We start from the raw sequence: 227,655 nt of genomic DNA, 5'->3' as shown, positions 1-227,655 counted from the left end.
AAACAAACACCAAAAAGGGCCTTCCCCGTGGCACAGTGGTTAAGAATCTGCCTGCCAATGCAGGGGACACGGGTTCGATCCCTGGTCCGGGAAGATTCCACACGCCACGGAGCAACTACGCCCATGCGCCACAACTACTGAGCCTGCACTCTACAGCCCGCGAGCCACAACTACTGAGCCCGTGTGCTACAACTACTGAAGCCACATGCCTAGAGCCCATGCTCCGCAACAAGAGAAGCCACAGCAATAAGGAGCCTGTGCACCACAATGAAGAGTAGGCTGCTCGCTGCAACTAGAGAAAGCCCACACAGCAACAAAGACCCAACACAGCCAAAAAATTAAAAACAAAAAAACACCCAAATTTGAACTTGCGTAAAACCATTAAATAATTTTCAATTGCTCTTATGGTAAATCACAAAATCCTTAAAATCATCTGGCTTCTCCGTTCAGGATCTCATCCCCTACTTCAGTTACTCTTCATTTGGCTCCCTCCACTCAGCTAACCCCAATGGCTTGGACCTTTTCCTTTTTCCTTCTGCACATGTCCTCTGTACAATCCCTATCTTCTCCTATGGCTTTAATTACCACCTATTGGCTGATGGCTGCCAGATCTATGCGTCCAGCTCCCTACACTTTCCCTCCTTCTGGGGACACCTCCTCATTGTTGCCATCCTAGTTTAGACCACCACAAGGGGTCACTACATCATTTTCTCTCTGGTCGGCTTACTCCACTTGAGCCTCTCTACACTGCGGCCAGTGATCTTCCTAAAACCTAAATCTGATTATACCACTCCCAGAATGACCTTCCAGAAGCTCCTCACTCCTCAGGCTAATCTGGCAGTGTTTCTCAAGGGGAGCACCACTGGCACTTGGGGCAGCTGCCCTAAGCATTACAGGATGCTTAGCATCTCTGTGCCTACTCTTCGCAAACCCCTTCCTTCCCATTTCCAACCCCCCAGGGGGGCAGTTCCTCCCTCCCAGGAACTGCTGCAAGATGTGCCCGCACCTCTCCCTTTACCTATGGTATGGTGCTTCTAACCAGATCCTGACCTACATGGGGGGCTGCCCCAGGCAACTAGTTACCTGTGTTCCCAGTGTCCCGGAAAGGCTGTCCAAGGATCTGCCGTCAGTGAATGACTGAAGGAAGGAGGAAGGGAGGTTCAAGAGGGGCCTGGAAGGCTGAGGGGCCAGACATCTGCCACCACAGGCAGGGTGCGCCCTCTGGCGGCCACAGCCTTCCCGACGCAGGGTGACGAGGAGCTGCAGGATGCATGTCGCGCCCAGCCAGTACCCAGAGGCATTTTCCTGTCTCTAGGCCTCTTGATGCCTCTCCTTCTGACCTAGGCACTGGATTACAGAACAGTCAGTGCAAGACAGCAGTTTGGCGAGTCCTGCATCACCATGGAGGCCCTCTACCACAGCCCTACCTCCTGTCCCTGGGATACCATCTCCCGACTCCTCCAACAATGGTCCCACAGCTGTCCTCCCCCTTCCTTCCCCACCACCCACCCACTCACCAACTGCAGTCCTACCTACTGGGGGCTGCTCACGTCAGCAATGTCCATATCCAGTGCTACGGCCTACCTGAGAACAGCCCAAGAAGGGCTGACTGGCTACAGACATTAAGGGTTTATGACTAAATACGGAAGGCAGTTTCTCTATTTCACCTGGCCGCTCAGCATTTCACCAAGTAAGCTCTCCTTCCATTTAAAATCTCTTTACTTTTGGATTTTATGACTCTACCTTGATGTCTTCTTTCTTTGCCTTAAATGCTAGTGTATTACTACTGATACATTGATGGCTCTCAGATTTCTAATTTCAGTCTAGATTTCCCTACTGAGTTCCAGACCTATGCACCCAAACTTCTGGATGTCCCACAAGTACCTCAAATTAAATATATCCCAAGTTCAACTCTTCACCTCCCTCTACCTCTTTTTCTCATTTACTGACTAAGAGCACTCCAAATTAGGAGATAAATGTGGGTTCTAGAGTCAAGAGAGTCTAGATTCTAATCCTAGCCCTGCCCAGAGCTGTATGATCTTGCTCACGTTAAACGTCTGAAAACCTGAGTTCCCTTCTCTATAAAGCAGGAATATTACTTGCTACATGGCCTTCTCTGGTTCCCCATCTCCTACAGAAAGTCTAAACTCCTAGAAGACTCTTAGATATGGCCCTTGCCTAACTCACTAGACCCATTTCCAGTTTGAATTACTTTCAGCTCTTTGAGTATGCCAGGTGTATGCCAAGTGCCGTACTCTTTGTCTGGACATTCTTTCTCACACTAATCCCCACTCTTCTAACCTAGCAAACTACTACCTATCATCTGTCCTCCAGGTTTGAGCCCAGATGCCCTAGTCTCTGGGAAGCCTAGCTGGCTTAGGCACCCTCCCACAACAGTGTCTCATTCATCACTACATTCTCAGCAGCAACACAGGACCTTAAGTTACGTTTGTATTGACTGAAGGAAAGAAGAAAGCCAAAGACATAAAGATAGTTTCCAAGAGTGTGTATTACACAGGACTGAGTGCAAGAAATGGCAAACAACCTCTATGTTTGCTTTAAAAGCTCATTGGGTGCCAATGCCAAGTCCTGATGCTTCTGAGGGTCCCCTGGGTCTCGGCCCTTCTGGAGCAGGCTGGGCCCAGGCTCCTGGGTGAGGGGGCAGCTTTTGCATGGAATGTCCTGCCTCCTGTCACCTGAGGCATCAGGCACTTTGGTGATACCCGGGGCTGGCTCCTCTTCCTCTCTTTGTGTACACTCAGGCTCCCATAGCCAGCTCTGGCTGGGAACCTCACAAGGTAGATGGGCCAGCCCAGGGGCACTGGGTGGCCATGACTTCCCCTCCTGTCTGGGAGACAAGTTTGCAGGGTGGACTGGAGTTGTAGTTTCCAAATCCTGGGAACTGGCCAGCCCATCTTCCATTGTTGCCTTTCTGGTTGGGGATGCCCTGTCAGGGTCTTCAGCAATGAATTTCCAGGACCACAGGCCCAGCTCTCTGGAGGTGGAGGCAGTGGAGCAACTGGCGGGGATGAGTCCTGAAGAGCTCGGACAAAGTGCTGTTAGTGCCTGGGTGTGGAGGTGCTGGGCCTTCCAGCAGCCTTCAGGGGGGATGGGGTCTGTGGGTCCAGCCCTACCCAGGTTGGGAGCTGATGACGAGGAGCTGGCAGCCTCTTCAAAGGCTTGTAGGATCCCAAGCCTCTTCTGGGGGACACTAGGGCCTTCCGTTCTGGGAGATCCCAGTGTGACCCCTGTCAATAGGCCTGGGACCACTGGGCCCTGGCTCCTGGGATCCCTGGGCAAGAAGGCGTCCTCTTCCTCACCCTCTCCTGCTCCTGCTCCTGTGAGGAGTGGATCCTGGCCCACTTCTGGGTTAGGTACCAAGCTTGGCTCCTGTACACCTTGGCTGTTCTCAGGCCCCTCATCAGTGTCATCTTCTGAAGAGTCAACCTCCCGGATGGCTTCCTGCTTCTGCAGTGACTCTCGCCGTTCAGCCCGGTCCTGGCGGAGGGTTCCTAGGGCCCGTGAGGGAGCAGCCTGCAGCACCCCCTTCCCTGGCAGCGCCCCCTTACCAGACAGCACACTCCTGGTCCCGACTACCTCCAGAGGGCTGACTTCCCTGGGTGGCAATTCCTTCTTTAGCTCAGGGTAGGGCAGGTCAAGACTATGTTTTCGAGAAGTGGCTAGCTTCTTCTCGGAAGCAGCAAGTGCAGCCGCCAGTTTCTCAGCTGACTGCACCCTCTTAAGTAGTGGCGAGCGGGGTGACTCCGCACTCCTGGGCCGTGAGAGTTGCCGGCCTAGGGGAGGCGACACGTGAAGCTTGGTAGGGAAGGCCTGGGCTCCGTGGCCGGACAGGGGTGATGGGGAACGCTGGGGTGAAGCTGCTGGCGGCGGAGAAGGGGTGTGGGCCAGTGGTGACAGTGGGATGCTGCCTGCTGACTTGCGCCGTGGAGAGCGGTACTGGCGTTGGAGCTTGGGCGCCAAACCGTGGAGGGAGCTGGGCCGTGTGTGCCCAGAGCCGGCTGGAGAACTGGGCACGCTGGAGCTGGGGGAGCTGCTCTGTGATGAATTTCCCCCCACTTTACACAGACAGACAGACAAACAGAGACACACACACACAAAGGCAGAGCAGTTAGCTCTTGGAAGTGACTGAGGGGCAAAACAGGGCTTAGGCCTGGAATGTCCCAGGATCATCAAGGTTACTCCACCAGTGAACCAGAGCCCAGGCTACAGAAATGAAGTCACCCTCCACCTCTGTCACCTCCTCCCCAAGACTGCCAGATCTTAAGGGGGTGGGTTGGATGAGAGCTTCAGAGTGGGATGAGTGGGAAGCACAGAGGGCCCAGGACTCTGCTACCTCCCAGGGGCTGTCTCTGCAAGCAGCCCTTCATACCTGAATGCACAGCTTCAGGGGTCACCCTGTAGCCCTGAGTGGGAGATCGGGGAGAAAGGCTGTGGCTGTGTGTGGGAGAGCCTGGCCCACTCTCCCCTGATGACAAAGAGCGGTTAAGGGAAGAAAGGCTGCGGCTGGTGTGGAGTAGGGATGCCTGCTTCGTGATCTTCCGGAACAGGGAGCTCCTTTTTCTGCTGCAGAGACAGGGGTCAGAGGCTGTCTGAGTTGGTGCCCAGGGAACAGCACACACTGGGCCAAGGGCCAGGGTCCCCAGCACACACTAGCACCTAGGTGGCTGAGAGCAGATCCCCTGGGCTAAGTCTGGCTCACCTTTCTTGCCCGTCCTTGCCCCGGCTCCGCTTGCTCCTTCGGGCCATCTTGGCCTTGTAGCTGTCCTTCCGAGCTGGCCCCACTTTAATGGATGTGTTCTCCAGGGGAGTTGTTGAAATAGACACCTTGTTTCCACTCTGGGGATCAGAGCATGAGCCTAGGCTAAGGCCGTGGCTGTGTTCCTGCCCCTGCCCCTGCCCCTCCCACTGGGTACGGCTGTCCCACAGCTTGAGCTTCTGCCCCTGCATCACCATGTTCTGAGCCAGGGACCACCTTCCTTCTTCACAGATTAGGAAATGGCTCCACTGGAGCCCAAGTGGTTTGGGGTGGGGAAGATAGAGAAGAGGCTCACATGCCCTGTCCTCCAGTCCTACCCACAGCTCAGCCGGATCCCTGCCTTGGTCAATGAGCATGTCGCCTTCCAGTGAAAACCCTTTGCTACGTCCACACCCAAGTTCCGTGTGTATGTGCATCTGTCCTCAGTGTCAGGTATGTGTGCGCCCAACTCTCCCACTCCCCCATGGCCAGTCACAGACTCATAAGGCTGGACTCATTCAGGGACCGCAGCAGGCGGCACACCCAGCACTGACCTTCAGGATCAGCTCCACCACCTCTGTATGCACCAGCCCGTGCACAGGCTCCCCGTTGACGTGTGTGATGAGGTCCCCCTGACGGAGCCCCGCCTCACTGGCTGGACCTCCGTCCTCCACGTGCTGTCCCGGGGAGAGAACAGTCCTCAGCCTGGAGCCTGAGCATGAAGGGTGGGGCCTAGCTCTGCTCATGGAGCTGTGACCCCTACTCCCCACTCTTTGACCCCTGAGGGTAATGTGGGCGTGGACAGAAGCAGGGACAGACAGGCCCTAGTAAGGGGAAGGAAGAAGAGTGATGAAGTTGGGAGACAACAGGTCTGGATGGTCAGACATACCCACACCATGTGATGCACAGTGTAGACGTCTGAGTCACCCATGTAGACACGGATGGCCCGCAGGGTGAAGCCATACTTCTTGCCGGCTCGGTGGATGATGATGGGGGGCCTTGAGCTGCTGAGGGCTGGCAGGAAGTCCCTGCTTGGAGAAGAGTCCCTGGATGATGGGTTGGATGACTGGGAATGCGGGGACATGGGGCTGGCCAGTGGAGAGCAGGTGTGGTGCTCTGGAGAAGGAGAAGCCGGGACTTAGTGCATCCATGCTCAAGCCCGGCCCCTGTCTGGGCTGTTGATCCCACACAGCTCTAGTCACAGAGCCTGCCCCCAGCCAGGTATGTCTTCCCCGCAACCTCTGAGCAGCAAAGCGCCTTCGTGTGCCCAGACCCTCGCAGACCCCAGGAGGTGACGGGCTCGCATTTACTGAGTGCTTACTTATATGCATTAGGGACCATAGAAGCTCTTCTTACATACTTGAACGTCACAATTACCCTATGAGTTACCATCATTAATATCCACATTTTTTGATGAGGAACTTGAGGCTCAGAGGGATTAAGCACCTTCTTCAAGATCAAGAGTCCTTCAGTGATGGAACCAGGATCTGAATGAGCCTCTGCCTCAGAGCCTGCGCTCATTACACGGTGCTATCTGCCTTCTGGAACACGCACACACACCCCCAGACCAACGCACACCTCCAGAGACCCCTGCTCTCTTAACAAAGGGGCCGCAGTGACACACAGCCTCTCGGATCCCTGCTCCTCGACACACAGAACACAGACACACCTGCTGTGTGCACACCCCAGCCACGGGCCCACAGAGGGGTTCCAAGGCCCTTCCTATGAGTTTTTTTTTTTTTTTTTTTTTTGCGTTATGCGGGCCTCTCACTGTTGTGGCCTCTCCCGTTGCGGAGCACAGGCTCCGGACGCGCAGGCTCAGTGGCCATGGCTCACGGGCCCAGCCGCTCCGCGGCATGTGGGATCTTCCCGGATCGGGATACGAACCCGTGTCCCCTGCATCGGCAGGCGGACTCCCAACCACTGCGCCACCAGGGAAGCCCTTCCTATGAGTTTTATCTTCACTCCCCGGGGGCCTCACCCGCAGGAATGAGGAGGGACAGGGCTGTGGCTGAGGCGGACTTGATCACTTTGTTGATGGGGCGAGCAGTGCGCTTTTCTATAGAGTCCCCAGAGAGCAGCCGGTGGCGGGCCCTGCGCACCGCCAGGTCGCTGATGGCCTTGGCTGTGGCTCCCTCAGCCAGCTGTGGGGTCCCACGGCCTCCTCGAGTCTCCATGGCTGTGGACCAAGTGACCAGTGAGACCTGCAGTGCAGCAGAGCCTCCCCTCCTGGCCCCCTGCAGCATCCCCAGCCTAGGCCCTCTGGCCACCCGCTGGGCCACACCTGGACTGGAAGCGCTGCTCTGGCCAAGAGGCTCCTCATCCAGCTTCAGCCGCTGTTCCGCTGGCCGTTCAGGGGAAGGCCCGGATACCCCCTCTCCAGACGGGGGTGTCAGAAGCCAAGCACCCTCCTGCTGCTGCCTCCTAGGGGGGCCGCCAGCCTCCTCAGTGCCCTCAGGGAAGCGAGGCACGTCCAGGAGGCCCGAGCAGTGGCGGCGCACTGTGAGGGGAGGGCTGGAGTCGCTCTCCGTGTGGGATGACTCAGACACTGACAGCCGCTTCCGTAATCTGTGAGACACAAGGCCTAGGGTGAGGTGGCCCCGGCGGCCTCCCTCCTCCAGCCCAGGCTTCCTCTGGGGCTCATGTCACAGAACCTCTCTCCAGGAGCCATCCTCTCGAAGGCCCCTCACCACACCACATGCCTCCCCACCATCCATGACCACCAGCGATGGCTGTGCCGCCCACCCCTGGGCGAGCTCTGGGTGCTCACATCTCAGGGGAGCCGATCACCCAGCTCCGCTCTCGGCCCCTCAGCCCCGCCAGGCTGTCCGAGCGGTCCTCCTTCTCCTCGCTCAGGCTGCGCTTGGTGGGGGGAGGCATCCGGCGCTCCTCGAGCAGCGAGAGCCTCTCCATGCTGCTGTACACCTGTGGGCACAGGAGACCTGCCGGGACGCCCAACGACCACACCTCCCAAGGAGCGAAAAGGATCCTCAGTGCCTGAAGCCCAGGAATTCGAGCCAGTTCTCCTCTTCCTTCCCCCATATATACCAGATGAGTATTTGAGGAAACAGCTACTCCACTGGTCTGACCTGGCCGCACCCTGGCATCTCATATGTCAGGGCCCTGAGTAGATCTAGAGGCATCTGTCACATGCAGGCCCAGGCCTTGCCCGCTCTTTTCCCAGAGATAGCCCATCCCCCTCCTCCCCAGGCGTGCCCCAGGGATGTCCCTCAATAGGTCCTCTTCTCCCAGTTCTCCAGTCTGGGCCCACCACAGTCGCACCTTGCTGAACCTTGGAGAGCAGGAAGAGAACTGGCGAATCTCAAGGTAGCCATCCTCACTCACTTCCTCCTCGTCCTCTGAGTCTATGTGGTGGTATCGCTCTGAGCGGGCTGGGACACACAGAACAGTGCCTTTCAGAGGCCACGGTGGTGGCCTCCTTTAACCCTATCAGACCTCAGGAGGGCCTGGAGAAATTGCTCCTGATACCAAGTTCACGGTGCACAGGTGTTTCTGGGCACACAGGTAGGATCCCTGCTCCTCCCCGTCCCACCAGTGGCCTTACTGTCAAAGTAGCTGGTATCATCCTCTGACTCCAGCTGAGGAATAAATTCAGCCTTCTGACGAAGAAGTCCTGTCCAGTCCAGACCGATAAAGAACGGGTGCTGCTTCACCTCATAGGCACTGCCTGCGGACAGGGATGGCGTGGGCAAGGGGCTGGGGTGAGCTGTGTGGAGTCCAGGTCAGCACGTCCAGTGAGAACCTAGGCCTCGAAAGGCTGGGCCTGGAGGCCTCAGCTCCAGCACCTTCCTCTTCCGCCCACAGGGAGCAGGGCAGAGGTTCAGGATCCAGGGGCACCGCCCACACCTGAAGCCTGAACCTCCCAGTTATATGGAATCAGCCCTACTCCTCCAAGTGCTGAGAAAGGTTAGTGGGGCCTGTCCCACCTGTACCCAGTCTCTCCAGAGGGTTCTGGTGGAGCAGTTTTGAGGTGAGATCCTGGGCGTCCGGTGGCAGTGCATCATCCCCCTCGGGCCACACAATCTCATCTGAAGAGTCATTGGGTGTGAAAGGAAAGGAGTGGGTTAGAGAAGTCTCAGAAGTTGTGGGCAGAGTGGGGAGATGGAGAAGAGGGTCCTGTGATAGGATACGTGTGGGGAGACATAAAGGGCCCAGCCCAGAGCCCTGAAAGTCTTGCCTGGGACCCACTTCCTTTAAGTTGTACAGGTTCCTGTCCTTCTAGGGGAGCCTCCCACATCCTAGACCATGGCTTGTTCTTTGGTCCAGGGTGGCCACTGCAAAGCAGTGGTCTGATCGCCAGCTCGCCCTGCCTTTACACTCCAGACACATGTACACTCACACACACACAGAACTCACACTCACGGGGTATGCACAGACACAACACAGGTACACCCATGCACTCATGTGGGACCAGGCACACAATCAGAACAAGCACTAGGTGACACACAGAGTCTGCATGTGCACCTATCTGAGGCAAGCATACCAAACACACACACATGAACACAGAACAAGAACTCGTAAGCCTCGCAGATGCATGCGTAAGTCATATCTGTGGATCCAGATTCTGTCCCCTTGGTGGGCCAGGGGGATGGTACCTACCACTGATCACTTGCCCAAAGAGCTCCTCTGGAGTGTCTCCGAAGAAAGGGACGCAGCCCACCAGGAACTCATACAGGATTATGCCCATGGCCCACCAGTCCACTGGTTTCCCATAGCCCTGACGCAGGATCACCTCAGGGGCAATGTATTCTGGGGTCCCGCATACCTGGGCACAAAGAAGCCAGGCTGGCTCAGCAACCAGAGACAGTGCCTTGGCATGGCGGCTGGAGGGGTTGGGGTGCTCCCACTTCTGGAGCAGCAAGTCTCTGAATGAAGACTCAGCTCACTCTGGTTAATGAGCAGGAGTAATGGGAGCCCCAGCATACCAGGGGTGGAGCTGTTGGTGGGGTGAGTTTATGCATTTTCCTAATTCACCGAAACATCTAGTTCTAGCCTGGAACCACCACTCCGTTTTGGCATGTGGTACCCACAACTGGTCTCTGCCCTCCAGCCTCCAAAGAACAGACACTACAGTCATATGACTCCTACAGGGACTTGTGAACAGTCACAACCTGTAATGTCAAATCAGGAAACGCCCCGTGGCTACTCTCAGGATGCAGCCCAGTGGAAACCTGGAGCTGTGTTCCAAGGACACAGGCGCCAGGAGAGCTTTGCTCTTTACTGAGGCTGGAAGTCTCAGGACTGACCTCTTATCAGTCTCTGAGAGTGTCAATGGTTATGTGACCTATCTTCTTCAAACCCTGAGGCGGAAGATGATTTTGGATTTTACATCCATGTGATTCTCATGGGCCACCTTATTTTCCAAATGTGCTGCCTATCACAATGGCTCCCTGGAACCAAAAGGTGGAAAAGACAGGAGCTCTCAGTCTCAACATCTAGCTGCAAGGTAAGCATGCGGCCTCCAGTCCTTACTCTGAGGCCTGGATTCAACCCCCAAGGTCTCACCATCCTTCTTATTACCTGCTTGTCCAGGAACTCCCGAGTATCCTTTTCAATGTGGCCCTCGTACAAGTTTGTGGTCAGACTCATGAGGCCGATTTTAGAAAGGCCAAAGTCAGTGAGCTTGATGTGCCCCATGGATGTGATCAGCAGGCTGGGAAACCAGAGAAACAAAAGTTTGAAGTTACTTCCTGGTCCTCCAAGATTGCTGGTTTTAGTACATGCCCAATTTTCCCGCTCAGGCATCTACTGTGGGACATAAGCAGGGTAGCTTCATCAGGGAGACAGGCAGCTGTGAAAGAATAAATAGCTCTGGTTGTGTGAGCACTGTAGTCTGCACAAGCAACTAGCAAATAGCCTTCTGCCCATTCCCCCGGTTCACTTTTGTTTACTGCCCTCAGCCGTATTCTACGCTGAGGGCAAGTATCAGCCAGCTGAGAAACAGACTTTCTTCCACCAGCAACCAGCCTCATCCTAAGGCTCCAGCCATTCCCAGTCTCCTCTCCTGACCTAAGTGGCTCACAATACCCCGAGCCAGGGAGAGGGCAAAGGGGCACAACGATCTCGTTCCACATCCACGGCTAGTTTTAGGAGGGCTGGTTGGGAGGAACTAGAAGTAAGATCTCACAGAGAACTGTCTCTTCCTCTTCACGTACTCTGCCTGAGCCATTCTGTGCCAAAGGCTTCACCCCACTACCCCTTTATTCCCAAATCTGTATCTCTGGCCCTGACTTTTTTTTTTTTTTTTTTTGGCCCTGACTTCTTTCATGAGCTCCATGCCTAAAAACTGCCCAGATGTCCTACAGGCACATGAACTCAACCTGTCCAAAACAAGGTCATGCCTCTTAACTGGTCCTCTTCTCAGTGAAAAGCAGTAGTTTCTGTTACCTACTGAGCTCTGTGATAAGTGCTTTAGCAATTATTTATCAAAATATTCTGGCTCATGAAAGGTCTTACAGAGTAACTAACACAACAAAGGTAGGTATTATTATCCCCAAGAGGAGGAACACGAGGCTCAGAGAGGTTTAATTAACAGACCTGGAGTTCAGAGAGTTAACGAGCTCTATGAACATAGGTCTGTCTAATGTCAAAGATGCTTTCCACTACAGAGGCTTACCACCACCAGCACCAAGGTGGAAATCTGGAAGATATCCCAGACTCCTGCTCTCTCACCCCAGCCTTATCATTTCCTTTCCACTTCCCAACACTATCCCTCTCTTCTCCATCCTGACTCTGTTCCAGTGCGGGCACTGTTGTTTTGGGCCTAGACTACTGCCATGGTCTCATCACCTCTTTCCATGGGCAGTGATCTTCCTAAACCTAAATCAGAGTCTGAGCGTGACGCTCTGTCACCCTGTGGTTAACAGGCCCTTCAGAAACTCTCTAGGACCCTTTAAAATTAAACCCAAACTTAACAAAAGGCCCCCTGATGATCCAATCCCTGCCCCTCTCTCTAGCTTCCTCTCTTACTACTCTGACCAACTAACAATCTCACCTTCAGCCATACTGTACTCTTTGTAGTTCCTGAACGGGACCCGTCCCCACACCTGTGCGTGCCTTTGCAAATCCCGCTCCCCAGCTTGAGAAACCTGCTCCACACTTCGACCCACCTGACTAATACCTTCTAAGCAGCAGCCTATACAAAGGTATTTCTGCCACCCACACTAGATTTAAGCTCTACAGGCCAGGGACTAGAATACAGTGTTGGCACACAGTAGGTGTCAGTAAATGTCAGGACACTTGCTTAGCCATCTACTACATGTGTGGATTCTTTTGTTCCTGCTTGGTTTCTTGAGTGGAGCTCCTCAGTGATTCTTTGATGCCACCAAAGCCTTACGGTGCCCCTGCCAGACCTTGCTGGCAATGTTCTTTGCATTTGGGGTAGTCAGGGGCTAGAGTACCAAGCCTAGATGGGCACCCACATGAGCAGTGTTTCCTAGCAGCCATTTGGGATAGATTCAAACATGCTGTGTCTGCGTTCATTTATCTAGAGACCCAAGAGGGACACCCTAAACAAGGGACTTGGAGAGTGGGCATACTTGTCAGGCTTGAGGTCACGGTGCACGATGCCATAGTTGTGTAAGTACTCCAGGGCTAGCACAGTTTCCGCAAAGTACAGGCGCACCATATCCACAGGCAGGGCCCCGATGTTCTTCAGCAGAGTGGCACAGTCTCCTCCTGCAACAAGCCCAGGCCACCATGAAGAATGGGTCCAGTGCCCTGCTCTAGATGGTCTCAGAGGCCCCAGAGGAGATAGTGTCACAGAATACCCTGGTGCCAGAGACTGTGATTCTAACCCCTCTGCTGCTGGCATGGGTGGGAGAGTGTGGAGGGGAGCAGGAGGTAAGACGAGTCGGCCAGTGGCTGTCAAGGCCATTGTTCAGGACAAAGAGGGAAGGAACCCAGGCTCTAGACCTGTAAGCTGACTGTTGGGACAGGACTAAGTTATCTTAGGATGAGACTTCAGCATTTGTCCATTTATTTCCTTCCTGTTGGCTCTCCTTTAGTTTTTGAGTAAATATCTTTGGAAGCTGTGTGCAGCCCTGACGAAGGGAGAGGGAAGGCCACTGGCAAAGCGGCTGCCCCCCTCCAGAGCTGTGCCCCATTGCTGCTCTCCTACACCCAGCCCCAGAGCATTTTGTGGGGTCCTAAGGGGCATCCCCTTCAAAAACCATCCACAAGGGCAGTGGCTTTCCTCTCCTCTGAGGGCCCAGATGCAATCCTCCCAGCATCTGACCCTGGGCTTTGGTGGCCTGCTACCCGCTTTGTTCCTGCCAGGTGCCAGCAGGTCTGCCAGGCTGTGCAGGCTTTGTAGCTGTGGGGCTGATACATCCTGTCCTGACATGGGCAGCCTCATGGCAGCTACTGCTCCAGTAGCCTCTCCCTGGGAGGGACACGACACCTTGTGCCCACCATGGCCAAATGGTCTCTGAGATCCTAAGGCAGAAACCAAGGCCAAAGAGAGGTTGGGAAGCTGGGCCCTGAAACTTCACGCCTACACGAGCTGCTGGTCCCTGCTCAGGGCTGTCTCAGATTATGCCGTGGCCCCCAAGCCAGGCCACCTTTTCCCCAGTACCTTCAACATACTCCATCACCATGCACAGGTGGCGCTTGGTCTCAAAGGAGCAGAACATGCTGACCACAAAGGGGTTCTCAGCAAAAGTCAGTATGTCACGCTCCACAAAGGCCTGCTGGATCTGGTTCCGTAGGATCAGGTTCTGCTTGTTGATCTTCTTCACGGCAAAGCGCTGCCGGGTGGACTTGTGCCGCACCAGGAATACGGCCCTGGAAACAAAGCCCATCCGTACCCCACAGCCCTCAGCCCCTGAGCTGTGCTCTCCTCCACCGCGAGCTTGGGTGGTATCAGTGCACAGAACAAAGGAGCAGGGGGTGCTTATCAATGAGAAGGATCTGAGCACCTGCCCAGGGAGCTCTTCAATTTCCTGATATACCAAGTCCTGAGGACACAGCTCAAGCCCTCCTCAGAGCTCAGTGAGAGGAGAAGTGCCACCAAGAGGAGAGGGGAATCTTCCTGGAAAGGAACCACACTCAGATATCAGAGGAAACTGGGCTCTTGCCTCTCCTGGAGGCTTCGGGGAGGGACAGGTCCATCCTGGGGCATCTGGTGCTCAGAGGATTAGGCATCTTTCACTTCCGGAAGGAAGAGCCCCAGGGCTGACTTAGCTCCAGTCCCGGCCACACCCTGACCCCTGCCTTTACCCATAGGCGCCATTGCTGATGAGCTTAATGGTCTCGAAGTCCTCTTCAGAGGGTGTCTTTTTAGATGTCAGAGATGCCCCACGGCCCTGGAAGACATGGGAAAAGGCAGGAGCGAGGAATGCTTCTCAGAGCTCACATTTGGGGGGAAGCTGTGGCCCCAGCACCTGCTCAGCTCTTAGCCCTGCCATGGCCTCCTGCCCATTCTTCCCCAGGAACTGAATGACCTCTCAGACAGTGTAAGCCATCACTTACTCCACACAAGTGGATGGCCACTCCGCCATCCCTCCTTCAGACAGTCTCTTAGAGAGAATTCACAGCCCTTTGCCTCACAGGGCCCCGGGGCCAGGATTGAGGCAGGAGCTCAGGGTCTTTACCTCGACTGAATCATCTGTCTCTGGAGTGTCAGGACTGTCATAGCTGCTCAACTGGGCCATTTCTAGAAACAAAGCAAGGACACAAGAGAAAAGTGTGCGTGGCAATGTCAAGACATCTCAGCAGTCCATTCATATCACACGACAGATGCATGCAGGGAAGGCATTAATGCTTCCTGCAACAGGCTGGGAGGCGGTCCTGTGGCTCTATCCTTAGTGCAGTCACAGCTTTTAGACTTGTTTGTCAAATAATATTGCCACCCCTATTTCTAGAAGTCCAGTGCCATTCAAAAGGCCTGGCAAATTCTACAAAGCTTCCCTCAAACTTGGGACAATGCCTGAAAACAGGGCCCAAAGCTGGGCTGTCTGATAGCTGGCCCCCATCCTACTGGTCAAGACTCTGCTTTGCCAGATGAGGCTGGGAAGCAGGGAAGGCAGGAGTGGGATGACTAGAGACTAGGGATTTGGAAGCCCATGGTTCAGGAGGGGCTCAGTGTGAAGGCCCAGAGCATGGCATTACCTTCTGAAGCCCTGAGCTGGGACCACCCCAAAGACACAGGAGGACTTGCGAGGTGGCAGCAGGAGAGGCAAGCATGCAGAGGAGGTGACCATTTTTGAAAATGTGATTGTGGCCTAAGATCAAAAGGCTGATGACCTTTTGATCTTAGGCTCTAAATCCAACGCGGGTGGGCCCAAGGCAATCCAGCTTGGGTTATATAAGGCAGATGTGGACAAGCCTGAAGGAGGGGCTGTTTTATGACAGAGAACACAGAGCTTTTCCTAGAGCCCTCGGGCCTCTGATGCTGTGCTGTGTCCCTGTCCAACTAAGCTTCTTCTCCAAGTGGCTTCCCTGCTGTTAGAGCTTGTAGGCTGCGTGGCCTCTGTGCAGCCACCAGGCCGCATGCTCACCCTCTAGGGGATCCCGTGTGAGGCCCAGTTGGCTAACGATGTAGCGGGGAATGTCACATTTAATCCCTTGTCCCTCTCTGGCGTGGCCCTCAGCTGCTTCTAACAGGTGGTAGAACTCTTCAGGGTCAAACTCCTGTACCGGGGAGAGAGGTAGTCAGTGGTGAGGGCTACAAAAGCAGGCTGCTGGTCTCTTTGGTTTTACGGCATATACCCAGAGTAGGATGACAAGAAGACTTCCTCTTTGTGATGGACACCCCTACCCCTGAATCCCAAGAAACATGATTCAGGAACCAATGGGGACAAAGCTGTCTTACAGGTCACCTCCAGATTGGACATCCTAAGCGTTTGCTGTCTTTACAGCAATAAGAACCAGAGCATTTGGTTTCCAGAGAGCTCTGCCTATTCGCCTGGTCCAAAGCCTTGTGCCAGCCGGACACGGCACTGTCAGGTGTGTTCCCACACCCAGTGAAGAGGGGCAGTCCTGGCACACCTTCAATCACACTTCACAGCCCTGGCGGTGCACACACATGCCTTCAGACATCTACTGAGCAAACCCCTGTGTGCTGGGGGCTGGAGAGCCTTGTGGACACAGCACAGAAGTCCTTGTCTGCCCGGAGCACATAATAATGAAGGCCCCATTGACTGAGTGCCTACTAAGTGCCAGTATGGGCTAAACCCTGGAGACACCTCTGTGTTGGTGAGGAAATCAAGGCTCACAGAGATGCACGGACTTGACCATGACCACAGAGGTAGGAAGAAAGAGAAAATCAGCACGCAAACCCAGGCCTAACTCCAAGCCCCTGTTTAACCACGGACTTCATGTTCTTGAGGGAGAGGCCTCTGTTCACCACGACCCCAGCCTCCACTGCTTTCTTTACCTCTGGTCTCACGGGTTTGGAGAACTCTACCACTACCTATGTGGATACAATCTAACCCAGACTGGAAGTCCTTTTACCTTCTTCTTCATCCTCAGTCCCTGTCTAGTCAGAATGTCTACTTCAGAAACCCGCCTCTACCCAACTCTTCTGCTCTGTCCTCCCACCACTGTCCTAGTTCTGGGCGCTCCTCTCCGTCACATGAACGGCTTTAAGTGCCTCTGCAAGGCTGTCCCTGGCTCATCCTGCCTTCTCTTCCAATTCACTATCCATGTTGCAGCCAGCGTTATCTTTCTTATGAGTAAATCTGATGGAGTATTACTCAGAAGTAAATAGGAACCAATTACTGATACATGCAATAACATGTATGCTGAGTGAAAAAAAATTATGCTGAGTGAAAGAAGTCAGAACATACTATATGATTTAATTTATATGAAACTGTATAAAAGGCAAACTTATCCATAGTGAAAGAGCAGATAAGTGGTTGCCTGGAGTGGGAGGTAAGGTGGGCAGGGGAAAGGGACTGATTGCAAAGGAGCACAAGGGAATTTTCTAAGACGCGAGGAAATGTTTTCCATCTTAATGTGGCAGTGATTAGACAGGTGTATATTTGTTAAAACTCATTGAACTGTATACTCAAATGGGATATATTTGATTGTATGTAAATTATACCTCTATAAAATTAGTTTAAAAAAGTAAATCTGACAATGTCATATTCTTACCTAAACTTTCTGATGGCTCCAAGTAGCCTTAAGGATAAATGCAAACCCCGGAGCCAAGAACCCAACACTCTCCATGGTCCTGTCGTGGCCTACCTCCCAGTTTATCCCTCACCAACACTTCAGACACACCCTGTACTCCATCAAATGCCTTTTCTGATGGCTCTCCCCTGGCAAACTCATAATTATCCTGCAAGTAGCTGACTAAGCTTCACATTCCCCAGGGAGCCTTCACTGAATGTCTATCTCTGTTCATCCCGAGGAGGACTAGAGCACTTCCTTCCCCATGTCCCCGTTGCACCTTGTACGTCCCTTGGTTGCAAACTTCTTCCAGTATCATAATTATTATTTGCATGTCTCCACGCCTCATACCTAAGGCACTAAAAGACGAAATCTAACTCTACTGCAGAGGAGGCATTGTAGGATCAGGGACTCTGCTTTACTTGCGCCTGTATCTCCAGCGTCTAGAACGACGCAGGTACTCAGTAGTGTCACTGAATGATCAAATGAAGGGTGGACTCAACTTGTGCAAACGAAACTGGCCTGTGCTCCTCACCCCCAGGGTCCCCATTGACCTGGGGCCTGCTCAGCGTGGGTTGGGCAGACGAGCACCCCTCCCTGCCACACTTCTCAGGAGCATCCACTTTTCCTCACAGGGACTTGCTTGCGTGTCATATTTAAACAAGGATTTCAGCAGCAGAAATGGCAGTGGGTACCCCCACAGTTCTGCTGTTAGCAGAATACTTCCTCTACAGCGCCCGTTCCCTCCCCTCCAGCCACCCACCCCCCCAACCTCCCGAGAGCCCACTCACCAGGCATTCCAGGAGACGAGCAGGACGGGCAATGACAATCATCAGCTTTTTCACCAGCTGCATCACAAAAGCCACTTCTGAACTCTCTGAGCGCTCATGAGCCTGTAGAGAAGACAAAGGATACTTAAGCAATCCACCGGCCCAACATGGCTGAGTGAAGCAGGACTGGGCTGGGCAGAGCCTACTCTGGGGAGAAGCACTTTGTAGTACAGAGAGTGCTGCAAAGTGAAGACCTTAGAGAGGGCCAGTGGGCCGTGATGAGGGGGGACAGGCTGCTCACCAGGAACCACATGAGCTGAGGAACACTACATGACGCCGAGGAATGTCACAAAGACACGCAGCTTTACCTGCTGCTCCATCCAGCAGGCTTCACTTACCCTCCAGACCCCAGCTCAAGGGGTAACTCCCAGTGGAGCCTTCACTGATGCTCACTTTCCACCACAGACAGACTGTAAGGAATAGAAAGACCTCTCAAAGCAGGAGAGTGATGTGACCAGAAGGGATTTGAGAGAGATCTCTTTGGCTGTAGTGTGGATGGTGCACCAAGGAGGGCAAGCCTAAAAGCAGGGAAACCTACCAGCAGGCTACTGCAACAATGCAGATGAAAAAGGCGTAATAAGCCAAGGCAGTAAGAATGGAGGGAAATGGACAGACTGGGCCACCTCAGAGCAGCCCTGAGGGGTGGAAGAGGCAGGAACAGATGGGAAGTACAATGACAATTTTAGGGAAATTCCACTGAACCCATAAATGAAATAGACAGTATAAAAAAATACAGTTTAGGTGAGGATAGGTAGAGAACATATTCCCTTTGGTTTTAAAGAGAAAGCAGGTAGGTGCAAAAGTTCTGCTTTGGACTTGGAAAGTTTGAGGTACCTATACTAGATACTTTCGTAGGCATTGGCTCAGCCCCAGAGACTCTCTCTTCTTGGAAACTGCTCTGACTCCTGGAGCCACATTTGTATGGTGTGGCTGCACTTTCCCTCCCACCTCCGATAGCTGACCAGGGTGGACTACTTTCCTAGGAACTTACTTTTAAAAATTTTTTTTTAATTTTTGGCCGTACCATGCAGCATGCAAGATCTTTGTTCCCTGACCAGGGATTGAACCCATGCCCCCTGCACTGGGAGCACGGAGTCTTAACCACTGGACTACCAGTGAAGTCCCCCCAACCCCGCTTTTTCTTTTACATTTTTTTTCCCCCTAGCAACTTAAAAATGGGTGGAACGACAACCATTAATATCAGCATGACAGAACTGTATAATTCGCTCTTGGGTGAAAAGGATGACCATACCTACCAAAGAGAGAGAAACAGAGCTGAGAGAAGGAAGACGAATGGTTCCTGGGCTTTCCACAGGCTCTCGTTTCTGGTTCTGGTCCCTTTTTAAGGCCTGGTTGCATTCTTCAATTCTCTAAGACACCCTTTCAATCTTTATAATTAGTTTCCCTTTCCTGCATAAACTGCTCTGAGTTGGTTCTCTACCACTTGCAACGAAGAATACTAACCGATGTGGAAAGTACAGTGGAGGAATCCAATCAGCAGCTGGGGCCACTGAGCCGGAGCTCAGAAGAACAGTGGGGATCAAAGGCCCTTTAGCAGATGGATGACAACTGAAGACACAGGAGCTGACAGGGCCGATCAGAGAGTGAAGAAAGGAGAATGAGGAGCACGGATGCTCAGGAAGGTGCCCCTCGAAACACCAGCATTTAAGAAAACTTGTGAAGGAGCAGCAAGACCACAAGACTGGAGAGAACAGTGTCATGACAACTGGGGGGGGGAGAAAAGATCAAAGAGAGGTATTCACTGTGGAAACCTCTGTAGACAGTGAAGGAAGGTGAGGACTGAGAGAGGTCACAGCATTTGGCAACCGGCCAGTTAGTTCTCTGGTGACTTTTGCCTGAAATGTTTCAGTGGAATAATGGGAAGGGAAAGTAGAAGGCAAGAGACTGAATAGTGAACAGGTTGTAAGGAAAGAAATACAAGCAAATGAAGACCATTAAAAAAAACTGGTTATGCAATGAAAAGAGAGGCTGGGCACTTGATGAAATCTTGTTCATTCTTTTAACACGCAGCTCAAATATCAACTTTGTGAAGCCTCATCTAAGTCCCCTGCCCACACACACAGACACACACACACACACACAGACACACACACACGAAGAACAAGAAGTAACGGCTACTTTTTCTATGTTTTCCTAGCTGTTTGCTCGCAGCACATGGTACTAGCATGTTGTTTTATAATTAATTGTCTGTCTCTACAGGTACGTTGTAGGGCCTTGTGAGTAGAGAGGCTGTGTCGCCTAGCACAGGTGCCTCTTATATAGCAGATGTCAATGCTTATTGACTAAGTATTTGAAAGTGTACGATCTTAGGCTCTGGAATAAGTAACCTGGGTTTGGGTGCTAGCTCTGCTACTCAGAAATGAGTTACCTTGGGCTAACTTGGCCCTTTTAAGGTTTGGTTTCCTCATCTGCATATTTAGAGAATAATAATAATACCTTCCTTACAATGTTGTTATGAAGATTAAATTAGACAATGTAGTGCCTAGCAAATTCATCTACCAGGGTTTCCCTGCAGACATCCTTCACTCTAGTCATGCCAAACTACTTTACCTGCAATTCCTGAAATGAACCAAGTTCCTCCACACCTCTGAAAGGTTGTTTATACTGCTTTCTAGATCCAGTGAACTCCTACCTACTCATCGAGACTCAGCTTTTCCTGAACTCTCCATGCAGAGTCAGCACATCCTCCTCTGTGCTCAGAACTGATCTCTGTTTAGTGCTCATCAATCGCACTTACTATAATAAACAAAAGTGAGATAATTCATATAGAGCACTCAGTGTGGTGTCTGGCATACAGTATACTTCAATAAATGACAGCTATTATTTTTACTGTAATACATATTGATGGGTCTGTAAACCCCAGTCAACAGCAAATTCCTTGAGCCAGAACTGGCACTGAACTTCTTCTCTGCATTCCCAGGGCCTAGCAAATGAGAGAACATATGAATGCACTGGCTCCATGTTCAGTGCTCTTCCCACTGCCAGGGGCAACGCATCTGGGAAATGCCTGAAGGTTTTGGGCAAAGCTCTGACTTGAGCATTTCAGAAGATCCATCTTAGATGTACAAGCAACCCTGGAAGTCACTCTAGTTGATTTATCTGATGCCTCAATCCCTGATTCCTACGTATTGTTGGAGAACTGTTAGAAAGTTATTCTTGAACAGAAACAAACAGGCACCAGTGATGTTTCATGGGACTTCAGCTTTTTAAACTCATGTTTCTGCAATGTTTAAATTTAAGTATTACTTTTGAAATCAGAAAAAGACATTTTTGTAGAAGGAAGAACTTTTTCATCTATTAAATCAAAACCTTTCTCACTGTAACTCTTGTCCACTGGGCTAGTATGCCTTTTAGGGGATAGAGAAGCTGCCACATATTACATATGATAAAACTCCCATTATTTGACAGCAATAATTGTGACCATCTTTAGTCATCCTTTCTCTAGATTCAACTGTTTCCTAAATTAAAAAACAAACAACTTCTTGCTCCTAATTTCTGGACTAACACACCGGAGTCGTTTGAGCCCATTAGCCTGGGCTCTCAGCTCAGCTGGTCCTACAAAAGCATGAAGGCACATGTCTGGAGGTAACAGGGGTCTGGACTGGGAAATATTCTAGTGACATGAAGAGCCCCGAGGAGACAGCACATCTCCTCTCCCCTAAGCTGTACTAATGGTGTGATATGGGCAACTGTAGTCTGAGTGGGAAGGCGTCCGATCACCCTATCGGAGAGGCAGAGAGGAAAGCGAAGAGCGGAGCACGAAGCAGCGAGAAGAACTCAATGGTCTCTGGATTACTTTGCCCAGAGACTTTTTACACTGGGGAGGATCAGGTCTCTAAACACATCAGTCCCCACTGGAGAACTTCTGCTACACAAACAGAATATCAGCAAACGGATAAACCCATAGTGCAGTCCTCGGGTCTGTTTTTCCTCGACTGAGGAGAAGCAGTCTCAAGGTTCTGCTTACACCAGTATGTTTACCAAAAGAGAGCCCACTACAGCCACTAGGGCCTCTTTTTGGCTCTGGGTTACAAATCTCCTAGGCAAATATTTATGAACACTACCAACGTTGGAGCCTCGGGAAGAGTAATTGGTATTAGAAAAGGAAAGGAATCACAGCACTGAGTTCTGACACCGAACAGGCTTCTCGGAGAAATGCAGGGGACTGAGGAAGAACCAAAGCCCAGCAGCAGCAGCACATGTGGGGTGGGTCCCGCATACCAGCAGGGAGGTGGCAAGCAGGCTGGGAACACCATGACTGCCTTCATCTTAGCTTGGGACTAAAACCCACTACTATACGGATTCACCAGAGTTGCAGAACAAGGACACTCACATCTTGCAGAAGCTTCTCTAAATTCTCTTGAAGTTCATAGAAGTAGTGTGAGGTAATGAGGCCACTCCGAGATTTATCCAGGCAGTCTCGGGCCATCTCAATCACCTGATGATGGATAAAGCTCAAGGTTCCGTCTGCCAAGGGCAACACGTTGTCTGGAGTGTTGGAGGAAATGAACTCTGCTAGATGCTCTTCCATTTGTGCGGTGGCCTGCAAATCAAAGCAGGACAAGTGACTCTTTCCTTCTGATCCAGCTCGGCCGGAGCTAAGCCTGAAAGGCCTTGTCAGAGCCTAAGGATGGGCTCTGTGATCCTGGTTTCCTGATGTTGCATTTGGGGAACCTGATGACTGGAGACGTGAAAGGTCACCGTCAAGTCAAGTCAAAACATGACAGTCAAGGCCCTCTCTCACCTGGCCTTGTCCACCTCCCCACTCCTTGAACGGCACATTCTCTTGCTCTAAGGACACTGAGGTTCTGTTGTTCCTTTATCATGCTATCTCATGCCTCTGTCCATTTATGCTGTTCCCTGTGTGTAGCTTTTTCACCTGCCAAGCCTGCCTGGCAAACTCCTACTACTCCTTCTAATCTCAGTTCAAGCATCATCTTTCCTCTGGGAAGTCTTTGATTCCTCCAGGAAAACTAGGGTTTCCTTTCCTCTCTGCTTCCACTGGACCTCCCAACTGTATAAACTTGGTGTGTGGACACTCCTGGTTTCTAAATCTTTCTCCAGACTGGGAACTTCTTCAAGTCAGTGGGAGTCTGATTTATCTCAGGATCCTCTTACTTGAACTTAGGGCCCAACTGAGCTAAGCAGATGTTCAGAGAGTGTTTATTGAAGGTGTGAACCTGCCTGCTCACGGACCTGGATCCCCAGCAGAGCAGCATGAGGTCTGGCTCAGAAGCCTCTTGGGGACCTAACTGCACAGGAATGTCAAAACAACAAATGTACATCAGCTAACAAGTTCCTAGCTGCCTATCTAGGGCTTGGCTTTCTTTCCTTTGCCACCAGGTGGTGATTTCTGATTTTCAGTGTGTGTTTAAGTGGGTGTTTGTATATGTATATATATGTGTGTGTGTATATATATATATATATATATATATATATATATATATATACACATATATATATATATATACACACACACACACACACATATTTATGGTGTAGCGGTGTGGTAGGGAGAGAGGGAGAGGAGGGGAGGTGAAAGAGAAGAGGGAATGGAAGGAATCTTAACATGCTTTTTCTAACATGAGTTCATCTTACATACAAATGTGCAATGCTAGGATAACAATACAACACCTAATACACAAGGAGGAAGAGGAGGAGGAAACACGCGAGGTGCATTTCTAAACACTATACACACCCAAACTTTTTTATGAAGAAGCAAGGCACAACTGAATGATTTCCTAGCTGTTCATTCTGCCCCTCTTCCTTGCTCTTACTCTCCAGTGCCCATTTGAAGGCTAGAAAGTGCAGACCACAGGGCAGCAAAGAAATAACAGCTAACACTTACTGAGCGCTAACTATGTCCTGGGCACAGTTAGAAAAGTTTAATGTTCACTAATCTTCACAAACTCCCTATGAGATAGATACTCTTATTATCTCAGATTACAGATGAGGCAAATGAAGCTCAGAGAAGTTAAATAATCTGCCCAGGGTCATGAGGCTAATAAATGGTAGAAGCCAACTTGAACCCAGTCGGCCTGGTTCCAGAGTCTGAGCTCCTCCTCACTGCTCTGCTTCACTGTGAATGTCAAGAGGGAAAGCACAAGGGCTTCGCACTTTTTCCCTAAGCCACCCGTGTGTGCCCAGGAGACTACTCAAGGCTCGAAAAAGGACACTCTCGGAGGAGCAGGGAACCACACATCGCAGACCCTAGATACAGATGAACAGGTAGAGCTGGGGGTCTGGATGGAGGATGAAGAAAGAGGCTTGAAGACCCCATTCTCGCTGTTGTCATGGAGAGGGAGTCTCCGTCAGGCCCTGATCCTCTCTCGGACAGAACTGGCTGTGTTCTACAGGAACAGGGGCTATCATTAGAAAGCCAGGTCAGAGTGTTTAGGCATGTGGTGTTCAAAAGAAATGCAAATGGAAAACAAGGCCCTTGTTCCACATACAAGGAGGTTTACAGTCAAACTGCAGTTGTGAAGATCATTTCTCAACCATCTCAGGACAGTAACCTACCTTCCTCCCTCAGCATTTCCCTGCTTGAAAACACAAGTCCAAATGTGAATAGCAACTCTGAGCTGTCTCCCACCTTACTGCTCTCTCTGGACAACTTCCTGCCAGAGGAAATTTCCAGCGTAGCTCTGTTTGTGCTTGGTAATGGGAGTGCTGCTTTAGAAATCTGCATTAAGTGAAGGTGCTCTCAGAGGGCAAATCTCCTTCTGGGAGACCCCGACTCATGGATCCTGATGTGCACGGTCAGAAACAAGGTCTCTGCTCTTTCCTTCCCACTAATATACAGTGGGATATGTTTTCGACATTTCCCTCTGGATACCCATTTCTCTGGGGAGTGGAGAAATTAGAGGCTCTGCAAGTACGATCCCCAAACTCAAAGTCCTCTGCTGCCTTCCTCTTCGCCAGCAGTCTGAAAGCCCTCATGCTTGTGTCCTCCTCCTCCTGGCGCCTCCCTGATCTCCTTCCAGATTGCCTCTGGCGACTCCCCCACCCCCAGTCTTCCCACTGGGGCTGGCTGGAGGTGGCATCCTCAGAGGCATTACCAGTCTCCTTTAAACTGGATCCTTACCTTGGGGAATCTTTCCTTGTACACATGATTCATCATTATTATTTCACTGTCAAAGGAAACTGGTGACCGTCCAGGACTAAATAAGAAGGAAACAACTGTGTTACTTTAGTGCCAGGGAACCTTCAAGGAGAAAGATGCCCATTCCCAGAGCCCGTGCCCACCCACTGTCTGCAGCACCCACACACTCCCACCTTAAGGAGTGCTGAGTTCCAGAGCCTTTCTTATTCCTGGAGCTGCCAGCACTGTTCAGCTCAAAAGTGTGCCATCTGGAGCTAGACTACCTTCCTGTAAGAGGCCTGGCCTTCACAAAGACTTCTGCCAGGGCCTGAAAAGGCCTAGACAGGAGGAGACCACTCTTGAGGCCACTGGTGGTTCTTCTAGGATCACTTCCTCCAGAACAGGACTCTCTGGGTCTTCTTTGCTTTGGCCAGTGGGGTTGGGCATACCCCAGCATGTTCTAGGAATCAAATCAAATCAAACCACCACCAAAACAACCAAAGGAAGACAGTGTATACCTGTATCTTTTCTAAACAAGCTGCATCCAATGGGGCTAACTTAGCTCTCACCTGGGGGATGAATGAGGCCAGTCCAGCTAGCCCGTAGTGAATTATAAACCTGGGTCATCTAAATCTTCCCCTTTGGCCCATGTGTGATTACATCCTCTTAAAGGATTCAGAGTTTGAGCCATACAACTGAATGGCTATTTGGGTCCTGCCCAGTTTGGTGCCCGACATGTGATCCCAGCTGAGCTATATTCAGAACCGTTCTTTTCTGCCTTTCCTCCCTACAGTAGGCCGTGGTCTGCCTGCTACATTAATGCACATTACCCAGCTTTTTAAGAGTAATCCTCAGGGATTTCCCACAGGTACTGTAGTCCTCTCAGTCTCAAATGGCCTAAAAGGTGCCCATCTCTGTGTGGAGTGTGAAGAGCACCAAGATTCAGACGTTCCTCTGTATGAGACAAAGAAACACACTGGGCTCCACACTTCACACTCCCTCATTTGTATGTCTGACCCTTTGCACTGCAGTCCCAGTCATTTTTCTCACCAATCTGAACTTGAACCAGTCTTTGTGGTCTGGCTCAGCTCACTGGCACTTGCAGTGCCAACATGACCTGAGGGGAGTCTTTCTGGAAGGCACTGCTCCTCTGGGCCTCCACCCTGAACATGTGAACCAACTTATTTCCCAGGGACCCTGGAAATCTGAGCTCGATCACTTAAAGCCATGATCATTTTATTCTCCACCCTCTCCCTTAACCTGGAATTCTGGCACAGATTTACCACCTAATGCCAAAGAGAAGAGCTGATTTAATCTATGGAGTACACAGATAAATCAGCTGTTAAGGTTTGTTTGGTTTGACGAGCCCAGGTGATTCAGGGAAATGAGACAGATTTAGATGGGCATTTAGTTCTGCTTCTGCAATGGGCTTCTTCCCCGAGTCAGCCACAAGTGTCCTCAGAAGCAACTTTTTTAATTGGCCTAGTTTATATATGCTGGGCCTCTGGGTTCTGCAGCCAGGTAACCATCAGAATGGATGACACTATTACTCTCCTTTTACTGAATGGAGTCCAAAGTACATTTCTACTGCCAACTACTTTCAAAGGGAAAAAGAGGGACCCCTTGGCAGCATCTTCAGGCACCTCTTGTGATGGTGAGTTGAGCTGTACCCAATACCAAAGGGCTTGAGCTTCACGGCACTTGACTCATTTGAGCTGTGCCTATGTGCTACGCCAGGGGTTGGCAAACTACAGCCCGCAGGCCACATCTGGCCCGCTGGCTGCTTTTATAAATAAAGTTTACATAATGTCTGTGGATGACTCTGCACAACAGCAGAGTAAGTAGCTGCCAGAGACGATATGGCCTACAAAGTGTGAATTATTTACTACCTTGCCCTTTATGGAATAAGTTTGTTGACTCCTAGGCTGTGCAGACAAGCTGAACTCCATGGGCACCAGGGCAGTGGGTGGAGAGCACCCTCACCTGAGGCTGCGGGAGCGGGGCCGCAGGGCCGGGGACTGCCGTCCTTCTTCATCGGGTACACTCTCTGTGCTGAAATGCTTCGTCAGAAAGTGCAGCTCATCGGCTGTAGGCTGGAAGGGCAACTGGTGCAGCTTTTCCTGCGAGGAGCATGATGACTAGAGGGGACAACATTTTTAAAAAGCATTAAAGACATGTCTAAGGCAGTCTAGAAGTGGAGAAGGACTGAAAATGGTCAGTGGCTCCCCAGTCAACGTAAACCTGAAGTCAGCCCACAGCCAGCATGCTTTCCCTTGCTCCCTTGAGTCTCCACTGTGCATGATCCTGTTCATCTCTATCCTTCAGAGCTCTCAGTTCCGATGAAGCCAAGATGCTATTGTCCTTCATGAGCCTTGCAGGGGGCCAGACCCAGACATTCATGAGGTGTGACAGCTCCCCAACTACCTAGGGAGCCTCTTTAGGTGGCAAAAAGCAGATTCTTCCACGTGGACCCTTTGCCCTCAGTGAAGCTTCTGGCTAGTTAGAATGGCAAGTAATTAATAAATCATGCTTCCTGGCTTATTAGGAAATGTTCTAGGTATGCCCAGCCTACAAATGACATCCCCATAAGTTTTGCCTTCTACAACACCTTGGGAGAGCCCCAGGATGGCTCAGCAATGTTTCCTTTAGGCTGTTACCCAGAGGGCAACTGGCTTCGCTGCAGCTGTGAAGGCTTTGCCCAGGCTCTAGGGACACCAATAGGCAAGAAAATCCAGCAGGGAAGAAAATTATTTTTAGATCTAGAACCCAAAGATTAGACTTGACCTGAAAACAATTAAGAATTCTAAACATGGCCCAACGATTGAGATTCCAGAATCACAAGAGACAATTCGAGGAAGTGAGCTGTGCTATTACAGGCATCCCACCAATGCAGCCATTGCCGTGGCGGCCCTGGTCGGCACCTGGATCAGTGAACTCCTGCCCTTACCTGACAAGACTGGCTACAGCAGCAGCAAATCTAACACTATTGGCTCAATTTCTGTTCACCAACTGATGAAGGATCTGGGGTTAAATGTCTAAATTCACTTACACTCAAAGCTGCATTACCACACCAAGAAAACCGTTGCCACACGTAAGCCTTAATACCAAGTGAGAAATCAAAAATTTTTTTGACTTAGAGTGCACACTTCTCTCATGGAATCCTATAATACATAAAGTTGTAAACAGCTAGTGGGAGGTTTTCATGAGGCTCTGTCTTGGTCACATTTTTATAAATGATTTGGATAGAAGTTGCAAAAAGTATTCTCACCCAACTGCAACTAACATGAAGCAAAATTGGTATTTTAAGGTATTCCAATAAAATAAGCTGGAGCAATGGGTTGAGTCTATTAAAACTTATTGAACAGGAATATATATATAATAAATACATGACTCTCACTTTGGGTCTCAAAAATCACCTGTTTGAATAAAGCATTATGGGGAAGGGATATTTACTAGGGAAAGATCTGAAACTAAACAGCTGCCAAAAGACCAGTGAGATCTTTGGATTAATTTAAGAGTAAAATCTAGGACTTTCCTGGTGGTCCAGTGGTTAAGACTCCGTGCTTTCACTGCAGGGGGCACGGGTTTGATCCCAGGTTGGGGAACTAAGATCCCACATGCAGCACAGAGCGGCCAAAAAAAAAAATAATAAAAAATTTTTAAAAAGAGTAATATCTAGGTCAAGGGAGGAAATGATAACTTCTTTTACCTGCTTGGGATTTATGAATACAAACTGAGCTGAGAAGACCTCAAGAATGGTGGAAGACGTGGAGAAACGGGTCATCCAGTCTGTGGCCTACAAAGCCTAAAATATGCGCCCTTTACAGAACGTGTTTGCCAACTTGTCATCCTGGCTTCAATTAAATGTTGCTCAATGAGGAAGACTCATTTTAGGGTCAATTGTGCATGGTGGCAGTTAGGACATTTGTTGTATTTTAGGCTAAAATCTTCTCTAAAAGAGACATAACTAGAAGTTTTAGAGACAGGCCCAATATATATATATTTTTGCTGATATACAATCAAACTTGAATACCAAATCACATTCATCCTTCCCTTCTTTTTTGAAAGGAAAAGGTGAAAAAGTTGGAGGAGGGTCTACCAGGCCTTTGTAACATGGTGGGGGGTGGTGTTATTTGCTCTTGGTTGCAGTTCTACAAATAAAATAGGGGAGCAAGGGAACCATGCTTAGGAGTGCCTGTGCCTGGCCTCACGGGCAAAGCAAAAGTCCATCCTCAAGCCCTCTTCTGACTCCACTAGGAATAACTGACGCTCAGAAACATGCTGGTTAATTCTTTCCAAAGGCATTTAATGGATCTGACTATGGCTGTTAAAGGCCACCAGACCTCTGTCCCTCTCAGCCTCATCCCAAGCAACCTTTTTGAGTTGGGCTTTGGAGAAAAAGTTGAGAACCACTTTGCAACACTGTAGGGACAGGGAGCAATACCTGTAGGGAAGTATTTCCTCAGGGTGAAGGAGGTATGGCCACAGATTTGGCTACTTACTGAGACAGTGGAGCTAGGAGTGTTGGTTCCATAGCCTGAAGAAGGCAAAGAGGCCAAAGACCAGCGCCGTCCATCAGTCCTATGTAAGAAAAGAATGTTAGGCAGTTTCTACCGAACCCCACCCTGAGCCCAGGACCTGCCTGTCTTTCCATCAGGTTTTTTGGGGCAGTTGATTCATTGGTAGGCTCTTTCTTGTCTCAAGACAGTACTGCTCAGTCCAGCACACGCTTTCATATCTCTTTCCTACATGGGGCCTATTGTTGTGTGTTTTCCACTGCAAAGACAGACATCTCTGACTATAAAGGAGTCCATAACTTTAAATAAGAATATCTGTTATGCAATACTATGGTTTTGGAATAAAAATCTTTACACTCTCAACTTATTCACTTTTAGCAATGACAGAGAAGCAATGACAGAGGACTGCAGCTAAAGGCATCATCACAAGGAGAGAACTACCACTGAAATGCTAGTTCCTTTTTTGAAGGCTCCATGAGAAGGGTCCTTTGGTGTTCCCCAGGCCACTGGGTTGATAACCAGGAAGAAGCGAAACTACCACCTGGGTCTGAGTATGAATCAATAGATTGCAAACAGTCAAAGGCTACCCAGGACCCATTAGGACTCATAAGTCCAATCTTTGAGAATGTTTGCCAAAGAGTGACAGCAACCTTATGAAAGAAGAGTGAAGTGGCATAGCTTGGCCATATATGAGACTTTGGGGCAGGCTTCCAGCTGCTCTTTAGAGGATGTGCTCTGAAGCTCTCATCACAGAGAACCACAGTTATCTGCTTTGCTTTAGAGAAGAAAGATCAAGCAAGTATCTGGTTTGAAGCTTTTATAACATGGACAAGTGATTTTTTCCTGGACTACAGGATGTGTTGTAACACAAATGTTCTTTCTTGTGGAGCTTAGGGGTACAGCCTGCTCTGGTTGAAGTTATAGAAAAACTTCTTTGATGTGACCCACAGAACCTAAGAACGTTAGAAGTGGAGGACCTTTAGAAGTTAAGTTCAATACTCTCAACCTTCAGAGAAAACATTAAGACCCAGAGATCTGGATGAATTGTTCCAGGCTCCACAGTTAAAGGTGGGTGCAGGGAGGCATGGAGAGGACGAAGGAAAAAAAGGAATCAATCTTGCCAGGGCTTCTCTTTTGGAAGCACTCCTCTCCACCCCCACCAATACCAGGCAGCTTTTCCTACTATGTTCTGTAAGGGGATAGCCGGGGGTTCCATGCCACATGCACATGACTCAAACTTCATGCCACCCAGGCAGCCGGTCCTGCTGGAACCTAGTCTCTGAGGCAAAGAAATGTCCAGGAGGCTGCTCAAACATGATATTCTCTCTGACCTCTCTTTTGGGTCCTGAGAGCTCTACACAAGGAAGCAAGTCAATTCCAGGAAAACAGAGCTCAGCAAAGATGGGACTAGTCTAACTCAGGGAGGCATTTCCCAAACCCTTGTCAGACACACTTCTCCACAGGTGATTTTTCCTCCTTCATAAAGAAGTGGGAACCAACTGCATGGCAGCCATTTTTCTGTAAACTGAAGAGCAGGGACCACCAGAGTCAGAAATGCCACTACAGGATGCCTCCATTTCCTCTGCCTGGTCATCCCACTGGGTGACTGAGGAAAGTTGTGGGAATGAGGGAGACCTGTTCCTATGCTCAGAAGCTTGGAAGTAAATATTTAGCAAATCCTGCCTTCTAAACATATGAGCACGGAGCCTTGGTTCCAGCAGGTAGAGGGGGCTCCGTTAGGGCCTCTGATAGAAATGAAAGGCCAAATGTTCATACCCACAGTCAGAGAAGACTCATCACAGCCAGTTCTCACCAAGCATGAAACCACAAACCATACTGTCTGGCCATGCATAGCAGTTTCCCAGCCCCTCTCCCCATCACATCCGCTATTACCTGTCTGCTCTGTGGCCATGGCTGTAGTGAAAAGACATACATTAAAATGAGAATCAAAAGGAACCAGAGAGACTGCTCTGTTTGACACCTGACATTTGGTCTAGCTTGGCAGAGACAAACCTTTTGTTTACGAATGTGTGTAAGTTAGTAGTGAAATCGTGTGACTAATGGGTCTATCCCTAGAGTTTCATTAAATCTGCCTTTTGTGTGATATTCCAAACTAATGTGATGCTATAAAGCTCATGCCCAACTTCAGTGATAGGAAACACAATTCCTGAGTACCTTGTTTCGCAGGGTTGAAGTCTTCCTCCCCTCCCCCACCAATACCTAGCTACTTTTCCTACTATGTCTGGTAAGGGGACAGCCCGGGGTTCTGTCTTCCACACATACGACTCAAACTTCAGGCCACCTAGCACAGACCCATGTGGATCTCAGTGGTAATACCAGGTCCCAAAGCCCCCGGCTGATCCTACTCCTAAAGCCCAGGGAATGATGCAGACACAGGACACCAATGCAACATGCTATTCCCTCTGCATGGACTGGTCTACACACCTGCATCCTCACTCCCAACATGGCAGGCTCCCTCTTACCCTTCAGGTTGGCTTAAAAGTCACTCCTTCCAAGAGGCCTTACGTGGCCACCCAGTACAGACTCTCCAGCCTCATTCCCTTCCTACTCTTTTAGGCAGCATCATGTTCTTTCCCTTCACGGTGCTTATCACAGGTTATAGCAATATATTTGTTAGTTTGCTTGTTCGTTATTCTTCCCCACCACTCATTCAATCAATAAGCACCGATTGAGTGCTTATTATATACTAGCAGACATATTTTCAACATATTAAGGCATCTCTATTAAAGGTGCTTTGATTCTGGTTGAGAGGAAACAGAAAACAAATAAGAAACTACAGTCAGCCCTCCTTATCCATGGGTTCTGTATCTGTAGATTCAACCAACAGTGAATCAAAAATATTCAAGGGAAAAAAAATCCAGAAAGTTCCACAAAGCCAAACTTGAATGTGCTCCATGCCAGCAACTATTCACACTGTATTTAAAACTATTTACATATCATTTACATTGTATTAGCTATTATAAGTAATCTAGAGATGATTTAAAGTATACAAGAGGATGTGCATAGGTTATATGCAAATACTATGCCATTTTATATAAGGGATTTAAACATCTGTAGACTTTGGTATCCACCAGGGTCCTGGAACCAATCCCCTCTGGATACCGAGGGGTGACTGTATCAGGCATTGAAAAGTACTAGTTTGAAAATAAAACTGGATGGTTTGCTAGAGAATGATAAGGGGGCTCCTTTATATTGTATGGTGAGGGAAGACCTCTCTGGGGAGTTGACATTTAAGATGAGAAATGAAAGACAAGAAGGAGTTAACTAAGCGAAGACCTGAGGGAACAGCATTCCCTCAAAGGGAACAACAAGTGCACAGACTCTACTAAGTCTACTAAGTTTCTATAAAGTTAGGGCTCTGTCTGGTTCCCACTATATAACTAAGTACACAGCATGTGCCTGGGCTTACCGGGTACTCAGTAAATATTTATTGAATGAATGGAAAATGACTCAATGCCATTTACAGAGAACAGTCACAGGTCCTACCTAATCTGAGGCTAGAGTTCAAACACAATCAAGGCAGGAAGTCTGAGATAAGTTAGACTTTCAGCTGGGCTGGAAAGCAAATGCATCCATCCATTATATACCTATACTGTAAGTGTTCCTATCTGGATCCTTAGTTAACTAACGAAGTTACACAGGGTAGGAGAGGTGAGTCCATGGAACAAACTCTGACGATACTTGCTTTGAATAAGGCAATTGGGTCAGGAGGGGCACCCAAGTCAGCCATCAAACTTTTCCCAACCCATCCACGACCTTTTCAGCTGCATAGAATCCTGGAGAGGAAGGGGGTGGATTTCTTCTGGGTTGCCATTTTAACAGTGAGTTAATGCTGTTAAATTTGGAATCTGTTCTTTTTCTGTTATCTCTTTTATAAAAGTAGTCTGAGTACTACTACTACTACTCTGATCTCAAGATGTATAGATCATTCTCCAACCATTAGAGGCTCCAAATCTGGAGCCATGATTTTTCTGGAGGTCTTAATACCAAAGACTGACTCCAACCAAGAATATTTTTTAAAATAAAAATAAAGAATAAAGTCAAAGAACGTGAACGCTGCCAAGAAAGAACTTTAGAGATGTTCTGAAAAGTAAATAATTTGTGTAAGAAGTCTTGGGGGGCTTCCCTGGTGATGCGGTGGTTAAGAATCCACCTGCCAATGCAGGGGACACAGGTTCGAGCCCTGGTCTGGGAAGATCCCACATGCTGTGGAGCAACTAAGTCCGTGCGCCACAACTACTGAGCCTGCACTCCAGAGCCCACGAACCACAACTACTGAGCCCGCGTGCCACGGCTACTGAAGCCTGTGCGCCTAGAGCCCATGCTCCTCAACAAGAGAAGCCACCGCAATGAGAAGCCCACACACCAGAACAAAGAGTAGCCCCCACTCACCGCAACTAGAGAAAGTCCACATGCAGCAATGAAGACCCAACACAGCCAAAAATAAACAAATAAATAAATGTATTTAAAAAAAAAAAAAAGAAGAAGCCTTGGTATATGGATTGACTCATGTCAATAAGCTCATTACTTCTCCAGAGGCCAGGTGATACCCTGGCAATGGGCTGAACTGTCAGGATTGCTACCATGGGCCAGGGATAAGTTGATATCATTTCCAGAAATAAGTGAAATGTGAGGAATACAAGCATGGCTCTGCAACACACCAAATCTTTCTAAATTCATGGGAGGATAAGTGAAGATCTGTGAGTCTCTTTATCCCCAAGAAGGGAGGCATAAATGGCCTCTTCTAGCTCCCTGGAACTACCTGAGTTAGAGGAATAAGAGTATAACTTTGGGTCCTCCTGGGAGGAGAACCCATTTTCTCATTGATCACTCTAGGACAGCTTTCAGTCAAGAGTATAATGTTTTCGAACATACCCTCAGGAAACCAGGGGCTTGTGCTTAAGATTATAAGATAAATTCACTTCTAATATCTACTTGCCCATTTGAACATTCAAACACAAATACCTACAGTGTTTGGAAAGCAAAGCTTGAACAAGACGTTTATGACCTGGGCGAGGAAAGCAGGAAAGGAATTTTGATGGCTGGTAGACCAAGGTAACACACTTGGAAGGGCAGTGCCTCAAAGGAGGAAGCTGACATTTAACTGACATTCATGCAAATGCCACACATGTTAGTCACAGAGGAGTTTTTCTATCAACTTACCTACGGGCAGGAACAAAGGAAAAGTGAGCAGGTGCATTTGGAGAGAAATTCCGGGGGCTGTCCAAAGGACTGTTACCTGTGGACAAGGAAAGTAAAAGAAATCCTCTGTGAGGTTTGCTTCTGAGGAGGGTTGAGATGATAATAACCTTCAGGGAAGAAATCAGCCCCTAGCATAGGCAATTAGCATTATATGGTTATTTTTCCAGGTCCACCATTAGTTTAGTAATTCTATCTTTGCAAAAACTGGCAGCCCAGAGGTTTCTCCCTTGTTCCCAAGTTGCCTATAACCATCTATGCTTCTCAGACATCTGTTTTAGATCTAGCATCAACCTGCCCTCCTTGGAACGCCTCAGGTTCCAATCTCCCTATTCAAGTTAACCCAACTTTCCAAAGGCTTGAACTCATTCAGTACAGATAGCACGGCCAAACGCTCCCACTTCTCAAAGGGCAACGGGACTCCTGGCCTGAAAGTCTCTTGCACATATATCTCTGCACACTGCATCCAAGGGGCTAACCCAGAAATATGTGTGCTTAAGCGAAAATGAAGTTCTCAGGAGAGCAGTGCTCCTTAAACAGTCCATACACAAGGCCCCCAAGTCTGCAAAGCATGCCCAACCCCTTCACAGTGTAGGAATTATCTCTATCCCTTTATTAGTTTACACATGTTCCTTATAACTTGTAAACTTAAGCTCAGAAGCTTTGAACAAAACTGTGTGCTTACCTCAGCGCGATGACCACAATTCTCAAACCTAAGCCTGCCATACTTCTTTGGTCTAACTTCCAGCTGGGGGCTGGTATTTAGGAGGAACTGGCAACATGTCCCTACCCAAAAATCATGTTGAAGTAAGCACCATACTCTGTGATGTGCTAACCACTCTGCCAGTCCCTGCCCACCTCCCCACTTCTGTGCTCACCTCTATGAACCAACACTGGCTATGAGGAACTGCTATCCAAGGACCTGGTAGTTCACCATGCCCTGGCTTTTTCTTGGGCAGTTTATTTCCTGTATAGGGTATGACTGTTCCAAGGTGCCACGAAGCTGCCCAAGTGTTTCTCATTATCTCCATTCAGCAGGTGTGGATAGCACTTGCCTTTCTGTACTGATCTTGGAAAAACCAGCCTCTCAAACAATGCCCCCCTACCCTATGCAGCACCTCTATATCAATTATATAAAGGCACTCTCTTTAGGAGAACTAGTGAAGAAGAGGCATTTTCAGCTTCCACTCATCCTCTTGACAGGGATCCCCAATGAGGTGTACAACCTTATGTTCTCAACCTAGTACCAGCTCTGGGTTTCCCATGCGTCTAGGGCTATCTCCTACAATCTATCCCACTTCCTGGCTGGCACATGCCACCAGGGTGTGAGAAAAGTGATTTGGAAAAACTGTTTCCTTAGGCAGGTCTTAAAAAGATCAGGCCTCCTCAGAATTATCAAGGTCTTAAAAAAAAATCCCTATTCTTTTAAAATAGTGTCATCTCAGAGATTAAAAAGTATCTTCAGTTTGATCCATGACATGTAAAACTAGATGCCCTTTGTTGGTTCCCAAAACCACCCAGCTAGGGCTTCCCTGGTGGCGCAGTGGTTGAGAGTCCGCCTGCCGATGCAGGGGACACAGGTTCGTGCCCCGGTCTGGGAAGATCCCACATGTCGCGGAGCGGCTGGGCCCGTGAGCCATGGCTGCTGGGCCTGCGCGTCCGGAGCCTGTGCTCCGCAATGGGAGAGGCCACAACAGTGAGAGGTCCGCGTACCGCAAAAAATCCCCAAAACAACCACCCAGCTAAAGCCTCAAGGAAATTGCCGGACATGAGTATCCTACAAACAATGACCAGCCTTCCAAGGACCAGGTGTGGTGATGGTTATCGGGAAGAACATGAATCATCCAGGTGCTCACAGTAAAGCTAGGGATTCATAGAACACACATATGTCAGAAATAACTAACACTAAGAGGAAAAAAAGCTGTAAACAACAACAACAATAATAAAAACCAGCACATCAATGAGCTGTGAGACAACTTCAAGCAGACTAATAATCCTTAAAGGAGAAGAGAGTGGGGGAGCAGAAAAACATATTTGAAGAAATAATCGCTGACAGTTTTCCAAATTTGGTGGAAAAAAACTATAAACCCACATATCTAAGAATCTCCAAGAACCCTGAGCGAAGGAGGAAGAAAACTATACCAAAGCACATTATAATCATATTGCTCAAAACTCATGATAAAAAGAAAAATCTTAGAAGCAGCTGGGAGGTGGATGGGGGGTAAGAAAGACATGTTATATACAGAGAAACAAAGATAAGGATTATAGCAGACTTCTCATTGAAAACAATGCCTGAAGGCAATGGAACAACATCTTTAAATTAATGAAAAAAAACATAAATCCTACCAACCTAGAATTCTATACCAGCTATTGTGTAATAAAGAATCTGGTGGCGTTTGTCCCCAGTTCCCGGGAATGTGTCTCTAAATCTTTGCAATTTCCCAAGTGATGGGAGTGTCTTTGTTATTTATGGTGGGGCCAGACAGTTTATGCAAATGAGATGACCAATCATGTGACTAGAGGGCTGGGGCTTTAAGCCATCTGATATTACTCTGACCTCCAGGGAATGGAGGGGCGCTAGAGACTGAGTGCAATCACATAGCCAATGAATCAATCAATCACACCTACATAATGAAACCCCAATAAGCACTCTGGACACCAAAGCTTTGATGAGCTTTCCTGGTTAATAATACTCTGTGTACTGTTACACATCAGCGTGCCGGGGGGATTGATGCATCTAGACTTCATGGAGAGAAGGCACTAGAAGCTTCACACGTGGCACCCTCTCAGACCTCACCTTATAAGTCTCTTTTTTTGGCTGATTCGTTTATTTATTTACTTATTTGGCTGCATAGGGTCTTAGTTGCAGTGCGCAGGCTCTTTGTTGTGGCACAGAGGCTCAGTAGTTGTAGTACGCAGCCTCTCTAGTTGTGGTGCGTGGGCTCCAGAGTGCACGGGCTCAGTAGTTGTGGCACATGGGCTCTCCAGTTGTGGTGAGCAGGCTCTAGAGCATGCTGGCTTAGTTGCCCTGTGGCACGTGGGATCTTCATTTCCTGACCAGGGATCAAATACATGTCCCCTGCATTGGAAGGCGGATTCTTAACCACTGAACCACCGGGGAAGTCCCTGGCTGGTTCTTAATGTACCCTTTTTGCTATAATAAAACTGTATTTGTAAGTACAGTGCTTTCCTGAGTTCTGTAAGTCATTCTAGCAAATTATTAAACCTGAGGAGGTAGTGGGAATCCTTGAATTTGTATCCAATTGGTCAGAATTATGGGTGGCCTGGGAATCACCAAGCATGGATGTCTAAAGTAATGATAGTTTTGTGGAGCACTGTGCCCATAACCTGAGAAGTCTCGCCTAATTCTGGGCAGTTAGTTTCAGAAGTCATTGCACTAGTGAAAATATTTTTAAAATACTGTTAAAAAACAAAGGTGAAATAAAGATATTTTCAGATAAAAAAGCCAAATGAAATCCTCAACAGAAGACTGCACTACAAGAAATATTTTTAAAATTTCCTTTAGGCAGAAGGAAAATAATACCAGGAGGAAATATAGATCTACACAAAAGAATGAAGAGCACTGGAAAAGTTAGCTACATGGGAAAATATGTAAGATTTTTTCTTATTATTTAAATGTCTTTTAAATATAATAATGTTTAAACAAAAATAATAAGGTGGTGTAAGGTTTATAACATATATGAAAGTAAAAAGGTTTAAGATAATAATATAAAGGCTGGGAGGTGAAAATGGAATAGTACTATTCTTACGCTATATGTGAAGTGGTTTAGTATGGTGATAAAGATATATACTATAAATGCTAATCCAACCACTAAATAACAAAGAGTTATAGCTCACAGGCCAATAAAGGATATGAAATGGAATAAAAGACACTAAACTCCAAATAAGAGAGAAAAAGAGCAAAGAAGAGAAAACAGATTGTACAATTAGAAAACAAGTAGGAAGGTAACAGATTTAAACCAAACCATATCAACAACAATAGTAAGTAAATGTAAATAGTCTAAAAGCCCCAATTAAAAGACAGAGATTGTAAGACTGGATTAAAAGAAGAAAGAACTTATTAAAGAAAGTATCAATATTCATAATCATTCAAAAAAGAAAAGATCAGTCTCAGATATTTCACTGATAAATTTGACCAAACACTTAAGGAAAAAATACCAAACAACAACAATATACATTATTTTCAAGTGAACATGGAACATGTACTAAGAAAGATCATATTCTGGTCCATAAAACAAGATCCAATAAATTTAAAAGAATTCAAGACAGGGCTTCCTTGGTTGGCGCAGTGGTTGAGAGTCCGCCTGCTGATGCAGGGGACATGGGTTCGTGCCCCGGTCCGGGAAGATCCCACATGCCACGGAGCGGCTGGGCCCGTGAGCCGTGGCCGCTAAGCCTGTGCGTCCAGAGCCTGTTCTCCGCAACAGAAGAGGCCACAACAGTGAGAGGCCTGAGTACCGCAAAAAAAAAAAAAAAAAAAAAGAATTCAAGACATATAAAGTATGTTCTCTGACCACAATGAAATTTAATTAGAAATCAGTAACAGAAAGACCTCTGGAAAATCTCCAAATATTTGGAAACTAAACAACACACTTCTGAATAATTTGTGGGTCAAAGCAGAAACGAAAAGGGAAATTAGAAAAGTATTTTAAACTAAATAAAAATGAAAACATATCATATCAGTTAAAGCAATTCCATAGCGGGAAAATTATATCACTAAATACCGGTATTAGAAAAGAATGACTCAATTCAGTGACCTCAGCTTCTATCTTAAGAAATTAGAAAAAGAGCAAATGAAACCCAGAATAAAGGAAAGCACAAAGATAACTGAAGAAATCAATTAAAAAACAAAGAAAAACAATAGAGAAAATTAGCAAAACCATATACAGATCTTTTAAGATCAATAAGCTATAGACATATTGATCAGGAAAAAAAGAGAGAAGACACAAAATACTGACATCAGGAATGAAAGAGGTGACATCCTACAGATTGTACAGATATCAGAAGAATAATCAGGCAAGATTATGAACAAGCTTATGTCAATTAATTTGACAACTTAGATGGAATTGAAATTTTTATTAAAGATACAAACCACCAAAGCTCATTCAGAAATAGATTACCTGAATAGCCCTGTATCTATTAAAGAAATTAAATTTATTCTTTAGAACCTTCCCACGAAGAAAACTCCAGGCCAAGATGGCTTCACTGGAGAATTCTACCAAACATTTAAGGAAGAAATAATAACAATTCTACACAAACTCTTCCAGAAAACTGAGAAGGGAATCCTTCCCAACTCATTGTATGAAGTTACCATTACTCTTAATACTAAAACCAGCCAAAGATGAATATATTGTACATTCTCAACAATATTTCAACAAATCAAATCCAACAATATATTAAAAGGATAATACATTATGACCAAGTAGGGTTTATCCCAGGAATACAAGTTGGTTTAAAACATGAAAAAATCAATGAATAAAACCCACCATAATAATAGGTTAAAAAAGAAAAACCGTAATATCATTGCATTAGACACATTAAAAGCATTTGACAAAAATCCAACAACCATCTTTCATAAAAGCTTTCTCCAAACTAGGAATAGAAGGAAACATTCTTAAATTGATAAAAGGCATCTATGACAAACCCATAACTAACATTTCCTTAATGGTGAAGACAAATGGTCTAGGATCGGAAACAAGGTAAGGATGTCCATGCTCACTATTTCCATTCAAAACTGTACTGGAGGATCTAGTGAGTGAAATAGGCGATAAAGAGAAATTTTAAAAAGCATCCAGATCAGAAAGGAAGAAAAAAATGTATTTATTCATAGACAACATGATCGTCTATGTAGAAAATCTGACAGGATCTACAATAAAGTTACTTATAATAAGCAAGTTTAGCAAGGCTACAGGATATAAGATCAATATACAAAACTCTACTATATTTCTATATACTAGCAACAATCAGAAATTGAAAATAAAAGCAATACCATTTACTGCATTAAAAATATGGAATACTTAAGAGGTAAACTTGACAAAAGATGTACGAGAGCTATACAAAACAGTGTTAAGAGAAATTAAAGACAGCCTAAATAAATGGGGAAATAGCCCATGAGTAAGAAGAGTCAATATTAAGAAGTCAGTTCTTCCCTAACTGATCTACACGTTTAGAATAATCAGAATCCCAACTGTCTTAAAAAAAAAAAAAAAAGACTAAAGAACAGTTTTAGGTTCACAGGAAAACTGAGCCAAAAGTACAGAGATTTTCCATATATCCCCTGCCCTCACTCATGCACAACCTTCCCCACCAGTTGCCTTTTGGATAAGCTGCTTTTAAAATTCACATGGAAATGCAAAGGACAAGAAGCCAGACAAAAAAAAGAATACATACTATGTGATTCCACTTAGATAAAAATTCTACAAAATTCATACTAATCTATAAGTGACAGAAAGCAGATCAGTGGTTGCCTGGAGATGGAGGGAATTATAAAAGAACACTGCAGAAACTTTTAGACATGATGGATATATTCACTATTTTCATGTTGGTGATAGTTTCACAGATGTATGTCAAAAGTTATCAAAATGTATGCCTTAAAACAAATATTTTTAAAATTAAAATTTATTTTATTCATGTTATACAACTTTTTGTTTTTTTAAAAAAAGTACAGTGTGACTGAAGATGGTTCATATTTTTAGAAATCTTAGGTCTTTTGCAGTTTGGTTTTTAAATTTAGATTTTGTGATTGGTTTTATTATAGGTGGAAAATAAACCTCACAGACATGTAGCTCCCAATGAAAGTAGTACATTATTGGCTCTGTTTATTAGATCATTTCAAGTCTATTCAAAGGGTGATAAAACTTTCTTCTGTCTTCTGTGCTGTCAAGCAGTTTTTCTTGGAAACTAATGGAAATATTTAATAATTTTTTAAAAGTTTATTTATTTATGGCTGCATTGGGTCTTTGTTGCTGCATGCGGGCTTTCTCTAGTTGCAGTGAATGGGGAATACTCTTTGTTGTGGTGTGTGGGCTTCTCATTGCGGTGGCTTCCCTTGTGGCGGAACACGGGCCCTAGAGCATGGGGGCTTCAGGAGTTGCGGTGCATGGGCTCAGTAGTTGCAGTGCACAGGCTCTAGGGCACGCAGGCTTCAGTAGTTGTGGCATGGGCTCAGTAGTTGTGGTGCACAGGCTTAGCTCCTCCGCAGCATGTGGAATCTTCCCGGACCAGGGATGGAACCTGTGTACCTGGCGATGGCAGGCGGATTCTTAACTGCTGTGCCACCAGGGAAGTCCCTATAATGTTTTTTTTAAATTTTTAACAAATAGGTTCAAAATCTATTGAACTTTTCATTTGGAAGATAAAAAATATTCTATTTCCAATGTTTTTTAAAAAGTGGCAGATTTACTTGTTTCAATAGGTGGCATCATTTTTGTCAATAAAATCACATATAGATGGGAACATTTCAAAACATCCATTTTCAAAATGCTCTCTCTGTGGCACAAACTTCTTTCAAACTGTAGCTACTTTTTCACTCATTGTTAAAATGTCACCTTCACCCTGAAGGGATAGGAGTATTTGCTGCCCCTCACCCCGCAAATACCTCCTAGTCAGCATATTACAACCAGTAAATTTCCTTCTTATACAAACTTTCCAAAAGTCCCTCCACACCGTTCTACAAAATATTGTAAAAATTCACCTGTAAGCTGCAATACGTTGCAGTCTGCTGAAGGGAAATGAGTGACCAAGAGGGTACAGTGGAACACCACTCTTTGTTCATGATATGCTACATACAATTTATGACACAGTCTGACAAATGGATCTAATGAGGGTACCAGTGTTGATCTATACCTAAGTACTAGTAAAGCCTAATTTAATCCTCATTTTTCATGATAAAAAATAAGTAAAAGTCAGTCCCTGGTGGTGCAGAGGTTAAGAATCTGCCTGCCAATGCAGGGGACACAGGTTCGAGCCCTGGTCCGGGAAGATCCCACATGCCGCAGAGCAACTAAGCCTGTGAGCCACAACTACTGAGCCTGCGCTCTAGAGTCCATGAGCCACAACTACTGAGCCCATGCACCACAGCTACTGAAGCCCATGAGCCTAGAGCCCATGCTCTGCAACAGGAGAGGTCACCACAATGAGAAGCCCTTGTACCGCAATGAAGAGAAGCCCCGGCTCGCCGCAACTAGAGAAAGCCCAGGCACAGCAATGAAGACCCAACGCAGCCAAAAATAAATTAATTAATAAAATTAAAAAAAAAAAAAAAGAAAAGTAAAAGTTTTTATATTTTTCCCCCATACCCAAGGGGATCACCTTTAGAGAACCACTTCGATGAATGCTGCTATTCGAAAATTCTAAGCAGTAGAATGACAGGTACACAGTGACATATCACAAAAAATGTCCAGCTTCAAAATTTTGACTGGGGCTTCCCTGGTGGCACAGTGGTTGAGAGTCTGCCTGTCGATGCAGGGGACACGGGTTCATGCCCCGGTCCGGGAAGATCCCACATGCCGCGGAGCGGCTGGGCCCGTGAGCCACGGCCACTGAACCTGAGCGTCCGGAGCCTGTACTCCACAGCGGGAGAGGCCACAACAGTGAGAGGCCCGCATAATGCAAAAAAAAAAAAAAAATTTAGACTGGACTCAGTAGAAAGAGAAAAGGAATTAAGGGGTTTCTTCAATAAGTCAAATGATAGATTAAGGCCTCCATAAAGCCAAAGTCGGACAGTATTCACCCAGAGTTAGTTTGCAACAGCTTCTATATCAAAGGCTTTTTCTGAGTTTTAAACTATGTCTTCTTTCTCCTCTGCTTATTTTTTTTTTAATTTATGATTTATTTATTTTATTTTTGGCTGCATTAGGTCTTTGTTGCTGCGTGCAGGCTTTTCTCTAGTTGCAGTGAGCGGGGGCTCCTCTTCGTTGCGGTGCGCTGGCTTCTCATTGTGGTAGCTTCTCTTGTTGTGAAGCATGGGCTCTAGGCACGTGGGCTTCAGTAGTTGTGGCACACAGGCTCAGTAGTTGCGGCTCACAGGCTCTAGAATGCAGGCTCAGTAATTGTGGCTCATGGGCTTAGTTGCTCCGCGGCATGTGGGATCTTCCTGTACCAGGGCTCAAACCCGTGTCCCCTGCATTGGCAGGCGGATTCTTAACCACTGAGCCACCAGAGAAGTCCCTGCTTGCCTGTTTTTGAACCCCTGATGGCATTTACCAGAATTAAGGGCACCATATGGTACATCTTTATTCCTGTGTCAATGAAGTACTTATTAATTTATCAGTTACTAAGGTTTATACATTTGTTCGTTAGAACATTTTAGAGTTGGTTCACAATTCAACATCTTATATACCAAATACTGCCAACATCACAGAAAGGAAATGGCTTGCAAGTTATGGGGGTAGTTGCCAGACACAGTCCAAAACAGATCTCTGTGTACGTGATTGTAATCTTTGGCAAAAAGCATCTATGGTTCAGGGGTAAATAACAATGGATTCCTACCACCTGGAAGCTGATGAAATAATAAACAGATTATAACAAGCATTCCTCCCAACTGGCCAGGCTCCAATACACTTTCCAAAAAAGGTACTACTCTGACACTAACTGGGTGTACTGCAATTCCATTCTGACACCAACCACACACAGCACAGACCCAACAGGTTTAGGGCAAAGTCTTTAACGAGGCTGCCTCACTTCCTATACCAGCCATAAATCTTGGGAGGAGGGAGGTGCCTGTACTTCTGACCCACTGACTATAAATTTGGAGGTTTCCTTGCCTTCCTTGCCTTCCCCCAGCTGCAATAATTCACTAGAACAACTCACAGAACTCAGAAAGTATTATATTTACTATTACAAATTTAGTTTAGAGGATGTACACAGGTGAAGTCAGGGAAGGAATGCAGAACTCCTGTGTCCTCTCCTTGTGGAACCTGGGTACGTCCCCCTTCCAGCACATACATGTGTTCACCAACCAGGAAGCTCTACTCAGAGCTTTGGTATCTACAGTTTTCAATGGAGTTTCACTACACAGGCATAATTGATTAAATCACGGGCTACACAATTGAACTCAATCTCCAGCTCCTTCCCCTCCCCATGAGGTTGGTCTGGACCAAAGTCCCAACTTTCTAATCATATGGTTGGTTTTCCTGATGACCAGCCACCATCCTGAAGCTATCTAGGGGGCTACCCTGAGTTACCTCATTGGCATAACAAAGACACTCTATCACTCAGGGAATTCCAAGGTTTTTAGAAGCTCCATGCCAGGAACCTGGGATAAAAACTGTAGAAATTGTTTATTATACAGGTGCTAAGGCCTAAAAAGTTTGTGCCACCTTACTGTGTTTTCTCTACTTCTCCAATATTCATTTTGCCAAACAACCAAAAATTACTAATACGAAGATTGTGACAGAATAAAATCAATAATTTGAATTGGTCTTCTTTTGAGGGAAGATCAAGGTATTAGACTGTTAACATTTGAAGAAAATATTTAAATTGACCCTTCTTACTGAATTACATTCACAGTTCTGGCTCCAGAAAAAAAAAACACAACACGTCATTGAGAAGAACTTTTCCTTAAAAACAACCAGAAATGCCTCAACAGGACAAAAAATTGATGGAAAATCCAGCAGCCCAGAAAGCAGGCTTTTTCAACTTTACCAAGCAGTTTAGCAGTTGGAAAAAATAGTCAAAGACAAGTAACCATCCATCCCAGCAAAACAAGTTATAATAAAACATATAAGCAAACAACTGGGAGCTGTCACCTACAAACCGGCACTTGCCATCCACCTCTACAAGGATCAAATTAGCTGATGCAGCTGCTGACCATCAACACTCCCTGAAAGGAGTTCAGGGTGGAGATCAGGAATGAGGCACTCTGTGCTCTAGGGAAAACTGGCAGAACAGGTTTTCAGTTGGTTAGATATTTTCAGGAGAAGATTTTATGAACCCAATTCTTGCATCTACTCGTATCTAGAAAAGCACTAAAATCCTTCATGGTGACGTCTGCTCCTCGTAACTAACAGTAACCTTCACAAGACTAGCAGAAACCTTCTGCAAAAATATGTGCTTGATTGCATGTACTCACCCTTTAACAAAATCACATATACACTGACCTTCCCCCCACCTCTTCGGAGAAGTTTCTTGGAGCTATCTGAAATGCTGTCTCCAAGGCCATAGTCCTCATTCTGCCCCAAATAAAACTTAACTCACAACTCTCATGTTGTGCATTTTTCAGCTGACAGTCAGTTGACCTTGAACTAGTTGTTTCATTTATACAGTTTAGCTAGTTATAAAGTAATATAATTACATAGCAAGCACCTGTATAAATACCGTCCAGGTTAACAACGCCATCTTCCAAAATCCCTCTACATAATCCTTCCAGTCAAAACCCCTCCCCATCCCGACTAAAGGTAAACATTACCCTGACTTTTACGGCAATCATTTCCTTATAGCTTTACCAACTAAATATGCAGCTCTAAATACTTGAGTTTAGTTTTTCTCAATTTAAAAAACTCATATGTAGGGAATTCCCTAGTGGTCCAGTGATTAGGCTCTGCACTTCCACTGCTGGGGGCCCGGGTTCAATCCCTGTTCCGGGAATTAAGATCCCACAAGCCACGTGGAGTGGCCAAAAAAAAGAGATAAGTCACATATCATAAAATTCACCCTTTTAAAGTACACAGTGTAGCAGTTTTAGTGTATTCACAAAGCTGTGCAACCATCACCACTATCTACTTCCACAACATTTTTTATCACTCAAAAAAGAAACTGTACCTGTTGATAGTCACTCCTGATTCTGCTCTCCCCCAAGACTCTGGCAACCACTAATCTACGTTCTGTTCCTATGGAATTGCCTACCCTGGACATTTCACAGAAATGGAATCATACAATATGTGACCTTTTGTGCTCTAGTCTGTCTATTTTTTTTTTTTTTAACATCTTTATTGGGGTATAATTGCTTTACAATGGTGTGTTAGTTTCTGCTTTATAACAAAGTGAAAAAGCTATACATATACATATGCTCCCATGTGTCTTCCCTCTTGCGTCTCCCTCCCTCCCACTCTCCCCATCCCACCCCTCCAGGCTGTCCCAAAGCCCCGAGCTAATATCCCTGTGCCTTGCGGCTGCTTCCCCCTAGCTATCCACCCTACTACGTTTGTTAGTGTGTATATGTCCATGACTCTCTCTCGCCCTGTCAAAACTCACCCTTCCCCCTCCCCATATCCTCAAGTCCGTTCTCCAGTAGGTCTGCGCCTCTATTCCTGTCTTATCCCTAGGTTCTTCATGACATTTTTTTTCCTTAAATTCCATATATATGTGTTAGCATACGGTATTTGTCTTTTTCTTTCTGACTTACTTCACTCTGTATGACAGACTCTAGGTCTATCCATCTCATTACAAATAACTCAATTTCATTTCTTTTTAAGGCTGAGTAATATTCCATTGTGTATATGTGCCACATCTTCTTTATCCATTCGTCCGATGATGGGCGCTTAGGTTCTTTCCATCTCTGGGCTATTGTAAATAGAGCTGCAATGAACATTTTGGTACATGACTCTTTTTGAATTTTGGTTTTCTCAGGGTATATGCCCAGTAGTGGGATTGCTGGGTCATATGGTAATTCTATTTGTAGTTTTTTAAGGAACCTCCATACTGTTCTCCATAGTGGCTGAACCAATTCACATTCCCACCAGCAGTGCAAGAGTGTCCCCTTTTCTCCACACCCTCTCCAGCATTTATTGTTTCTAGATTTTTTGATGATGGCCATTCTGACTGGTGTGAGATGATATCTCACTGTAGTATTGATTTGCATTTCTCTAATGATTAATGATGTTGAGCATTCTTTCATGTGTTTGTTGGCATTCTGTATATCTTCTTTGGAGAAATGTCTGTTTAGGTCTTCTGCCCATTTTTGGATGGGCTTGTTTGTTTTTTTGTTATTGAGCTGCATGAGCTGCTTGTAAATTTTGGAGATTAATCCTTTGTCAGTTGCTTCATTTGCAAATGTTTTCTCCCATTCTGAGGGTTGTCTTTTGGTCTTGATTATGGCCCATAATGCAAAAGCTTTGAAGTTTCATTAGGTCCCATTTGTTTATTTTTGTTTTTATTTCCATTACTCTAGGAGGTGGGTCAGAAAGGATCTTGCTGTGATTTATGTCATAGAGTGTTCTTCCTATGTTTTCCTCTAAGAGTTTGATAGTTTCTGGCCTTACATTTAGGTCTTTAATCCATTTTGAGCTTATTTTTGTGTGTGGTGTTAGGGAGAGATCTAATCTCATACTTTTACATGTACCTGTCCAGTTTTCCCAGCACCATTTTTTGAAGAGGCTGTCCTTTCTCCACTGTACATTCCTGCCTCCTTTATCAAAGATAAGGTGTCCATATGTGCGTGGGTTTATCTCTGGGCTTTCTATCCTGTTCCACTGATCTATCTTTCTGTTTTTGTGCCAGTACCATACTGTCTTGATTACTGTTGCTTTGTAGTATAGTCTGAAGTCAGGGAGCCTGATTCCTCCAGCTCTTTTTTTCGTTCTCAAGATTGCTTTGGCTATTCGGGGTCTTTTGTGTTTCCATACAAATTGCGAAATTTTTTGTTCTAGTTCTGTGAAAAATGCCAGTGGTAGTTTGATAGGGATTGCATTGAATCTGTAGATTGCTTTGGGTAGTAGAGTCATTTTCACAATGTTGATTCTTCCCATCCAAGAACATGGTATATCTCTCCATCTATTTGTATCATCTTTAATTTCTTTCATCAGTGTCTTATAATTTTCTGCATACAGGTCTTTCGTCTCCTTAGGTAGGTTTATTCCTAGATATTTTATTCTTTTTGTTGCAATGGTAAATGGGAGTGTTTTCTTGATTTCACTTTCAGATTTTTCATCATTAGTATATAGGAATGCCAGAGATTTCTGTGCATTAATTTTGTATCCTGCTACTTTACCAAATTCATTGATTAGCTCTAGTAGTTTTCTGGTAGCATCTTTAGGATTCTCTATGTATAGTATCATGTCATCTGCAAACAGTGACAGCTTTACTTCTTCTTTTCCGATTTGGATTCCTTTTATTTCCTTTTCTTCTCTGATTGCTGTGGCTGAAACTTCCAAAACTATGTTGAATAAGAGTGGTGAGAGTGGGCAACCTTGTCTTGTTCCTGATCTTAGTGGAAATGCTTTCAGTTTTTCACCATTGAGGATGATGTTTGCTGTGGGCTTGTCATATATGGCCTTTATTATGTTGAGGAAAGTTCCCTCTATGCCTACTTTCTGCAGGGTTTTTATCATAAATGGGTGTTGAATTTTGTCGAAAGCTTTCTCTGCATCTATTGAGATGATCATATGGTTTTTCTCCTTCACTTTGTTAATATGGTTTATCACATTGATAGATTTGCGTATATTGAAGAATCCTTGCATTCCTGGAATAAACCCCACTTGATCATGGTGTATGATCCTTTTAATGTGCTGTTGGATTCTGTTTGCTAGTATTTTGTTGAGGATTTTTGCATCTATGTTCATCAGTGATATTGGCCTGTAGTTTTCTTTCTTTGTGACATCCTTGTCTGGTTTTGGTATCAAGGTGATGGTGGCCTCGTAGAAGGAATTTGGGAGTGTTCCTCCCTCTGCTATATTTTGGAAGAGTTCGAGAAGGATAGGTGTTAGCTCTTCTCTAAACGTTTGATAGAATTCACCTGTGAAGCCATCTGGTCCTGGGCTTTTGTTTGTTGGAAGATTTTTAATCACAGTTTCAATTTCAGTGCTTGTGATTGGTCTGTTCATATTTTCTATTTCTTCCTGATTCAGTCTTGGCAGGTTGTGCATTTCTAAGAATTTGTCCATTTCTTCCAGATTGTCCATTTTATTGGCATAGAGTTGCTTGTAGTAATCTCTCATGATTTTTTTTATTTCTGCAGTGTCAGTTGTTACTTCTCCTTTTTCATTTCTAACTCTATTGATTTGAGTCTTCTCCCTTTTTTTCTTGATGAGTCTGGCTAGTGGTTTATCTATTTTGTTTATCTTCTCAAAGAACCAGCTTTTAGTTTTATTGATCTTTGCTATCATTTCCTTCATTTCTTTTTCATTTATTTCTGATCTGATTTTTATGATTTCTTTCCTTCTGCTAGCTTTGGGGTTCTTTTGTTCTTCTTTCTCTAATTGCTTGAGGTGCAAGGTTAGGTTGTTTATTCGAGATGTTTCCTGCTTCTTAAGGTGGGCTTGTATTGCTATAAACTTCCCCCTTAGAACTGCTTTTGCTGCATCCCATAGGTTTTGGGTCGTTGTGTCTCCATTGTCATTTGTTTCTAGGTATTTTTTTATTTCCTCTTTGATTTCTTCAGTGATCACTTCATTATTAAGTAGTGTATTGTTTAGCCTCCATGTGTTTGTATTTTTTACAGGTCTTTTCCTGTTATTGATATCTAGTCTCATGGCGTTGTGGTCAGAAAAGATACTTGATACAATTTCAGTTTTCTTAAATTTACCAAGGCTTGATTTGTGACCCAAGATATGATCTATCCTGGAGAATGTTCCATGAGCACTTGAGAAAAATGTGTATTCTGTTGTTTTTGGATGGAGTGTCCTATAAATATCAATTAAGTCCATCTTGTTTAATGTATCCTTTAAAGCTTGTGTTTCCTTATTTATTTTCATTTTGGATGATCTGTCCATGGGTGAAAGTGGGGTGTTAAAGTCCCCTACTATGAATGTGTTACTGTCAATCTCCCCTTTTATGGCTGTTAGTATTTGCCTTATGTATTGAGGTGCTCCTATGTTGGGTGCATAAATATTTACAATTGTTATATCTTCTTCTTGGATCGATCCCTTGATCATTATGTAGTGTCCTTCTTTGTCCCTTTTAATATTCCTTATTTTAAAGTCTATTTTGTCTGATATGAGAATTGCTACTCCAGCTTTCTTTTGGTTTCCATTTGCATGGAATATCTTTTTCCATCCCCTTACTTTCAGTCTGTATGTGTCTCTAGGTCTGAAGTGGGTCTCTTGTAGACAGCATATATAAGGCTCTTGTTTTTGTATCCATTCAGCTAATCTGTGTCTTTTGGTGGGAGCATTTAGTCCATTTACATTTAAGGTAATTATCGATATGTATGTTCCTATTCCCATTTTCTATATTGTTTTGGGTTCGTTACTATAGGTCGTTTCCTTCTCTTGTGTTTCTTGTCTAGAGAAGTTCCTTTAGCATTTGTTGTAAAGCTGGTTTGGTGGTGCTGAACTCTCTCAGCTTTTGCTTGTCTGTAAAGGTTTTAATTTCTCCATCAAATCTGAATGAGATCCTTGCTGGGTAGAGTAGTCTTGGTTGCAGGTTTTTCTCCTTCATCACTTTCAGTATGTCCTGCCACTCCCTTCTGGCTTGTAGGGTTTCTGCTGAGAGATCAGCTGTTAACCTTATGGGGATTCCCTTTTGCGTTATTTGTTGTTTTTCCCTTGCTGCTTTTAATATGCTTTCTTTTATTTAATTTTTGACAGTTTGATTAATATGTGTCTTGGCGTATTTCTCCTTGTATTTATCCTGTATGGGACTCTCTGTGCTTCCTGGACTTGATTAACTATTTCCTTTCCCATATTAGGGAAGTTTTCAACTATAATCTCTTCAAATATTTTCTCAGTCCCTTTCTTTCTTCTTCTTCTGGAACCCCTATAATTCGAATGTTGGTGCGTTTAATGTTGTCCCAGAGGTCTCTGAGACTGTCCTCAGTTCTTTTCATTCTTTTTTCTTTATTCTGCTCTGCAGTAGTTATTTCCACTACTTTATCTTCCAGGTCACTTATCCGTTCTTCTGCCTCAGTTATTCTGCTATTGATCCTATCTAGAGTACTTTTAATTTCATTTATTGCGTTGTTCATCGTTGCTTGTTTCATCTTTAGTTCTTGTAGGTCCTTGTTAACTGTTTCTTGCATTTTGTCCATTCTACTTCCAAGATTTCGGATCATCCTTACTATCATTATTCTGAATTCTTTTCCAGGTAGATTGCCTATTTCCTCTTCATTTGTTAGGTCTGGTGGGTTTTTATCTTGCTCCTTCATCTGCTGTGTGTTTTTCTGTCTTCTCATTTTGCTTATCTTACTGTGTTTGGGGTCTCCTTTTTGCAGGCTGCACGTTCGTAGTTCCCGTTGTTTTTGATGTCTGTCTCCAGTGGCTAAGGTTGTTTCAGTGGGTTGTGTAGGCTTCCTGGTGGAGGGGACTAGTGCCTGTGTTGTGCTGGATGAGGCTGGATCTTGTCTCTCTAGTGGGCAGGTTCACGTCTGGTGGTGTGTTTTGGGGTGTCTGTGGCCTTATTATGATTTTAGGCAGCCTCTCTGCTAATGGGTGGGGTTGTGTTCCTGTTTTGCTAGTTGTTTGGCATAGGTTGTCCAGCACTGTGGCTTGCTGGTCGTTGAGTGAAGCTGGGTGCTGGTGTTAAGATGGAGGTCTCTGGGAGATTTCCACCGTTTAATATTATGTGGAGCTGGGAGGTCTCTTGTTGACCAGTGTCCTGAAGTTGGCTCTCCTACCTCAGAGGCAGAGCCCTGCCTCCTGGGCTGGAGCACCAAGAGCCTTTCATCCACACGGCTCAGAATAAAAGGGAGAAAAAGTAGAGAGAATTATTAGAAGTATGAGGAAAGAAAGAAGGAAAGGAGGAAAGGAAGGAAGGAAGAAAGAAGGAAAGAAAGGAGGGAGGGAGGGAGGGAGGAAGGAAGGAAGGAAGGAGGGAAAGAAGGAGAAAATGTAGAGAGAATTAGTAGAAGTATGAGGAAAGAAAGAGGGAAAGGAGGAAAGGAAGGAAGGAAGAAAGAAGCAAAGAAGGAAAGAAAGGAGGGAGGGAGGGAGGGAGGGAGGAAGGAAGGAAGGAAGGAGGGATAGAAGGAGAAAATGTAGAGAGAATTAGTAGAAGTATGGGGAAAGAAAGAGGGAAAGGAGGAAAGGAAGGAAGAAAGAAGCAAAGAAGGAAAGAAAGGAGGGAGGGAGGGAGGAAGGAAGGAAGGAAGGAGGGAAAGAAGGAGAAAATGTAGAGAGAATTAGTAGAAGTATGAGGAAAGAAAGAAGGAAAGGAGGAAAGGAAGGAAGGAAGAAAGAAGCAAAGAAGGAAAGAAAGGAGGGAGGGAGGGAGGGAGGAAGGAAGGAAGGAAGGAGGGAAAGAAGGAGAAAATGTAGAGAGAATTAGAAGTATGAGGAAAGAAAGAAGGAAAGGAGGAAAGGAAGGAAGGAAGAAAGAAGCAAAGAAGGAAAGAAAGGAGGGAGGGAGGGAGGGAGGAAGGAAGGAAGGAAGGAGGGAAAGAAGGAAAAAAGACAGAAAGAAGATACAGTAAAAATAAAATAAAGTATAATATAGTTATTGTACTAAAAAATATTTAGAAAAAAGAAAAAAAAAAAAGGGGGACGGATAGAACCCTAGGACAAATGTTGGAAGCAAAGCTATACAGAGAAAATCTTACACAGAAGCATACACATACACGTTCACAAAGAGAGGCAAAGGGGGAAAAAATCATAAATCCTGCTCCCAGAGACCACCTCCTCAACCTGGGGTGATTCGCTGTCTAAAGGAGGGAAGGAAGGAAGGAAAGAAAGAAAGAAAGAACGAAGGTAAAGTACAATAAAGTTATTACAATTAAAATTAATTATTAAGAGAAAAAATTTTTTTTAAAAAAAAACCATGGACGGATAGAGCCCTAGGACAAATGGTGAAGCAAGAGTATACAGACAAGATCTCACACAGAAGCATACACGCACACATTCACAAAAAGAGGAAAAGGGAAAAAAATCACAGATCTCGCTCCTAAATTCCACCTCTTCAATTTGGGATCACTCCCTGTCTATTCAGGTATTCCACAATGCAGGGCTCATCAAGTTGATTGTGGAGCTTCAATCCGCCGCCTCCGCGGCTGCCGGGAGAGACCTCCCCCTCTCCTCCCTGCTCTCACAGCTCACAGGAGCTCAGCTTTGTACCCGGCCCCGCCCCTGCGCGCAGGTCGCTGGAGGGCGTCTGTTTTTTGCTCAGACAGGCCGGGGTTAAAGGAGCCGCTGATTCGGGAGCTCCGGCTCACTCAGGCCGGGGGTTGGGGGATGGGGGAAGGAGGGGCACTGCGTGCGGGGCGGGCCTGCGGCTAGTCTGTCTATTTTTAAACTTTACTTAAGAAAATGCCAAACTGTTTTTGCAAAATGTATGTACCAATTTATAGTTCCACCAGTGATGCTTAAGAGTTCCCACTGTTTCATATACTTATCTATACTTTGTTCTGTCATTTTAATTTAAGCCATGTTTGACAGTAATATAATGGCATTTCATTGTGATTTTATTTTGCATTTACATAATTACTAATGAGATTAAAGTATCTTTTCACATACTTATTGGCCATTTGGATTGCTTCTGTGAACTGCCTGTTCAAGTCCCTTGGCCATTTTTCAATCATACTATCTTTTTATTTTATTGATTTGCTAGAGTCCTTTAAATGTTCTGAATCCAAGCCCTTTGTCAATTTTAAGCGTCATAATTATCTTCTCTCAGTTTGTGGCTTGCCTTTTCATGGTACCTTTTGGTGACTAAAAATTCTAAAGTATTCAAATGTATTACCTTTTTCCTTTATGTCCTTTACAAAAAATTCCCTTTACGTATTTCCAATTCCCTTTATGTCCTTTTAAAAAAATGAAGATGTTCTACTGCATACCTTCTAAAAGTTTAGTGTTTTGGCCTTCACATTTAAATCTACAATTCACGTATATGAAATCGTCATGTGTATACTTTAAATATCTTACCATTTTATTTATCAATTATAGCTTACTGAAGTTGAAAAAAAAAACTACAGTTCACCTAGAACTGATTTTTGTGAAGTAAGAGCTAATTCTTTCAATTTCTCCATATGAACATCCAACTGTCCCAGTGTCACCTCTGTCATAAATCAAGTGTCCATATATGTATGGATTTGTTTCTGGGATCTTCTTTCTCCATTCCCTAAATATATTCTTCTCTTCAATACTGCTTATTTAAGTTAAGGGTATCATCACTCATTAATCACCCAAACAGGAAATCTGGAGACAATCAGTTCTAATCCTTGCTGATTTGATCTCATAAATTTTCCCATATTCATATATTTTCTCCATTTCTAAGACTTCCTTACATCTTGACAATGGCCAGGGCCTCTTAACTGGTCTTCTAAATGCCAGCATATCTTTACTTTTGTACTCCCAAGCACCCTGGACATACATTTAGTATAGCCTTTAACAAATTAGGTGAAACTTGACTGTCCCCTGTGGACACAGCTCTCCTTGCAGCTCTCTCAAGTAATGACTGTTTGCTTTCACACACCCCTTTGTATACCACTGGGCTGAAATATGGAGTAGGTATCCTGCTAGCTCCTCATGTTTTCTTCCAGGCACTCTCCAGCTCTACTTCTCTCTCCTGAAATCAAGACTAACATATTGATTGGCCCATACCAGTGTCTAAAAGGCAGTTCAAACTTAATATATTTAAGGGTTCCAAGGATCAGAGGTCCTGGAATCAAATGATTGGTTTTCGGGGGATGAGGTTTCTAGATGGCACAAGGTAGAAAGACTGGGTTAGTGCTTGGAGAGCAGGAAGAATGAAACTAAAGTTATAGAGACAGGGTCTAAAGTATAGGTATTGGGCATATGTGACCAAGGAAGTACGGAGGAGAAGCTCACTGGAAGACAGGAGCTCAAAGTACTGAAAGTCCTAAGAACTGAAAAGATCCTCAACATAAGTATACTGAAACTATCAAGAATAACAGAGGAGTTAGAACTGAAGAGTAATAGTGAGTCAAGAACTAAGATATTTACAGCTGCAATGATGGGTAGTGAGTGATATAATTTAATGGCATAAGATTCAAAGTATTAGGGCATTAGGAAGAAGAGACGGAGAATAATGAAAAGACAAGGCCCAATGGTAGGAGGTCATGGGAGCAGTAAGAGCTAACACTTCAGAGGGCTGCAGACAGTGTTCTAACCCTTCCCTTTTCCCCAGGATTTCATTAGAACAAGATTGATGGACTATGAATTCCAGAAGGTACATTGGAAGAGTTTCAAGAGTCAGAGAGGGATGAGAAAAAGGGTCAGGGCAGGGAATGTTCAGAGATTTATAGCAGCTAGGAGTATAGGAGACAGAAGGGGCAAATACCTGGGGGTTCCTGTGGTAACTGACAGGGATAAGGGATAATGAAATTAGCCCTAGTGGATTCAAGACTGATAAGAGGTGAGGAGGCTGCAAGTGTTAGGGAGTAAAGAGGAGTGGATTATTGGGGACTGCTCTCGACCCTGGATGATAGGGGCTGAAGGCTTAAGAAAGACACACTTTTAGTCCCATTACACTAGTTTAAAATCAGATGATATGTAACAAACATCATATAAACATGCATGCCCACTGACCTGTTAATCTTATTCTGAAAATATGACTCAGCAAGTTCACGCCTACATATAATTTTTAGACAGTCTTTATACATATATACAAAAAGAACATAAGGAAGGATGTTTGTTGCAACATTGACCATAACAGTGAAAAATTGAAAACAATCTAAATGTCTGTGCTAGTTACCAATTTAATACCTCTCAACTCCAAATTCATCCTTTAATACCTGCTCTGCCACAGAGGAGAGAATTCCTTTAGGTACTTCCTTTATAGTGAACATAATATTAAACTTTCCCAGTAGAGGGTGCTGGAGGGACACTGTAGAAGGAAGAGGCTCTGGGTGCAGTCCCAGCAACTGCGCCTTCAGTCAGTAGTGTGGCTCAGTAGTGTGGCAGTCAGGACAGGCAGGGGTGCTCTGACCTAGTCACATGCTCGCAACCTGGCATCGCTGACCTGACCTGGCAATCACCTTTCCACAGCCCTCCCTGCAAGGACACTGTATGCCCCAGGCATGCCCACACTAGTGCCCTGACTCCCTCTGTTTGCCTGGTCCACTCCCTGCACCCCAGGGTTTGTCTTCAATGTTGTTCCTGAGGGATATAATATGCACTATGCCTCCCACTCTCTGTGCAGGCCTGGATACTGGTTGCCATGCTAGTGCTCCGGAGGGCTGCTTTGCTGATTGCTCAGCGGCTATGGACCAGCTCTGGCCTTTTATTGTCATAGTTTATAATTCTATTCAACTTCACCTGTTTAAATCATTGTGTGGTTTCTGTCTCCTGATTAGGCCCAGACTAATATAATGTCCATCAATAAAAAAATTAATATGTAATTTTTGTATGGTTATATAATGGAATACTCTATAGGCAATAAAAATAAATGAACTAACTTTCCACGTATGGTCTGGCACGTTAGGGGTTTAGAGGTTGCTGCTTCATCCTAACAAGTAAAAAGCTGAACAAATCAAACAAACAACTCTTCTCTTCTGTCAGAGAAGTGAAGTCCCAGGGCAAACCACTGCCCCTAAAATGAGAGAGAGACAGGCAGATACAGAGTATCACAACTTAACACTGGTTCCTCCCCGGGAACCAGTGCCAAGGTAGGAAAACCTGAACTGTAATTGATGAACTGCTAGAGGCTCAGCGTGCATAACTTTGAGAGTTAAAAACTCCCAGGGGATGCAGTCACAGAGGGGTCCCCACACTATTTTGAGTTTTACCTACAAGAGTCCTACCAGGTTCTCACAGTGAAGATCTGAGAAAAATCCCCTCGAGCTTCCAGCAGGGGAAGGGGTAAAGGAACCATTTCAAAATAGGCCAGAGCATTCTGTTCTTCTTACCAAGATTTGTTCACAGGAGAAACTATTTTTACCAGAGCTTAGCCTTCTGAGGTTTGATCAGAGCCTAACCTACCTGGTAGAGGGGAAATATCTAACTCCAGCACCCTCCAGCCATATCCTATCTAAGGTTGGGAGAGAACTAAGAAGCACTGGTGAAGTTCACAGTTTAAGGGCACAGGCTCACCAAAAGACTGAGGACTACAGAACACTTCCCCTCTCCCGACACCTTACTATTACATTACTAAAGGCCTATTTATAGTGATTCCTTTTATTCCTTTTACATCAGGTTTGCTTTTCAACCAAAAATTACAAGGCACTCTAAAAGGCAAAAAACACAGTCTGAAGAGACTGAACAAGCATCAGAACCAGAGTCAGATATGATAGGAATGTGGGAATTATCAGAACGAGAATTTTTTTAAAACTATGATTAATATGCTAAGGGCTTTAAAAATAAATAAATAAATAAACAAGTTTATTTGTTTTTGGCTGCGTTGGGTCTTCATTGCTACATGCAGGCCTTCTCTAGTTGTGGCGAGCGCGGGCTGCTCTTCGTTGCAGTGAGTGGGGGCTACTCTTTGTTGCGGTGCATGTGCTGCTTCTCATTGCGGTGGCTTCTCTTGTTGCAAAGCACGGGCTCTAGGTGTGCGGGCTTCAGTAGCTGTGGCACGCGGGCTCAGCAGTTGTGGCTCGTGGGCTCTAGAGCTCAAGCTCAGTAGTTGTGGCGCATGGGCTTAGTTGCTCCACGGTATGTGGGATCTTTCCAGACAAGGGATCAAACTCATGTTCCCTACATTGGCAGGCAGATTCTTAACCACTGCACCATCAGGGAAGTCCTTATGCTAAAGGCTTTAATGGAAAAAGTAAACAACAAGAAGGACACATGTATAATATAATCAGAGAGATGGAAATTCTAAGATAGAATCAGAAATGCTAGATGTCAAAAACACTGTAACAGAATTAAGAATGCCTTTGAAAGGCTCATTAGTGGAACTGACACAGTTGAGAAAAGAATCTCTGACCCTGAGGATATGATACTAGAAACTTCCAATACTAAAAAGCAAAGAGAAAAAAAAAAGACTGAAATTAATAGAAAAGAATATCCAAGAACTGTGGGACAACTACAAAAGGTGTAAGACTTGTGTAATGGAAATACCAGAGAGGAAACAGAAGAAATATTTGAAACAATAATGACTGAGAATTTCCCCAGATTAATGTCAGACACCAAACCACAGATCCAGGAAACTCAGAGAACACAAAGCAGGATTAAATGCCAAAAAAAACTATACCTAGGCACATCATATTCAAACTTCGGAAAAATCAAAGATAATGAAAAAATCTTGAAAGAAACCAGAGGGTAAAAACATCTTACCTATAGAGGAGCAAAAGATTAGAATTATATCCTTCTTCTCAGACATCATGCAAACAAGAGAGTTGATAGGAAAAAAAACTCTACCAACCTAAAATTCTGTGCCCTGCAGTACTATCCTTCAAAAGTGAAGGAGAAACTAAGACTTTTTCAGACAATCAAAAATTGAGGGAATTTGTTGCCAGTAGACCTGCCTTACAAGGAATGTTGAAAGTTCTAAGGGAATTCCCTGAGGGTCCAGTGGTTAGGACTTGGCACTTTCACTGCCGAGGCCTGGGTTCAATCCCTGGTCAGGGAACTAAGATCCTGAAAGCTGCAGGGCATAGCCAAAAAAAAGTTCTAAGAGAAGTAAAATGATATAGGTCAGAAACTTGGATCTATATAAAGGAATAGCATTAGAGAAGGAGTAAGTGAAGGTAAAATTTAAAATTTGATCTTTTATATTCTTCATTGATTTAACAGTTTGTTCAAAATAATAATAGCAAAAATGTATTCAATTATGTATTCTTATGTATTTATATGCTTATGGATAAGTGAAAAGAATGCCTTCAGTGATACAAAGGATTGGGGGGAGGAATTAGGATTATTTTGTTATTATAAGGAATTTACACCACCTGTGAAGCAGTATAATGTTTTTTAAAGTGCATTTGGATCAGTTGTAAATGTATATTGCAAACTCTAAAACAAACACACAAAGGTAAGGAAAATACAGCTGATATGCTAACAAGGAGAGAGTATGGAATCATCTAAAATGCTCCATTAAGACCACAAAAGAGTAGAAGACAAAAATAGGAACAATAGGAACAAAGACCACAGGCAACCAATGGAAAACAGTAGCAAATATGGTACATACTAATCTAACTATATCAATAATCACCTTAAATATCTATGGTCTAAATTAAAAGATAGAGATTGTCACATAGATTTAAAACAAAAGCAAAAACAAGACCCAACTAAGTGTAGTTTACAAGGAAGTCATTTAAAATATAAAGACACATGTAAATTAAAAGCACATGGATAGAAAAAGAGATATCATCCTAATACTAATCAAAAGAATGTGGAAGTAGGTACATTAATTTCAGACAGCAGACTTCAGAGGAATAAAAGTTACTGAGATAAAGAGGGGCATCATATAATGACAGAGGGGTCAGTATTCCAAGACATCATAATAATCCTTAATATGTATGCGCCTAACAACAGAGCTTCAAAATACATTAGGCAAAAAACTGTTAGAGCTGCAAGGAGAAATAGATGAACCCACAACTACAGTTGGAGACTTCAACATTCCTCTATCCAAAACTGAAAAATACAGCAGGTAGAAAATCAGTAAGGAGAGAGTTGAAGTCTATGGCATCATCAATCAACTAAATATAATTGACATTTATAGACTACTTCATCCAATAACAGTGGAATACACATTCTTCTCAATCTCACATGGAACTTTCAACAATACAGACCACATTCTGGGCCATAAGACACACCTTAACAAATTTAAGAGAAAAGAATTCATACGCCTGCTTTCAGATCACAATGGAATTGAACTAGTAATCAGTAACAGAAAGACAACTGGGAAAACCGCAAAATACTCGGAGATTAAACAACACAGTTCAAAATAACATATGGGTCAAAAAAAAAAAAATAACATATGGGTCAAAGAAGAAATCTCAACAGAAATTTTAAAATATTTTTAACTAAATGAAAATGCAACTTATCAAAATTTGTGGAATGGGCAATATAGGGGTGGGGAGTGGGAGAGGGAGATACAAACTATTGGGTGTAAGACATGCTACAAGGGGGACTTCCTTGGCAGTGCAGTGGTTAAGACTCTGTGCTTCCGCTGCAGGGAGCACAGGTTCGATCCCTGGTTGGGGAACTAAGATCCTGCATAGCCAAAAAAAAAAGCTACAAGGATGTATTGTACAACATGGGAATATAGACAATATTTTATAGTAACTGTAAATGGAGTGTAACCTTTAAAAATTGAATATTAATTAATTAAGGAAGATCTAAGATTAATCATCTAAGCCTTCACCTTAAGAAACCAGAAGAAGAGCAAATTAAATCTAACATAAGCAGATGAAAAGAAATAACCAATAGTAGAGCAGAAATCAATAAAATTGAAAACAGGAAATCAATAGAGAAAATGAACAAAACCAAAAGCTGGTTCTTTGAAAAGATCAACAAAATGGACATGCCTCTAGCCAGGCTAACTAAGGGAAAAAAAAGAGAGAAGACACACGTCACTAGCATCAGAACAGATACTGTATCACTACAGCTTCCATGGGCATTAAAAGGATAATAAAGGAATATTATGAACAACTCTATGCCCACAAATTTGATACCCAGGTTAAATACATCAATTATTTTAAGACAAAATCTGCCAAATCTCACATAAGAAGAAACAGACAATCTGAATAGGCTTATATCTATTAAATAAATTTAATCAATAATGAATAATCTTCCAAAACAGAAAGCACCAGGCCCAGATAGGTTCTCTTGTGAATTCTACCAAACATTCAAAAAGAAATTATACCAACTATCCAGAATCTCTTCCAGAAGACAGAAGTGGAGAGAACACTTCCTAACTTATTCTATGAGGCCATTATCCTAACACCAAAACCAGGCAAAGACATTATAAGAAAAGAAAACTACAGACCAGTATCTCTCATGAACATGGATACAAAATCCTTAACAAAATATTAGCAAATCCAGTCCAACAATGCATGAAAGGAATTATACACCATAACTAAGTAGGATTTAATCCCAGGTATGCAAGGCTGGTTCAACATTTGAAAATCAATTAATGTAATTTATCATATCAACAGCTAAAGAAGCAAAATCAAATGATCATATCAACAGATGCAGAAAAAGCATTTGACAAAATCCAAAACACATTAAAGAAAAAAAAACTTTCAATAAATTAGGAACAGAAGGGAAGTTCCTCAATTTGATAAAGAACATCTACAAAAAAACTACAGCTAATATCATATTTAATGGTGAGAAACTTTAAGCTTTCCTGCCAAAATCAGGAAAATGGAATGTTTTCCATTACCATTGTTTTCCAACATCATACTGGAAGTTCCAGCTAATGCAACAAGATAAGAGAAGAAATTAAAAGGTATACAGATTGGGAAGGAAGGAGGTATAAACTGTCTTTGTTTGCAGATGACATGATGGCCTACGTAGAAAATCTGAAAAAAAAAAAAATCAACGAAAATCCTCTGAAACTCTTAAGTGATTATATCAAAGTTGTAGGATTCAAGGTTAATGTACAGAAGTCAACACTTTATACCATCAATGAACAAGTGGAATTTGAAATTAAAAACATTACCAATCACATTAGCATCCCCAAAATGAAATACTTAGGTATAAATCTAACAAATCATATATGTACAAGATCTACATGAGGAAAACTTCAAAACTCTGATGAAAGATATCACAGAAGAACTACATAAATGGAGAGAGATTCCACGTTCATGGATAGGAAGACTCAATACTGTCAAGATATCAGTTCTTCTCACTCGATCTATAGATTCGATGCAATCCCAAACCAAAATCTCAACAAATTATTCTGTGGATGGACAAACTGATTCTAAAGTTCATATGCAGAGGCAAAAGATCCAGAATAGCCAACTCAATACTGAAGAAGAAAACAGAGTTGTAAGACTGTTATTACCCAACTCAAGACTTACTATAAAGCTACAGTAATCAAAACTGTGTGGTATTAGAGAAAGAACAAATAGATTAATGGAACAGAACAGAAACAGAATAGAGAGCCAGAAACAGACCCACATCAGTTAAATATACTTAACTGATGTTTGACAAAGAAGCAAAAGTAATACAATAGAAAAAAGACAATCCTTCCAATAGTGCTACAACGACTGTATAGCCACATGAAAAAAAAGAATAGACACAGACCTTCATAAAAATTATCTCAAAATGGACCACAGACCTAATCATGAAACACAAAACTATAAAACTCCTAGAATATAACATAGGACTAAGCCTTGATGACCTTCGGCAGGACAATGACATTTCAGATGCAATACCAGATGCACAATCCATGAAAGAAATAATTGATAAGTTGGTCTACATTAAAATGAAAAACTTCTGCTCTGCAAAAGAGAATGAGAAAACAAGCCACAGGCTAGGGGAAATACTTGCAAGAGACATCTGATAAAGGACTGTTATCCAAAAATACACAAAAAACCACTTAAAACTCAACAATAAGAAAACAAACAACCTGATTAAAAAACAAGCAAAAGATCTGGACACTTCATCAACGAAGATATACAGATGGGAAGTAAGCATATAGAAAGATGTTCAATACCGTATGTCACTAGGGATATGCAAGTGGAAACAATAAGATACCACTGCAAAAACTGTTAGAATGGCCAAATTATAAAACACTGACAACACCAAAAGTTGGAAAGTATGTGGAGCAAGAGAAACTCTCATTTGTTGCTGGTGGGAATGCCAAAATAGTTCAGCCGTTTAGGAAGACAATTTGGCAGTTTCTTATAAAACTACCCTTAACCATACAATCCAGTAATCACCCTCCTTGGTATTTAATCAAATGAATTGAAAATTTATGTCCACATAAAAACTTGCACACAGATGTTTATAGTAGCTTTATTCATAACTGCCAAAACTTGGAAGTCACCAAGATGTGCTTCAGTAGGTCAGTGAGTAAGTAAACTGGTATATCCAGACAATGGAATATTACTCAGCACTAAAAAGAAATGAACTATCAAGCCATGATAAGACATGAAGGAAAGTTATATATATATTATTAAGTGAAAGAAGCCAATCTGAAAAGGCTACATACTGTATGATTCTAACTATATGACATTTTGGAAAAGGCAAAACTACGGAGACAGTGAAAAGACTAGTGGATGTCAGGTGTTGGGGGAGGGACTGATGAACAGACAGGACATGGGGATTTTTAGGGCAGTAAAACTACTCTGTATGATACTACAATGATACATACATGTCATAATACATTTGTCAAAACCCATATAATGTACACCAAGAGTGAATCCTAATGTAAACTACGGGTTCTGGGTAATAATGATGTGTCAATGTAGGTTCATCAGTTGTAACAAATGTGCCACTCTGGTGCTGGATACTGATAGTGGGGAGGTTGTACATGTGTGGGGACAGGTATATGGGAACTCTGTACTCTCTTCTCAATTTTGCCGTGAATCTAAAACTGCTCTAAAAAACAGTTTATTAATTAAAAGAAAAAACAATAAACTAGGAAGGTTCCATTTCCAGAATGGCTAAGTAAGTGCCTACTGAATTGACCTTACTGTAGTTATCTAATTATATATAGTAAACATTTAATATTGAACTGAACTGTATGGAATAAATGAACCTACTTTCAAATCAACAGGCCCCATATTATTCAACATATTCCAGACTTTAAAGTGAAAATAGAGAGTCTTAGAATACCCTGTGCCCCCAAATATGAGGATGTATAAGATTTTTTAGAATAATCTGATATGAAGTTTGATCTGTATGGAACAATTAACGCTGCCTTTCTCAACATCTGGTTAAGTAGAGAGTCTACAGCCATGAATTGGGCTTTTAAATCAATTCTTCCTCCCTGTATCTGAGGACTGACTAGATTTTCTGCATTAATTTAAGGAGAGATGATGATGATGATGATAGCTAACATTTATGGAGTACTAAGCATGTTATACGTATTAACACAAGGCTAGAGTCCACAGACCCAGGCAGGCTGAAAAAGCCAGATGATTTTCTCAATCAAAGCCCCTTGAGTAGGGAAGCTTTAGTCCTAAACTCTGTCAGGAATCTAAATAGCATCTCAGAGAGAAGCTGCAAGTAGTAATTACTACCTAGCACTCACATTACAGTTGAGAAACTATGTTCAAGGTCTAGACATGCTAAATTAATTTCTATATGATAAAAAGGCCAAGTCAGATATATGCTGAGTTTTTACAAAATTCATGACTAGAATTCATTTGTATCTGACCTAACACCTAACCCAGTCAATTCTGAGGGAAAGCACCTAAGCACAACGAGAGTTTTGCTTTAAAAGCCAAGGGCAGGGCTTCCCTGGTGGCGCAGTGGTTCAGAGTCCGCCTGCCGATGCAGGGGACGCGGGTTCGTGCCCCGGTCCGGGAAGATCCCACATGCCGCAGAGCAGCTGGGCCCGTGAGCCATGGCCGCTGAGCCTGCGCATCCGGAGCCTGTGCTCCGCAACGGGAGAGGCCACAACAGTGAGAGGCCCCCGTACCGCAAAAAAAAAAAAAAAAAAAAAAAAAAGCCAAGGGCAGCAATGGCTTCCTATGGGTCCAAGCCTGCTCTATTTCCATTACCTCCAGGTTTGGAACTTCCACTGTAAACAGAATAGCAGTGAACAGTGTTGCAGAGCAACAACTCCTTCAACAAAGCTGAGTTCCCTGGTCTGGCTCCCCTGGGATTTAAGAATACATGTCTAGACCAAAATACATGACTAACCCAAATGAGATCTTCTGCCTCATAATTTTTATATATTCCTTAGTCAGAGGCAAGTAAATCAGTCCTTACACTGCCTGGAAGAGCCCATAATTCAGATGGAGCAAAGTCTGAATGCATGAGATCACTGATTTCACATATTGGAATTGAAGCAAATGTCAACATGAAACCAACAGTCCTCTCACTTTTGCTGACGCCTGTTGTAACAGAGGGAAAGTTGTTAGGAGTCCCATAAGGCAGAAAACTGTCTCTGTGAGCCCTAATTCTTGGGCATGATAGGACAAAATGTTAATGGAGCCCTCATCACATGGCCCCAGATGACTGGAGCCATAAAACACTCTCAACACACCAGAACAGAGGTGGTAGACCCAGGATATGTACAAGACCAAAAGGACAGTTGACAGGTCAAGGCAAGAAATAACTAAGAGTCAAAAACAGACTGAACACATTCTCCCATGGAAAGCATGCCCATAAGCTCTGTATGCTTCAGTCAGCCACATGAAGTGACAACGTAGTACGTTGAACCTCACAAAGTGAGAAGTAGGAAAGAAATTGGGCATCTGTGACCACTCTTTTATTCCACCTTTCTTAATCTTCAAGCACTCACCTGTGTGGCCATGGAGTGGTGAGTGTGGCCGTGGTAGTGTAGGTGATGTGCTAGAGGTCACAATCAAACTCTTGCGGTTGCTTGTCCGACAACTGCAATGAAAACACAAATGTCAGTTATAACAGGGTTGCATCATGGGCCCAGAGAACTTGAATGGCTTTCGAGGAAAAAAAGAGTGATATCATTCCATAAGCTGAGCAGTATAATACTTTAAACTGAACTGGCTCAGCAATTACTGTTTGCACAGTGAGATTTCATAACTCACTGTGTTCCATCTTGGAATAACTTTTGTCACTGTCTTGACTTTTATCTTGTATTGCCACTGCACTTTTCCAAAGTGTAAGTTTTGCTTCCTAAGCAAATACCCAAGGAGCTCCTTAAACGTAACAACCATGTCTTAAATGGTATCTAATGAAGAATGACCACTGCAAATTTGATTCAGAAAACAAAAAACATGAGCCATAAATATTCTCATATCTCATAAAAATTAATGTTCTTGCCATAAAAATGAAACTATTAACTTAATCTATAAAACTTATCTTTTAAAAACTGCTTAATCAATGGATTAAGTAATATTCTCATTTCACTATAAATTTCAGAACAGGCCTGTGTTCCTTCTACAAAGTTGGCTTTCCTTTACATGTTAATAGCTGAGGCTTTTTCTTGAGGCTGGAGAAAGCCAAATCATGATGAAAGGCCATTTCATGCTGTACCTGCTGTTGAAAAGTGTGTATAAATTTATTTGAAAGTCAGCCCATCTTTCTTTTTTAAAATTATTTATTTATTTATTTATTTGGCTGCATCAGGTCTTAGTTGCAGCATGCGGGATCTAGTTCCCTGACCACGGATTGAACCTGGGCCCCCTGAATTGGGAGTGCATTCTTAGCCACTGGACCAACAGGGAAGTCCCCAGCCCATCTTTTAAAGGCATTAAAGAAGCCTGTCATTTATATTCATCCAAACAAATATTTACTGAACACCTACTATGCACCAGGCACCGTTCTAGGTGTTAGGGAAGTAGTAGGGAACAAGAGGAATTATCTGTCCTCAAACTGGAGTGAAAAGTGCTATGAAGAAAGAGAGAGAGAATGTTCAAGAAATAGCAAAGAAGTCAAGTAGGTGGCAGGAAGGGAGAATGACAGGAAAAGAAGTAGGCTATAGAAACTATGGGTATAGGCCACAGCCAGACTTTGTAGGGCTGGTAGACTATTGCAAAGAACCACTGGAAATGTGATAAGGAACCGCTGGAAGGACTGTGATCAATCTCAAGAGATTATGATTAGAAATGATAAGCAACTTTCCCTAAGATACCAGGAGGACTAATCTAATCATGTCTCACACCCCTTCCTTACCCCCGTTATAATCAAATGCCCAAGACTTCCATCTCTAATTTGACACAGTCTCTACTCCTTGATCTTTAAAAAAAGCTTACCCTCTGTCTCCCTGAACTCAGTCTGTCATCAGCAAACTCTATATCCTTAACTTCTTTTCTCAACATTCAGTTTAAATTCTAGCTCTAACTGAAACTTTGCTATCCCCCAGGACACCACAGTCCTGGTGAAATCCCAATCCTTTTTTTTTTTTTTTTCTTCAGTACGCGGGCCTCTCACCGTTGTGGCTTCTCCCGCTGCGGAGCACAGGCTCCGGACGCGCAGGCCCAGCAGCCACGGCCCACGGGCCCAGCCGCTCCGCGGCACATGGGATCCTCCCGGACCAGGGCACAAACCCATGTCCCCTGCATCGGCAGGAGGACTCTCAACCACTGCGCCACCAGGGAAGCCCCTCCAATCCTTTTAAACCCAACTTTCCATCTATTTTGCAACTGTACTCAGGCAGCTAAAGGTGAATGAAGAAAAATCCAAAATCATGCTGGCTGGTGTTTCTTTATGTTTATGATGATAAATATCAAGTGGGTCCATACTACATCTACCTAGGCAATGTGCTCTCTCTCCAAGACAACTAATTCAGAAATTCTCCCCAAACCTCTAGCACTCCTTCCCCAAATCTTACCCTCATCTGCTGACTTTGCTTTTTATTCAACTAGGGGTAAAAACAATCAACACAAAAAGAAGTACTACATATTTCTGCTACAAAAATCCATTAGCCTGGGACTTCCCTGGTGGCGCAATGGTTAAGAATCTGCCTGCCAGCACAGGGGACACAGGTTTGATCCCTGGCCCAAGAAGATCCCACATGCCGTGGAGCAACTAAGCGGGTGCATCACAACTATTGAGCCTGCGCTCTAGAGCCCACGAGCCACAACTACTGAAGTTCACGTGCCTAGAGCCTGTGCTCCACAACAAGAGAAGCCACCGCAATGAGAAGCCCGCACACTGCAATGAAGAGTAGCCCCCGCTCGCTGCAACTAGAGAAAGCCTGTGCGCAGCAAAGAAGACCCAACACAGCCAAAAAATATAAAAGTAGCCATTAAAAATCTATTATCCTAAATCTTTGTCCATATACTGTACTTTCCCATCTGTAACAGCAGAAGGAAAGACCATGTTCCTACCAAAGTCAACTCCCCCAACTCCCCATTCAAGAAGTCTGTACCTGCACTGTCCTCCTATGCCATGAATTTCTACTTCCTACTGGATCACTCTCATCATCATAAAAATACGCTGTCATTTCTCATATCTCAAGAAAATAAGAAAAAAACTTTAATAGACCTCTTCCAACGTGCCTGTTTCTTTGCTCCCCTGTTTGGGAAAAATCCCACGCAGGGATTCTGTATTTGTCATCTTCATACCCTCATTTCCTATTCTCTCTTTAACCCACTCTAGACTATACAATCATCCTCATCTTTCTTGCCTGTTACCAAGGTCACCACTGACAACAGGCAATTCTCAGTCCTTGTCTTATGTAACCTCTCAACATCATTCGACAGTTGTAACTCCCTCTTCTAAAAAACAAATTGGGATATAATTTATATCGATTTTTCAATTAAGTGTTCTGTTCAATGAACCTTGAACAACTGTATACATTCATATAACACATCCAAAACAAAAGTCAGAATAATTCTATTACCCCAGAAAGTCCCCATGTGCCCCTTCCGGTCAATCCCCCAACTACTTTCTTCTATCACCATAAATTAATTTTGTTTTGCTGGATTTCCTATAAGTAGAATTACACACTATGTATTTTTTTGTGTTTGGCTGCTTTTGTTCAACCTAACATCTGTGTAACTTTTCTTGAGATACTTCTTTATTTAGCTTCTAGGACATGAGGCTTTCCTAGTCTTCCTCCTAGCTCCACTAGCTGCTCACTTTTCATTCCCCTTTGCTAGTTCCTTCTCTTCCTGACCTCTAAACCATTTAGTACTCTGGGGCTCAAATGTGGAATATCTTTTCTTCTTCCCTGCACTCACTCTCTAAATGATTTTTTCCTGTATTATAACTTTAAATCTATGATGTTGATGATACCCAGCTTTTTATTGCTAACTCTGTGCTCTTACCTCTGAGTGTGAGACTCATATCCAAATACCTACTTGACATCTTTAACTGGATGTCTAAAAGGCATCTCAAATTTAACAACAGAGTTAGTGAATGTCCCTCTAAAACCTGCTAACTCCTCCCTATCTATTTCATTACATGGCACCATCATTCATCCAGATGCTCAGGCAAGTCCTTCAGGCAGAAGGAACATGATACTAGATGGAAATCTGGATCCACATAAAGAAAAGCACCAAAAATCATACATGTGTAGGTAAATATAAATCACTTGTTTTTATTTTTAAAATCTCTTCTTGGGACTTCCCTGGTGGTCCAGTGGTTAAGACTCTGCGCTTCCACTGCAAGGGGCACGGGTTCAATTCCTGGTCAGGACACTAAGATCCTGCAAGTTGCAAGGCGCAGCCAAAAAAAAAAAACTCTTCTTGAATTTTAAAGGAAATATAATCATTTACTGTGGGGTTTACAACATACGTAGATATAAAATGTAGGTCAGCCAAGGCAGCAAGGCTGGAAAGGAAGAATGGACGTATACTATTGTGAGGCTCTTACATTAAGTATGAAGTGGTATAATACGACTTGAAGATAAACTAAAAGTTAAAATTTTATATTATAAACACTAATGCAACTACTACAAAAGAAAAACAAACAAAAAAGGGAAATAAAATGGTCTCATAAAAAATACTCAGTCTAAAAGCAGGCAGAAAAAGAAGTAAGAACAAGTACAGTTGGCCCACACAGAAAACAGATAGCAAGAGAATAGATTTTAACCCAATTACACTAATAATCACATAAAATGTAAATGTTCTAAATACATATTTAATTAAGACAAAGACTGTCAGATTGGATAAAACAGCAGGACCCAACTATATGCTGTTTATTACTTGTGACAGCCAAAAAACTAGAAATCACCTCAAATGTCTACTAATAGATGAAGGATATACAAATCACAATATATCCATACAATGGACTACTACTCATCAATAAAAAGGAATGAACTATTGATCCACACAATAAATGAATCTCAAAATAATTATGCTAAAACCAAGAAGCTAGACATAAAAGAGTAAATACTGAACAATTCCATTTATATAAAATTCAAGAAAACACTAATCTAGAATGACAGACAAAAGATTAGTGGTTCCTGACCAGAGGCTGGGGAGGTATTATAACAAGGCATAAGGAAAGTTGGGAGAGCTGTAGATATGTTTATTGTCTTGACTGTACTAATGGTTTCAGAGATGCATACATGTATCAAGACCCATCAAATTGTACATTTTAAACATGTACAGTCTATTATATTTCAATCATACTTCAATAAAGCTATAAAATTTTTTCAATATAAATAATATCAAAGTCACTCTTATGCTTAAAATTCTCCCTGTCTCACTGAGAGTAGAAGTCAATGTTCTTACAATGGCCGACAAGCTTTACGCGGTCTGGATCTCCATTACCTCTTTCCCTCCTACTCACTCTACTCTAGTCACATGGGCCTCTGCACTGTTCTTAGAATATGCCAAGTGTGCCACTGCCTCAGGGCCTTTACAAAGGAAGCTTCCTTTGCCTGTTTCCCTCATGGCTTGCTCCCTCACCTCTTTCAGGTCTTTGCTCAAGTACAATCTCCTGAATGGATTTTCCTTTGACCATTCTACTTTAAATGGTAACACCCGCCCTCTCAAATGCTCTTTTCCTCCTTTCCTGATATATTTTCCTCAATAGCACTTACTGTTATCTAACATACTATGGATTTTGCATTCATTCTGTTTGTTGTCTCTCCTCCCATTAGAATCTTAAGCTCTGTGAGATCAGGGACTTGCACAATCTTTGCTTACTGCTGTATTTCTCAGTGCCTAGAATTCAGCCTGGCACATGGCAGACTCAATAAATATTTGTTAAATGGATGAATGGATGAGTATAATTTGTTACAAGAATTATAATAAAAGAGGATACTTGCACACGTGGCACCTGTAAGGTATATCAAACCACTATGTCTAAACTCCTTTTGTATAAAAACTAAGATCTCTTAAAACGGCAGGACAGGACTTCCCTGGTGGTGCAGTGGTTAAGAATCCATCTACCAGTGCAGGGGACACGGGTTCGAGCCCTGGTCCAGGAAGATCCCACGTGTCACTGAGCAACTAAGCCCGTGCGCCACAACTACTGAGCCTGTGCTCTAGAGCCCACAAGCCACAACTACTGAGCCCGCATGCCACAACTACTGAAGCCCTCACGCCTAGAGCCCATGCTCCGCAACAAGAGAAGCCACCGCAATGAGAAGCCCACACACCGCAACCAAGAGTAGCCCCCACTCACTGCAACTAGAGAAAGCCCGCGTGCAGCAATGAAGACCCAAGGCAGCCAAAAATTAATTAATTAATTTTTTTAAAAAAGAAAGATCAAGGGCTTCCCTGGTGGCGCAGTGGTTGAGAGTCCGCCTGCCGATGCAGGGGACACGGGTTCGTGCCCCGGTCCGGGAAGATCCCACATGCCGTGGAGCGGCTGGGCCCGTGAGCCATGGCCGCTGGGCCTGCGCGTCCGGAGCCTGTGCTCCGGCAAAGGGAGAGGCCACAACATTGAGAGGCCCGTGTACCGCAAAAAAAAAAAAAAAAAAAAGAAAGATCAATAGTCTGTAATAACCTGTATGGGAAAAGAATCTGAAAAAGAATGGACACATGTATATGTATAATTGAATCACTGTGCTTAAAAAAAACTGCAGGGACAGATAATTGATTCTAATTTCATTTGTCATGATCTTATTAAAATTTAAATACAAAACAGTAAAGATCATATTTCCAGGCCACATGCCTTTGTATGAAGGTACATATAATCTCACTTGGCAAATCTGCAACAGCTGCCAGGGGGAAAAAAGGTCAGATACCCTGGTACAGATGCCATGACTCAGCTGAGATCCAAGACAAGGAACTGCCTAATTTTTCCATTTCAACAAGCACTGGCCATTGCCCCCAGGATCCTAGAAGATAAAGGGCAGGTCTTCATTTTTTCATTCCAGAAGATTAAAGTACCAGATGTTTACAGTGTCAGCCACACTCACTCTCAGCTGATGGAAGGTAACCTGGAAGCTCCCGGAGCTGATGTTCTGCTAACCACTGCAAGGACTGGGTTAAACTAGACTGCTGCCCACCACCATGCCAGTCACTTGGTCACTCAGAGCAAGGCCTGGCATTTCTTCCTACTTGCTTTACCACGGTCACCCCTCCATGGGTAGTGGGAGCAAGGACTAAAGCACCTGTGTAATCTCTGTGAAACTTGAATTGTGGCCATATTTGAAGAGTTACCAGCCTTCAAAAATCCCTTCTCCCAGCAACTAGCAGGTACTCAAATTTGAGCCCCTGCAGGAGCTGCCGTAAATTTATTTAGGAAGTCTGTTTCCCAGTCTGAAGGAATATAGAATACGGGGTAAGATGCGTGGTTGCAGACCCCTCAGGGTCTCTAATCTCCAATCTGTCAATTCCAGAAGTCCAGCTGCTCCTAGGAATCCAAGCACTCGGTAATGAATTGACTTGCACTTGGCTATTCCTTTCAGAATTCAGAATGAGGAAAAGACCACTTTTGTTTCATTAAGTGTGATCAATACAATAGACAAGAATTTGGGTCCATTTTAAGGTCAAGCACTTCCAGGTGTTATTTCAGAATAACAACCAGGATGATGTCCCTGTAAAGACTGAGATGCTAGAGTGGGAGAAAATGCATGTTCTCTCAGTAAATAAAGGGTGCTGCTTGGAGATAAATCCATTATTTGTCTTTTGCCTGGGTTATTTCAACAGCCTCCTAACTAGTCTCTTTGGTTTACTCCTGTCTCCTATTGCCAGTCTGTTCTCAACACAAGTAGCCACAGTGATCCTTTTAAGGCATAAATCAGATGATTTGCCCAAAACCTTGCAAAGGCTGCTAATTTCACACAGAAACACCAAGCTACTTGGACCACTGCACTAACTGTTCCCTCCACTTGGAATGCCCTTCCCCACCTATACAATGGCAAATATCCCATACCTCCTTCAGTGTCACCTTCCACATTTCCCTATGTAACACTGTGACCTGCCCCTGAGAATCCCCCTTACTCAGCTCTCTTTGGATTAATGAAGTATTTTTTAACTTCTACTCCATTGGTTTGGAAATTATATACTGTTGTGGTTTTTTTAAAACGTAGTTATTGTTATTAAGCTTTTAATAGGCATTCTTGTCTTAACAAGAGCCTAAGTCTTAGGTCTAAGGTTAGCTAGCATCTCAACCCTCGCTTCTAAACAAAATTAGATCTTGGGACTTCTTTAGTGGCTCAGTGGTTAAGAATCTGCATGCCAATACAGGGGACATAGGTTTGATCCTTGGTCCGGGAAGATCCCACATGCTGCGGAGCAACTAAGCCCGTGCGCCGCAACTACTGAGCCTTCGCTCTAGAGCCCACGTACCACAACTACTGAGCCTGCGTGCTACAACAACTGAAGCCCATGAGCCTAGAGCCTGTGCTCTGCAACAAGAGAAGCCACCGCAATGAGAAGTCAGCGCACTGCAAGGAAGAGTAGTCCCCGCTCGCCGCAACTAGAGAAAGTCCGCGCACAGCAACAAAGATCCAACGCAGCCAAAAATAAATAAAATTTTTAAAAATTAGATCTTAACTCCAATTCTCCCCACCCCTTCCAACTGACATGTAATTTGGTCCAGTGGTTCAGGTCTATCTTGCTTTTATAATGCCAAATTAGTAATTATTATTGTTTCATACAATAATTGCTTGCTTTGATTTACTCATACTTTCCAATTTCTTTGCTCAGCATTCTCTCTTGGATCTCACAACTTTTGTCTTTCTTTCTTCTTTTCTAAGTGATTATTTCACTGAGAATCTGATACTGATAAACCTTCTCAATTTCACAGTTTGTCTGAAAATGGCTTTATTTTTCTCAGTGACTTCCAACGATAATTACACAGGTATGGAATTCTACAACCTCTTGTTGGGAGTAACTTTTTTCTCAATATCTTAAAGATATTATTCCATTGTCTTATGGCTCCTGTTATTGCTATTGAGAAGCCTGCTCTTAGGATTGTTGTTCTTTTGTAGTTAATTTTTCTTTTCTCTCTCGCTGCTTTGTTTTTTTAAACCATAATTTTTTAGATATATTCACATACCATAGAATTCAACCTTTTAAAGTGCACAATTTAGTGGTTTTTAGTACACTTGCAAGGCTGTGCAACCGCCTCTGCTAATTCCAGAACATTTTCATTACCCCCCAAAGAACCCCTGTACCCATAAAGCAGTCACTCTCCATCCCCATCTTTGCTACCCCCTTTCCCAGGCAACCACCAAAGTACTTTCTGTCTCTACGGATTCCACCTATTCTGGATATTTCAAATAAATGGAACCATATATCATGTGGCCTTGAGTCAGGCTTCTTTCGTTTAGCATGTTTTCAAGATTCATCCACGTTGAAGTATTTGTCAGTATTTCGTTTCTTTTTATGGCTGAATAATATTCTATTGTGTGAAGAATATACAACATTTATTTATCCATTCATAAACTGATGGACAACTTGGGTTGTTTCTGCTCTTTAGATATTTTAAATGATGTTGCTATGAGTATTTGTGTATTTGTGTGTACATTATGCTTTCAATTTTCTTAGGTAAACTTCCTTGCTCAACTCATTCGTTGGAGCTCTTTTAGCTTTTGCAGATTCTTGAGGGTTCTCTAGTTCCTTTGAAGACCTCTGTTTTTTGGTTCTGAAATTTTACTGCAATGTACCTAGATGGACATTTATTTTTACCTATTGTGCTCCATGATGTTATTTTGGTTTCTAATCAATTCTGGAAGGTCTCAATCATTATTTCTATGAATACTGCCTTTCCCCCATTTCTCTATACTCTGTTGGACCTTATTATTGTATCCTCCATATTTCTTAGTTCTCATTCATATTTTACATCTTTCCATCTCTGTGCTGCACTTTAGATAAAATTTTACTAGCTTTGTCCACAGCTCTACTATATAACCTGACTACTGAGCTTTCAAATTCAATGTTACAATGTATTTAATTCCTTGAATTCTAATTGTCATTTTTTTCAAAATATGCCTGATCTTTTAAAATTAAATGTCTTTTGTTCTCGCATTTTTGTCTCCATTTATATTTTTATTCACTTTACATATACTTATTTTACAGTTTTCATTCATAATGCTACTTTCTAAAGTTCTTAGGGGTCTAATCTTACTGTTTCTTTTTTCTTCTGATTTTCACATGTGGTGGACTGCTTCCTTGTATGGTCTATGGTTTTGTACTGTAAACTCACCTTTATTTAGTGTGGCTTTATGGGAATCTTGTGCTACCTGATTTGAAGATATGTCTTTAAAAATTTTTTGAATTTGATTTGTCTGACAGATTTGTCACAGTTATTTACAGCCCAGAATCAGCTCTTAAGACCATGCATATGGTATAAACTCCAGGCCTCAAATTCAGTTGAATAAAGGTCTATAGTTTAAAATTCTCAAGGAGACTTTTTTTATTTCTTATTAAGAGCCTAACTTAAAACCCAGATGAGATTAAAGAACTTCCTTTCATCTCTCCATGACAGTGGGCAAACTGTTTTCCTAGTGCATTCCTACACTGAGGGTAAAGTCCTTTGAGTGTGGGGGTCCCAATTCTACCCTAACTTAGGGTCTCCTTACCCTAAACAAGCCCAAGCCCTCATCCTTTTTCCCCTAATGGATATCAAGACTAATACAATATACCTCCTCCCTGGCCCTCTTTCTTGGAAGTTCTAACACTGATTCCCACTGTTGAGGCATTGTTTTCTCTCTTAGATTTAGGTCACTTGGGATTTTCCTCACATTCTACTGAATTTAGCTATGTATTTAAAACAATAATTATAATAGCTAGCATTTATTAAGTGCTAACTGGGCACTGTTTAAAGCACTGCATGTAGTATCTCACACCCTATGAAGTAGGTACTACTATAATCCACTTTATACAGACAAGGAACCTAAAACACAGAGAGGCTAAGTAGCTTGCCCTAGGTCACAATAACGCACCAATAATTTTTGAAAGCCTAATGTAACTTACTTTCTCTTTGCCCTAGGACTTTCTTAATGTGGGTCTCCATCCTAAAGATGATTGATTCAGAAGGCACATATCCAGAAAAACAAGGGCATTTTCCATAATTTGACTAACTTCAGGGGACAGAAAATGGATGGACAGAAAGGTTATTAAGAACTACCCTAGGCGGGCATCTAATGTACAGCATGGTGGCTATTATTGGCAATACTGTATCATATACTTGAAAGCTGCTGTGAGAGTACAGCTTTAATTTTCTCACCATAATAACAACAACAAAATGATAATTATGTGAGGTGAAGGATGTGTTAACTAACCATATTGTGGTAAACATTTCACAATATATATGTGTATCAAATTATCACATGGTACAGCTTAAACTTACACAATATTAAATGTCAATTATACCTCAATGAAGCTGGGAAAAAAGGAAGAAAAAAAAAAACTACCTTAGGGATTAGAACAGAACTTTGACAGAGCCACAAATACTGGAGAGGAGACCGGCTATGGCAGAGACTCAGCAAAGACTATGCTCTCACCAAATTCTTTAGTCATGACCATCTTGGCTACCATTGTCAACATCAACAAGGTACAGCAAAGAACTCTCTTGATCCAGACAAAATACCAAGAGGTACAGATTATCTCTACACTGGCCAATCCTGAATCCTTTCACTGTGCTGTAGAAGAAAAGACCAGCAACAATGCAAAGGAAGCATGATTCAGCTCCTGGCAGAATATAAGAGCCAGACCTAAAAGCCTCAGCTACATGGTCCTGCAACAATACTAACTTACAGTGAAAAGAAATAAATTTACTTCTAAAGCTCAAATGCCAATGTCCAAGGTACCACCATGGATTAAACAGACCCATAATGCTTGGAATGAATCAGGTTTTAAAGTAAAAAACATGAGGAAAGCGGGTAACTGGCTAAATGTAAGCCAGTGCAATCTCCTTCCCTGGAATCATGTGACATAGTGGGAAGTTTCCCTAACAGGGCAGCAGCAGCATGTCCCCAACCCCAGTCTCAAGATGAAAAAAGAGTTGTGCTCACCACCTAGAAAACTAGATAGTTCTGTCATTGCTGACTGTAGTTGATGTTCACATTCCCAGAGTTCTAACTGAATAAACCTGGCAGAGAAATGTAAAAGCCCTAGAGTGGGCAATGCTTCAGAATTTGTGTATTCTAAGCATGTCTATATTTCCAGTGCCCAGGACAGTGGCTGATATACAGTTATTATTGTTTGGATAACTAATGAATGGGAGAGAATGGTCCTGTAATGTATTCTTAAAGCAGTGCATTTCTTGGTGATGAAAGGAAAGTGGCCAATGAGACTAGAGATTTTTTCTTTGAATGGAGTACACTTCCACTACAAATATGGGCCTTGGTAAAATGAAGTAGTCTAAGGCTATCCCTAATTACACAGTGTCTGGGAAGTTGTGGTATATTTGGTTTGTCTTTACTAAGTTCCCATGGCTTCCGGATTTCTTTGGAAGTTCCAATTTATAAGCCCACTCCCAGGTTACATTTACACACCAGTTTCTCTGAGAGACAGTAGTTAAAGAGAAACACAAAATATCTTGTAAGCATTCCATATGTTTGTCCAATATCCACGTTAAACCCTGAATTGGTAACAACCCTTCTTTTCTGCCTCCTTCCTCAATAAATAGCCCAGCTGTCTGGCCTGTGCCCAAGTTTCCATAATAGAGAAGATTAGAACACTTCTAATCTATACAAGATAGCCTCTGTATCCATGGCTGTTTCTATGAGGCAGCTATGGCTACAGAGGCTACTTTTAGAACTAAGCCCCCACTTTCAGTAGTCAAACACTATATCCCAGTCATTTTTAGTGATAGTTAATTTCAACGTTCTAGGCCAGGCACTGGAAGGACTAAAATATATGAATGTAATCAATCCTTGGCCTTCAGAGGCCCACAGCTGAAGAAACTTAGATATGTGAGGGAAGAGAGCTCAGGCAATATATACTGAACATAGGTGCCTTTTAAGAAGCTGGGTGTCCGGACCAGAGGGCAGACAGCAGAAGCAAGAAGAACTACAATCCTGCAGGCTGTGGAACGAAAACCACATTCACAGAAAGATGGACAAAATGAAAAGGCAGAGGACCATGTACCAGATTATGGAACAAGATAAAACCCCAGAAAAACAACTAAATGAAGTGGAGATAGGCAACCTCCCAGAAAAAGAATTCATAATAATGATAGTGAAGATGATCCAGGACCTCGGAAAAAGAATGGAGGCAAAGATCAAGAAGATGCAAGAAATGTTTAACAAGGACCTAGAAAATTAAAGAACAAACAGAGATGAACAATACAATAACTGAAATGAAAACTACACTAGAAGGAATCAATAGCAGAATAACTGAGGCAGAAGAATGGATAAGTGACCTGGAAGACAGAACGGTGGAATTTACTGCCATGGAACAGAATAAAGAAAAAAGAATGAAATGAAATGAAGACAGCCTAAGAGACCTCTGGGACAACATTAAATGCACCAACGTTCACATTATAGGGGTCCTAGAAGGAGAAGAGAGAGAGAAAGACCCAAGAAAGTATTTGAAGAGATTATAGTCGAATACTTCCCTAACACAGGAAAGGAAATAGCCATCCAAGTCCAGTAAGCACAGAGAGTCCCAGGCAGGATAAACCCAAGGAGAAACACGCCAAGACACACAGTAATCAAATTGACAAAAACTAAAGACAAAGAAAAATTATTAAAAGCAACAAGGGAAAAATGACAAATAACATACAAGGGAACTCCCATAAGGTTAACAGCTGATTTCTCAGCAGAAACTCTGCAAGCCAGAAGGGAGTGGCACAATATATTTAAAGTGATGAAAGGGAAGAAACTACAACCAAGATTACTCTACCTGGTAAGGATCTCACTCAGATTCTATGGAGAAACCAAAAGCTTTACAGACAAGCAAAAGCTAAGAGAATTCAACACCACCAAACCAGCTCTACAACAAATGCTAAATGAACTCCTCTAAGTGGGAAACACAAGAGAAGAAAAGGACCTACAAAAACAAACCCAAAACAATTAAGAAAATGGGAATAGGCACATACATATCGATAATTACCTTAAGTGTGAATGGATTAAATGCTCCAACCAAAAGACATAGACTGCCTGAATGGATACAAAAACAAGACGCATATATATGCTATCTACAAGAGATCCACTTCAGACCTAGGGACAAATACAGACTGAAAGTGAGGGGATGGAAAAAGATATTCCATGCAAATGGAAATCAAAAGAAAGCTGGAGTAGCAATACTCATATCAGATAAAATAGACTTTAAAATAAAGAATGTTATAAGAGACAAGGAAGGACACTACATAATGATCAAGGGATCAGTCCAAGAGGAAGATATAAAAATTATAAGTATATATGCACCCAACACAGGAGCACCTCAATACATAAGACAAATGCTAACAGCTATAAAAGAGGAAATCAACAGTAACACAGTAATAGTGGGGGACTGTAACACCTTACCTACACCAACGGACAGATCATCCAGACAGAAAATTAATAAGGAAACACAAGCTTTAAATGACACAACAGACCAGATATATTTAATTGATATTTATAGGACACTCCATCCATAAACAGCAGATTACACTTTCTTCTCAGGTGCACGTGGAACATTCTCCAGGACAGATGACATCTTGGGTCACAAATCAAGCCTTGGCAAATTTAAGAAAATTGAAATCATATATATTTTCTGACCACAACGCTATGAGATTAGAAATAAATTACAGGGAAAAAAATGTAAAAAACACAAACACATGGAGGCTAAACAATACGTTACTAAATAACCAAGAGATCACTGAAGAACTCAAAGAGGAAATCAAAAACTACCTAGAGACAAATGACAACAAAAACACGACAATCCAAAACCTATGGGATGCAGCAAAAGCAGTTCAAAGGAGGAAGTTTATAGCAATACAATCCTACCTCAAGAAACAAGAAAAATCTCAGATAAACAATCTAACCTTACACCTAAAGGAACTAGAGGAAGAAGAACAAACAAAACCCAAAGTTAGTAGAAGGAAAGAAATCATAAAGATCAAAGCAGAAATAAATGAAATGGAAACAAAGAAAACAATAGTATAGATCAATAAAACTTAAAAAAAGAAAAAGAATCTGGGTGTTGGGACTTCCCTGGTGGTCCAGTGGTTAAGTCTCTGAGCTTCCAATACAGGGGGCACAGGTTCCATCTCTGGTCTGGGAACTAAGATCCCACATGCTGTGCGGTGCAGCTAAAAAGTATTAAAAAAAAAAAAAAAAGAATCTGCATGTCTATGGTCCACCAAAATGAAGGACTTGACTAAGAGGAAGGCAGAAGATCTGGTGAGCTTATTAAAACCCATAGTGGAAAGAGGTGCTGGTAATACCATGATGGCAACTATGCAAGAAGACTAGAGAATAATCAAGATAGACTGGAGTGGAATATGAGAGGGTTCTAGGAATAATGATGGGGGTGATGGGGAGGATCATTAGATCATTTAATGTAACCTACTGCATTTTACACTTCTGATGGAAAATTTGGGGATGAACAAATGAATTCTACATAATATATGAAGCAATGCAAAAGTGAGGTAATTATAACCCTCAAGAAAACAAAAAGTTGTAAAAGAAAACAAACATAATCACAGCATACAGTGATTGAACTAGGATAATAGTTATGATGTCATAATTGACACTGATACAGATGAAATAATGTTTTTTGTTTGGTTTCTTCTTTTTTTGTTTTTAACATGAAATAATTTAAAGTGCTTACTTTATTTTTTTTTTGCTGTACGCGGGCCTCTCACTGCTGTGGCCTCTCCCGTTGCGGAGCACAGGCTCCGGATGCGCAGGCTCAGCAGCCATGGCTCACGGGCCCAGCCGCTTCGCGGCACGTGGGATCTTGCCGGACCAGGGCACGAACCCGCGTCCCCTGCATCGGCAGGTGGACTCCCAACCACTGCGCCACCAGGGAAGCCCATAAAGTGCTTACTTTTGAGAAGCAAAAATTAAGGATGGTAAGAGTGGGGTAAGAGAATATCTAGTTTTCTTTTACAAGCCTTAAAGAAGTCACTGACTTTTGAAATTATGTCCATGTATTACTCCGACAAAATAAAAATTAAATTTAAAATGTGGGTGGCTTACACGTATGTAAAGTGAACAGGAGGGGGATGGCTGGAGTAGGAAAAGAAATTTGTAGCAATCAGTAATGTAATAGTAGTAATTATACTGCATGTTAATTGGTACAACCATGGTTCAATTCTAAGCTACAGTAGTTTAAAGAAAACTAGTAAATGATCACCTCACATGTCAAATAAATAAATATCGAAATTAGTTATTAGCATGCTATTCAAGGCGCTTCATGATATGGCCAGCCCCTTGCCGATCTGTCCTGATCATCATCACCTCCTCACAAATCCACTCTCTATATGCTCTACACCCCAATTATGTCTCCCCTCCCTTGCACATGCTATTGCTTCTCCTTAAATATCCTTGTCTCAGATGACTACCTGACAAATTTATGTTAATTATTCTCTTCTCAACTCACAAACTTCCTTCTCTCTAAAGCCTTCATTGAGTTCTCCAGGGCAGAATTAAAGACTGGTTTCCATACACCAGCACTGAATTTTGTATAACCTTCTAACATAGAATTTATTGTGCATCTCCACACAACTCCTACCACAAGCCAAGTAGCTCTCTACAGGAGATAACTAACAAACTTTCAAGGAACAAGTAATCCTTGTCTTATTATAAAGTTGTGCTAGAAAACAGAATAAGTTGGAAAGCTGCCTAAGTTGTTCTATGGCATTAGTATAACTTTGATTCAAAACCGGATAACAACAGCCTAAGAAAATTATATGTCTATTTCCTTTATAAGCATGCATGTTTTAATTCTATACAATTTTAGCAAGTTTAATTTTTAAAAATATCATGATCAAGTTGGTCTACAAACTGCTGAAGGATCCTGAGGCCCGTTCAGAAGGACGGCAATGTCAAGTCTATTTTCATAAGAATACTGAAACATTATTTACTTTTTTTGCTGGGTGACATTTGCAGCGATGTTACAGCAGCAATAGTGGGTAAAACTTCTGGCACCTCAGCACAAATGGAACCAAAATAGTTCTAATAGTCAACTGTATTTTTTGCCACCACTCACTTGAAGTTTAAAAAAAAAAATCTATATTGGGCTTCCCTGGTGGCGCAGTGGTTGAGAGTTCGCCTGCCGATGCAGGGGACACGGGTTCGTGCCCTGGTCCGGGAGGATCCCACATGCCACGGAGCGGCTGGGCCCGTGAGCCATGGCCGCTGAGCCTGTGCGTCTGGAGCCTGTGCTCCGCAACGGGAGAGGCCACAACAGTGAGAGGTCCATGTATCGCAAAAAAAAAAAAAAAAAAAACTACACAGAAAACAAATTACCAGTCACAATAATAACCAAAACACTTAAAAAAAATCTGATGGTAAGAAAGTCAGCCAATAAAATCAATAATGGGAAGATGAATTTCCATGGGATAGGAGTCAATTAATAGAAATCTGAAAAAGACTTGCAAATACAGAATGTTTTAGATCATCAGAAGTATAAATGAATAACATAAAAAATAAAAAAATTAATGAATCAAAACTGGCAATAATGGAACAAGAATAGTTGAATATGGGAAAATTTAATTCAATGTTTTATAAATAAAAATTGTTAAGATAATGAATTATAAGATACTGAATGGATGAATGGATAAAGACAAACACACACACACATATACACACACAGGAATATTATTCAGCCATGAAAAAGAATGAAGTCTAAAAACTATAACTCAAAAAGATATATATACCCCTATGTTCACAGCAGCACTATTCATAATTGCCAAAACATGGAAACAACCTAAATGTCCATCAACAGATTAATGGATAAAGAAGATGTGGTACATATATACAATGGAATACTACTCAGCCATAAACAAGAACAAAATAATGCCATTTGCAGCAATGGTTGCAATTAGAGATTATCATACTAAGTGAAGTAAGTCAGAAAAAGGAAGACAAATACCATACGATATCACTTATATGTGGCACAAATGAACCTATCTACAGGACAGAAACAGATTCAAGACATAGTGAACAGACTTGTGGTTGCCAAGGGCGAGTGAGGGCGGGAGAGGGATGGACTGGGAATTTGAGGTTGGTAGATGCCAACTATTACATTTAGAATGGATAAACAACAAGGTCCTAATGTATAGCACAGGGAACTATATTCAAAATCCTGGGATAAACCATAATGGAAAAGAATATTAAAAAAAGCATGTCACTATGTGTGTAACTGAGTCACTTTGCTGTACAGCAGAGACTGGCACAACATTGTAAATCAACTCTACTTCAATTTTTTTTAATTGAAAAAAATTTTTTTTTAAAAACAATGAAGTCTTGCCATTTGTAAAAACATGGATGGACCTTGAGGGCATTATGCCAAGTGAAACAGTCACACAGAAAAAGATAAATAGCATATAATCTCACTTTTATGTGGAATATAAAGCAAAGAAACAAATATGTCTGAGTTTATGAATATAGAGAACACATCATCGGTGGTTGCCTGAGGCAGGGGGTGTGAAGGGCTGGGCAAAATGGGTTAAGGGGGTTGAAAGGTACAAATTTCCAGTTATAAAATGAGTAAGTCATGGGGATTTAATGGACAGCATGATGACTATAGTTAACAATAACTACTACATATTAGAAAGTAGCTAGGAGAGGGAGTGGATCTTGAAAGTTCTCATCACAAGAAAAAAAATTACAACTGTGTATGGTGACGGATGTTAAGTGGACTTACTAGGGTGATCATTTCGCAATACATACAAATATTGCATCATACACTGTACACCTGAAGCTAATATAATATTATGTCAATTACACCTCAATTAGATGAGGTAAACTCTAGCTTTAACACAATCAAAAAGACAGTACTAACGAACCCACTCAAAGACACAGTGAATGGATGGCTGTGTGAGTTTATTTCCTGGACCCTACTTAGGACCATAGTGCAGTGGCCTAAAGACAGACTTACAGCTAGAGAGAAAAAAAAATGCAATATAATGAACTTCACTGTAAACCACAGACACTACTTAACAGTCTAATCCACTGTCCTGGTCTTTCTTCTACATAAACTTCTTGTAAACATGTAGATTAGGAAGAACATACCTCTTTCAAAAATAATTAGTAATTCAAAAGGAACTAGCACAAAATCTATACAAAGATACTATTAAAAATTAATATCCAGGATGTATAAGTAAGTCCTACAAAACAACAACAAAAACAATAAACAACACCAGATTTTAAAATGACACAAATAGGCATTTCTCCAAAGAAGATATACAAATGGCCAACAAGCACATGAAAACCTGCTCCATGTCACTAATCATTAAGGAAATGTGAATCAAAACCACAATAAGATACCACTTCATACTCATCAGGATGGCTATTATAAACAACAACTATAAAAACAGAAAATTACAAGTGCTGGCTAGCATGTGCAGAAATTGGAACACTTATGCATTGCTGGTGGGAATGCACTATGGTGCAGCTGCTGTGGAAAACAGTAGGGTGGTTCCTCAAAAAATTAAACAAAAAATTACCGTATGATCTAGCATCTCCATTTCTGGGCACATGCCCAAAAGAACTGAAAGCGAGGACTCGAACAGATATCTGTACACCATGTTCAGAGTAGCATTATTCACAATAGTCAAAAGGTGGAAGCTACCCAAGTGTCCTCAATAGATGAATGGATAAAGAAAGTTGTGGTATATACACACAATGGAATATTATTCAGCCTAAAAAAGGAAGGAAATTCTGACACATGCTACAACAGAAATGACCTTAAAGACATTTTGCTAAGTGAAATAAGCCAGTCACAAAAGAACAAACGTTTTATGATTCCACTTATATGAGATGTCTAGAGTAGTCAAATTCATAAAGAAAGTTAAGTAGAATGGTGGTTACCAGGGGCTGGGAGAGGAAGGAATGGGGAATGAGCGTTTAATGGGTACAGCGTTTCAGTTTGCAAAGATGAAAACATTCTGGAAATGGATGGGAGTGACACTGCACAATAATGTGAATGTACTTAATGCCACAGAACTATACACTTAAAAATAGTTAAAATGACAAATTTTATGCTCTTTATATTAAGTCACAGTTAAAAATGAAAATAAAATTTAAAAACCAATTTAAAAGAGAAGAAAAATAGAAGGGAAGGGAAAGAAAAAGCAAAAGGATTCTAAACTATGGGATCTATCCTTTGCAAAGTTGGTTTAAAATCAATTAATATATTATACCATATTAATAGAATAAAGGACAAAAACTATATGATCATCTCAATAGATGCAGAAAACACATTTTTTAACAAAGGTCCAACACACATTCACAATAAATGCTCTCAACAAACTCGGACAAGTTAAGGGAACATCCTCAACCTGATAAAGGGCACCTATGAAAACCTCACAACTAACATATTTAATGGTGAAAGACAAAATGCTTTCTTCCTCTTACTAAGAGAAGGAAAAAGGCAAGTATGTCTGCTTTTGCTTATTCAACAGTGTACTGAAGTTTCCTGCCAGTAAAATAAGTAAAAAATAAAATCATCCAGGATGGAAAAGAAGTAAAACTGTTATTATTCACAGATAAAATGATCCTGTATGTGGAAAATCTCAAGGAATTAAAAAAAAAACTACTAAAACCAATAAACAAGTTTGGCAAGATCACAGGATACATGAATACACAAAAGCTAACTGTATTTCTATATACTAGCAACCAACAACCTGAAAATGAAATTAAGAAACACTTCCACTCACAATAGCATTAGAAAGAATAAAATTCTTAGGAATAAATTTAACAAAAGAAGTGTAAGACTTGTACACTGGAAACTACAACATACTGACGAGAGAAATTTTTGCTATTATCAAGTAAAAAGAATATCTAGTGTTGGTGAAGATGTAAAAAAATGGTCCCTCAAACATTGCTGGTAGGAATATAAAATGATACAACTTTCTAAAACTTTACGGTTTCCCTCGTGGCACAGTGGTTAAGAATCTGCCTGCCAATGCAGGGGACATGGGTTCGAGCCCTGGTCCAGGAAGATCCCACATGCCGCAGGGCAACTAAGCCTCTGAGCCACAACTACTGAGCCCATGCACCGCTGCTACTGAAGCCCGCATGCTTAGAGCCCGTGCTCCGCAACAAAAGAAGCCACCACGATGAGAAGCTTGCACACCGCAACGAAGAGAAGCCCCCGCTTGCTGCAACTAGAGAAAGCCCGCGCACGGCAACGAAGACCCAACACAGCCAAAATTAATAAATAAATAAATTTATATACATATATTAAAAAAAAGTTAGGCATAAACTAATCATACAACTCAATTCTATTCCTAGGACTGTACCCAAGAGAAATGAAAACGTATGTCCACACAATGACATGTACACACATGTTCACATCAACATTTCCTCATAGGGCTTCCCTGGTGGCGCAGTGGTTGAGAGTCCGCCTGCCGATGCAGGGGACACGGGTTCGTGCCCCGGTCCGGGAGGATCCCACATGCCGCGCAACAGCTGGGCCCGTGATCCATGGCTGCTGAGCCTGCACGTCCGGAGCCTGTGCTCCGCAACGGGAGAGGCCACAACAGTGAGAGGCCCGCGTACCACAAAAAAACAAAAACAAACAAACAAACAAAATTCCTCATAATAGTCCCAAACTGGAAACAATCCAGCTGTCCATCAACTGAAGAATGAACTAACAAGATGTGGTCTATCCATACAATGGAACATTATTAAGTAACAAAAGGAATGAACTACTGATGCATGCTTACAACATGGATAAAACTCAAAAACATTACGCTAAACGTAAGAAGCCAGAAACAAGAAAACTACAAGGAGTAGGATTCCATTTATATTAAATGTTCAGGAATGGCAAATTTATGTAACCAAAATCAGATCAATGGTTGCCTGAGGCTGGGAGAAAGAGTAGGATTAATTGCAAATGGGCACAAGGAAACATTTTGGATTATGGAAATGTTCTAAATTTAGATTCTGGTGATGGCTGCACAATTTTATAAATTTAGTAAAAACCACTGGATAACTTACAATTGGTGAATTTTACAGTATGTAAATTATATCTCAGTAAACTTATTTTTTTTTAATTATGCAGGCTCCTGAGAGTGCGTCTGATGTATTTAGTGAACCTAAGAATCCTCCCTCCTCCGCTTCCTTCCTGAATAATTCAGTCTAGAAACCATTATATAACAATAATGGCTGAGTAGTTGGGGGTTGGGGGGATGGTGCCTGGCATGGGATGTCAGAGACTGACAAGGGTAAGGAGGTTGTCCGCTTGCAGAGAAAAGTGGTGTCAGTTTGGCATAGGGCATTGGAGATCCAGCAAGCTGAGGAGGGCAGGAAGTCAGTGATTACAGGAAGTCAGTGATTACAAAGCCAGACTGTTTTCATATGGGAAGAAATTATCAAGTAAGTACATAGAGGGTAATGGGAGTCAGGTTTCTCACTATCAAAGAAAGGAGTTACAAATATGGAAATGGAAAAAACTAGAATGAACTAGAATTGGAAGTAAAGATGTCAATGTTGGCTTACAGTTCTCAATATATAGAGATCAAGAAATTTAGAAAGATATATACATGTTACATGTATACATTCTCTGGGAACAGTGAACCCGAATATCAGCAACCATGCCTACCACCCATATCTTGGCTTTTAAAAGGAACCATGCTCCTTGGAGAAATGACTAATTCAAGGGCTAGGGCAGAGAGGGCACAAAATAAGCCAGCCAGTATCATCTTGACAGGCCAGAAAGAGGAAGTTCCTAAATAATGATGGAGACATGTCAAAAAAGACAAAGAAGCCAGTATGAAGAGACGCCCCTTGACCAAATATGGTACAATTTGAGCATCAAAATATATAATGACATTAATAGATTATAACCCATTAAATAAAATAAGAGCCCATTGAGTTCATGCTGATATAATAAAATAAGTGAAAAAATGAACAGGGAGAGAAGAAAACTTTTCTTTACAGTGCAGTTTCAACTGATGAATGTAGAAAGGATGCTGGAATTAGAAAAATACTATTTGGCAACCAGCACAGTATAATAACTCAGCCAAGAAATATAAATGGATGCTAAAAACAGTGGGTTAAAATTTGGTGAGAAATGGGGTAGTTACATAATTTCAAGAACCTTCCCACAAAATAGTTATTTTATTTTATTTTAATTAATTATTTGTTTTTGGCTGTGTTGGGTCTTCGTTTCTGTGCGAGGGCTTTCTCTAGTTGTGGCAAGCGGGGGCCACTCTTCTTCGCGGTGCACGGGCCTCTCACTATCGCGGCCTCTCTTGTTGCAGAGCACAGGCTCCAGACGCGCAGGCTCAGTAGTTGTGGCTCACGGGCCCAGTCGCTCCGTGGCATGTGGGATCCTCCCAGACCAGGGCTTGAACCTGTGTCCCCTGCATTGGCAAGCAGATTCTCAACCGCTGTGCCACCAGGGAAGCCCCCCCCCCACAAAATAGTTATTAATTACAAAGGGAAAATGAGTAACTTTACAGCAGAGAAACCTAGCAGACACACCTGAATCAGTGATCAAAGTTAACTTCACAGTAATGAGACAACATGAAAGCCTGTATCACCTAACAGGACTGAAGGAGAAGAAAAAACACCGTCCTTTTTCAGGAATAGTAATGTTCCTGCCAAAGATGCTGAAGGGGATCAGAATATGCCTCCCCAAAAAATGCTACTTTGGCAAAAGGATTATTTTAAGCTGAAGATAAGTGAAAACAGATACAGGAAGAATTCTCTGCCCTCCCCTTATCTGCTTAAAATCCAGCAAATTTTCCTTTGAGGAAGGTGTCCCTTGTACCAGGTAGAGAAGAGCTATGATGCATTTGCATAAACAGACCTTACCTTCCATTAGTTCCCCCATATATTTCCTAGTTACTTCCCCACGATTCATCATCCCTTGAAGCTCAAACCTTCTTTCCTTTGTTAAAAGAGTATATAAGCTTCAGAGTCTAACCATTTCTTTGAGTTTAATTTCTTTTCTGTGAAATCCCATGCATGTAAATATTAATAAAAATTGTATGCCTTTTCTCCTGTTGATCCATCTTTTGTCACAGGCCCCCAGGCACCGAATTAAGAGGGTAGAGTAAAAGTTTTTCCTCCCTAGCAATGCCCAAATTAAGGGACATTCTATCAAATAACTGGCCTGTAATTTTCAAAAGTGTCAAGGTCATAAAAGTTGAGAAAAGACCACAGAATTGTTCCAAATTGAAGGAGACAAAAAGAAATAATAAAATTATAACACACGAGCCTGGAAAAAATATAAAAGACATTACTAGGACACTTGGTAAAACATGAATTAAGTCTGTGAATTAGATGATGGTATTTATCAACGCTAATTTCCTGATTTTAATGGCTGTATTGTAATCATGAAAAAATCTCTGTGGTAAGCACACTCTGAAGTATTCTAGGGTGATGGGATAGCATGTCAGGAACTGATTGTCAAATGGGTTAGGGCAAGGGTTGGCAAACTCTTTCTGAAAAGGGCCAGATAATAAATAGTTTAGGCTTTGAGGGCCATATGTGGTCTCTGTCACATAGTCCTTTAAAAAAACAAATCCCTTCAATGGTAAAATCCATTCTCAGCTCATGCATGGGCTACACAAACACGGGTGGCAGAATGCATTTGGCCCATGGTGTTTGCTGACCACTGGTTTGGGGACTGGAGGGTTCTTTGAACTATCCTTGCAATTCTGAAATTATTTTTTAAAAATATATCTGCTAATGTCCAGAGCAATCGCCTGAAAAGTTCTGGGAATGGTTGTAATGGAGATGAATAAGGCCGAAAGTTTTCTGTATCAAAAGCATTCTCTCTTTCTCCACCATATGCTGGGAACTTTCCTACTGCCAACTTGGACCTATACTCCTGCTCAGAGGGACTAGTATACAGCTGAATGGAAAAATGGGTGCATCCACTTCAATTTCCTAGAAAAGGAAAATTACTTCCCTCCACATAAGGTTGGGAAATAAATTATTCATTCTTAAGGAACATTTTAGCATGACTTTTTTTAGTTAGCTACTCTGAGAAACCATTTCTCACCCATCAGATTGGCAAAAATTCAAAAGCTTGATGATACATTCTGTTGACAAGGCACAGAGCAAATAGACATTCTCTTACACTGCTGATGGAAATACAAAATGATATAACCACTATGAAGTGAAACTGGTCAATATCTAATAAAACTACATATGCATTTATTCTTCGACTCAGTATCCCCAATTCTAGGAGTTTATCCTGAAGATACACCATGAAAATTAACTCTTCTACGCCAAGGATCACTGAAAATTATTTGTGTCTCTCTTTCTCTAGTGTACTAGTTCCTCAACAGAAGGACTCTAAGCCTCAACCTATCCTATCTATCAAGACTGGGAAAGGGACTGACCCTAGTCCCTAAGGCAGTCAGGATAAGCAGTGGCCCCTCCTCCTGTAGCATCCACAGGCATGAAAGAGAAGCTGCTACAAGTGGCCCTCCTAAAGAAACTTAACAAATAACATTTATCTTCTGCAGCTGCCTGGCTCCTGGGTTCCTGCTACCTGGATCAGTTTTTACCTCTCAGAGCACCTACATAACAAGAGTCTGTATGACAAGGTGCCTGTCCCAGGATGACTGCTAGGAGCCAAAAGAGGAAGCCGAGGTTTTGCTCAGCTGAGCATTCAGTCAGCAGCTACTAAAATAGCAAGCCCCAAGGGCCTTCACACAGACGAAAATCTCCAGTTGTACTTCTCTGGCTAAACAATCTTCACTACAAAGCAGCAGTTATAAAACACCTACCAATAAACTGGTGACACTCAGGTGTCAGGTTGAAGGCCCAGGAAAGAGTCTAATTAAGTTGACTCAAGAGTAAGGGTACCCAGGGACTTCCCTGGCAGTCCAGTGGTTAAGACTCTGCATTTCCACTGCAGGGGGCATGGGTTCGATCCCTGGTCGGGTAACAGATCCCACATGCCATGCAGCAAGGCCAAAAAAAAAAAAAAGAGTAAGGGTACCTAATAGGATCACAGATGTAGAAAACAATCTTATAGTTACCGGGGGTAAAGAGAAGGGAGGGATAAATTGGGAGACTGGGATTGACATATACACACTGCTATATATAAAATAGATAATAAGGACCTACTGTGTAGCACAGGGAACTCTAGTCAGTGCTCTGTAATGACTTTTATAGGAAAAGAATCTAAAAAAGAGTGGATATACGTACATGTATAATCGATTCACTTTGCTGTAGAGCAGAAACTAACACAACATTGTAAATCAACTATACTCCAATAAAAATTAAAAAAAAAAAAAGAGTAAGGGTACCTAACTGTACCCTAGGGTAACACATAACAAGGGGGAAATTCCTTTCGTGTAAGTATTGTAGCTAATAAATGGAAAAGGAATGGGACTATCACCTTTTTTGCAAACTCCTAATAAAATAAAGGATCTAGGTAATAATTATCAATGGCCACTACTATCAAAACAAGGAAGAAACCTGACATTACCTGCCTCCTAATAGCTGTACACTGCATCAACTACTGTATTAAGTATGTTTCCCCAGGCCCCCAAATCAAACCAGAATCAGATCAAGCCCCCAGGTTTACAGGAAATATAGAGGTCATAAGAACATGTTAAATACCTTTCAGGGATGCAATCAGCAAAATACAGAATGTGGGAAAGTATACAAGGAAAAACAACTCAGTTGCTTCAACAAATGAAACACAAGGAAGGAAAAAAAAAAAAAGAGAATGGGATACCTAGATTGAAAGAAACTTTTAAAAGTAGAATGACCAGGGACTTCCCTAGTGGTGCAGTAGTTGGGAGTCTGCCTGCCAATGCAAGGAACACGGGTTCGATGCCTGGTCTGGGAAAATCCCACATACCACGGAGCAACTGAGCCCATGCGCCACAACTACTGAGCCTGCGCTCTAGAGCCCGCAAGCCACAACTACTAAGCCTGTGTGCCACAACTGTTGAAGCCCAGGCGCCTAGAGCCCGTGCTCTGCAACAAGAGAAGCCACCACAATGAGAAGCCTGTGCACCAAAACAAAGAGCAGTCCTCGCTCGCCCCAACTAGAGAAAGCCCACACGCAGCAACGAAGACCCAGTGCAGCCAAAAAAAAAAAAAAAAAAAAGTAGAGTGACCTTGGACTTCCCTGGTGGTGCAATGGTTAAGAATCCACCTGCCAATGCAGGGGACATGGGTTCAAACCCAAAACAGACAAAAATAAAATAAATAAATTTATTTTTAAAAAAAGTAGGGCTTCGCTGGTGGCACAGTGGTTGAGAGTCCACCTGCCGATGAAGGGGACACGGGTTTGTGCCCTGGTCTGGGAAGATCCCATATGCCGCGGAGCGGCTGGGCCCGTGAGCCATGGCCTCTGAGCCTGCGCGTCCGTAGCCTGTGCTCCGCAACGGGAGAGGCCACAACAGTGAGAGGCCCGCGTACCGCAAAAAAAAAAAAAAAAAAAAAAGTAGAGTGACCAGACATCCCAATTTGTCCATGACAACCCAGGTTTATGCCTCTTGTCCCAGTATAACTGTTAATAGAGTCCTCTTTCATTATTAAAAGTTTCCTAGGGCTTCCCTGGTGGCGCAGTGGTTGAAAGTCCGCCTGCCGATGCAGGGGACACAGGTTCGTGCCCCGGTCCGGGAAGATCCCACATGCTGCGGAGCAGCTGGGCCCGTGAGCCATGGCCGCTGAGCCTGGCGTCCAGGGCCTGTTCTCCGCAACGGGAGAGGCCACAACAGTGAGAGGCCCGCGTACCGCAAAAAAAAAAAAAAAAAAAAAAAAAAGTTTCCTAGTTTAGATAATAAATTATATGGTCACCCTACCTAAGAGATACAGTAATCAAATGAACTGTGTTGGCATATTTGGATATTGATTTTTAAAAAACCGTCATAAAACATTTGAATACTGGATATTTGATGATACTGATTAGTTATTATTAATTGTCTTAGGTGTGATAATGGTAATATGCTTATACTTTTACTGAAATATTTACAGATGAAATGACATGGGATTTGCTTTAAAATAATTGAGTGAGGAGGGAATAGGTGGGATGTAGATGAGATAATATTGACCATGGGTTGATAACATAGATACTGGAGATGTAGAACTACTCCCTCTACTTTGGAATATTATGGAGATTTTCCATAATACAACATCTAAAGAAGAGAGTAAGTTTTCTAGAAAACAAAATTTTCCTACTTCCAGAAACAGAAATACCCTAGAAACCTTCAGCTTCCTGCTCTTAATCCAAGAACAAGCCTTTGACATCTTGCCCAATACAACTATATGTTTATTCATAGTCACTGAAGCCAGGATCTATGAATAATTCTCTCCCATATAAAGTTTCCTGAGGTTAAATCACAGCTAGCATTCTTCATTACTTTACCTTTCCATTAAAAAAAGAAAAAGTACTTTCCCTTCCCTAACAGGAGAATCACATCTGAATATACTCTCAAGCTGTTCTTTCCCTTACATGGTGGAGGGGGGTGTGGGGGGTGGGAAGGGGGTGGGAGGGGGGAAACACCTTGAAACCTGTTTTGAGGACTTTTCCCACTGCCAAAATATGGCCCAAAAAAGAATGTAATTCAGTGTTTCTTGTTTTAGTCTATGTCCTGGTGTGCCCCAACAGGCCAGTTTTAGCTGCAATAATTAGTGAGCCTGCGCAAGAGGGCAGGAGAGCACCCAGCTGCCACTGCCTTATCTTGGCCAATGACAAAGCTTCCATGGGCAGGACATAATGATAAGTGATACCTAGAGCTACTCAAGGGAAAATTAGAATATGAGAAAACTAGTGGAAGCCAAAGGAAAATTAATGGAAGCAACATGAAGTGTGAGGATCAGCAACATGTGAATTTTCTAACAAAAATAGCAATATAACTGCTATAGCAACTATAATTGTTATCCTGAACAATTTTACATGTGTTGACTCATCTAATCCTGTCAGCAACACCTGACGTGCTATCACTATCCCCAGTTTAATAATGTAGAAAACTGAGAAAGAAAGAAGTGAAGTGATTTGCCTACAACAGGGCCAGGATAAGAACAAGTTCTGGAGACGTTCCTCTTTTAGAGTTACTTTGAAAAGCAGTTTAAAAAAAGACAGATAAGACAAGCAGGTGTTGGTAAAATGAAAATAGTGCTTTCTCTTTGGTAGGAAACAATCTTGACACTACCAAAAAAGGGTTTCAAAGGCTGCCTAGTTTTGGAGGAGGCCCAAAGGAACACCTGTCCTTTGCCATAAAAGTCTACAGAAAGCTTCTCACACATGTGACACAGGAGACAGAGGGCTGAATTAGTCCCAGATGCAAACTTCAGTAGTGACCTTCTTGTTGCTGAAGATATTCAACCAAAGAATAGCTTTTCCACTAGAGACTATATGAAAAGAATTCCTACGCAGTAGGCAGCAGGCTACAGCTAGAACCCTTCCAATACAAAGTTCACTCTAATGAGGATTTCTTGCTGCACTTTAGGGCCAACAAAGACGATGGCAATTTAAAACTGAACCAAAACCTAAGCCATTCTATGTTCCAGGAAGTTGCCAAGACCAAACTTCTATCCCCAGGAGGTCTACAGCTCCAATGAATGGCCAAAGACACAACTGCCTCCTCTCTCTAGGGGCATGAATTACGCCAAGGACCATATCTAGTACTCCTCCAAATAGGGTTATATCAACAATGCAATACCCATGTCTCAGCACCAGTCGGCAGGCTAGAATCATATTCTTAGAAGATGTACAAGTTGACTAAATGTTCAAGGTTAATTAATTCAACCCAAATCACAATCATATTTATTATGCCTCTTAAGGTTGATCATACCCATCCAGGACACTTGAGAGCTAGCATCAAGGCCTGTCTATAACAGACCCATCCCTTCTCATCAAGGAAAAAATGGAAATGTAGTATAAGAGTTAAAGTGGGCATCATTTTAAAACCATGTCTTTTTTTTTGGTACGCGGGCCTCTCACTGTTGTGGCCTCTCCCGTTGCAACCATGTCTTGATTGTCCTTCAAATTACTATGGACAACAATTCGTAAGGTCCTAAGTCATCACTAAGATGCAGTCAATAAAAGGGTTAAGATTCTGAGCAGGGCCAGTTCTAATTACTATTTCTAGCCCTTTCAGGCAATGCAACCAAAAGCCTAAACAGTTGTGTTAGTTTGATAGGGCTGCCACATCAAACTACCACAGATTGGGTGGCTTAAGCAAAAGACATTTATTTCCTACCAGTTCTGGAGACTAGAAGGTGTCAGCAGGGATGGTTTCTTCTGAGGCCTCACTCCTCGGCTTATAAATGTCTGTCTTCTCCCTCTGTGTCTGTGTCCTACCTAATCCACTCTTCTTATAAGTACACCAGTCATATGACAGCCTACCCTAATGACCATATTTAACCTTAATTACCTGTGTGAAGACCCTATCTCCAAATACAGTCACATTCTAGGTACTGGGGGTTAAAGCTTCAACATACGAATTTTAGGGGGACACAATTCAGCCCATAAAAATAGTTATACTCCATGGAAATAAAAGACATCCCAATATGGCCACTGTATGGTGGCAGTATGTAGATCCTAGTACCCTCTTTCCTGGGTCATCTATTTTTTTTTTTAATTTTATTTATTTATTTTTGGCTGCTTTGGTTCTTCATTGCTGTGCGCAGCTTTCTCTAGTTGCGGTGAGCAGGGGCTACTCTTCGTTGCAGTGCGCGGGCTTCCCATTGCAGTGGCTTCTATTGTTGCAGAGCATGGGCTCTAGGCACACAGGCTTCAGTAGTTGTGGCATGGGGGCTCTAGAGCACAGGCTCAGTAGTTATGGCACACGGGCTTAGCTGCTCCACGGCATGTGGGATCTTCCCGGGCCAGAGCTCGAACCCGTGTCCCCTGCATTGACAGGCAGATTCTTAACCACTGTGCCACCAGGGAAGCCCCATCCATTTTTAAATAGAGGTCAAATTCACTGCCAGTAGCTCTAGAATTTTCTTCACTTATTCACATTGTTTACTGCAATCATTTTTCTCTTCTTTTGACCTGTATTTGTTCAATTGCTAAATAACAGCATGTTCATTAGGCACATGTATGTGGTAAGGATTTTGTAGAATTTAGGTTCATCACTGTGTTCATTAAAAACTGATTCTGGGGCTTCCCTGGTGGCGCAGTGGTTGAGAGTCCGCCTGCCGATGCAGGGGACACGGGTTCGTGCCCCGGTCTGGGAGGATCCCACATGCCGCGGAGCGGCTGGGCCCGTGAGCCATGGCCGCTGAGCCTGCGCGTCCGGAGCCTGTCCTCCGCAACGGGAGAGGCCACAACAGTGAGAGGCCCGCGTAACGCATAAAAAAAAAAAAAAAAAAAAAAACTGATTCTGTCCTAGATTCTGAATGTGAATTCAAAGAACAAAACTAAATTAGTGGATGATAGCAATGAGCATGGATAAAAGAAAAAATGGAATGACATAAGCCTAAAAGAGGAACAGAGGTTTTTCAAAGAAGGTAATAAAGGTAATGGCCAACCTCTTAAAGTCAGATCACCCCAGGGCTCAATCCATTGACATTTCCTCCTTCTCTACTCACTGGATGATCTCACAAACCTAATGATTCATTTCACTTATATGCTGACAATTCCTAATTACAGCTCTTTAGTCCAGACCTCACATATCTCTAACTGAATGTCTAATTAGCTATCTCTTGCAGTTTCCCAGTCTCAGTTCATGGCAACCCCAATTTTCTAGCTGTTCAGCCCCAAATCTTCAATTATCCTTAACTCATCTTCTCAAATTCTGCATCTAATCCATCAAGAAATCCTATCAATTCTACCTCCAAAATACATCTGCAAATCTGACCACTTCTTACCACCTGCACCATCGTGGGTTCAAACCACTGTCACTCACCTAGAATGTAACAGTAGCCTTCTAACTATAACCATAGTGATTCTTTTCATCTAAGTCAGATCATGACATTCTTCTGCTTTAAACCCGTCAATAGCTTCTCATCTCACTGAGCATAAAAATAAGAATCCTTATAATGGCTTTAAAGCTCTACTATATCTGGCTCCCCACTACATCTCAGACCCTCTCACCACCTCTCATTCCACAGGAGCTTCACTGGACTCTGTGGACAAAGAACACACAAAGCAAGCTCTTAGGTCAGGTCTTAGGCACTTACTGTTGCCTCTGTCTGAAACACACTTCTTTCAGATATCATTATTCTGGCTCTGTGACTTCTTTCAGGTCTTTACTCAAATGTCAACTTATCACTGAGGATCTCACTGGCCATCTTATATGAAATGTCAACCGCTGGGCCCCACATTTCTTATTGCCCTTAGCCTACTCTATTTTCTCAGTATCATTTATGTCCATCTGTTAAATATTTACTCACTAATTTGTTTGCCTCCCTCCACTAAAATCTAAGCTCCCTGAGGACAGGGACTTTACCTCTTTGTGATCATGGTTTGTTCCTTCAGTGCCCAGCACATAGTATGTACTCAAATAACATTGAACATAAGGAAGACAGGAAGAAATGTGGAGGGGGTTATTTTCAGCAACCTGAACAAATCCCCTAACCTGTTTTGGAATCAAATTTTCCTTTTGTGTAAAATGTGGGTTTGGACTATTTAACCCTCAGAGAGCTCTAGCATCCTGTCATGCTATGCTTCTCCTATGGGGTGGTTACAGGACTGTCCATCAGTTAAGATGGACATGCAATTATTCAACTACTGATATGCCACACTACTTTCTCCCTAATTTTGAATGCAACAGAGATCTGTGAAATTCCTTTCACAGAGGGCCATAACTTTCATTCCATTTCTCCCCATTATTAATGAGAAAGGTCTAGGTTTTACCTATCAGGCCAGAAGCAATCACCAAGGCCCATGTTTATCACAGCAGGTTTCTTACCTCCACTGCAGTGAGCGGCTGGAACTGGGACTGCCAGGACTGCTGTGGGCTTGTGTGTTCAGGAAAAAGGCAAGAGGAGAAGTAGCCAGAGCACAATCAGCACTAAATGGGACTTGAGTGAGGGATAGGGTTGGAGCCGATGTGGGTGAAAGTATGAGCCGGTTTACTTCAGAGCCTCGACAAAGAGCAGAGATTCTGACAAGGTACCACAGTAGAAGACAGAGTCAGTGATAATTTCTCAGCCAAAAAGAAACATTCAAGGTGGGTTAGTTTAGTCAAGAGGATCAAGAAAAGTAAGTGGTCAAAAACCATTCTCAAATATCATACCCAGTATCAATGCTGGCACAGAATGACCACTGAGTCTAAAACTTAATCCACAGAATTAAAACCAAAAATTTAAGCTTTGGATAGTCAAAGTATTTAGATTGGCTTCTGGGAAAATACTGTAAATTTACTATAACTCATCAATTAGCAAGCAGTAGATAATATTTTGTGTTCAATAACTAAAATTTCCTAGAAAAATTTGTATGTCAATAAAATTAAAACATTCTTGATAGTTTTTAAGTTGTTAGATTACATTTACAATAATACCAAGTTACTTAGCTAACTTTTGCCTAAGGAGTACACCAAATAACGTTACTTTACTCTGTATAATAAATTTTGCTTCTATTTAAATTTTCATTTTGCAGGTTACTTCTTCCCCCTAAAAACAATCTAACCATCTTGATGTGTTAAGTCCTAAAGAAGACTATTAAGTGAGATCATTAGACTGAAAACAGACAGATGGTAAATATGAATTTCTATTTTGTTGACCATTTATAGACTTGTCACAGATGATGAAAAATAACTGACAGATGCACAGCATTTAATTTGCTATAGTAGTGGCATAAGTCTGCCTACTTGAGTAGCTATGCTGTCTCCACGTATAGCTATGCTGTCTCCACGTACCACTACCCTTCAGGGGAAGAAAATCTGAAGTGCTCTCCCTCTGCCCTGTGAGTTACAGCAAAGGCAGTTCAAGACAGATCGCTGAGGTGGCATGGATTCTAGGGCACTTCTTTCCCTGGTTCCCTAATTTGCTGATCAATTCACTCAGTACTTCTTCATTAAATAAGCCTGAGCAGCTCTTGGGAAAGCTACCCTGAAGTGGAAGTCTTCTTCCATTCCCCAGCTTCAAAATCCTTACCTAAGTATTATTTCTGTATTGGTCAAAATAGAAATAAAATTCAGGTCATACCCTAAAAGACTCAGGCTTGGATCTGCAAGGGTAGAGATCTGAGGTCCTGAGCTGACAGGCCAAGGGCAGAAATACAATACCCTCTCTAGTCAAAGGCAGAGATACCTTCATTTCCATTTGTTTCTCACATTCATGGGGCTTTGACACTAACTTAAAATACACATTTGCTTGCAAGACAGGAAAAAAGGATCTTCACTGTTAACCCAGCTTCCCAAGTACCTAAGAATCACTAAAAGACATCTAACTCAGTTTTCAGAATTAGAAAACCCCATATGCCTCTGCCAGGGATCACTGTTTTGACCTTCAATCTATTAAGCCAGCTCAGCCCTCTTCCTGCCAGGCATCTCCAAACCAGAGTCTCTTCCAAGCAAATGAAGGCGTGTTAGTTGGCATTAGTTCTTTTCCTGACACCTGCCAGTTTCCACTCAGAGACCCCAGCCTCCTTACTGAATCCGCAGGCATGGTGCTCCCAGTCTCTCTCTCCTCCGTTTCATGATTTTCCTGGCTACTCAAGCTTCTGCCCTCTCACACTTGGAATCTTGGCAGGAAGTTCTCTCACACAAGGGGTATGCAGTCATAAACCAAAAGAAACTTACAAAGGCTTCCCAAATATAAGAGAAAAATTAAAGCACTTTTCTTTAAAAACATGATTTTCAGAACCCCCCCTTAAAAAGACCTAAGAGCACAAAAGGCAGCAGTGAGGCAGAGTGAGGAGTCCCAGATCCCAAATGAATCAGCTGTCCTCTGATCTGCCTGACATCATTCACACTCAGCCTGCAACAAATCAGAGCCCCAGGGAGCACCTTGTTCCTCCTCAGTGACAAGCATCAAATCCCCTCCCCCACAAATCAGCTGCAACCTCCAACCCTGAGACCTGGCAACAATAAAGACTCTGGCAGAAACTGCACATACCAACTTGAAAACTCACACTGTGACAGAAATACTATTAACTCAGGAGGCGTGGGCCAGACTATAACAGCTGTTGCAGCGGGCAGGGGAATGGAACAAAGCATATTAAGGATCCCAAATCAGTAAATAATGAGCTAAGAATATGTGGGCATTTCTGCAACATTATTCATTCTTAAACCCAGGCCTGATGGAGGATGACAGAGTTGTAATGTTGGGGCTCAAGGCATAGTTATTATTCAAATTCAGAATCTGACCAATTTAAGTAAACTCTGTACTCCTTCTTTAGACTAAGTCCAGCATCATTTTAAATTCAATTTCTATTACTCCCCAATTACTTAAATAACCTTGTGGTAAAAAGAAAAAAGCCATAGGAAAGTTAAGAAAAATAAGCCTAGAAACTATTTAGTTTAATTTCATCAGAAACTATTAATGAAATAATTTATATGGCAGATGTTATACAAGGTAAGGTGAGGTAAGCTGCAAAAGAACTGTAAAAAGGGTAAACCACTGAACCTTTGCAGGCTTTGATTTGCCCATATGTAGAATGAAAATTACTAAGGTACCTAAGAGGTATGTTGTGGTAAAGATTAATATATGTAAAACAGAAAACTGCCTAGCACAGAGGAAGTGCTACAAAACTGTTAGCTATTATTGTAGGTCTTACCCTCTCAGGAGGGCAAGCTCTCAATCTAAAGGAGAAGATAAGTGCAAACGCATAGGAAACCATCTGACAAAAAGCAGCCTGGCCAATTGATCAAGTAAACTACTGAGCTAAATACTGACAGCTAAGGGAGCTGAGAATAAGCAAAAAGTCTTGGTCCCCTGCTTCGGAGCACCTGCCAACTCTGATGGGCTCCTCTCATTCACCTGGATGACAAACAAAGTATGTCAAACTGTTTTTCTAGGGTAACATTCAAAGGATTAATTCATACTCCAACCAGTGCTTTTTTAACTGCAGGTCACAACTCTCTAGTGAGTCATGAGATCAATTTAGGAAGTCAGGACCAATATTTTCTTAAAAGGGAAACAGAATGAAATAGAATAGAAAGGAAAATATTGAAGTGCTTCACACAGATTAAGGATAAGAATTATTTAGTGAAATTTGTGTGGTTGTGACAACTGTTATTGAAATATGTATAATATACAAGTGCAAACATGTGTCATGGTTTACAGTGTAAAAATCTATTTACTTTTGAGGGTCATAGTCTAAAAAGTTTGAAAGCCACTGCTCTAATGACCCAAGCAAACCCACCCCACCTGGCAGCTACAGACACTCACTTTCCCTCTCCATGTACCAGCCCAATCATTTGGCTCTCACAGCTCCTTTCCAGAATCCCCTGTTCTCTATAACGAAAATGGAAACACTCTCTCAGAAATCTAGCACCTCTGAACAAGTACTGGGTCCCACTTTGGGAAAGTCTCGTGATGATATGAGAGTCAGTCACAGAAGCCCACACTCCCACATCTAACAGACTAGCTGCGATCTATCTCCATCCCAAGCCGAGGCCATGCAGTTAAGGCCACGGTCCTGAGTTTCCACTCAATATTCTCCACTCGCCAATACCCAACCCCAGGCTACTTAATAATAATAGTAGTAGTAGTAATAATAACAACAATAATGGAATAACAGCACATATATCATAGGGCTGTGATGAGGACTATTTGGTTATTATGCGTGGAGTGCTTAGAATAGAATCTAGTAAACAGTAATTACTTACAAATGTTGGTTGCTTTATGTCGTTATTATTAACATCTTCATCCAAGAAATGCAAGTTAAAACCACAATGAATAACACTATCCACCCACTTAGATTGGCCTTAAAATTTAAAGTTTTACTATAACAATTGTTAGTATAGATGTGGGCCAACTAGAGCTCTCACTATCACTGGTAGGAGTATAAAATGGTACAACCATCCCAGAAAATTATGTGGTGGTTTTTATAAACCTAAACATACAGTTATCATTTCTCATTTGACAAGGATGGAGGAAGGGCAAAAAAAAAAAAAAGAAATCTAAGTTTGGCTATTTGGCTCTTTCACTTTTTAAAAGATTAAAAATATTTTAGCCAAAAGAAGTTCCACATAGCAGATACAATGAAAGTAACATTGCAATAAAATATAAGGAGATTAAAGCAAAAAAGTGGAAAAAGTAAGTTTGCATGATGTATTCATTTTCTGTTGCATAACCAATTACCACAAACATAGCCACTTAAGACAACACACATTTATTATTACACAGTTTCTGTCAGTCAAGAATTCAAGCACGGGCTTCCCTGGTGGCGCAGTGGTTGAGAGTCCGCCTGCCGATGCAGGGGACAATGGTTCGTGCCCCGGTCCGGGAAGATCCCACGTGCCGCGGAGCAGCTGGGCCCGTGAGCCATGGCCGCTGAGCCTGCGCGTCTGGAGCCTGTGCTCCGCAACAAGAGAGGCCGCGATAGTGAGAGGCCCGCACAACGCGATGAAGAGCAGCCCCCGCTTGCCACAACTAGAGAAAGCCCTCGCACAGAAACGAAGACCCAACACAGCAAAAATAAATAAATTAATTAATAAACTCCTACCCCCAACATCTTCAAAAGAAAAAAAAAAAAAAAGAATTCAAGCACAGCTTATCTAGGTCCTCTGCTTAGGGTCTCACAAGGCTGCAATCATGTGTCACCCAGGTTGCATTCTTATATGGCAGATTGGCTAGGGAAAAATCCATTTCTAAGCTCAATCAGGCAGTTAGCCAAATTAATTTCCTTGTGGCTATGGGACTGAGGGCCCTAGCTTCTTGCTGGATATCAAGTGAAAGCCAACCTCAGCTCCTGCAGGCTACCATAGTTCCTTGTCACAAGGGCTTTCCCAGCATAGCCGCCTACTTCACCAAGCCAGTACAGACTGTTTCTATGGTAAGTCTACTAACTAGACAAAGTCTTATATACCATAATATAGCCACATGAATGACATCTTGTCACTTTTACTACGTTTCATTGGTTAGAAGCAAGTCACAGGTACTGCCACACTCAAAGGGAGTAGGATTACACAAAAAAATGAACTCCAGGAGAAAGAGACTATGGGGGCTACTTTAGAGTACGTTCATCATGCATGACTACGAAGAAGATTCACCAAAAAATAACCCCAAACTGATTTCTATAGACTACTTTATTAGCACCATCACAGATCAAGGTTTAGTCTGCTATTTTTGGTTTTCTTTATAATATCCCAGCACTGAAAACATTAAAGGAGATCTTTTTTAAAAAAAATATTTATTTATTTATTTGGTTGCTCCGGGACTTAGTTGCAGCATGCAGGATCTCTAGTTGAGGCATGCGGGATCTAGTTCCCTGACCAGGGATCGAACCCGGCATTGGGAGTGTGGAGTCTTAACCACTGGACCACCAGGGAAGTCCCAAAGGAGATCTTAAGACATGTCATACGGCTGCCTAGCTACTACTTTAAGAGATGGTGAAACTGCAACATAAGTGACAGCAATTTATAAGGTGATATTAAAATATGGTTTAATATCTTCTGTGACAACAATAATTTACCATGAGACTCCATTACAAAGTTTGATGTATGAAGTTCGTGGTTCATTTCTAAATCCATGTACTGCTTTTAAGAAATTTTTGCAATTCCAATTTCTACTGCTACAGCAGAACAAATAACCTCTAATTAAAAAAAAAAAAATCTAAGAAACAAAATGACTCAAGAAAGTCTATTAAGCTGGTATTGTCAAAATAACACAATTTAAAATTTTTAATATATTTAACCTAGTATATTCAAAATATCATTCCAATATGTAAATAATATAATTCTTAACAACACAGTTTACACTATCTTTTCCCAGTCTTTGTGATATAATTGACATAAAAACAAAACAATTTATAAGAAAATCTTAATTACAATATAGTGGCTTTGCTAATAAAGTCAAGGAAAAGTCTGGACATTTTTATTACATGAATTGTTTGCCTTTACTGCTCAAACAGATGAACACCTAGATGGGTGCAGTATTAATTCAATTATCATCTTTAATATTTTGCCAACTTTCAATCATATAAAATTGATAATTGGTTGTAATATCTGTTTCCCTCATTAATGATGAGGCTGTCTTTCTCTAACCTTTAAATGTTTTCATTTTATATCTGGATGAGAGCCATGATTTTATCTTTTTTGGAAAATTACCTGTTAAACAGTGTTGGAAGTCTTCCACCAAAATGTCCAATGGATTCACCTCACAGAACCACGTGAAAGAAGTGCACCTCATGTGGACTGCCCAGGCATTTCTTTTCTTGAATTTGAGAGGTAAATCTGAAGTGGCAATCTGAAGTTGGCCTAGTCTCTCCTTTTCTAATTTTAATTTTCCTCTATATAATTCAGTTTTGTTTTAGGCTTGTTTATGGCTGATAAGTTACTCCCATGGTGGTAGTAGCAATGACTGGGATACTGTTTTTATGGTCTGACCACTCCTGGCTATACACCCAAGAGAAATGAAAACATATGTCCATAAAAAGACTTGTATATGGGGCTTCCTTGGGGGGGGTAGTGGTTGAGAGTATGCCTGCCGATGCAGGGGACACGGGTTCGTGCCCCAGTCTGGGAAGATCCCACATGCTGCGGAGCAGCTGGGTCCGTGAGCCATGGCCGCTGAGCCTGTGCCTCCGGAGCCTGTGCTCCGCAACGGGACAGGCCACAACAGTGAGAGGCCCGCGTACCACAAAAAAAAAAAAAAAAAAGACTTGTATATGAATATCATAGCACTTTTATTCACGATATCCAAAAACTGTAAATGAAAACAAGCAGGACCCTGTAGGGCCCTCTGGGTGACAAACCTCTCCATGTCCCCTGTTTCTTGTTTGTAGAAAAATGCTTTAGTCTCCTAGGCCTTCCCTGAGTTCCAAAGAGCAGACTTACGCAGTTACTAATTAGGGAAGTAAGGGAATGCAGAAACAAAGGAAAAGCAGTCAAGTAAGAAAAGTAATAATAGCTTAAACAAGAGTTCAGCGATAAAACAGAGTCCTAGCTCCTTCTTAAGGGATATACATAACAATCCAATGCATATCTTTGAGTTGTTCTGCAGGAACTAAGACCTCCCCACCCAAGTGGAGGATGGTGACTACATGCTGAGCACAAGCAGGTAGACCCCAGACTGCTCAGAACCAGAAGGTTGAAGATTAAGATTAACAAGACATCACCCTGTTACCTCACCACCAACAGTCAATCAGAAGACAGTCCATGAGCTGACCATGCACCCTGCAATCCCACCCTTAATGTTGCCTTAAAAGTCCTTTCCTGAAAGCCATCATGGAGTTTGTGTTTTTAGAACATGAGCTGCCCATTCTCCTTGCTTGGTGCCCTGCAATAAATGCTGTACTTTCCTTCACCACAACCCAGTCAGCGTCAGTAGACTGGCTTTGCTGTGTGGCGGGCAAGCATACCCAAGTTCAATTCAGTAACAGAAATAACCCAAATATCCATCAAACAAAGAGTGGTCTATTCACACAAGGTATACTAAGTATTAAAATGAACAGGAACACCGAAGCCAAATATAAAAGAGTAGATACTGTATGATTTTCACTTATATGAAATTCTGCCACAAGCAAAACTCATCTAGAGTGCGAAAAAGCAAATCAGTGATTGCCTGGGACCAAGAGGTGAAAGAAGAATTGACTGCAAAACTACACAGGCAATATTTGGGGTAATAAAACTGTTCTATACCCTGGTTGTGGTGGTAATTGCATGGTGTATATGAAACAGGAGGAAAATGGGCAGGGCACAACCTCTAAAAGCATGACATAGCCCTTAAGGACATGACAAAAACTGGTTAGAACCGATTAGGTCCAAGATGGCAGAAGATTCGACTTCTTGTAGATCTTGAGCTTCATTATACGCTCATAATACATTATGGGCATCATAATACCTTAGCACATGCTAAATGACACATCCGCCAGAGCCATGACAGCTTCAAGGCAGACCATAAAAGGCCAAGAAGTGGGTGGTGGCCCAATTCCTATAAATCTCTGCCCCTTTTCCAAAATGGTTGGAATAATCCTTCCACTTGTTAGCCTATGAAATTACTCAGTCCATAAAAACTAACCACCCCATGTATCAGGGCCTCTGAGATGGCCCACACTCTGTCTGTGGAGTGTGTTTCTCCCATGGCTGCTCTCAGTTTCCAAGACAGCCCCATGCCCTGGGGCTACTCTTACCTTTTGAGACAGATGGCATTCTGTCTATGGAATGTGTTATCTCTCTAAATAAATCCATTTCTTACCTATCACTTTGTCTCTCATTGAATTCTTTCTGCAACAAGACATACAGAACCTCAGTTCCATTAAGTCCTAAGGCCAGGTATGTGATCTCAATTAAAAGACAGTGGGTTCAAGTCCCAACCTGGGTTCTGGTCAGGTTCGAGTCCTGCCCCATGGGTTCAAGTCCCGGTCTGGGTTCTGGCTAGGTTCGAGTCCCAATCTGAGTTGTGCAGTTTCATATATATTTCTCAAAATTCATCAAGCAAAACTTTTTGGTGACCCCCAAAGAGCCTATTTCTATGGGTAATAACTATCAATAATAACTGTGCTACAAATGGAAACTGAAAGGTTTTGTGTGTGTGTGTGTTTGGCTTAAACAACAGACATTTATTTCTCACAGTCTGGAGGCTGGGAAGTCCAAGATCAAGGTGCTAGCAGATTTGGTTCCTTGTAGGGCCCACTTCCTGGGTTGTAGCCAGCAGTCACCTTCTCACTGTGTCCTCACGGCAGAGAGAGGGGAAGGGAGAGGAGGAGGGAGGCAGAGGAAGGGGAGAGCCACAGGTACTTTCTGGTCTCTCTCCCTCTTCTTAAAAGGACACTAATCCCATCATGGGTACCCTACCCTCAGGACTTCATCTAAATCTAATTACCTCTCAGACATTTAAAAATGTTTATATATTGATTCATTTGAAGAGAGCAATGATAAACACATTACATGTTAATATCATCTCAGTATTACTATAAAATTAAATCTGATCTGACAACACCCTAAGAACTGTCCTCAAGTAAAGTGTAAATATGTTCCAGAATATGAAGCAGAATAATAAAGAACAAAACTAGGGAAGTGATTTTTGTTTGCCATGGTTTATAATACCATGCCATGAGTCTGAAAAGCTATGAACTGGTTAAAATCTTAGCCAAGTCTGCTCAACTTTGATGGGCCAGTTTCCCTGGTTTATTGTTTATTGCCTTCACCTATCTTATTAAAGTGTATTCTTTTTTTCTATGTAAAATGCCCAGATAGCAAATATTTTGTGTCTTAATAGAATAACTTTCTTTGCTTTATTCTGACTTATTATGTCCTTAATTATTTAAGAAAACACGCAAAATAAGGTTCCTCATGAAAAAGCTGAGGTTATTCAAAATTGTGTTACCTTCTATGTTTATTTTTAAATATTTTATTGTCACCTTGGTTAAGTAACCAGCTTTGTTTTTCAAACACCAAACTCTTATCTTTGTGTTTTCATTGACAACTCTTTGCAGTTTAGCCTTCCCCAAATCACTTCCTAAATATAAGAAACAGTAAAATAAAACTTTCAGTATATTCTTACCACCTAAAAATATCTTTGAGATATCCCAGAACATTCCTGCAAAAATCACAAAGAAGTGTTCTCTCACATTTTTAGAGAGATGCCAGAGATAATTTGGTTTGATATTTTACTATTGATGAGTTTCATGGGAAAAGCTGTCAAATCAGAAAAGATGCTCAGCCCTCCCTAGTTGAAATATGTACAGCTAAAATGCTATGAATATAAATATTCTAGAAACTGTATAATTATGGGAAGTTCCTAGAGATTTGTCAATGCCCTTGCTATCCCACAATGTGTTTCTGTTTTATGAGTCCTCAGGGTGTTTTGCCAGATTTTAGGAAATAATAGTTTAGTGTTTTCAGTCTTAATTTCAGTTATCATTTAAAATGCTTACTTGGTAGAAGCCTTACTTTTAAAATCTAAATCTAGCGTCTTCTAGGTCAATGGAATTTTATAAAAATATATTGATAAATGTCCAGCATTTACTGCAGACTTACTAAATCTTTTTACTTGATACCCTTAGTTTGGTCTTGGTATGTTCTCTGCCATAAGATTATTATGTTATATATCAAGAATTTTTCCTATGTAAAAGTTATGTTCATCCATATTCTTTTGAATTGGTTTTATTATTTTTGTTCTGCATGCTACAGAAACAACTTAATTCCCTGTTAGTTGCATTATTCTTGTTATAAACTCTCATCAGACCTTTCACATTTAAAAATTGTCCATAATAAACTGACCACAGCTCTTTTAAGTCTCTGTCATTTATGAAGAGATTTTGTTTTACACTGATGCTAGCATGAAGGCTCCATAATCAACTAGAAGCCAAAGTCTGTGTTTTCAACAAAGAATTGTCTGAGTCCCACAGAAAAGGACTGTAGCAGGTATTTCAAACTATTTGACACTTCAAAGAATAGACTCTTGGGTACAGGCTTCTGATGCTATCACTTGGACAACTGGAAAACTTTCAGACCATTCCAGTGGACTGAGTCAGAATTTCCAGAGCTCTTTTTAGTCAAGAAGCAGACTACCAACCTAAGATCCAGTGAAATGAAAATTAATTACACTAAGACTGAATGAACTAATGAGGGATGACTGTAGTTTGTTTGGAATACTGTCTTAAAGTCTATTTTCTGGATATATAAGGAAGCCTACTCTTTCTTCTTAAGCTATCTAAATCCTTAATAATTTGCTTTTGTAAAAGGAAACATTTCTAAATCATATCTGATTCTCACTGACTATCCCCAATGGGACTTGAGAAAGTCTTACTAAATTTCCTTATTGAATCCCCTTAAAATAAAATTGTAAAAAATGGTTCCGCAACCAAAAGTTTGTCAAGATGTCATATTTGAGAATGCTACTTATTTAATCAGGTATAACAAACCACTTTAAAAGAACTAAGATTGACTTTTTGGAGCCAATAAATACAAAACCCTCCCAGGAAAACTGGCCTGGTACCTGGCTTTTATAGGGTCCAGCAGATCACCTCCTGGCAGACCCAAGACCCTTAGGACATTTTTAAGGACCCTGAAAACAGAAGAATCCACCCAAATTTATAGGTACTACAGACGAAATCTGATAAAGAGCTTCTTTTTTAAAATTAATTAATTAATTAATTTTATTTTTGGCTGTGTTGGGTCTTCATTGCTGCGTGTGGGCTTTCTCTAGTTGCGGCGAGTGGGAGCTACTCTTCGTTGCAGTGTGCAGGCTTCTCACTGCGGTGGCTTCTCTTGTTGCAGAGCACGGGCTCTAGGCGCACAGCCTTCAGTAGTTGTGGCGCACGGGCTTAGTTGCTCCGCGGCATGTGGGGTCTTCCCGGACCAGGACTCGCACACGTGTCCCCTGCATTGGCAGGCGGATTCTTAACCACTGCGCCAGCAGGGAAGTCGCTGATAAAGTTTCTTAAGCTTGGCTCTCTAGCCTTGAAATAGAAGTAACAGTGGCTTTTAAAAGTTCAATCTGAGACTCTTTATAAAATTCCCAGCAAAGCAAACTTAAGAAGGCCAAACAGTAAATTAACCTTATTGCTATCCCTATGTAAAAAACTAGGCCAAATTTAATGAGACCAACCTTGTTTTATGATCAAGAGTAATATTTGAGATTGCTTTAATCAAAAGGGCGGGAGAGGGACTTCCCTGGTGGCACGGTGGTTAAGAATCCGCCCGCCTACCAACGCAGGGAACACCGGTTCGATCCCTGGTCCGGGAAGATCCCACATGCCGCAGAGCAACTAAGCCCACGTGCCACAACTACTGAGCCTGCGTTCTAGAGCCCGCGAGTCACAACTACTGAGCTTGTGTGCCACAACTACTGAAGCCCGTGCGCCTACAGTCCGTGCTCCTCAACAAGAGAAGCCACTGCAATGAGAAGCCTGTGCACTGCAACGATGAGTAGCCCCCAGCCCTGCTCGCTGCAACTACAGAAAGCCTGTGCACAGCAATGAAGACCCAATGCAGCCAAAAATAAATAAATAAAATAAATAAATTTGTTTTTAAAAAAGGGTGGGAGAGACTGTAAGAAAACTTGGCATAAGTAAAGAAAAAAATAATAATCTTCAGATTGAAAACTATGTATTGTTTAGAGACTAAATTATTTGATTGTAGTTTTTTATTGCCTTTGTGCTATTTTACAGCTCTCTAAGTTACAGATAACTGATAGCAATACAAAACAGCTCTTGTCTATAGATATGCAAATAAATTCTGTATAGTGGAGGTTCAACTGACTACCCTTCTCCCCAAAGAAAAATCCAGGTTTGTAACAATTTATAAATTTATGTCAACATTTCTTTACTACATATAAATTTGCACTTTTTTCACTTTTTTCACTTTGAATTGGCTGCAACGTCTGCCTGGTACTCATTGTTATTAATAGTTAATAATATTAAATTAAATATTAATAAAATATTTAGCACTTTAAAAATCAATAGTTTCACCCATACTTTTTGTAATTTGTTATTTTGAAACTATATTTCTCAAGATAGGAGGGTAGAACATATTTTATTTTACAGTTTGTTAGCTTTACTTAAAATTCTTAAACATTTATATGTCCATTTATATTCTTGTCCCAGATCACACAAATGTTAGGAATGGGCCTAAGTGGCTGCCTACTATGTGTTAAACTCCATTCTAGGCCCTAGGCCCATGTACCACACAACATGGTCTTGACCTCATGGAGTTTACCATCTGCTATGGATTGAATTGTGTCCCCCACCCAAAATTCATATGTTGAAGCTCTAACCCCCAATGACTGTATTTGGAGATAGGATCTTCAGGAAGTAATTAAGGTTAAATGAGGTCATAAGAGTGGGGCCCTAATCCAATAGGCCTGGTGACCTTATAAGAGGAGGAAGATCTCGATCCTCAATCTTTCTCTTTCTCTCCACCCCCCCCTTACACACACACACACACACACACACACACACACACACACACACAGAGGAAAGGCCATGTGAGCACACAGGAAGAAGGTGGCTATCTGCAAGCCACAAAGACAGCCCTCCTTAGAAACCAACCGGCACCTTGATCTTGGACATCTAGCCTCCAGAACTATGAGAAAATAAATTTCTGTTGTTTAAGCCCCTAGCCTGTGGTATTTTGTTGTTCTTTGTTTTTGTTTTTTTTTAATTTTAATAATTTTTGGCTGCGTTGGGTCTTCGCTGCTGTGCGCGGGCTTTCTCTAGTTGTGGTGAGTGGGGGCTACTCTTCGTTGCGGTGCTCGGGCTTCTCATTGCAGTGGCTTCTCTTGTTGCAGAGCACGGGCTCTAGGCACGCGGGTTTCAGTAGTTGCAGCACACGGGCTCAGTAGTTGTGGCACGTGGGCCCTAGAGTGCAGGCTCAGTAGTTGTGGTGCACAGGCTTAGTTGTTTCGCGGCATGTGGGATGTTCCTGGACCAGGGCTCAAACTTGTGTCCCCTGCATTGGCAGGCAGATTCTTAACCACTGCGCCACCAGGGAAGTCCTGGTATTTTGTTATGACAGCCCAAGCAGACTAATAGACGATCCAATGGGAGAAGACAGACAAGTAATTCCTTATTTACAATTGCTGTGAGAACTATAAAGGGAAAGTACAGGGTTTAATCAAAGTACATTCTGGGAAACTCAACTTAGCCTAGGGACAGCAAGGTATGGATGAGATCAGAAAAGCCTTTCATAAGGAAGTGAGATGTAAGCTGAGACTTAAAGAATAAGTAGGAGCTAGCCAGGCATAGATGAAGAAAACATTCCAGGAACAGAGAACACACTGTGCAAAATATAGAGACAAAGGCAGGAATCAGATTGTACAGACAGTTTTATGGACCATGTCAAGACTTTCAGATGTGATCCTAAGAGTAATAAAAAATGCACTAAATGAGTTTCAATAAACATCTAATAATCAAATCGTACTTTAAAAAACTTTTTCTGGCTATTCTATAATGGATGGGTGGACTGGGGGGTAAGCAATGCTACACAAAGAAAAACTGGTTAGGAAGTTACAGCAGTAGCAGAGCCAAGAGACTACAATGGCTTGGACAATATGGACATACCAGTGGTAGTAGAAAGAAGGAGAGGAACTTAAGAGATATTTAGAGGTATAAAAGAAAGGAGTTGGTGTGAGGCAGAGACAGGTGACAAGAATAACTGAGTTTTCTATCTTGAGGAAGTGGTACCATTTAGTAAGCTAGAGAATAAGAGAGGAGTAGATTTCTGAGAAAGATAATACCTTCGGTTTTTTGTTTTTATAAATTTATTTATTTATTTTTGGCTGCGTTGGGTCTTTGTTGCTGTGCACGGGCTTTCTCTAGTTGCGGCGAGGAGGGGCTACTCTTCCTTGCGGTGCGCGGGCTTCTCAATGCAGTAGCTTCTCTTGTTGCAGAGCAGGGGCTCTAGGCACGTGGGCTTCAACAGTTGTGGCACACGGGCTCAGTAGTTGTGGCTTGTGGGCTCTACAGCACAGGCTCCGTAGCTGCGGCACACGGGCTTTGTTGCTCTGCAGCATGTGGGACCTTCCCGGACCAGGGCTTGAACCCGTGTCCCCTGTGTTGGCAGGTGGATTCTTAACCACTGCACCACCAGGGAAGTTCCTACCTTCGGTTTTATAAATGCTAAGGATGAGCTGTCTCTGAGATATCCAAGTACATTATAGTGAATTGGCAGTTGCAAGGTCAAGACATATAAACGTGCATATGATCAGCATAATGATAGCTATTTTCAACATAACGGTAACAAAACAGGTTCTCACGAATTCTCCATTTTCAGGTCTTGTGTCCACATACTTATGGCTCACTGATAAACCATGCCCATTTTTTAACAACAAAATGGTTCCCATTGGGAAATTAGTAATAACTGTTGCTCATCCCTGCCAATCTCTGCCAATCCCTGCCTTCCCACCAGAGAGGTAGAGAACCTATGTAAGATCATTTCCTGTATAAGCCCAATTTTAAAAAAAGACTGCTAAACGTAACACAAAGCTATTACTCTGGCCTTCAAAGTCCTTACAGGTACCAAAATTTCCTGATTTGCAAAGTCCACACAGAAACTAAAACCTTATATCAGGCACCACTGACACCACACAAAGGATTTACTATGTGTAGCAGGTGGTATCTCTTTTTAGCACATTCTCCAGAAGCATTCATCCAGGCGAAAACCATCAAGTAGCATCAGAGTGGGAAAGTACATGACACTGTTTCACATGTCAGTTTCACAGTGGTAAAGCTTGATACAGCAAATCCTTGAGCCCCAGAACTCCTCCCTGCACACTGCCTATCATTGCAGACACTTGGCATTTACTTTCATCCAATATCTGATGTCCTAGCCCACTGAACAAATGAGTAAGCCAGCACTGCAAAAAGGTAACTATCCTAAAGGACTCTTAAGTTTAATAAAGGCCACCAATAGCAACACACACACACACACACACACACACACACACACACACACACACAGCATGACAGGTGCTGTAGCTACTTCTTCACTCCTACAGTCCATTCTTTAACCTCTACTGACTGTTCACAGCCTCAAAGAAATAAAGACATTTCAAGAAATATGAGGCCAATTACCTTGAGCTGTAATAGGTATTAGAAAAGCTTAACTTTCTGGGTAACTAGAGACATAAACACTATTTACATTGAGCTCCTAAGTGTAGGGTCTAGGTATTGGTGCTGAAATTCACAAACAAATAAACAAAAAATCCTATGTGAAAGGAATTGCCGAGAGGAGGTCCCCTCTACAGAGCCAGGCGAGGGAAGTCATTCAGAGCTGTTTCGATTGAGAAAAAGCAAAATACAATATTCCTATGGCTTGGGTAAACAAATATAAATAGCTTTAGAACTTCATTTTCTTTCAAATTTTTTTCCACAGATATGTACACTGTCAACAAACTTATCAGCTCCTCTAGGTCTGGTATTCTAGACTAGATTTTTTAATGCATTAAAAAATACCCAGATAAAAAAAAAAAATACCCAGATGAGTTTAAATATGAAATAGCTTTCTAAAAATGAGAATAATTTAATTTCGGGAAGCTACATCTAAAATAAATGGTATGAGCCAGGCCAAAAGAACTTTCATAACCAGTCTTGCCCCAACAAAGCCCTTATCATTGCAGGCCTGGATGTTCTCATTCCCCATATTGGAATTTAGTTGCTTTCTTCTCTAATGTGACCAAAGCCAATCATGAATATCCTGTGGCTCTTCTAAGGCACGCTATTGTTCTTTTAACTTGGTTTAGGATCTTAATTAATTTGTTTTTCTGAAGCACTTACAGCTTCTAACAGGTAATTATGGACTGCTAATAATAAGAATAATAAAAAACAACTACCATTTTTTTCAAAGTCTGCTAGTAATAGGCATTGCACTAAATGCTTTAACAATAACAAATAGTTGAGCGCTTAATTGAAGGCACCGCGCCATACACTTTACATGCATAATCTTTTACAAATAAAGTGAGGTACCTGAGGCAACTGTGGACAAACTGTCAACACTCCTGTCTAAGGCCAATACCCCCACATGTACCTAGATGGCCTCCATTTTTGCTTACTCAAGAATATTCCAGCAGTTGTTCTCTCCTCTCCTGCATCAACTTCTCCTTCACTACTGGATAATTTCATTGACACACAAATAAGATGTAATATCTCCAATTTATGTTTTAAAAAGAGGGAGGGACTTCTTTGGTGGCGCAGTGGTTAAGAATCCGCCCACCTGCCAATGCAGGGGACACAGGTTCAATCCCTGGTCCGGGAAGATCCCACATGCCATGAAGCAACTAAGCCTGTGTCCCACAACTAATGAGCCTGTGTGCTAGAGCCCGCAAACCACAACTACTGAAGCCCACAAGCCACAACTTCTGAGCCTGCAAGCCACAACTACTGAAGCCCGCATGCCTAGAGCCCATGCTCTGCAATAAGAGAAGCCACCGCAATGAGAAGCCCACGCGCAGCAACGAAGACCCAACGCAGCCAAAAATAAATAAAATAAAATAAAATAAATTTATAAAATAGAGGGGGAAAATACTCAACTCTATAACCTTTCCAGGTGTCACCTGATTTCTAAAATCCTCTTTTCAGCAAATCACTTTGAAACAATAGTATAGACTCACTACCTTCTCTCCAAATTATCAGAAGAGGAACATGAGTAATTCATTGAAACTCTATACACCCTTCACTTACCTTTAACAACTGTTAACATTTTGTTACGTTTGCTTTTTTCTCTCCATTCTCTTTCCCTCTCATTCTCTCCCTCTCTTGCTCTAACACACACACACACACACACACACACAATCACACATATACACACTTATTTTTTGTTAACTGAACCATTTGAAAGTCAGTTGTAAACATCATAATACCTCCTCTCAAATACTTCCACAATTAATGTTCTTGGCCTAAGACTAAGGAACAACCACCACACAATTTTCACACTAAGGAAGTTTAACAGTGGCACATTTTCACCTAACCAAAGTCCACATTCAAATTTCCTCAACTGTCCCAATAATGTCCTTCAACTATTTTTTAAAATCCAGGATCCAACCAAAAATTAATCAAGAACTACATTTATTCACCAAGTCTCTTTTCTCCAGTACTCTAGAGCATATCCTTAGTGTTTGCTTGTTTGTGGTCTTTTACAACTTCAACATTTTTTTTTTTTTTTTTTTTTTTTTTTGCGGTACATGGACCTCTCACTGTTGTGGCCTCTCCCGTTGCAGAGCACAGGCTCCGGACGCGCAGGCTCAGCGGCCATGGCTCACGGGCCCAGCCGCTCCGCGGCACGTGGGATCCTCCCGGACCGGGGCACGAACCCGTGTCCCCTGCATCGGCAGGCGGACCCCCAACCACTGCGCCACCAGGGAAGCCCCAACTTCAACATTTTTGAAGAGTTCAGGCCAGTACTTCTACAGATTATCCCCTCAATTTGAACTTCCCTGACTGTTTCCTCATTCATTAGACTGAGGTTAAATATTTTTTAACACAAATAACACATAGTTAATACTGCCTCATATTCTGTCTTGAGCCCATTCAAATCAAGCTTTGGACCCATCTCTGATTAATGTCATTTGCCAAGGTCACCAATTTGGTCTTCCCTATTACTAACCCAAAGATCAATTCTTAGTTGGTCATCTTACATAGCCTTGACACACTTTCTTCTCGTGTCTTTGGAAACACCGAACACTTTCTCTTGGTTTTGTTGCAACCTCACTCAGACGGTCCTTCTCAGTCTTCTTTACTAATGGATTCTCCTTATCTCTTAAGTAAATACGAAGTGCCCCAGGGCTCAGTCCTTAGATAACTTTTCTATCTAGATTCACTCACTCACCAGGTCAGTGCTTCTCAAACTGGCTGTGGTGACAGGCCAAGTGAAATTTCCATCCATTCACAAACCATTGCAAAATACAATAAATATGAAATAACAGAAAAATGATCAAATGCCTGAAGGTCACAACAATGTCAAATTGCTTACTCTAAATTTCTGTACTTATTAACTCCTGGCAAACTGGTAACAAACAGTTCATTGATCATCACCAGTCAGCTGACCACACTTAAGTAGCATTTCGTAGTTTATCTCAGCCAATCACATAGCTTAAATATCATCTATATGCTGTCAATCCCTAAATGTATATCTCCAGATCATATCACACCCTTGATCCCAGGATTCATATATGCAATTGCTTTATCAACACTCATTCTTGGATGTCAAGCAAGCACCAAAGTTCTGATTCCTCCAACAACCCTTATCCTGCCCCTCCCAAGAGCAAAAATAACAACAACAACAAAAAAAACCCCTGCTCCACTCACAATATTCTCTACTTGCTCAGTAAATGGCAACCATATCCATCTACCTACTCAGCCCTAAAACCTTACCGTCACCCTCAATTCCTCTCTTGCTCTCATATACCAAAATTAATAACTATCAACAAATACTGTCAGCTCTCTTTTCAAAATACATCCAGAATCCAATCACTTCTCACCACCTAAGCTGCTACCACCCTGTCTAAGCAATCATCACCTTGACTGAATTTTGTAATTGTTTCCTCACTTACTTTCCAGCTTTCACTCCTACTCTCCCTACAGTCTGAGCAACCAGTGACCTTGCTAAAACCTAAGACAAGAAAAGTTCTTTCAACAAATGGTGCTGGGACCACAGCTATGCACATTCAAAGGAATGAAATCAGACCCTTACCGATACCACATATAAAAAATATACTACATATAAAAATAATACCACATATAAAAATTAACTAATAAGGAATCAAAGACCTAAAGTAAGAGCTAAAACCATAAAACCCTTAAAAGGAAACAGAAGTAAATCATCATAACCTCATTCTGTTTTCTTAGATTCTGTATTTGTCTATTTGGCATCCATTAATTGCTAGCCAAACTAACAGCCAAACTTATTCATACCTCCTCTGTAATTTTGCAAATAGTGTTGCAAAATTGCTATTACAAACTCTCCAATCAATCCTGAGTCCACACTCCCAACCACCTCCTCTATCAAACTCACAGACATCAAGCCATTATTTCATCTGCCCTATATCACTCAGGGCCAAGTACCAAACAACTAAAGACCAGACCTCTAGCCCTGAACCCGCCAACATTATTCAAAGTAGCCAGTCCTATACTGTTTACCCTGCCCTGCTTTGCCTTTCCTGTGGAAACCCCAATAAAGGCTCTCTGGCTTCCCCTTGCAACTTTCTGCCTCCTGACCAAACCTGGTGCTTTCCCCATGTGGCCCTGCATGGCATGGCATGCCCCTTCTCTTGAGGAAACTATAATAAATTCTTCTTTCAATAGCACTAGCCACTTTGTGTCATCAATCAGTTACCTTCATAAATTAAAGCACAGGAACAAATCAGATCTTAAATTAGGCAATGGTTTCTTAGATATGATATCAAAAGCCCAACCAATGAAAAAGCAGATAAACTGGACTTCATCAAAATTACAAACTTTTGTGCATCAATGGTCACTATCAAGAAAGTAAAACAACAACCCACAGAATAGAAAATATTTGCAAACCAAGTGTCTGATAAGAGTCTAGTATATAGAACATATAAAGTACTCTTACAGGGACTTCCCTGGCGGTCCAGTTGTTAAGACTCCGTGCTTCCACTGCAGGGGGTGAGGGTTCGATTTCTGGTGGGGGAACTAAGATCCCATATGCCACATGGCGTGGCCATAAATAAATAAATAAATAAAGTACTCTTACAATTAAACAATAAAAAGACAACTCACATTTTAAAACGGGCAAAGGATTTGAATAAACATTTCTCCAAAGAAGATATGCAAATAGCCAACAAGTACACAAAAAGATGCTCAACATCATTGGTCATTAGGGAAATGCAAATCAAAACCACAATGAGAAACAAATTCAGCAAAGCTGGAGAATACAAAACCAACCAGTAAAAATCTGTTGCATCTATACACTAACAATGAACAATCTAAAAAAGAATTTAAGAAATAATTCCATTTATAATAGCATCACAAATAATAAAATATTTAGGAATAAATTTAACTAAGGAAGTGAAGACCTATACACTGAAAACTACAAAACATTTCTGAAAGAAATTAAATAGAAAAACATCCCATGCTCATGGATTGGAAGACTTAATATTGTCAAGTTTGACAATATCACCCAAATCAATCTACAAATTCCATGCAATCCATATCAAAATCCCAACAATTTTTTTTTATAGCAGAAATAGAGAAACTCATCCTAACATTCATATGGAATCACAAGGAACCCTGAATAGCCAAAACAATCTTGAAGAACAAAGTTGGTTCTTGATTTCACACTTCTTGATTTCAAAACTTATTACAAAGCTACAGTAATCAAAACAGTGGGGTACTAGCACAGGGCAGAAATACACACCACAGAATAGAATAGAGAGCCCCCAAATAAATCTTCACATGTATGGTCAAAAACTTGACAGGGGTTTCAAGACCATTCAGTGGGTTAAGGACAGTCTTTTCAACAAATGGTCCTGAGAATACTAGATACTCATATGCAAAACAATGAAGTTAGATACTTACTTTACATCATAAAGAAAAATTAACTCAAAAGTGATCAAAGGCCTAATTATAACAGCTAAAACTCTTAGAAGAAAACACACGGAGGAAATCTTTATGACACTGGATCTGGCAATGATTTCTTGGATATGACACCAAAGCCCAAGCAACAAAAGATAAAATAGATAAATTGAACTTCATCAAAATTAAAAACTTTTGTGCATCAAGGACACTATCAAGAAAGTGAAAACACAATCCAAAAAATGGAAGAAAATATATACAAATCATATACTTGATAAGAGCTGAATATCTAGAATATAGAGAGAATTCCTACAACTCAACAACAAAAATAAACAGACCAATTAAAAAATGGACAAAGAACTTGATTTCTCCAGAGAAGGTTTACAAATGAACAATAATCATACAAAAAGATGCTCAACGTCACTAGTAATTAGGAAAATGCAAAATGAAACCACAATGAGACACCACTTCATACATATTAAGATGGCTATTTTTTTAAATTAACATATAACTGATTTACAATATTGTGTTAGTTTCAGCATAGTGATTCAGTATTTTTGCAGATTATACTCCATTATGGGTTATTACAAGATAATAGGAATAATTCCCTGTGTTATACAGTAAATTCTCGTTGCTTATCCGTTTTACATATAGTAGTTTGTACCTGTTAATCCCGTACCTCTAATTTGTTCCTCCCCACTTCCCTCTCCCCTGTGGTAACCACAAGTTTGTTTTCTATGCCTGTGAATCTGTTTCTGTTTTGTATATACAATCATTTGTACTATTTTTAGATTTCACATATAAGTGATATCATATAGTATTTGTCTTTCTCCTGTCTGTCTTATTTCACTAAGCATAATATTCTCTAGGTCTATCCATGTTGATGCATATGGAAGAATTTCATTCTTTTTATGGCTGAGTAATATTCCATTATGCACACATACATATATGTATTTCTATATATAACATCTTCTTTATCCATTCATCTGTTGATGGACACTTGGGTTGCTTCCATATCTTAGTTATTGCAAATAGTGTTGCAATGAACATTGGGGTGCATGTATATTTTCTAATAAGTGTTGTCATTTTTTCCAGATATACACCCAGGAGTGGAATTGCTGGATCATATGGTAGTTCTATTTTTAGTTTTTGGGGGGAATCTCCATACTGTTTTCCACAGTGGCTGCACCAATTTACATTCCTACCAACAGTGTACGAGGGTTCCCATTTCTCCACATCCTCTCCAACACTTGCTATCTGTAGACTTTTTGATGATAGCCATTCTGACAGGTGTGAGGTGATATCTCACTGTGGTTTTGATTTGCATTTCTCTAATAATTAGTGGTATTGAGCATCTTTTCATGTGAAGATGGCTATTCTTTTAAAAATGGAAAATAACAAGTGTTAGCTAGGATGCGGAGAAACTGGAACCCTGGTGTATTCTGGTGTATTGCTGGTAGGAGTAAGAAATGGTGCAGCTGCTATGGAAAGCAGTATGGTGGTTCCTCAAAGCTAAAGAACTGTCATATGATCCAACAATTCCACTTCTAGGTATCTACCCAAAATAACTGAAAGCAAGGACTCAAATAGGTACTTGTACATCCATGTTCAGAGCAGCATTACTCACAATGTCCATTGATGGATAATGGATAAACAAAATATGGTACATACATACAATGGAATATTATTTAGCCTTGAAAAGGAATGAAGTACTGACATGTGCTAAAACATGGATGAATCTTGAAAAAGTTACGCTGAGTGAAAAAAACCAGACACAAGAAGCCACATTTTATATAATTCCATTTATACGTAATGTTCAGAACAGGCAAATCTATTAAGACAGATGTAGATTAGGGGGACTTCCCTGGCAGTCCAGTGGTTAAGACTTCACCTTCCAATGCAGGGGGTGAGGGTTCGATCCCTGGTTGGGGAGCTAAGATCCCACATGCCTCACGGCCAAAAAAACAAAACATAAAACAGAAGCAATGTTGTAACAGATTCAATAAAGACTTTAAAAATGGTCCACATCAAAAAAAAAGACAGATGTAGATTAGTGGTTACCAGGGGCTAAAGGGAGTGTAGAATAGGGGAGTGATTGCAAAGGAGTAGGGGGTTTCTTTTTGGGTGATGAAAATGTTCTAATTGAAAGTAGTAATGATTGTAAGACCTTGTGAATATGTTAAAAACCAGTGAATTGTGTATTCTTAAACGGTGATTATACAGTATGTGAATCATATTTCAGTAAAATAAATTGCCCTTCCCCCAAAACTCTGACAGATCACATCATTTCTCTGCTTAAAACTACCCACTGACTTTCTGTCCCAATTAGTATAAAATGCAAAGTCCTTTCTGTGGCCCACAAGGCATTACAAAATCCAGCTCCTGCCTCATGTTCTTCTACACCCTCCCACCCCAACACCATTGTTCACTTAGCAACAGCCACTCCAGCCTCCTTTCTACTTGCCAAGCATGTTCCCACCTCAGGACCTTGGCACATGCTGTATCCCTACCTGGGATGCTCTTGCCCAGTATATACATCAACATCACTCATTCCAGACTCCTGTTCTCTACTCAAACATCATCTTAATGAGAAAATTTCTAGAAAACATGATTTAGAATTTCAACCCCTGGGCTTCCCTGGTGGCACAGTGGTTAAGAATCCGCCTGCCAATGCAGGGTACACGGGTTGGAGCCCTGGTCCGGGAAGATCTCACATGCCGCAGAGCAACTAAGCCCGTGCACCACAACTACTGAGCCTGCACTCTAGAGCCCGCGAGCCACAACTATTGAGCCCACGTGCCACAACTACTGAAGCCTGTGTGCCTAGAGCTCGTGCTCCGCCACAAGAGAAGCCACTGCAATGAGGAGCCCACGCACCGCAATAAAGAGTAGCCACCGCTCGCTGCAACTATAGAAAGCCTGCGAGCAGCAACAAAGATAAATAAATCAATCAACGCAGCCAAAAATAAATTAATTAGTTAAAAACAAAAAATTTCAACCCCTGCCCCACAAAAACACATACCCTCATATTTCTTTATCTGGTTTTATTTTTCTTCATAGCACTCAATATCATGACATATCATACATGCTTTTGTCTGTCCGTCTCTCTGTCTGCTAAAACCTACTGTATCTCCAGTATTTAGAACAGTGCCTGCACATAACAAGAACTGAATAAATACAGTATGATAGATGCATGGATGGATGGATGAATTTGAACAAATGAATGAATAAATGGAAGCAAAAAGACAAACAAATGTAGTAACTTGTTTTATGAAAAAATACATAGTAAATGGTAGGGCAGAGACTCAACCTAGGTCTGCCTGACTCTCAAGCCCAGGCTCTTTACTTCTATGCTATAATTCCATTTACTAATTTGGAGACATTGGAGGAATTACTTGTTGGGTGGAAGTGCATTTTGTATGACAAGATATCACATACATCTCGAAATCCATTTTTTAGTTCCTGTCCATTTTCATGCAACTACCAAATTACATGGAAAAGCATAACAATTGACAGCCTCCAAAATGACTGAACTTCATTTATTTTATATTGCTCAGCTATTTTAACATTATACTAATTAAATGAATCTGACTCCCTCTCTAAAGACAAGAACACCAAACCAGCTGCAAACTCCAAATCTCTCTGCACCCATAATGTATACTAGTGAGAACATGCCAAAGGAAATGGGCCTTTATACCTGGTGGGCATACAGTAGGTTCTGCTCTTGCAAGAGCCATTCTGGGGCAGAAGCAAACAGGGATCTAGTACAATACCCCTCTCCTTCTGACAAAGACTCAGAGGACAATTATAATAACTTTTAACTTTCCAGACTAGGCTACAAGGACAAGAAATAATGGGCTAAGTGGTAAGTCACTCGTTTTATTAACATCAGTTTCTCCACACTTACTACAAATGTTTAAGTATTGATTAAACTTATTCAAAACACCTTACGCTTTGTGGTTCTTAATTTCCTGTCTTCTCTACTTCAGATGCTAAGCCATGTTCTGCCTCCTACTGCATACTCCCTGCGAAGACTTGCCCAGTTCTCTGAAGAAGAGGTACCATGGAGTTTCAATTATTTGGTGAGATGACTAAGCACAGAGATCAGGTAAGCCCAGGTAAGCCAGCCCCCTCATTTTACAAGTGAGGCATTTCAAGCCCAGAAATGATAGTTCCTGTTGAAACCACATATAACTTGTTAGTGGCAAAGCCTAGGTTAGTATCCATGTTTCCAAGATTCCTTCCAGAATAAAACTCTTTCTACTCTAATACTAAAGATAAAAAATATATACTTTTCGGGTTTACTTAACTCTAAGTTTACAAAATAGAGGAATGTGTCTAATTGAATCTTATAACCTCAGAACTTAGATCAGTGCCCAACACACAGTAGGTATTATTATGTATTTACTGAGTGATCAATTGTTTAAATGGGAGTTACTTTATTAAAAAGTATTTCTGGCGAATTCCCTGGAGGTCCAGTGGTTAAGGACTGGGTGCTTTCACTGCTGGGGCTGGGGTTCAATCCCTGGTCGGGGAAATAAGATCCCACAAGCCACGCAGTGCGGTCAAAAAAAAAAAGTACTTCTGATCTTTATTAATTAAATATTTAAAGGCAGTTAGAATACACCTAACTTTAACTACAATAAATAACCAAGAAACTCCTCTAGTTTAAAACTAAATTGATCCTGGGACTTCCCTAGTGGTCCAGTAGTTAAGAATCCGCCTTCCAATGTAGGAGACACAGGATAGATCCCTGGCTGGGGAACTAAGACCCCACATGCCGCGAGGCAACTAAGCCCACACGCTCTAGAGCCCACGTCGCAACTAAGACCCGACGCAGCCAAATAAGTAAAGATTAAAATTTATAAAAAAGAAAAAATTCAATCAATAATAAAAAAAACTAAATTGATCCAAAAATTCCTCCAGTTTCAAATAAAAATCATTTTCACAGGATATCCTTCCTTCTCAGCAAACTCTATTCACTAGAGGCACATATTCCTGGAAGAAGCTACCTGCCTCAGGCCTTAATTCATTTCACCTAACCTTAAGCAAAGGCAAATCTCAGAGAACTTCCAAATAAAGGGAACCAAAAGAAAAAAAAAAAATGACAGAAATAATAGGAAAGTGACCAAGTACAAATATTTGCTGAATGTGATGCTGAAAAGCCACTCTCCTTCAGTTATGTACACCTACTCAGTGTATCATTCCATTAAGAGTCCTGGTAGCGCCCTTGCCCAACTTTTAGAAGACTCAGGACACTTGAGAACCTAGAATTGAGATCCACTGCTAGAAATTAATTTAAAGACAGAAATGTGACTCTTAAATAATGAAATATATCCAAATGTAACCTAATATATTTACAAGAATTCTGAAACTAACACACCTTAGACTAAAACTAAAAAATGAAGCACTATCACATGTATTAAGTGATCTTTCTAATACCTATATATATATAAAACAGGTATCATCATGGTTTATCATTTTATAGATAAGGCAACTGAGGAGATGAAGCAATTCCTCTACATTACAAAGCTAATTAAGTGACATAGCCAAGACTGAACCCTAGGAGTTTGCTGACTCATAACTCCAGTCTCTTTATATCAAAGCACAGTGAGCTTTCATAAAGCAGCCAAAAGGACTTTACAAGAATCTCAGAGGACAATTTAATCATTGGAGCATTTTACAAAACAAAATCCCAGGATGACAGTAACAGAAACACCATGTGTTTCACACATTTTTAAATGCATATGATACATACATAAAGTATACTTAATAAATAAATAGGAATACTGTCGTCCTCTCTGTAGCCACGTCTCATACACGTCTGTGAGAGACTTTTCAAAGCCATCGTTTTAACACAGGCCTATTCCTTTCGTGTTTCCCAAATCTGGCTCCTTAGCAAAATCACAGTGGCTGTGCTCGCAGGTGCAAAAGTACAGGCTCCCAGGCCCCGACGTGGAGATTTTAAACAAGCTCAGAATCTGCATTTTAACTGCTTCTATTATTTAAATGTTTGTTTTTAATCTGAAAAATAAGCATTCTAGATGATTCTGATTAGCCAAATATGCAGTACTACCCCAACAGAAGTCTTAGAGAAAAAGCAAGCCAAGAAAACCTATGAAATTGAAATCCAGAGACAAAGATTTTTTTTTTTTCTTTTTTTTTTTTTTTTGCGGTACGCGGGCCTCTTACTGTCGTGGCCTCTCCCGTTGCGGAGCACAGGCTCCGGACGCGCAGGCTCAGCGGCCATGGCTCACAGGCCCAGCCGCTCCACGGCATGTGGGATCTTCCTGGACCGGGGCACGAACCCATGTCCCCTGCATTGGCAGGTGGACTCTCAACCACTGCGCCACCAGGGAAGCCCCAGAGACAAAGATTATTAACGAATTTCCCCAGCCCTGAAGCCAGAAGAGAACAAAAAGGTAAACGATAGCCCTATTCAAACCATGAACCCAAACGTAGCTTTTTTTGCCCCAACTTGTTGACCTCTCCCTAGTACCATGCTATGGGACAGATGTAGATGCTAAGAGTTTCAATTTTAACATTCTAAAAAAGCTTGACTCTACTAAAACTCAGTAAAGCCCAAAACACAAGCATAAGACTGTGATGGGTATTTAAGTGGCAGCTTTCCCCCAGACCCTAGGCAAAAATTGACACAGAGAAGAGGATCTGGGGTGGGGAGTGATGAGGGAGAGGGGAGGAGCTGACCTAGTGAGAGAAGTTGGCTGGCCCACTGGTTTCACTGGCCCAGACAGGAGTCCACAGAAAAAAACACTCATGAATGAGAGTCTTCTGAGTGATACTGAGAACAGTCCCCAGGAGGGATTCCTAAGCAGGATATCATAATCATAATCATAATCATCATCTACTTACAAGCTGCCTCTTCTTGGAAGGCTCAACTCCTTCTGAAAAGCAAAACACAAACGTAAGTTAGAGAGAAATAAGGACCCATCTGAGTCCCACAGGTCTGTACTAAATGTCCTAGAAGATTTATAGCATCATATTAATAATGGCAAAAACTCAATATTTCTAAATAATAACCTTTTTCTTTGTCTCTCAAATTTTAGTGAAATAATAAGCAGTCTGGTTAACTATCTATCATCTCCTCATCCTTCCTTCCCAAAAGGAATGTCTCACAGAATACTTGCAGCACTTTCACCACTAGATGTAACCAACTGGCCAATGAAGATTCCAGGTATTCACCGGGCCAGCCATCAATGGCTGATGAATTGTAAAGGACTCATATCATTAGAGTCAGTGATATGAAAGGAATGAAATGGAATATTTTCTTTAATTATAAAATATTTTTGACAAATAAATAAGTACAGAAAATAATATCACAAAGATGACTATACACACCACTGACATGAGAAATAACCCTTGCAATAGCAGATGGGCCCCTGTGACTTGCTTTCTAAATTTATCAAGTCCCACCTCCCACTAGTCTCCACTTAACAACTATTCTTAATTTTCTGTTTATCTTTTCCATAAGTGTCTTTATTTTTTATTACATATATCCATAAATTATTAGTATTGTTTTACACATTTTTTTAATTATATACTTAAAACACTGTATATATTCATCTGCTGACATCAATCTACATTATAATTAGGAGATTCACCCATGTGAATATATTTCACTTTAGTTCATATATCTATAGTACAGTAGTCCAGTCTATAGATTTTTATAGTATTTATTTATCCATTCTCCAGTAAATGGAAATTTAATTTTCTTTCCATGTTTTTCTTCTCCATCAAAACAATACTCCTATAAACATGCTGTACTTGCTTCCTCATGCACATGTATAAAAAGTTTCTTGGAAGTATACACTTAGATGTGGCATGAACTGAGTCAGAAACTGCACCAGAAATTGCTCCCAAAATGACTGTACCAATTTACCTTTCCCCTCCAACACTTCCTAACAGTTCTCCTTTCCAGACCTGTCTCCCAACCTCCTGACACTTATAATCAATTGCCTTCTCAACATTTCAAATCCAAAGTGTCCAAAACTGAATGTGTTCTCTCCACCAAAACGGACTCCAACCATAGCCTTTCCCCATCTCAGATGACGGTAATTCTATTCTTCCTGTTGTTCATCAGACCAAAACCCTGGACATCTGGACTCTTGTTTTTAACACACCCCACATCCCATCCAACAGGAATTCTTAATGGCTTTAAATTTAAAATACAGCCAGAATACAACCATTTTCCACTATCTCCAAAGACTTACATGCTTACAATCTCTTAAGCAAAAACCTTGGATTTAATCATGTTTTAGAAATCAGAATTGGGGGTGGGTAATTAAAGTAATAGTAATAGTAATATATAGTAATAGTAATAGTAATATATATATACACACACACACACACATACATACATAATATATAACAACCTCAACAAAGACTAGGTCACCAACAAAATACATCAAAAACATTAAGATTTCTCCAGTAAAGTGTATGACAGCCACAATAAATGTGATAAAAACTCTAAAGAGTCTCAGTTCAGTTTTGTCACCAGAAGAGTTCAAATTAGGTCAGGTTTTACTGCTAAATGAGTTACAGAATCTCTTGGGTTTTGCTATTACGATCTAAGCCACCATGGTCTCTCCCCAGCCTCACAACTGTCTCCAACTGGTATCCCATTCCTGCTTCTATCCTTAACCCACATGGTTTATTCTTAACAGAGACTTTTTAAAGGTCAGTAAGATCACAACACTCCTACTCAAAATCCTGGAATGGCTCCCCATTTCATTCAAGAATAAAAGTCAAGACCTAAATGGGTGACCCACCACCCTTCCCCAGTATCTCTCTGACCTCCTCTCTCCCGTGTACACTTGCACATTTTGATCCAGCCACACTGGACTTTACTGTTTGTCAAACACATTCGGTATTCTTCTGCCTTAAAGCCTTGTGCTAATTTGTGCACTCTGCCTAGAATGCTCCTCTTCCCCAAATATTTCCTTGGCTAACCCCTACAGCTTTCAAATCTCTTGGCTCAATTTTCACCTGAGTTCTTAATGAAACCTACTATGCTGATAGCTCTATATAACATTACAACGTATTTTCCACCCCATCACACTCTTACTCCACTCTGTTTTTTATAACCAATACACTTTCCATACACTTACCACTTCTAACGCACTATGTAATTTACTTGTTTATAATGTTTATTGTTCATTTTCTGTCTTTCCCCACTAAAATCTAAGCTCCATGAGTGCTGGGATCTTAGTCTGTTTTATTTAGTAATGTACCTCAACAACTTAGAACAGTGACTGGCAAGTAGTAGATGCTCAAAAATTTGTTGAACAAATGATTTCACACACTCGCCAATACCTGGCATTTGTTAGACTGTTTAATTTTTGTCAATCTAATGGCTGTGATCATATCACAGTATGGGTTTAATTGCCATTTCCCATAATTACTAGTGAAGCTAAACAGTGTTTTATATGTTTATTGGCCATTAGGGTTTCCTCAACTGTGAATTGCCTATTTACAATCGTCCCTCGGTATCAGTGGGGGACTGGTTTCAGAACTGGCAGATACTAATACCTGCAGATGTTCAAGTCCCTTAGATAAAACAGCACCATACAGTACAGTTGGCCCTCCATATCTGCAGCTGGGGAGCCTGCCAAGACGCAGGGTCAAGTGTATATCCCTGGCCTATTTTTCTATTAGGTTTTCTATCTTTTTTCTTATTGAGTATAGGCATTTACCTAATATACTCTGGATACTAATTATTTGTGGATTATATTCACTGAAAATGTTCTCTCAGTCTTTTTACTTTTTTTTAATGGAGCCACCAAAGAATTTAAGTTTTATATCATCAAATCTATTATTCTCCTTTATATTATCTATTTTTACATATAAGAAATACATCCCTAAGACTCCTCGCTCCCAATGCAGAGAACCCAGGTTCGATCCCTGGTCGGGGAACTAGATCCTGCACACATGCCGCAACTAAGAGCTCGCATGCCTCAACTAAGACCCAGAGCAGCCTAAATAAATAAATAAATATTAAGAAATACATCCCTGACACACAGAGACATGAATACATTTACTTATATTTTCTTCTAAAAGATTATAGGTTTACTTTTCACACTAAGTTTGTGAATATACCTGGAACTTATTTTTGCATATGGTGGGAGATAGGAATCCCATTATATTTTTTTCTATAGGAGTGATCAATTATCCCAAGCCATTTATTAAATGATATGCAATGTCAGTTCTGTCATATATTAAGTTTCCATGTACACAGGGGTGTCTTTCTTGACTATATTCTATTCCACTGTGCTGTCAGCCCCTGTGCCTATACCACGCCGTTTAATTGGTATAGCTTGACAATAAATCTTGATATTTGTAAGGCAAGTCCACTCACATTGTTATTAGTCCTCAAAATTATGGGAGTTATTCTTGGGACTCTGCTCTTCCATATAAATTTTAGGATCAAGTTGTAGATTAAAACTTGACACTGCACTCAATCTAGAGGATAACTGACACATTTATAATACAGACAACTGCTATATAAGAACATGGTAAATCTATTTATTTAGGTCTTCTTTAATGTTTTAATAAAGTTTGATACATTTTCACATAAAGATTATACAAATCTTTTGTTATATTTATTTCTAGATAGCTTATATTTTCTTGTTGCCATTATAGTGTATTTTTTAACTAAATCAAGAGTTGTATTTCATTACACCAGTAACACCATTTTCTTCCCAATATGAAAATTTTCAAACACAGGAAACAGAAAAGTTAAAAGATTTGTACAGTGAACATCCATATACACACCCACAACCCAGACTGTACAACTGTTAACATTTTGTGATATTTTCTTTGTCACATATTTAGCCATCTATCCACCCATTTGAGTTTTTTTAAATATTTATTTATTTATTTTGGCTGCACTGGGTCTTAGCTGCAGCACGTGGGATATTCGCTGCAGCACGCAGACTCTTAGTTGCAGCATGCAGACTTCTTAGTTGCGGCATGCGAACTCTTAGTTGCAGCATGCATACAGGATCTAGTTCCCTGACCAGGGATCGAACCCGGGCCCTCTGCATTGGGAGCGAGGAGTCTTTTTTTTTTTTTTTTTTGGCTGCGTTGGGTCTTCACTGCTGTACATGGGCTTTCTCTAGTTGCAGCGAGCAGGGTCTACTCTTTGTTGTGGTGCGTGGGCTTCTCATTGCAATGGCTTTTCTTGCTGAGGAGCATGGGCTCTAGGGTGTGTGGGCTTCCGTAGTTGTGGTGCACAGGCTTCAGTAGTTGTGGTTCACAGGCTCTAGAGCACAGGCTCAGTAGTTGTGGCACACAGGCTTAGCTGTTCTGCGGTATGTGGGATCTTCCCAGACCAGGGCTCAAACCCGTTTTCCCCTGCAGTGGCAGGAGGATTCTTAACCACTGCACCACCAGGGAAGTCCCTGTTTTTTTTCTGTTGTTGTTATTTTGTTTTTGGTTTTTTTTTTAATGCATCTCAAAGTAGACTGTGGACATCAGTACACATTTCAGTATGTATATCATTAAATAGAATTCAGTATTTGTTTACAACTTTTTCATGTTGGGTTTTTTTTTTTAAGGTAAACGCTGACAAACCTTAGGTGTACCAATGAATAAGTATGATAAATGTATATGCTCAGATAACCTAAATCCCTATCAAAATACAGAATATTTCCATCAATTCAGAAAGTTTCATCATGTCCTTTCTTGGTAAATCCCCAAAAAACCACTATTCCCTCGCCCCAAGCAAATACTATTCCCATATTTTCACCATAGATTTTTTTTCACCAGAGCTTCATATCAATGGAATTATACAAATATGAACCTCTTTATATAATCCCTTCTTTCACTCAGTATAGTGTTTCAGAAATTCATCCATGTGGTTGTATATAACAGTACCAATATCCAATCATATTAATATACCACAGTTTATTAATCCTTTCTCCTACTAATGGACATTTGAGTTATATCCAGTTTTGAGCTATTAACATTCCTGTACAAGTCTTTTTAATAGGCCTATGTCTCATTTGTCTTGAGTAAATAAGAGTGTAATTGCTGGGTTATAGGATAGATGTATGTTTAGTTTTATAAGAAACTACCAGATCTTTTTCTAAAGTGATTATACCATGTTACACTTCCATTAACAATGTATGAGAGTTTCAATTGCTCCACATTCTAGCTAATATAGGTTACCCTCGTTAATAATATAAGAATTGCTCTACATTCATGCCAAGATATGATATCAGTATTTTAAATTTCAGCCATTCTTGTGAGTGTGTAGCACTATCTCACTGTGGATTTGCATTTTCCTGATGAATAATGATGTTGAGTATCTTGTAATGTGCTTATTAGCCATCAGTACATATTCTTGTATGAATTACCTTAAAATATTTTGCCCCTTTTATAACTGGACTATTTATCTTTTTATTATTGAGTTGTAAGCGTTCTTCATATATTCTAGATGCAAGTCCTTTATTAGATATTTTGATGAGTATTTTCTCCCAGCCTGTGGCTTGCCTAGTGAAGTTATAAGTGGTGTCTTTTCTTTTTTTTTTTTGCCATGCCACACGGTTTGTGGGATCTTGGTTCCCTGACCAGGGAACAAACCCATGCCCCCTGCAGTGGAAGCGTGGAGTCCTAACCACCGGATCACAAGGGAATTCCCATAAGTGGCGTCTTTTTTTTTTTTTTTTTTTTGAAAAAGACAAATTTTTCTTGTCTTCATGGAGCTTACAGTCTAACAGGAAGAAAGACAGTAACTGAGTCATCACACACATAACTAAAGTAGTTACAAGTTGGGTTCAGTGCTCAAGCAGAGAATAACAGGGGCAAGAGAAGTTGACTTCATTTTTATCAAAATGACACACGCATCTAGTTAAAAAAAACCACACAAACACTATAGAACAACCTCGAATATAGCGAACAATCCTTTCATCCTCTCTCCTCAACCTTCAGTTCCATGAGGCTACTTTTAACCCTTCTCTTTTAATTCTTCTGCTGTTTGACCTCTATTTCTCTAGATAATATGCTTCTGTCCTCTTTTTTTAATTTTAGAATTTTATTTATTTTTTTATACAGCAGGTTCTTATTAGTTATCCATTTTATACATATTAGTGCATATATGTCAATCCCAATCTCCCAATTCATCACACCACCACCATCCCCCACCATAAGTGGCATCTTTTTTTTTTTTTTTTTTTTTTTTGCAGTACGCAGGCCTCTCACTGTTGTGGCCTCTCCCATTATGGAGCACAGGCTCCGGACGCGCAGGCTCAGCGACCATGGCTCACGGACCCAGCCGCTCCGCGGCATGTGGGATTTTCCCGGACCGGGGCACGAATCCGTGTCTCCTGCATCGGCAGGTGGACTCTCAACCACTGCGCCACCAGGGAAGCCCATAAGTGGCATCTTTTGATGAACAAAAGTTTTTACTTTAACGAAGGTCAATTTGCCAGTATTTTTTTTAATGGTTAATGCTTTTAGTATCTTGTCTAAGAAAACTCTGCCCATGGCAAGGACACAAAAATATTTTCCTACATTTTATTTCCATATGCTTTATGGTTTTAGCCTTATGTTTAGGTCCACATATGTTTATGACCCACGTCTGAATTAATTTTGGGGTAATATGTGAGATGGGGTTAAGGCTCATTTTTTTCCCATATGCTATCCACTTATTCCAGCACCATGTATTAAAAACACTATCTTTTTCTCAACAGATTGCTTTGCCACCTTTGTTGAAAATCAAATTGTAATACAATGGGCTATTTCTGGCTCTCTACTGCACTCTACTGATCTATTTTTCTAGCCTATGCCAGCACCACACTTTCTTGATCATGTAGCTTTATATCAAGTATTCAAGTCAGATCATGGGGTACTTTAACTTTGTTCTTTTTCAATATTGCTTTGGATATTCTAGATTCTTTGCATTTCGATATGAATTTTAGAAACAGATTATTCACTTTTACCCAAAAAAGGCCTGCTGGGATTACAGACCAATTTGGAAAGCAGTGACAGCCTAATATTGAGTCTTTATATCCATGAACACAGTATTTCTCCACTAACTTAGACCTGCTTTAATTACTCTAAGCAATGTTTTATAGTTTTCAGCAAAAAGATCTTGTACTTCTATTGCTAAGTTTATCTCTAAGAAGATTTTTTTTTTTTTTTTGCGGTACACGGGCCTCTCACTGTTGTGGCCTCTCCCGTTGCGGAGCACAGGCTCCGGACGCGCAGGCTCAGCAGCCATGGCTCACGGGCCTAGCCGCTCTGCGGCATGTGGGATCTTCCCGGACCGGGGCACAAACCCGTGTCCCCTGCATCGGCAGGTGGACTCTCAACCACTGCGCCACCAGGGAAGCCCAGAAGATTTTTTTTAATTGAAGTATAGTTGTTGTATAATATTATATAAAGTTAAGATGATTTTTGAAGCTATTGTAAATAAAATCTTTATTTCACTTACCAATTGCTTGCTTCTGGTATGGGAAAGCAATCAATTTTTTATATATTAACTGTATATATTACAATTTAAATTCATTATTATAGTTGTAATGACTGTTTTGTACATTCCCTAGGATTTTTCTATATAAACAATCATGTTCTCTATAAATAGTTTTCCTTCTTTCCACTTTCTAGGATTGTCTGTGGTACACATCCTTGCCTTGTTTCTCATTTGATTGTAGAGGGAAAGAGTTCAACATTTTACTACTAAATATGATGTTAGCTGTAGATTTTTCATAGGCCACTTTGATCAAATTGATAAAGTTCCTTTCTATTCCTAATTTGTTTAGAGTTTTTATCAGTAATGAGTATTGATTTTGCCCAGTACTTTCTCTGAATATGCTGAAATAATCATATGGTTTTTCTCCTCTATTCTGTTAATGTGGTGAATTACAGTGATTGATTTTCTAGTATTAGACTAATCTTGCATTTCTGGGTTAAACTCAACTTTGTCAAATACACCATTAGATTATCTTTGCTAATATTTTATTAATGACTTTTACACCTATGTTCAGAAGGGATAATGGTCTCCAGTTTTCTTTTATTATAATGTCTTTGTCAGATTCTGGTATAACAATTATGCCAGCCTCCTAAAACTGGCTGTGAAGTATTCCTGCCTCCTCTATTTTCTAAAAGAATTTGTGTAAGATTGGTGTTATTTCACTAATAAAACCATCTGGGGTCTGGAGGCTTTTCTTTAGGATTTTTTGCCTATACGTTAATAAATAAGATTGGCCTATGTACTTTTTCTTCTCAGATTGTCCTTGTCAGTTTGGCTTCATGGTTATACTATCCTCATAAAATGTGCTAGGAAAGTGTGTCCTCTTTTTCTATTTTCTGAAACAACCTATGTAACACTGGGAATATCATTCTTTGAACCTACATGACAGTTCTGGCTTCTTGAATAGTTTAAATAGATAACATGAGGTGGATTTATATTTGGGGGCAATAACCATAAACAAAAATTCTATAAAATGCGTCTCTGAATCCTCTTTAAACAAGGAAATGCATCCATGGAAATCCATCCCTTCTGCATTCCTTACCCACTTCTTGCACCTACACGAAAGCCTACATTTGCAAGATGGATGCCCAGGGTTCCAGATCAGTACATTCTGTGCCAAGCTTTCCAGTACCATACAGACAGGCCTAAGGAAAGGAGAAGAAGAACTGGTCTCCAATCAGATAAAGGTAGTCCAAGGAACAATGATTTCCCAGTCCTCCCTTTCCCAGAGAATATTCATAGCAGGCTGAGGAAGAAAGCTGCATAATCAGGAAATTTGGCTGAGGTAAGAAAACCATTCATTTAGGCAAATAACCATAAATTCTCTGACTTGTCGCTTACTCTTAGAAAGTAGGATGGTAATATCTGACAGTACATTACAACATCAGGTGAAGCCTGTCCCATCCAACCTTCTCTGACCTACTAGTTATCTCTGGACTCACGATGTTCTGATTAGCATTCTGAACACATTCAAGTCTATCCCACCTTGAGATAAGAAAAATATTTCCCTTAATTACTACATACCCCTCTTCAACCACTGCCTTATCAATTCTTTTTTCCCTTCACAGTCACACTTCTTGAATGAGTTGTCTACATTCACTGTCTCCAATGTCTCACCTTCTATTTTCTTCACACACTGCAGATATCCCGAGACCTTACCACCCCATTTAAGCCATTCTTGCCAGGTTACCAATGGTCTCTATGTAAAGAACCTTTGCTGCATTTTTAGTCTACCTTTTCATTTTTGGGCTTGACTGCTCAGCAGCATCTGACAGTATTATTCATTCTTCTGTTTCGAATGACTTTTCTATCCACCAAATCACACTCCCCTGTTTTACTTCTTATCACTACTTAAACAACTTCCTTCATCTTAGATGCTCAAATGCTGATTGTCCTTAAAGCTCTCCCTGGAAACTCCTCTCTACACACATTTTACAGATGATGCCAATATTTGTATCTTCATCCCAGATCTCTCTCCACTATAGAGCTGTATATAGTTTTATATACAACTACCTTGTCCTTAATATGTCTGAAAACTCAACTTATCTTTCTATGCAAACTTGCTCCTTCTCTATTTTCCATTTCAGTGATGGTACCACCAAACTCAGAGTCATTCTTGATTCTTCACTTTCTCTCACACTACACATCCAATTATTCATCAAGCCTTGCCAGTTTTACCTCCAAAATATCTACCTTTAGTCAATTTCACTTTACTTCCACTGCTATGTCTCCTAGTCCAAGCCAGCATCATCCTGTAACATTCTCCTAACCGACCTCACTTTAGTTTTGTTCCCCTTGATTCTTAATGTTATATCAATATAAATATCATGTAATAAGTATCTATTTTCTAAGTGGTAATATATGAGTTTAAGAAAACAAATAATGCAGTCAAAAAGATCTTTTTAAAATGCAGAACTGACTGGGTGATTTCTCTTCTTAAAAACCCTTAATAACCCTTAATGGATAAAGTCTAAAATCCTTCCTGTAGCCTATAGGGCACTGCCTAGCTGCTACTGCCTTCCTCTCTAGCATCATTTGCACAATTCTCCAGGCTTGTTGGAGTTTTGATCTTTTAGACACAGCATACTCTCTCTCTCACCCTCAGGGTTTCACAGCTATTGTTTTCTCTGCCTTTTCCTTTGCTCTTTTTATACATTCTTGGACCTTAGCTTAAACCTCATTTCCTCTGACATTTCCCTATACACAGTTTCCCCAGCCTACCTCTATTTAATTCCAACACTTTACTACAATTAGTTGCTTAATTGTCTGTTTTCTGAGACTGACTGTTAGCTGGAGGAGGAGAGATCATTCTTGCTCTCAATGGCATTACTAGCACCCAGCACAATACCCAGCCTAGTAAAGTACCAAATGAACGTTTGATGAATAAATCAGTGAATCAGTAACGTAAGTAAATGGTACTTACTATTATCACTATCATCATTATAAGGCTCACATAGGGTCTTGCTCATTTGGAGTTATATTGATGAAAACTGTCAACTGCAATTAGGTCAGCAAAAGAGGCTTTACTAGAGAAAGGATATACTCTGCTATCACTTTTATTATTTACTGACAGTCTTCAGGATGGTAGCTATTATTCCACTGTTTGTTTTTGTTTTGTTTTGTTTTTTAAAGCTTTCAGGAGAGGGAAACAAACAAACAAACAAAACAAAACAAAACCATTACCTACCAAGGAAATCCACTTTTATACCATTTACTAAGTGGCCTTAAAAGGACCATTATTCCCGAATACAAGCTTTTCCTCAGCTCTGGCAGCAAGCATTCTGCTGGGATGCACAAAAACCTCCCTTTCCTGTGTAGCAAATGTACCATTACAACTGCTCTGGGCATTATGGCGTTTTAGCTCCACTTATTTACACTTGAGTGTGAGTGTATCTTGAGGTCAGGAACCAAGGGGAAATCAACGTATATGTAGCTATGGTGCGCCTATGAAACTCTAATGTATTTCACTCCTCTTGTTCCATTAAATTCAGATGTCCTCACCCTGAGAACAGGTTCCAATGACAAAATATTTACATTATACATTCATATTAAGAAACATGGAAAAGAGCACAAAATTTTAAGTTAAGAAAACTAGGTTCATGTTATGGCTCAATAACATATAACTTCTGTGGCCTGGGATTTCACCTACCTCTAAAGCTCAGATATAGTGCTTATAAAGGTCAAATAAAATAATGTATACAAAAGTATTTTATTCTATAAATTGTGACACAGATGATATGTGTTATTCTCATATGAGTTTGAAGAACAGTAAAAAGAGGCTGATGATCCTAACAGGATATTTCTACATGGCATAAAGAACTCAGGGCTCAGAGTCAAAAAAATATTTAAACACAGTTCTACTATTTACTCTGCTCATAAATCCTGGTCAGTCATTAAAAACCTTTCTAAATCTCATTTTTCTTATCTGCACACCTGAGATAAAAATACCTATTTTGCCTATATCATAAATGTTATTCCAAGGCTACAATAAGAAAACACATTTGAAAGCTTAAGGTTTTCATAAAAAAGATGCTCCATATCATATGTCATCAGGGAAATGCAAATCAAAATAATGAGACAGTACTACACACCTATAAGAATGGACAAAATCTGGAACACTACAACACCAAATGCTGGTTAGGATATGGAGCAAAAGGAACTCTTATTCACTGCTGGTGGGAATGCAAAATGGTACAGCCACTTTGGAAGACAGTTTGGCAACTCCTTACTAAACTAAACATACTCTTATTTTATGACCCAGCAATTGCACTAGGAGCTGAAAACTCATGTCCACACAAAAACTTGCACACAGATGTTTGTAGCAGCTTTATTTATAATTGCTAAAACTTGGAAACAATCAAGGTGTCCTTCAGTAGATAAACAGATAAATAAACTGTGGTATATCTAGACAATGGAATATTATTCAGCACTAAAAAGAAATGAGCTATTGAGCCATGAAAAGGCATGAAGGAAAATTAAATGCATATTACTAAATGAAAGAAACCAATCTGAAAAGACTACATACTGTATGATTACAACTATATGATGTTCTAGAAAAGGTAAAACTATGGACACAGTAAAATGATCAGTGGGCCAGGGGTGGGGGCACGGGGAGATGAACTGGCAGACCACAGAGGATTTTTAGAGCAGTGAAAATACTGTGTACGATATTATAATTATGGATATGTCATTATACATTTGTCCCAACCCACAGAATATATAACACCAAGAGTGAATCCTAAAGTAAACTAAGGCCTTTGGGTGATTATGATGTGTCAATGTAGGTTCATCCTTGGTTAAAAAAAGTACCGTTCTGGTGAATGATACTGATAATGGGGGAGGCTATGCATGTGCAGGGCAAGGAGTATATGAGAAATATCTGACCTTCCTCTCAAATTTGCTGTAAACCTAAAATTGCTCTAAAAACAAAATACGGTCTTTAACCGCCCCCCCCCAAAGAAGCTTAGGACTTGACAGTTTGGATCATCATTAATAATAATAAGTTGCATTTTTCTAATCTGACCCACCTCCAACAAGATTTAAACGCTAATGGATGAATAGCTGACTCTGCTCCCAAAACTCAAGGATATATTGTTTAGAGTCTCTAAAATTTTTATTACCGTGTTGGATCCCTCAAGTTGACATATTTTGACACTGTCTGCCGAAAATGATATATCTCTCTTTTCTTGAACTATATTCTGAAGCTGCAAAGAAAGCTGTACATACTAAATTCTAGAGAAACAACCCCTCACTCCCTTTCACTTGTCCACAAAACAAACTTCTAAAGGCATTACATACAAAATAAGATGGTGCTCTTCACATGAGGAATCACTATCTATATGCATTACTCATTATTCACAATGACTAAACCCATAAAATATTTCCAAAGAAACGACAAAGGCCAAGTGTCTAAAGGCAACAACCACTACCCCCACAAGTAAATATGCAAGCCAAGAGTCACAAGGCTTGTGTTTGTCCTTTATATCAATAGCCACCAGCATGGAGATGACTGTGGGTTAAAACTATCTCTGCCTGAGACAGCTCCCAAACTGAGTCTCCCTCACCACATTTTCTATTTGAATTCTCACTTATATTTATTTATTTATTCATTCATTCATTCATTCATTCCTCTTCCACTGAGTAGCTGCACTCTTCCCAGAAAAGGAAATTAACAGCCTTTAAGAAACATAACTCAATCTTCCACTCCACTGGAAGTGGATAGAGGGTTGGGTTTTGGAGACAACTTCTCAACTAACATATAAAAGCAAGGCAGGGGTTGGGAGGTGGGGGCATTCTCCACAACTGAAAGACTAGATATCTCTTTACAGAACTTGTAATTAAACCCATATAGTGTGCCTAACATAAATAACACTGTTTGAGGTGAGAGCAGGAGTAGAGAACAACACTCTAGGGGCCACTCAGAATCCACTGCTGATGAAAATACCATCCTATACTTCGGTGACCAACTGGATGAAAGAAGACAACAAATACTTTTTTACTCTTATTGAAATACACTATAAATACAGAAAAATTCACATAAGCATACAACTCAAATTTTCACAAACTGAACACACTAGTGTAACCAACAGCCAGATTTTTAAAAAATGAATTATTACCATCAATCCAGAAGCATCCTCATGTCCCTTCTTCCAGTCACTACCTACACTCCCCAGGAAAACCATCTTCTTGATTTCTAAACTTTATAGGTCAGTTTTGCCGTTTTGTCATTTTCTTTACATGGAATATAGAGTATATACTCTTCTCTGTCTAGCACTTGTGTTCAACATATGCCCAATTCGAGTCCCAGAAGGCAAAAAGTAAATGCAGATGTTAACAATATCTGAAGAGATAATGGCTAAGAAATTCCCAAAACTGATAATAGAAATGAATATACAATATATAGGAAGCAAAATGTACCCCAAGTAGGATTAATTTTTTAAAAATCTAGACCAGGTAAATGATAATAATATTGAAAAACACCAGGGACTTCCCTGGTGGCACAGTAGTTAAAAGAGTCCATCTGCCAATGCAGGGGACACAGGTCCGAGCCCTGGTCTGGGAAGATCCCACATGCTGCGGAGCAACTAAGCCTGTGCGCCACAACTACTGAGCCTGTGTGCCACAGCTACTGAAGCCCGGGCACCTAGAGCCTGTGCTCCACAACAAGAGGAGCCATCACAATGAGAAGCCTGCACACCGCAACAAAGAGTAGCCCCTGCTTGCCGCAACTAGAGAAAGCCCACGCGCAGCAACGAAGACCCAACGCAGCCAAAATAAATAATTTTTTTAAAAAAGAAAGAAAAAGACAAAAATAAATCTTAAGAGACAGAAAATAAGATCCATAACCTTCAATGGAATGACAATTAGAGTATCAATATATTTCTCAATAGCAATGATGGAAACCAAAAGATAGCTGAATAATATGTGCAAGTCTGAGAGAAAATGACTATCAACACAAAATTGTGTACCTATACAAACCATCTTTCAAGGTCAAAAGTATTTAAAACAGACATTTAAATAAATATAAGTATTTACTATTAACATAACTATACTAATGTTAAATGACATACTTTAGGAAGAAGAAAAATGATCCCAGGAGGAAAGTCTAAGACCCAAAAATGAATATTGACCAAGAAAACTAGCAAAGATACATAAATCTCAGTTAAGTACTGACTGTATAAAATAACAATAGAAACATCCAACTTGTGGAATTTTTAAAAATACTGGACAAAAATAGCATGTACGTTTGGAGGGGGTGATGAGAAGGAAGGAGTCCTTGTGTTGTTCAGGAGGGGGGTTAAAATCTGAATTTGTTCTAATTCACCAGTAGAGTTGGAAAAATCAAATAAGAACACAAGCCAAAAAACTCTATCAATATTTTTAAATGGCAAAGAAGAAAAGGAGCTGTAAGGCATGGAAATGCAGGACATTGAATGTAAGAAATAATATGGCAGAAACAGTTCACAACAAATGTAAATAGACAAATTCACCAGTTTGCCCGGGGGTGGAGGGTGGGGGTAGTGGTAACTTACTGATAGCCATTTGCAACAGATACCCCAAAAGCAAACCTACATTGGAATGGTTGGGATAGCTGGTCTTAGAAAAACTAACAAAACAGATCTCAAATGATATAGAAAGGAAACACATCAAACTAGTAGACCAACTTATTAAAAGAAAAGCAAAGAATCAAGGGAACAGAGATCTTCAAGACATTAGAAAAAGAAAAGGAGGAAAGCTAAGAAAGACAGAGGTCTTTAGTTGAGACATATATATTGCAAATTCAAATACTTTCAGAGGCCAGTAAGGTAATATATTTCATCAAATCTGAAAAAACTACTAATTTCAAGGGATGTCATTATTTTAGGTATTAGAAAAAAAATTGTAAGCAAAACAAAATAACCACTGCCAGTTAAAGTATAACACACCATCAAAAGTAACATACTATAACTTCAGAGCTGTTAAAAAGTAAAAAGATGAGAGCCTTAGAAATGATAAAATACAGTAAATGTATGAAGCTACAAAATATAAAATGAGAAAGGATTGGTGAGGCCTGTATTGGTCAATTTTTCTTAAAATCTCCAAAAGTAGTTAAACAAAACACATCTACAGGAAGTGTTTCACAGTCCTCCAAATTGTGATCTTCACACAGGAGAATACAAGAATTTAATTCAGAGATGATAAGGGGTTGTAATTTTAGAATATCGTAAGATTTCTAGGTGAAACAACTCCACCTATAAAAATATGCACTGCTTACGGAAAATATGCTGTTAAAAAAGAGCAAAGAGAACTCTAAAGATCTGAAGCTGCTTCGATTATCCTTTTCTGCAAAGATGTTGAAATTATCCATGATGACATTAGTTGCTACATGGGGATGATGACCAGAGGTTGACAGGTAAAGAAAGGAGAGAACAACATTCAAGAATGGGAAACTTCTGGAGAAGATAAATGAATATAGAAAAAATAATCCAAAAAAATGTGGTTTGGCTGTAACACAGGAGTACACTATAGAGCACAGAGGAAAAATAGGAAGTATACAGATAAATCACTCAATTTTTAAAGCCATTTAATTTACTGACATGAAGAAAATATTCATCAGCTTGGTGCTTTGTGACCACCTAGAGGGGTGGGATAGGGAGGGTAGGAGGGAGATGCAAAAGGGAGAGGATATGGGGATATATGTATACATATAGCTGATTCACTTTGTTATACAGCAGAAACTAACACTGTAAAGCAATTATACTCCAATAAAGATGTTTTAAAAAAAGAGAGAAGAAGAAAATATTCAGTGGTGCTAAGAACTGAAGAGTACAAATTGCAATTTTTCTTATTTTATCAAACTTCCCACAAAAAGAATAACGGGGACTTCCCCGGCGGTCCAATGGTTCAGATTCTGCCTTCCAATGCAGGAGGTGCGGGTCCTATCCCTGGTCAGGGAACTAAGATCCCACATGCCTCGGGGTGTGGCTAAAAATTAAAAAACAAAAACAAACAAACAAACAAAAATGAAATTTAGAGCATCCGGAGGAAATCATTAGGTTACATGCTTATACATATGTCGTTATCTTTTTTAAAATGAAATAACTTTCAAAAAGAATGTTTGAAATCTAGCTGGTTCTTGAAGTTTGTTTTCAATAAATATTATATACACATTCCTTTTTTAATTTAATTTTCTGTTTTATTTATTTATTTTTGCATTTTGGCCGTGACGTGCAGCATGCGTGATCTAGTTCCCTGACCCTGCATTGGGAGCACAGAGTCTTAACCAATGGACCACCAGGGAAGTTCCCAAGATTTTGTTTTTAAGGACTAAAATCTAACCTGAATTGCATTTTGTATGGTGATCATAATTTATTAGGATAGTCATAATTTTCAAAATTAAAAAAAAAATCCCAAGAATGCTTTGTTAACAGTACTTCCCAGTAGGCACTGTGCTGTCATATGTTCTCCAAAATAATAATTAAGTACCCCTGAATGATGGCACTTTTAAGCACTTTCACTTTTCAACATAAAAGGCAGAAAAGCAGAGAAGAAACATTGCACAGTTTTTGCCTGAAGGCAATAATTTTATCAGCAGAGCATATCCTCAGTTCAGAATCTGGGCTCTCTATACAATGAAGACCAATTACTTTGTCTGCCTTATAGGCAAATACTTACTTAATGTAGAAATGATGGTGCTAAGAGAGTTGATAATAAGAGTTTGTTTATGGTGGTCAGGTGACCCTTCAAAGTTAAAATAATCTCCCATAAAGTTGACTGGGAAATAGGGCAAATATAAAAGCACCTTCTTCCATTCACAAAGGACTGCAGTCTCAAATATCTCACACTGCAGATGCTCCAAAAGTAGCAGTAGGATGAGAGCCAATTTTTACCATATGGAAGACCCAAACCTCAACTGCTCTTCAAGTAAAATGATGTCGTCAATCCCTACACAGGATGGAGACTCCTCCAGTTTTAAGGAAACATGCTCACAGAATCTCCCAGAGGTCTAAAAGGACCCAGGGATGCTGTAGTGTGTGAATGTGCAGGTTGAAACCACTACAGATCTTTTTCTAATAAGTAGGAAGCCAGTTTGAAAAAGAAGAGAGAAGCAGAGAAGCTGAGAAGCTGAGCAAAAGACTCTAGATTACCCAACTCTGAAACCCATCCAACCTATGGATACACCTGAAAATGCAGATAACACCTACTTGTCATCAACGTCATAATGATTGACTGAGGTAATGTATAGTCTAACAATATAGGAAACAAAACAGGCACACAATGAATGCACTATTTACTATACTGATACCTCCCAGGAAACCTAGCAAAGAAAGCTGGGTGATCAAAGTAGGGTGTATCTCGGCTGATTTTCTGGAAAACTTTTAGGAAGTCTAACTTATTCACCAAAAAGCTATTAGTAAGGCCCAGATATTCATTTGGATTTTCATCTTCTAATCTGAGGTAACCCAGTAGATTATCTGTACCACTGGGTACACTTTAGCTTTTGTGTTTATGTACACAAATCTAAAACCAACTTTCAAAGTTTTACGTTAACAATTTACCTGTTTAAAACAAATAATCTAAACTTCTGCTTTTCAAGCATTACTTCTATTTCAGCACGTTCCAATGCAGCCTTCTGGAGAATAAACTTGAAAGTAAAAAAAAAAAATGGGGTGTAAAAAAGAGGCTGTATGAAAACACTTTCCAGTGCTATGTAATCTGGCAATTTGGAACTCCTGCTAGATAGAAACAAAGACTTGAAAGGAAGGGGCATCAGCAAACAGGGTAGTAGATACTAGAGACTGACTCAGTCACTAGGGAGAAAATATTTAATTGATTTAGCACAAAACAGGCACAATAACTAAAAATATTTCCCATTCAACAAATAGAATTCCCTTTCTGAATCCTGGAAACTAAAGAGAAATAAAGAGATAAATAGGCAATGCAATTAAATGTGCTTACAGAGCCGGCCATTTTCTATTAACAGCTACTTGAACACACAACACTATTTATCAGAGGTCTTCTGAGTACTTTATAACAATTTCACAAAATACTCCCAGGAAATCAAATGACAAATCTCATGGAACCAATTGTGCTAACAGAAGAAATTAAAATAAGGCTTTGACTTTGAAAGCCTGGTCATCCTGGACAACTGCTGAAGATGCAGTGGGTGCTCCCAGTAGGCTCTGAATGTTTTCGATGCCATTAACTAGAAGCACAAATAAGAAGAGCTACAAATATCATTTGTTTAAATTTTACCAATCCTATACATTTTCTTTCTGAGCACTTTAAAGAAACCAAAACAATGTTAATTCAGGATGATTAAAAAGACCCTAGGTGCTTTGTCAAAAAGTGCTTTACAAATGTCAAACAAACAAAATAAAAATAAGAGAAATAGCTATATTTCATGACAAGAACTTCACAGGTTGACTGATTAGCTCAGCGTTTTATATTGAAATCTTTACTATGTGAATCCTTTAAAACGTTCGATGATGAACTAAATGAAGCTGGTTTGTTCTTTATTAATAAGACTAAGTCAGGATGATCTACTTTACAAAGCATAAAAAAATTAATTATCAAATTTAAAAGAGTTGTAGTATGTACTCTTTTAGTGCTAAAGGTACTCATTAAAACTCAGTTGAAGGTTGTCTACCAGTCTATTTCCCCCTCATTGTTATATTTTACTTACCTCTTCATGAACCAAATTATCCAAGACTTAAGGAGGAGAAGTCTTCCAAAACAGTTGTCAGATACATGGCCATCACATATGGCTATATTGTATGTATGTATGCAAAGTGATAATTTAGAAAAGTTCATAAAACTGTGTGGAGGGTCACACATATATGTGAATTAATTAAGGGAGGGATGGGTTGGGAGACAGGAACAGAATATGTTTACTGTAAACAATCTGTCAGCAATAATGTCTGGTGTCCAAAATTAGGTGTGCATCCTGCATAGGTCTGATTTAATTTCTCCACTCAATATAATATAAGCAAACCCAAGCAGCACATTTTTTCTATCGAAGTAGAAAGGTCTTAGATGATTTCTCTAATTATAACTATACATAATATAGAGGAACTTAGTACCATTATACCCTGCCTTAAATGAATTAAATAAAATTTAAGCTATCTGTTCAGTACATTTTCAACAGGCAGCAAGAGGAAGGAGATCAGTAAAAAGGCTTTCTGTTACTCACCTGTAACCCTCTCCTTTGTAGAATACTGGAATCATCCATAATAGACAGCAGACCAAAAAAAGCCACTCTCCAGTTAGTCAACCACTAGTGCCTACTTGCATATCGCTGGGTAAAAAGGCAAAAGAGGCAAACAATCAAGCCCGCTCTCCATGCTGTGCCTACTGTTCCACTAAACCAGCTCTCTCTCAGTCCAGCGTGAGTACACAATCACTGTCTCACACCAGAGCCACGTCTTTCTTCACAGCAGTCCAGATAGATCTCATCTGAATCACCATCAAAAAAGGGGGAAATTTTTCATATTTGTTTTTCTCTTGCATACATACCCCTTTGGTTGAAAATATCTGAAGTACCAAGAAAAGGACAAAGATCCCGGGAAAAAATTCCAATCTTTAACATCCTGACTTCACTGCTTATTAAAAAGGTTTGGCAAACAAAACAAGAGAGTCTCCACCTACAGCTACTAAGCTTATAAAATCCATGTCACGTTTTCCTTTCCAAAAACAAAACCACGTCACATACATTTTTTAAAAAGATAATTCTTCAGAAATACAAAGAAAAACACATTATTCTGGCGCTATATTTTAAGCTTAGGCTGATATAAAACCAGTTATTGTTTTGACTAAGTCGGCAAAATTCCTTTCATCCTTTGTATAGACAAAGCAAATGTCAGATTCTTTCAATACTGTGACAGGCTCTTTTGTTTCTTTATCTCTAGATACGCTGGTCTTCACTTCTTGGACAGTCACGAAAGCCTCTTTCTTCAGGAGCTTAGGTCATTGCTAAGGTCGGCTTCCCTGTTCTTTTATGTCCTGGAGGGAGCTTGTACACGTTTGGTAAGTTCTGAGCATGGACGAATTCATTCATCTATTCATTGCTGATAGTACTGTCACAGGAAAAGCTCCCCATTCTATCAGACTTCTAAAAGGGCACAGCATGAAAAAGGCTAGTTTTACCCAGACTTTAATAATCTCAGAATCGTTTCTTTGGTCACTGGTTGTCATTTTCAAAGCAAGACTTCAGCCAAGTTTATAGATGCTTCTAGACTCTTAATTTATATATTTATAACATATACATATATATATATATACAGAGAGAGAGAGAGAGAGAGCGTGAAAGGTTAGCTCTCATGATGCGATTTTGTCACTTAAACATCCCATAAGCAATGTTTCAAACTTTCCAATTTTATAGTAATTGCCAGAATCCTAGTAAACACAGGGGAAAGAAAACCAAGGCATGTTAGTGATTTTTCTAGTAAGTCACAAAAGAACTGTTAGCAAAGGCAGCACTATATTCTTAGGAAGAGGGTTAAATACGTTATCTACCAATTCACAATCACTGTTCTTCAAACTATAGGACATGCACAAATTATTCACTCTCCAAAGAATTTCAGAAGATATTAATCCAAATTTCCTAATTTGACAAATAAAGTTATGTATAAAGCACCCTGAATCAGGCTGTTGTACTCTCTAAGGAGTAAATATAGCAATAACTATAGGACAGATTCAGTCTGCACCTAACAAGGAGAAAAGGCTGCCCCTCCTATAATTATGGCAGCTGCACCAAACAGTCTGGGGCTTGAAGGAAGGTCTATTTACAAAATCTTTTTCTGGTCTTCTTACAACTGACTCTAGTCACAAGAGCTAGCCACACTGCTGAAAACTGCACACAAAGCAGGATCCATCTCTCTTTCATTCAGCAAAAACCTTCTAATCTTTAGCACAACCAGTGTGGTCTTTCATTGTGAGAGCTAATAAATCCACATCTCCATGGACTCCTTCCATCTGCTGCTTTAAACAACTAATGGACGGATTATGTCTATGGGGAAAACAAACACAAGATCTGAACAGACAGCTGATTTGCATAGGGTGTGTTATCTACTGTATGAGTATCTACAAAGTCACAGGATTTTAAAGCTACAGAGCCTCTATCAAAATAGATTTTATTAACTAAAATACATACATCAGCAGAGAGGAAGTAGGAGTGAGCCTCTAATCTATCTATCCCTGTAGAAATAGAAATGGTGTATTCTGATAAACTGTTCAGGCCAGACATTCAAAATTCAAACTCTTCATTCATTTACTTATTCAGGAACCATTTATTATGCCAAGCATTGAGATGGGCAGTAGGGAAAGATTACCAAGATTAACATTACCCATAAACTAATAATTCCATTCTAGAAGAGCTCAAGTCCAATGGGGAAGCCAAATAAACAAGTAATTATGATACAACGTGGGAATTCTGACAAAGAGGACTCAATTCATTACATTGGGAAATCTACAAAAAAGGCTTCCAGTGCCAAGTGCCATCTGGTCACTGAAACAAACCTTATAGGATTATCAGACCTTGGCCGTTACCTAAAGTATGCATAGCTTAAAAATCTTTAACCAGTCCTCACTAACCAAAAAATTAAGTAACAAACTCCTTCCCTTGGCATTCAAGGCACGCTATAATATAGGAACAATAGATTTCATCTCCACCACTACCTTGCTGTAACCTTAGCCTTCCAATGAGAAAGAACAATGCACTGCTTCCTGAATACATACCATCCTCCTTCTTCTCTATCTCATATTCTTTGTGGTTAAACAGGAATACAATCATACACCTTATCGGACAGTTGAATAACTTAAACAACATATACCAATGCTTCTTAAACTTTTTCAATATTTCTAATGACAGTGTAGAATGCACCCTGCCCAAAATTTCCTGCCATAACCTGGCTTCTTTAAAGCCTCATGTTTTGTTCTTAAAATTCATACCAATTTTGCATTCTTCTCTCTAATCTAATAAATTTTCATTTTTAATACCAAAATAATATTTACAAATGCTGATTAAATTGTAGGAGACTGAAGAAGAGTAACCAGAGAAGTGGGAGGAAAATCAAGACTGCTAATGCTATCAAAGAAGCCAGGAAAAGAGTGTTTAGGGAGAGCTGAACAGTAACAAATGCTGCCAAGAGACCCATCTCTAAAGAAAACCCCTGAATTTACTGACTTGGAAGTCATTGGTGTCCTCTGTAAGAGTTTCAGGGGTAGACAGGTGAGAGGAGCAGAAGCCCTCTCACAGAGTGCTTCTGTAAGTGAGCAGGAAATGAGGAAATAAAGATGGCAGATCTTGACAACTCTTCCACCTTCCACTTAACTCTTTTCTATCCTTCACAGCCAAATCTCTTCAAAGAATTTATTCTCAAAAAGGAATGGACAGGATTCAGGGCATTTACAGAAATAGGAGGAGGAATATTTCTTCCATTGTAACAGAAGAAAAAGCAAGTATAGGTAACAAAATATCTGTTAATCTTAGTGGTAAAGAAGCTAACAAAGTTTCCAAATTATAGCTGTTTTCTCTGTGAAATAAGAAAGAAATCAGCAAAGAGACTGGAAATTTGAGAAAAGCAAAGAGAATCTGAAAGAGATAATGTAGAGAACAAGAAGATAAGTTAAAGAAAAAGGACTGGCAAGCAATGTTGAGAACTGACTGACAGACATTATTCATCATAATTTTATAGGGCCAGCTACCAATCTGCTCCATGTGTGGCTTTCTTCAGTAAACTACAGTAACACAAAGGCAAACGTTTTACCAGATGAATTTACCAGATGGATTGACAAAAAATGGGGCAAAAGACTTACGACACTGACGGAAGAGCTAAAGAGTTAATGGACCACAGAATCTAAGCTAAAAGATTAAAGGACAGGAAGAAATTAGAATGATCTAATAGAGATGCTGATAAGCCTAAGAACTGTTATACTCTAAGAATAATTAAATGAGGGAACTGAAAATCTATCAGGTCATGGTGAGGAGGTTATCCAGCATTATGACGTTAGTAGGTATTCCAAGGCACAGAGTATAGTCCTGAAGAGGGTACATAAGTGGACTATAAATGATGATGATGATGAAGTTAATTTAAGTAACTGTGATGCCAGGATCCTTCCCTGTGGAAGGATCCACACGGTCGCTGTGGATAACTGTAGGAGTTGGGAGGAGTAGGAAGACTTATGCCTGATGATAGTATCTAACATAAAAGGGGAGGAATAATTGGGAGGTTAGTAAATACAGTGGCCAGGAATGGAAGGGCTTAGACATAAGGACTGCTAAGAAAAATTACCCTAACAGTTCATATTGAATCCTGCTTCAAATAAAGTTGATTTATAAACAGTCGTCATAATATAATCCAAATCCCTTATTTTATTCCTGGATAAATTAGGACCCAAGAAGGGGATATAACCTGCTCAGAAACTGTATACTAGGAACTTAAATTCACGTTTCTGCTAGAACATGCAGCTTTAATTAAATAGAACAATGAAGGAAGGTTTCCTGTCCTAGGAAGGATGAATAGAACATTTTCATCAACTTCTCTACTATACATTAATTTGGTGTTAAAAAGACCATTTGGCAATGACTAGGTAGAAACTAGGACATCTGCAGAAATAAATAAAATTAAATATATAAATTCTCAGAATAGGTTGCATCCATGCATGTTCTCAGCAAATATCATCCTTTCATTTATCCGAATGTGAGTAAAATATCTTATGATTAACCCAATGTGGAAAGCTATAAGGAGCTTTATATGGTAAACAAGCCAAGGTAAGCCCAACAAGAAAATTAACTCTTGTTGTAAAACGCAAGTCCTGAAGGTAGTCTCAGAGGAGACCTTTCTCCACTAGGCATGCAGCACTGCATGCAACACAAAACACAGAACCTGGAATCTCTTCGGTTCATGATAGGTCCTCAACAAAGAATTCTTTTTAATTTGCTGCTTAAATGGAAACTCAGTCAAATAAAATTTCTTCAAAATAAGCCTTTTTATACAGGAAAAATATGCTCCTCAAGGTAAAAAGAATGATTTTACTGATATCCCCTGTTTTACAATATGCATGGGTTTACAGTTAAGATTCTCCACTCAAACCTTATAGGAAATCACTGTCATTATTTCAAAATAAAAAGTTAAATAAACCAGCTGAAACTTGCTTGATTTCTACATTTTCATTTTACTGTATCCTATAAATGCACTTTATTTTGTTCCCAAGATGCCCATACATCTTAGGGACCTTTCTGTTTGGAGTTTTGTGCCCCTTTTGAAAAACAGTCCATTAATTGTGTTTGCCAGAAGCAGTCTCAGTCCCTCAGTGCAGGTAATTTATTTCATGTGGGTCTGAAAATTAAGAGGTCAAATGGGGGGAAAAAGTGGGCTGAAACTGCAAAAATTACTGTCATTTAAAAAAATCTGGGGCTTCCCTGGTGGCGCAGTGGTTGAGAGTCCGCCTGCTGATGCAGGGGACACGGGTTCATGCCCCGGTCCAGGAAGATCCCACATGCCGCGGAGCAGCTGGGCCCGTGAGCCATGGCCGCTGAGCCTGCGCGTCCGGAGCCTGTGCTCCACAACAGGAGAGGCCACAACAGTGAGAGGCCCACGTACCGCAAAAAAAAAAAAAAAAAAAAAAAAAAATCTAGGCAAAAGTTATAAGTAATCACAGAGCGGAAAATCAATTAACATCATTTTTATGTCTTTTGCTTACTACAATGTAAATTTTACACAATCATAACAGAAAACTTTCCTACAATTTTCAAAAGCAGAAAATCACTTCTGTATTTCTTTGTATTCCACTTTTAGAAGTTCTGTTTTCCCTGTTATTTTTTAAAGGATAAAACTAAAAGTCTATACATACTCACATTCCAACAGATATGCCACAAGACAAAGGATTCCTTTCAATCCAAACACTGACATAAATAATTCAAAACTTTTATAGAAACTAGAAATCCTATCACTAAATTCTAATTCCTAAAATATATATATCTCCCTTGCCTTAAAGGCCTAGATGACTTAAAATGAAAATGATTTTCCCTGTGAAAACTGCCCAAAGTAATTAAGTTAGTGTAAAATCAAAGCTAGAAAATCAATGATTTAAAAAATAAAAACATAACAGACAGCATATGCATTGACCTCCAGCCACTCTTGAGATTCCAAAACCCTCTTTAACAACTGATATAGCAAGCAGACAAAAAATCAGTAAGGACCAAAAAAACCCTGAACAACACTATCAACCAATGTGACTTAGATGACATTTGTAGAGCACTAACACAACAGTGGCAGAACACTGTTTTCCGCTTTCAAAGACTCAAGCCCATGCCAAGAGCAGAAAAACATGCATAACTAGAATTTTATACAATATTTAAACGCATTTATACTCACTCTATCATTTGGAATTTTTATCCAATGAAATCTGGTTTTGAGGGGGAAAAATCCCTACCTTTTTACACTTTTACATGATGTCTTGACTCCTCCCTAGATTCATTCTCTAACTTCTGAACACTGCCTCTAAGGACTGAAAACATCTTCATTAAGAAAAAAAAGAAGTTGCCTATACAGAGATAAACTAATTAGAAAATTCCAGTCAGTAGCAAATACCAATATTATCATAATCACATAACCTTGTCCAACTGATGCCAAGGAATGTTCTGAGACTCTCTTGAAATAATAGAATAATAGGAAAAGTACACTTTGTATAGGCATTTGTGATATAACAGAGAAACCACTGGAATCAGAAACAAAAGAATCCCAATCCACTACTTGTTAACAATAATCATCTTGAGTGATATATTCATACTACCTCACAGCTTCTTCATTTATAAAGCAGAGTTAATAATACAGTATGCCGGCTTTCCTGGTGGCACAGTGGTTAAGAATCCACCTGCCAATGCAGGGGACACGGGTTCGAGCCCTGGTCCGGGAAGATCCCACATGCCGCGGAGCAACTAAGCCTGTGTGCTACAACTACTAAAGCCCGTGCGCCTAGAGCCTGTGCTCTACAACAAGAGAAGCCAACACAGTGAGAAGCCCGCACACCACAACGAAGAGTAGCCCCCACTCACCGCAACTAGAGAAAGCCCGTGCACAGCAACGAAGACCCAACGCAGCCAAAAATAAATAAATTAAATAAATAAAATTTTTTAAATAAATAAATAACATAGTGTGGCAAAAATTACAAGAGTTTTAATATCTAATAACTTAGAGAAATGCAAGAAAACAGGTATATTCACATATTGCTGGTAGAAAGTAAACTGTTAAAAACAATAATACCTATTAAAATAAAATATGCATATAACCTTTGATCCAGCAACTCCATTTTAGAGGATCTATTCTAGAGAGAGGGAAGCGTCAACATTTAAGAATATATGAATATGGATATTTATTACAGCATGTTTAATATCTGCCAAGAGAGGAAAAGATGAAAAAACATTGCATAGGGATTTTTAGAAGTCCCTTAAAACCTTGAGTTTCCCACATCTCAGTGGTTCCCAAACCCTGCTGCACATTACAATCAACCTGAGCTTTCGAAAATCCTGATCCCCAGGTCACATCCCACACCAATTATATTTGAATGTCTGAGATCAGGAGCCAGGTGTCAGTATTTTGAAGATTCCCAGATAATTTCGATGTGCAGCAAAGTTTGGGAACCAATACCACAACTGTTAAAAAAGAAGTCTACTGTTCTGAGGTCCCTCCCTGTTTAGGATTGCTAGGTTTAGCAAATAAAAATACAGAATGTCCAGTTAAATTTATCCTGCTCTAACAATCAATTTTTTGTCTGGTTTTGGATGAGAAAAGGGAGTTGTCAGACAACACTGAAGGAGAGGTTTCTCTATAATTTCTCAACAAAAGTGGTTCAAGTGAAACCAAGAGAGAAACTTCCCAAATATAGTGATTACAAAATAATAAGAAACATCATCAGAGAGATTAACAGCATTCATTCTACAAAAAGAGAGATCTGGATTCAAACCATACTTCTATCATGAACCATCTGTGTGAACTTGGGCAAGTTACCCACTTTTAAGCCTCCACTTCCTCAATTTATACATTGATTGAGTAATCATGTCTATTTCATAGGGTTGGTATAAGGATTAAATAAAGCTAATACATTTCAAATACTCAGCATAGTCCCCAGCACACAGGATGCATTCAACAAATGTTATTATTTTTAATCATGCAGTAAATGACCCCTTCAAAATTGGCCCTGCTATAAAAAACGCTAGTTGATGTGGAAATACTAGTTAATATCTCCCACAAATTACTTCTATGGGAAGGATACGACTATTCTTTAGCTAATCTCTGATTATTTACTTAAGTAGGCAAGTACCAAGTAGAATAACATCATGTATGAATCTAAAAGAGTTTTTTTAATGCATTTTAAGCACAAAGAGGATTTTGCATCCTATGTTCAAAGTACTATTCTTTTCTCCATGAAACTAATATCCTAAAATGCCAATGAGCCATGCTTCTCATTGACATCAATAATTGTGCTGCTGAAGGAAGACAGCTGAGGCCCTTTAATACAATGCAGCTAACACACTGCCATCATAAGCTTATAATGAGAACTACTATTGTTCAGAATGATAAGGCTAGATCAGATGCCCATCAATTCCTTTAATAGGCACAATACAGCAATTTACATTTGGATTCATAATCAGAAACCTAAACTAAACTACTATAGAAGACACGATAAAATGTCTTGTAAAATGTTTCGTTAGACAGAGATGCTCCTAATCCCAGCATTCTGAAACGCAGATCAAAAGTCACAGTACAGAGCACACAGACCACAATTCCATACAATCCTACCAGGTAAACAAAACACCCAGACTCATTCATTTGTAGCAAAATACGTTTTAAACACTATAGTTCTTTGACAGTGTTGATAATAACATTAATCTTTCATTGCCATTTACAGCTATATAACTGCATCAATGCTGATTTATAATTATATACATATTTCTTGAATAGGAGGAAGGGGAGGCAATTCTTATCACTCATTTAGAGAAACTATATGATTTGTTTTGATATAAATCTTCCTGCTCATAATTAATTCTCCAGGCATTTTCATTGAAAGCATAGTGGCAAGCATCTTTTTACCCCATTTAATACTAGTAGTCTATAGAAAAACTATAATCAAGGACAACATATATATAAAGCAACTAACCTGTTGAAAGGACTAGTTGTTTTCTTCTTTAAAACATAGCAATATAAAACGTTCACAAATCAATTACACTGCTTTAAAAAAGAGCAAAAAACTTAACCTCCTAATCACACTGAGTGACACATAATGGAATAGTTACTGAAAATGCAAAACTCAACAGCAGTTTCTCTCCCTTCCCTATACCACCTTCTGCTCTGCACTGTTCACTACACAACTCTCTTTGTCCTAAAAGCCTGGGATCTTGCTAAGCACAAAGACTGTATCTCATTCTTCTCTGTGCACCCAGCACCGGGCACAACAAACTGGCACAGAAGAGTCGAAAAGGTTTATTAAATTTAGAAAGACACGATACCTGTCCTAAAGGCAATCCTCATCTAACAGAAGAGTGGCTCCCCTAAAGGTCTGTCTCTTTTTTAATCCTTCAATGTTCTCAAGTGAACTCATCCACATTCATAGCTTCAACTACCATTTCATACTGATGATTCTTTGCCTCTTGAAGCCCTATCTCTAGCACAAATTTCCTGAGCTCTAAAAACAATTCTTACTGGCAATAGATCCCTCAAATTAGACATGGCCAAACGAGCTCTTTTTTCCACTCCCTAGGCCTACCCTGGCTCCCATAATCTTGTGGGGTTTTGGGGTTTTTTTGGGTTTTTTTGATTAATGAAATCACTCTGTGAGATCTATCAAGTCTTTGTAATTTTAATAATCATTGGAGGCTTCTAAGCAGAGGATAACTATTAGATCTCTAGTTCCAGAAAAAATCTGAAACGTTTTTCATAAACAAGCCAATTAAGGAGTCAGAATAAGGGTAAATAAAATGGGGAAAGGTGAAAGAAACAACTGATGAGGAAAGCAAGAGATGTACAGAGAGTAAAGAACACGGGCAGATACAAAGACCCTCATTCAGTCAGAAAACACTCTCTGAGCACTTTACACTGATCTCCCTCCCTCTCCCTCTCCTCATCAACCATCCTCCCACTTTTTTTATCTGCAAACAATCACCTCTACACAAAAGACCCCCTCCAACCCATTTCTCTCTAGTGCCCTAATCAAAACTCTCAACCAGTTTGTTAATCCTCAAGGGCTCCCCACTACTTAAAACTGAGGTCCTGATGCCTCCCTTAACATCCAAACTCCTTTGCTCTTTAATCCAATTTACCCAACCTACTGTTCACAACCTTATCTATCACTTCACTCCTTCCCTTAGGCTCCATGAAGACAGGGACAATGTCTGTTTTATTTAATAAGATGCAGCCAGAAGAAGGCACACTGACTGCCGTATAGTATGAGTATATAAGCTCTATACTCCAGCCAAAATGAACTATTTGCTATTTCTAGGATTTTAGACAACCATACCTTTATTTCATGTTCCCTACTCCAGAAAGGCCTTCTCTCTGCCCAAAGCTTTTTATCTCTAAAACTTATCCATCCAGGTCTAGCTCAAACACTACCTCTTCCATGAAGTTTTCTTTCATTCCCTAGAAAAAGTTATTTATTGCCTCACAGACAACTTCTACCATCCTTTGATCATTTCTAATCATCCTTTAAAATCCAGCTCAAGCATTATCACTATTAAGCTTTTAATTCCCACCCACATCCAGAACTGATCACTACCTATTGTGTCCAAACTATGCCTCACACAGTTTTCTATTATAACAATTATACAGCAATTATTATTTAGTTCTCTGAGAACAAGGACAATGCCTTCTGTATCTTATTTTCTCCAGCATTCACCTCAAATCCTGACACCATGTGAGCACTAAAAACATGTTTGCTGAATGAATAAAAATCCAGACAATATGTGGATACAGTATTTCTCAGTACTAACCTAAACCAGTTGAGATTTAGGAAGGGACCCTAAAAGCCCAAAGATACCATTAACCTAATTTAAAGGCAAATCTAAATATTATCCTCAAAATTATAATTATATTATGTTATCTCCCTTTTATAGCTCTCTGCTTAGAGAATGAGTACTTTGGTCAATTTACCTCTAACTTTATAACATTCTGTAGAGCAAGATTATTTCACAGGTTCTACAACAGATGAAAACATGCCTCTATGTAATAAGTAGCATAGGCTGAAATATGCATATTAGTTTCATATAGATCACAGAACCAATTGGACTAACACAAGTTCAGTTTGACCTATCAGTGCTTGCATTGTTATAAACATGCTTATTACATATGCATTTCATAAGTTAAACACTGATGGAATATTTTAACTCACAATTCTTCCTACAAGTCTCCCTCACTTAACACAGTAATAAATCATGATTACACACACACACACACACACACACACACACACACACACACACACAACCATGGGCTCTAAAATGTGTCATTTTACATGGCACAGAACAATTTTGCAAGTATGGGGATATAAGATGGACATTCCAGGACAGTTTTTTTTTAAACTGCCTAAGAAAACTGTTAAATGTATTCACAAACAGAAAATATCAATCAGGAAATCCTGAGACAAACAAAGGAAAAACAGAAAAGGGTTATACTAAGCTTGGGACAAGTACAGAAAAAAAAAGAAAGAAACAGAGGCAGCTTACGAGTTGTATCTTATTCTTCTTTTTTATCAGCCACAGCTCCCAGCATAATACTTCAACATAGTGGCCATATATATAAAATTAACTGAATAAAAATAATGAAAATAAGATATGCTGCAAAGAGGTAACAGACCAAGAAAAGAGAGCCCAGCTCTTTCAATCTGTTTTATGTGCCATAAAAAAACAGGAGGAGGGACCTCCCTAGTGGTGCAGTGGTTAAGACTCCATGCTCCCAATGCAGGGGGCCCAGGTTCGATCCCTGGTCAGGGAGCTAGATCCCACATGCATGTCGCAACTAAGAGTTTGCATGCCACAGCTAAGGAGCCCGTGTGCCGCAACTAAGGAGCCCACCTGCCACAACTAAGACCCAGCGCAACCAAATAAATAAATTAAATAAATATTAAAAAGAAGAAAAGAACTCAAGATTCAAAGAGGTAAGAATTAATTATATACTAAAAAAAAAAACGGAGGACATGGCAGAAGCAATGCCATCCTCAGGGTAAAAAGCAAATAATGCCAGTTCTGGGGCAAATAGTGGTACAGGAAAAGATGGCTCAGTCTCAGGTGCTATGAAATGACCTAAAGTTAATTACACATAAAACAATCTTCAACCCCAACCATTAATGTAAATCTGGGGAGCTACCTTTGGCCATTTCCACAAGCCCTTCAAAGGCAGCTACCTTTGTCAGGGGCCCCCAAGGTCACCCCCAGGTCCAACAATATACTTGTACTCCTGACTAAAATTTATTACAGAAAAAGGAAACAAAACAAAATCAGCAAAGGGAAAAGGGGCATGATGAAGTTCAGAGGAAACCAGAGGCAAGCTTTCAAGAGTTCTCTCCCAGTGGAGATACACAGGACACATTCAATTCCTCCAGCAACAAATTTTGATAACACACATGGAATGCAATCTACCAGCGAAGTTCATCAGGCTCAGTGCTCTTAAGTTTTTATTGGAGCTGCTTACACAGGCACACTCTGCCTACTACATACCAAAATTCCAGGCCTCCAGGAAAGCAGGTATTCACATTGTTTGTATAGTCTAGACACAGTCAGTCACTCTCATCATTTAGGGAAAGCTTTATCAGTGTAAGAAACAGTTTACAGTTCAAGTTCCCAAATGCTAACCAATGGCCAATCTTGCATGCAGGCTTTTTCAAGGACAGCAGTCTCAGGCCTTGTTAAATCTTTTCTGCACGCTACTCTTTCTTAACATTCCCCCCTTTCAAGGTTACCAGTATGCACATATGCTTGAACCAGCCCTGTATTCTAGATATTCTAAGATAAGAAAAGACACACTGCAAAAATGCAGAATGACAACTCACTCACTTGGAAGCTTAAAAAAGAAAAAAGACCTGAGTCATACACCATAAGTAGATAATTTTTAGAAAAAGTGATTTTCACCTAACGCTTGTGGACTCAACTATTACATACAAACATCAAATATTATGTTAGATAGCTGTTGCAGGGAGCAGTGAATGGGGGGAAAGTTTTGTAAGAAACGAACCTTGCTGTCAAGAAGTATATAATCTAGTGATAGATGGGATCCTCTACCAAGATTCCCAGCAAATATTTACAAATGTTAACCCTATGAGAAAAAAGAAAATAGACATGTTCATGGAGAGGACTTCGAAAGCAATCTTCATAACCCTTACAGTAAAACAATTATTCAGAATTTTAGAGATTGTGTTAAAAACAATAAGAATATCAGAACACTCAAAACCGATTCATTTTGCAAATGTTTACAGAGAACCCACTACATGCTATGCTTTGTGCTATGCTCTGCAGTCCAGGTGTAAAGAGAAACACGTGCTCAAAGACTATCAGATGAGAGAAAATTTACACAATAATCATATCATCTAATATTTCCTAGAGTTTCCAAGCATTGTTCTAAGAACTTTCCATATACAAATTCATTTAATACTTAAGACAAAAAGAGAATAACTATTTTAGATAATTTTTATTCCCATTTTACAAAAGGGAAAGCATTACAGAGAACTTAAGTAATTTGTACGAAGCAAGCATCTTCTAATGGTGGCAACTAGTTTAAGCACTCAATCTTCATTCACACTCTTGGAGTCTACCCCCTATATATAGTAATAAAGGTTGTATAAGGTTTAATTGTGGTACATATAAAGTTTAACAACTGTTCAAGATGAGGGAGTCACAGAAGACTTCACAATGGAGGGAATCATTGAACTGGATCTTAAAAGATGCACAGAAGTTGACTGAACAATCTAAGCAAAAGGAACAATATATGCAATTCCACATAAGGTTCCAAGAGTCATATTAAGTACTTCGATTTCCCATTTGAAAACAGAATTTGTTAAATGAAAAGTTTACAGAATAACTGCTATTTGCTACTATATATTATTTTTTAAAAGAACTTATATTTTTACATACACAAACTTAAAATTAAGGTACAGTAAATGCTATATTTACATGTATTTTAATGAACCAGAGCACTGTAGAATGACGGAATTTCTGAACTACAAGAGATGGTTTCTGGGATGAAGACACTCTCAAAAACAGGTTTATGAAAAAAAAAGAATTAGCAGTGCTTTGAATAAAACTGCAACATGATTTAACATAATTCATAGTCAAAACTATGTATAAATAAGCTCAATGTTTAAAATATTTGCAAGATGTACAGGATATCATCCATTTGCCCCTCCAGATCATTCACTGTACCCCAAATGCAGGCTCATTATGAACTATGTCAACAGGTTCCCTTGCCCTCTTCTGTCCAGATGGGTTCAGCCAATAGGTAGCACCAGCAAGACGTCAAAGAAAGAACAGAGGGTAAGGGAGAGAGTGGAGGAGATTCATTCTCCTGGGTTGGTCACTGCAGGGTTGTGTTAGGCAGGCTGCGTCACACTACCACAAGTCATGCCAACTGTCAGGTCACTTTCTATACATAGCCTCCTCTGTCTCCAAGTTCCAAGGATCACTTCTTCCCCTCACCCTTTCAGGCCTAGGGTTGGTAACAGCACCAGGTTATTATTAAGGAGAAGGTACTATGTACATGTTGCCATTTCACTACATCCTGCCTATATCTCTTCATTATAATATCATAATTTGTCTGTTCTTTTTCCAGCCAAAACCATTTTATGTGGAATAAAATTAAATGTATTTTCAATTTATCTGTATACTCTAAAGACGAGAAAGTCTTTTTAACTCAAAGAAATTTTTATGTAATCAAAACCAAGTAAAACTTTCCCTATATGTAATCCTGATCAAAATCTTCAATATCTGAGTAGCTGAGAAAATTGAGTATCAGTAAGTCCAGCAAAAAAGTGCAATTCAAATCACCCAACTTGATAAAGACGTGCCTCTCCACTTACTTACAAGTCTTGAATCCGTACTCTAACATTCACCCACTATCCTACAGCAAAGTACTTAACTTTGTTTTGTTCATCGTTGTATTCTGAACACCCAGTACAGTGGTGATACATAGTGGGTACTTCATAAATATTTGTGGAATGAATGCACAAATTCATTCTGCAGACCTGAATTTCCTCACCTGTAAAAGAGGATAATTATGTCTACCTCACAAAAAGAAAATTTATGTTCCTGAGAAATAAAGAAGAATATATGTAAAAAAACCTAGGTACAGGGTCTAGTAAACATTAGTTCTCTATCCCAACTCAAATTATCTCCAGGATTTCTATTTTGTTTACATGATAGAATGTACAAATATCAATACTTTGCAATCTTTCCTCAGCACTGTTAATTACACTTATACATAGCAATATATGACATTAATGGTCCGAGTAAAAGACTTTCTGTAAAAGATTTAAAACAAAAACAAAACAGAACAAAACCTGTAGCTATAACTTTTAACTGGTGATTTAATAACACTATCTTTCTTTCTTAATGAAAAACTTGCATAAACATTGTCATGTATGTCATGTATTCTAACCCTCAACAAATTCAGTAAGATGTTTTTCAGTAGTCCTAATCAATCAACCAATTTATTTATCTAAAAATTTTTTTAATTTTAAATGCTTTTTTAAAATATGGAAGGGGACTTTTCTGGTGGTCCAATGGTTAAGACGCTGTGCTTCCAATGCAGGAGCATGGGTTCGATGCCTGGATGGGGAACTAAGATCCTACATGCTGCGTGGTGTGGCCAAAATAAATAAATAATTAATTTAAAAATAAGATAAAATGATGAAAAAAAATTTTTTTAAATATGGAAGCCACTACTTTTAAAATTGTACAACTTAAATTCTTTACAAATTATCCAAAAAATTATGATAAAAATGTTTATAAAATTCATCTCTGAATTTGTTCAGGCAAAATAATTAGCCTATTCTTTTGCTTCTCACTTAAGGATGTTCTTGAGAACAAGCAACTAGGCTTCTAATATTCTTTTCAATCTCATGAAAATCTCCCAACTTTTATTTTAAAATTTCTTATGGGGCTTCCCTGGTGGCGCAGTGACTGAGAGTCCGCCTGCCGATGCAGGGGACAAGAGTTCGTGCCCTGGTCCGGGAAGATCCCACATGCCGCGGAGCGGCTGGGCCCGTGAGCCATGGCCGCTGAGCCTGCGCATCCAGAGCCTGTGCTCCGCAACGGGAGAGGCCACAACAGTGAGAGGGCCGCGTACCTCAAAAAAAAAAAAGAAAAAAAAAATCTCTTATGAAACATTATTCTCATACCTTTGAAAAAACACTAGGTGGCATTAGAAACATGCTCCTCTTGCAAAAAAGAAGAAACCAAGAGTGGAAAGGAGAGCAATTCTCAAGTCAATAGGCACTGAATGCACTTTTTTAGACCTAAACTCTTATAATTCTTACTAAATTGAACACTTCACTCTTTTATACTATTTGATAAAGTGAAAATTCTTCCCTCTTACAGCTTGTGACTTTTATGTTCTAAGAAACCTTTGCCTCACCCAAAATCACAAAAATTTTCTCCAGTTTTCCTATACATGTTTTATAATTTTAGCTCTTACATTTGGGTAATTATCCACTTCAAGTTAAGTTTTGTATATAGCATGGGGTAAGGATCAAGGTTCATTTTTTTTTTCCATGTAAACTGTTCTAGCACCATTTGTTGAAATGACTATTTTTTCCCCATTAAATTACCTTGCATATTTGTGTATTTCTGAACTTTCTATTCTGTCCCAATGATTCGTGTGTCTATCTTTACACCAATATCACAAGGTCTTGATTACTGTACCCTTACAGACACTCATAAAATCAGGTGGGGCGATTCCTCCAACTTCGGCCTTTTTCAATATTGTTTTGGTTATTTTAGGCCCTTTGCATTTCAATATAAACTTGAAATCATCTTTTCACTTTCTGAAAAGTCCTGCTTGGGTTTTGATTGGAACTGAATTGAATCTATAGATCAATAGAAGAATTTATATCTTAATGTTATTGAGTCTTCCAATCCATGAACATATCATATTTTCCATATATTTAAGTATTCTTTAATCTCTCTCAGTAATGTTTTGTAGTTTAAAATGTACTGGTCTTGCAAATAATTTTTTTTAATTTATCGTTAATTATTTCATATTTGTAAGCTATTATAAATAGTAATGATTTCTAAATTTCAATTTCATTGTTAGTATAGAGAAATACAGATGATTTTTGCACATTTTTATAAACAGATTTTGATGTAAAACAGTGATAAGAAAATGAAAACATGAGCCACAGACAGGGAGAAATATTTAGAAAGTGTATATCAAATATATAACTTGTATTCAGAATATACAAAGAACTCTTAAGACTCAATAATAAGAAGACAAACAACCTAAAATTTTTTAAAGGACAGAAAATTTGAACAGGTAATTCACCATAGAATACACACACACACACACACACACACACGCACACGCACACGCACACACACATATACATGTCAAACAAGCACATAAAAAGCAGTTCAACCTCATTAGTCATCAGGGGTATGCAAATTAAAACCACAACGAGATATCCCTACACACCCATCAGACCAGCTAAAATTAAAATGATAATACCTAGTACTGAAAAGGATGTGGAACACCTGCTGGTGAAAATACAAAAATGCCAGTTCCTCATTGAGATAAGCATACACTTATCATACACCCCAGGAATCTCATTCCTAGGTATTTATCCAGCAAAAATGAAAGCCTAAGTCCACACAAATACTTGTACACAAACTTTCATAGCAGCTTTCTCCATAATAGGCAAAAACAAAAAACAATCCAAGGGCTTCCCTGGTGGCGCAGTGGTTGAGAGTCCACCTGCTGATGCAGGGGACATGGGTTCGTGCCCCGGTCCGGGAAGATCCCACATGCCGCGGAGCGGCTATGCCTGTGAGCCATGGCCGCTGAGCCTGCATGTCCGGAGCCTGTGCTCCGTGAGGGGAGAGGCCACAGCAGTGAGAAGCCCGTGTACCGCCAAAAAAAAAACAATCCAAATGATCATCAAGTGGTGAATAAACAAAGTCTGACATACCCAGGCCAATGGAACACTTTCAGCAATAAAAAAGGAACTACTGATACTCAAAAGTGTGGATGAATCTCAAAACCATTATGCTAAGTGAAAGAAGTCAAACACAAAATATTACATACTGTATGATTCCATTTATATGAAATTCTGGAAAAGACAAAAAAACCCACAGTGACATAAAGCAGGTCAATGGTTGCCAAGGGCTGGGACTTGGGAAAGAACCAACTGCAAAGGGATACAAGGGAACATTTTGAAAACTCATCAAATTGCACACTTAAAATGGGTGAACTTTATTCTATGAAAATTATACCTCAATAAACCTAATTAAGAGATAAATATAGATATCTCCAACTTTCACAGTAGAAAAGGCAAAAAGTTACAGCTGCAGAAAGGTAGGCCTGAAAGGGGAAGTTGCTGAGTTTGGAATCTCTGTAACATAGAAGTAGGCAAAACAAATATCCATGGTGTTTCTCTTTGAACTCATATGTCAAAATTAAAAAATAATCATAAGAGTTAAGAAGTATGGGAAAAGGTTGTAAGTAGTATCTTGGATTCTTAATTCCTTCAAAGGCATACCCCAAATATGTCACTTCGAAAAAGTTCTGAAATATTACTATGTTAAAAATACAATAATAGGGAATTCCCTGGCAGTCTAGTGGTTAGGATTCCATGCTTCCACTGCAAGAGGCACAGGCTCAATCCCTGGTTGGGGAACTAAGATCCCACATCCTGCGCAGCACAGCCAAAAAAAAAAAAAAATCACCACACGATAATACTCAAAGCCACAATGAGATACCACTTAATACCCACTAGGATAGCTATAATTTAAAAAAAACAAAAAAAACAGAAAATAAAATGTATTGGCGGGGCTTCCCTGGTGGTGCAGTGGTTAAGAATCCACCTGCCAATGTAGAGGACACAGGTTCAAGCCCTGCTCCAGGAAGATCCCACATGCCACAGAGCAACTAAGCCCATGAGACACAACTACTGAGCCTGCGCTCTAGGGCCCACAAGCCACAACTACTGAAGCCCACGAGCCACAACTAATGAAGCCCGCGCACCTAGAGTCAGTTCTCCACAAGAGAAGCCACCGCGGTGAGACGCCCAGGCACCACAACGAAGAGTAGCCCCTGCTCACCACAACTAAAGAAAGCCTGCACACAGCAACGAAGACCAAATGCAGCCGTTAATTAATTAATTAATTTTTAAAAATAAAAAAAATAAAATGTTTTGGCAAATATATAGAAAAAATGGAACCCTCACACAGTGTAGATAGGGATGCCAAATGATGCATCCATTGTGGAAAACAGCTTATTGGTTCCTCAAAAAAATAAACAGAATTACCATACGACTCAGCAATTCTACTCCCAGGAAGGAAGGTATATACTCCAGAGAACTGAAACCAGGAACTCAAAGAAATACTTGAACATGAATGCTCACAGTAACATTATTCACAATAACGAAAAGATGGAAACAACCCAAATGTCCATCAACTGATGAATGGATAAACACAATGTGGTATATCCGTTCGATGGGATCATATTCAGCCATAAAAAGGAACAAAGTACTGATACATGCTACAATATGGATAAACCTCAAAAACATTATGCTAAATAAAAGAAGCCAGACACAGACCACATACCGTGTGATTCCATTCATAAGAAATATCCAAAATAGGTAATCCATGGAGACAGAATACAGATTGGTAGTTACCAGGCCTGGGATGAAGTTAAAATGGACAGTGAATGCTTAATGGATAAAGGTTTTCCTTTTACAGTGATGAAAATGTCTTGGAACTTGACTTTAGTTCAAATTTCAATCCAGTTTTGAGCTTTGGGCTTTTCAAAGGTTACTTTTCTCTCTGTTAAACCTCATTTTGCTGGTTCTTCTTGAACCATCATTTCTATTTGTAAGGCTCTGACTGAATTTAACATTCAACATGTCATCAGCATGGGATACTGATGCATATGTGATAAGCAATTTCTTCAGTGTCTTTATCCAAGATATTGATTAAAATGAACTAAGACAAGGATAGAGGTCTATGTGACATCATTTCAGGCTGGTACTGACACATTAAATCAACCTTTTTTTTTTTTTTTTTTTTTTTTTTGCAGTACACGGGCCTCTCACTGTTGTGGCCTCTCCCGCTGCAGAGCACAGGCTCCGGACGCGCAGGCTCAGCGGCCATGGCTCACGGGCCCAGCCACTCCGTGGCATGTGGGATCTTCCCAGACCGGGGCACGAACCTGTGTCCCCTGCATCGGCAGGCGGACTCTCAACCACTGCGCCACCAGGGAAGCCCAAATCAACCTTCTTTTGTGGACATTATACTTCAAACAAGTATTAATCCAACCAGCTATAACATTAGTGAAGATATTCCAAAAGTGCTTTACTCCTTCAGTAAGTAATTATACATTGCCTACTATGTAGGAGATACAATGCTACATGTCAACTAGGAACATGATGATGGAAAGAGCCATTCCTTGCAAATGATCAGTCCTATAAGGCATCATTCCTGTGAAGGCCATGTCTGCCAATAAAGTAAAGAAAGAATCCCAAAAGTATATTTGGAGAATTAGTCAAACACTATCAATTAAAAGATTCTTGGGATTTACAGCCCTCCTATTAAAATGTCAATATTTGGTACAATTCACTGGTTAGGTCAACCTAACCAGTGAATTGTACCAAATTACTTGAATCCAACAGACTGATTTCAGAGAAAAAGCATCCAAGCCTAATCTTTCCATCTGTGGTCTCTGTCTCTAATGCCTCATTCCCAATTTGCTAATGTCAATGAAAACTCATCCACTCAATAATTACTTGTTACTATATTTTATAATAAGTGTTATAGGAAGCTATGGAAAGATTTTAAACATTACGGCTGGATAAATATTAACCAAATGAAAATTTTAGAAGATAAAACTAAAAGAAAAAAGTAAGAATAGACATATCAGATTTGTGGTTTTGAAAGAATAGACTTTAGAGTGGAGAGTGGTTGGAAAGGAAGAAGAATGAATACAGGGTTAACAGTAACGAGGCCCCAACAATGATCCAAGAGACTGCAAATGTGGCTTAAACTGGGCCACATCCCTCGTGAAAAAAAGTAGAACCACTCAGAGATGTTGGGAGCTAGGACTTGATGGGTGATTGGATGGGGATAGAGTAAGGGCAGAGGAGGAGTCAAAACAGACTTCTAGGTCTCTAGCTTTCTACTACTGGGGCAAGGAGTGGGGTGGGTCATGGTGCTATTTAACAAGACAGGGAACAACCGAAGAATCGGTTTATGGGAACAGAGAGGAAGAATAAACAGATGGAGCGAGTCACGGACAAAGATCAAAGTTGCAGATACTACTTGACATATTCATGAGAAAGCAAAGAAGGAACTAACCTTATTTTAAAGATTATATACATACAATCTTATATACGTATTTTAAGATATACATGTAAATATCTTATATATATCATATATTATAATTTATATCATAAAAGGATATGTATATATGTTGCAGGAAGGGGGACCCCCTTCCACAGCCCGAGAGTGGGCTCTTGTCTAACACTTGGAAATGAATTGTCTGAGGAGACACATGTGCTGACAAAGCAAGAGACTTTATTGGGAAGGGGTGCCCGGGCGGAGAGCAGCAGGATAAGGGAACCCAGGAGAACTGCTCTGCCACATAGCTCACAGTCTCAGGTTTTATAGCAATGGGGTTAGCTTCCAGTTGTCCCTGGCCAATCATCTTGCTTGGCTCCTATTTGGTCTGACTCAGGGTCCTTCTGGTGGCTTGCACATCTCTCACCCAAGATGGATCCAAGTGTGAGGGTTTCTGGGAGGCTGGCAGCACATATCGTCTCCTCCCTCCTCCTTTTGGCCCTTCCCGAATTCTTCTGGGTTAGCTTTACAAGACATACTATGGGCTGGCGTGTCCTCCCTCCTGTAGGCCCCTCCCAAATTCTCCTGGTTAGTTTTTGGGTGGCAGCACCTAGTTCTTTATCAGAACCTCCTGTTGTGAGACAATTCACACAAGCGGTTATCATTGTGCCTGGCCAAGGTGGGCGGTTTGGGTCAGCGGTTCCCTAAGATATATGTATGTACATACATCTTAAGATTAATAATTAATCTTGGACAAGATGTCATCTAAGTTTTTCCCTATCCCTAGTAACATACAATATAGTAGTATGGTTGTATGATCCTTTTTATACATGCTCTGGAAATCACTAATTGGAATCATTGGCACTATATATATGGGGAAGATGGGCCTTCAGAGAAATCTTCTCAATAGATACTAGGAAACGAGGGAGAAGAAAAAAGTCTCCTCATAAACACAATCACGTAGATGTCGTCAAAATGAAAGTATTTGCTACATTAAGGCTTTTGGCTATCCATTCTCCAGAGTCTGGTCAAATCTAACCTCCTGCAAATTATCTCCCCAATAATTATACACAGCACAATTCTTGTCTCCTTAGTTCCTTTTAAGTCATAATTAACATTCTATTAAGTGTTGTTATGTTACTTTTAAATTGTTTTTTGTTGTTATTATGTGAATCTTTTTGACCCAAAAATTCTCTGGAGGCTGGGTCTATGGACTATATAGGGCCATAACTCTATTAACAACAAGAATACGTTATAGGACAGATTTTTCAGAAATGCCACAGCCAGAAGCTGGGGTGGCATCGAGGTATATTCAGTGTAAAGTAAGTCAAAGCAGGAAAAGTATTCGATACTATCAAATGTGCCACCAAACATAAAATACCCAACTGGAAATCCTTGAGTAGGAGAATGGAAAAGGAGGAACTAGCTGAGGTTACTATAAGTAAGCAAATAGCTCAGGAAAGAAAGGCACAGGAGGAAACAAAAGGCAGATCCCTGGGAGGAAAGAAGTAATGGGATTCAGGTCTAAAGAAGTAATGATTTTACAAATCCGTATATAAAAAAGACAAATAACCCAATTTCTGAAATGGGCAGAGTCCTAATAGACATTTCTTCAAAGAAGACAAACAAAGGGCCAATAATCATATGAAAAGATGATCAATGTCATTAGTCATTAGGAAAACACAAACCAAAACCACAGATACCACTTCAGACCCCTAGGATGGCTAAAACAAGACAAATAATAGCAAATGTTGATGACAATGTGAAGAAACCAAAAATCTCATACACTGCAGTTTATCAAACACTGCTACATTTAAACAATTACCGTACGACCCAGCAATTCCACTCACAAGAAAAATGAAAACTGTCCATGTGAAAATTGTAAACAAATGTTCATAGCAGCATTATTCATAATAGTCTAAAGGAAGAAACAACCCAAATGTCCATCCACTGACAAACAGATAGACAAAACATGGCATATCCATACAATGGAATATTATTCAGGAGTAAAAAGGAATGACATACTAATACATACTACACAATGGATGGACCTTGAAAACATCGTCCTAAGTGAAAGAAGCTAGTTACAAAAGGTCACATAGTATAAGGCTCAATTTATATGAAATGTACAATACAGGTAAATCTATGGAGGCAGGAAGTATATTAATGGTTACATAAGGCTAAGGAGATGTGAAAATATGAAGGTGATAGCTAAAGGGTATAGGAATTCTTTCTGAAATGATGAAAATGTTCTAAAATTGACTCCAGTGATGGCTGCATATATCTATGAATATACTAAAAATCACTGAATTGTACGGTTTAAATGAGTGAATTTTATCATATGTGAATTATGTCTCAATAAGCTTTAAAAAAAAATTAATTCAGGAATATTCTACTTCAGTTGGCCTAAGCTAGGAATTCAGCAAACTCAGTCCAAGAATTTCCTCTGCAACAAACCACCTTAAAATGAAACATTCAGCTTTACCTTAGTGGCAGTAGTTCTCAAAAGAGTGCATCTAGAAGTAGGTATAATGCTTTAAAGAAAATACGGATACCTGGGACCACCCCAGACCCACTGGATCAAAATCTCTATGACGGTACATGGATTTTTTTTTTTTTTAAGTTCCAGATGTTAAAGAGGGGAGAGATGGGGCTTTAATAGACATGCTGAAAACAAGTAGGGAAATTTGAATATGGTTTTTATATTGAATTGATATTAAACTTCTTGGATCTGACAATACAGGTGACCCTTGAACAATGCAGGGGTTAGAGGTGCTGACATCTCCCAAACCCTCCCCACCCCTCCATGTAGTGGAAAATCCAAGTATAAACTTACAGTTGGCCCTCCCTATCTACAGTTCTGCATCCCAGGATTCAACCAATCATGGATCCTATAGTACTAGCATTTACTATTGGGGAAAATCCACATATAAGTGGGCCCACCCAGTTCAAACCAGTGGTGTTCAAGGGTCCACTATATATTGTGGTTATTTAGGAGACTGTCCTTGATGTTAGGAGAAATACTTAAGAGGGAGGTAGCATAATGTCTGTTACTTGCTTTGAAATCTTCAGGAGAAAAATATATACATACACACAGATTAAACAAAATGTGGCAAAATGTAAAGTTACAACGAAATTGGTCAATCTAAGCAAGCTTAATTGGGTATACACTGTACCATTCTTTCCATCTTTCTGTAGGTTTGACATTTTCAAGGTAAAAAGTTGGGGGCTTCCTGGGTGGCACAGTGGTTAAGAATCTGCCTGCCAATGCAGGGGACATGGGTTCGAGCCCTGGTCCGGGAAGATCCCACATGCCGCAGAGCAACTAAGCCCATGCACCACAACTACTGAGCCTGCGTTCTAAAGCCCACGTGCCACAACTACTGAGGCCGCATGCTGCACATACTTAAGCCCGCGCACCTAGAGCCCATGTTCCACAACAAGAGAAGCCACCGCAATGAGAAGCCCGCGCACCGCAATGAAGAGCAGCCGCTGCTCACCACAACTAGAGAAAAGCCCACGCGCAGCAACAAAGACCCAACGCAGCCAAAAATAAAATAAGTAAATAAGATAAAAAGTTGGGGAAGTTCCACAAATGACCCTGATGGTCCCTGTGGCCTAAAAGTCACAGACTTCTTCCCCCATCCCCACTTCCCAGGATGGACAAATGGACAAAACTTTCTACTCCCTATGTGCCAACCCAAAAGATTTATGGTCCCAAAGAGTAGATAAGATTATTTTAACGGGAACAAGCTTCTGTTATTGTACCCTGCAAATTACTGTGTGCCTTGTCCTACATTTAGAGGGAAGAGTGTGAGATCAGCAGAAAGTTAATGGGTCCCCTAAGTAAAGAGGCAGGGCCACTGAGGGTAAAAGGGTACAAGATGCAATAATAGGCAGAAAACAACCTGCCCAGACTACACAGTGTAACCTCTGTTAGGTCCTGTCTACTATACAAAGTCTAGACAAAGAAAAGTCTCATTCTTTTCACCCAGTATATACTGAACTGCCTACTACGTGCAAAACATGTTCCCTATCTTCATGTACTAAATATGTATACCACAGAGTTGTACACAGAAGCAACACAACTTCACAAGATTTAGAATCATTTCTATAAGAAAGCTCCTTCTCAGGAAATTTATTCATTAACGTTAGAATCATATTGAGTCTTCTTCTTGACTCTCATTATATAATCAGTACCAGTGACAGCATGAGAGCAATCAGAATACAGTCTATTAAATTCCATTCTTTTCCATTCTTCGCTTTGAGAAATGAAACTAGCCAAACCCTAAAAAGGAAAATAATAGATGCAATAATGACGAATGACAACCAAGAATTTGTTCATGGAGCAAGGGACCATCTGTACTAACACTTACCAAACCAGCAGTCAGAGAAGGCGCAGACTGTCCGAGGGACTGATTCCTCATTCGAACCAGGTTTGATGCTTCTCCTGAAGACTGCCAAGTCACCTGTCCCACACTGCTATGTACACTGCCAGACAAGGGGAGCAGCTGCTTACCTTCAACAACAAGGTTTGGAAAATTAACAAATTATTAATTAACAAATGAAAAAATACAATGATATCAAGTGGATTACAAGTACATTGATCCAGGGACTTCCCTGGTGGTCCAGTGGTTAAGACTCCACCCTCCCAATTCCGGGGGCCCAGGTTCGATCCCTGGTCAGGGAACTAGATCCCGCATGCTGCAACTAAGACCCAGCGCAGCCAAATAAATAAATATATATATTTTTTTTTTTAAGTACTTTGATCCAAAACAAAGTGAAGTCCCTCCACATCCATTTTAGAATCTGCAGCCCTCTAAAATTTCCAACTATATTGGTGGTGGTGAGAAATGCCAAGTGGAATACTGAACTGAGTTGATGACTATTTTAAATTCTCTGTAGGGACTTCCCTGGTGGTGCAATGGGTAAGACTCCACGCTTCCAAAGCACAGGGCCCAGGTTCAATCCCTGGCCAGGGAACTCTGCATGCATGCCGCAACTAAGACCTGGCGCAGCCAAAATAAATTAAATAAATATTTAAAAAAATAAATTCTCTGAAATATCCACCATCATGCCAGGGCCCAACCCTGACACCCAACCTAGCAGGCTAGGAGTTTTCTAGTCCCTTCCATCCCACCTAGTTTCTCACCAACTCAATGCAATAAGAGTGGAGCTGACAGCTTTTCCTAGACAAATTTGGCCCTTAAGTTTCCAGAAGACAAACACTGAATATATACTATTCTTGCCAGGCTCCATGTGTTCAGTCCAGGTTGACCAACTGCCTTAATCCCACTGACAGACTACAAGAAAATCACTTATAAAGACTGAGCATCTAGAATTACAATGACTTTCTACCTGAGGTTCAAGTCTCATTTCAACTCCCCTCACACCATTCTCACGTTGCTGCTAGTGATCTAATCAGAACAAACATGGTCACGTCATTCCCTTCTCATGACTCCCTACTGTTTAAAGAATTAAGCCACACTTTTTGCTTGTTTTGTTTTGGTTTTTTGTTTTTGGCGGCGCCACATAGCACGTGGGATCTTAGTTCCCTAACCAGCAATGGAACCTGTGCCCCCTGCAGGGGAAGGGTGGAGTCTTAACCACTGGACCACCAGGGAAGTCCTAAGCCACACTTTTTTTTTTTTTTTTTTTTTTTTAATTTATTTATTTTGGCTGAGTTGGGTCTTCATTGCTGTGCACAGGCTTTCTCTAGTTGCGGCGAGTGGGGGCTACTCATTGCGGTGGCTTCTCTTGTTGTGGAGCACGGGCTCTAGGTGCACGGGCTTCAGTAGTTGTGGCACACAGGTTCAGTACCTGTGGTTCGTGGGCTCCAGAGTGCAGGCTCAGTTGTGGCACATGGGCTTGGTTGCTCCTTGGCATGTGGGATATTCCTGGACCAGGGCTCGAACCTGTGTCCCCTGCACTGGCAGGAGGATTCTTAACCACTGAGCCACCAGTGAAGTCCCCTAAGCCACACTTTTAAAACACTAAAAAACACTAAAAAGATCCTCCGTAAATCCAGATTATCTTCCTGGCCTGATCTCCTTCCACTCTTTCCAAACCCATTCACTCATTCAACTTAAATATTCTGCCCTGCATATTCAGCAGGCTTTATCTTGATCATCAATTCACTTGAAAACCCTTCTTTTTCCTGGCAAAATCCTATTTGTCATGGAAATACCCACTTTATAAAGAGGTATGAGCAAAAGGAGGTTTGGGTTTTGTTTTTGCTATAACATATCCTTTTACTGCAAACAAAGTGTGATGCAACTTATTTGCAGGGCAATTTAGCAAAACCTATTATAATTTTAATTTGAGTATGCTTGGACCCAGCATTCCACTTATAGGAATGTAAAGAAAAAAAAGTAGACCAGAACATCTCCCTAGCAATGCTCATCATAATAAAATTGTAAATAAGATAAATGATCATTACCAGTTAATTATAATCTTCACGTAATGACATACTGAACCCATTAAAAATAATGAGGCAGCTGAACATGTAGTCAAGAGAAAAATGTTCAACATTTCCTGTTACGTGAAAATAGCAGAAAGGAAGCATATAGGGACTTCCCTGGCAGACCAATGGTTAAGACTTCATGCTTCTACCACAGGGGGCACGGGTTCAATCCCTGGTCGGGGAACTGAGATCCCACATGCCACACAGTGCGGCCAAAATGTAATAAAAATTAAAAATAAAAAGAATTTTTTTAGGGGCTTCCCTGGTGGCGCAGTGGTTGAGAGTCCGCCTGCCTTTGCAGGGCATACGGGTTCGTGCCCCGGTCCGGGAGGATCCCACATGCTGCGGAGCGGCTGGGCCCGTGAGCCACGGCCGCTGAGCCTGTGCATCCGGAGCCTGTGCATCCGGAGCCTGTGCTCTGCAACGGGAGAGGTCACAACAGTGAGAGGCCCGCGTATCGCAAAAAAAATTTTTTTAAAAAGGAAGCATATAGGGCTTCCCTGGTGGCGCAGTGGTTGAGAGTCCGCCTGCCGATGCAGGGGACACGGGTTCGTGCCCCGGTGTGGGAGGATCCCACATGCCGCGGAGCGGCTGGGCCCGTGAGCCATGGCCACTGAGCCTGCGCGTCCGGAGCCTGTTGCTCCGCAACGGGAGAGGCCACAACAGTGAGAGGCCCGCGTACCGCAAAAAAAAAAAAAAAAAAAAAAAAAAAAAAGGAAGCATATAGCTTATGATCCCAATGTTCATTTTTAAAATAAAGCTTATATATATTTATATAAGATTTTAAATGTATATTTAAATATAATGGAGTATATATAAATGGTTTGGAGGGAGGGAAAATAGAAGAAAGTAAAGATTAAGAAGGACTCTTCACTTTTGACATGATGCATGCTATTGTACTCAAATTTTTTATAACTGGGATATTTTACATTTTTGATCAGAAACACACAATTTAAAAAAAATCTAGTTATCTTTCAAGTCTGCTCTCAAATGCATGCTTTAATGAGAAGTCTTTCCATAAAATGCTCCACAAAAAATAATAATGGTTCTGTACTCAAAACTTCCACAAGCCCAGAGCAGAGCCTGCCTGGTTTCTTTTCTTCCTTCTGCAAATGTTGCCAAGCTCTCCAGGCGATCTGCCTATAGATGAGGATCTATATAACCTAAAGGAAAGCTAGTTTGTTAACTTTCCCCATCCACATATACAAAGACTAGTATCACTCTATCTCCCTTCAAAATAAGGGCCTGCTAGGGAAAGAGGCTTATACAACAACAGAAGAAACCCATTTGGACATCTACTGGTCAGGGCTTGAAGCATACCAAGAACTGCCAAGAATCTGAGGAACACAAACAACTTAAAAACAGAAGGAACAATATGAACAACTGGAGCAACTAGCCCTTTAGTAAATAACTAACTCAGAAAAAAAGAAAACTTCTTAAAAATTCTAATTATTATTCTTACAATAATTTGAGGATATTTTTAAGAAATATTCCCAGTTAAAGATGGCTGACTGAGCACATACTTGTATTTTTGTCCCCCAGGAAACTCCATTAAATGAGAATAAAGAGGGAATTCCCTGGCGGTCTGGTGGTTAGGACTCAGCACTCTCACTGCCAGGGGCCCGGCTTCAATCCCTGGTCAGGGAACTAAGATCCGGCAAAATGGCCACGTGGCGCCACACGGCCAGAAAAAAGAGAGAGAGAATAAAAACAAAATAAATAAACAAATAAAGGCTATCACCAGAGAGAGAAAGAGAGACAGAGACAGACACATAGACACTCTACGAGGGAATGAACAAAATTTGGGGAAAATCTAAAGCATATAGATGAATCATAACCAATGGAACTGGGCAAAGAAAGGCATGAGGTATAATAAGCTTAGTGGAGCTTGTAATTAAATGGGGCATCAGGCTGCGCTGCAAAATCTCAGGTAAGTTCAGTACTCAGTACTTAGATACCTAAGAGGACATAAAGTAAGACATAAGGCTGAAATCAGAGTAACTGAAAATCTATAGACAGAACAGTCAAACACAACCACATTCGCACATTGTACCACCCAGTAGCCAGACAATTACCTCACAGGATAAAAGGGATTTATTAGCATCTCAGAGCATAGCAATGGATTCTGGTTGTTAGGTGCTCAAAAGAAAAAAAGTTGATTCAGAAACAAAAGAAAACTTAAAAAAGAAAATTTTAATCCAAAAATAAAAAATCTATTTACTCATAGAGAATTAGAAGATAAATACATCCTTAAAAGAAGAGCAGAATGCTATGGGAAAAAAACAAACAAGAAATAGCTCTATGTGATTAAATACATGACTGACAAAATAAAATTTCAATAGAAGAGTGAGAAGAGAAAGCCAAGGGAACAGCCCTGAAAAGGTACAAAAATAAAAAGAAACTGAAAACTGTTTACAGTAGGCCAAGGAATGTAATAGGATTACATTTGCTTTTTCAACTAAAGTCAAATGGATTCTCTTTCTTCCATACTCTATTGATTGCTTAAAACTATGCCACATTTTAATTGCTTCCTATTTGGGCATGATGTCCTTGTATTAATTTTTCCCTTTGAATTTTTTAAGACTTTTCTATGGATGAGGTGGGGAGGCACTATGGGCTTTGGAATGAGTTTTGGAAATAAGAGAAAAAAGAAAATAAAAAGAAGCAAAGTTTGTGAAGTCTACAGAAGTAAGCAGAGAGCACAAATCATATTGAAAGGGAATAACCAGTGATAATGGTCAACCAGGAAATACTCAGCAGGTTCAGGAGGTTAGCATTCAGAGATGCCATGAGGAAACAGGGAAACAGTAAAGAAAGGAAGACAGCCTTACCCACAAGTGTTCTATATAACACTATTACAACAGAAGAAGGGGTCAAGATGCCAAGTCAGTTGATATACCCTTAAATATTGACAAAACAGTCACACAACTCTGGGGTTTTTTTTGTTTTTTGGCTGCATTGGGTCTTCGTTGCTGCGTGTGGGCTTTCTTTAGTTGCGGCGAGCAGAGGCTACTCTTCGTTGCAGTGCACTGGCTTCTCACTGCAGCGGCTTCTCTTATTGTGGAGCACCAGCTCTAGGCACACGGGCTTCAGTAGTTGTGGCACGCGGGCTCTGTAGTTGTGGTTCGCAGGCTCTAGAGCACAGGCTCAGTAGTTGTGGTACATGGGCTTAGTTGCTCTGCAGCATGTGGGATCCTCCCGGACCGGGGCTCGAACCCGTGTCCCCTGCATTGGCAGGCGGATTCTTAACCACTGTGCCACCAGGGAAGTCCCATTCCCACAACTGTTAAAAGAAAACAAAATTAGATACTTACCTGACAAAGAACTGGCCGGGCTTCCTCTCCGTAACTTAGAGTCATCCTGACTAAGTTGCCGTTGAAGTTTAGCTTTTCCAGTGGATGAAAGTATGTCAGGATTACTGAGCTTCCTGAAGAGCAGGGGACTAAGTCCAGTTATCACATCCTTCAAAGTGAAAAAAGTAAAACATAAGCCTTTAATGTCTTTTCTGAAAGTATAAGAACTAACTTTATATTAAATATCTCTACAACATTCATTACAGTTAAAAAGTGCAAACATTTTATATTTCCTGTTCAACAGCTAAAGCCAGAAACAAATTTCTTAGTGACAGCTGTTTGGGTATGCTATGAATGATGTGGGACATTGAGTATAAAATGCCAAAGGAAAAATAGGGGATGAGATTCACAAGGTGACACAATAAGGCACTTTGACAGGATATATTATCCATAATGAGTACATGTCTAACTATGTTTATTTACTTTTCTCCATTTATTCACACTCTTCCTGTATCTAGTAAAGAAAAGTATATTTTAGTTTTTAAAAAATCATAAATAATAGACCTTCCTTTACCTGTCATACAAAGTTAGAAATACCCCTAACATTCAATTAATGCTTAAGTAAAACTCAGAGCCTTCTTTATGTCTATAATAGGAGCTAAACTCATGTTTTCAATGAAAAATTATAATAGTACAATGGAGGAAATACAGACGATATGAAGCATTGACAGTGCCTTCCCATTGCCTTTATTTTAGTCTTTCACGTTAAATGTTTATTTTAGTATTTTAGTAAATAAACACCCCATCCCAATGCCACTTCCTCCTCACTCATAAGCATCATCAAGATGCAGACATTTTAAAGCAAACACCCACCTAATTAGCAGCATTAATGAGAAAATATTCTGGGTAAAAAAATAAAAAATAAGGCAAATGAGGCCTATCTTTTATATTTCAGTGAAGGAAGCTACAACAAACACAGATAAGTAGCACATCAATCTGACCTGGACAGTACAAAGACAAAATGAGAAGCATAAGGAGAAATAAATAACTGAAATCTATGTTACCTGCCATTTGAAAAACAAGACACAAGCAGCTAGTACAATAGCAATAGCATACCATACCATAGCATAGCAATAAAGCCACAGGGGGGTGGGAAATAAATGGAAAAATGCCTGCCTCCTTGAGAAAAGATTTTTTTTAAAGCTTCTAGAGGGGACTTCCCTGGTGGGACAGTGGTTAAGACTCTGTGCTCCCAATACAGGGGGCACAGGTTCGATTTCTAGTCAGGGAACTAGATCCCACATGTATGCCACTACTGAGAGCTCACATGCCACAACTAAGGGGCCGGCGAGCTGCAACTAAGGAGCCAACGTGCCACAACTAAGGAGTCAGTGAGCCACCACTAAGGAGTCCACCTGCCGCAACTAAGACCCAGCGCAACCAAATAAATAATTTAAAAATAAGTAAATAAAGCCTCTAGGGTCATATACTGTGATCGGTGAGTTCACACACAGGAAAGTACAAACATTGCTTAGTGGTGGCCATCCAGAATATAATTTACAAATACCCCAGGATAAAAAGAAGAGTGAAATTGATGAAAAATAACTGAAGAGAAAAGGAAAAAGGTTTTTTTCATTTGTTTTGGGGGGTTTTTTTTTTTGGCCGCACAGCGTGGTTTGTGGGATTTTAGTTCTCCAACCAGGGATTGAACCTGGGCTCTCGACAGTGAGAGCACAGAATGCTAACCACTGGACCACCAGGGAATTCCCGAGGAAAAAGTATTTTTAAAATTGGTAGTAGGGCTTCCCTGGTGGCGCAGTGGTTGAGAGTCTGCCTGCCGATGCAGGGGACACGGGTTCGTGCCCCGTCCGGGAAGATCCCACATGCCGCGGAGCGGCTAGGCCCGTAAGCCATGGCTGCTGAGCCTGCGTGTCCGGAGCCTGTGCTCGGCAACAGGAGAGGCCACAACAGTGAGAGGCCCGCGTACCGCAAAAAAAAAAAAAAAAAAAATTGGTAGTAAATGAGACTTCCCTGGTGGTCCAGGGGTTAAGACTCCACGCTCCCAGTGCAGGGTACACGGGTTCAATCCCTGGTCAGGGAACTAAATCCCGCATGCCGCACCTAAGATCCCGCATGTCGCAACTAAAAGATCCAGTAGGCCACAACAAAGATCTCGCATGCAGCAACAAAGATCCCACGTGCCGCAACTAAGACCCAGCATAGCCAAATAAATAAATAAATATATTTTTTTTTAAAATTGGTAGTAGGGGCTTCCCTGGTGGCGCAGTGGTTGAGAGTCCGCCTGCCGATGCGGGGGACGCGGGTTCGCGTCCCGGTCCGGGAAGATCCCACATGCCGTGGAGTGGCTGGGCCCGTGAGCCATGGCCACTGAGCCTGCGCGTCTGGAGCCTGTGCTCCGCAACAGGAGAGGCCGCGGCAGTGAGAGGCCAACATACCGCAAAAAAAAAAAAAAAAATTGGTAGTAAATGGATAAAAGGATAAAGGGGGATATTTAGGCACTGTACCATTCAATCTACTGATGTGCCCATCCAACTCTAACAGGAATGAGCAGGGAGAAAGGGGAATTGGAAGGAGTAGTCAATGTGAAAAGAGAAGGCATCAAGGCAACAGCCTATATTCCCACCAACTGGTGTGTCGAGGATGAAACAGTACCTATGCATCAAGTAGAAACCATGAAGAAAGCAGGGTCTGGGCACTAATGCTGGTAACCCACCAAAAAGGGCTGGCCATTCACAGAAACAACACCCCAGCAAGCAGATTTGGGTGGAGGGAAGTGAGAAGGCCTTGTAAGATATCATGCTGAAGGAATATCCTATGTGAAGGCAATATGGAAAGAAAAGTATCCCAAAAATACCTTACAAATGAGCTACTTGAGAGAGCCAGCACTTGGATGCCTGCTACATTGTATAGATGAACAGTTAGTCTTAGCCACAAAAGGATCGACAACCGATAGGACGAGATCAGCACCAGTTAAAAGAAAGTTGTGGCTCATGGGCTCTAGAGCACAGGCTCAGTAGTTGTGGCTCATGGGCTCTAGAGCACAGGCTCAGTAGTTGTGGCTTATGGGCTCTAGAGCACAGGCTCAGTAGTTGTGGCACAGGAGCTTAGTTGCTCCGCAGCATGTGGGATCTTCCTGGACCAGGAATTGAACCTGTGTCCCCTGCACTGGCAGGCGGATTCTTAACCACTGCACCACCAGGGAAGTCCCAAAAGAAAGTCATATCCTTTTCAATCTCCCTATTCCCTATCATAACATATCAAAGTAAAGAAGCCAGAAAACAGAAGAGAGGAATAATGAAAGCAGATCATGCACCTTCTTATTCCAAGTCTCCCCTGTCTAAACTTTGCAAAGGGAAGGAAATATAAATGGGAAATGAAATTTAACTTTTAAATCAGGACGTCTTTTTAACTTTTACTTAAGTATATTACTCATTTCAGAAAAGTACATATACCTAAGCATATAACTCAATAAATTTTGCAAGTTAAACATATCCATGGAACCAGCATCAAGATTAAAAAAAAAAAAAAAAAGACATAACCAAGCATTCCAGAAAGCCCCCTGTGCACCCTTCTAGTCACTACACTATCCCTCCAGGGTAACTACTATCCAGGCTTCGAACAGAATATTAGATAAATGGAATCACTCTGTATGAACTGTTCTGTATCTTGCTTCTCTTGCTCAGCTAGACTGCACTTTTTAAAACAGCAGAACATTACTGAATTTACCAAAGAATTCATTAAAAGACAGGAAAAGAGAATGAAGCAAATAAAACAGAACCACACATAGCCCAAGAAAGAAAAAGGGCATGGGAAGAGGAACTTCCTTTCTAACTTCCAAACTAATTTGCTTCTTGCAGTTTTCTAGTTCCCATTTCTAGTCACTTATGAGAGATCCAGCCAAACCACATGTTTTCAGATTCAACAGCATACCACTGTACCCTTATAGTAAGCTCCCCCTTTCTGCTTAAATTGGATCAAATTTCTATTTGGTTCCTATCATTTCTACACTCAAATGATTCTTCAGCAAAATAGGGAGTTAAGGAGGGGAAGGAGCCTAGGATGACTTCCAGGTTTCTGGCTTGGATAGAATCCCAGGGAATATAGCAAGAGAAACAAGGTTACCAATAAAATACTATTATGGCAATATTAACATAACTACAAATTGCAGTACTCTTCCAATAACTATTAGGGAAACTATAAACATTTAATGTGAAAGAAATAAAACAAAGAAGACATGAATAACTCTCTTCAACTACAAGAGGGCTATCTCCTCTGTTATAGGACAGTAAACTTCTTACTTCAGAGACCAGTTTGATATACTGGATAAAAATAACAGAAGGAGAAGTAGGTTTAATTATAGGAAGAACCATCTAACAGTGAAAAAAGGCCGTCTTAAAAGGAATGGACTGTGCCCCTAGGATACTGAAAAAGTAAGGTGAAAGTTGGCCTAAGCAGTGACTCTCAAAATGTGGTCCCCAGATCAGCAGCATCAGCATCACCTGTGAACTTGTTAGAAAGGCAAATTCTAGGGCCCCACCCCAGATCTACTAAATAGGAAATTCTGGGGGAGGGTAGCAGCAATCCGTGTTTTAACAAGCCCTCTAACTGACTGTGAAGCACACTAAAGTTTGAGGACGAGACTAAATAAAAAATTTCAATATGATGCCATCAACACAAATATATGTTGACCAATTGTGAGGATCTGTCACAAATTATTTGAAATTGACTTAAAGTACTCAAGTTTGCAATCAGTATACTCTCTTAATTAAATGAAAGCAGGTTCTTGGTAAATACAATCAATGAAATAAAGTCAGTTCACTTATGTTACATTCTTTCTTAAGTGAGATTTTTTAAAAGGCAGAATTACAGCCTGCATGCCAGAAATTACATATAATGTGTATTTATCTATCATAACAATAATATATCTAATATATGACATATAAATTTCAATTGTCAAAAAAAAAGGTTGAAAATTGCCTGACTACACAATTTCTACATGTTCCTTCCAACTCTAAGAGCTTATTGCTTTCTCTTTTAATTCAGAGTACTAAGTTGTGGCTATTTTGCCTATTGCTCTGGGAGTCCTCACAGAGAGTCCTCCCTCTCTTGGTCAGAACCATCGCTATCCTCCACAATATCAAAGCAAATCTCAGGCTAACTTTACCCACAAGGCTAGCGTTGTGTTTATACTGTGTCATGCTACTAAGGATAGGATTAGAAGTAAGCAAAGGATTCACAGCTGAAAACCGAAGTCTACACCCTAAAAACTTCTCTATCAGGCTAAGAACCTGGGCTCTCAATACGAGTTGTCTTATCCCATATGAATGGAAATTCAGTAGGTGAAGAAAAATCCATACCCTATCACAGAGTCTTCCTGACCTACCTTGCCAAGAGTCAAACCTAGGTGCCACACTAATCAAAGTACATTCTCTTAATCCTTATCAAAAAACCTTTGCTTGATATGTACATGTGAAAAAAAAGAACCCTGACCCATACCTCAGGCATATCAAAGACAACATATATAAAAATTAACTCTAAGTGGATCATGAGTCTAACTATAAAACCTAAAAGTATAAACCTTCAGAAGAAAATACAAGAATAAATTTTTATACTTTTGAGTTAGATAGCATTCTCAGATAACACACAAAGCAGAAGTTTAAAAAGAACAAATTTATAAATAGACTTCAACAAATTTAAAAACTACTACTCTTCAAAAGATACTGTTAAAAAATGAAAACAAATCACACAGGAGGAAGAATATTTGCAAAACACATCTGAGAAAGACTGGCATTCAGTATATGTAAAGATCTTTCACAATTCAATAACAAGAAAACACACAAGCTAATAAAAAAACATGAGCAAGGGGCTTCCCTGGTGGCGCAGTGGTAGAGAGTCCACCTGCTGATGCAGGGGACATGGGTTCATGCCCCAGTCTGGGAAGATCCCACATGCCACGGAGCGGCTGGGCCCGTGAGCCATGGCCGCTGAGCCTGCACGTCTGGAGCCTGTGCTCCGCAACGCGAGAGGCCACAACAGTGAGAGGCCCACATACCGTGCAAAAAAAAAAAAAAAAGACATTTCAGCAAAGAAGAGGCAAATATGGCAAATGAACACATGAAACCATTCTCAACATCATTTATCACTGGGGAAACAAAGATTAAAATCAAGTGAAAGATAACATCAGCAAAATGGTGGAGTACACAGCTCCAAGCTAACATTCCCCCACAGAAACACTGAAAAACAAGCAGAAATTGTGACCACCTAGAGGGGTGGGATAGGGAGGGTGGGAGGGAGGGAGACGAAAGACAGAAGAGATATGGGGATATATGTATAGCTGATTCACTTTGTTACAAAGCAGAAACTAATACGCCATTGAAAAGCAATTATACTCCAATAAAGATGTTAAAAAAATAAACTTAGGGCTTCCCTGGTGGCACAGTGGTTGAGAGTCCGCCTGCCGATGCAGGGGACACGGGTTCGTGCCCCGGTCCGGGAGGATCCCACATGCCACGGAGCGGCTGGGCCCGTGAGCCATGGCCGCTGAGCCTGCGCGTCCGGAGCCTGTGCTCCGCAACGGGAGAGGCCACAACAGTGAGAGGCCCGCGTATCACAAAAAAGAAAAGAAAAAACAAAAACAAAAAACAAAAGATTCATACAATCAAAATAACTAGAATGACGAGGTCCTACTGCATAGCACAGGGAACTATATTCACAGGGAACTTGTAATAACCTATAATGGAAAAGAATTTGAAAAAGAATATATATATTTATATATAAATATATATGTATATCTGAATCACTTTGCTGTATACCAGAAACTAACACAACACTATAAATCAACAATACTTCAATTAAAAAAAAAACCAGAGATGTATCAATATGGTGATTAGCATTAAATTAAAAAAAAATAAATAAACTTAAAGAAAAACTTTTAAAAAAAGAGAAAATCAAATGAGATAAAGGACGTGAAAAAAAAAAAAAAAAAAAAGCAGAAACTGTCAGAACCACCTTTGTCAGACTCTGGAAAAGAGTCAAAGGCTTACGGCAACCAAGAGAATGCTGAATCAAGAAGTCAACTTAAGGGCTTCCCTGGTGGCGCAGTGGTTGGGAGTCCGCCTGCCGATGCAGGGGACACGGGTTCGTGCCCCGGTCCGGGAGGATCCCACATGCCGCGGAGCGGCTGGGCCCGTGAGCCATGGCCGCTGAGCCTGCGCGTCCGGAGCCTGTCCTCCGCAACGGGAGAGGCCACAACAGTGAGAGGCCCGCGTAACGCATAAAAAAAAAAAAAAGAAGTCAACTTAAGGGGCTTCCCTGGTGGCACGGTGGTTGAGAATCCGCCTTCCAATGCAGGGGACCACGGGTTCGATACCTGGTCTGGGAAGATCCCACATGCCGCGGAGCAACTAGGCCCGTGTGCCACAATTACTGAGCCTGCGTTCTAGAGCCCACAAGCCACAACTACTGAAGCCCGTGTGCCACAACTACTGAAGCCTGTGCGCCTAGAGCCTGTGCTCCGCAACAAGAGAAGCCACCACAATGGGAAGCCCTCACACCGCAACAAAGAGTAGCCCCCGCTTGCCGCAACTAGAGAAAGCCTGCGCACAGCAACGGAAGACTCAACGCAGCCAATAAATAAATAAATTTTAAAAATCTATTAAAAAAAAAAAGTCAACTTAAAAATGGTAGGAAAGCTTTGTGGCATTTTTACTTGCCCTCACCCTACCCACTCCTTGATGTGGAGGCAATCTTAAAGACATCAGCTGGTGTTCCAAGTGTGCGACCCTGGCCCCTGGTTCCAGAAGGAGCAGAACAGACCTTACTTGCAACTTATCGTTTATACCTGTTATAACTTATCTGGAGACTACCTGAAGGACTAACACAAGGCACTCCTCTCTATTTCACCTAACTCACAATCTTCTCAAGGTGGAAAAGCTGCAAGTATTGCTTAAAACCCTGTAAGGTGATCCAAACACCCACAGCCACTTGGGCAAAAGATTAACAATGAGACATTCAACTGACTGCCTGAGATCTGGGTGAGAAAAGGGAGAGTTTCTTTGGGAAATTAGGGCAATCAAAAACACCTGTGTATATATGGCAATTTAGAAAGCCCAGGGTGAAATGCATGCTCAGGAAAGACCTAAAAAGATTTTAAGCTTTCATCTCAAGCTGATCCCTAGACTTAGCACAAGTCTGGCTAAGGGCCAAAGGCAGGCACAAAGTCAATCTGCAAAGACCAGGACGTGTGTTTGTTTGCTTAGCTCCTGGCAATCCAGGAAATCTTCATCAAAACACAAGCTAAGTAACAGAGACTTCAGTATCACACACAGCAAGAAATAGAGTTTCTACAAAAAAGGTTGGAAAACTCACTAGACAAATGGACAACTACAGCCTTCAACGATCAAAAAACAGCAAAGCCTGGGGAAAGTGAAAAAGCTGTATTCCAGAGTTACCAATATTCGAATGTCCAAATTTCAACAACAACAAAAAATCACAAGACATATAACGAAATAAGAAAGTATGGCCCACTCAAAGAATCAAAATAAATTAACAGAAACCACCCCTGAGGAAGCCCAGCATTGGACTTAGCAGTAAATTTTAAATTGATTGTCTTAAACATGGTCATATCAGTAAAGGAAAACATGGACAAAGAACTAAAGAAAATCAAGAAAACAATGAACAAAACAAGACTATCAACAAAAAGACAGAAATTATTAAAAAGAACCAAACAGAAATTCAGGAGATAAAAAGACCAATAAGTAAGTGAAAAATTCAGTAGGGGGCTCAATAGCAAATTTGAGCAGGCAAAGACAGAATCAGCAATCTTGAAGACAAGATAATTAAAACTATACAGTCTGAGGAACAAGAAAAAAAAAAAAGAATGAAGAAAAGTGAAGAGAGCCTAAGGGACCGGGGGACATCTTCAAAAGAAACAATATATGCATTAAGGGAATCCCAGAAGGAGAAGAGAGAAAGGGGAAGAAAGAATATCTGAAGAAATAACTGCCAAAAACTTCCCAAATTTGATGAGAGACATGAGCCTACATGTTCAGAAGCTCAATGAACTTCAAGTAGGTTAAACTCAGACCCACATCTAAACATATCATAATCAAACTGTTGAAGCTAACAACAAGGAGAAAATATTCAAAACAGTAAGAGAGATGCAATTCATCATGTACAGGGGATCCCCAATCAGATTAACAGCCAATTTTGCATCAGAACTATGGAGTCCAGAAGGAATGACATATTTAAAGTGCTGACAGGGGCTTCCCTGGTGGTACAGTGGTTGAGAGTCCACCTGCCGATGCAGGGGACACGGGTTCGTGCCCCGGTCCGGGAAGATCCCACATGCCGCGGAGCAGCTAGGCCCGTGAGCCATGGCCGCTGAGCCTGCGCGTCCGGAGCCTGTGCTCTGCAACGGGAGAGGCCACAACAGCAAAAGGCCCTCATTCCGCAAAAAAAAAAAAAAAAGTGCTGACAGGAAAAACTGTCAACTTAGATTTCTACCCAGATAAACAAAAGCTGAGGGAGTTTATTACCACTACAGCAGCCCTAAAAGGAATCCTTCAGGTTGAAATGAAAAGACAGAAAACAGGAACTTCAAGCCATATGAAGATATAAAGATCTCCAGTAAAGGTAACTACATGAGCAAATATAAAAGTAAGCATTATTATAGTTTTGGTTTATAACTCCACTTTTTATTTCCTACATGATTTAAAAGACAAATACATAAAAATAATTATAAATCTATGTTACTGAGCACACAATGTATGAAGATATAATTTGTGAGAACAATATAAAGGGGGGTGGGAGAATAGAGGTATATAGGAGCAGAGTTTTTGTATGTTATTGAAGTTGGTACCAATTCAAACTAGACTGTTATAAATTTAGGATGTTACGTGTAATCGCTGTGGCAAAGCAAAAAGAAAATATAAAAAAAGCACACACAAAAGGAAATGAAAGGGGATCAAAACGGTTCATTACACCAAAAAAAAATTTTTTTTCTTCAACTAAACACAAAAGATGGCAATAACAGAGGAAATGAGAGACAAAAGGGTATATAAAACATACATGATAAAAATATTTCAATGAGCAAAGGTATCCATACTTGAATCAAAGGAAAAAATAAAATATAAAGAAGAACCCAATGGATATTTTAGAACTGAAATATATAATAACCAAAATAAAAAAACTGAGTGAATAAGCTTTTCAGCAGAACATAGAGGACAGAATAAAGAAACAGTGAACTGGAAGACAGAAGAACAGAAGTTATTCAACATGAACAACAAAGTGAAAACAGTAAACAGAGGCTTCAGGACCTATGGTTTTGTAATTAGAGATCTAATATCTGTGTCATTGGAGTCCAAAAGGAAAGGACAAAGAGAGAAAGAAAGAAAAAGTACTAGAATAAATCATGGCTGAAAACCTCCCAAATGTGTGAAGAAGACATAAACCTACAGATTCAAGAAGCCGAGTGAACCCCAAGCAGAATAAACCCAAAGAAATATGCCAGGAAACATTATAATTAAAATTCAGAAAAATTACAAACAAAAGAAAACAAAAACGTTTGAATGACAGATTTCTCATCAGAAACTATGTAGTCCAGAATAAAGTGGCAGCACAGTATTTTTCCAGTGTTGAAAGAAAAGAACAATAACCAGGGAAAAAGACCTTCAGAAATAAGGATAATTAAGAGGCTTTATTGGCAGCAAACCTATCCTAAAAGAATGGCTAAAGAAAGTTCTCTAAACAGAAAGGAAATAATACAATAAGCAACTTTCGGAACAGAGAAAGAACACAGTAAGTAAAAATGCAGATAAATACATTGGCATTTCCTTCTGTAACATATGATTTTTAAATTTACTAAAGACATTTATGCTACAAAACATGAATCAGATTCAAATAAACTCACCAGTGAGGTGAGAGGGCTTAAGAAAAAATTAGAAATAAAAGATCAATTAAGAAATGACGGGCCCCACCTCCCGGCTGCTCCGTAAAGAGAGTGATCTCCCTGAGACTAGGGGCCATATACATTTGCACCCTCAGCAGGACTCAGGACAAGACTGGTATAAGGCACAATTCAGCAAATGTTTGTTAAATGGGTGCAAAAAATCAAATTCCAGCCTGCCTGCCTCCAAGGCCTACATGTTTGACCACCATGCCACACTGCTCCAGTGAAGACTGACTCACAGACTGATGGAAGACAGCTGAACCAAGAAAAATGATCTTATCTCACGCTTCAGTGATAAAATAAAAGCCATCAGACATGGGAGAATTGTTCTAGGGCCTTCATCTTCCCACCACTGAATCTCTAAACCTCCCAGTATCTGTGTTCATCTTTTGTCTCATTCCTTCCTGTTACAATGAAGGGCCTGAGGACCTCTCCTTATCTCTGAGGCCCAGTGCCCTAGACCCGAGCCCCTCCTTCCCCTTCCATTATTCCCTTTCTCTTCTATGTTCCCATCTGGTCCTGCTCTATGGTCTCTGTGTCATTCCCAGCAGCAAACAAGCATAGTCTAGTATCTCCCATATTAGAAAAATCATTCTTTGCCCCTCCTCCTACCATCACCTTAGCTCTCTGGGTTCTGTTCCCATTCACAGCCATGTTTCACAAGGAAATCGCCTACACATCTAGCTCCACTTCAGCAGTAGTGTTTTATTCCCTCTGACCTCAGGGAGGGTCCTATAACAATCTACCCTCCCACAAGTACTCTATCCAATTATTCCTGTTTTTTTAATTTTATTTATTTTTCATGATAATACATTATAAATTTTATAATATACATATCTGTACAGTTTGAATAAATTATAAAACAAATACCTATGTACCTGTACCCATCACCCAGCTTCAAAAACAAATCATTTCTGAATGACAAAACCCACCATGTAGCCCTCCCCAGTCACATCGCCTTCCCCTGCCTGAGGTAACCAGTGTCATTTTTCATGCCTTGCTTTTTTGTATGGTTTTACAACATATTACTGCATCCATATATTGTAAAATTTTGCATGTTGTTCAACTTTACATAAACATATTCTTTCATGACTTTTTCAAATCAGTATTAGGTTTCCTGAGTTTTATCCATGTTGATACATGTAGCTGGAGTTCATTCATTTATTTCATTATAGTATTCCATTGTAAAAACAAAAAAAAGACTAAACTTGAAGGAACACAAGACAGAATACAAACAAGAGATAATGCCTTAAGAGGCACAGAAGATGAAATGTTTTGGGTTTTTCTGTTTGTTTTATTTTTTTATGAAGAGGAAAAAAAATGTTTGAGAGAAAATGATATGTTGAAGAGAGGCAAAGAAGATCCAACATACAGCAAATAGAAGTCCCTGCAGAAGAAAATCAAAGCAAGGCAACAGAATGAGTATCAATACTAAAATTATAATTCAAAAACTTTGCTGAAATTAAAACTATATATATGAAAACTACATCCTGGAAGAGCACACCACGTGCATGACATATAAATCCAAAACAACCAACACCAAGATATATTTTAGTATCATAACTGGACTTTAACAGAAAAATACTTTCAGCATTAAAAAAAAAATGACCTATTAGAAAAACCTAAAAAAAAAAAAAAAAAAGAAAAACCTGCATCACTATCAGACTATGGCAACATTTTTTTTTTAATATTTATTTATTTGCACTGGGTCTTAGTTGCAGCAACGCAGGCTCCTTAGTTGTGGCAGGCATGTGGGATCTAGTTCCCTGACCAGGGATCAAACCCGGGCCCCCTGCATTGGGAGCGTGGAGTCTTAACCACTGTGCCACCAGGGAAGTCCTGACAACAATTCTTTATGCCAGAAGAAAAACAGGGTTACATATATAAGATACTCAAAGAAAGGCAGTATGAGCCCAGGATTATCCAGGAAAACTAACCTTCAAGGTAAAGGGCACAGGCAAAATGTTATCAATATAAAATAACTCAGGGAATATTGTTCCAACAGGTCGTTCCTAAGGAATGTACTAAAGAACAAGATTCATACAATCAGGACTTCCCTGGCAGTCCAGTGGTTAAGACTCTGCACTTCCACTGCAGGGAGCATGGGTTCAATCCCTGGTCAGGGAACTAAGATCCCACATGCCACACTGTGCGGCCAAAAATAATAAAAAATAAAATAAAATAAACACATGTTTAAAAACAAAAGATTCGGGGCTTCCCTGGTGGCGCAGTGGTTGAGAGTCCGCCTGCCGATGCAGAGGACGCGGGTTCGTGCCCTGGTCCGAGAGGATCGCACATTCCGCGGAGCGGCTGGGCCCGTGAGCCATGGCCGTCGCTGAGCCTGCGCGTCCAGAGCCTGTGCTCCGCAACGGGAGAGGCCACAACAGTGAGAGGCCCGCGTATCACAAAAAAGAAAAGAAAAAACAAAAACAAAAAACAAAAGATTCATACAATCAAAATAACTAGAATGACGAGGTCCTACTGCATAGCACAGGGAACTATATTCACAGGGAACTTGTAATAACCTATAATGGAAAAGAATTTGAAAAAGAATATATATATTTATATATAAATATATATGTATATCTGAATCACTTTGCTGTATACCAGAAACTAACACAACACTATAAATCAACAATACTTCAATTAAAAAAAAAAACCAGAGATGTATCAATATGGTGATTAGCATTAAATATATGGTCATTTATAAAATTATAAATAAGTGTTCATTAAAAGGGAGAGAGTATAGTATATAATGGCTATATGATCTGACAATGTAGATATAGGTCAACCAAAAAATGAGGGGAGAAGGTGGAGACAGCATACACAAAAAAATTTTTTAACAGTTTTCATTAATCATTGGTGGTAGTACATTAGTAGTGCCACTAGAGACTGTTATACAGTTAACATATGATAAAGCAAATTAGTAATTCCTGGATATTCTAATTTTATCATCCCCTGAGTCTTTGGGAACATGATTCTTGGTATGAAAGAAAGGAGATACTAATGTAATAAATGGGAGATTAAGTTTTAAAAAAACCTCTGTAGTCCTTTGTCAATATCACTGTTGATTGCCAAGATAGTTTTTATTATATATATTTCTAACTCTATCCACTGAAAGGTCATAGGAACAATGATCAACCTAGTAGCAATAAGTATCCCTAGGATCTAGACTGCAGGTGTTCTGAAATTCCATGTCCCATTAAAAGAAGCCAGGAGTTCTTAGAGAAACAGCTAATTCCAGGTCTAAGGTGGAAAATGAGCCTGGAACAGTTGAACATAAGAGATAGCAAGAAAATTATCAAAACTATTAGGATTGGGTCAAAAGAACTAAGGAACCGGCTTCCCTGGTGGCGCAGTGGTTGAGAGTCTACCTGCCGATGCAGGGGACATGGGTTCGTGCCCCGGTCCGGGAAAATCCCACATGCCGCGGAGCGGCTGGGTCCGTGAGCCATGGTCGCTGAGCCTGCGCGTCCGGAGCCTGTGCTCCGCAACGGGAGAGGCCACAACAGTGAGAGGCCCGCGTACCGCAAAAAAAAAAAAAGACTAAGGAACCAATTTGAAGAGGCTCTTCCTAGACAACAACAGGACAATGTGAGCTTCAATTAGCAGTAAAAAAAAAAAAAAAAGAAAGAAAAACATATAAAATATGGGTTGAAACCCATCAAATACATTTAAATGTATGACTCCACAGTGATAATAAAAAATAACTAACTGATCACCATCTGAAGATGATAGGGAACCAATTTATTACCTTAAAAACTAGGTAAATAAAAGGAAAGAATCAGACCATTCTTACATGAACTATACCACTGGGAATCAAACAGTAGATGAGAAGCATCTCCTTAAAATGCTATGCCACCTAATAAATGAAAACAAAATGATAGAATTATATCACTACTTTGCAACTCCCAATTAGCGAATCTCAGCACTGAGCATCAGCACACTGCTACAATCAAAGAGCAAAAAGCAGACATCACATGCCTCCTGTTGAAAGAACACACTACCACCCAAAATCTTGCCAAAGGAATTGAACCTGAGGCTGATTAAGCCTCTGTATCCAGCTGTAATTTGCAGGAAATACAACAGGACATAAAACATTTTGAAATGCACCATAACTATGCAATCTAGACTTTGGGAAACTCTACAGGCCAAATGCCCTAAGGTTTTTCAACTTACAGATTTTAAGGAAAAGGAAGAGATAAAAGGAAAAGATTAAAAAGAGACAGGGACTTCCCTGGTTGTCCAGCAGTTAAGACTCCACGCTCCCAAGGCAAGGGGCCCGGGTTCAATCCCTGGTCAGGGAACTAGATCCCGCATGCCACAACTAAAGATCCCGTGTGCTGCAACTAAGACCCAGCACAGCCAAATAAATAAATAAAAGTTTTTTTTAAAAAAAGCATGAGATATTTCTATCCACTAGGATGGCTAGATTTTTTAAAAATGGAAAATAACAAGTGCTAGCAAGGTCACAGACAAACTGGAACCCTTGTAAATTGCTGGTGGGAATGTTAAAATGATACACCCACTGTGGAAAACAGTTTGACAATTCATCAAAAACTTAAACATAGAATTATCATATGATCCAACAATTCCACTCCTGTATATAGAAACAAAAAATTGAAAAACAGGTGTACAAACAGAAACTTGTACACAAATGTTCATAGGGGTACTACCACAATCACCAAAAGGTAGAAACAACCCAAATGCCCATCAGTTGATGACTGAATAAACCAAATGTGGTATATCCATATAATGGAATATTACTCGGCCATAAAAAGGAATGACATACTGATGATATATGCTACAATAGGGATGAATCTCAAAAACATTACATTAAAAAAAAAAAAATTACATTAAGTAAAAGAAACCAGACATAAAAGGCCATGTATTGTATGATTCCCTTTATATGAAATGTTCACAGTTCACAGAGACAGAAAACAGATTAGTGGTTGCCAGGGACTGGGGGAAGGAGGAAATATTCTGGAACTAGATAGTGGTGATGGTTATACATTTGAATGTACTGAATGTCACTAATCGTAAATTTTATGGTAAGTGTATTTTACCACAATTTAAGAAGTCAAAGCACATGTAGAGGTAGGGTGTCTAGGGCCACACTTCCTTCCAGGAGCCTATTAAAGTGAAAATAGCCGAGACCCAGTTGCCTTCCTCTCTGGCTTCTCTTGGCTTCCTTATGGCTTTTTTCTCTTCCACATGGCTGGGTGGACAAACTGAGAAATGCCTACAGAAAGCTATCACTAGCCACCAAGACCTGAAAGAGTGTGGGGGTTGCCAGAGACTAGCTCTGCCACAGACGGAGGAAAACAAGCTTTTCCAGACCTCCTAGGTATTCCTGCAAAAAGGCCTTTACAGGCATTCAAAACGGTTATTATCCAAAACTCTGTGGGCCTATAAGGAATGAAGGTTCTAGGTGGTCTATATCCAGAATAATAGGATTTCTACATAGTTCTAGCTGAGGACCATATTAGGGTTTGAGGGCTATGGCAAGGTCTAGCTAGATATTGACCAAACATGATTCACCTTCCTCCTGGGCACAAGCTATGGCCCTATGATTGAATTCTGGCAACAGAATATGGGTGGAAGTGATTAAGCCATTTCCAGGTCTGCCCATCAACAACTCCCACAAGATTCCCCCACCTGCCTCAGGTGACCTTGGAAGCCATGTGTAGAAAATGGTAGAGCCTCCATTACTCTAGGTTCTTTTGAATGTATTTTTTACAGCAACTAGTGTTCTTAAATATAAAAGAGTACTGGGATTTCCCTGGTGATCCAGTGGGTAAGACTCCGCACTCCCAATGCAGGGGGCCTGGGTTCAACCCCTGGTTGGGGAACTAGATCCCAAATGCATGCTGCAACTAAGAGTTCGCATGCCGCAACTAAGAAGTCCGCATGCCGCAACTAAGAAGTCCGCATGCCACAACTGAGAAGTTGCGCATGCTGCAACTAAAAACAAAAATGATCCTGCATGCTGCAACGAAGATCCCGCGCACCGCAACCAAGACCCGGCATAGCCTAAACGAATAAATAAATATTTAAAAATAATAATAATAAACATATAGAAGACTACTAGCATGAGAGCTAGTAGTAAAATGTCCCATTCTCTTACTGGTCAAAGGCAGGTTTCAGATTTCCTGAGGTCACCTAAAAAAAAATCATCTTGGTAACACCCTTTTGAAACAACTTAAGGACTTTTTAAAAATTAATACCAACTTTTTTTTTTTTTTTGGCTACACCACGCACCTTGCAGGATCTTAGTTCCCCAACCAGGGATTGAAACTGGGCCCGTGGCAGTGAAAGCACAGAGTCCTAACCACTGGAATGTCAGGGAATTCCCAATGCCAACTATTTTTAAACTCTTTTTGTCTTTAAAACATTCTTGAAGATCTCAAATAGTCATGAAAATTAGAAGGCCAGACAGTACTATATCACCTCTGCTTTGCTGAAATACAGGCAGAGAAACTATGTGGCTTGTTAACCTCCCAACACATTAAAGGTTAAAGGATTTGTGCATCTGCTACCCAGGTTCACCCTTAGAAAATATTTTGTTACATTAAAGTTGGTACAACTAAAACGATATTACAGAATTTTAAAATGCGGTTTCCTTGGCCTGAATTTGCTCTTAATTATGTTCTAAAATCTAGGGAGACTATATATATATATATATATATATAATATCTTCTAAGCCAGTTAGTTAAGAAAGAAATCCATAAAAGTTTCCCTAAAGGGAAAAACGCACAAATTAAAGCCACCTTTTCAAGCTGAACAAAGTAAAAGAAGAGTTCAATAACACCAACAAATCAAAGGTCAAGACATACCTTTTTCTATTATATTTCTTTATAAAACCAGATGAGAACACAGAAAAATATGAACTCTATATTCACACATTCTATGCACTTACCCTAAAAATATAATAATTAACCATTATTGAATGCTCACTGGTATCAGGCTTTGTAATAAGTGTTTTACATGGATTAATTTATTAAATCCTAACAATAACCCTATGAAATTGGTAATGATAGTATGTCCATTACATTTATATGGGATAAGTAAGGCTTAAAGAACTTAAGTAACTTGCATCAGGTAACAGAGTTGGAATCTGAGGTCAGAGAATGACTTAATCACTATACATTCACTCAAGAAGTATTTATTTAGTACCTCCTATATACAATTCTAGAAGCTGGAGATACAGCAGTAAGGAAAAACCAACCCAAATTCCTACCCTCATGAACCATATATCCTAATGTGTGAGAATGACAATAAATAACAAATATGTGACAGTAACAGGTGAATAAAGGACACGAATAAGAAGAGGGGAAGGGAATGACTAAGAGTGCTACTTTAAAAAGGCTGGTCAGGCTTCCCTGGGGGCGCAGTGGTTAAGAATCCGTCTGCCAATGCAGGAGACATGGGTCCGAGTCCTGGTCCAGGAAGATCCCACATGCCGCGGAGCAACTAAGTCTGTGCGCCACAACTACTGAGCCCGCTCGCCTAGAGCCCGTGCTCTGCAACAAGAGAAGCCACCGCAATGAGAAGCCCACACATCACCACGAAGAGTAGCCCTCGCTCGCCGCAACTAGAGAAAGCCTGCATGCAGCAATGAAAACCCAACACAGCCAAAAACAAATAAAATAAACAAATTTATTTTAAATAATAAAAAGGCTGGTCAAGGAAGGCCTTTATCTGAACAGAGACCTAAATGAAACGAGGAAGCCAGTCATATAAATATATCCAGAAAAAGAACACCTCAGGTAGAGAAAACTACCAAGTATAGAAGTCCTCAAATAATAATTTTTAAAATGTCCTCAGGCAGGAGCATGCTTAATATATTTGGAGACCATCAAGGCAGCCAGTGTGAACAGAACTCAGTAACAAGAGGAGGAGTAGAAGGAAATGAGGTTAGAGAAGGCCAAGAGGCAGATCATGCAGACTCTTAAGTACAAAGCAAGCACCTTCCATTTTGATCAACTGTGATGGAAAGCCACTTTTGAGTAGGGGATGGTAACAAACTTTGATTTTAGCTTTTACAGGATGATACCGATCTTGCTGTGTGCAAATTATCATGGGGGCGGAGGGGAGAGGAGGTAAAAGAACAGAATCAGGAAGACAGGTTTGGAGACTTATAGTAATCCAGATGAAAGATGACAGAGGCTAAGGTTAAGGTAGTGATGGAGCTAGTGGGGAAAAGTCTCATGCAATTTGAATGTAGCACCAACCAGAACTGATGGGCTGAATGTGGAATATGAGGTTAAGAAAAGAATCAAAAACAACTTCCATGTTTTGCTCTAAATAAATGAGTGAATGATAGTGCCATTTACTGATGTGAGAAAGACTGGGGAAGCAGTGGAATGGGAAGTGAAAAACAGGGTTCAGCTTTGGACCCATTAAGTTTGAAAGGTCTATTAGCTACCCAAATAGAAATGTTACATACACAATTGAAAATAGGAGAGCTCAAAAGAAAGGTCAAGACTAGAGAAATAAATGTGGGAATCAGCACAGAGATGGAATGTTAAGTAATACAATCTGATGAGATTACATCAGGAGAGAGAATAGACTGCAAAAGCAGATTAAATACTGAACGCTCTCAAGCACCAGTGAGATTGGAAGAAAACCAAGACAGCATGGTCCCAGGAGCCAAATGATGGAATGATCAACCATGTCAAAAGCAACAGGTCGAGTGAGATGAAGACTGAAAACTGGCCCCTGGGTTAGACCAATGATGACCTTGACATAAGTGTTTCAGTGGAATGACGGGCGACTAAAGCCTGACTTGACTGGAATGGGTTCAAGAGGAGAGGAAGTGAAAGAAGATATAGACAACTCTTTCAAGTAGTTTTGTTATAAAGAGGAGGACTCTCCTACTCACAATTATTTCGTATCCCTTGCTCTTTTACCTGAATAACTGCAAGAGCCTCTTAACTGGTTCCACATACCCATTCAGTCAATGCTCGCTAAAGTAGCCAAATAAGTGGGATTAAAATGAATGTTAGATCATGTGATTCTTATGCTCAAAACTCTCCAATGGCTTCTCATCTCGTTCAACATGAAAGTCAAAATCCTCACAGCTGCCTGTAAGACCCTTACCAATCTGAAACTCTCCACAATTCAGCCCTCCTCTCCCCATCTTTCCCCTCTGAGCTCACCTACTACTCTTCCTCTTACTCACTCTACTCCAGCCACACTTGGCTTCCTTGGTGTTCCTCAAACACAAATTTTAGAGCTGGAGGTATGCTTCTACCCCAAGGTGCTTCCTATTCCCTCTACCAAGTATACTCTTCCCCCCACATAATCTAAATGCCTCAATCTCTTACATTCTTCAGGTCTTTACTCAAACATCTCATTCCAAAGAGATGCCTTTCCTGATAATGCTATTTAAGCCATAAAATCCCCCATCACTCTATATTCCCCTTCCCTGCTTTATTGTATTTATCACCATATAGCATACTACATATTTTACTTATGTCTTTTATTATCTGATTCCCTCTACTAGAATAGAAACTTTGAAAGCAGGGTTTGTCATCTGCCTTTTTCACTTCTATAATCCCAACAGTAACCAAAAAATTTTAAAAAAACAAAAACAAAACAAAACAAACTTCTTGAATCCAAGGATGAATGAATGAGAGGGAATGCAGGGTTAATGAATTTTTTTCAAGATGGAAAATACTGTAGCATGCTTGTATGTTGATGAGAATCATCAACAGAAAAAAAACATTAATGATTCAGGAGTAGGAAAGAATAATTCCAAGAATAAAACTCTTATTTAGATGTAGGGGTTGGCCTTAGATGGGAATAGGAACAGATTATCCATAGCAATAAGAGAGAGGGAAAAGAATGCGGGTACAGGGCTTCCCTGGTGGCGCAGTGGTTGAGAGTCTGCCTGCCGGATGCAGGGGACACAGGTTCGTACCCCGGTCCGGGAAGATCCCACATGCCGCGGAACGGCTGGGCCCGTGAGCCATGGTTGCTGAGCCTGCGCGTCCGGAGCCTATGCTCTGCAGCGGGAGAGGCCACAACAGTGAGAGGCCCGCGTACCGCAAAAAAAAAAAAAGAATGCGGGTACAGATATAGGTAGGTTGGGTGACTTGTAATGGGAGCTTGTAGGATTATCTTTGTTTTTTCTTCAGTGAAACAGGAAGCAAGGACATCAACTGAGAGTAAAGAGGACAAATAGAGTGCTAGAAGTTTGAGGAGAACGATTAAACTATCATTTAAGAGTGAATGGAGGGAATTCCCTGATGGTCCAGTGGTTAGGACTCCCTGCTCTCACTGCTGAGGGCCTGGGTTCAATCCCTGGTCGGGGAACAAAGATCCCACAAGCCGTGTGGCACTGCCAAAAAAAAAAAAAAAAAGTGAACAGACTAGGGAATGTCATAGGATTGACTGTCATTGCTGAAAGACTCCTTAGGTTCATGATCACAAATTTAGATGTCAGCATCGTTGTGTTTTCCTCCAGCCACATTCAGCTGCCTAGACACAAGGGCAGAATAGGCAGAGTTGGTTTAATCATGGTTGGAATTTTATCAAGCAGGTATGATAGAAGGTACTGAAGGTACATGCACAGCAGTAATTATGAAAGCCCATGAAATGTTAAGTTGGACAAGGAGGAAAGTAGAGGCATGAGGTGACTGACAATGAAAAGGTAGTCTGGACTTCCCTGCTGGCTCAGTGGTTAAGAATCCGCCTGCCAATGCAGGGGACATGGGTTCGAGCCCTGGTCTGGGAAGATCCCACATGCCACGGAGCAACTAAGCCCATGCGTCACAACTACTGAGCCTGCGCGCTAGAGCCCACAAGCCACAACGACTGAGCCCCCATGCCACAACTACTGAAGCCCACCTAGAACCCATACTCCGCAACAACAGAAGCCACCGCAAAGAGAAACCCATGAACCGCAATGAAGAGTAGCCCCTGCTCGCTGCAACTACAGAAAGCCCGCATGCAGCAGCGAAGACCCAATGCAGCCATAAATAAATAAATAAATTTATTTATTTTTTTTAAAAAAATCAACAGACCAGAGGTTCCAAAGCGTTTGAACAATTTTTGGAGAGGAAATCCTAAAATGAATGTGAGCTAGAGAAACAGAAGATGATGTGAAGGTCAGAGTCTGGCAAGCTCAAAACTAAGATTTTAGAGGCAGAACAATTATTGGTAAAGATGAAAAGTACCTAATGAATATGGAAGTAAGAGGCTCAGGTTGATGTCAATTTTCCCCATCAATTATTTACTGTACTTCCACTGTACACATGGCTATAGTGCAGAGAAAAGAGTTTGGGAGTTAACAATGAGGAACAACAAAAAGGTGGTCAACTATGTCTGACTAACAATGCATTTTGTGTAAGTCCTTACTGCCGATAACGTCTAGCCTCTGCTCTCCCTTGAGGACTTTTTCCTCTTCCCCCAGGGCTAGCCCTTGACCCAACAACCTGGTTTTCAAAACTCTTTGGAACCCCAAGTATGTATATAATGAAGAAAAACAACCAATAACTGCTGATAAAAAGTAATAATTACCAAGGTACCATAGGGATTTTATCAAGAAAGTACAAAGCTAGGTGGCAAATTTAGCAGAGAATCATAAGCAGCTAAGACCAGCAATAAAGGAGGCATAATGATTGCAATATTAAGCTGCCTCTCACAGTCCTAATCATAGGTCACCATGAATAACTGGGGTGGATAAAGCTTTTAGGTTGATCTTAGGCTATGGGCATCCAGTAAAACAAAGATGGGAAAAATCTGGAGGCAGATGTGTCCTACCCTCATCAGGAAACACTGTCCAACCTGCTTCAACCATCCCAGGCTCTCTGCTCCCAGTACCTCTGATGAAATCAAATCTTCCAAAGGTAACAGGTTTTCAGGAGCTGGCCCTTATTCATATTACTTCTGGACAAGAGGGGAGGGAGGGCCAATAAACATTCTGTATTGAGGGACTTCCCTGGTGGTCCAGTGAGTAAGACTCCACACTCCCAATGCAGGGAGCCCGGGTTCGATACCTGGTCGGGGAATCAGATTCCACATGCACACCACAATAAGTGTCCGCATGCCACAACTAAGAGCCCACATGCTGCAACTAAATATCCCGCGTGCCCCAACTAAGACCCAGTGCAGCCTAACTAACTAAATAAATAAATAGACATTCTGTATTGAAAACTCAGAAAAATTCTCAAATGCCCATGTCTCAATCACCATGTCCTACATTGTATCCTCCACACAGCCGCCAGAGTAATCCAGCTAAAAAACAAGAAAGACCACCCTGCTTCCCTACTTACTATCTTTTTACATAATACTAAAGACCATCTACAATCTAGGCTCCTTTAGCCTCTTAACTCAACATCTGTAGCTTCAAGTTCAACTTCCAACAATACTAAATTGATTACAGTTCCCTACACAATATATGCAGCTTCCCCTCTGTATGTTTTGTGCCCCATGCTTTTGCCCGTATACTAATATTATGGTGCAGAATAAAGAGAAGATACTGATTTCCATGAAAATAATTTTGAAAATTCCTTAATGATGCCAAGAGAATTCAAAATTCAAAATATTTTAATCTTTTTCTATTCATTCAATCCACAAATAATTCATTCAGTCAACAAGTAACTACTTAACACCTATTGTGACAAAGCCCTTGACTACGCATTATGATAGATAAAATGATGATATAGTTCCTACCCTCAATAATTTACAACTTAAAAGCAGATATGAAATAATACAAAATGAATACAGAAGGATAGAAGTGCTATTTACTACAGCCCAATCATGGAAAGACAACTTCACAGAACAGTTTCTGTGGCATGAGTTAGGCCTGGAAACTTGAGTAGAATTTTAATGGGCAAAGACAGAGAAGAAAGAGCTTTTCAGATGGATGATTAATTAAAATAAATATATGGGGACTTCCTTGGTGGCACAGTGGTTAAGAATCCACCTGCCAATGCAGGGGACACAGGTTTGATCCCTGGTCCGGGAAGATCCCACATGCCATGGAGCAACTAAGCCCATGCACCACAACTACTCAGCCTGAGTTCTAGAGCCCGCAAGCCACAAACACTGAGCCTGTGTGCCACAACCACTGAAGCCCATGCGCCGAGAGCTCGTGTTCTACAACAAGAGAAGTCACCACAACGAGAAGCACGCACACTGCAACGAAGAGTAGCCCCCGCTTGCTGCAACTAGAGAAAGCCCACACGCAGCAACGAAGACCCAACACAGCCAAATATAAATAAATTAAATAAATAAATGAATTTAAAATATATATATACATATGAAAATGCCTAAGCAGTAAACAAATATTTACTGAATGTCCATTACGTACCAGTTAAAACACTAAAGGCTGGTATAATGATGAATAGACAGCCTCTGAGGAGTTTTTTCTCTGATGAGAGACTGACAGCCAATCAGAATGAGGAAATACATGTTTCAAGTGCCAGCACACATATCTATGTTTCTAATAAATATTCAGACTAATAACTATGTTTCAAATACCATACTAGGCCCTAGGTAAATGAAAGAGTCTGGGCCTCAAAGAACTTACTTATGAGAGAGACAAACTATTTGAATAATGTACGCTACAATGGAGACAAAGCAAAGTCTTGGGAACGAAGAGAAGGGGCCTCTAACTCTGATTCTTATAAAAAGTGATAAGTATCAAGTAGACCTTGAATGCCAAGGTCTTCAAACTTTATTCTATGGTATCAAGAAGCTAATGAAAGTTTCTGAAGATAAAGCAATAAAATGATCATTTAACAAATACTTATCTATCACTGGAACTCAGGTAGGCAAGGAGTTCCAATCTTTTTTTTAATTAGAATGCAGAATAAATCAGAGGTTAAAAGACTAAAAACAAGTAAATGCAGTTAAAATATTACAACAACCAAGACAAAAATTTATAAATGCTGAATTAAGGTGACGACAGTGAGAACAAAGATTTGAAAGATGTTATGAAGACAGAATCAGCAGAACCTGGATAAGGGGGTCAAGGGAGAGGGAAAAGTCAAAGACCATGGATATAATTTCAAGTTTGATGACAAGAAAAAGGAAAGACACGGGGAGACCACATTTCAAAGGAGAAATAATGGATTCTATTTCAATGATACAGTAAGCCACTGAGCTAGAGATCCAAGTTCTGCATCCTGTTCAGAAATTATTCCTAAATACCAGCATGGTATAACATGTAACAAGCATTATTCCATATCATGAGAAATGGAGAACAAAGTCATTTGTGAAAGGTAGATGCTTGGTGATCAGCTAGGTTCTTATTCCCTGAATGAATGGAATAATCCATCCAGCCTCATAACACACGAAACTGAAAATTTTAACTTTTCAACATCAAATAATTTCTAGTTATGGACTTTCAAGGACACTATCAGTTTATGAAAATCACAAATGTTAAGATCACAAATGCTGAGGGTCTAATGTGGAAATATTAAGCCCAGAAATGGAAATGTAGAGCTAAGGAAAGAGGTCAGGCCTAGAGACTCAGATCACTCTACAAGGAGGTTCTGTGACACAATGCTATGTGTCATCCTAAGCACTTGCCTATTATACATCCTAAGCACTTGCCACAAATAGGGTAAGCCTGCTAAAAAACAAAGTACAATTAAGAAAAACGCTGGGAACTCCCTGGCAGTCCGGTGGTTAGGACTTGGTACTTTCACTGTGGGGGTCTGGGTTCAATCCCTAGTGGGGGAACTAAGATCCCCCAAGCTGCACAGTGTGGCCAAAAGAAAAAAGCTAAGGACAGAGGACATATCCGCAAGGAACATATTGGGGACAGAGACAGAAAACAGTAAAAGACACCCAAGAAGCAGTCAGAGTAACAGGGGTAGAATGGACATTATGACAAAAGAGAAGAAAATATCGAGAAGGAACACATGCAAAAATTAATCAAAATAAAGCTGAGGTAGTCATACTAATATCAGATAAAAGACACTTTAAAATGCATAATTGTAGTATAAAAGCTCACTATAAAATAACTGACGTTTATTTCACCAGAAACGTTTAACAATTGTATTGTACACTTGAATGCACCTAATAAAGAGAAAAACAAAAAAACAAAAACAAAAAAAAGAAGGAACACATGGTCAAGAGTGACAAATAGTTCAGAGGTCAGAGAAGATGAGGAATGGGGAAAGGCTATCATATTTAATCATTTAAAGGTCCCTGGGACTGCTGCATCTCTCTGTGTAATTCACAATGAAAAATTTTCACAAATAGCCACACTTTTTTTTTTTTTTTTAATTTTTGGCTGCGTTGGGTCTTCATGGCTGCGTGGGCTTTCTCTAGTTGCGGCGAGTGGGGTCTACTATTCCTTGCAGTGTGCAGGCTTCTCATTGCGGTGGCTTCTCTTGTTGCGGAGCACGGGCTCTAGGCGCATGGGATTCAGTAGTTATGGTGCACGGGCTTAGTTGCTCCGTGGTATGTGGGATCTACCCAGACCAGGTCTCAAACATGTGTCCCCTGCATTGGCAGGCGATTCTTAACCACTGCGCCACCAGGGAAGCCCCAACACACATTTTTTTTTAATTAAAAAAAAAAGGAAAAGTTTTAGTATCCATCATGGTATAATCACACAATGGAAAATCACACAGCAATGAAAAAGAACAAGCTTTTTCTAAAAGCAACAACATAGATGAATCTCACAGACATAATGAAAGAATCTAGTCACAAAAGAGTACAAACTGTACGATTCCATTTACATGAAGTTCAGAAGAGGCAAAACTAATCCATGGTGATAGAGTTTGGGAGAGTGGTTACCTCTGGAGAAGGGTAATACCTGGGAGAAAGTACAAAGGAACATTCTAGGGTACTGGAAATGTTCTACATCCTGATCTGAGGTGTGGTCACATAGGTGTATTCATTCTGTAAAAGTTCATGGGCTGAACGAACCTTTGATTTGCACACTGTAGATAAGTCACATCTCAGTTAAAAAGTAAATAAACAAACACACAAAGTTACTGGTGACCTTGAAGACAACACTTTGGGGGAATTTATTTGTAGAAGCCAAATCACAATATGGGGTATGTATACAAGGTGAAGAAGCTGAGACAGTGAATACAAACTCATTTTTCACGAAGGTTGCTGGTAAAGCAAAAATGAGATTACAAAGTAGCTTAGGTAGGTTACAAAACTCAGGGAAATCATGTTGTTTTGTTTTTATTTGAGGTATAAGACAAAGAGAAAATAACATACATAACAAGGGCCTACAGCCTATGAGAGGGAATGAAATCAAGAACATAGAGGGATTAGCCTTGGAAAAGAGGATGAATACTTCCTTCTTTGAGATTTAAAAGATGAGAGAACACAGAAATCCTGAGATAGAGAAGTGGGAGAAATCAAGTTACCTTGAACTCTTTAGTGAAGCATGTGATAAGGTCAATTAGACCAGGTGAATTGAGTCAGGAAAGGATCTGGGCTTTAAGTACATTTTTAAATGTTTCAAATAGGAACTGCAGAGAATATAAAACACAAGGATGAAGAAGGAAATTACAGTCAGAGGACAATGCTCAGTGGCCTGAAAGCAAGGGCAGAAATGGCACAGTCTACTCAGGACTAGGTGGAGAATACAAGATAAAAAAACAAAAGGCGGGGGGCTTCCCTGGTGGCGCAGTGGTTGAGAATCTGTCTGTTGATGCAGGGGACACAGGTTCGAGACCTGGTCCGGGAAAATCCCACATGCCGCGGAGCAGCTATGCCCGTGCGCCACAACTACTGAGCCCACATGCCACAGCTACTGAAGCCCCCACACCTAGAGCCCGTGCTCCTCAACAAGAGGAGCCATTGCAATGAGAAGCCTGCGCACCACAACGAAGAGAAGCCCCCCTCGCAGCAACTAGAGAAAGCCCACACACAACGAAGACCCAACGCAGCCAAAAATAAATAAATTAAATTAATTTTTTAAAAAAAAGGGAGGGAAAAGTCCAAGGGCTAACATGTGCATCACTGAAACTATATAATAAAGAATGATGTCTAAGGAAAATACTTATTTAACATACAGCAAAGAGGCAGAAGACCTAACAGAACTCTTCAAAGATCCAAAGATGAAGTCACTAGGGTCTAGAGTAGAGTGTGCGAAAGGGAAGCTGTCACTAGAGTTCATTACTACAGAACATTTTTCTGTAACTCCCACAAGATCAAGAACCACATACTCTCCTTTCACTGAACTTCCTACAGCTACTAGTGACAAGTTCTCCTCCCTGATAAAATTGACCTTTATCCCCTACTTCTAAATACACCTACACTTGATTAATAAATTATATAAACATACCCTGTCCATTCAGAAACTCCATGAACTTTTTACACTTCTGTGTTCTCCCACTAAGGTGTTTTCAGTGGTACAATCCTAGAAGGCAGAGACTATATCCACGAATTCTCTGTTCACAGTATTGGGTTTGGGATTACACACATGCATCCCCAAAGCACATGTTTTAAAAACTGCTTTCCCGTGAAATGAATCATTACTGGAGAGAAACTTTAACAATGCTTCGGAACATATTCCTACACGACTATAACTATGGCCAAATCAGAGAATGCTTAGGAATGACACCCGTTTTCACAACTGTCAACATAACCTCTAGAAAGTAGGATAACATTTACTATATTATTGACTATTTATTTGCCCCTCTGGATAATTCCTCCATACCTCTTTAGTCAGCCTATTCTTTGCACTTCATTTACTCCCAGCCTACATTCTAGCGTCCCTTCTTCCCATCCAGAACCCCTAACCTCAAACGCCCCACAGGACCATTTTTCAGCCCTACTCCCTCATTTCCTATTCAACCCCAGACCATCACTTCCATCCACTTCTCCACTCCCCATTTTTCTGCCTCTCCAGACCTCCCATTCCTTCTGCCGAACTATTCAGTCCCCACCCCTTCAACGCCCCAGCCCGTCTTCCCGCCTGAGATCGCCCTCCCCCATCGCTCCCTTTCAGGCTCCCCCTCCCCAACCCTTCCCTCCGAGACCTCGGCCAGCGCTACCTGCTCCCTGACTTCGGGCCCTGCGGGCCCCGCCCGCTCCTCCAGTAGCTGCCTCCCGGACGGCGCTCGCCGGCGCGAGGGCAGGGGCTGGGGCAGCTCCGCTGCCCGCTGAGCCCCATCCTCCCGGCGGGCGGCCGGCGGCGGCGGCGGCAGCTGCGGTCGGTCGCGGCAGCGGCTCCGCTTCATATCTGCGGCTGGGCCCTGGGCGTCAGCGCAGCGAATGTCCCGGCCCCGCACGGCCCCGGGCCGCGGCGCTACCGCGCCAACCACCGCCCGCGGCCACCATGGCCCGGCGGGCGCCCGAAGCCACCGACCCCAGCCAGCAGCTCCTCTGCGCTTTCTGGGGCCTCAAGAGCCGCGGCCTCCTCGGCGCTCCTTACGGAGGCGGCAGCATCGCCGCAGCGTCTTCTTCTCCCACCCGGTGCACGCTCGGGCGGCCACCAGCCGCCGCCTCCGCCTCCACCGCAGCAGCCGGCTACACAGCCAGACGCCAACAGCTTGCCTGTAGCCCGGCCCCGCCCCTCCCTTCCCCTCGCGCGCGCGCACCGGGAGCCCGCCCGCCACCTCTGGTCGCGCGCCGCCTCCCGCGCACGCGCCAGCGAACGGTCGCGAGAGACCCGCCCTTGGCCCCACCGCGTGGTGGGGATGGGAGGGGGCGGAGAGCGGAAGGGGGCGGGGCCCCGACGCGCCCGCTGCGGCCGTGGAAGCTCCTTGATTCGTTCATTCATTCATCCATTCATGAAATTGTGTGTCTGGCCAAGCTAAGTGGTGGGGATCCAAAAGTGAATTACAACTGATCAGCGTCCTCAAGGAAGTAGGTGGAGAGGGACCAGGAGCAGCAAGGAGACAAAATAGACAACCAGTAAACAGAACACTAATGCCTGCCTTTTTGTTGAGCACCTTCCAACCAACCGTCAACTGATCTTCACATCACACTTTGAAGGCAGGTCTGCTCATTCTCCTGTTACAGATAAGAAGACCGACGGGAAGTAATATGTACCAGGTCACTGAGCAAACTCAAATTCTGGCTTTTCTGCCCCTTTCCACTGTTTCCTGTTGCTCCCAGAAAGTAAGACAGGGTGTGGAAAGTCCTATAAAAGAGGAAGAAGTGATGGATTCCTTCAAGTGGAAGGCGAAGACAAAAAGGCATCCCCATGATTCCCCACTGACAATGAAGTCATCATGTTATAGCCCAGTCCAGCCTGGCCACAGCGGTGGGCAGCGCAGCCTGCCTCTTTCAGTGACTCATCTGCTCAGCAACGTGGCTGTAGCTCAGCCCTGTCTGACCTCCTCCTTCTGGCTTTAGCTGGTCTGCCAAAGCACCATATTTTTCCTCTTTTGTCTTGACTGGAGTTCTTTCACAGAAGCCTTTACTGAAGGGTTCACCCATTTTTGCTTGGCCTCCGCCCTAAACCCTTTCTGAGAGGTAATAATAGCTAACATTATAGCATAACTACTGGATGCCAGACACTGTGCATTCAATTCACACATGTGCAAACAAGAGGTAAGTTGTATTATTTCCAGTTTACAGTTGAGGTTCAAGTTACATAATATGCTCAATATGACACAGCTAGTAAGTGCAGAGCCAGGATTCAAACCAAGGTCTGTCAGATACCAGAGCCTACACACACAACCAGTGTACTCTACAGCCAATCATCAGTCTGCTCCTGTATTCCCTGTTTCAGTTCCTCACCACCATCCATCCAGTTGCCTCAACCAGAAACCTGGAAGTCATCCTAGACTCCTTCCTTCCCCTCCTGCCCCCACACCCAATTAATGAACAAGTCCTGCTGCTTCTATAACCTTACCATCTCTCCAATCTGTCTCCTTTTTCCATCCCACTGGTACTACCTCAGCTCAAGTCTTATCTTCTCTCACCTACTTGACTGGGAAATCTTTCTAAATCATTCACCTACAGCCAGTCCCTTTCTCTTCAAAACCATCCTCCAAAAAGCCTTTACAAGAACCTTCATATAACATGTGACTCCCTTGCTTAAAACAGTTAAATAGATTTCCATGACCCTCAGGATGAGGTCTACTAAATTTACTATGATTGGCAAGACCATCTGAAATCTGGTCTCTGTCTACCTCACCTTCTCCTATTAATCCCTGCTATGTCAATTATTTATAGTTATGCCAGCTGTTTATAGTTCCCTGCATGTACAGGGTCTGACACATTCTTGGTTACAAACAACAGAAACAAACTGATTATCCTAAGCCTAAGGGGGAATTATTAGAAGGCTATACAGAGGGGCTCACAGAACAGAACAGAGATTGGAAAATCAGGCTTATGAAACTGGCAGGAAACAAGGAGTCTCTCCAGAGTACACATTAGGGACAATTTCAGGACAGTGCTGTCACCACCACTCCCACACCACCACCAGACAATGCGCTATGCTGCTGCCACATACTTGTGCAAAGGGATTCTATCCTTCTCTCCTCTCTAATTGCATCACCATTCCAGATTTACAGTCTCTGGCAAGAGAATCCACTGACTCAGCCTTGGCAACTTAGGGACCAGAACTCCATTTCAACCTCTTGCCTTCCACTATAGGGACTAAGAAAGTCAGTGTGGCAAATAGACTCTAAGGTTGCCCTCATGATCCACCTCCTCTCCAGTGTTTGTGCCTTTGTGTGATCTCCTCCCCTTGAGGTGAGTGGGACCTGTGGCTTGCTTCTAAACAGCAAAAATGATGTGGTATCACTTCCATGATTACATTACATTATATAAGATTCTGTCTTGCTAACAGACTCACTCTCATTCTCATTCTCCTAATGGCCTTGAAGAACCAAGCTACCATATTCTGAACTGCCTGTAGAGAGGGTCATGTAGCAGGAAGTTGCAGGCAACCTCTAGAAGCTATGGCCAGCCTCTGGCCCAAAAGCCAGCCAAAAAACAAACACAAAAAACTCAGTCCTACAACCACAAGAAAAAATTTTTTTTCTTGTAGTATAGTTGCTTTACAATGTAGTGTTAGTTTCTGCTGTACAATGAAGTGAATCAGCTATATGTATACATATTTCCCCTCCCTCTTGGACCTCCCTCCCACCCCCCCATCCCACCCATCTAGGTCATCACAGAGCACCAAGCTGAGCTCCCTGTGCTATACAACAGGTTCCCACTAGCTATCTATTTTATGCATGGTAGTGTATATACGTCAATCCTAATCTCCCAATTCGTCCCACCCTCCCTTTCCCCTCTCTGTGTCCACATGTACATTCTCTACATCTGCGTCTCTATTCCTGCCACACAAATAGGTTCATCCGTACCATTTTTCTAGATTCCACATATATGTGCTAATACACGATATTGGTTTTTCTCTTTCTGACTTAACTTCACTCTGTATGACAGACTCTAGGTCCATCCACCTCACTACAAATAACTCAATTTCGTTCCTTTTTATGGCTGAGTAATATTCCATTGGATATATGTACCACATCTTCTTTTTCCATTCATCTGTCAATGGACATTTAGGTTGTTTCCATGTCCTGGCTATTGTAAATAGTGCTGCAATGAACATTGGGATTACATGTGTCTTTTTGAATTATTTTTCTCAGGGTATATGCCCAGTAGTGGGATTGCTGGGTCATATGGTAGTTCTATTTTTAGTTTTTTAATGAATGTCCATACTGTTCTCCATAGTGGCTGTATCAATTTACATTCCCACAGTGCAGGAGGGCTCCCTTTTCTCCACGCCCCCTCCAGCATTTATTGTTTGTAGATTTTTTGATGATGGCCATTCTGCCGGTGTGAGGTGATATCTCATTGTGGTTTTGATTTGCATTTCTCTAATAACTAGTGATGTTGAGCATCTTTTCATGTGCTTCTTGGCCATCTGTATGTCTTCTTTGGAGAAATGTCTATTTAGGCCTTCCACCCATTTTTGGATTGGGTTGTTTGTTTTTCTGATATTGAGCTCCATGAGCTGTTTGTATATTTTGGAGATTAATCCTTTGTCCATTGCTTCATTTGCAAATATTTTCTCCCATTCTGAGGGTTGTCTTTACATCTTGTGTCGGGTTTCCTTTGCTGTGCAAAAGCTTTTAAGTTTCATTAGGTCCCATTTGTTTATTTTTTGTTTTATTTTCATTACTCCAGGAGGTAGGTCAAAAAAGATCTTGCTGTGATTTATGTCAAAGAGTGGTCTTCCTATTTTTTCCTCTAAGAGTTTTATAGTGTTGGCCTTACATTTAGATCATTAATCCATTTTGAGTTTATTTTTGTGTATGGTGTTAGGGAGTGTTCTGATTTCATTCTTTTACATGTAGCTGTCCAGTTTTCCCAGCACCACTTATTGAAGAGGCTGTCTTTTCTTCATTGTATATTCTTGCCTCCTTTGTCATAGATTAGGTGACCATAGGTGCATGGGTTTATCTCTGGGCTTTCTATCCTGTACCGTTGATCTATATTTCTGTTTTTGTGCCAGTACTATACTGTCTTGAATACTGTAACTTTGTAGTAGAGTCTGAAGTCGGGGAGCCTGATTCCTCCAGCTCCGTTTTTCTTTCTCAAGATTGCTTTGGCTATTCAGGGTCTTTTGTGTTTCCATACAAATTGTAAAAATTTTTGTCCTAATTCTGTGAAAAATGCCATTGGCAATTTGATAGGGATTGCATTGAATCTGTAGATTGCTTTGGGTAGTATAGTCATTTTCACAATATTGATTCTTCCAATCCAAGAACATGGTATATCTCTCCATCTGTTTGTATCATCTTTGATTTCTTTCATCAGTGCTTTATAGTTTTCTGAGTACAGGTCTTTTGCCTCCTTAGGCAGGTTTATTCCTAGGTATTCTTTTTGTTGTGATGGTAAATGGGATTGTTTCCTTAATTTCTCCTTCTGATTTTTCATTAGTGTATAGGAATGCAAGAGATTTCTGTGCATTAATTTCGTATCCTGCAACTTTACCAAATTCATTGATTAGCTCTAGTAGTTTTCTGGTAGCATCTTTAGGATTTTCTATGTATAGTATCATACCATCTGCAAACAGTGACAGTTTTACTTCTTCCTTTCCAGTTTGTATTCCTTTTGTTTCTTTTTCTTCTCTGACTGCCATGGCTAGGACTTCCAAAACTATGTTGAATAATAGTGGCAAGAGTGGACATCCTTGTCTTGTTCCTGATCTTAGAGGAAATGCTTTCAGTTTTTCACCATTGAGAATGAAGTTTGCTGTGGGTTTGTCGTATGTGGCCTTTATTATGTTGAGGTAGGTTCCCTCTATGCCCACCTTCCAGAGAGTTTTTATCATAAATGGGTGTTGAATTTTGTCAAAAGCTTTTTCTGCATCTATTGAGATGATCATATGGTTTTATTATTTAATTTGTTAATATGGTGTATCACACTGATTGATTTGCATATATTGAAGAATCCTTGCATACCTGGGATAAATCCCACTTCATCATGGTGTATGATCCTTTTAATGTGTTGTTGGATTCTGTTTGCTAGAATTTTGTTGAGGATTTTTGTGTCTGTGTTCATCAGTGATATTGGTCTGTAATTTTCTTTTTTTGTGGTATCAGGGTGATGGTGGCCTTACAGGATGAGTTTGGGAGTGTTCCTCCCTCTGCAACACCTGAGTGAGCTTGGAAACAAACCTCTCCAGTTGAATCTCCAGATGAGAACATATCCCAGCCATATCTGGACTCCTGATCCACAGAAATTGTGAGATAAATGCATATTATTTTAAGCTGATAAGTTTATGGTAAGTTATTACACAGGAATAGAAAACTAGTACATCCAGATACTCACTTTCTCAGGCCAGAGGTGGCCATGTGACACAATCTGGCCTGAACCCCCTCTTGCTCCTATCTTCCCTACATTAATAAATGACAAGCAGATTTTTTTCAGTTGCTCAGGCCAAAATCTCAGAATGATAGTTGAATCCTTTCCTTCTCACACACTTCACATCCATTCCACTAGCAAATTCTATGCAAATTAAGAGAATTTTACAATTATCTGGGAGAGAGGTGATGATGACATGTAGAAAGAAAGTGATCATCGTAATGAAAGAAAGTGAATCCTAGAGAGACTCAGAAAGCAGAAACAACAGGAACTGTTGACTCATCTGGGTAGAGAGAAAGAGAGAAGATTTGAGAATGATTTCCAGGTTTCTGGCTTGGACAACTGATACAGGGAACAGTGAAGAAGAAGTTTGAAGGAGATTATAATTAATTGTTCAGATATGTTTGCTCTTTTTTTTTTTTTCTCTTAAGTACCAGTGACATACCCAAGTGAAGATGGTAGGGTGAGCTATTGATTAAATTGCTTTAGAGTTCAGAACTGAGGGCTACCAGTATTTAGATGTATGACAAATATAAATTGTTCAATAATCTTGGGTTTATACATGTTATGACATCTCTTTTCTGTTTCCTAGTTAGTCACTCAGGCTCCTCATGTCATATTATCAGGAAGTCTAGTATCTCCTCCTTAATTATCTAAGAACTCCAATGTTCCTATATATTCTAAAAGGTAAGTATGGTAGTCATCTATTGTTACATAACAAAGCATCTCAAAATTTGTGAATTAAAACAACAAGCATTTATTTATCTGACAATTCTGTGGGTCAGCTGGTTGGTTCTTATGGCCTGGGCCAGTTTAGCTGATCACTTCTTAGTCTGCAAATGCATCTGCAGTTAGCTGAGGACTGACTGGTGGCTAGATAATCTAGAATGGCCTTTCTCAGACATCTGACAGTTTTCAAGCTGTTGGCCATAGCAATGGGGCCAAAAAAGTCACATATCTCTCATCATCCAGCAGGCTGGTTTGAATTTCTTCACATGGCAGCAGTATAGGGGTCCCAAGAATAGAAAAAAAAAAAGCCTCAATGTGAACGCACTTTTCAAGTCTTTCTTGGAGTCACATTGGCAATTGTGCCATTGCCAAAGCAAGTCATAAATCACACAGCAAGTCACTGCTAAAGCAAGTCAATGTGGGAACGAACTAAAGTTACATGGCAAGGGGTAATAGATTCAAAGAGGGGAAGAATGTGTAGCTATCTTTGAAATCTACTCCAGGAAGATCAGTACAATTTCCACAGTCAAGTCCAGCTAGAATTAAATTAGTCCATGAGCATCATTGCATCCTGGGACCATGTTTGAAGTGAATGTTTGTGTCCCCCCAAAATTCATATGTTGAAGCTCTAACTTCCAATGTGACTATATTTGAAGATGGGGCCACTAAGGAAGTAATTAAGGTTAAATGAAGTCATAAGGGGGCCTGGATCCAATAGGATTTTTATCTTTGTAAGAAGAGACACCAGGGAGTGTTTGCTCTCCCCCACCCCAGGCACATATGCAGAATAGGACATGTGACTATCTAGCAAAGAGGTGGCTACCTACAAGCCAAGAAGAGAGCTCTCACCAGAAACCCAAGCAGCTAGAATCTTGATCTTGGACTTTTAGCCTCCAGAACTGTGAGAAAATAAATTTCTGTTGTTTACACCACCCAGTCTAGGTTTTCGTTGCTGTTGTTGTTGTTGTTGTTGTTTTGGCTGCGCCTTGGAGGCTTGCAGGATCTTAATTTTCCCACCAGGGATCCAACCCGGGCCCACGGCAGTGAAAGTGCCAAGTCCTAACCACTGGACCACCAGGGAATTCCCGTAGGGTATTTTGTTATGGCAGCCCAAGCAGACTAATACAGACCACATAACAAGGTCCTCCCGATCCAGCGAAGGTTTTTTTGAGATAGGACAATCCCATTCCCTTGGTACCCAGCTCAGCCAAATATGCCCAGGCCACAGTTCCCACAATTGAAGCTCTTAGTCCTGTATGTTTTCCATTTCCATACACAGCACAGTGAATTTCCAGGGAAACAAGCAGTCCCAGGACAAGTTTCCCAAGGAGCCCACATCCTAGAGATCTGCGGTGTTTCCTCTTAAACAGTCAAAAGAAAGAGTGTCTAATTATGTCTCCTTTCCCTAGGCAATGATTGCTTGCTAATCCTCCTAAGGGAGGATACTCTTAATGTTTCTAGGGGGCCGAGGAATCATTACATACCCTCTTGGAAAAGCCTGCTTTCAGTGATACTAACATTCTCTACTCTTCTATGAAAGATTCCTTAGGTGATTCGAAGGGGCCCACATTACTCTTCTAAGAGTTAGCTTCAAGGATTCCTTATTACAGTCATTGTAAAAACAGATCCTTGTCCCCCAATATCCATTCTTCCCTTTTCATATTATTGGACACATGCCACCTAAAATAAAGCAAAATTTCCAGCCTTCTTTGTAGCTAAATATAACCATGTAACTAAGCTCTGACCGTGAGCTGTGAGCTTGAGTGATGAGAGCAACTTTTGAAGTATGCTCTAAAAGGGAAAAGCCATGTCTTTCCTTTGTTCTACCTATTGCTTGTAAAGTGGTCATGGTAGTAATCTACCTTGGACCACAGGTATGAGAAAACATCTAAAGGATGGCAATGCAACAATGTAGAAAGTGCCAAGATAAACTCATGGAGCAGAGCTGCCATCCTTGCCCTCTCTAGTATTATGTGAGAGAGAAATATACCTCTGTCTTAAGTTACTGTAATTTTGGGTGTCTTTTACATGTAACTAATCCTCCATCATTATCACTTAGTATGATGATTTCTAGTACCTGTTTTGCAGAGCTGATGGATCCAAATGTAACCTTGGGCAGGGCACCAGCTACAGATGGAAACTGAAGCCTTATTAAATACATTAGGATACACTTGGCAATAAAGGAAACAGGACTCTCAGGGAAATTCAAGACTAAAAGTATAGCTGTCCTCAGGGAATTTGGAACTGGAAGCATCTCTAGGACCCTCAGCAGCAGGAGTGTAGGGCATTTTACTCTATACTCTTGTCATTACCATGAGTAAGTTTCTCTCTTGGTCTCTCATGTGTCTTTTTGTGTTTCCTCCCAGAACTAACCAGCTTATTTACCCTCTGTTCTGTATTATTGCTTTATATCATCACTTCTATCTACCAATATTTTCTACTTAGGCAAAATTTTGTCTTGGTCACCGCCTCTTCTGTACTAACTGGCTTCTTTATGCAATTTTTAAAACTTCCTTGCTTCTAATGTCTGATTCATTCCCTATTTTCTAATTCATTTGCCTAAAGATGAGAAGCTAATTGGCCAAACTTTACCTGTCAGGTACTTTAATAGCTGCTGGATAACCTACACATTAGTTAGGGGTACCTTCCTGGTCTAATCAGCAATGTCTAGGAACTGGGAAGATTGTGTCATGTGGTACAGAATATGATTGCATAGGATTATCCCTTGACAGAGGTATGGGAGAGATGATTTTCCATAAAGGGGGATGGTGGACTTCTCTGGAACTATGAGTACCATGTCTTAGATATATTGAAGAGAAATAAAAGTGGAGACCGGAAACCCCTTAGGAGTCTATTACAAAGGAGTAGGTAACAGGTACTTGTCAGAGTTTTATAGTAGTAGGGTTAGAGAGAAAGGGAGAGACTGAAGAAATATTAAAGCTGTACAATTTATAGGACTTGATGAATAGCCAGATAGGAGAAATGGGCAAATAGGATGAATCAGGGATAATCTTCAGGATTATGGTTTAAATAACCAGGTGGATGATGGTGTCTTTCACTGACCTAGAGAATACTGAAGGAAGAACAAGTTTCTCATTTACTCATTTATTCACAAACTAAACAAGTATTTGTTTAAACTTCCACGGAAGAGAAATATTAAACAAATGCATTCAGAAGAAGAACAAATGTACTCAAAGAAGTACAATTTGGGGACATGTTGATTTTGTGGTGCCTATGAGATAAACAAGATGGGTGTATGGGTCTAAAGTTCAGGGAATACTCTCAGTATATATATATATATATATATATATATATATATATATATATATATATATATAATAGATGATAGGAAATAGAGAGGTAAAGAAATTGGATTTCCTCATCTTTTACTATTGAGAGAGCAAAAGATATTGTTTAAAGCTAATAAATAAGGGCTTCCCTCATGGCCCAGTGGTTAAGAATCCGCCTGCCAATGCAGGGGACACGGATTCAAGCCCTGGCCTGGGAAGATCACACATGTCACGGAGCAACTAAGCCCGTGTGCAACAACTACTGAGCCTGTGCTCTAGAGCCCGTGAGCCACAACTACTGAGCCCACGTGCCACAACTACTGAAGCCTGCGTGCCTAGAGCCCACGTTCCTCAACAAGAGAAGCCCACACACCGCAAGGAAGAGTAGACCCCGCTGGCTGCAACTAGAGAAAGCCTGCACGCAGCAATGAAGACCCAACGCAGCCAAAAATAAATAAATAAATAGAAGGGAAAAAGAAAAAGACTCAATAAAGCTAATAAATAATAGAGACAAACTTATATGAAGATTCTTTAAAGGTATAGAGGTAATCTTCAGAAGAATTTTTAAAATAACATTTGTCGTTAAAATTACATGTTAAAGGGGCAGGTAAGGTAAGGAAGTGAGAAGTGGAAGTATAGTAATTTTGTCATTGCTGAGAGCAGAGAGTTAATAGGTGAAGTCTCAAGAAATATTACGAAATGTTACAGTTATAAAGGTAACCACTGGAAGAACCAAAAATTAACTACAAACTTCCAAGTTAGCAGAAGGTACATGCACAAAATAAAACAAAGCAAATATAAATCATACAGTAAACTTTTTTTAAAGGTAATCATCTCAAAAAAAAATTCTTGACTCTTCAGAGAAGAAATAAATTTAGAGATCATCAGGAGCAGAGCTACTCCAAGTGTGGTCCTCAGACCTGAGCCAGCTGGCAAACTGCTATCAGTCTATAAAGAGATTAAGTAAAGAAACTGAGAGTAAGCTCTTAAAAAACATTTATAGCAATTTGGCAGAGTCATTTTATGTCTGTGAATCTAGTAATAAAAAATTTTGTATGTCTTTGTGTTATTTCATTTTTTCTAGCTTTTTTACTGTATTTTACAAAAATATCAGTCTAGGCAATAAAAAAATGTTTTTTAATCTCAGTTGAGAAGCACTGCTCTAGAGTAGCAGCAACAGCAACATCACCTGGGAACTTTTAGAAATGCAAATTTATTGAGTTTCTCTTATTTTAGGTATTGTGCTGGGGCGGACTCTTTGAAGAAATCACATTTAAGCTAATCTGATGGATGAGTAGACATTAGCCAGGTGAATATCTCCAGAGCTCACGTTCCGTATATTTTACTGTGTTACCTACATTTATTTCTGAATTCATTCATTCAACAAATATTCAGAGTTCCTACTACATGTCAGGACTTATTTCTGTTGAGCAAACTAAGATGAACATGATCCTTGGCCCCAGAGAATTTATAGTTGAAGGGAAGATTTCAACTTTTATAGGGGTTTAAGTCTATGTCTTGAATTTCTATTTATTTCTACTTTCTATTCTTCAATTCGTAACCCAGTACCAGACAGTTTCAACAACTGATGCACTATACAATTTTTCAAGTTAGGTACAGCTCTGTATCCAACAGTAGTGTCACTTTGTCTCTCTCTAGTTTTTTTTGTTATTGCTGTGTGTGTTTTTGTTTTGTTTTGTTTTGGTTTTTGGCCACGCCAAATGTAGTCAAAGCCAATGCAGGGGACACAGGTTCGTGCCCCGGTCCGGGAAGATACCACATGCCGCGGAGCGGCTGGGTCTGTGAGCCATGGCCGCTGAGCCTGCGCGTCCGGAGCCTGTGCTCCACAACAGGAGAGGCCACAACAGTGAGAGGCCCATGTACTGCAAAAAAAAAAAAAAAAAAAAAAAAAAAAGCTGTTAATCATTTCCTTTATGATGTTTCTGGGTTTGGGCCATGTCGTGCGGCATGTGGGATCTTAGTTCCCCGACAAGGGATCAAACCCATGCCCCCTGCATTGGAAGCGCGGAGTCTTAACCACTGGACTGCCAGGGTAGTCCATAGCTCTAGTTTTCTAAACATTTTACTAGAGCAGTCAGCAATTCTTGACACGGTTGACTCTCTCTTTCATGAAAGTTACTTTCTTCTCGTGGCTTTAACATTCTGGGTTTGCCTCCTACCTCTCTGATCATTCCTTCTCGGTCTCTTTATGATGTCTCCTCCTCTACCTGACTTAATTGTTGGCATTCTTCACAGGTCGGCCTTGGATCTTCTACTCTGCTTACTCAAAACATTTTCTTTAGGTAATCTTATAAATTCCTGTGACAAAATGCCATCTATAATGCTGTTGACTTTCAAATTTATAACTTTAGCTCAGATTTATTTTCTGAGCTCTTCACTACTTGACATATTCACTTTGTCTCTCAGGCATATTTAACAAACATGTCCTTAATGATCTTTTCTCCCTTCTTATTCAGCCTGAATTTCACGGTCATTCATATTCACTCGCTCGCATATACCATTCACTCTTCTGTCCCTCTTTCATTTTGGTATACTCATTCAGCAAAACCGAAACCCTGATTAAACCCACCCTGTGCCTCTGCCTTGCATGTACTGTTGCAGCTAAACAGAGCTGGAGAAAATATGAGACCATGAGGTAAAGTCATAACCGTAAATTTCAAGTGGGCCTTATTGTTGCCCAACAATCACACCATATGTCCCTAGTTCATTCACTCTCCCTTCTCCTGGATGATGATTTCATAACTCCTACAAAACCCCAGTACATTCTCTCCCATCCTCACAGTCAGGTAACAGACTTGCTTTCTACTTCAGGAGACAGTTTCCACAGAATTCCACCATCACTTCTCACCTGCCAGCATCTGCACTCACACATTTTGTTTCTCTTTCGGTTATTATAGATGAACTATCCATGTCCCTATCTAAAGTCAATCCCTCCGCTTGTACAATAATTCCATTTTCTGCCATTTATTCAAGAATATCACTCCAGAAATGCTGCCCCCTCTAACCTATATCATAAATTTCCCTCTCTTTCCTGGATCATTCCATCAGATTACTTAAAGTTTCTTTTGTCCTCACTTCTGCCACCAGCTACTCCTAATAATTTTTGCTCCTCTGTGTAGCAAAATTTCTAAGAATATTTGTCTCTATATGCTCTCTCCAGTCTCCCCTCCATCTTATTTTTAAGTCCTTTTTTTTGGGGGCTGCTCTTCACAGCATTTGGGATCTTAGTTCCCCCACCAGGGATCAAACCCATGCCCCCTGAATTGGAAGCATGGAGTCTTAACCACTGGACTACCAGGGAAGTCCCTAAGTCTTTTTATTATAAAATTATACAAATTTATATTATAAAAATTGCAAACATACACAAAAATTGAGAGAATAATATAATGAAACCCCGTGTAACCAATCAAAATATTCTACAGTTATGAACATTTGCCATATTTGCTTCCTCTTATCTTTTTTATTTCTTTCTGTTGCTGTAGTATTTTAGAGCAAATCCGTGATAGTATGTCATTTCAATTCTAAATACTCATATGTACTTCTAAAAAAATAGGAAAATTTCTTTAACCACAATATCTTTATCACTTCTTACAAAATTAACAATATTCCTTAAAATTACCTGATATCTGGTCCACATCGAAATTGTTCAAATTGTCTCCAGAATGTCTTTATGTAGTTAGATTATCCACTCTCTCTTAAATATACTCCAATTAAGCTTCCTCCTACCACCACGCCACCAAAACTTCACTGGTCAATATTATCAATATTTACCATGTTGTTTAACCCATTGATCAATTCTCATTTGATATCTCAGTTGCATTTTATATATTTGCTCATTTCCTACTTCTTTTGTTTTTAGAGAAAATCATATAATGAACCCCCATGTACCACTACCACCCAGTTTGTATAATTATCAACATTTTACCATTCTTGTTTTGTTTATGCTCCACACCTTTTTCTTTTTCCTGGAGAATTTAAAGGAAACCCCAGACAGCTTATAATTTCAATACATATTTCTACAGGTAAGGACTTTTAAAGCATAACCATAATCACATTATCACACCTAAGAAAATGAATCATAATTTCTTAATATCATCTAATAACCAGTCTGTGTTCTATTTCCCCCTTTTGTCACAAAAATATCTTTTTGCATTCGTTCCGAAAATTCTTTGCAAGCAACATCCATTTGTTGATTTGGTTGATATGACTCCTAAGTCTCATTTAACCTAAAACAGTTGCCCCTCCCTCCTTTTTATGCCATTTTTTGCTGAAGAAACTAGGTGGTTTTTCCTACAGAATTTCCCACATTCTGCCTTTAGCTGATTGGATCCTTGTGGTGTCATTCTTATATTCCCCGATTCCTAGTGTTCCCTAGTGTTTCCCTGTAAATTGGTTGTTATATCTGGAAGCTTGATGAGATTCAGGTTCATTTTTCTTGGCAAGAACACTTCATAAGTGGTGCTGTGTATTCTCATTACATCATATCAGGAGGCACATAATAACTTGTGGTTCCACTTTCAGTGATGATAATAAGACTGATGAGTAGGTTCAGATACTGTGAACTTCATCTATCCATCATAGATCTTCTCATAAACCATTCACCTAATGCTTTAAGCAGACAGTGACAATCATTACTTAAATCTGTTATTTCAATAGGGGATCTAAGTCTAATATTTCATTTCATGGAAAAGCCAAAGTATGTGCCTGATCTTTCTCTTTGTTCACCAATTTTCAAAATAATGACTGCCCTGCGATCTCCAAAGAAATCAACGAGTTTTGGAGGTTTTCTGGAGTTAGTTAAAGGCCCATGGTTTCAATCCATGTTAGTCATTACTCTTAGATGTTCAAAATACCCCATTTTTGGTCAATGGGGGCTACTTTAGTTTGGCTCCTGTGTCTTTTCATCCTTTTGACAAATTCCAGTATTCTTAGGTAGTTTCCTTCCTTTCTGGAAAAGAGAATGTCCTAGGATTATCTTGTGTATTTTCTGCATCAAACCTGGAATGAGCCCATTCCTTCCTTCCTGATATATTTTTTCACCTAACGTGATAAATGGCACTTCTATCTATCTAGCTGCTTGAGCCAGAAACCTGGGAGTCATCCTGGATGCCACTGACTCCCATATCCCCTACATGCAGTTAATTGCCAAATCCTCTTGGATCTATATATAAAGAAAAATCTCAATTTGTCCACTCCTCATCTTTACTGCTACCTCTCTAGTCCAGGTCACTATCATCTTTCATTTGTACAGCCAAAATAAACTTCTAATTATATTACCATTTCTATTTGCCCTTTCCAATCTATTCTTCGTCCAGCACTTGCTTTTTAAAAATGTAAGTCAAGGGATTTCCCTTGTGGCACAGTGGTTAAGAATCCACCTGCCAGTGCAGGCGACACAGGTTCGATCCCTGGTCCAAGAAGATCCCACATGCCGCAGAGCAACTAAGCCAGCAAGCCACAACTACTGAGCCCACATGCCACAACTACTGAAGCCCGTATGCCTAGAGCCCGTGCTCCGCAACAAGAGAAGCCACCGCAATGAGAAGGCCATGCACCACAATGACGAGCAGCCCCCACTCGCCACAACTAGAGAGAGCCCCCACACAGCAATGAAGACCCAAAGCAGCCAAAAATAAATAATTTTATTTATGGCGCAGTGGTTAAGAATCCTCTTGCCAATGCAGGGGACACGGGTTCAAGCCCTGGTCTGGGAAGATCCCACATGCCGCAGAGCAACTAAGCCTGTGCACTACAACTACTGAGCCTGCGCTCTAGAGCCCATGCTCCACAGCAAGAGAAGCCACTGCAATGAGAAGCCCGCATACTGCAACGAAGAGTAGCCCCCGCTCACCTCAACTAGAGAAAGCCCGCTCGCAGCAACGAAGACCCAATGCAGCCAAAAGTAAATAAATAACTTAAAACAACAAAAAAATTTTGCTAAAAATAATTAATTTCGTTAAAAAAATTTCATGATGCTGTGCCTTGGCATGGATATTTTTTTTTAATGTAAGTCAAGATGTTTTATTTACTATATTAAACTGAGCACATGTTTTGACAATTTCTCCTTCCAAAAATCTCATTGAATTTGTACAATAAATAAAGAAATCTAATTCGTGACAAATTCCCACAAGAACAAAAGCAGACAAGGTCAATGGTCCTGATAATGTTCTAGTTACTTGGTTAGGTGATAAATTTGCTGATGTTTATTTTATTATGCTTCAAACTTACATATATGTTACACATATTATTTTTCATGTATCTGTGCAAAACACATTTATTGCTCACTAAATATCCATGTTGGCACCTACATTTCCCGACATTCTTCACAGTTAGGTGGGATCACATGACCAGGACTGACCAATGGGTTATGAAAGGAAATGAGATATGTAATTTTCAAACCAAAGTCTCAAAGAGGGAGTGTAAGTTTGCTGTGTTCTCCCTCCCCCTGTGTGTGATTGTAGAGACCCACAGGAAGCAGCTGGAATTGTTGAGTCATCAGGTGGAAGACAGCAACCTACAGAGTCAGATTGAACTCAGAGCGAGCAAGAAATAAACCTTTGTTTTTGTAAGCCACTAAGATTTTAGGGTTACTTTCTAGCCTAGCCTATCCTGACAAATACTGTATCTAATATAAATTTTAAAAAACAAAAACTTTTTTTTTACATATAGGATCATATTGATAGATAAACTAGAGTTGAGAAAGCCACAGTCCAGAATACGAACAGAAAAGGCTAAAATGGAGGTGAAAATAGACTTCCTAAGAGAGAGAATTTCTAAATTGGAGTAAGCAGGAGCAGAAAGCATCTGAGAAAGGAAGCAGAGATCAAAATATTAATTGAAACACTGGGAACAGCTGCACTACTTAGAATCCTTCTCTCTCTCCATAAGCACACACTAGCTTCCCTGTTACTTTAAAACACATCCTGAGAATAAACGGAAGAATCTGCTCAGGAGAGTTCATGCTCTAGACTTCTTATTTTGGAATTTGGGTGGGGAAAGTCTTGTTAGCTACTCCCTCCTCATTTTAACTATGTATTTTCCTCAGAAAACAAGCTCAAATATCAAATTTCTTATCAGCTACACTTACACATATGTAATAAATCAGAAAAAATTTTAAGTACTTTTCTTGAAAAAATATATATAATTTAGTGCAAGTGTGTATTCTAGCAAAAAATATAAAGGAATCCCCCCCAAGAAAGAGGAGGATATGGGAAGAAACAGATGAATAATATAAAAGTAACATGAAAATAAATATAAAGATTTAATTATACAGTAGGCCTAAAATGCAATTGTTCAAAATAGAATGAGAAGTCAAAAGCTAAAATGGAATGAATACCATTCAAATGATAACATGTTTATGCAGATGAAAAATCTCATTGATATTGTAAAGAAACTTCCCTGAAGTAACAGGGAAGCTAGTTTTTTAATTCAACAAGAAAAAAGAAACGCTATTAGAATCTCCAGAAAAACATAAAGCCATGTCCCAAAGGTGAAGCAAATTAAAAATATGGTCTATATTGTAGCAATTAATGGGAAATAGGATAAGAAAATCTATTTGGCCTTGATATTTCTTATTTTATTGTTAAAGTTTTATACTTCTGAGGTTAGATTTTTTTTTAAATCCTAACAGACTTGGGAACATCTTTGTAAACTGCAGCCACTATTAACTGTGTTAGTATCAAATCCATTTCTTGCCCTTCCTCTACTTTGCTCTGTCTTGCAGAGGATTAGCTCATGCAAATTATCTTTCTAAAATTTCCTAGTTTACTTACTTTTGGTTAGTGGGAGGGATGTTGGAGGACCTCTGCTTCAGGCAGCATCTCCAACATTGACTGTGTCTTTTCCATGGTTCCACATCTCACCAGAGTCCCTTCCTCCCCATCTCAGCTTTCAGAGGGCTGTCCTTCCCTCTATGGTTTCAGTTCCCACTGAGTGGTCTCAGCTTGTAGGCTCTGTTAACACTACCTCCTCCTCTGATCCTCCAGCGCTAGGGATGGTAGAAGTTTCCTGCTGTTGCTAATTTATGAGTTGCTTACCCATCCCCTGTTTCACTTTGGACCCATTTTTAACTAGTTACCTATATGAAATTCCTTCTGTTTAACTACTGGCATGGGCTCTGTTTCTCTGACAGGACCCTGACAGATAAATGAATCTAAGTAGTGTGTATAAACCATGAGAATTAATGCCACTGAATCATCCATCAAAGGACAAGAAAGGAGAATATTGAGACTGGAGAGTTCCTGGAGCAGTAAATTACATAGGCAATGGAATAGCCAGGCTCAGAGATGTGCTTTGGGAAGGCTGGTTGCATTAGCATTATCATTTCAAACAAAGTGGAAATCGGTGACAGGGAGACTAATGGGGACCCTTATACAGTAATCCAGGAGAAAGACAATGAAGACTGTATTAGTCAAAACTTATCTGATTGTAAGTGATCAAAACCTAAGTCAACCAGATAAGCAAAAAGGAACATGGACCACACGGCTAGTTGCCTATCTAATATTCATTCTTCTATCTTCCATACTAAGAGAATCTCAGTTTTGTATGGGGCAGCAGTGTACATAGAAGTAGCTAAAAGTTCTTACTTTTCTAGAGTGCAAGTGGGGATAATATGTACTCAGGGTGGCCATATGACCCAGTTCTGGCCAATGAGAGAATAAAAGAAAGTTTTAGAGTTAGGCTTCCAGAGGTATGCTTATTCCTTCAGTCCTTTGTCCTTTGTCCTTTCCTTCTCTTCATGACAAGAAAGCAGACTCTGCTTGGGAGGTACAGTCACTATCTTGCCTTACACTAAGGATAATGGAACAGACAGACAGAAGAGCCTGGTCTTTTATGATATTTTGTAACCTGGAACAGCTGCTCTTATCCTCGCATGCCTATCTCCAAGCACCCTTTTATTGGGGGAAAATTAATTTGTATATGGTTAAGCCATGTTAATTACTTGCAATTGCATATATCTCTAACTGATAAAGAGGGTGTATTAGAAGAGTCCTAATGTAACTCAGATTATACAGACTGAACTAGAGTTCAACAAACGGTTCTCAAAAGAAACTGCAGTACTGTAGATCTTCCCCTTTTTATCTCATTACTCTTCTCTGTATTGAATTAATATTCTTTTCTTGCTCTGATCTGGCTTTCTCTATTCCCCAATTCATCTGACAGAAAATATGGCCAACAACAGCTTCCATGTTTTACATTAAATATCTACTGTCACTGAAGAGAGATTAACCTCACTCTCTTGGTTCTAAATATAAAAAGATAAGAAGAAACTCATTGGCCCAGTTTGGGTCAGGTGACTGCCCCTAGATAAATCAACCACAAACAGGTGGGCATGGTCAAATATAAACATGCAATCTCCAGCAGTAATCATGCATAGAATTGGAAGAGAGGCAATTCCCACAAGAAAGGAGATGTCTTACAGACAAAACAGTAAATGTTTACTACAAAGACTGAATTAGGCTGGTGGTACCAGAGTTAGATATAAGAGAGATTCAGGGAATAATCAGGGGGATGATTGTCTTGGGGCTGAGAATGACTTCAAGTTTCTTGTTTCTTGTCAAAAAGATTTATAAAAATAGGAAAGAAGAATTGGTGATTGACTCAAATTGAGTTATCATAAAGAGTAACTTTGGCCTGAATGCTGTTGATTTTTCTCTGCACACATCTTCACATAGTTTTAAACACCAGATTTTTACCTTAGTTTCATAAAGATTCCATACAAGTCTATATGAATATCGGCATTTCCAATGAATGAAGGAGCAGAGGACAGGGAACACGTAATTCACAAAGGATGAAATTAAAGCAGTTAACAAACATGAAAAATGTTCTAACTTATTGGCAGCCAAAGAACTGTAAATTAAAACAAAGAGATGTGCTAGTATTTTTTTAACCCATTAGATTTGCAAGAAGGCTGGCTGTAGAGGCAATATGTTAGTTAGACCTGAGCATTCACCTGTGTTTCAGGTGGCAAGGAAGTAGGCACAGCCTTCAGAGTAAGCATCGTGACCAAAATTACTCAGGAACCATAGAAATGTTCCACTCTAATGACTCCACTTCTGAAAAAAGATTCTAGGCAGGGACTTCCCTGGTGGCGCAGTGGTTAAGAATCCGCCTGCCAATGCAGGGGACACGGGTTCTAGCCCTGTTCCGGGAAGATCCTACATGCCACGGAGCAACTAAGCCCACGTGTCACAACTACTGAGCCTGCGCTCTAGAGCCCACAAGCAACAACTACTGAGCCCGCACGCCTAGAGCCCGTGCTCTGCAACAAGAGAAGCCACTGCAATGAAAAACCCGCCCACCGCAACAAAGAGTAGCCCCTGCTTGCTGCAACTAGAGAAAGCCCAAGCACAGCAACAAAGACCCAATGCAGCCAAACATAAATAAATAAATAAATTTATTTTAAAAAAGGATCCTAGGCAAATATCCAAAATATAGAAAAAAGAAACTTTATGCATTAAAGATGTTTGCCACAGCATTGCTTAAAATAGTAAAAATTATTAAAAACAATAGTGAGAAGTGATTTAATAAAGTATGATATTCTCTCAAAACACAATATTATACAGCCATTAAAATAGTAGCATTTACAAAGTATTTGTGTAGCAGTATGGAAAATGCTTCTCACATAACCTTAGTTATATAAGCAATGCTCCAAGTATAAATTCAAATGAAACCAAAGTGTATGAAGTAAAAAATGAAAGTTTACTCCAGGGTACCCACTCCAGTGGGTAACCACTGCTAAAAGTTTTGTGTGTTTGCAAACTTTTTTCTACGCACAGAAAATTGTATATCCTGATAATTTTACTTATTGTCAGTTGAGCATTTTACATGTCATTAAATAGTCCTCTAAAACATTTTTAATGGTAGTTTGATAATCTACTGTAGAAAAAAATGTACGTTTACTCAACCATCCCCTTAACTGTAAAGCTACAGTAAGCTTTTGAATGCAAGTAATTGAAACCCACCTAGTTAGCTTAAGGGAAATATATAAGCTGTCGTAAGAATACCGTGTTTCTCAGAATAAAAAGGCAGGAATGCAGAAAGCAACTAGAATGTGCAATGTAATGGTCCAGGAATGTTTTGTCTATGTCTCTTATCTCTACTTCTCTCCACAGCTCTGCCTCATTCTCCTCTCTCTGTAGACTGGTGTTCTCTGTTTTTCAGTTCATCTGGAAGATAATAGCCTTGACACAGTTCCAGAATTTTTACACTACTTCCATTCAAGATATCAGCCTAAACCGGAATTCCTAAGTAAGAAAGACAATATAATTGACCTAGTTTGGTCAGGTGTCTACCCTGGTCCAGTGAACAGTGGCCAGTGCATCAAGGTCCCTCTTCTGAGGCTGAATTAAGGAGGGTGATAACACGAATAGGTCCCTCTGTTCTCAGAGATGAGTGAATCACTGTGAGTTGAGAATACACCCCCAAGGATGTCTATTATGGCCTCCATATGTCAATTTCTCTTCTTAGAATGGACAGGTAAGTGAAATCATCAGGTCAAATGATATGAGCATTTTAAGGCCAATTGCTTTCCAGAAAGAGCATCAACCAACACTTTCACCTGCAGTGACTGGGAGTTCCTGCATGCCCTCATCCATCTAAGAAAAGGAAGACCAATTTGAAAGAGAAAACATAGTATCTCAGTGTTGCTTTATTTTGTGGGTTTTTTTAATCACTATTGAAGCTGAGCATTTTCTCAGATGTTTACAGACTAGTCCTTCTTCTGGGCAGGGCAGAGCTGTACACAGTTTCTTTCACACTCCTTAG

At 40.9% G+C, this 227,655-nt stretch overlaps 1 protein-coding gene across 7 annotated transcripts; it reads right to left on the bottom strand.

The window, feature by feature from the left end:
* Nucleotides 1-2,491: 2,491 nt before the first annotated feature.
* MAST2 (microtubule associated serine/threonine kinase 2) lies at nt 2,492-206,536 on the bottom strand. 7 transcript variants are annotated; one of them, XM_032638011.1, is made up of 30 exons: nt 206,068-206,524; nt 177,136-177,283; nt 171,735-171,877; nt 126,230-126,261; nt 65,710-65,801; nt 34,525-34,600; nt 31,234-31,254; nt 29,326-29,404; nt 26,807-26,961; nt 24,827-24,902; nt 22,076-22,285; nt 17,683-17,784; nt 15,277-15,409; nt 14,371-14,432; nt 13,997-14,082; nt 13,353-13,561; nt 12,316-12,454; nt 10,298-10,430; nt 9,377-9,542; nt 8,704-8,805; nt 8,322-8,444; nt 8,039-8,148; nt 7,527-7,681; nt 7,041-7,324; nt 6,738-6,935; nt 5,646-5,872; nt 5,311-5,433; nt 4,721-4,857; nt 4,391-4,584; nt 2,492-4,076 (listed from the first exon to the last, which is right to left on the bottom strand). In XM_032638011.1, exons 1-30 carry the CDS (start codon nt 206,251-206,253, stop codon nt 2,548-2,550), a joined length of 5,430 nt encoding a protein of 1,809 aa, XP_032493902.1. In that variant the 5' UTR covers nt 206,254-206,524; the 3' UTR covers nt 2,492-2,547. The 7 variants fall into 7 exon arrangements, with proteins under 7 accessions (XP_032493902.1, XP_032493864.1, XP_032493881.1 ...); XM_032637973.1 differs by having other exon boundaries at nt 7,527-7,723; nt 206,068-206,291; XM_032637990.1 differs by having other exon boundaries at nt 7,527-7,723; nt 8,710-8,805; nt 206,068-206,291.
* Nucleotides 206,537-227,655: the final 21,119 nt, after the last annotated feature.

This window comes from Phocoena sinus, chromosome 1 (genome assembly GCF_008692025.1).
Source record: "Phocoena sinus isolate mPhoSin1 chromosome 1, mPhoSin1.pri, whole genome shotgun sequence".
Taxonomy (NCBI): Eukaryota; Metazoa; Chordata; class Mammalia; order Artiodactyla; family Phocoenidae; genus Phocoena; species Phocoena sinus.
This window is presented reverse-complemented; position numbering and strand designations above follow the sequence as displayed.

What these genes read in the sequence shown, in the direction of transcription:
- MAST2 (XM_032637973.1), bottom strand. Translation starts at nt 206,253, where the DNA reads ATGAAGCGGAGCCGCTGCCGCGACCGACCGCAGCTGCCGCCGCCGCCG. An exon ending in CCCGGCCAGTTCTTTGTCAG is followed by an intron (nt 171,878 to 177,135) that starts GTAAGTATCTAA and finishes TTGTTGTTGAAG; the next exon opens with GTAAGCAGCTGCTCCCCTTG. An exon ending in GAGCAGCGCTTCCAGTCCAG is followed by an intron (nt 6,936 to 7,040) that starts GTGTGGCCCAGC and finishes CTTGGTCCACAG; the next exon opens with CCATGGAGACTCGAGGAGGC.